The following is a 284131-nucleotide window of genomic DNA, read 5'->3' as shown; positions in this document are numbered from 1 at the left end:
TTTCTGGAAGTGCACTGGCAGGAGGAAGCAAACACGAGTACCAAAGCAAATCGATTTGGGCAGAAGCCAGGCTGGAGAGTGATGAGAAGAGGGTGGGAGTGGTGTGCATGTATAAGGATTTGGGTTCTGGCCTGGTTTTCTTCCCTCAGCAGCCTAGTAGGAAACTTGCGGTCAGTTCTTTGTAGCGTGAGTGGCTGGGGAAGTCTGTAGTCCTGGGAGGAGAGGGAGGTATAAAAATAAGCTGGAGGAACGTGGCTAGAGACCTGGTATGGCCTGAAGAGTATGGCTGGCCTTCAGGCTGTTACACAAAAAGTGAAATTATTGATATGGTTCTCTGACAGCATTTCCTTGAGAGCTCCCCTTCTTGGAGTGCACGGAGCTGAAGCCTGCCTGCATGCCTTTGAAGAGGGCGTTTTTGGCATTTGTTGGAAAGCCAAAGGACCAGAAACCCCAAATCGACTGTCCTATCTGGAGCGGAATCTGCAGGAAAGGATACACAGGACTACTGGAGAGGTGAGCATCTGCCATTGCCATTGCTGCTCCTAGGAGCTGGACGGGAATGGTGCTGGGGCACTGCAATGATGCTGCTTTTTACAGCTCCCTTTGTCCAGTGATGTAGCAGCTTGAGGTGGAATAAAAGTCTAAAGCTTGTGTTGCAAATCATGTGGTTTGTAGCCTGTCTGTCTGTGAAGGGAGCTTTACAGCATCTGCTGGATTTTGGTTGAGAGCATGGATTTTGCAGAAATGGTTGGCCTCTTTGTGTGGTGATAATTCCTTTTTGCCTAGTTAAGCAGTTTTGAGGCTTTTTTCTTAGTCTGGCTTCGTGAAGTAACATGCAGGTGATTGCAGGAGGTGAGTGTCTTCTAACGTTGTAAGAGCAGTCTGGAGCAAAGCTTAATAAAATGTGCAGCAGCAAAAAATGTGCCCAGGTGGACAAGACTGTTAAAGTACATATGCGATTATAATTTGTTCAGCTATATGAAAACCAAACAGGCTGGTCATAACGGCCTTTATTCTGTGGCAAATGTCCCCTTCAAATTTCCACTAACAACACTGGTAAGAGGTTAATGTTTCTGGTGCTGCCTAGTAGGACAGTATAAATAAAGGTTCTGCTGCAGTTACCAGCTATTAATGAAATCAGTGTCTCCTTATTGCAACTTCTTGGTAAATCCAGTTTTAAATACAAGTACAGGCCTGACCATTTCTTTTTCTGGAGGATCCACAGCTGAAACTCATCAGTCTAGCAACAACCTTGACACCTTGTTTGAATATATAACCTTTCCTCTCCCCAAGTAACTTATCTCTCACTAAGAAAAGACTTTCAGAGAGAAATAAACAACTGTCTGCCTGTATGAACTAGTAAAGGGAAAATAAAATGAAAAATGATCCTGTATTATTTAAACAGTGTGACATGACAAACTGCAAGTGCTGCTCACACCTAGCCCTCTGAGAGCAGCTTGCTTTGTTGATAAGCTTTGATTGAACCTGAACCTTTAGTTACTGAACCTAACTTTGTCAATATGTTACATTTTGCAAGGCATGATATTATAATCCTTCAGATTTTCTTCTGACTGTTTGTTGAGATGAAATCACGCAAATGTCTGAGCACAAAGACGAGGTCAAGTTGGGCATCAATGTTGTGAGCGATCTGACTCTCGGTCCTCTGGGAGTGTCAAAGTTTGGTGCAGAGGCTGAGCAGGTTGAATCATTCTACTACCTAGAAAGATTGTGCGTATGGGGACCAGGGGGCTGTAGCATGAGATCTGGGGTAACAACCGCAGACCATCTGTGCAGGTTGTGTGGCCTAGGGCTGGCACAATGAGGGTAAGGAAGCCCAGCGTTGCCAAAATGTGTGCGCTATACTCTAACCCTTTCGGCAGTGCATATAGGGTGCACAGCTATTTTATTTTTGTGCATTCTAAAAATCCATTTAGATGTGCATTATGGGCCTGGCACATCTTATTCAGATCCAGATCACCAGGTCATTTTCAGCTTGAGATGCCGTTGGTAAATAACAGATGGCACAGATATCCAAGGTAGTCATAGTTATGAAATTCATATGTGTGGCAATGTTCTGTTTAGTCTGGTTTGTTGGAAGAATAAGAGTTGGCAGCATCCTTCTTGATGGTTCAAAAGGAACAGCTTCTTCCAGAAGAGACAGAAGTCTGCAAAATAAACATACAGCGTTATGAGATGAACATAAGCCTAGTGTAACACTGGAATTCCTGATCTATTTAGCTGTTCTTGTTGACATGATTGTACTTATCCTGAAGGGTCTCGACCTCACATTCAGTTCAGTAACATAAGCCTGGAAGTAATAGCAAGGCGGTACTTCAGACATGGCAGGAGTTCTGTACGTTTTGTATATTTCAGTACATTATCTTCTCTGTGGTTGAAATATGAGGATAGGAAGAGAGGTAGAGGAAGAGTAAGTGCACCGTGCAACCTGCGTGTAAGTTTTGAATGCAGCTGATGTAGCTTTTCCCTGTCTCACATTTTCCACAACTGCATCGCACCCTACCTTGGTAAAGCAAGTGCTAGTAAGTCACTAGCACTTGCTAGTAAATAAGAGAACAGTCAGTGCCAAAAGAATGTTCTCCCCTAGCTGTGAGGGAAGAATACTGGCGTGTTAACCAAAATAGGACAGGGAAGGTAGCAGTGTTTTGTGGGAAAATAGGAGAGAGAATGGGGAAAAACAATAGGCAAAGGAAGCGGAAAAGAGAAAATCAATTAACTTGCTTTTCACAAAAGTATCTTTTCTATATAAAGGCAACAAAAGGAAAAAGGAGGAGGAATAACAAAAAAAAAAAAAAAAACCAAACCCAAACTAATATAATAGGAGACTTAATGCAGGAAACAGAGAAAAGGAACAAAGAAACAGGGGAGAGGAAGAAAATGAGATGCTAATCTCTTTCCAAGGGTCAAGTTTATCCCTCTAACAGTTAGCATGGCTAGGGTTCTGCTGCTGCTTTTTGCCTCTGAGTGCTCCTTTAAAGCAAATAGCTAACCAGGCACCAGGCTGTTTACATTAGTTGATTGTCATTTGAGCTTCCTAGGTATTATGCTGTTTCCCTGGCAAAAATTCTTCAGCTGCAGACATTTTCAGGCCATAGTTGTGATGTTAAGGGCATGGAGAAGAGAGACAATCTGAGATAATTTCTTAGTACAATGTTACTTCTAATATATTTTACAAGATACATTGTGGTAAGCATTGAAAGTAATATTGAGGCAAACTAGAACAAAAGGCAAGTTCAAAAAGCTATGATTGAAGGACTTGATGAGGGAGAGAATGAAGAAGGACTGGAATTTGTACAACTCTGTTAACAGTGTGGCTGCATTCCTTTGTCAGTATTTTTATTGACTTTCACTTCCAAAGAAACAATGATATGTCAAGCTGTTCTCCGAAGGCTGGTGGATATACCTCGCTGAACTAGTGCGACAGAATGCGTCACAGCTGTTAGCAAGGGTTGCATGTGTGTACACACGTTTGTACCAGAAGAACAAAAGAGTTGTGCTCATACTTTTCTCACTCTGAAGTGCAATTATTTCCATGCCTTTTGATTTTTGAGTAACAGTGCTTCACATATTAGAAGGGCCATAATGAAATTTGTTATCCCTAGCATTAAAATAATTTATTGTTGTTCTGATGTTTTCCTCTTTTACTATTTCATCTTTTCTCAGTTGAAGAATAGAGAACTAGGAGTCAGACTTTCTACTTTTGATATTTGCAATTTTGCAAGCAAAGATTGACCCAATGTCTATAGCAGTTAAAGTTAGACCGGTAGTGACTATCTGTCGCAATGATATATAGCTGAAGAAGATGCAGGACTCATATTCATTTTGTCATGAATCAGAATCTAGGGGGCAAGGATTTTATGTGTCCATCATTGTCATAATAGCGATGGGCGGAAATTCACTGTCTTACTATAAGGTAGCTGCAAAAAGTATGATGAGCATTACTACAGGCTCTAGTTAAATAGCGTAAAATATGAATTGAGTAATGACTGTCAGTTTTTCACCAAATAGTTTTTCACTGAATCTAATGGACGTCTGATCAGATAGATTGATTCAGATAGCTTTATTTGCTTTTAGTTACTCGATGAAAAGATGCATGAGTGATAAATAAGTTGTAACTAATATTGCTTTAATGTATTTGCTTCCCATATTTTATATTTGAGGTTCTAAAAATGCACTGGAACCTTAAAATTTGCAGAATATAATAAAAATGCTAAAAAAGATTGGCATTGAGAATAAGGAGATGTGAGAAAGTCAAGATAGTTATGTTACTGGAAACTGGCCACCCAAGAAGATCTGGCAGAGAAAGTAGAGTATTAATAGCATTATTAATCTACTGAGTTTTACTGCCAGTAAAATAAGTAGAGAAAGCAAGATCAGGGAGAAGTTACGAGGCAGCAACACAAATAATGTAACAAATCTGCAGTTGTCAGAGGCATGATGTTTGTGGCTCCTGTTGCCAAACCGTGTATTCACAGGGAGAGCAGCTATGCCAAGTGTCCAGAGATTGCAGTTCGCAGTGGGATAAAGGGCGTAACACTGTTTAAACTCGGGATGCTCCTCGTACGGAGTAAATCCCCCATGATTGTTTATCACAACAATCAGAAGCCATTTTTTCATGGGTTTAGGGGGCAGGGGTTTGAATGCTGAGTTAGTTGAACGTGTTTCTTCTACTCTTACTCTGCAGAGTTCTGCTACCATGGCACTGTACAATTGTTACTTCTCGTGTTTTTTCCTAGAAATTAAAAGTTGTTTTCCTGATAGATTTTTTTTTTCAGAATGTCTGAACCCTCTGAGACTGTCATTCATGAAAAGTTTGGATGACAGTTCAAATTGTTTCTAAAAAAACACTTCTTCCCCATCCAGCACCGCTCAAGGCAATGCCACATCAGGCACTGGAAATCTCCATTCTACTTTCTGCATGTATTCACATCAATGCTTTGGCAGAAACTTGTTGAGCTTTAATTAAGGAGTATATTTTCTTTCTAATGCATAAAGAAAATTCTGCTCTAAGTCTGTGGTTTTCTATTAACGTTCAGATTTAGTTGCCAGTTTTCAGCGAACACTTTTCTTTCGTTCACTCGTTTATTTCGTTGCTCTTGCCTTCCTGACACTCACCATGACTTCGCAGCTAGGTAAGGATCAGTTCAAGTTAAGGAACGGACTGTAAGAGCATTGAGCTACACCGGCCTCCCTGAAAATGACATGAAGCTATTTTATTTTTTATTTTATTGTCATGTTTGGTTTGTAGCATGAACTTAAAGGACTAACACAGAAGAAGGATGCGATTACTAGATACACTGCATGGGCGTAAGAAGCAGTTCCTACTTCCTCCATTCTAATTGTTCCTGGTTGAAATAGTAGGTTTGCATTGTTGGAAAACTGAAGCCAGTAATAGGTCAGATGATTTAGAAAAGATTTACTAAAAAAAAGGAAAATACTGTGAAACACCATTTTCTGACATCAGATAGAATAAACAACTAACAGTAACTTTTTTTTTATACAGAATATGGGCAGTCTCTAGCAGTCCCTCTTTATTACACAAAGCATGATGAAGTGAAGTGCAATTAAATCTAGAAACTGATCTATCCACTAGAAAATACAGTCTTTCCAGGGTATGGCCCAGGCTATCCCATGTTACAGGGTCTAGGAGAGGAGGAAGGAAAAAGCCCAACTCATTAGTGATATCAGATCCTACTATAGATCCATTAGGGCTCCTATAGAATAATAAATGTGTTAAGAAAGGATGCAGATTCCAGGAAAAAGGCCCAAAATATCTGGGACAATAACTTGAACACAGAAGATTGTAACAAAAATCATATCTGTGGGGAAAAAAACCCATATATTTTTAAATAAACAGATTAGACCTATCAACAAAGTTACATGTAGCTAGAATTTCCTAGAAATATGAAAAGCAGAATAGGAAAAGTTTGTTTGGAAAAGAGAATAAAATCAGATCAGCAGTAAAATTGAAACTTCTTACATTGGCTGTCAGAGAACCATCATTCACTTTCTGATTCCTCAGAAGCAGAGGAGGACACAGTGCTTTCCTCTGTTGCTTCAACTTCTTTCCTTTTAGTAAAAATCTGTTGTTTAGTTTGAAAATTCACATCTGTTTTATACAAACTGCATGAGTATTTTAAGCTTCAGCTATAAATGCTGTTAAGAGATCATTTACTGCTCCCAGTATGGTTTATAACTGGGATCACGTACGCCCTTCTTGAATCAGGAACTGAAGCCAGCATTCTCTGTCCCGATAATTATCTCAGAAAGCAGGGACAAACTGAGTCTCATCATCTGTTAGCTGGGCTCTGTCAAGGGTGACAGACTGGTCACTACCAGTTACTGTGTTCGCTCGGAAGGAAGAGGAATGTGCTGGGGATCCAAAGGTACCAGCCTCTAGAGAGGGGAGGGGGCTTTGGCATAACAGGATTTTTTTTTTTTTTTAACTTGTTTGTTTGTAAGTACCTTGTTTGTTTTCAAAATCTTCCTTATTTCCCTTTCCCCAAACTAAGTTAAACAGCTTTAACAAAAGCATCCTGTTTAAAAGTAAATAAATAAACAAAAAATCTAGCTATGTAATCAGATCTCAAGTATGTTGCTTATGCAAGTGATCTGCACTAAATCAGCATGAACAATCCAGAGTTCTGGTATTTTATCCTCTTGAGATCTAGGTTTTGATTTTTAAAATCTTTTTTTTCCTTTGTTTTAGGCACCTCTGAAAAACATTAGCTTTACAGATAGAGTATATTTTGAGGTTTATTTTCTAATCTTCCTTCAATACTCCAGTCTCGTTCTGTCTTTGGGATGTGTATCTGGCCATTTGCATTTTTCCCTTTCTTTCTGTTTCTCAGGATTATTCATAATTTCTTGGATCTATAAAACATGTTCGGGTTGCTTTACCATTCAGAAACTGAAGATAGAATCATAGAATCATAGAATGGTTAGGGTTGGAAGGGACCTTCAAAGGTCATCTAGTCCAACCCCCCTGCAAGGAGCAGGGACATCCCTGACTAGATCAGGTTGCTCAGAGCCTCATCCAGCCTGGCCTTGAACGTTTCCAGGGATGGGGCCTCCACCACCTTTCTGGGCAACCTGTTCCAGTGTTCTATAACTCGCATCATAAAAAATTTTTTCCTAATTTCTAATCTAAATCTACCCCCCTCTATTTTAAAACCATTACCTCTCGTCCTATCGCAACAGGCCCTACTAAACAGCCTTTCCCCATCTTTCTTGTAGGCCCCCTTGAGGTACTGGAAGACCGCTATCAGGTCTCCCCGGAGCCTCCTCTTCTCCAGGCTGAACAGCCCCAACTCTCTCAGCCTGTCCTCATAAGAGAGGTGCTCCAGCCCTCTGATCATCTTCGTGGCCCTCCTCTGGACCTTCTCCAAGATACAGCAATATAGGAAGCTGCACCAAACGTTTTAGGTTTAATTCTGACAGAAATGTTCCATTACGATTTAGGAAGTCACCATCTCTTTCTGGCAGTATCTTACAAGCTGGGCAAGCGGTGTTCTTCTGACCCATTTTCGTGAGAAGCCATTTGAGGCAAATTCTCCTCATCTTTTGTGTGAAGTCTGCCTTGGTATTTGCATTTTGAGTCCTAAGTACAACTGAAATATAAAATATAGAAAGTGGTAAGTCCCTCTAGTAGGCTCCAGCTTTGATTTATAACCACCACTGAAGATACGCTGATTATTCCCTGTCTTAAAGAACAATATCTCAAGGAAGGCAGAAAGTTGAAAAAGCTGCATCTTGTATAAGCTTTAGTATTCTGCTTCAGTGATATTTTGAAAGCTCACTGTTTTCTTTGAGGTAGATGTTTGGAGTTAAAATTCAGTGGTCTTACAGAACAAAGGCTCTGTATTTGGGGCATTTGAAATGTGTGGTTGATTTTATTTACCTCTTAATTTTTGTATGCTGGCTGTATTTACATTTTATGCCCAGATGGTTTTCTTTAACGTCTTAGTATAACTTACATGTAACATCTTGCACCAGTGTTGTTTTCTTGATTTATGCTTCTGTGTTTGAATAGTTTGAAAACTTTCTTAGGGCACCTATTGGGGAAACTGCTTTTTTAACACTGTGGATGGCTGTTCTCTGTCAACAGAAAACTGGAAACTTACGGTTTGTGCATGAATTGTCAGACAGTATTATAGTTTTTTTATTTTATTTTATCTTTTAAAGAAGCCTAAAACCTTTACCGCCAATTGAAAGAGCATTCTTTCTTGGCACATTAATAGCTCTGGAATTAAGGATTAAGTAAGTAATTTATATTGTTCGTAGGGGATCATATTCTTCCCATGAAATAAAATGCCATAGAAGATGCTAAGGCCTGTGTGACTAAGATACAGATGAAACTTAGGGGCTGAAAATCCAGTGTTAGGTAGAAATGGTCATTGAGTAGATAAAAAGCTTGCAAATGCTACTGGCTATAACTGTTCTGTACCTGCAGTAACTGAAAGAAAAGGTTGTACAGTAAAGAAATACTTATAGAAAATTTTAGAATTACTCTGCAACCTGATGTGCAAGTCAGATGTCCTGCATTGTAGCAGATAATTTTGTCCTGTGAGTAAAAGTACCTGTTTTGCAAGGACAGCCTAGAAAAATAACATATACAGAAATCCGTAACGTGTTAAATTGAACTAGTAATTGAAGGTATTCTCAAAACAAAATAACACAGGCTTCCTTCTTTCTGCAGGGAGAGCCTGAGGGCTTTTAAGATTACTTAAAAGCTGAAGTATAATTCTGAACGAAATTATGCAGCTGGAATTGATTTCTCATCAATTTTGACTAGCCCAGTTATGAAATGTTTTGGCTGCAGTGACTAACAAGTATTTCTGTTGTACTGTTGAACAAAATGGGCTAGTAATATTGACAAACAATGGCATTTACATTTTTCTCTTGAAATGTGCTGTTGCCCGAGCTCCATTTCATCCTTGTTTAGGGGAAAGAAGAGTAGAAAAGCATCTCATTTTTGTATGATGTGCATATAATAGAAATTAGGTAGAGCACATCAAATTGTTTACTGTAAATGTGCCGCCTAAACTGGTGAAGCCTAAGTGACCGTGGTAAAGTGAAGATATTAGCTAGTTACACCTTGCCAACACATTGAGATCTTTTCAGGGAGGCAGAACTTCTGTGCAATCTCAAAGAGATGAGATCTATTAAAGTAATTATTGATAAAATATAATGAGAAAATTGAAAACAGCAGTTTTCACTCAGTCGTGATTTGCAAGCAGTATTTGATTTTGTAAGCCTGCACTCTCCATCCAAACTCACTTTCATCTAAACCATACCAGAACATATCAACTCTACAAACAACCTCAAGGATGATCAGATCTGTAGCTTTGAGTGGAAGAAAAAGTCTTATTTTCATTGACTGCAACATTTATATTTGCTGGGGTCATACAATCCTGCAGAGCATCACTGGTAAAGTATAAATTTTTCTGAATTAATCTTATGATCTATTGATTTAATTGAAGAATTTAAATCCTTTTAATCTGATAAAGGACTCTTAGGATTTAATTGTTTTCAGGACTTCTTCATAGTTCTACTTTTATTCAGAATAGCTAGTGTTCTCCCACAAAAAAAAAAAAAAAAAAAAAAAAAGACTTGTAGGCTTAGGAGCTCTTGGAGCAATTTAGTGCTTTCTGTGGGGTTTTTTTTTGGAGTTGAGCGTGTTTAATGCAGCCTTGTGGTCTGTTTTAAGTTGTGCTATTCTATGAAGCTTTTGTCTCCCAAATTATTTTAATTTTCTTGGCATCGCATAATTATGATTTCTGACTTGGTGGAGGAAGGGAAAGTACCTGTGAATACATTTCAGTTCTGTAAGGCTCCTCTTGGGTGCTGCATGCAAATGGCTACTGATATGTGCCACTCCGTTCTCCGGGAGACAGAGGAAGGCCTTATTGTGTTGGTCTGATGTCATTGTCGTGCTCTGAGTCTCCTCCTGACACTGCTGTGTACTGCCACTGAGAGAGGTTTTACAAACCTACGCTTTCCCATGTGTCTGGGCACTGCTCTTTCTAATTCATGTTCATGGCTTCCCTTTATTTGCTGCTAATCTCGCTCCCATGCCCATTTTTCAGGCTGCTATCTCTGTTGGGTTCAGCACCTGCTCATCAGCTAATCCCCTGAGCCTCAGCCATCTTTCAGAGCCAGGGAAAGCACCAGAGGTCTCTGCTGCTCTCAGCCCTAAAATTGTAGCTCTTCAGCATTAACTCCCTGAACTATAACCATGACTGAGTAAGTTTTTCAATCTGAACTTTGCTCTGCAGCCACATCCATTCTCCCTTCAGCATCTCATTGCTGTTGCATTCTTCTGCTGCGTTTCCTGTCCCAAATTCCCGTAGTCCAGAGTGATGCTTCCTCTCTTTGGTTGCTTGAATAATGGAGTTGTCTTCTGGCAGATAACTAGTGCTATCCTTCCTGTAGTATTTTTTCCACAGTGACCCACAGCCTAGCCATTTCCCTTCGCACCCATTTGAATCTGGAAATAAAGAACCAACAAATGAATTAAAACTCACCCCGATTGGGTGCCCGTGCTGCTTTTTCTTCAGTTCTCTCAAGTATGTTAACTTGGCAAGTGAAGATGGACTCGGTCAATTAGAGACTTTGTGAGTAGACTGGAAACTTACTCAGGCCTGAAATGTTAGGTTGAAACAGTCTTCAAGGGTATGTTGGAAGTAGTCTGATGACAGAGCTATTCATTAAATGCTTTGAAATTCCTTTTTTTTTTTTATCACTTGTGGAAGTTCCAGGGCTTCTCAGCAGCTCCTTGTAAGCATGACTAGATTCTGAATCAGTTTACTTCAAGCCAACTTGATATGTCTGATCTGTATTTTCAGTATTAACCCAAGTTAAGAGAGTTTGGACAGAGCCAGCTTAGTTCTTCCTGAACCCAAAAGCATGTAGGCATGTCCACTCAGCAGGTAAATGGAGAAAAACAGCATGTAAATGGAGCCAAGAGAACAATGGGATGAAGTTGAAAGGCCTGTCGTAGTGAGAAATCAACATGTTCCTGAAAAGCTCTCCCAGAAGACACAGTACTTGCTGTGAACAGACTAGTTCTGAAGACTTGCTAAGTTTTATGTCTGATTTTAGTAATAAATGTTTTGTCTGTTTCCAGTGAAACTATTTTATTAAAATGTCACGTTGCAGATTTTGTAGTAGAATGCATATAGTGAGACAAAAAAGGAGCAAGCTATAAACAAAAGTCGTAGACGCTAGTTAAATAACTATTGCATGGCACTGCCTTTTTTGGCTTTCTTTTTAGAAGATGTTTGAAACAAGGCATGGAGCTTGCTACTGTTGTCGTTTATATAGATTGTGGGAAATAACGGAAAGATCCATTTATGGGTAATTTAAACATTCTTTTTTTTCAGCAAAATTATCTGACACACTTGAGAGGGAATGCAAGATCCAAGTTAACGCTCTTGGAACACTAGCCCTGAGTCTTCCCAGAAGAATGTAGAATGAATTTAGCTTTTCAGGGAGCAAAGATATTTAAAGCAATACAAGCTATGTAAAGAGCTTAGGGATAGTCAACTAAATAGTTTTGTGTTGACTCAAGCGCTCTTTTTCTAATTGTCATGCTGCATGGGATCAAGACTGGTGGAAGTATGCCTGTGAGGAAATGTAAAGAAATGGCTGTCTCTCTTTGTATATCTTGGTGGCTTTTTTAGACTTGGCCTTCTGCAACACAGTTACTGTTGCTACGGTCCAATCTGGAAACTTTCCATCAGAAAGGCTATTTTGAGTACTCACTTCTAAATGTTTCATGCATCGTTGTTCTGAAATTTGTCACATCTAGAGCTTGGGAGGCAAATTAAATCCCGTTTAATTTTAGATGGATTCTTTGCTATGCTGAAGACCAGATTTGGTTTTGTTAGTTTTTTTTTGGCTTAAGATTTCCATTGATTTCTGAAGCCAGAAACATTATAGAGTTGCAGAGATGGGTAGCGCAGTCATCTGAATGGTTCAAGTAACTTGGCATAGGATGTGTGTTTTGCATGTAGGCTAAGACATGTATTTTTCAAAATGTTTGTTATTAGTCTAACTTTCTTTCAGCTGAGCTGAATTAAAAGTCCAATAAACGTAGTGCTTCTGGAATTCCTATTCATGCAAAACAGATGCTCATATATAGATAGCATCAAGCTAACTTGCTACCCATTTTCTTTGTTCCACTTAAGCAATAGCAGATCTACATCTTTCAGGTTTGTTTTCAAAAGATGAGTAAAGCACGTCTCTTGCTCGGCTTGTGAACCTCAGCCATACCCTGGGCACACAAAGAGGGTCATGATTGGGAACAGTCAGCATGGATTCATTGCCTTCTCCAGTGAAATGACTACATCTACGAATGAGGGGATCACAGCAGATATTGTCTGCCTTAACTTTAGCAAGACTTTTGATGTGGTCTCCCATGGCATCCTTGTATCCAGCTTGAGATGTTAGTGTAGACAGGTGAAATACTAGGTGAATGCAAAAAAATGGCTGGACTCTTGGGCTCAGAGGGTACTGGTTGATACTGTACCTGGTGTCCAGTTGCCAGTGGAGTTCCTGTGAGTCTGTTCTTGGATCTATATGTGTAATATCCTATTTAATACCTCTATTGATGACCTGAAGAAGGAAATGGAATGCACCTTGATTAAATTTGCATGACACCAATTTGGAGGGAGCAGTCAATACACATGAAGGTAGCATTGCTGTTTAGAGTGGCCTAGATAGCCTGGAGGAATGAACCAACCAGAACCTCATAAACAGCAGGGACAAATGCAAAGTCCTGCACCTGGGATGGACTGACCCCTTTGAGCGGATGACTGGCTGGATAGCAGCTCTTCTGAATAGGATCAGGAGTTCTGGTGGGCTAAACATGAGCCAGCAGTATCCTGGGCTGTGTCAACAGGAACGTAATTGAGGGAAGTGATTGTCCTCCTTTGCTCAGCACTCATTAGACCCCATCCTGATTACTGTGTCCAGTTTTAGGCTCCCCAGCACAAGAGAGATAGTAAACTTGAGCAAGTTTAGTGCAGGGCCACCAAGATGATCTGGAGGCTGGAGCACGTGGTCAGTGAGGTGAGGCTGTGAGGTCAGTGAGGTGAGACAACGTTCACCCTGAAGAAGAGAAGATGTCTTTGGGTTTGAATACCAGCATGCCAGTAGCTCTGAGGCAGTTACCAACTAAATGGAACCAGACGCTTTATTGAGTTGCATGTTGGGAGAATGAGACACAGTAGTCATAGGTTGAAACAGGAGATTCCAGCTGCATATAAAAGGGGGGAAATATTCTGAGGATAATTATGCATTGCATCAAGTTTCTCAGAGAGATTCTTGAATCCCCATTCACAGAGATTTTCAAAATCTGACAAGAGAAATCCCTTGGGTGCCTTCCAACCCAAATGACTTTATGAAATAATATCTAATAAAAGTAATCCAGTCCACTTGTCTCCTCATGGAGGATTTTTTTCTACCTACAGAATCTACCACCAGAATGTGGATCTTGAATATTCGTCTACTAAGAAATGTAGTGAGGGAGTCACGTTTTGTTTTATGAGTTTTATCACACTGGTGTAGATTTAACAGTCCCTCTGTCTAAAAGCTGTTATCTCTACACAGAGATTTTAATTGTAAGACTGGAGGAAGGAGTCTTAAGGGGAAGACCTGGAAGTTGGAAGAGGAAGAATGAAGTCAAGAACATAGTTGCACATCTGAACTGTGACTGACTGATTTCAGAGATTTGGCAGATACTTTTAGTCATGAACAACAGGTTTAAGTGATTGCTGCCAGGGTACTTTTAACAATGAGGCTAAATTTCCAATTGTTAACCCTGAACACGATAGTAATATGAATTTTTACAAACATTTTTCTGCCCTCTGTATTTCTATCTAGATTCCCACTTGAAGAATTTTGATGCATTTTGGGCATAAGTTCACGTGCTCAGAATCTCTTTGCCTAGTGGTTACTAAATTAAAATATTGGCAAGCGTTGTTGCTTCCAAAAGCAAAATACCAGCAAATATATGTATTTTCAGATCTGTCTTCAAAACTCTCTCTTGATCATATTATTCCAAGAGCCAAGGATAAGTGGTAAGATTGCTCTCCTTCTGGCCCCATTTTTTCTTCAGTGTCATTGTAATTAAACCAAGAATGGTGTGTTTTTTGGTTTTTTTTTTTTTTTTTTTGAGTAGCTCTTCTCACACAGTGTGTTCTTGATGAATACAAAATGAAACATCTGGTAGACTTAGCATATAAAGGCAATGCCATTATATTTTAGTAACTGATCAAGCTTGGATAAATTTTCGTAACGCATTAATCACTACTATGTGAATTAAGATGGAGAGAAATAATGGATGTAGGCATAGAAGCAATGAATGTAGACATTGTGTCTGATTCTATGAATGAGAGGGATATCTAAGAGAAGAACTGCTTGATTGCATTCTCTAGCGACCTCCTGTGTGTAATTATTTCGTACAGTGAGTGGCTGTGTTCTACCTACACATTAAATATCCCAGAGGAGGTATTTGGTAGACATAACTTCAGTGGAACATTCTTTGGCTGTATTTTCCTTCTTTTCAGTTTAAATCTTATTACATGACATTGTTTTACTAAAATATTTTACTGATTCCTTTCCTTCCTAAAGGGAATTCTTCCCCAGAGCATATCTAAGCAAATTCTTCATATCATCTGTTTTAGTCAGGCTTTTTCTCCTAATTATATTGGTACATCATCACTGAATTTAATTGGACCACATTGGTGTAATTGAGAGCAGAAGATTGATTCCTTTAATCTTTCTGTGTAAGTAATCTATTTCCCCAATCAGGTTTTTTTTTTTCCCTGCTTGGAATTTCTTCAAATTTGTCAACATCTTCAGGGTAAGGAGGTTCTCTCAGTTCTAATAGCACCTGAATTCTTTTTGAAGCACAGAACATGTTTCTGCAGGCATGGTATTAATTATGGATATTTCCCTAACTCCACTTCTCTGACTATTGTCCAACAGTTCACATCTGCCTATCCACATCTGGTACAAATAGTAAAGAAAAAAAAAAAATTGTGTTTTTCATATCAAACATGTAATAATGACCATTTTGCTTTTGTTCTTATTTTAAAATCAAAGTTTGTAAATCCTTTTTATAATCTCTTAAGCTTTATAATATTGCACAGGATGAGACAGCTTTTTTGTCCTTTACTTAGCTGTATTTTCTTTCTTGCTTCTGGACAACTACTGTTTTGAGGTCTGAGACCTTTATATCATTTCCCTTTTGAACATTTACTCCATTTAAGCCTAGCATAACCCATAACTAGAATCAACAAAGTTATGCAAAACTTCTTCATAAGAGGGATGAGTTGGAATAAAATCCACTTGTGGGCTGCAGAGGCTGTCGTGATGTGTTTTATGCCCATAGTGCCTTCCCTTTGAGGAGCTCAATGCAAATTATTCTCTGTAAACAATGGGAACATTAAGAGGCATTGTAGAGTTAATGGTCAAATTACATTTTAAGAGGTGCAAATTTCCCTGTTCCTCCTTCCAGCCAACACACGGAAACGTGTATGTGCACATAGCTATCTAAATTGCTCGTTGTGCCAATCTCGTAATTGCATTTGTACATGCAGGTTTTGAGATTTGAGCTGTTACAGCCCTGGCTTAGCTTCCCAGTGAAGTATTCCTCTTCTCAGACTGTGCTTTCCTAACGTTGGTAGGAACAATCCTGGCTCCCTTTCCCCTATTTAGTTGCTAACGTAGATTGCTGCCAAAACATGCTATGGAAATAAATTTTGTTCTTTTCTTTTTGCATTAACCGTTTTGATGGAGAGAGAGAAGTTTCTGTAATGGCTCTTTTTTACAGAGGAGAGAGGACAAGAGCAGCTCACGTGAATGACCCTGTCATACTCCCAACTGTGTATTGAGACAAATGTTTTATTTGGGAATGTACAATGAAATGAGACAGATGTTTTCAAGAAAAATCTGAATATGATGTGGATAATAAAGAATGATAAATCATAGAAAGATTTTTAGATATAAACACTGACTGTAGCTCTATCAGTATAAAAAGAGTGGGGAGTGCTGTTGATGTGACCTTAATTTTGCCTCTGTAATGTGTAAGAGGCTTTACTTTGCAGAGGTTGAGTGTAATTCAGAAAGACACATTGAAGCCTGACTCCATAACGGCTTAGCTGTCTACGTTTGTCTAGAATGATTGACCTCATCAGCAGCACTACTGAACCTACGTAGCATTCAAAGACATCTGGAAAACAAGACAGCAGTAGGTTATGAAACACGGCTCCCACGGCTTCCATCCAGTTGCTCCTTTTGTTAATGGCGTAAGAATCTTTGAAAAGAGTCAGAGTCTGATTTATCTGAACTGGCTCACTCTGAAACACTTCAAGTCATTGCTGGAGTAAGTACACACTTAGAGTTGCTTGTTTTGTCAGTGAAACAAAAACATGCTACAAATGCATATACACAAAACCTGTGATGCTTAAAAAACTGGATTATGGATTAATTAATCGTCTGTCTTAGAATTGCCTTGTTTTGTTTTGTTTTTTAAACCCTAACAATCATTAGGGAATGATAATGAGACTTACTTCATGTCTTTTATAAAGCCAAAATAGCCTGTGCACCCATGGCACAAGAATCTTTTCTGACTGCTTTGTAAAGCACCCACAAATATGTTCAGCTGAGTCCATCCCTTGCTTAACTGGCTCTTGTAGTTCTTCTAAACTCAAGCATTGCGTAAATACAGAACATATTTAGGCATTTGTCATGAGTAGTCAGCAGGCTCATTGACTTTTACTGTGAGAAAGAAAACCACTTATTTATATTTAAGTACTGCTTAAACTTAAGAGAATGGCTTATAACCAAACTCTGGTAACATTACAGTTGCCTGGAAGACACAGCTTTTAAGTTATGTGCTTCTACATGACATTTATCTGGTTCCATTGAAATCTATTAAAATCTCACAGTATTTTAAAGTCTAAAAAAATAATACTGACCTTTTCATCCACATTACTTTTGTGAAATGCTGATGGTAAATGAAAAACACAGGCCAGGCGTCTTAATCTGCAGCCATAATTCCACACAGATCCTTAAGGTAAAATTAATGGTTGAGCAAAGCTACTTAACTATATGAAAATGATCATAATCTGAACACTCATCAATGGGAACAAGTTTGATTGTGTAAATAAAACATAGGCAGCATACAAAACCAGATAGACATTGCAAGTAATGCAAAACAAATGTATTTAGATACAACTCTGTGCATGTATTAATAGTGCATATACAGCCATGTAAGTACTAAATATTTTAGGCATTGTGTTTTGGGGAAGCTACTGACAGATGACAATTTATTAATAAAAAATAGGGCTGGAAAGAAAGTCTGTTCCAGCCCTAAAGAATGACATACATATCAGAAAAAACGCTTGCCTAAACGTTACTGAAGTTCCCAAATGATGCTTTTCTTAATATCTAGTTTATATGCTGCAAATTTAAGCCCATAATTTCATATCCTCACAGAATGGATGTGGAAGACAGATGATTGCCCAGAGAGGTGGTGGAAGCCCCATCCTTGGAAACGTTCAAGGCCAGGTTGGCCGGGGCTCTGAGCAACCTGATCTGGTTGGAGATGTCCCTGCTCCTTGCAGGGAGGTTGGACTGGGTGGCTTTTAAAGGTCCCTTCCAGCTCTAACCATTCTATGATTGTGATAGTCTTCCCACATTCTTCTACTGCACTTTTTTGTCCATATTTCCTTAATTTTCTCTTCTTATAGCTACCAGCTCTTGTTATCTTTTCTCATAAATTATGTATACAAGGCATATCGTTAGATTTGTTGGTTGTATATCTCTGGGCTTACTCTGCTTGGTTTGCACCCCTCTCATCCATCCTGGTGTATGAGTTGGGGTTTGCCAGGCAGATCAGTGAAGTATCAATAATTAGTAAGATCTAATATAGAAGATGGAAATGATAAGAAATAGTTTGTTCACAGCTAAAGAGGGAAAATGTGAAACATCCACTTATTTACAGTCTATCTGAGTAGCTGTAGGTGTTGAATATAGATCTTATCAGTGATCAGCATTCCTTATTAATTTGCTTCCTTCGATAGAAGGGTGAAAAAATTGATGAGATGCATTCATGTGCGAAGGAATTTCAAATTTGCTTATAGCAACAGCTGCTGACACTGAAAGATAGAGAAACAGATTTTTTTCTCTGTGCCTGGTGCCCTCATGTGGCTTTGATGTTCAGTTTCTTGGAAACTAATTAGATACATCACTGCATGGCTGACACTTTTGTTGTGTGAAAGGTAGAGAATAATTTGCCTGCGTAGTCTTGTCTGTTCTGCTGTGAATACAGCATCTTCTGGAAAGCCAAAACACGCTGCTTTCCATGTGGCCAGTTGGACTTGGATAAGCAAACTCCTTGAGTTCCCTAACTTGAACCAAGAACATTTCTCATTAGTGTACTTTGAATTCACACTATTTAAATTCTTTGCACCTGGGATTCACCCAAATACCTCTCCAGTTTGTCTTGGAGCACAAATACCGAACTGAGCAAGAAGGAGTTCCCAACCATTTTTTCTTTGATCTTTCTTGTCCTTGTAATACCAACCCTGTGAAACTTGTCATATTAATGATGATATCAACATATTTCTTGCTAATAATCTCACTTAGAAGTTTCCTGAGTAACATCATAGTTCTTCTGCTAAGGTTTGAGGTAGCCTAAGGAATTCAGCATTATTGCTACTAAAAATCATTAAATGTTAATATGTTTGAACTATAATACTAGTTCATGTGCTAAAACTATTATAAATTAAGCTATTTTATGTATGAAATGTTGGAATTTATGTTTAGGCTCTCTAGTAAGTCTTTCCTAGTCTGTTGACAGCTTCTCCCAACAATTAGGAAGAGAAGCACACAGCTCATTAGGTCTGTCTGTGTTTGTATTTAAGAAAAGACGTGCTTGGAGAATGCCTAGGGACTGCGCAGCACTCGGTATGTACTCTGAGATTACTGACATTCTTGGACTTGCATCTCTGCAGTTGATTCTAGAAATAACCCTTAATAACTAGCACTCTCTTAATGTTATTTTGATCTTCATGTCATATTTTTATTAAGATAAAATAATTTATTAGTACAAAAAGAAAAATCTAACAATATAAAAACAATCTGCAGCTATGTCATTCTTTTGAGCTGTATCATTCTAAGCAAAATGCTATTTTTTTTGTCCTGTATCTCAGTCAACAAAATATGCAATTTGCAGTGTCACCACTCATGCCATTCATTCTTCAACTCTATGCCCATGCTTGCTGAGCCCAAAATACCGAGCTTCCCAAGTTAAGGAGGCTGTTACTTCACCTTATCCTCTCATCATGTGGTATTTGGGGATAAAACTGAGGTTTGCAGCAGTTTACCATAAAGTGTAGCAAAAGACCAGACTGGTTCACTGTATATCTGTGCGGCAAATTCTGAACACAACCCAGCAGATCAGTGTTAATACTATTGTCATAAAAACCCAGCACTTAGTAAATGAGCAGTAAAGCAGGAGAGTAAAAAGGCATAATTCCTTAAACTAATATTCCTAGGTATTTTCCTTGCAGTTTTTACACCAATTATTGCTGTAATTAATGTAGTATTGCAAAATTTTTAGAAAGGGAATAAGAACTTTCATGGCTTATCATCTACTCTGAAAGAGGAGATGTTTTTCCCTAACTTTTTTTTTTACACATTAGAATTAATAATTTGACCATAATTTTTGTTTTCTGTACCAATAATAAATTTATGAGCATAGTTTGAGGCTAAAGGTGAAGTTCTGTATGGATGACCTCAGATCTTGTCATGTTTATAAGACATCTGAAAACACAGGAATTGCACGAGGCTTAGCACTTGTTTTATCTCTGTTAGCTGTTTTGCTATCTTTTTGCACATACACATTTATTTTTCTCATGTAGTATACTAGATGTATGTATGGCTCATGCTATGAGAACGGTAGAAGTTTAAGTACAGAATTTGACATTCGTGTGGAAGTAGAATGTTTCTAATGTTTATCAGCTTAATCAAGCAAATGAATACACTTGGTCAAATTAAAATATCTTAATTATTTATTCACATAGAAACCAATAAATTTTAGGGTTTGTAGGACAAAACTTTTTGTTAAAAAAAGAAAACAAGCTATGCCATATAGCTTCTTTACTCAATAAAATAGCATCCTTGCAATTCAACTTAAGATTACAATAAAAATGAGGAGCACAATGTGATAAATACAATGAGAAAATCCTTGTCAAAAATTTCACCACAAGGAAATATCAATAGCTAACACCCATATTCTCCAACTAGAAATCAAGAATATTTGAGTAGATCTTGGCAGAAAAGGCACAAAACACAAAGCAAAGCATGCTTGTGTCATTTGTCACAAAGAAGCATTGACATTTGTGCAACATGGAAAAAGATGAGCATTTTTCCAGACTTGTCCAATATCACGGATACTTAGGGAACAAATCTGCCCCGTAATGCCAGTGTATCACTCCCAGGACAGATGGAAGTGACTGCCAGAAAAGACGAGAATATAGAAGAGAATACATCCAAACCTTCCCAGGAAATCTTAGCTCACGTACTGAGAAAGCTGCTGCTATGGTCTTGTTAGTAGTAAATAAACACACTGCAGCCGTTTAATAAAACAACCACTGGCAGCTAGCACTTGCGGGAATTACAAAAGACTGGTAAGAATGTTAACAATGCTGGAAACCCCCCATAAACACAAGTTTGCCACTTGCATTTAAATCTGTGATGCCAGCTCCCTCTTTGCTTCAAATAAGCTTTTTTTAAAAAGTTTGAGTCTTTGAAATAAAGGACCCTCTTCAGAAGAGAATGCTCCCTATTGCACAGAGAAATGGCTTTTCTGCTTTTAAGGTGCTTCAGAGATGCAGATCAAACATCCATGGTATTTCCTTCTGTAACAGGCCGTCATACAAGCATCCTGTTAGCAGCCCATTTGCTATATTTCTATAACAAGCCTATCTTCATCATCACTGCTAGTGTCATCGTACTCAACTCTGGTTTGCTTCCTCATCATTTCTAAACCTCTCTTTTTGTATGTCTTGGAAGGTGTTTCGGAGTCAGTCTTGAATTCGGGGGACCTACGAGTAATTGGGGGCTTTTCAAAGGTAGTAGTAGCTGTTCCGTGCGGCCTGCCGTAGCTGTTTGACTGCAGATGCGTTCCGTTCTTGTCTGCACTCCCATGAAGGTCAAGGATTTTTTGAGAAAAATTTGCCTGCTCTGTGTATTCTGTACTGGGTAATTTAGCCCTTGTGACTGACTCAGGAAGAGACTCTGCTTTTGACCCTAATAAATGTGAACATCCAGGCTGGGAACTGGGAGTTGGGTTGTCTTGTGGAGATGAATATGAGTTTTTTTCAGCTGGAGGTTTCTCCCTTCTTGGGGCCTGGATTACCGGGTCTAATGTACCAAATCTTTGACTCTCTGACTCTACATTTAGTATGTTTTCCTGGCTTGCTTCTAGGTGTAAGGAAAGAGGACCAGTAGTCTCTGAGTTTGTGCTGTCAAGTTGATCACCTGTGCCTGTATTTGTAAAATCAAAAGGGCAAGACCAATAAGCAGAGGCCGTTGAGTCACTCTGAATGTTTGGCTGTGACTCCTCTGGGGCAGATCGCTGGAGCACAAGTGGTTGTGTCACTAAGCAGCAGATTTCCACATCACTGCTGACTTGCTGCATGGCTGTATTCACTGGGGATGAAAAGGAATGAGCTGTCATAGATATTTCCAGAGGAACTGTAATGTTCTGAAAAGAGTTTGTTCTTGTGTGTTCCATGATTTGTGCAGAAATGTCCTGTAGACATTAAGAGGAAAAAAGAAATTTACATTTAAAATTTTCAATCCAGAATGATTATAAAAGTGCAATGATAACTAAGTTGACTGTATCAGTAGAAAACATTTACCTCTGCTATAACTCATATCGACTGAATAATTCAGCATAATGTCAACCTTTATTTGTACAACTGTGATTATTTTGCCACTCTTTTTATTTTTTTTCATTACTGTAGACCAAGTTACTCATCTGTCTTTTGATGAGAGTTTTTTTTTCTCGCTGTGTGTGTGGGAAGTGTAGCAAAGGATGTATTTTTTTCCTCAGGTGTTTTTTTCTTTATTAGATGACAAATCACACTAATAATTTATGCTTGAAATTGAAACCACAGCAGCACTAGCTTCCACAAACGGCTGAAGAAATTCAGTTGTGACCCTGGATACACATTCTTGCCATCGCTACATGCCATCACTACCCTCCCCTCTTTTCTAGTTTCAAGCTTACTGTCTCTGTCTCAGGATTCTCTGTGCCACATCTATGGGCACCTCTGACATCAGTGCTAATCAGTCCTCTGACGGCAAACACGAGAAATACCCCTTTTGATTGGTGCAAGTTTAATTGTTCTTCTAAAAAAGCTAATTCCAACATTAGTAAATTTTCATTATATTTTAAGCCCAAACATACCTTTAGCACATTTTCAAACAAAATCTGTGAAACAAAGTAGTCTTGACTTGAACTTTAAAACAGCTGAGTATCATTCAGATTTTAATTACCAGTCTCTTTTTTCTTTTAATAAAAAGTAATACTCGAATTAAGGTATAATACCTACTTTTTTATCCATTTTGTCTTTTTGTTTAATGTGGTTTAGATTTTCAGTATGGGAAGATATTCCCGGGTTACTCTTTCCTTCTTTTTTCCTTCTGTAAAGTGGCTTCTCTGAGGTGGAACAAGATGTGTCTTTTTGCTGGTGTAGGTGATTTTCTATTGAAAAGAGGTTGAATACATTTTTACTTTTATTTTTATTTCCCCATATGCTAGAAATTTCCCCCACATTACTAAATTTCTCATTGTATCACTGAACTAGTTTCTATGTTTTTACTATTTTCTGCAAATTTTTATTCTAAGCCTGATACATTTTCTCATTTTCCCTCTGTATGTTTGGTTTGGGGATTTTTTTTATTGGCCACTACTGTCCTGCGAAGTAAAAGCTATTCATATCTGCTGTGAATGAACACAAGGTATTGTCCCTGCTTCCAAGATGGTTGCATCATAAACATCGTTTGCATTAACACCACTACTTAAATGGGGGCGGTGGTCAGAGAAACACAGAAAGCAAACTCACCAAACTCATTTCACACTGCAAACATACAGGTTTTTTTTTCAGAAACTGATGAAGAAAAACTCAAAACTGTTTAGGCTTCTAGTGGAAGGTTGTTTTGAGTTATTTCTTTTTAAAATACCCCCCTAATTGTCAGATTCACATATGCAAGTGTGTGCATGGAAATCACAGTGTGTGTTCAGTTCTGAAAGTGTGAGATGTTTGTATTTTTACTCGCAGAACATACTGAAGGACAAAAGTAGTTTTGCAATTCCATGTGGAACAGGTGCATGTCAGAGATACTGCTAAGGTTCATTCTCTTAAAAAATAAACATTCAATACATTAAAAAATATTCAAAATACTTACCTTGTACCTTTGATTGAGGCGAATGGCACTTTTTATACTTATTAAATTTACAGGGTTGTGATGAATAGCCCTTTTTCGACGCATCCAGTGTTACATTTGAAAAACAGTGCCGCTTGCTTAGTCGGTTAATTTTCAACTGTGCATATCCATGTACGCGCCTCCCTCTGTACCTGCATTGCCAATGGCATTGAAAGAGTAAAAAAAAATGTGCTATTTAAAAGGAGCCAGAGTAGCATAATACCACATCATCAGGTAAATTTAATAGCAATTTACTACTGTGGAGGAGATGTTTGTTTATGTCAACTCAAAAAAAAAAAAAAATCAAGATTTTTCAGGCAAGACACCCACAATTATTTTATTATTTTTTTTCCTCAGTAGGATTCAGTAAATCCTTGGTTTGCTAAGAGAACAGGATTCAGGAATAACAGATCCTTTTTCCTGTGTCTGGAATTTTAAGTCAACCTACTTCATAGAAACTTGAATCACACAGGAATCACCTGAGACTGCATAGTCATTGGCTTTTTTACTTTTCATTTAACATCTTATTTATCTTAACACTACCTATTTATCATCACTAATGATCAACATAAGTATTTCAGTTATTTAGAAAACTCACAATGAATAATCCAACTCTGCTTTTTTTTCTACTCTAGCTCAGTCTTTCAGTAACTCAGTGACTGAGACTAAAGTACATTGGAAGGTCCCATTCCTGTATCAATAGAATCAGTTACTGTACACCGAGTAGTATGTAAATCTAAAAGGGTGTGCTTATTCAGATGTTTGATGTGTTAGAAAAATAGATTACACTTCATAATTAACAGTTTGGCCAGTTAGCTACCAATCTGTGTGACCTGCACTTTCCGGACCCTGTACTTAATTGAGTCCCTGTACTTACTTGATATAGCTAAATAAATAAATTCTGAGACCAGCAGGAAAAACAAAGAAAACAAAAACACTCAAAAAAAAAAACCAAACAAACCAGAAGAAAGTCCTAGAAGAATGTCACTAGACTAGAAAACATAGACATGAGTCTTCTATTTTTGTTCTTATGATCCGTGAAGATTGCAGTGCTGTTTGCCAGGCTGGACCCAATGATCAAGTTACTGACACTGATGTGTCCACAAGCGAGTCACTCTGTCTGATTTCGGTCATGAAATAAAATAAGAGGGATGTATGCACACAATACGTGCTTCTTATTGAAGCAATTCATCAGACATTCTGCTACCCCAACTCTTGAAAGATTAGAGGCTAAATCTTCCCCTGATACGAACTCCCACTAAATACAGAGGAACTGTGCTGAATGAAACAATGTGCCTTTGATAATTTCTTACTCAAATTCTTCCTACTTTTTGTTTAAACTGAAGGATCCTTTAAACCACAGGTGGTTTTGTTAGTTTCTGTTAGAACCTGATATTTAGTCTTGCGCACTCTCTTGTGAATACCACCAGTTCAGGATACAGATATGGGGAGGACAAAAGGCTTCTAGCTGTAACAGGGTCAAACCTGAAGGATTTCGGTTCCCTTCAAACAAAAGTAAATGCTGACAATTTTGACAGATAAGAATAATTTCTAAAGCATAGTGAGAGTCAGCTTGACCAGTCATCATCTTTCTTTGGTGTATGCCTGTTCTGCTTAGAAAAGCCCGTTCCTGATAGCAAACAACCCATTGATACTGGTTATAGTTCACCATTGTGGAACTGCTGCAATGTGGGAATAACTCTTTCTGAGAGATTTATTTTTTTCCCCAATTTTGACAAGGTTGAATTTTGGGGATGACTTTTTATTTTCTGTGGACCTTTTACACCCATTTTAGCAAAATTATGTCTGTATCTAGGGAAGCTGAAAACCAGTTTCCTTACCATTTGGGGGTGACTTTAATCTTTTTCTGTTTGTGGCTTCTCTTGAGTTTATTTGTGGAGAGTTTTTCCTTTTTGTAAATTGTTTTCTTCTTTTGCTCTGAAATATTTTTGAAAACACCACCAGGAGCTGCTGATCTTAATTGTTGAGACTATTGAAAAAAAAATAAGCACATGAAAATTGTGAATTACATTAACTGAGAGACTGGAAATTTGTGCTCTTTTTAAGTAGCACTGAATAGCATAGTAGTGAAATAGCACAACCCTGAATTTTTCCAAGAATTTGTGTGTTAGTTTTTTCTGATCACTTCGTCCATTTATTTTTAGAAAATAAAATAAAAACAACTCACTGCTTTTGTGGATCTATATAGAATTAGTGTATGCTTCTTCCTATATAAAAAGTAAGCTTAGTCTTACAGAGCTGTTCTAGGATCTGTACAGATAGACTAGTCTATCTCCACTTACCTAAAAAAAAAGAAAAGTTTTTGAGCCTTAAACACTTTACAGAGTATTAATGCAATTTGGTTTCGTTGACATTTCAGTGTATCTAAGTGATGAGAGATCGAGTAGACAGTCTGTCTTTGACTTCAAGTATCTCCAGGTATGATAAAGTCTTTACATTAATGGTCTACTTAAGTCCCAATCTAATTCAAATATTCATTTAAAATGAAAACAGTGAAATACATGTGCTGATACAGAAGAATATAACATATAAAGAGAAAAATCAAGAAATAGAAATACACTCTTCTCACTAGACAGCATTCCTACTGAAATTCCAAAGTGAAAGAAAATTAAATATTCACACAAAAGTATGTATTTTTCATGCATTAAATTAATATGTAACTTATCTTTTAAAAACATAAATTGTAAATTCTGTGTCAACAAATGCCTGTAAATGTCCCTAAATATACTTTTGATAATTCTTTTATATTTCTAATAAAAGGGAGGGGTCAGCCAATTACACCCTCTTGAGAAAAGAAACAGGATTATTAATATTACCTCCTGCGTCTGTTGTCCTTTAGAAAAGGATGAAACCAACGTTTTTAAACTCCTGTTTGTTAAGCCATATGCCACAGTCTTGCTAATATTTTTCATTTTCAAAACAGAAATATCGTATGTTGACAGTGTGCATTCATCGCTAGGGTCCTTCTCACAGGTGTGGATGGAGGAATAAGCAGAGTCTGCATTCCCCTTCTGCTCAGCAGGCAGAGGAAGGCTTCTTGTTAAACAGCACCAAGTTAATTGAGGTTCAGCACTTAGTGATGGGAAGGTGCTCCTCGTGCTTAATACTGTTAAACTTCCAGAGTAGCAAGTCAGATTATTGTGGGCCAGTGCTGGGAGTTCTTTACACTGAGTGGTGAGAGTGTGGCAATAAAAAGTGCCAAAAGAACGGCAAAAGTAAGCGGGGTTGTCTGTTGAGCTCTGAGAATGCTGCGTGTCCTGCTGTGTTGCTGCATGGTCCTTAAGAAGGCATGCACTTCCACCTCTGTCCCACCCCGTGACTGCGGGCTCTGCACCCTTGCTAGAAGCTGAGGTCATTATGAAAGAGTCACTTCCTGAGCAAAGATGATGTAAAACCTTCTTCTCTTCTTTGATGTCAGTTGATATGAAAAAACCACTTGTATATATAGAAGTAAAGCATATTTTCTTCTTTGGGGTCTGGATAGAGGAAGTAGTTATGCTCATCCACTTCTCTTCCGTTTGCCTTTGATAATTTAATTTATTTTTGTTCTGTTTGTTTTTCCAAGCATCTCTTACAATATCCTGCTGCCTGAAGTTTTGGTTATGAAAGGTGTTATCTGCTGTGGTTAAGATATTTGTTGTTTCTGAATTGACTGGTGAACAAAATACTGGAGTTTTCCAGTTTGTGTGTACGTTCCATCGTAGCTCTCCTTTGCTGGCCTGTTGTTTCACTTCAAATTTTAAAGGGGACCAAACCACATAATCAGAGTGAGAACCGAGTGATCCGCTGTTGGAAGAGCAGGGGGGGTTGGTTAAGGTGTCTGTCACAGATGTGCAAGGTGTCATCTTCTGTTCTGATCTAAGCAAAAGTGACAGATCTGAGGCTCTCTTGTCTTGCGGCAATTTAAGGATGTATTTTGGAGAAAAGTCATGTTGTTGTGGGGCTGGAGTTAAATGACCAGATTGCAGATGATGAGTTTTAGAAGACACGTCAACAGCGTTGTCACTGAGCAGTGGTAATTTTGCTCCTGTTTTCACAAGACATGTTTTGACATCTTTATCTGTTGCATTGTGCAAGGCAAAAGAATTGCAATCACTTCCCCTTAATTCAGGCCCTAAAAATCCCACAAATGAAGCTTTTGCGATACCTGCTGAATGTGAAAGAAGATTAACATCGCTATAATTAAGAGCTTTTGTGGGGAGTTTGATTGTTTTCGTGCACTCAACAATCTCCGTGCCTCCAGTGGATTCATTAATCCCTGTGCTTAATTTTTGTTCCTCTGCTTTACTGGAGAATTTCACTGGTGCTGCGGAAAGACACTGAGTGCTAGTGCAACAGACTCTCTCTGCTTCATTTACTGCATTACTTTCACTACTAGGACTAGGACAGGACTTTGAAATAATGTTTTGTGTCTTCTCCGCTTCAAATTTCAACTTTTTTCTTTCTGATGGCAAATTCTGGGATTTCCCTGCGGCTTCTCTGTTGTTGTTGCAATGGACCCACGGGGCCGTCAGGACATGCCGGCCAGTTTCCCTATTCCTGCTATGGTTTCCATAGTTGTTTGAAGTGCTTTCACAATCTGATTCAAATGTACTGGATTCTTTCCCAGGTCTTGGTTTCTCCCTCTCTACTGGCAAGCAGTCATCGTTCCTTCTGTCAGCGTTCCGCGGACACTGAGTATTTTGAAGCCTGAGCTCACAGCTGCTGGGAGCCAGCAATGTGGTGTTGCCACCTGTATATTTATCTGTGTCGCTGCCACTAAGGCCTGGGGAAGTTTTGCTCATAACAGCGTGTGCACTAGCGTTTACTGAATGCGATGTCTCCATTATGCAGTTTAAACTGTCTGCAGTTTCCTCAGAGGACACGTTCTGTAAATTATTATTACCACTGGTACAGGTTTCTGGTTTACCAGTGGTTAAACCTGTTGTCACAAGTGGGGAAAGACTGTCACATACAGAGCTCCTCCCATGTCTTTCCTCAGTAATTTCAGTAGTGCTGACTGGTTCCTTAGAATCAGGAGTGAAGCCTGTAGTATCTGTAATCTTATTGCCCCTTTGTTTAATTTTCTTGGCATTTTGACTGCTTTTCATTTTTTGGTAGATTTTCTTAAATGTTTCATCTCCATACATTTGCCATTTTTCTTGAGAGAACATCTTTAACTTCCTTTGATTGTTTTTCTTATTTTTAGCACCGATTCCTTCTCCAGCCCCAAGCTTTTTACTCCTTTGCAGCTCCTCCGACAGAGGAGGACGATCAGCCACGTTACTTAGTGGCAAATCATCCACTGCTGTTTGTCTGACTAGAGCTCGGGGATGGCTGTTAGGAAAATCCACTGAATTCACGGTGAAATTGTTGCTAGGCAGCAAACCAGCAGCACCTGTATTTGCAGACTGCTTAGTAAGAGAAAGTGGGTTTGAGCAACCTGCTTTGTCATGCACCATCCGTGTGCCCTCCACGAACGGCAGAGAGTTGCTTCGTGTGACAGGCACAGCGTCTATCGTTGTGGAGAACTGGGTGGGGACGGAATGAAAAAACATTGGCTTGCATTTTTCTAGAGGTGCAAAGGTAGATTTTGCTGAACAAAGGGAAATATTCTTTTTCCTATTTACATCACAAGTTCTGATGTCAAAATGGAAAGAGTCTTTGTATGTGTAAGGCATTGGCAGATCGATGCTGCCCTGTTTGGAAAGGACAGTTTTTCTGGGCCTGACGTTGTCTAACTGGGTATCATCCACCACACTTTTGTTATGAGAAATAAGTTTCGAAATGTGTTCTTCCAGCCTCTTTTTCTCTAGCATTAAGGCTGTAGCTTTCTCAGCTGCATCTAGCTTTGCACTGCTTCCGGAGGTGCACCTTAAGCTGCTGAGGGCAGTTTCATTTTCCAGTTCTGTGCTGTGCTCATAGAGACTGTGCAACGGGCTGGATGATGCCATCTGTTGTTCCGTGCTATCCGAGCGTGACAGGTACCCTGAGTCGGTGCTCTCGCACTTCTTTAGCTTGCAGTCAAATGGCTTGTAATCCCACTGTTTTTCCGAGGAGGTTGCTTGCTGCCTTTGCAACGGAATATGCTTAGTGGCAGTCAGAGTTCTTTGCTCCTGTATCTTCTTTCTCTGGCACTGACCATTTGGCAAAGCTCCTGGAGATGATGAGCTTTGAGGGTCTCTCTCAGGGACGCTCCGATTAGCCTTTGAACTAAAGGACTGATTCGTTGTTTCTTGATTTTCTGGAGCAGATGATGAATTGCTTGTTACCGGCAGTGAAAGGTCATGAAGAAGTTTCTCAGTGTCTGTTACAGCACTGGTCTCTGAACTCACTTGTTTCATCTCTATCCCCTTGTCTTCACAGGTGCTACTGAGCAGTTTGCTGCCTTGATGTGACGTGATGCTCTCTGTTGATTTCTCATTTTGCTCTAACATGCCACTGTTGTCAGAGTCTGAGGGCAGTCTGGTATTGTTGACGTGTGTTTGAGTTCTTCTGTGTTTATACAAGTTGCTTTGAGTTTTAAATGCAATACCACAAGTGGTGCATGGAAAGGGCCTCTCTCCCGTGTGAGAGCGAATGTGTTTCTCAAGGACACTTGGCTTCAAACAATCCCGCCCACAGTGTTTGCAGATATATTTCCCAGCTTTTTTTGATTTTCCTGGGCTCCCAATAGGTGCATTCATGCAAGAATTTGGTGATGATAAAACTGGTAAAGTGCTCACTATATTCAATGTTAGAGTTTGCCCAAGTTGTTTGTGAAAAACCGGCTGAGGCTGATCTGCGCCTTCTGAAGGAACAAGTGGATTCAGGATGAGAGGCGTGTTACTGCTGTCCAGATGCACGCAGCTCCTGGCAGTCACTAACTGACCGTTTGGCTGAAAGCATCCTGCCTGGACGGGCTGATACAGTGGGATGGTGAGGGCTTTTAGATACACAGGCTGAGACAGTGCTTGTTCCTGGTGAGGAATTGCGCTGCCTTGGCTGAGATCTGAAGCACCCTGCGCAGGCTGAAGAGAAGAAGTTGGAACTGGTCGATCTGCTAGTGCAGCTGTGAAAGCAGGCTGCTTCTGTGCCTCCATTTCAAGGGTTATCTGCCATATGCTCATGTGTCTGTTGAGGGGAAACAAAACAAGTAGGGATCTTCAGATAGCAAAATAAAATAAACACTTTCAACTGCTAGACTGGAAAGTTAGCAATAATGAATATCACAAATCTTACACACAGGCATTATGCAGACAATAATTAACTTAATTTTCCAATTAAATTGAGTAATCTTTCATTTCTTAGCTAGGAATTAAAGATCCGTACATTGTAAGGAACATTGAACATTGCACTTAAAACCTCCAGTAAGTAGCCAAAGTATTAGAAATAAATCTGAGTATCAGATTTGCAAATGCAAGCTCTCAGCACCCAAAAATAACACAATTTTAATTTTCTAGAACCATATTCACATTATATATTTGTACCATGTTTTTTTAATTTAAAAATTTACATGAATAAATAACATACAAAGACAGAACAGTTAAGGTTAGCAGGGACCTCAGGAGGTCTCTAGTCCAAACACCTGCTCAAAGCAGAGTCAGCACTCAGAGTCACATGAGGTCGCTCAGGGTGTTTCCCAATCTGGTTTTGAAACCCTCTGAGGCTAAAAACTGCACAGCTGCTTTGGGCAACCTGTTCCAAACACAGGACATTAAACGTGGCTGCATATTATCTATACTTTCCCAATTTAAGTGAGCTAAGGCTAAGCATATTGCAAAAAGCAATGCAAAATGAAAATGAACAAAATGAAACTGATGTCCTGTTTTACAAGTGAGATTTACATAAATATGTAAAAACTAGAAAAGATGGTATCATAGCAAAGTAGTGGGATAAATTAAAGCTGTCTTTTGTGCAGCCCATATTAATTTTATACCATTAAAGGCAGTATTACGGTATACTGCGTATTTTTAGATGCTTTCAATCTCAGATGAAAACATTTTGTAGACACAGTTTTTGAAAAAGTGAACCTGTTCTTATGAAATCTGTCCAAAATATATTCAGGGTTGATGCTGGTCCAGACTGCTTCTTATTTTATCAAAAACTTGTCTTGTCTGTCTTTCTTAGAAACAAACTAGGAAACTATCAAAATAAGCTAGTTGAAAATTATTTTTTGAAGATCTGATAGAGGCATCAGCATAACCTCTTGTAATTACAGTTTGGATGAAAATTAGAAGGTGATTGTGAATGTTTATTCAAATTTTTATTTAGCTATACTCACAGCTCAGTATCCATTGGCGGTTATGAATAATAGGCTGCTCTTGTGCAAACAGTCATAAAAACCCCATTTGAAATCACATAATGAGTGGCTAAATGTGAAATCTGCAGTTTGTTACCTTACTGCATAATCTGTAGTGGTGTTTCTGTATCTTCCCTGGATCATTTTAATAGGTAATCATTACTGGGAAACAGTAAAAATAAATTATTCAAAAATGTTGTTTAAAATTTTGACTGGTTCCATATGACACACATGGTATGTTACGCTTATTCAAAATAAAATCTCTGTTGCATATAGTTGCTGAGAACTGTGCAAATCATTCACAGAAAGGAGAAATGGCAAATTCAATGTAATTATTTTTGAGTATTCCTCAGTTACTGTTAGAGCAGTTAATAAAGCTGATAAGTTGATATAAAATTGGATGAAGATCCAAGAGAAGGTCTGAATGATCAAATGGAACAGGTTAAGGTCAATGAGTTATGTGGTCCGTAATAAATATAATTAGCATCTCAATAATTAGACTAGGAATTCAGGTAGTGTTCATATTAAATGTGTGCACCATTGAAACTGAAAGGTAGGGCAACCCTGTTGGTTATCAGTCTTCTGCAAAGGAAAAGTTTTTGCATATTAGGATATTGCCTTTAATCTCACTGATTATTTCAGCCCAATGGGTAGCTCACAATGCAACTGTAAATAAACTGTGTCACAAATTATGTTCTCTGTTTGAATATCCTCATACATTGCCGGTAGGCCCTTCAAGGCCAGGCTGTAAGTTAGTAGGACTTGTGGTGGACAGATGTTTTAATTTGAATCCTGTAGTTCCAAAGTACCAGACTCTCTGTTAAGGTTCTGGGGCCCAAAATACAGTGTAATTCTGGGAATTATTTCAGTGCTTTGTAATGTTCTATGAAGAAAATACTTAAATGATTACAGAAAATATAAAGGAAAATGTTAACTAATGCTAAACAATTAAACTAAATGGTGATACAGAATCTCATTAATGATCAGAGAGTGGAGCACCTCTCCTGTGAGGACAGGCTGAGAGAGTTGGGGCTGTTCAGCTGGAGAAGAGGAGGCTCCGGGGAGACCTTGCAGTGACCTTCCAGTGCCTAAAGGGGCCTACAGGAAAGACGGGGAGAAACTCTTAAGCAGGGCCTGTTGTGATAGGACAAGGGTAATGGTTTTAAAATAGAGGGAGGTAGATTCAGACTAGATGTAAGGAAGAAATTTTTTACAATGGGGATGGTGGAACCCTGGTACAGGTTGCCCAGAGAGGTGGTGGATGCCCCATCCCTGGAAATTCCAGCCCAGGTTGGACGGGGCTCTGAGCAACCTGATCTGGTTGGAGATGTCCCTGCTCCTGGCAGGGGGTTGGACTGGATGGCCTTTAAAGGTCCCTTGCAACCCAAATTATTCTAATCTATGATTCTATGATGACTTTTAAGAGTTTAACAATACATTTCTACCAGCTGTCATAGTTTGCTGCTTTTCACAGCAAATACAAGTTACTTTATTCCGAAGTGAAATTTCTGTGGCTTGTATTCTACTGTGGCGAATACAATCATACTTTTCACATCTGTCATTTATATACAAAAAAAAAAAAAAAAAGCCACTGTGTTTCTTTGTACATTGACAAAAATAGCTTATCTCAAACTAATTCTACCCCAAGGCTAATTCTGGGTCATCCTTGCCTAAAGTAGAAAAACTTCCTTTGTTGATTATCCCCCAGGCCCTGTTACTGAGCATATGCTTGCTGTTCTGAGCTCAATTTGTAACTTGTAGCATCAAACTACTAGTATAAAAACTTGATCCTAATAAGATAAGGAAACATTTCCAATTAACAAAACTAAAAGCAGGATTTGGCCAGGACAAAATTTTCTAAATTAGTTTCTTAAGCTATCAAAACTGGTCAATAAAATTCAATTTAAATACAATTACTTTGTTCCTAGTTTGAATTATACCTTCAGGTAAATGCCATAGGTAGGTCTGTGGAACACTGAAAAGTCAAAAAGTGGAGTAGTTTCAGATGCCAAATCAGCACAGTAGAAAAAACTCATTTAAAATACAGTGTGTTCCTATTATCTACATAATTTTTTCCTGAATTCCAAATATATTTTGTAAAACTTGCTTGATTTTATCAGCACTGTTATAATAATCTTGGATTATACAACTAAAATATTTTTGTGTTCCGCATGGCACATGTAAATGCACTGTCAACTGCCCATTATTATTAATAAAATCATTAAATAAACATATAGCTACTTATTTCCTGCACTTACACATGATTTTTTGAGACACCATTGAGAGGAGCATCATAGTCTTTAAGCAGATGCAGTGCTCAATCCCCTGGCTTGGTCTACAGGTAAAATCTGTAGAGATGATGGAGTTAGTTTATTTTTATAACCACATACAAGCAGCTTTTCAACATTCTGAACATACATAATATACTATATTCTACTAGAAGTTTTTGCCTTTCTTTAAAAGCATTTGGTGATTCCTACCTTAAATAAAATACCAGAGAGCATACAGAAGCAGAATCCTCTTTAGTCTGTAAATAATTTTAGCTTACGTACCTTTTATTGAGCCAGGCATTTCAGCAAAAGAAGTCTCATTTCTGTCAATACTTGATGCAAGCAGAGAGAAACGAGGACAAAGACTTGAAACAGATTAGAAGTAGGAAGTTGTTTTTTTTCTTTTTTTTTTACATTGGTGTCACAGTAACAACCTTCAGAAAACAGGAAGAGATGAAACAGAAGAAAATGAAGTAGCGTTTCGATCTCTTTGTATCCTTTATCATTATTCATGTAGGAACCTATAAACAGAATCAGCTGGTTTTGAAATGTAGGCATTTTGTACACTGCATTGAGTGGCATCATTCAGCGAAACACGCTGACACAATGGTAGAATTTGTTTCTTCATACCCTTACAGGTAATTTGTCTGTAACTGCACAGTGAAGATCTCTCTTAAAATGTGTTGGAAAAGAAAACAGTGGTGGAGAGAAGACACTTGTGACATATGAAATGCTAAACTCATCCAGCATGGGTATTATCCACCCGCGGAAGGGTGGAAAGCAGTGACCAGGAGGGAAAATACTTCAAGAATGTTAAAAGTATTTAGGACATGCTCAGCAACAAACCTAAAATTTGTGAAAAGCTGGAGGGGAAATGGATAGGGGACAGTCAAGAGAAGTGAAAAGATCATTTTAAGAGATTAGATTTCGTTTGTGGGTTGACGTTGTGAAGAGCCCTCAGATAAAGCAGTCAGCAGAGCCAGGTGTCCTGTCAGCGGGCAGCTGTTCGTTCTGCAAACGCCTGTTTAAAATACGGACCGGAATGGCTGCTTCCTCCACTGCTGTTAGACTAAGTAAATCCCAACCTGGAATACACATTCCTTAAAATCAGCGTATCTGGCCTGTAAAAATTCCTTAGGAACACTGCATTTTGGAAGACGTAGCTTTTAATCTGTTTATAACTGTGATGAGCATCTGGCCAATTCAGATAGCTGCAGCCTGTATCTTGTAAACTGGACAGTGGTGAAACTGTATTATGATTGTTTGTCCAATATCCACTTTAGTGGAAGCTCTTTCTTTTAGTAATTCAGACGACAAACTAATGCCTGAGGTGTCAACAGATTTTCATTCTGCACAGCTTTATTGATCTTGGAGAGTTTTGCCTGTTGTTTGGATTGCTTTCAGTTTGTTTCTGGGCCCTGTGTGAGTAGGCCTCTAATTTTGGAGGTGGAGAAATATTTCTGTCTTATTCTTCCTGTCTTTCTTGCCTTCGTTTAGTTATTCAGGGGGCAGGAAAGCACTTAACAGGGACTAGTATTGTTGCTTAAAATCCTTCTAGTTTCTGTTACACCCTGAGATGCTCCCAGTAATTGGTAATGGCACTGCACACGCTTTAAATCAGTGAATCCAGAAAGCTACTTGACATTGTGAACTGCTTTACAGTGACTCATGCTTCTGATGCACAGACTCGTTCTGTCCCTGTGGATACAACGACATGAAACAGCTCTACTGGGAGGTACAGATGATTATGGGCATCGTACATAACCAGTCAAAATTAGTTTAGCACATATCTGAAGTCCATTGTATTTTATTGCACTTTGAGACTTACTATTATTGTTTTAAATTAAGATGAATTTACTCAAAAGGGACACTTATTTTAAACAGTGCTAATAATTCCAGCAGTATGCTGGAACTAGTAACAACTCTAAAACATATATAAGCTTTTAAAATTCATTATTAGAACACTCAATATCATATCAAGTTCTAAAAACTGCAAACTTCTTATCCTGAGAGGCTTAGAGAAGCAGTAACTAAATAAAACAAGTTACAACTAAAGCAAGTGACTGCATGGATCTTTGCCACTATCACACAGGTTTCAGGGCTTAGCAGAATCTTTTGAAGCTTGACCTAAAAACTCTAAATGTTGAATAAAGGACTTGAATCAGACTGGCTCTAGAGCATCCTGTGATTCTGCCCATTTATATGGATGAACAGATTGCTGTAAAGGCTAGAAGTGATTTGAACTGTACGCTTAATACAGAGGACCAGTATTACACTGCATGAGTTCTATGTGAAATTAATTGATTTTTGTTTTCTCTTTTTAACCAATCTATTTTTGTGTGACACTTCCTAAGCTGGAATCTCTGTGCAAGATTACTTACATTTATTTAAATTCAAACATTATCCTGTACAGAGAAACCCAATTAACTTCAGTTGGCTCAATATATCAAGAAATCTATTTTAACTGTGTATAAAGATAAGCCTCCTGCCAGGTGCTACACAGTAGGGAGTATGTGGTGCTATCTACATTGCACTTCACTCTCAACTTATCTCAATCATGATTTGAGGAGATAAACCCACATATCATTGGTATGTGTTTCTAGGTTCCAAGAATCTGTGGAAAGGGCTTCTTTCCAGGTGTCTGAAACCTGTATCCTTCAAAGATACCTACAGGGTTTTAGTCAAAGATGTGATCAAGTGAAAGCAGCAATTAGCATGCTTCCTATACTAGTAAGGAAATAGATTTCAAAGATCCTATCAGCTACATGTTTTAAAGTACTTTACAATCTTAAATGAAAAGCAAGTATCTCACAGGATTGTTAGCTATGATTTTTTCTTATAAGGCCAATTTTTCTTCTGAGAACAGCACACAACGTCTTACTGTCTAGCAGAATATACAGATACTGGTTCTACTTAAATATTAGTATAATAAAGTAATAGTGAACCATAGGGTTTGAAATAAATTTTGTGCAAGTACTTTAGACACTACTTGTTTGATAGAGAAGTTTATGGGTGTACCCTAATTCTGGCACTTTCTAGACCTCAATTCAAACTAGCAAAATGGAACTGATACATTTCCTGATTAGCCCCAAAATTACTGTTAATCTTGGTTTACTTAAAAACTCTTTCTGCGTTTGCTCTTTTCTCAGTTTGACTTCATACCTTGAAACATCGCATAACAGAAGTACTGACTTCACCTTTCTGCTTGTTCTTAAGGGACGTATCTGATCTTACAGGTCTGCAGGTTCCGCCAGCAGTGTGCAGACTGCTTGTAACCTTATTAACAAAGCTGAGAGCCTCAGTCCCCTGCAGAATTAGGATGAAAATGTGTAATTCCCTGATCTTGTGAAACGCTCATAATCTTTCAGTGCTAACATTTCTTGCTCAAATTCTGGCTTTGGGAAATCTTGCTATTAAGAAGTCATGGTTCCTGAAGTCTTACCCTGCTTCATATGTTATAAAAGTACAAAGCAACTAAAAAACATGCTGATCTAACTTTGAAATTCTTGTACCATATCCTGAGGACAAATATTTTTGATACTGTACTTCCACGATTGTGCAATATCAGCAAAATTGGTTTCTTTTTTTTTTATTTTTGTAAGCACTGTACCAGAATACAGTATTAAAACCTTTTAAGAAGAATGTGATCTGGAATACCTTTCCTTCACTCTAGAATAGCACCAACTATTTTGATCATTATTATACAGTTTTCTATTCTTTGTTTCTCCTTTTCTTGAATATCCATAAGTGAAAACATTCAAAAGGCTTAAATCAATAAGAACATTGTTAGCTGAAATATATTTTAGTGTGTAAGTAAACATTGTATTGGCCCCTTTGATCTCGTCATGTAATTTGTATCAGAGAATATTTCCTATCCTACTTCTTATACTGCTACTTTTCTCAGCTCCAGTCATAAAAAATGCTTTCTCATTTATTATATGTCTTTATTTTAAATTTATACCACTTCTTTCTAAAAAGAAACATATCTAACACCATCTGTTGGTTTTGTAACACTGTTGGTGGCTTCACAATTTTTGAAAAAATAGGATTGTTAGTGCTTAAAAAATCTAAAAACCTCAAAGGATTTCCATTCTTTTGTCCTTTCATCAAATTGACTCCTGTGCATTTCCCTTGTTAGGAAAGAGTTAACAACCTCCAGCCAGCAGTCTGTCATCAACAGGTTGCTCTAACAGAAAAAATAATAACCCGAGTTCATCTTTTAAAGTTTAGGAGGCTGGACTAAATTATGAAAAAATACTTATTAAAGCCCTTTTAAAAACAGAAGTGGGGCCAGTATTAAAATGGTTTGTGTTTTAGGAAAAAATCTTTCTCATTGCTAAGTGAAAGAATCATCACATTAAAACAAAAATGTAACTTCAAGATTTCTGTCTTACCATCTAGAATTTAATTACATCTCTGTCTATATAAAATGATAACAAAACACTTGCTAACCTTTAGGTGGCCAATTCACAGGCAGGTGGAGAGGTTCAGGTCTCTGGAATAGCGTTGAAACAAAAGAAGCATCCTGTTTTCTTTTTTCAGTGTCTTTCTCTCCTCTTTTTTTGAAGCATTTGAAAATGGAAGAGTGGGTGGTGGGGTGTGTGCAAAGAGAGGCGGGGGTGAAGTCAGCCCACGCGTGGTGTAGGAAGAGTTTTAATGGCCGATGCTGGTAATGTGGTTTGCCTGCTACAGTGTCTGCACTACCGCAGCTCTGTGTGTGGGCGTAAAGAAATGACACGACTGGGTTTCAAACCATTACACTGAAGATTTGCAAACAGTTTAAAAAAAAAAAAAAAACACAACCCCATCAGGCACAAATGAAAAATTACTACTTTTTTTCTTCTGTCTTTTTCTAAGATTTGTTTGGTTTGGTTTTTTTTTAACTTAACAGGTGTAATCCAGTCAAGTTTCTTCCTCAGCCTCTAAATTTAAAAAGGTAAATTAAGTACTTAGGAAGATTTTTGATTTTACGTAATGTAAACATTTTGTTATGCTTTTTGCTGGTATTTGTTAATTAACGTATGAGCACCCGTATTCCAGAAGGCATCCAGGTTTCCATAGTAAACTCTTCAGGGGACACCTGTATTTCTGCCTCTGAACGTGCTAACTAGGTGCCCAAATCTTGGTAGCACCGAGTAGCATGGTGCAATAGATACAGCAGCCACTTCACAACCGGCCAGGTAGGAAATCTTAGACCGTGATTATTCCCTGGAATATTCCACAAAACACAGCCAAGAAAAAGAGGGATGTCCTGGCACCCCAGTTTTGTTTCATAGTCTAGCAGTGCATCAGGCTGATCCAAATCGGACAGAAAACTTGAATGTTTGCTTTAAGTACTGGATATAAAGGAGACCAACAGGAGTGAAACAAAGGGGTTGTTCTCTAGAATATAATGGGAAATGAGAGGAAAATGCTATTTAAGCTAAAATATAACTGCTCTCTGAAGTGAAGGTGAATAAAGATGGTTATGAGTACACTGTTGTTGGGAGGGACAGGTGGAAGGTTTTTGTCAGACAAATGAGAACACTCATCAAATATATTTTTGACCACAGATAGTGAAACAGAGATAAAATAGTTTTAGAATGGAGCTTGAAAACTTCAATGACCCTTTATAACTTGGCTGCTCCATGATAGTAAGGGACTAGCGCTTGTTAAATGCATAACTTCATGTACGTATGAGGGAAGACATCCAGCTTAAAAATTCTGTGCTTGGACACAAGGCATGTGCATTCTGGAGTGGAATGGTTTAGGTGTGTATTTTTTCAAATATTCAAATGAGCCCCAAGTCAAACAGGATTTCTATTGCATTTGGTATTCTGCTGACAATAAAAAGTAAGGCAATCAGATACCTGGGCAGAGAGGCTGGGAAAGAGAGGAGACACTTCATGATGCCCATATTGCTATTTAGTGCCTAGTTCACTGGCCATTCTTCATCTCATCTCCTGGCCGCAGTGTGAAGCAAGCAACTGAGAGCTCCCAGAGTGGAAGATCCAGAGCTGAATGCCAAATCAGCAGAACTCAGTGTGTGAGTAAAACCAGCCAGACTGGACTTGCGGACTTCAGACTGCCTATTCCAAACTTTAACAAAGAATCTGATAAAGGTAGTTAAACAATTAATCACATTACATCGAATGAAAAATTATCTTCAATTCTATCTCTCTGGTAAAACTATCAAATCGATATTACTGCTAATCCACAGTACAGGCTGACTTGGTATTAAGTGGAGTCTGGCTACTAGCCACAGTAGAAGCTTAAATTCTTCTTTCATGTATAAACTAACAGCTGAGGTCAGCTCCAGGAAGATTTTGCCAGAGAAATGTCTGTGGCCTCAGTTGGTAGAGAAAAGTGCACGTTTAGAGAGAAAAGAAATATGACTCCCAGCAGGGTTACGTTCATGCAGACTGAGTGCAATTGTACAACATTATGTAGATTGCAAACTAAAATTGCTTAAATCAATTCAGTAAAACAGGTAATTTTCCTAGCATTGTAATTTTTGTGTGTGTATAGAAGTAAAAAAGACAGATTTTTACCTTTTATATTACTTTGTCTTTCTCTAAATTCTAAATTAATCTTCGTCTACTGTTTGCTCAATGGAGACACTTTTTGCCCAGTTAAACACTTTGCATTATTAATGACTAGTATCATTTGAATCTTCTACTATAATTTGTATTTAAAAAAAAAAATACAATTTTCTTAACCCAGTTTGAAAAGTGTAGTAACAAAATACATAGCCTTAAGCAGCAACTCTGAAAGGTATACATTGCTTATTTTTGTCTCAGTATGTCATGGACAACTATGTATAGTGACTGTGTAGTAGTTTTATTTCCAAGTCACTGCAGCATGCATCATTTTTGCCATGGTATTGGCCGCTTTGCTAAGATAAAGTAACAGCAAGAACCACCACCCTAAAAAGGAGTGTAACCCTCACACGTTGGTCAGGCCATACCAAAAAAAAAAAAAAAAGCCCAAGTAAAAAGAACTTAAAGACAAAAATGTGCTTGAACAGCAAAAGGGAGAGACATGGCTTCACTAGAAGTAAGCACGGGTCTACTTGCCAAACAAAAGCCAGTACAAGGGAAAAAAGTAAAACACAAGGGAAAAGTAATGGATCCCATAGGGAAAAGACTCAAGGACTGCTGAGAAAATGCTAAGGCAATCACAAAAATGAAAAGGTTCAGCTGGTTCTGCATACAACCTAAGTGTTTTACTAACAATTGAATTTCTTCTTTAAAGTGCTTGGGTTATTTTCACACCCCAAAAGCAGGGCTGTACATGTAGACACTTACCTAAAGGCCGGGGGGGGGAGGTGGTTTCAGTAAGGCTCTAAATGCTGAATCATCATACAAGGTTGATTTGGGGTTTTATTTAGTCTGTTTTTTTAGTTTTAATTCAGCATATGCAGGTCTGGCGAAGGACTGGTTTATGGATTAATTCGCAAGGATAGTCTACAACCCAAGAAAGAAGCTTAGACATCTGAGAGAAAGAGCAGATGGGTGAGTCTAGCTTTGCTTCTGAAGTACCAGGTTGATAGGGTGTAAAGAAGAGAGCTCCAATTACTACTCCTCCTTGCTCAAGTCATTCTTCTGCTGACAGTTAAAAGGTTAAAAAGTGGAGAACGTTATGGTGCCTCTTCAACAAAACAGATGTTTTGCAGGAGGAATATTAAGGGTCTTTCCAGGTCTTTTAGATTGCTGGAGTAATGAGCTATAGTATTTTCAGGCATATCGCATCATAAACATGAGTAATTACAAATATGATGCACTTAAAAGCAATGTAGCTTGCAGAGGAACAGTTGCTTCCACTCAAAAAGTCAGCAAGGTTCGCTGTTTTTTACACATGCACAAACCACAAACGAGAGTATAGTCATCCTAATTTTTCCATCTGTTTCTTATTTGTCATAGAAAAATAGATAACTTCAGAACTTCTGATAGTATTCAGAAATGTTCTAAAAACCACCAGCTACACTAACTTAAATGTGCTTTACAGAAAATGAGACTAGACTTTGACAGGGTCATTGATCATTTGAACCAACTTTCAGATCAATGTGAAGAACAGTACAAGCAAGCATCAATAACTAGAACTGTAGAAACCCAGCATTCCCATCACTGTGACCCCAGACCAGCACACAGGTAAAGCCATGTTCCACACTGTTCAGCCAACTCAACTATATTTTTTTAAAATTTTCTCCATAAGTTTTTATGTAGTTGTGTTTTTTCTCAACATGTTGTCAAGGAAACCCTACCTTCTTGTGGCTTAGTATCCAACTCTTTATTGCTATAGACACAAAACAATTTAGGATTTTGAACTGATTGATATACTTTCCTTCCCACTATGAAGGGATGCTCTTAATACCATAAGCTGGATAGAGTTGAAAGAAGATGGTTTTTTGAAGATTCAGTTCTTCCAAAATGCCTATGGGAAATTTGCCAGTTAACTCTTCTATTTATTAAGTTTATTAACTTATTTTACATATCAATATTCTATTATGCTGTATGCTATCCACTGAAAAATAGCCCTGTAATCTTTCTAGTGTCCTCTTATTTACCTCTGTCACAATTCCTCTCTTATTTTATTGTCTTTGAACAATGTTGAGTTCCTCTGACAAAGGTATTTTTGGATTGTGTGAGAGCTGCCAGCTAAAATTCCAGTGATAATAATTAAGTTGAAGTTGCACATTCCTTATATCCCTTTCTGTGTCATAATTTGACCTAATATTTATACAGTTTTTCACTGGGAAAAGAGGTACTCTGTATATATACATTCATGGAATTTAAGATGCACTCCAAGGAACAACTGCTCTTCCACACCTAGGTGTGAAATCGGAGTGTCCACTGCCCACAGTTAGCTTTCCATAGAGCGCACTACTCGCATCCCACTGCAAAGCACTAGGTCACTCTCGGCGCTGGCACCTATTGTTTCTGTCTCATGCCTGTTGTCTGAAAAGTTCATTTCAGCATGCTATAGACAACACTCATCTGCTCCATGCATGCCACAAAAGCGTTCCAGTTCTCGTCACAGGCTTTAACATGCCATTTTAAGTCTTACCCTTATGAAGATCATCAGTGAAATGTACAGAATGCCTCACGCTACTGGATAACTTCCAGATAGAGATGGGAAGTGGTCGTGTGAAAAGAGTACTTGTAGTTTCCTGGCAGAGTGAAGTATGTTATTGCACTGGACTTGTATTTCAGTTGTATGTCATGGTAAAAAGTATTTCTGTCATTCTCTCCTTTGGGTTTCATGGAGCTATGCTTTCATCTGTTGTCAAGGAAACACCAGTTTTTTCCCCCTTGCTCATTAATGTCTGCATTTTTGTTTCCATAGCTACAAAGGAACCTTAGTGTTTTAAAATAGCAGTAATTGGATTACCATGACTTTTTGTAATTTATTGACACCAATAATGGCTCCAGTTTTCACAAGCAGACACCAAAACTGTATATGCAGTTTTTCAGCTATTAACATTTGTTATCTCCTTGTCCTGAAATACTGGGTACGTGCTAAGAAAAGTCTTCAGCATCCAAACACTCACTGCACCCGGACTCAGACTCCACACATGGTACTCTAACTTAAGCCATCGAGTTCCTGAAAGGAACGAGCAATCTGTTGTTATATCTAAACGTAGTTTTCTGTCCATGCTAATAAGTTGTATGCAAAACTGTGGAGATTTAGCCTGTTTGTTCTTCTGTTACAAGTTACTAAAGATTCCTTGAATAACCACAGTGAAATGTGGCAGTTAACTTTTAATTGGAAGTTTCCCTGACCATGTTGTGCTTCTAAAGTACCAGGTGATAGGGTGGCAATGAAGAGAGCTCCAGTTACTGAACGAGCATCTATTTGGCACAAGCTGAATTTCCAAGCACCTGTCCCAAAATGCCTTCGTCTTGCCACAAAATAGGAGCTCAAATTACTGAAAATAGCCTGCTTTTTAGTTGTATTAGTTTGATGGGCACCTGCAAAGAAGTGCAGAGGTTCTGTTGTGAATCTGCTAGGTGCTAATCCCAACATCTAACAAATTATTGATCCTTTGTAAATTTGGCCCCAGAAGAATAATCTGGGAGAATTTTTACAGCCAAATAGTCAACTCAGGATACAGGAACATGGAAAAAGCACAAAGGATTGAGAGCACCACTGTTCCCAAGAACTGCTATTGCTTAGCAGGGGCATAACTCATGTTTTGAGCCTGGACAGGCTGATCTGCGTGTCTGTCTGTGTCTGTATGCATACTCCTACCATGCTGAAGTTGTTACTATGCCATGTTCTAACACTTCTGACTTATTTGTTACAATTTACTCGCCTATTTGAAGTGTCTACAAACCACTGTAAGTGCATATTCTGTACCCTTACCCTTCCTTTCCGGTATCTCCAGTTCCTCCTGTCCTCAGCCTCAGCATGGCTTGTCCCATATCCCCTCAGTAGGAGGCATCCCCCGTTGTGGCTGCCTGGCCAAGCAGAGGGCCAAACAGAAAGCAACTGAATTTAACATCTGGACTTCCCACCAGTGCTGTTACCACTCTGGGTTTCTGCACCGTGTCTGCTGAGTTCTAACCAGTGTAACTTGGTTAAACTTAACCAACAGTTTGAAAAGTGATGGGAGGAGGACAGATAGAATGACTAGATACCACCTGTGTCTGGAGAAAAACAACCTAAAGAGAGTCACTAACCTGAAAAATTTACAGTGTAGGTGTAAGAAAAATGTGACAACAAGTGGCTAGAGACAGGTAAGTATAAACAAGGAAGTCCCTTGAATCTAAAATAATCGTTCCTACTTTTCATAATGGATTTCTGTGCATCCTTGAGGCTAAAACCTTCTATTACCATAGAAACAGTACCCTGTGTCATTGTGGACCCTACTGTAGATGTGTGCTGTTATGGAAACAGTCATCTTAACAGCTGTCCTCATGTTCTATATTTCAATTATTGTGTTTGTAAAGATCCATTACTAAACTATCATTTCAGCATCCATTTTAATAAAAACTACGTCTCTGAAGTATTTAGCAATTTAATAAACACCCCAAGGCTGCTCCAAATTAAAAATACAGTGTTAGAACAAAATGTATATTCAAATTACAGTGCCCTTTCAATAATTACCTTTCCAAATCTCTAGCATCTGCAAAGGTTTGGGGAAAAAGACGGTCTGTCCACCTCAACAATCCTTAGTAAAACTACTTTAAGATAGCAAATTTTTAAGCCATGTGTTCTGTGCATGAACTCCTTTGGACACACGTCCTATGTGCGTGCATGCATGGAAAAGAAAGAAAAAACATGAGAAGGTGCAGTGAGAAAATGTGGCTTAGTTGACTCGACTGGGAACTATGAATTCTTAAATTTGAATCCAAGATGAACCATTCTTTTGTCTTGGAAAAGCCACCTAAGGCAGATCTTGAAAAAGATAGATGCGAGTTGGAAGCTCAACTCCCACTAATTTTTTCCTGGGAATTGAGTCCTTAGCTGATCCTAAAGCTTTGAGAAAATCTCCTCAACATTTCCATATTTGTAACATCTGAGATACTACTCTTGATTTATTTCACTAGAGTTCTGTGGGCATAAGTATTTCTTTATTTTCTTGAATAAAGCCATTGAAGAACCTGTGACAAAATTATACGTTTGTATTTGAGTTAATGGTCATTCATCACTTAGCTTGTCAGAAGTAGAATCATAGAATCACAGAATGGTTAGGGTTGGAAGGGACCTTCAAAGGTCATCTAGTCCAACCCCCCTGCAAGGAGCAGGGACATCCCCGACTAGTCAGGTTCTGACTAGATTCTCTAAGAAGCAACAACAAAATATAGTCATTAAAAACCAGAAGCCCTACCATACTCCCAGTATAGGCCTTAAAAAAGCCTGCAAGTAGATGACGTGGGAATTACTTTTTGAAGAAAGTCTTTTCTAAGTGAGCACAGAAGAGACTCAACATTTGAGGTTAGCGTAAGTCCTAGTTCTGCAGGCATTTTTTTCATGTTTTTGATCCTCAGAATTAAAAAACCAGATTCATAGTTATTGAACTAAAAAGAATATTCACCATCGCTTTTCTAAAGAAGGGTCTTTTTTACAGGTAGTTTTAGTTAAATTTGTTTAAATCCATGCAGATCCCTTATATGAGTGTTCAGATGGTTTTTAAAGTACTCTTCTAATTTTAAGTCTATCAGGAAGGATTAAGATATATATGACACACTGAAATACACATTTATAAAAGGAACAAACACTGGTTTTGGTGCAACCAAATGAAATAAGTTTTAATTGCTTCTGATACTGGGTTGTCTCCAAGTTCTGTGTTTAATGAAGCTTTATGGAGGTTTTTTATTAACATCACAGTTTGACTTCGAACTCGCCTTGCCTACTGCTTTCATTGCTAATGTATCTGGCAGGAGCGGTGCCTGTTCAGTCCATATGCTCAGGGGAGTGCTCAGCTGTTCAGACGGTATTTGTTTTTTCTGTTCCTATGATACTCGTACCACTGTACATTCGGGAGCCCCTTACTTAGAAGATACATAGTGTACATATCTCGATTAAAAAGAATCCTGTAGCTCCTGTGCTCTTCGTCTTACCTTTTTATAGACCTTGATTTCTAATAATTACTGGTTTATAGTATTTTATGTATTTCAGAAAGCTGCTGTATGCTCGGAATTTGTCACCAGTAGAAAACATGTATGAAAACTATTCCTATTTCTGAGCACAAAAACCATACATTGAGGCTAACCAAGAAGGTCAAACTCCAGTTTTGCCATCTGATTAGTCATGAACCTGCTGGAAAAAACAATGCATATCCTATTGATTTAGTGCAGTAGAACTGATATAAATATTATTTACTTACTTACTAGAAGCATGGCCAGCAGGTCAAGAGAGGTGATTCTGCCCCTTTATTCTGCTCTCATGAGACCCCACCTGGAGCACTGCGTCCAGCTCTGGAGCTCCCAACATAAGAAGGACGTGGACCTGTTGGAGTGTGTCCAGAGGAGGCCATGAAGATGCTCAGAGGGCTGGAGCAGCTCTCCTGTGAGGACAGGCTGAGACCTGGGGCTGTTCTGCCCGGAGAAGAGGAGGCTCTGGGGAGACCTTATAGCGGCCTTCCAGTGCCTAAAGGGAGCCTACAGGAGAGCTGGGGAGGGACTTTTGACAAGGGCATGTAGTGACAGGACAAGGGATAATGGCTTTAAACTGGAAGAGGGCAGGTTTGGATTAGACGTAAGGAAGAAATTCTTTACTGTGAGGGTGGTGAGGCACTGGGACAGGGTTCCCAGAGAAGCTGGGGATGCCCCATTCCTGGCAGTGTTCAAGGCCAGGTTGGATGGGGCTTTGAGCAACCTGGTCTTGTGGAAGGTGTCCATGGCAGGGGGGTTGGAATGAGATGATCTTTAAGGTCCCTTCCAACCCAAACCATTCTGTGATTCTGTGATGATGCTTGTGCAGCGATTTGAAGTAGTTCTTAAATGACTCAAGTTTAGAGAAAAAAATAAATTGAGGCAGCTAGTAAGAAAGTGCTTTAATGTACGCTATGCAAGAACTAGGTATGAAAAATTGCATTTAAAATGGTTGTTCTGTGAGAAGATAGTCATTGTTAAATCTACTTTTTGCAAATATTTATTCCTTTAAAAAATATTTTTAACTTCAGTTTGTGGCTGTTACATTTTGGACACCACATGCATATAACTGCGAAAGTATATATATATCCTGAAGAAGTGAATGGCATTAATCCAGGTTGGCTTAATCATATTGTGTTATGTTTGATGCTTTCTCAGTGCTTTTAATTTAACCTTTTTTTTTTTCATTTATACATGCTGTTTATGCCTTTAATTCTCAGTTTTGCTGAAACACTGAGTTGCAGACACCTTAGTACACAGCTTAGTTTCAGCATCACGTTAGGTGTGGGTAGTACAATGATGAAAAAGCTTTTGTCTCCCAAAGTGCTCTCTAACTAATCATTACTAATGAAGCTGCACAAATTAATAACAATAACGGGGGTGGGGGAAGGCTGAGAAGAGTTTGAGTTTCCATGCCTTAATTCAATATCTAAGAACTGTCATGTGCAGGGAACATTTTCCATCCGTGGTGCAGAGTAAGGTGTAATGGTACGGGGTAAAACGAGTGTAGGATTCTGCAGGTGCACCACACGCACGGCTAGGAGTTAAGGCTGCGGTGACATTAATTTGGTGTCCTTCACAAAGTGCAACACTTCAGGTACTGTCCTGTACATGTATTTTTAACAGCTCATATGTACTTGTAATATTTACTAAATTCTTAGATCCTCTTTAAGTTGTTGTATAAGTTTTACTCAAATTTTCTTATTCTGTGTGTACTAGACTTGTACAAGCCTGTTAAATGTGTTTGCCTTTGGATCAGAACAGTTCTAGAGAACGCAGTGGAGTTCTTTTGCAGGACTTCCAAGATTGTAAGTTTTCCTACATATTCCTTTCGTTTTCCTTAAGTGCCATCTCACAGTTAAGTATATAAAACCATCCATAGCCTGTAGTAAGTGTCAGGTAGTGGTTACAGTACAGTGCAGATTCAGGCATTTTATCTAGCTGCACTCTGCCACTTAATTTTGATCACACCACCTTTAATTTTGATTTTTCCTAAATGGAAATCTATTGTTTTTACATTAATGAAGATTTTTATGGGCTCTATTTATTAGTTTAAAATATTTATTAGACAGTACCGTGAAAGAAAGTACTTTCATCCCAACTGTACATGAAAAGTACTCTTATTGCTTTATTTGTATAGAAGATATTTGCATTATATTTCCATCTTAAACTCTCTTGTTTTATTAATATTTTTTAAATTTGTTTTTCTTTTATAATTTATCCCTTAAGTTGGATGAAATAAACTAATGAAAAACACTCAGAAGACTTCTTGGAAAAGATACGTATTTTTGATGAAGCTACAAACAGGAAACTCCTGCTGTCCTGATAAGCTATCGGAACTTCTAAACTGTCAGAGCGCCTCATCCCCAGAAGGAGAAGGGCCATTTTCTGCTGCAGATTTTGACTTTCAGGCTAGCTGTTTCTCTGTGGATTGTCAATTCTGTCCAAACACCAGCACGTCTTCTCAGCTTGGAGTTGGGAATTCCTCTTGTTAAGCCCAGCTGAGAGGGTTGGGACTGAGCCTTAAGTTGCTGCTGCTATTAAAGATCCAAGGACAGTATTCCCAGAGATGAGGTCTTGCGCTCTTGATTGCTGAGACTGAGACTGGGTCCTCCCTCTTCCAAAGAGGTGGCAGATACAATCCCAGCACTAAGGACAGCAAAAATAAACTTAAATACAGGATCTACCTGTTCTCTGGCCCACAAAACTTTGACCATAAATGATTTAATGGCTTGCCTTCCTCATGGTTCTGTGGTCAGCCACTGAAAGATGTAAGTTAGAGGTGTCCCAAGACTGTTTGGTTTTTTAATTGATCTGATAATTATCTCTGTGATAGTTATGATGTCAGCAGTGATGACTAAGTAGCCACTTTCAGTAGTTTGTGCAAGAAGAATTCTCAACTTTTATTTCCAGATTGCGGTTTCTTTAAACCGTATCAAAAGATAGCTGATCGAGTACAAGATTTCTGAAACAAAGTGCTTTATATAAATTTTGGATACAGGAGCGAGGTTTGAAGACCATGAGTGAATATATAACTCTGTTTGTGATTTAACATGTAATATGTTATCACCACTACCTGTCATCGCTTGTTCTCCAAGGTTTTACATTACAAAGTTGCATTCCATAAATGTTTAATAGTGTGGTGTGGTTTTATAAGAAATGTTGTTGTCTTTAGAATTAAACAAGGATCAGATGTAGGGGAGAAGCATGATTATTCCCAAACAACACAAAATTATCAGCAATTTCAAAGTGCTTTAATTGTGCTTTTGTGGTTTTGTCTTTAATTGTGCTGTTACTGTGCTTGCTCATGAGTTGTGGGTGATAACACGTGATTATCATCTGCCTACTTGATCACATGCACATTTGTGATGCTTGCAAGAAAAAAACATTATCTGGCTGGTAACTGTCATATTATGCAGAGTTTAAGAGATTGTTTCCCAGACAACAGAATAGTCATATTGCATCCATGAACTGTACACTGTCATGTATCCGCACTTAAGTCAAACACCCAGTGGCAGCTGCTGCTTCCACTAATGACACAGACAAGATGGAGCTGTTTGTATAGCCATAATCAAACTCCCTGAATTATGGAAGTGAAGGAAATTGCATAATTTAAAAAAAAAAAAGTAAAAATTCATTGTTCTAATAAGTCCTACAGCACATACCTTGTTACAAATTTTGAGTCAGTTTTTAAATTGAAAGCAAGTCATTCCCTAGCCAAAAGCCATTTAAGGACCATGTGCTACCTGTTTAAGAACTCTGCTACAAAACGTAAATACAAGTGTATAATCTGTACAATATGGCATATCATTTCACTATGACAATTTGAGTGTGTTAAAACAAAACACCACAGATAGCAGGTGGCAGACCTTACCTTCGTGGTAGCCAGTGATGAAGCAGTGAGGTGGCCAGCTGGGTGTGAGTGCGCATACATTTGTTTTTTACTTTTTCTTATGTTGTCAGGTGGGGGAGACGGCTGATAAGAAAAATAATTATTTGCATTCAAATTATATAAACAATATGAGAGCCTAGTTAGTGTAGACAGTGTCAGACAGCGTGTTTCACAGCGGCAGTAGATGTATCACATGCTTGATAAGGAAGATATTTGGCCAGTTTTGCGTATGAGGCAACTACTCTGAAGTTGTGCAGTTTTAAGCCTCTTAGGACTTTTTATGAGAGAAGAATAAAAGGGATCTGAATATCAAATGTTTGTTCCAGGGCTAGTGCTAGATCATTCCATGAAATGCACATTTTAAATATACTCTAACTTATCAATGTTCTGAAGCAAAGATAACGTCTGGGTTTGAATTTTCTTTGGGTTTTTTTTAGGCAGGGGAAGAATGTCGGTGGGATTTGAGTTTTTTCAAGGTGTGGGTGTTATTTGGGGAAAGGAGAGACATTAAATGCTAGGTAACAAAAACTCAATCTCTGCTTTATGGTCTTAGCTTCAATTAGCTAAAAATGAGTGTGCTTTAGCAGCAGTGTAGCAGTGTCCTCAATTAGCAGTTCATATACCATGCTAGTATTTTACAGTCAGTTGGCCACAGGTTTCTGAAGATTTTATCACAAATTCTTCATTTTTTACTTGTTAAGAATGACTTCAAGTGTGAGTGGAATAGTAAATGAATTTGCGTACTGAACTGTGACATTCGGTCAGAATATCCTGTAAATTTAAAATACAGTTCTCTGGGGTGTGTTGTTCCCTCTGTGGGTAGTATGGGAGATTCGGGATAGAATCTGATGGAAGATTTATCATCTTCTATACATCTCTTTCATATATAGTTTCTGACTGCAACTCTGCCTTTCAGAGCTTCTCCAAGCAAAGTCAATTCCATGGTCAAGAAGAAGAGGCTATTCTCTCTTCAACCAAAGACTGCTTTAAATCTGTTTGAAATAGGCATCACCTTCTGTTAAGAGTTTACTAAATTACATCCTGTGAATGCTGTCCTACTCCACTGTTTCCATAGTTGAAGTACCAGTCGCTCTTATCTGACATTTAATGCGCATGTCTACAACAGTAAACTATAGTAGAAGCTTCCGCTCTGGATTTTTCTCAGTTTTTTTCGTCTTGAAGTCTCAGTCTGCCTGTTCCTGAGACATTGTATGTGCTTTATTTAAATCAGGTCACTGAGAGTTATCTAGTAGAATTGCATATGTGGTGACAAGTATCTGCAAAGGAAAGAAAAGCTATTTCATCATAGATACGGGCTTCTGGAAATGGAAGTCTAAAAGACTGTTCATGAGTATGTGCAGCATCATGCATAGACAACACATGTAATCCAACACCTTCCTTTGATGGTGAGAGGTGTTTATTTTAGCTTAAGACAGTCCTTTGATGTGGGAATCAGATGCTTATGAATAGGAAAAAAAAAAAAAGCTACAATGTTTCTTTAAAAACAATTATCAAACAATGCATTCAAGCTGACTGCTTCAGGAATATTGTTCAAAAAGTGTCCCCTTGGTAGCACCAGCTCTTTTTTGACTGGATAGAGAACATTCAGATATCTGTTCAAATGAAAAGGCAAAATGGTTTTGCCTGCTTTTTAGCAATGGATGAGGTCAGCCTCATGCTAAACAAAGCTGAATATTATTTTAGCTTTATGATTGCAAAGAACAAAAAGATCGTACAACAGAGAGAAAATAGCTGCATTTTTCAGCTGTGGTTGCAAACCTAATCAACAAGATGCTCTGAATGCTTTGAAGCATGGATAATGTGCGACCATTGACACCACTCATTCACTGCAATAATATCAACTTCCTGCCTCATCAGATTTTCAGAAGACTTTTGAAGTACCGCTATGTTACCAGTTATTCAGAAGTTCCCTCTTCCTAGTAGCTACATACTTACCATACACACTTGTAAAGTTACATTTTTTTAAATTACTTCTTAAAATCTTTCCACCTGTTGATTTTTAGGAATTTATTATATATTTGTCATAGCAGGTTCTTGACACCTAAATTTGCATGAATAAATATTTGTGAGTTCATGAAATGTAATTTTTACCCCTTCTGGGTTTCTTGATGCAAACTTACTGCAAACTTAGACAGCAAAGTCCTGTGATTTGTGTGTGCAGCTCTTTGTGTAGACTGTGAGCAGAGCAAATGTGTTAGTGTTTAAAAACCGGGCAAAGAAAGCACGTGTGACTTACTGCTAAACCCAGCCTTTTCGGTAGGGCAGGTACCGATCCAAAATGCAGCCAATCATTGTAGATGATAAAAAGTTGGCAGAGATCTGCAGGCTTGTGAGAGAAGGATGTGCTGTGGTTCCGTTCATTTGCTGTCACCCCTACAGAGGGATTCAATGACCTCAGCAAAACCACATTCCCTATAATTGTCCAGTGTTGAAGTAATTTATGCAACCTGGTAGTTAATGTTGATGAGTTAGTAATTTGACTGCTTTATTAAGTGGAAGCACCAGTGTAGAGACCTCCTTCCCACCAAAAAAAAATTCAAGATGGCTTTCAAAAGATTATGTGTTATTTTAGAGCTCAGAAATGATTTTGGGAGCCAGACTGTTTTAAATGTGTCTGAGAAGGAAACAAGCATAATTTTGAAACAGGAAATAGGTTTGCAATAGTATTGTTAAGAAATTACATCCCTTTTTTTTAGCTCCCTGTATCACCATGTTAGAGAACAGCAGCACTTTTTGACTATAGCCTTTGTCCAACAGTTGTGCATGCGAACATATATATGAAAGATTTAAGTGGTAGAAAAATGGTATATATTAAGAAACTCCAGGAAGAACTCTTTTAGTGGAACCAATATTGAAAAACAAGTTCTGAATCTGCATATAAATCTGTGGAAAAGAGTACCTTATCGATTTTAGTCATAAGAAGAAAGTGTATCTCCACTTTTTTATGATACAGGAAATAGAATGTGGCAGGTGAGAATGAATAATTCTCATTATACACTCTGCCTTTTGTGTCATCTTTTTTTCCCCGAAAGACACGCAAAGCTGTCTGAGACAAACTTCTGTGTTGTGGTTTGCACTCACTGCGTTTCATTTCTGCAATAAAACATGTACATGAGCAATATTACATAAATTGTACGAGTCTGGGTTTGAAATTGCCCCATGAGCAATTGACTTCTCTGTTCTATATTTCCATTCTGTAGGTTTACATGTGATTTAAATTCCTGGCATAAAAAAAGTTATTTGGAAACTTTCTGGCCAGGCAACCAGATGTTCTGAATCGTCAGAGTCTCACAGGATCCCTGCTGCCTATATTTCACTTGTCCTTGTGATGAAGGCAGATGTTGAAGGGGAGCATACAAAGATGCTAGAAGATTTTTATTTATGTACATGTTAACTGAAAAATTCTGAGGTTTTTCTGTCCTTTTGGGAAGGCACTGGCAGAAGCAATGGATTTTTGGATGCATCTGGTTATTAGTCATTCTAGGTTACCTATGTCAGAGATCAGATTGCAGTTACAGTCTCTTCTATTCTTTCACTAGCAGAACAGGAGTGCAGATCACTTGCATGCTGGAGGGGTGGCACTTTCCTGTGGTGTAAAATACTACGGTGCAGGGCCATTTGGGCGATACTTTCAGAACTGATTCACACTGGTCTAAGATCCTGCTGTTGTCAAAAGGACTGTTTGTCAAAAGGACTTGTCTTCTCCATTTTTCCACTGCTGAAGTCATGCAGCTGAGCAGCCAGTAGTATGAGTAAACTGGTCCAGCAGTAAGTCAGGTCTTTTTTGTAGGTTTAAGTTTCTGTCAAATTAACTAGGCTTAACTAGAGGACATAAAAGGGACCTTTATTATTTTTTTTTATTGAGGGATGTGTCATTGCTTTTATTGAGTTTTCATTAATATTTTTGAAGTACTGAAAAAAAGGGGCCTGAATGTATCGTTCCAATTTGTTTCCAGCAAAGAATTGTTGTCTAGATCAAATTTTAACATGGATGCAGGAGAACAATTTACTTCTGCAGAAAAATACGTTCTAGATTTAGGAGTGGGCAGCCCTTTAAGAGTGTTTGCTGCTGGGACGCAGGATCAGAGTAAGGAGCTTGTCCTCTTTAACATGGCAATGCTTGGAGATGTGGATACCTGGAGGTGAGTTTGCTTGTGAGACTGTAATTACCACTCCTTCCCCTTTGATGGAATAACAAGCAACAGGTCTTCACGTGGAGAACCTCATGGAAATCTAGCCCCCTCTTGTGGTTTTTCCACACAGGAGGCATGAATCGATTCAACCTTATTTCTGAATAAAGATATATACACCTGACACTTTTCTCTGAAAGTGGATATGGTTACTGCTATTTCCTTTCTTCTTAGGCAGCTGTTAGGACTCAACATCAGCAGTGGAACTGCTAATGCCGTGCAGAGGAGAAAGAATTGTAAGGAATGCTGGTTATTTCAATACAACCACATTTTCAATATTGAAACGGAAATATTTTTATACCATCCACGTTTCTCTGAAGAGACAAAGAGATGCACTGAAACATGTGAATGCTAATCCATGACAGAGTTGGAGCTCTGTCCTGACCTACTAAATGTATCATCACGTAAACTCATTTGCAATTAACACTATGTTTTCAGGATGTGATACATTTTGTCATGGTGGCATTACCCCGTTGGTGTCTCCTTTTGATACTAATCAGAAATCTGGAAGGATCAAAATTACTTGAACAAAACGCCTATTAAAGTATGAGCAAAAACTAGAGGAGCTGGTACTATCCTACTCTGAGATACTGCTGTCCTTTCTTTCTAAAAAGAAGGGTATTTGCCTACTGAAAGTGCAATTTGAGGTGACCTTTCCATACAGAGATGTTAAACAGCTGATTCTGGAAGCACTGAAAAAAAGAGATTTGCTATCCAACAAAACCTTTTAAAGAAGTACATACAGGGAAGTACAGCCAAGCGCTAACAGCCTCATATTCTGAATTGGCTGCTGATAGTGCAAGAGTGTCTATAAATGGGGTAGTCATTAGGAATTGTATAATGAAAGTCATTGAAGAGGTATGTCTGGAATAGAGAACACTGATAATGTCCATTTTCTGCCAGTACAACTGCCAGACTGACAAAGAAAGTGGGAACTTGTTTTTCCAACTCAAGAAAAGAGCAAGACCTTCAAATGGTTTTCATTAGTATTGCATGCAAATACCAATATTTCAAACACATCAAAACTTTTAATTTCAGATCAAGGAACTGGTGGAGTATTATTGTACTGTTAGCTATATTTCAGAATGTGACAGAGGAAAAAACCACTAGCTAATTCATTTTTCTTAAGTGCATGAAATAGTAAACTTGCCTCAGTTGTAATTTGAAAACTGTGAAGTGTTGTGATACACGAGGCAAGGTAAGCAACCAGAGCTCGTATCCTGCCTATAGAAGGAAGAGCAGCAGTGAAATATGGAACTTTTCCCGCTTACTCTTCACTCTATCAGTCATCTGCAATCCTACCACAATAAAATCTGGTTGTGGTGATCCATTATGAATGCTGCTTCTGACCTGAATTTCATTCAGAAGTGTAGCTTGAATCACTGCCATCATCACCAAACCCTTTTCAGTTTAGAATTTAGGGACGTTTTTACTGCAGGGTGGTCCAGCTGATCTCTGGGATTAGGGCTTTGAAGTAGAATAGTGTTTGCTTTTCTAAGTGTGACACAATACCTGCAATTTTCTTACAGAAAGCTAAAACCACACTTGTCAAAGCCTGAGTGGGTTTGACAGTCTGGGTTTTTGGTAACTGTTAGGGAATGCATGAACGATCTGTGCCTAATGCTGGAAAAGAAGTGACTTCTGTTTTCTGAGCGACTTATAATGCCTTGTTCGGCAAATAAATTCATTGGGACCCTAGAGTGCTTTCATACATAATTCGGAGAGCAATTTCAAGTCTGTCTTAGTCATGCTAAGGAGACTGCTCTGCCAAAATCTATAGGAAGCATACAACCATGGGGCCCATTTCGTGCATTAGTTGCATTTAGCAGAGTCATAAGCAAACAGCCCCTAAAAAATACATATAAACTAAGTAATCTCACCATGGGTTTCCACAAATTTTTATATTACTTTGTAGATGTCCATCATGGTCCTTAATTATCATCTCGGTAGTACCTGGGACTGGACAGAGTTAACTGAAATAATGTCTTCTTTGATTTCAATTATTAGACAGACACAGTCAACAAATAGGGGGAAAGATACTGAATTTTATAGTATTAAATTCTTGGTCATAAAAATTGTCTCGAGATGCAACATCACTGACATAAAGAATCCTAATATTTAGGATGTGCAACTTTTTCCTCTGCAGTTACAAATAAGCATTTTATTTTCCTGAAGTCCAGCTTTATTATTTATAATTTTATTATTTTTTTTAAAAGCCAAGTTTATAAGTAGTTCAGCCCTTGATATCACACAAATACAGAAACTTACTTGAACAAAACTCCCGTTAAAACAAACTGAAGTTTATATGAGCAAGAACTGTTGAGGTCTAGCTCCTAATCTGCACCATATGTTGGCATGCTTTGTTCTCAGAGATGTCATTTTGCTTTGCTTCTAGTAGTTAACATTTATTTTTACAGAAAAAGAAAATGATGAGAGGCTACAGATAGCCTAATGGATGGGAGATGGCTATCTGCTGAATTGCCAGTGTCTATTTAAGGGTCACCATCTTCCACAACTATGTAGTGCGTTCCGAGACCTCCCAAAATGCTTAGCATTTTTAACATCCTTTGCAAAATTCTCCAGTTGCAAAAATCACTCAGTGGGTATTAGGACTACAATGGATTTAGAACTGATTTGCAGTCTTCCAGAAGTAACTTTGTACACTATGATAGATTACTAGCATGTTAACAACGCTTAGGAATAGTCCCATGAGGTGGAAGAATCAGGAATAATATGATCAAGAGAAGTCTCTCCAGCAAATATTTATTTTCTTAATAACTCTCACTTAACTATTTGCTCCTGACTGAATCTGGTAGTTTATCATTAAATAGTAGCTTCTCTGTCTAACAGCTTCTGTATTTGATGTTCAGTGCGAACAACAAGAACGCACGGCAATATTCACTGACCCTGAGTCTTTCCACAGCGTGGCTAGCGTTTCTAGCACTGCAGAAAGATGCTAGAAATTCCACTGTGCGAAGTGACCTATTTCTGGGAAATTTCCCTCTGAACCTCTCCCAGTGAGGCCATTACTGTGCAGTGATGAGTACATAACAGCCACTCACTCACTGAGAGTTATGTCCATTAAATGCTGTCCTAACGTCTCCCTATTTGAAACAAAACACAATTGCTACATAACTCAAGGCACTTTCAACATTGTCATCTTCAGAATTTCAGAAGAAAATACTTGACGAAGTGCCACAAAATGCATGTGGTTTTGTTTGTTGCTGTAACTGACTTCTTGCTGCTTTATTAATCTTGTAAATCACTTGTGTTTTATTCCAAGGATGAGTAAGAGAAACAGTTCCAGACAGTTAGTTGAAACCCTTCCATTCTGGCGCAGTCTGCCTGTTACAGAAGGTGCTTCTTAACACGGAAAGCGGCGAAGAGGCTGTTTTGTAACTGCTGGTTATAAAATAACTTCCAGGCAGCATCCTTACAAAACAAGTTGGCCGGGGACACCAGTGAGCGGCCCGGGTGGGGCACTGGTGTGACTGTTCGCGGGGAGGTTAAGTAACAGTCGTGCGCGCGCTCTCCTTCGCCCCGGCGCGCGCCCGCGGCACCAGGCACGCGGGGAGCCCAGCGCCCCCTCCTGACCGACCGCGGGCACGGGCTCACCCCGGCAGCGGCCCGCGGCGGAGCGGCGCCACGGCGCGTACCCGCGGGCTGCGGCGCGGGCCCCGTGCGGGCCTGAGCCTGGGCACAGCGCGCATTAATTACAGCTGTAACCCATTAAGCCTTACGCCAGCTAAGCGGTTATGTTTATGGAATGAGCTTCTTGTAACATACTCGCGTAACTAGAACGTCACTAACACTCAGTCCTTAGCGGGCGCAGCGCTGCTCGGCTGCGCGAGCCACCCGCCCCTCCCACTCCACAGACGCGAGGGCTCCGCTCCCAACGCCGCCCGGCCCCGGCGCGGCGGGCGGGGCGCGAACCCCGCCCTCCGCAGAACGCGCCAAGCGCAGGCGCACTAAGCACGGCCGAGCTCAGCCGGCAGGCAGGCGCGTGACACCCCACACCGCCGGGCCACAGCGGCCCAGAGCCCTCTGCGTGACTTTCATGCCGTACGTGGCCCGTGACGTCAACGCGGCGCCGCGCGGCGATTGGAAGCCGGCGTTCACCGCGGCGGCTCGCTCGTCGCTGCGCAGGCGCAGCGGTTGCCGGCGGCAGTGCCTGGCCCCGCGGGTGCCGGAGCGGCGGGGTAGGAGGAGAGCGCGGCGGCGGCGGCCCCAGCCCCGCGCCCCCAGCCCCGCCGCGCCCCGCGCCCGCCGCCATGAAGATCTGGACCTCGGAGCACGTTTTCGAGTAAGTGCAGCGCGAGGGGGGCGTGAGGGGAGAGGGAGGGCTGGCGTCGGGGCGGGCGGCCGCTCCTCCGGCGGGCCGAGGGCTGAGGGCGCTGGGCCGCCTGTCCCCGGGCCGGCTGGGCGCCGCAGTCCTGCTCCGGCCGCCGCGGCCCGCTCGCCTCCGATGACCTTTCCCCGGGGTGTCCTTGCCGCCGCGGGGTCACGGAGCCGCTCGCCGGGTGGCGGAGCGCGGCGGGCGCGGCACCGGCCGGCTCTGAGGCCGCTCGGCTGGCGGGGGTGCAGCCCGGGCGGGCAGGGTGCGGGTGACTGCCGGCAGCCGGGGCGGCTTCTGGGCAGCCTGCGGAAGCGGCTGCCAAACCAAGCCAGGAGCGGTACCCGCCTGTGCGGCGCGGATCCGGCTGCGGCGCCCGCCGTGTTGAGGGTGGGTCACCTTTGTGCTGCCCTCGCCCTCCAGCTGTAGGACTGAGCAAAGCGTGGTGAGGCGCTTCATGTTGTTGGGGCTCAGGTGTTCCAAAACACCTATGTTGAAAAATAATCCGAAGGAAATATTTGTTAGGGAAGTAACTGCTTAATAAATTACTCAAGTATTATTGAAACCTGATGAAATTGCAGTCTTTCTGCATGATGTCACAAGGAAAGCGTTCTTATCAAATTATAAGTCAGAAGTAATTGAACTCAGGAGTCCTGAGTAATCAGGTGTGTTGTATGCTTAACTTACATGTACCACTGCCCAATCTGTGAAACAGATGTTTTCCTCTAGGGGAGGACAGGGTTGAGAACTGAAAACTGAAATGCTTTAAAAATATAAATCATCTGTGTGTTGTGCTCAGTTTTAATAGAAATCCTCTTAAAAAACTAAGGTGTACAACTGCTGTATCTTTATTCTGTTTTGGCAGTCACCCCTGGGAAACGGTAACAACGGCTGCCATGCAGAAATATCCAAATCCCATGAACCCCAACGTGGTTGGAGTCGATGTCCTGGACAGACACGTAGACCCTAGTGGGAAGCTGCACAGCCACAGACTCCTCAGCACAGAATGGGGAATACCCTCCATTGTGAAATCCGTACGTATTGCATCGCAGAGCTTGAAAAGGATGCTGGAGGGAAGGGAAGCTTGTGAATCCGGTGTTGTAATAGGCGTGTATCACTTCATAATTTTAATTATTTAAAAAGATAAGCATTTATGTATGAGGGAAGCTCAACAGCAGTACACATAGTGACTTCTTGATAGTACAAAATTGCCTAGATCTTAGATTGCTTCCCTCTTGAAAATGAGATCTACCTCAACTGAATAGTTTTATTTTAAGCTAAACTCTCATTCTGTTGTCTCTGTGTCTGTTCAATACACTAACCAGTACTTATGCATTTAAAGGCACTAACAAATTGCAGTTGGTTAGCATAATTAATTCCCTATGTATTTGCCTGTCTTCTAGCTCATTGGCACGAGCAGAACAAAAACATATGTTCAGGAGCACTCTGTTGTTGACCCAGTGAAAAAAACAATGGAGCTTAAGTCCAGTAATGTAAGTAGCTGTGTTTGTGCAAGTGAAATAGATTACACCTTACAATAATACCCTGTAAATTTGAAAAGGAAAATAATCTGAAAATTACTCAAAAATTGCATTAGAGCAATACAAGTTAAAGGTTTAAGTAATGTATTTATGGATGACTGGTTCTTTTTTTCAGAAAGGAACTACTGTTTTTTTGGAACTTGTCAGGACCAAAGCATCTGAACATACTGATGAGCAGGACAGGAGTAGTTTTAGGAGCCAGGGGCATGTTAAGAAAAGATATTTGAAAGCCATCTGGTGTACACTGTGACCATTTCCTAATCGTGTAACATTTTGCTCTTTGTACTACTCCATCTGTCAGATCACACTGTTGAACTGTTCGTATAAATGTGGTAGTGTATATTGGTAAATGATCCAAAAACTTAAGGAAAGAGAACTAGATCAGCAAATGCTGAACTTGTAGAACAAGATAGAGAAGACTCCAACCCTAATACTAGCAGGAAAAGTATAATGTTTAAATCAGATATAAGCATTAGTTTGAATCTGCAGTTCTATTTACTATATTCCTTTAATATTTTTATCAAGGGGTAATCTTTTCTTGTATTCTACAGATTTCATTTACAAACCTAGTGTCAGTAGATGAGAGGCTTGTCTATAAACCACACCCTCACGAACCAGACAAGTAAGTACCTCCGTGTTCTGAGATTGCCCTGAAGTAATACAAACTTTGGCTTTGAAAATTCCCATGGTTTCCCTTGAACAGAAGATGAGGTTTACATCACCTCTGTTACAGTAACTTGTCTAAAAAAAGAATTAAATGGACTGTCATTTCCAGTAGTGACATTGCTTCTGCAGAGCACTACTGGCAAACTTCGTATCGTGCTATGATGGAGTACAATTCAGATCAGCTTTTTAGGGAATTGTCCTGTGTTCTACCTGTAACTGAGCTTGTAAACATCTTCACTTGTCAGCTCCTTATTTCTGATCTCTTAATCAGCCTGAGCACAAAACCTGCACTAGAAGGCACACTTATCTGCCTTTAGTCTGTTATTTTGGAGGTTTGGAGTTTGGTGTTTGGGGTTTTTTTTTTTTTAAGGCAAGTTTAGAGCTTACTGAGTCTAGACTGCTGGAACTAATGATAATTCTCAAGGATCTTTCTAGGGATTCTAACGAAAGAGACAGTCAGAAATGTTAAATCCCTGTTGTTGTCTTAACACTGTTTTCCTAGTATACCTTCACTCCAGATCTGCAGTTTCCAGTCTTAACTTCCTGCTGCTAAAGACAGAAATAGTTGAGTGCCACAAAGGGACACTTGGACTTAGTGGGGACTCTTGGGTTTTATTTTATGAGTAGAAGCACCAGGCAGTTAAGCACTGTGGAAGTGGGTTGTGCTTATGGGGCAAGAAGTTCTGTGTTACACACTGAAGCTGATGAGGGAATGTACTTTTTGGGGAGGAACGAGTTTCTTTCAGCAATGCATTCTTTTTTTAAACTACTCAGAACAATTAAGTTTCCTGCTCTTTGTTTCAGAACCGTTTTGACACAAGAAGCAATAATATCTGTGAAAGGCGTCAGTCTCAGCAGTTACCTAGAAGGGCTAATGGCAAACACAATTTCTTCCAATGCTAATAAAGTAAGTATGACCCGTGTGTAAAATGTGTGACCACTGGCTAAATGACAAAGCAAATAAAAATCTCTATTTTACTTTTTGGCTTTGTCAGCAATCGTAGGAAGGGTCTGCATAGTTCTACTGCCTTTACTGTAGAGACTGAATGCTCAGCTAGCTGAACTTCTTCCTTTTTTTCCTTTTGTGAATTGAGATAATAAATTATTATTGGCAAAGCTCTCTGAGTCTTCGCTGGACAAAACATTTCCACTCCCTTAACAGTCTGGCACTTTCACTCTTTTGCTGCCTTCTTGATGCCATGTTTTTGGTTTTGGTATTGAAAAAGGATACATCCAGACAGATCTGAAGTAGTTATGTGGGAGTAATTAAGTGGTGCTTTAGTTGAGAATCTGTCCTCTGGGAATCCAAAGATGTCTTGAGGTCAGCCTCAAGAATGATAAAACAATCTGGATAAAAAGTCTTTTGTGTCTCACAGTGTGAGCACTGCTGACATACGGATTTTTTTTACTAAATGTAAGGCAGTATATGTTCCTGCAGTACTCTGATTATTGAAGGAAAAAATGCCAGAGGCATGTATTTCTGTGCTTTTTCTTCCTTTTTCAACTATTGCGTCTTCAGTAATCTTCAGCCAGTCAGGATTTAACCTATTTACTTACTAAGATTTATACACTGATAAACTTTTCTTTAACTGTAGGGCCGTGAAGCATTGGAATGGGTAATTAATAGACTGAATGCGGAAATTGAAGAGTTCACAGCTTCAGCAAGAGGAACTATGAGGAATTCAATGGCAGCAGCAGCATTTGTAGAGAAATGATAGTAAATATAACTTTATTACTAATGAATTTTAACAATCTGAAGCTTCACTCCAAAAACTAAATACATGTATCCTTTGTTATTTAAAGGCATACCTGTCTATTGGGCATGTTTCAAATTTAATTTGGAGAAAAGCTGAATTCTTACTAATGAGGCTGATGCAAAGCCTAGTTAATATATTGGTTCAGCTGGACCGAATTTCGGTTACAGATGAAAAAATAATTTTCAATTATAGTTCTTGTATTTACATGAACACTAACTTATAACGTTTTCAGATATGAAATAGCCTCACTTAGCGATGAGGCTGCACATGGTGGAGGAGACTGGCATGTTAGGTTAGCGTCTGTGGAATTTTTATTTTTGTGTGACGTATGGACTACCTCTTTTGGGACCAAGCCCAAAATTAAGCAGAATGGTTTGTTCCAGCATTGTTCTGTTTGTTAATTTTTGATAGTTGTGTGATACAACTTGGTTTAATAGAAAGTTTATTACTTGACGCTTGAAACACAAAAGAATGTACAAAATATATTTTGATAAGCTTTTAAACTTGTTTGACTGTTTGAGCTAACATGGTACTCAAATTGTTTTTCAGTCAATATAGGTAAAACATACAAAGTGTCTCTTATCCACTGAAATCTAAATTCTATTCCTAAATGCAACATTAATGAACTGGGCATGCAGTAAATTAATATTTTATCTTAAACTTCTATCGTAAGTATCTCTATTTCCAAAAGCTCGGAAAACAAAGGGGTACAGTAAGCGTCGAGCCTTAAAATCTTGCAAGTTGCTAGGGCATCTAAGAATAGTAGGTGTTCACTTCAGAATTACAAAGAACCACTTAAAAGACTAAAAAAAACCTTTGTGAAGTTGGTTAATGAGATACCTAAACATAAAAGGAAGTAATATTAAACAATGTTAACGATATACTCATTAACTTGATGATGCTCCAGAACTAACTTGTTACATCACTGAATATCGTGTTGTCTTTTAATTCAAAGTGTTCCAAGTTCCAGAAGTTCCTTTACCTTTCGAACTAATTTACTCACGATACAAGGCTCTATAAATGAAAACCTTGAGAATAAAAAGTTTTCTACAGTTTGTGTTTGTTTCTTGGTACTGGCGGTGGATTCTTGGTACTGTCATTAGCTGTGGGAACTTAAAGGTCAGACCTTGACATCCTCCCTTACAACGTGTACCAACGTTGGTACAACAGCTGGTAGTGCTGTTGACTTCAGCAGGTGCTGGTTGTCCCATGAGGCTCCTTCAGTGGGAAGGAAAAATGGAAAGACACAGCCCTGAACTATTTGTGCCAGAGGCTTCTCCATGAATTTTGATTCTAAGCTTACAAGTCATTTCAAGACTCTTTTAGCCTTTAAGAACTGTAATGTCACCTGTCCAAGCTTATTTTATGTTGCATGCCATTTCTGTTATTTCAAAATTGCCTATTGAATGGTGTCTGCCATATAGAGAACCAGAGCTTATTTTAAATGGTAAACATGGGAGCACATTCTTCTGTAAGATTTGTGTGGGGGAAAAAAACTAGATGTGTATATACAACTTTTATAACTATTCTAAATATTTTTCTAAAAACAAATTATTAGAGACTATCTTACAAAATTGAAGTCATTGAGATTTGCCATGGGTTTACAGATTATTACAACTGAAATAGCGTTTCTGTTTTAAAAGTGTATGTGAAACTTCTGCAGAACTGTAACAATTTCTGATAAAAATGCCATGCTTGAAACTAATTCTAAATGTTTAGCCATTAGCATCCCTTGGTATTTTAAAGTCAATTTTTTCTTTTCCTAATTTTTCTGCACTAAGGACTGCATAGTATGAACTCACAGTTTGCCCTTGCACTGAACAAAATTTAGTGTTTAATTTTTGCAAGCATTCAACAACTTCCTGAAAGATCATTATTTTCTTTCTTCTATTTTATTTATATGCCTGGATTCTCGTTCTGTCAGAGAGTATGGCTTTCTGTATGTGGCGATTTTTAAATAAAATTTTATCTGAGTTCTGGCTACTTCCTGAAGCTTTCTGATCCGTTTGGATTTTGTAACTACTAGGTGAATAATCTGAAATGAGCGAAGAAATACTCAGGAGTTAGTAGCTTCTTTTATTGAAATGCATATCCTAAAATGCACATTAACAGCTGCTGTGATCTTTTTTGTTTCTTAATAACTCTGCAAATCTGACATGTCAACTAGCAATCAGATTTCAGTTTGCTAGATCCGGTGGAAAGATTTTCAATCTACTTGGACTGAGACTTGTAATGCTACAATTTACCTGCTAAGGAATGTGTCTCTGCACGTGGAATCTAATGCTCGCTGTTGGTAAGAGCTCGATGGCCTGGAGAATATTTAAAATGGCACTGTTAAATCTTTTATTCTCACTGCTTGCCTTCTGAAGTTTCCAGTGATAAATCATTGTTTCCTTGCTGTTCATTGTCTTAATTATTTTTTATGACTCTCTCATGTTCCTGTGACCCTTAAGTACTCCAGCACAGCTACTAAGGACTTCTGCCCTTCTGAGGAGGGACATGGTACAAGTCTCTAAAGCATCCTTCTAAAGCAAATTGGATCTAGAAATGCTATTACAGGTAATTTAAAACCAGAAGTTTAAATTGCAGTAACTGGAAGTTTTAAGGTCTCGGGATGCTTAATGCCCTCTTCTGTTGAGACTGAACACTTGCATCATCTGCTGGTTCTACTGGGAACACAGTGCTCTTGAATTCTCAAATATTTGTATGGACATAGCCTATGGAAAGAGTCTTTTGAATGAAACTGTATCTAAATTTCTGAATGAAACGTATCTAAAAGTTGAAACAAGGAATGCAAAAATTACTTTTCCTCAAGTGTTAACTTAGTGAAGATTTTTTTACTGTAAATTACACTCACCTTGCCCTTTACTTCTTAGTTTAAACAGGCTCGGGATGGTTAAAGCAGCAGTATAACGGATTAACTTGTTTTACATTATCTGTAAGGCATTCCAAGCACAGATCTATAGGGTTTTAAATTTTTTCAGTGGTGTGTCGTTGTCTAGCTCTCATGTACCCATCTGCACTATAAACCTGTTAAAGACTTGTGTTTATGTGCCTTGCTACTTGCCTACTCCTCTTGTGTTCTGCAAGGTACTGCTTTTGACAATCTGAAATGATGGAAGCTGCTACCACAAAAGAAAGCAAAAATCCTAAATTTACTGTGACACTGGAAGAACTTGTGTCTAAATGGACACCGAAATAATACCACTTTTTTCAGTCAGCAATAGAAATGAAGTACTTTTGAAAAGGCTTAATTTACCTGAGAAGTATTTCTTCTTGCTGACAAATGAGTGTCAGCACCTGTTTGGTGATAAGCAGTTAACTATAAATGTCAACCAGTTGTTTATTTTGGAAAAAAATTGAAAAAAAAAAAAACAAACTGCAACCACCATTTCCCACAACATTGCTGATCTGTCTCTTGTGGTCTATACTTGCAGTTAAACTGTAGTCTGGTGTATTGTCAATGTGTTCTATACGGTAAACCTAAGCACCCATTGGCTAGTAACTGCAACCTTTCAAAGCCCCCTGGCATCGACAGAGTCGGTTCGAAGGTAAGATCGGCACCCTGTTGAGGTTCGCATTTACAAAAGAACTGAAGAGTGCCGATAACGAGAGCTCGTGTGAAAACACTGAGTCACTTTAGAATCCTTCCATTTCTCAAGGTGAAGGTTGTTCTTTCTCCTGCACAGGACCTGTTCATTTCTTTCTCACATAATTTGATAGCTTTGTTTTATATGTTGCCATAAAATTAAATTATTCTAAAGGTGAGGTTACATGTTACAACTAAGCTGAACTAACTGCTTACCTTCAATGAAAGGAAACAGTCCTGTGTCTGTCTACCTGCCTTCTTGTTCCTGGCTGTGCTTTCCTACTTCCCTCGCACTGAAGATCGTGGTCTTCGCACCCTTTGAGCCAGAAAACCATGAATATGAGAAGCGATATAATCTTTATGCAGCCAGCAGCAAGGTGAGGCACACTGAAAAAGGAGCCAGGGAGGGTCTCCTTATCTACAGGAGCTATTTGGTGGGCTGAAATTATATTGTCTCTGCGATGTGCATTACAATAATTTCATATTGCATCTACTAGAAAGAGTATTTGATGCTGTAAACAATATTATTATAACAGTAAAAATAGTTTTGTAAAACAGTAACATTGTTAAGTTAAAGTCTCTTCTCAGAAATATATCACAAGTTCAGCACAAGATGGATTTTTTACATTTTCTTTTACATTCAAACCAGAAAGGTTTGACAGTGCTTTAATCAAAAAGTTTAAAAACACTGAACTAAAAAAAACCAGTATTAGCCAGATAATATATATTATCCAGCTGAACATATCAGCTAGAATATAATAAAATGAACAACATATGTAGTAAATATTTTCCTAATCATGTACACTATACTTTTTACACCAAGTTAAACAAAACAAGTTGCCCCTGCTGTGAACTTCGATATTCCTAGAGCCTGTTCAGCTTTGTGGGCACCCTGGTAAGAAATCAGTTTTATAACACAGCAAGTAGCATCATTTGGGTGAGTTCTTCTTAATGGGTTTTTTGGGGACTATGTAGATATTATTTACCTGTGGGATAACTGCTTTGGTTTATCTAGATTTCAACTCATTTACATATAGCTGCTGCAGCAAAATGCATTGTGAAATTGGGAGTAAGGAAGTGTGTATCAGAACCCATACTTGGAATTTATTTATATTTCATAGACATCATATTCCAAATTATCTAGCTGAAGTACTAGAAGCATGTAACCTTCTTAGTCTGATGCTCTATGAAGTTTTATTTTCCCTATTTATAATTGGCAGTTTTGAGGGACATTCAGCAAGCCATGCATTTTCCTGTAAAAGACTAGATAGAACAAACAGAAGCAGGGTGCTACTGCACAGATGTTATTTTCCTGTCTGGAAAGAGAGATACAATGACGGCCCTTATTTACCTAGGATCCTACGTCTCCCTTTTCTTTCAAAGCATAAGCACCTAAGAGACTTAAAAATGTCTGCAAACAGGCTCCAGCCATTGATGTCACCTACGTGTTTTTAAAGTTTTCATTCAGTATTATCATCCACTGTGGACATAATGTTTTACGTTATCATGCTATTTTGTCGTAACAACGTTTAAAACGTAACATAGCTAACAAAAGTTATTAAACACATTAAAATAGGAAGTAATGCATAAGATTCTTAAAACCTGAGTGTACCTGAATTCTGCTCTGCAGATCCTCCAGACTATTTATGCCAGATTTGGTAGAATGGACAGCTGAGAACTTGGATGACATAGCAAAATTATTTTACTTTGAATCCAGGTTTCCGAAAGTTAAAAATGAATGTCTTCATCAGCTTCATCAACTAACCTTCAAAATGTTGTCCTACAATAGGAAACAGCACAGAACTGCAACTTTATCTTCAGATTAGAGCTGATTTCAGAGTATGTTTTCTGCTGGCGCTCTGTGCGGAGTGCTGTACTTAGAGAAGAGGAGATTTAATAGGACATGACCCGTATTGTCATCAGCATAGCATGATTTCCCAGTGCTGTGGAACAGATTAGGGTCATCAGCAGAGAGGACAGCAGAGCTTTACCAGCACAGCCCAGTATGGCTTACACAGGCAGAGAAAGGAGATAAATCCACAGCTATCAAAGGTAGGAAGCATTATTACTGATCTGTACATTTTATACAAGTGGCCGTAATTCCATGTTTCTTAAGTCTTATTTCATAGGAAAATGTGCAATAACTTTGCCATCTTAAATTAAGGCAGAAGGAACACAGTGCAGAGATGACGGAATTCAGTCTGTTGGAAATCGTTTTGATACTGGCTTTCTATTGCATTGTAATTTGTGTTTTGGTATAAATATTTGATCTCCTCTGTAAAATGCACTTGAGAAACTTTTAAGATTAAAGTCAGTCACAAAATGATAGTGTTGTTAGATAGCAAGGGTTTGGTTTTTTTTAAGAGGTTAGTTATTGTTTTTATTAAGAATATAGGGCAGCAAGCAAACTTGTAATTTCATCACAAATTATGCATGTTAAGTCACTTGTTTTGCATTTTGATCTATAAACATTGTACTCTTGATATAGAATTACAACCATGTTGCATGAGCTCTAAAATTACAGAGGCATTATGAATACATATTAAAGTGCATTCAAGACCTATTTTGGGTCTCATCATTGGCACCTAAGCAGCTTTTTTTTTTTTTGCCTGGTAATTTTTGTGTTGTGCTAAATCCCCACAATTTTAATATTTGCATAGTAAGACATCATTAACTTCAGTTGATGTTCAGCAGACACCTACTTCAGTTAAGAGGTGACCTCAGTGGGAGTTCCGCCTGTGGTGATTATGTTAAATCCGTTACACACGCATCTGGACATCGGTTGTGTAATAACACGGGCAAAGCTTGGGTATATTCACTTGAGAAGCTCCAGCCTCCTGCATGTGTGTATCTTTCACTTTCTTGGTCCACAAAACACTTTTGTGATGTCTCTGAAAAACTTTATGTGCATTCCTGTGCCTACGGCTGGAAAGACAACAGCAGGTTTCAATTCCTCGCTGCTTTGCAGCACAGTCTTGAGATGAGAGAAGGCAGCTGTAGGTCAGCCTCTTGATCTACTCATACTGTAATGAGACGTGCCTTTATGAACTGAAATATAAGCTGTTCTGTTCCCTTTTTAATTTAATGTCTGCCTTCTATCAGAACTTCTCTTTAGGATACTTTTATTAAACCATTTAAACTAATCAAAAATAAAAAATTACTGTTAGTATAGTACAGGTTTTACGTTCAAAGGTACAAAATAGAAGTAACAAAATAAAACCTCTTTTTATCGGAAAAACAAGTAGAACTGGTGCTGCTGAAATGTGTATTTCTTAGTCACAAAATCAGTTTAGCATACTGCTGTCCTCCAAAAACAAGTCCTGCACACGCTGCAGAGCAAAACACATTTTCTTTGCCATTTTTACTTAGCATCATCGGGAAGATCCAGAGTTTTTAGTTACATGTTATAAATCAAAATGAAATAACCTCTCATACCTTTATAGTCTGAGGCCTAGTTTGGCTTGTGGCCATTTACAACCACGTAATTAAAAAAAAAATATCTCTTGGTATCTGCAGGAAAAAAAAAAAGTGTACATACATACATACATGCATACATACTCTCTACAGTATCTGCAAAAGAAGAACAAAAACACTTGAATTTCCATACTATTATTTTATTCCAGGACAGGGAGATGGCATTTGAGAGGTGGGTATTCTTTGTCAGGCTGTCATAGATGCTAAAATCTGGTTGAACAAGGAGAGACAGGCCAGGACAGAAGAATGTCTGCTACCGTACGTGTTAGTTTGTACTTGTACTTCTGTACTGCTCCTCTGTGAAGGAGCAATATTCTGTGAGCTCTTATTACTCGAGTTTTTCTGCACCAAAAGAGAAACTGCTAAGAGACATAAAGACTAAAACTGTATGCTTAGTTATTTTCAAAAGTAATACTATTTGGGTTCATTATGTCTTTTTGTTTTGGTGTGTTATTAGAGATCTTTAGTTTAAAATACTTCTGATTTAACACCAGTTATGTTGTGAATTTACTTGGCTTTTCAGTGTCACCTCTGCAATCTACCTGGACCTACTTGGTCTCACTTTTTTGGCCTCCCTGGACCCCTCCAGTGTCAAGACTTCAGCCTCCTTGGAACTCTTTAAAATCCCCTTTTCAGATTCTTTGGATTTGTCCAGTCTGAGCTCTTCATCCTCTGTGGACTTCTCCAGTCTCACTTCTTCATCTTCTCTGGACCTTTCAAGTCTTACATCTTCAGCCTCTTCGGACTTCTCCAGTACCTCCTCTTCAATCTCCTTAGAGCTCTCCAGTCTCACCTCTTCAGATTCCTGGGAGCACTCCAGTTTCACCTCTTCAGTTTCACTGGACCTATCAAGTCTCACTTCATCAGGCTCTCAGGATTTCTCTGGCGACAGTTCTTCAATCTCCTTAGATCTCTCAAGTCTCACCTCTATATCTGCCTCAGATTTCTCCAGTCCTACTTCTTCACCCTCTCTAGACCTCTCGAGTCTAACGTCTTCATCCTCCTCAGATGTGTCCAGTCACACCTCCTCAGCTTCCTTGGACTTTTCCTGTAAAATCCCTCCATCCTCACTAGGTGTCTCAGAGCACACCTCCTCAACCTCTTCAGAATCACTAGATCTCACCGATTTTAACTATTTCATGTTTCACGGCTCCTCTGAATTGTCCTCATCGACCGCTGAGGATGTTCCTAATCTCATCTCTACACCCTTTCTGGATGTCTCCAATCTCACCTTTCAGGATGCTTCTTCCCTCACTTCCTCAGTTTCTCTGGACATTTCTAACCTCACATCTTTAGTCCCCCCAGACCTATCCACTCTCACATTTCTGGATGTTGCTAATCGCACTGCTTCAGCTTCTCTTGATCTGTGCATCTAACCCTGTTAACATATCCCTTTTTTTTTTTTTTTCTCTGCAACCTCTCTGTACCTTTACAAACTTTCCACCTTTATATACCCTTTCCTAAGTTCTGTCTCAGAAAGTTCTTATCTGAGGAAAGTTTAGGGTTTTACAAATACATCCTAGCATCTAAAGAGACCTGGGCATGCAAATAGGTTGTACAAATCTGTAATGGTGCCTTGTTTACAGCTGCATAAACATCAATACATATTCTGGAATTTCTGTAGAGCACAATTTCTGTCACTAATCTAATTTCCATTCTGTCTCAGCGTGGTACCTCTCCCAAAGGTTTAATTTCTAAAATTAATGATGAATATTCATCTACCAAGATCAACAAACAGTAAATACAGCTAAATGTGCAAATCATTGGCTTTGAGTTGGGTATCTCCATTACAGATTTAAACTTGAGTGCACTGCACAGAATTGCAGGCAGAGGCATTTCACATGGAGGTACAGTGAGAGAAGATACGGTGGGAAAAGAAAACTGGGGACAAAAGAGCAGGTGAGAGACAGGGGGAGAGGAACCAGAGGTTTGGGGCAGGAATAGATGGACATGTAGCTGGAAGAAAGATGTCCAACTCTGCTAGCATAATTTTTTTCTGCCAAGCCGTATTTGCGGCCCAGGCGGCTTAAAAAAATCTTATTGATAATCATTTTACCTATCAAATCATCAGCTGTTACCATTAAAATAGCATTTGTATATAACAGCCCCTTTATCAATACTTGTCAGTAGGGCAGTTACTTGTGTTGCATCAAATATGTTGCATAGGTAGCAGAGAGGGGCTTCCTTAAATCTTTGGTGCTTTCTTCGGTCTTTTAAAAAATCATTGTTATAGTTGGGTTCTAGAAAACAAGTATGTTTTGTTTCAATATCATCTCACTGGCACCCTGTGTTAAAAGCGCTGTCATAAAAAATATTTTTAATTGCTTTAATTTTTACAACTTGGAAAGCTTTGCCCCAATATGCCATGTCTGTCTCAACATTAGGATTAAGATGGCTCACACAGACACACAAAAAAAAGAAATAAATGCATGAACTAAGAATTATCTTCTGCCTCATTTATACCAGTTCTTTAAAATTAGGTAGGAAGGACTGTAAAACATGGATTTTAGAAATGAACACCAAATTCAATAGGAGCAAAGCAGTTTAGCAGTTCTAAAAAAAAAGAAATCACAAATCATTGGTTCAGATGGAAGGAACTAGTGGAATGTAGCGTCCTAAAGTGTCCGCTTTCAAAAATCTCATCACAACTGGCAGAGTACTCTTCTGTAATCTCAGTAGAGAGAGTAAGTAGGCAAATTAAGGACAGGAAATACTTTTCACATTCCCACTTTCTTCCTGGTAGTGTTCCTACTAATGACAGGCAATCTTTTCCTACTGCCATACGCTATCCTGGCGACAGACGCTGACGCGTCTGGTGAACAATTGCTCTCTCTGTTCCAGTGGATCTGTACTGACATCACAACGTATGGATTGTTAATTGCAATGGCTCTGGACTAAGTGAGACCTCTAATAAAGCTGAAAATTACGCTGTGCTTTTAAAATGTACTGTAAGTGAAAACATCACCACGTAGTGATGTGAAATCACTGTGTGATTTCCAAGGATTTGTACTTCAGCGGGGACCAAAATTGGCAGGAAGATACAGAGCCTCCATGCAGAAAGGATCAAAGTCACCGACGTTTCCTTAAGACCGGTACAGCTTCTGGAAGTTTCTTATCTATTTTGCGATGGTTTGGCTCTGGACAGAAGGAACAGAGAGAAGAGGTACACACACTGAAGTGCAAGGACTTAATAAAAACTCAATTCATAATCTCCTTAGTCCTAATTATTTAAATGAACATTAGGTTAGGACAAATTGATTCCTTATAAAACATTATTTAAATCTTTTCATAACTTTTGCTTATTGCATATAGAAAATTGTCTATTTTTTTCCGACAAGTGTTGACAGATGATGATGATAGCTTCTCATTTGCTATATTGTCTTTTGTAGATTTGTTTAGAGCAAATGATTGAATATAATTTCAGGTGTATGCATAAGCAGTCTTGCATCCAAAAGAATCCCATGCTGAGGCACCATTATCTAACCGGATAAAACTCCAAGTACAGCACAGCTTGGCCACACACGGATTAAAACTCCAAATTGAAAGAGTTTGCATTTATAAAATATGATCACTAGCTCCACATGCTGATAAAACACTTTTTCTTTACAGTCTTATCTAGAAAAAGCAAAGTACTGATGGCATAGAAGGGTAATCACAAGTAATTTACCTGAAAAAAAAAGACGTGCTTTTAACCACTTGCTTGGATTCTTAGATTACAAGAGGACTATTGAGAAAGGAGTTAACATGCACGTAAGGTAAGTGGTATATAACTAGCCATCAGCCTCACAGAAGACTCAGGCTTCAAATTCTGATCTTTAGGTAACTGATGTGTAGCGTTTGTGTTTCTGGCAAATTACCGGCTCTGCATCACGGCAGACAACACAACCCCCTCCTGCTTTTTCGGGCCCCCGGGGCCGGGCCCGGCTGCCCACACCCCGGGGCAGCGCTGCGGGCTCCGCAGGGCGGGAAAGCCCCGACCCTTCCCCAGGCACAGCGAGAAACGCCCCGCCCCCTCCCCAGCAGGAAATGGCGGGCGCCGCGTGCCTTAGCCAAGCCCTCCGATTGGCCGCTGCCAGAGGAGAGCGCTTGTGACTGGAGGGGCGATTGGGTAGTTGCCATTGGTCAGCCTCCCTGAGGTAACTCGGATTTCTATTGGCGAAGGGATCATTCCTGCTTGTTGATTGGCTAGGGAGCAGCGCGGCGCTCTTTCCCGTTCCGGTGGGCGCTGACCTTGCCGGGGAGCGGAGCCGCCCGCCGCCGTGTGTCGGCAGCCGCAGCCATGGTGTCCTACTGGCGGCAGGCCGGCCTCAGGTACCCGCGGGGCTCCCCCGCGACTGCCTTGCGGTAGCGGCAGCGGCCGCGGCCGGAGGAGGGGAGGGGCCCGCAGGGCCGCAGCGGTGCGGCTGGAGGCGGGGGAGAAGCTTTTGGGACGCGGGTTGGTTCTCACCTGCGTTTTCTCGCCCCTCTGCAGCTACATCCGCTACTCCCAGATCTGCGCCCAGGTGGTGAGAGCGGCGATGAAGCCTCAGTACAAAGCAGAGGCAGAGAGGGCAGCGAAGGCCACTGTGAAAACTGTGAAGCTCAAGAAGGAGTGACATGTAAGTAAACAGCCCGGGCCGGGGTGCCTTACCGGAGCTTTTTGTACGAGGAGCGCTGGGCTCCCAGCGTGAGTCGGGTTGGTGGCAGCCTGCAGCTGCTCGGCTCGTTTCGTGCCCTGTGTGGAAAACCAGCTCCGCTCCAAGTGCGTGAAACTGGAAGGGATTGCTGACTGGCTTAGTGCAGCTGGGTGCGGGTGTCTCTGTGTCCTGATGTGTGGGATGGGAAACTGCGTAATCTCATGAGGTCACTAAAATAAGGTGTTCTCTCCATCAGCTCCTGCTTTGAACGATTCGGGGTTTGGTCAAAGTTATTGTGGACTTATGCAAAACAGATGATTTTCTGTAGGGATGTTCATAGGTTTCCTGTCTCTTACCTGTCTGAGCCGCTATTTCTCCTAATCAGCCGGGTTATTTGTGTCAGGGTTAGCTACGGTCTGTGAAAGACAGATGCTACTTGTACCTTTGTTTGGGACGTTGCATACATCACGAGCAGCTGAATTTTTTTTTGTTCTAAGTAGAGCAGCTTCTATTCCTGATCTGAGATTAAACATTTTTTGTTTGATGTGCACCTTGTACATGTTCTTGAATCGAATAACTTATATTTTAAATCTCTCATAGGAACTGATCTGTGGTGAATACTCTTTAAGAGCAAACTGCAAAGCTGTAGGCAAGCTCCAGACTCTGCACCATAGTGTCATCACATTAACTGTAAAACTTGCCTCCGTATGTAAATCAGCGTGCTAATAAATGTAATTTCTGTTAAACAAATGAATGTGTGGAAAGTGGTGTTCCTCTTGAAACAAAGTGCTCCGTTTTGCAGGGACATTTATCTTTCACTTGTGGTAAAACAGAAGACTTCTTATCACAGTCTACCATTCAGTAGCAGCATGTGGTTATTTTTAAGGCAAATCTCTGTTGGATTTCAGGCTGATATTTCAGGTACCTCAATGAGTAAGAGATGTAATTGTTTAAACCTTCTGCCTACTTCATTTCAATGATGAGTGATTACTTTGGAGAAAAGTTTTCTTCACTAAAACCTACGTCAACAGACAACATAGGCATATCTTTTCAATAATTACAAATACCTGAGTCGGTTCTCTCCGCTGGAAGCGGTATGCTGTTAGCTTTAACTTTCTGTCATCGTAGTGTTCATCTTTGGTTTGGGCTTAGAACAAAACTAGCTCGGTGAAAATGAGTTTGCTGAGGCTTAGGGTTAAGACTGAACTGGACGCAGGGTGGATGTGCTGAACGGGATCTAATCTCCAAAGCTGGCTGGAACACTGAGCGGGGAACTGGGGAGTTGGAGACCTGGCGTCCTGTACAAGGTGGCGAAGGAGGCACAGAAATCCCTGGACTGATCGCTCAGCTGTTGGTTTTCCTTGTTATCGCTTTGTCGCTTTACTAGGAGGGAGAGGGACCTGCATTCACTGGGAAGCAGTGGGAATGGAGGGTGACACTCATGTGCTTGTGGCTGGGACGGGAGAGCTGTATTGGGTTGGGGGAAGAGTTTGCACGTCCCTGCTGCTGTGTGTCTCGAGACTGTTGTCCCACTGCACAGGAAGGAATACAGCCTGCTTACAGAATTACAGGTTTATGTTCACCTAGACACTTCTGTTCTTGACTCAAAACATAAGGCATTGCTTTCTTCAGAGTATAATAAACTTTCTCTTCTAAGAGCATAACAAAAAAAGGCTCAATTTCTTCATGTAAGTTAAAGTTGGTCCTTACAAGAGTAAACTATTATTTTTGTCTATCAAATGTTTCAAGTATTAAAGTATTTTATAGAATGGTATATAATTTTTATTTTCAAGAATATTATAAATACAATGTTAAGTAAATTACAGGAACTTTTTTTTCCTGAAGTCAAGATACGTTTTTGATTCAGTGACCACCATTGAACTTGTATCTAACTAGCTGTAAACCATTCCATCTGTTTTGCAGTACTGAATTACAGGAGGAAAATTTACAAGAGTTAGTACACAGAGGGGGAAAAAAACATCACACCAAAACTTTTACACAGTGTTCACAACTTCATAAGCTAATATCACTCAGTCTGTAGTTGGAAATAGAAACAAACACCACAATGATAATCATACAAGCTCTGCAATAGTATAGGCCAGCAATGGCACAGAACTATTGAAGTACTTCTAATAAAAGTAAGAATGTGCATTTTCAGTCTTCTGCCTCCCTCCGCAGCTTAAGGAACTGAACTTGTTTGCAGATGTAGGTCAGTCTGTGGAGCATGTAATAAAATCCATAACTGCTTTTATAGGCCTTACAGATGTGCATGTCCTGCTGAAACAGTAACAAGTTCACAAGCAAAACCTGAACTGTATTTAGCTGAGAATAAATACATTTGATGAGCTGATAGCGTATTTTGCTGTTGCTTTTGATCCTGATATGTACACACACACACACACGTTGTATATTACATTCGGTGTCTGGTGATAATACTCTGAAAGTGAATACATTTACAGGACAGGCTGTTATGAGACAACTTGTCTTCATAGTGGCATTGTACTGTAATATTGGATATATTTTGGCCAGATGCAGAGAAAAAATTCTTAAGAAAGCTGTTATTTTCAGTCTGCGGATGATGGCTACTACTTCTTCTCCAGTGAGAGTCAATAGGCTTATTTGGAGATTGTTTCGATACTACCATTGGTTTTTACGCTGCTTCCTTTTCTGGGCTAGCTTCCACTTCTACCTCTTCATATTCCTCAACATCTGCAGTGGCATCCTGGTACTGCTGGTACTCAGAAACAAGGTCATTGGTGTTACCTTCTGCTTCAGAAAACTCCATCTCGTCCATACCTTCACCGGTGTACCAATGGAGAAATGCTTTTCTTCTGAACATAGCTGAGAACTGTTCAGAAACCCTGATGAAGAGCTCCTGAATGGCTGTGTTATTGCCAATAAAGGTAGCTGCCATCTTCAGTCCTCGCGGTGGTATGTCACACACAGCCACTTTGACGTTATTAGGGATCCATTCCACAAAGTAGGAACTATTTTTGGTCTGGATAGCCAGCAACTGCTCATCCACTTCTCTGGTAGACATTCGGCCTCTGAAGATGCATGCCACAGTCAAGTAACGTCCACGACGAGGGTCGCAGGCTGCCATCATGTTGCGTGCATCAAACATCTGTTGAGTAAGCTCTGGCACCGAGAGGGCTCTGTACTGTTGACTACCTCGAGCTGTCAGTGGAGCAAAGCCTGGCATAAAGAAATGCAGGCGAGGAAAGGGCACCATGTTAACAGCCAGCTTCCTCAGATCTGCATTCAGCTGACCAGGAAAACGGAGCGAGGTTGTGACACCGCTCATCGTTAGGGACACCAAGTGGTTGAGGTCACCATAGGTGGGATTGGTGAGCTTTAACGTTCTGAAACATATATCGTATAGAGCCTCATTGTCAATGCAAAAGGTTTCATCTGTGTTCTCGATGAGCTGATGGATGGAGAGGATGGCATTATATGGCTCTACCACCGTGTCGGATACTTTGGGTGAAGGCACAACGCTGAAAGTGTTCATAATCCTGTCGGGGTATTCTTCTCTGATTTTGTTGATGAGGAGCGTGCCCATACCTGAGCCTGTACCACCACCAAGCGAGTGGATGAGCTGGAATCCCTGAAGGCAGTCGCAGCTCTCACACTCATTCCTCACCACATCCATGACGTTTTCAATCAGTTCAGCGCCTTCTGTGTAATGGCCCTTAGCCCAGTTGTTTCCAGCACCTGAATTACCTGTAAAGAGAATTACAGAAAGAAGAGCCACAGAGTTAACAAGAGAATTTTTAAAGGCCTCAGAGAGGGAGTTAAAAGGCCGCTTTGGGACAGTTGACTACAGTTAGTTTGCTGACAGCATGCTCTACATACCATGAATAAAATTGTCAGGTCGAAAGAGTGGGCCTATTTTGCTTGACCGTACACTGTCCATTGTACCGGGTTCCAGGTCCACCAAGATAGAACGAGGCACGTATTTATGGGCTAGGACAAAAGAAAATGAACGTGAATACTTAATGTTGAAGTCAAAGAGACAGGCTTATACCCTACGCTGAAAAATCCAACCCACCAACAGTGATTTGGAGATTTTTTTTTTCTAATTACTTATTTTAACCCTCATGTTGGCTCTGCAAATTGCTGTGCCAACACCCGAACAGTGCTGAGCACTTACAGTAAGCCTCGTTGAAGTACACATTAATTCGCTCGAGCTGCAGTGATGCATCCCCATGGTAGTTTCCAGCGATGTCAATTCCGTGTTCATCACTTATCACCTCCCAGAACTGAAAAGGGAAAGAAGTTCGATACACTCACAAAGCTTTATTCTTTTTCAGCACGGTGTGGTTGGCACTGGCTCTGCTGTGCTCGTGCCTGCCGTGGGGGGTGTTTTGCTGTGTACATATCAGATCAGAGCAGGAATCCTCTCCCCCCTCCCTAAATAAGTTCAAGGGAAAAGTTTAGTAGCCCGTTCACGCTGCTTAGCTCGCACTCATGCACTAATAGGTGGAGGCCCTCAGTTTGGTCCCTTTATAGTAAAGGAAAATGGATAAGTTAAATAACACAGCTACTAGTCGGTGTGAGCACAACAAAAAAGCCAGGCAGGGTGGGTTGAAGAGGGTTGCGTTGAGGCCTGTCATGCTAGCCAACTGCGGCACGGCAAAGCTGGCTCAGACACATTTGTGTGCAAGCACCGCTTTCCACAAACAGCTGCGGGTCCTAACCGCCCTATCTTGACATCCATATGGCTGTCGCGTACTGCGGCTCTTATCGAGGCAGCAGCCACAGAGTGTCAGTGCAGACACACCCACCCACTGTAATGACCAGGCTCTTTTTAATTTTAATGATCTTCTGGTTTAGCATCCAGCCCCATGCTGAGTGTACAAATACACCGTTGCCAACACGTGCATGGGGGGGGGGGGGGGGTTGTGGGCACGCGTGCACTTCTGCAGGATTTATTTAGACATAAGCGGTTCCCAGGTTAAAGCCAACAGAAGAAATATAAACCTTTCAACTGACTCACTGACTGCATTCAAACTATCTGGGCCGAACAGGGCATTCCCTGGCCATCACAGCTTCATATTCCAATGAAATTAATCAAGGTGAGATTTGTGGGAGCAAGAAATGGAGGAAAACAAAAACAGAACAATCCTTCAGCTATCATGTGTCTTCAAAGATCTCCTAGCCCCAGATTAACCCAGATGCTTTTTTTGGACAACTTCCTACTAATCAATATTAAAAAAAAAAAAAAAACCAACACCAAAATAAAAGAAAAAAGGACACCACACAGCAAAAAGCAATGTTTGTTTGTTTGTTTTTCCTCCTAGGACACAAAGTCAACAATGAGTGACTTCTAAGCATGAGCGTGTTTGAACTACACAAAAATACCCCAAATGATGACTGCCACTCTTAGAAAAATCTAGTTGGTCACTGATAGCACAGACCATTCTGTTGACTAATGAAATGCAGTAATAATGATTATAATGTGGCAGAGTTACTGCTTTATGGCTGAACTAAAGCACCAGCATCACAGCTTTGCAGGCCTGGAATTACTGACTCCTTCATCCGTCCCAGTATTTTGCAGACAAGATGAGTTCCCCTGGGAATGTGAGTGAGTCCCAACAGGAATGCTCTGGAGCACTTAAATCACCGTGCCATAGCTCTTGCAGATGTTTCACTCTTTGACAGTCTTAATATTAACATTTGCATGAGGAATAAGCCTTACGATTTTCATATTCACTGCTAACATGCTGTGCACCCTACCATGGAGTTAACGACGTAATTGTTCCCCCAAGTCCCCATCCATTAACGAGGTTTGACCTGCTACCACTGATAGCACTTACTGTAATAACTGATTGGTAGTGAAAAGAGACCTTACCTTAGCTCCAATTTGGTTCCCACACTGGCCAATCTGAAGATGCACAATTTCACGCATTTTTGTGTAGCTTAGAGCTGTTGGAGGCTACAGCCGAACACAAGCCCTCTTGCTATAGCAGCCACACCCAGCACAGCCTGCCCCAAGGGGCCTTTTTATACTGGTGGGACTGTCACTCTGCCAGCAAGGGGAGTAGCCAGCTCCTCAAAGCGTTTCGCAAGGAAGCAAAGAGCCCATCCACTGCCTGGCTACAGGAGCACAGCTGCATTACTGAGTGGCTTGGAAGAGAAAATTGTCCCGTGCACCCCCTTACAATTAATTCCAGTTGTCTGTGCAGCAAACAAAACTTTCATAAATATCTGTGCACATTGTGTTTCATTATTTTATACATAACATAGAAATACATATATAGGGATTATAGCCAAAAATGAGTGATCTTAATTTATTAGGTACATGTGCTTCTGCAACGTAACTTAAATTTTAACATCCTATGAGCCATACAGGACAACGTCCATCATAAAAACAATAACAACTTTTGAGCAGTAGCCTCCTATAGCCACAACATTCAGCGCATTGCCAGGCCAACCTGCAGGTCACTCACACGCATCATTCTCAGTGTCCAGCTGCATGAAGGAGGGGGCCAGGCTCAGTAAGAAAAAAATACTTTGTAAAATATAAATATAACACTGCACACTCAGTGATATATGTTCCTTAAACATTTAATAAGAAACCATCAATTTCAGCCAATCTAAAATCTGAATCCACCTGTGACTAACTTGCAAAGCTGCTCACTCTCCCTTTCTCTCTCTTCCTTTCCTGCCAGTAACAGTATTTCTTATATTCTTTATTTTCTTATATCTCAGATATACAGTATTTCAGAACTTGCCAGGAAAATGCTAGAGGAGAAAACCCAGTTCCGCTGAAGTCAACTATAACATTCACTGCGTGAAATGTTTCGCTGCATTCAAGGAAATCATGCAAGGCTGAGCAAAACATGACGCAGTCGTGTTGCCTGCTGATAAACAGGACTGCTATCGCTGAGCAGCAGAAACCCCGAATGGACTGGCTTCTGGAAGCTCAGAGTAGTTTCATGACATGTCAGACGACTGTAAGTGCTTTGTAAGTGTTCCTTGTAAGGATGGGAAAAGGAACTATAACTGGGAAAGCACCGTAAATTATTTTGTACTAAAAGATGTCAGTGGAAGGACTTGACTCATTGAAAGTAACTACTTTACCACTTTATGGGTTGCGTGAGATAAGGAATCTCTGAGCTGTCATATTGTTCCGAAAGAAAAATCGGTTTATTCCAGACTTCCCCACCACAGATGACCTCCACTTCTTCCACCAGCCAGTGGAGGAACAGACAACTGCTCCTAAGACAAGGTTTAGCACCAGAAGTGCATTGCAAAAAAGTAGCTAGCAAACTTTCTGTCACGCTCTGCCAAGCTATGAGCCATCAGCAGAGAGCAATAAAAGCACGACTTTAATTTCAGGTAGATTCATTTTGTTTTCTTAAAACACAATAGTTTTATCATTTTTCAAAAAAATAAGTGTTCTCTAAACAGTTTTGTTTACTCAACAAGACAACATAACCGCCGTGTCCCTTTGCTACTTTGTAGGCACTGTCTACAGTGGCAGTGGATCTCTTCTACAACTTCCTAAGACAAAATTCTGGAGAGGTTATTTGGACATTTACTTTGAAAGTAAATTTCATTTTACTTATGTACATTTCATATTTGTTTTCTCCAGCTACGCTCAGCTAGAAGTACTGGTGCAATTCTGAGTTGTGTATTCAGTTGCTGCATTCTGAATGGGAGCTGCAGCGACACAAGGTGTCAGAGAGCTACTGACACTAAATAAATTCTCCTTACAATACACAATGCATTGCTTCGCAACAGCCACGGCTTACAAAGAGGTTGAAGATGCTAATTCACTGTCCAAAAAATTTGGCAAAATAATTTCAGCAATAAATACACTCACTGAGAGCATCTCACAAGCAAAGCCAAAAGAAAAAAGGGAAGTGAAAGAAATATGCAATCACTTAACATTGTTTTTTTCTCTTGCTAAAAATAGCTCCCTGGAATCATGTGCCTCCTCTGAGGCACTTCCTTATAGAGTCAAACAATGATGGCACGTGACACAAAGTACCTGAGGTGCTTTGTGAAGTGGAGGTGGGCTTGTGCCTCTTCTTCCACTTGCATTTCTGTGAGCCCCCAAGGCTGTGTCTGTACCAAACTCGGTACATGAAAAGCCTGCTTCTCTGCGTATTTAGTTTGCAGGTCTGTCGTTCCTCAGCTCTGAGAAACCTCAAGCCCGTTAACTGCCCACGTGCGCTTCCCAGGCGCAGGCACTGAGCATCTGCGAGTGCAGATTAGCGGTGAGAGTGTCACCACAGAAAGAGGAGACGGTGGCGGAAGGGCTGGCTTCGAGGGACTTTTGGCACTGCGGAGATTAGGAGCAGCCCGACACCAGGCACAGCTGTCACCAGCCTGTCCTGCAGTGCCTGTTATCCGGCTGTCCACCGCTTCCATCGCCTTCAGAGCGGGCCCTACGTACCAAAGCCCTGGTGATGGTCTAAGACCACAAACAAGCCAAGTTTTTTTGGTTACTGTTTTATTTTGTTTGTTTATGGTGTTTCATTTGTTGTTTTTTTTCTTTTTTAATGTCACCACAGTACCCACTAGCAACAAATACACACATGCAGGGAGGCATTCTGGGATTTTATTTTTTTTTTTTTTAAATATGGTTTTCTTGGGAGGAACTAGCTTTTCACAGTAATAGAAAAGACTGTTGAGAAGAAAGCCTACTCAATTTGAGATAAGCCTGGCTACAGGCCACCAGATAATTTTAGAGAGATCTGTGAATGGTTACCAGATGAGTCAACACTAGTCTCAACTACTCCGGGCTACATCAGGAATGCTACCAAAAAAAAAAAAAAAAAAATTCAACAAGCAACAAAGACTACCTACTTTTTTTTTTTTTTGTTTCACTTTGTAAGAAAAACTATTTAAAGACTGCCTCCCTCTGGCAGGTGGTTCAAAAGAAATAAGGCAGGACTGCCCACTTAAGTTATCATCAGTGCAATGAGCTTGAGCTCGTATGTTTGAACAAGTCGATTTTGATACAATCAGAGTGGACAACCGAGCAGTTCATCACCTTCCCCACACTGCAGAGCTGAGACGAAAAACTGGGGCTTGCAGCGTGTGAATTCATCTGCTGGGTACTGCGCTTACTTGGGCCCTACTGCCACAACCACAGTTGCTGTTGAGTTTGGATGACTTGATGAATTGCCGACAAGGTCAACTGCCCAGCAGCCAGGCTCAGTTTTTGCTCTGCTGTTGGTTCTGTTGCATTGGTTTCAGTGCCTCAGTTCCTCTATTCGTAATGTGGAGCTAACAAACCTCACGGCTTTTATAAAAAGTGCTGAGAGTTAAGGAAGAAAAGCTGTGATGGAAGAGCTGGCTGTGGTTTAAGAACCCTGCTTACCAAACAGGAAAGCAAACATTCCAACATATGGAAGAGAGCCTGGTAGTCCACCCACACAGATACTTAAATCTTCTGCAGGAGAGTTAGAAAACTATTTTTACTATTGACTAAATCTTATAGCAGATAATAGAGAACCTTCAAATGTCCCGAACCCTAAAGAACAGCCTAAAAAATGGACACAGGCCTGTACTCCTTTGTCAATTGTAGCATAAAAGGGCTTGAGAAATTAAAAACTTGGGACTAGCGAAAAACCCAACCAAACAAAAAGAAACCGGCCTGCCTGCTCCGTGCAACCACAGAGCCACTGGATGCAGCCTTACGCAACGCCGGTGCGCTAGGCCAAAGGCAGAGCAGCCCAGCCACGCGGGGTCCGCACCCGTCCCAGGTACACGTCCTCACGTCACAAACCCTGCGCTGCAGCAGCTCCGTGTGTTGATCATCGCAATGTTTTAATAGCTTTTCCTTTTTTTGGAGGAGGGGGGGATGTGATCAAAATTGCCTCATTTTGGAGCGTGTGAGATGGAGACATCACCTGGGAGCACCAGTGGACGCCTCCCGCCCCGAGCAGGGGGTGCGAACCCAGCAGTTCAGGTCTCTCTCTATGCTTGCTCCTTATCTCCTAATAAATTAATTCGACACTATTAGGCAGGACTTTGCGACGTACGGGCTGTACTTGCCATTACCGAGTCCGGACGCTGACCAACACGAAACGAGGAACCCACGCGAGGCTCCGCATCCCCCACCCGCCGCAGGTGCGCACACACGGCCCCGCCGGGCCCCCCCGCGCCCCGGCCGCTCCGCCCGCCGGCACCGCCCACGGCCCGCGCCCGCCCCTCCGCCCTTAAATGCCGGCGCCGGGGCCGCGCTTCGGCCGAGGCCCTGCCACCGCCAGCATGGCCGGGCCGTCCCAGCGCTTCGCGGCCCTGCTGCTGCTCCTCTGGTGCTGCCTCTGCCCGCCCGCCCGCGCCGGCCTCTACTTCCGGGAAGGGCAGCGCTGCTACCGGCCGGCCCCGCGCAAGGCTCCCGGGCTGAGGTGAGGTTCGGCCCCGCCGCCCCGGTCCCCTCCGAGCGGCGTCACGGAGAGGAGCCGCTGGGAACGGGCTGGGCCGGGCACCGCCCGCCCGCTCGGGGGGCTTCGCGCAGCCGGTATCGCCCGGTCTCGGGGGGCTCCGGGGGGAAGGCGGGGGGGGGCGGTCACGAGACCGCGCGGGAGGGGACCGGTCACGCTGCCTGCTGTCACGCGACCCGCCGCTCGCCAGCCACTCGAAGCCCGGTTATGAAACTCCGCGAAATTGGGGTTTTCCGAAAAAAAAAAAATCCCTTCATTTGCCTGAAAACGCAGGCCCGGGCAGCGAGGGAGCTAGTTCTTCTTTCTGCCTCGCCGCAGGACCTACCCCCGCCCGCACGAGTACCTGGACGTCGCTGCGCTCCCCCAGAGCTGGGACTGGAGGAACGTGAAGGGCGTCAACTACGCCAGCACCACGCGCAACCAGCACATCCCGCGCTACTGCGGGTCCTGCTGGGCCCACGGCAGCACCAGCGCGCTGGCAGGTACGCTGCCTCCCCGCCTGCCGAGCCCCCTCCCCCCATGATTTACAGTTTTCGGTAAGCGCAGGAAGTTTGTCTTCAGCTTGCAAAATCGCTGCTGTAAAGAAGAGGTGCCAAATTCCTTCCTGCAGTGATTAATGCAGCAAAAACCCAGGCTGGGACGTCCCCCAGGAAGTGGGAATTCCCAAGCTGAAGGCGAGGAAGTTTGGTTTCAATAGAGAAAGCGATCAGAGTGAGGCCATCCCCACCCTCTCAAAATTTTGTGAGGGGGGAAACACTGGCATGGTTACAAGGCTGTTTGCAGCAGGAATGCGTTCATAGCTCTGCCAAACTGCTCTTCAGGGCCTGGAGCAAGAACTGGGTTTTCTGCCCCTCTTCTCGGAGGTGCAGTGATGGTAGCAGCTGATGCAAAAGCAGTTATTGTGTCTCCTTCCCTTTTTTGGTACCTCAGCCTGCTGCACTACATCTACAGCAGCAAGAGGCTGCTCTGTGATGCTTGATTTGAGGAAATGAAAGAAGCTGCCTCATGTGGGAAGGGCTCACAGGGTATGAGCTGCAAGAGCCTCGTCATTCAAATCAACTGACTACCACAGCACACAGACAAATCTAGTTTCAGCAGATATTTTCCTATCAGCCTTTTTCTTGGGAAAAGGGAAGTAGGGGTTTGCTTCACTCGGAGAAATATTTTCTTAGAGAGAATACATGATGATCTGCGTGCAACAGTAATGCGCTGCAGAAGTACTGAAGAGGATTAACTGCGAAGGAGAAATAGAGGAAATTGTGCAGAAATGGGAAGACAGCACAGATGGGTGAACAAACAGCAGGAATTGCAAAGCCACGTTCTTAAGCAGTACAAGAATACAGACACACATGAAACCTGCCATGATGTAGTGAAGTACTAAGATAGATAAAATATAGCAACTTCTTAATTATATAACTTTAGAATCATAGAACAGTTTGGGTTGGAAGGGACCTTTCAAGGCCATCCATTCCAACCCCCCTGCAAGGAGCCGGGACATCTCCAACCACATCAGGTTGCTCACAGCCCTGTCCAACCTGGCCTGGAATGTTTCCAGGGATGGGGCATCCGCCACCTCTCCAGGCAACCTGTGCCAGTTTAGTTAGAACTTAATTGTTCTAACAATGCCAGGATATGCATCTTTGTAAGTATAAAAGGTTGATTTAAAAAAATCAAGATATTTTTTCTTAACTGCTGTGAATAGTTGAAGCATTTGTTCCTTCTCTTGTTGCCTGAAGACCAGGCTGGGATAATGTGTCACAGTTCTGCCCTGTACAGCTGAGTGTTGTTAGCACTGACAGGATTAGAGTTCTACAGTGGCATCAGCTAGGATTGTTAACGCACTGTGAGAGGCAGTTTATAAATATCCATCAGGAAGCTTTTCTGCCAAGTAAGCTAGTTGTTTTTGACAAAATAAGGCAGCAGGGTGGTGATGCCTGTCTGAGATGGCAGGGTAACAGTGAGATGTTGGCATAACAGGACGGATGTACTTCTGAAAGCTTTTCCTTGCTTTAAGTTTGTGAAGACTGTCTCTCAGCGGCAGAGAGCTGGGCTGCACAGGCTTATGACTCTCTGCACGGGTTGATGTGTAAATCTTTACTCTTGTAAAAGAGGATAGCGAGAGCTGGTTGTTTTATGAGTGTATTTGAAAACTCTTTGCTGTCAAAGTCAGAAAACTGATCTGGAAGTTTTCAGCAGCTGTGACTTGAATTAAAAGAGGTCTAGGGCTCTTCAAGGCTTTAAACAGATCTTACTCATCTCCTTATTTTTGCTGAGTTTTTAATGGCAAAAACTTCTAATGGAAACCCACCATAACTCAGCCTGCCGGTTTGAGCTGGGCCACGCTGTGTGCCTCTCTGCTGACAGCAGAGGCTTTTCCAACCACAAATACTGTTGCCTGCAGACAGTTATGTTCAATGAAGGAGAGACAGTTTTAACACTAGTTGCAATGTGCAACCACCCACGTATTCCACTAACAAAACCCAATTTCTCATCCTTACAGATCGAATCAACATAAAGAGGAAAGGTGCATGGCCTTCTGCCTACCTCTCTGTTCAGAACGTGATTGATTGTGCTGACGCAGGATCCTGTGAAGGTGGAGACCACTCAGGTGTTTGGAGGTATGCCCATGACCACGGCATTCCAGATGAGACCTGCAACAACTACCAAGCTAAGGATCAAAGTACGACGCCTGTTTGCTTTGCTTAAGGCTTCATCCCAGGTTTAGCAGATCTTAATATAAAAAAAGAGAGAGAGGGTTCTTTGGGTTTTCAGTGTATTGGCTCCTGCCTTTCAGTGTAGTAACTGCTGTTTGACTGACAGAACAGGTTTTCTTTACAGGCCTCTGTGTGTCTCTTTTTACTCTACCCAGACAGCATAGCATTAAATCATGCCCAGACAAGTTTGCATAGCTAAATGGTTTAAACTTAATCTCTTAAGTTGGTGATATACAATCTCTAATGTACTGAAGTATTTACAAGTGTCACCTCAAGCTAAACAGAGAAATGTAACCTTTGTCTGGTCATGTGTGACCAGACAAGTTTCTGTATCTAGGGGGGAGCACACCTGAAACATGGCCTCATCAACGCAGTTACGCCTATGAAATAAAGAACAGTAACCAGTGATTGCAGAGACTTTAAATGTGGCTTCCAGAAAGGAATTTAGTTCACCAGAGAGAGTATGTATTAGTAATTAAGTTATTCATATCTGCCTCACAAGTTAAAAGGAAAAAAGCTTAGTGTCATGTAATTAATTCACTTGAAGAAAAGCTGTCTCTTGCAGTGATAATATCACTTCTGTTTTGTAGAGTGCAAGAAGTTTAACCAGTGTGGAACTTGTGTCACTTTTGGAGAATGCCATGTGATAAAGAACTACACTCTCTGGAAAGTTGCTGACTATGGGTCTGTCAGTGGAAGAGAAAAAATGATGGCAGAAATCTACACTAATGGACCAATTAGGTAAAAAAAAAAAAATCCTGAACAGTAAAAAAAAGTGCTTATCTATTAGTAATATTGGGATTTAAATATCTGAAACTTAGTCTAATGACTAAAGTGTACTTCTCTGCTCTAGCATAGGTTAGCAGCTCTGTACTAATATGCAGACTTTAGCTTGTTTGTGAATAAATTGAGCTCTGAAGCCAAAACACAAGAAAACAAATTGTTGGGTTTTTTTTTAGCCTGACCCTTGCCATAATCCCCTTGTATAAAAATACTTTTTCTGTTTTATTACAGCTGTGGCATAATGGCTACTGAAAAGTTGGATGCATACACTGGAGGACTTTACACAGAGTACAACTCCTCGCCTGTGGTGAATCACATTGTGTCTGTGGCTGGCTGGGGCGTAGAAAATGGAACAGAATACTGGATTGTTCGTAACTCATGGGGTGAACCCTGGGTAAGGAAACGTGAGAACAAACACGTTTGCAGAATGACTTTGAAGGAAAGGTGGAGGTTTTTCACTTGCAAAGAGGAAGGTGCAAAGCTAATCTGTGGAGAGGAGAAAGAAAACCTTTTTTGAACTAAATTAGCGATTAAGAAATGAAACCTAACTAATCTGAAGACAAGGATGTTCTGCCCAAGTTACTTGAGTAGTGTCGACTCAATCACAGATGCTACCCTTCCATGGACATGCAGCTCCTGTTTTGGGCAACTGTAAGTTACTGTTAGTGGTAGGCAAAAATCAAGTCACGTAGCTGGAATAGATGAGGGGGATGTAAACTGACCAAAGCAGATTGCCCCTTTAAACAAGGGGAATGTTATACTTCATCTTGAGTGAATTCCTGGATTCACTTATAAATGATTCATATTTGGAAGACAGAACAGACTCAACAGCATACATTTTCTGTAGTTATGTTTTCTAATTCTCAATGCAAATTAATTCTTTACAGGGTGAAAGAGGGTGGCTGAGAATTGTGACAAGCACATACAAAGGTGGAAGAGGAGCAGACTACAACCTTGCTATTGAAGAGGACTGTGCATATGGAGATGTTATACTTCCTTGACTCTATATTCCACATCTTTCTGTTTAGAAACTACTTTGTTTGTGATGGGAAGCTTCCGATGTTTTTCTGTTTAAAGAATAATAGTCTAAAACTCTTTCACAGTTCAACACTATCAGGCAGTTCCTCAAACTTATCCTAGATAATGTCTTCAAAGTAAAATAAATATAGAGCCACCTTTAGATAATTATTTACGATTTTAAAATAATTCACCGCTGAAAAAGTTTTCTGCCTTGATGCACGATATTTAAATCGTACTGACTTAATCACATAAATTGCGTATGTAAATCTCTGCATGTTTTTAAAATACAAATTATGTAGACATACCGGGAAGGAAAAAGTATACTCAGTATTTGGGTCTAGAGCTTATGCTAAATCCTCTGACAGTATTAAGCAAATATCATCTCACAATGATGCAGATGAAAAAATAAAGCTAAGTCTGGACATGATATATGAAAAAAAAAAAAAAACAAAAAACCAAAACCAATACATTCTCTGCTGGTTCCTTGGCCTCCTGGTGAAACAGTGTCATTGGAAGTCTCATATAATGCAGTTGCTTTTATTCAACCAGAATGATACAACAGGAATTACTTTTTTTAATCAAAGTCAAAACACTTCTTTGTTATTTAGTGAGTTGTCTTTGCTCAAATTCCTTGCTTTAATGTTATCAGCTGTACCGTTTTTCTCCTAAAGAGAAGTTGTCACAAGCCACTACTTTGAAGAAAGGCAGCAAATTATCTTCCTTAAAACTGAGCCAGTTACTAAGTGGCAAATTAGTGCCACATCAAATATTACTAACTGGCATTGTTAACTGCATTTAATAAATGGACATTTTTCTCTTACATGACTGGATGTGTAGTATAAAACCTTATTAATACATGTTTTCAGTTGTCTCCTACCATTGTACCTAACAAGCAGCGTCATGTGCAGACTAGCTCCCCAGTGCTTACCCAGGACGGTACTGCTTTTACTGGAGTTTTTCTTATGAAAGGGTCGGTCGACACCACCATCTATACAGCAACTATGATGGTTCAAACAACAATTCAAGTTAAATTACACTACCTCTACTCCCCCTGGAGATTAGGATACAAGCCACAAGGTGAGCATCCAGCTTCATCAAGCAAAGGAGAGAAAAGACATTAATATCTCACTCCAACCTGTAATTTAAAGCTTTTTAGCAGAGCAGAGGAAAAAAAAAAAAAAAAAAGTCTTCCCAGAAACCGACTCCATCATCTGCTACCTCCCAGTTTTGCTTTTTTCAGGCTGTGCTTTAAGTTGATCAGAGCACTGTAAGGAAGTGTGACTGCGGTAAGCTCAGTCACTGCAGAGTATGTACGTGAGGGACTGGCACTCCTTTTTCTAAGGAGTTAAGAACCTAAGAAATTGTCTGCTGTCTCAAGAATTTTCATGGTAACTTAGAATTCCCATTCCTGAATCACTCACAACAGAAGAACAAAGTTATTGCCTTTTTAAATTTACATCCAGTTGAACTTAAAAATGTCACTGTTCTTTAGAAAGCAGGTTCTTCAGAAAAGAGATGTGTTTGGAAAAGCACAATGGGCTTGTCCGTACCACTCACTTTTGAACAAAATATTTGCCTGTAGAAAGATAAACCCCGCCTGATGAACACAAAGAAAGAGCAGCCTTAATGAAACTTCAAAAGAAATCTCTGGAAAATAAAAACCCCTTTATTTAAAGGTAAATTATAATCTTGGGTGTATCCCTCACTGTTTGGCATCAACCAGGACAGGGCAGAGATAAGTATAAAAACCAAGCTACAACAAGCAGGAATGAATGAAAGTTCTGCACATATTCATATTTTTGGACAGCAGGAGAATTCTGACATGGTAATTAAACTTACCAGTAACATTTGATGCATCTATTTAACAAAAAATAGATTCTGAAAGATAACACACTCACACAGGATTCCTCTATTAATACAAAACTAACCTGGATTGTTACAACTGTGCTCGTGTTACACAATTTTTTTCTTTCACAGCAGTAAATATGTAGGATATTTAGAATTCTACTATAACGCAAAGGTGAGAAAGAGGCATTGTGGATTCTCTGCAGCACAAAGCTAATCACGCAAAATCCTTTTATACAGCTTGCAACACCAAAAACTAGAGCATTCGAGATACAGTCTTCAGAGAAGTATCTACAAAGTGTTTTTAGTAGGAACTACCTTCCCCATTCTTCAGGTTTTCTGTATTACACAAAGAATCAGCGACAAATTCTAAAGTAACCACAATAACATTATTTGAAATAAATCTGTTTCTCTCCTGCTATCCCCTTCAGAATATTCAGATGTATAGTTATTTGTGTAACAACAGAAAATTCTACATTTTCCAAAGTACCTTTACAGTCCTGTGGTATGAAGGTCAAGGTCACCATGCAAGTCAATGAAATGCCTTCAACTCTTTCTTCCTTGTTTTGGGTTTGCTGGTTGTTTTTGTTTTTTTTTCCCAGGGTGTTTTTTTGCTGCTGTGTTGCCCAGTTACAGAACCTTACTGATGGAGAGCATGGCAAAGTAGTGCTCGTGTGCTCTGCATTCTTGATATTTTCCACTGCTTAGTTCATCATAATAAAGTTAGATTTGCAATGAGCTTAAAAGAAAAAAAAAGAAACTGTTCAGTACATTACTCTGATTTATCTGTTTGCATGTGGATTTCTGCGTTATATAAATAATTTGGATTTAGGGTCTGGACAGATGTTTTTATTTTAGGATAGGAGTGTATTATGACAGACTACTTCCCTTCCTATCCTTCCCTTACTACAGCGCTAGTTCCTAAAAAGCAGTATGTGTCTCCCAGTTCCTTACTACTACCCAGAAATAGTATGAAGAATCTTCTTCATTAAAGGAAAATTGCTAAACACAGGCCCCCTAGAAGGGAAGTTATCTTTTAGCAATTCTCCTCATAAACATTGTTTGCAAATTGTAACAAATACAAGATGAAGCAAGTACACAATGAATAAACGTAACTTACCTATAAACTCAGTGACAGGATCATGTTCGCCTTCTGTTTTAATAGTACCTGCAATACTTTCATTCTCCAAGATTGGAAGAAAAAGCTGTACAAAGTCTGAGGTATACGGAGGAGCAATCACATCCAGCACCTGAAACAGCAGACAAAAATGGATTATTCTTCCAGTTAGAGGGGTAGTAGGGACAATATTTAATCCACAATACCAGTCTTGAAAGCATACAAGCAGTTGCACTTAAGACCTCTTGTTCCCCGTACAAGTAATTGATTATGTATTCTTGCAGTACTTTACCCAGTACCTTCATACTTCCAGAAGTCAGGAGTCAGCAGGACTAAGTCACATCCCAGTGTACACTGATATGACAAGCACTCCTCAAAATGCGATCTCATAAAATATTTTTGAATCTGACACAAGCTGATTTAATATCCAAACACACACAACTGATATTCAAGTTCTATATGTTAGTAAACACAATTTTTGCTGCTGACCTCTGTAACAAAATATCTGATGAGAGAGATATCCGTATCTAGCTTCTCCAGGCATTTGCGGATATAGCTGACAACAGGCAGGACGTATCCTCGACTGAGTAAGTGCACCATTCTATCCAAGAGAGTCTTCTTCAATTCCAACTGAAGGCGGGGCCGGAGCGGGAGGAGAAGAAACCAGCAGATTAACTTCCTCTCAAAAGTGTGCAATTTTTATTGCTCACTCTTATTGATTCAGTATCTGCTATGTTAATTTTTCACTATTACTAAATTCCTAAATCCAACTCTTAGAACACCTGTGACAGCAAAAACTGTTCTCTTGAATAAGTGTAAACGGGAAAGAACACAAATAATGAATCCTTTGAGAATCACCTGCTCCATTACATCAAGCTGTGAATGTTCTGTTTCAAAGAGCTTGACAAGAAGTTGCAGAACTTGGGGATGAAGCAGCTGATGGCATGTACTGATCTGCAAACAAGACAAGAAAGTTAGATCCTCAGAACTCCAATTTAAAAACCAAGGCACCAGTCTTTATTAGTCAGGTTTACATTGATGTTCAGTACCACGTGTAAATTCTTTTAGAAAAGCATTCCATTGTTTGTTTCTTTGATGCCTAAGTTCTCCTGATGTAAATAATACCGAGATAACAAAACCAAATAGAAACAGATTAATCTCTGAATAGAAACAGATTAATCTCCATGTATTTACCAACTTACTGCAAATTCTAGGCATCCAGTGAACTGGATGTACTTCCAGTTACAGGCATAAAAAGTGTTTTTACTCTCCAGCAAGATTTTATATATGCTTTTACCTCATCCAGTAATGCCAGATGAACCGGAGTGTGATCAGTCTGCAGCTGGAAATACCGTGGTTCTGACACTGTCCAGTCCACCCATTTTAATACACCCATTGCCACCACTGGGAACCTACAGAAGAAGGGATCACTTTAGCACAGGAGCATCAAAAAAACCCCCCAAAACAAAAACAACCCACCCCACACACAGAAAACCCCCAAACAACAAACCAACCCCCCAAGACAAAACAAAAAACTCACAGTACATTTCAAAAAGAAAAAATAACCTGTCAGTGTATACCAATGGTTGCTAGTTTCAGTTTAACTTAGAACAGAATTAATAAAGCTCAGTTTTGTATGAGGAGTTGCCAGCATATCGGGGAGGGGAGAAAAGGGGGAAGGGAAAAAATAAAAAAGAAAAAGATAGGCCACAGGAAAATTCTTTCTACAAAGACACTCCCTTCTCAGCATAAAACGCAAAACATATGCAACAAAATTAATGTATACTCCAAATTTGTTCCACTTTACACAACGTCTGCCATTTCACACTTTTAAGAGAAGAAAAGACATATCTATTGCTAGGAAGCCTTATTAGGAAGACAAAAGTAACCTGTCACCTTTTTGTGCTGGCAGAGAAAAGCATATCCTGTGACACAAGAAGGACAAATTGTCAGTGAAAGCCAGAATCTATGCCCTCATGAGAAACATTCCAAAAAAAGTCAGAAGTACAATTCTGAAAGCTGCCTTCAGATCACATCTTCACGTATTCTACAACGAGGACGTTCTCACAGAGTAGCCCACAAAGGCACTTTCCTTTAGCAGTACTGCCTCTCCTAAATAATACTTTCCTTCCAACATCTGAAGCTGGGGACCAGTCCCTCTGCTCACCTGATGCACTGATAAAGAGTGCTCAGTTCCGCAACCAACTCTGATGCGCCTTTGTTCTCATTGCAACACAGGTTGTGAACAGTTTCAATGGCTTTTGAAGTTGACTTGAGTTCATCCTTGTTTATGCTGACTCTCTTGTTCTGAAAAATTGCAAAAGTTTGAACGAAAGAGTAATGAATATACAGGATATCTTTGGTTATTTGCGGAAAGGAACTGTAACCCAAGATAAGCCTAAGATTACATCATGTTTCTCAAAATTTAGACTCAAATGCAAGTTTCAGAAGAACTAAGTATCAATGAGCTGAAGTACAAGAATGTTTGCTTTATTTAATTCCCTAAGAATTACTTTATCCACCTCATAGAACTGAATTCCTCTTCCTCTGAAAAAGCACATATAGTTCCAGCAGCAGAGAACTGCTACTGATAACCTTTAGGGGGAGGAGGGGGAAGAGAGCAAAAACACTCCGTGCACTCAAACTGATGGCATAGCACTATTTGATCACCAGGGATCTCCAGGATCTACATTTTTTAGTCATTTCAGCTGAAGCCAGAAACATTTCATATAAAAATAAGTAAATCAAGTTGAATACGTTATTTTAAACTGAGTAACTTCATGCCTATACATTTTCTTCAGCACAGTCAGGCCACTGTAGGTAAAAATAACGTTATCCATGGAACTGAACGTTACCTTTTTCCACATCTCTACTACACTAGCTGCATATGCCAATATGTGAATATATTTATGTTTGTGGTCCTGGTTGATCTTAGCACCTGGCTTAAACAACGACTGCATGAAGAGGTCCAGAAAGGCAGGTACTCGAATCTGTGAAGAATTTGTTAGAAGAGTACATTAAATAGTTTTCTGAAGAGAACCAAACTTTTGACACACACAAAAATAAACAAACAAGAAAAACAACAAAAAAACCCCAGCAGAGTTACAGACTACATTGCTAAAGTATCTAAATGTCACCATTTGTTACCAGAATCCATGTTGGAATGAGGCCATGAGAAATCTGAAACGTGCCGTTTAGAGCTGCTTATAACAAATTGCAAAACTAGATGGGTTTTAAAATTATTTTTTATTAAAAGTAGTTAATTAATTCCTTGCTGTCTTTATCTCCTATTGAGAAGTTCTTGAATTAATTTAATTATATGTAGAGAGACAACTTGGGGCAACCAAAACAAAAAAAAAAACCCACCATTCACAAGCTAATGCAGAACAAAATACAAGTAGTAGTTTTAAATTTAGACATTACTTAAAATTATAGAGGGATAAGTCTGAGTGCTAATTTCTATTTTGTGTCAATACAACACTTAGGACAACAAGACCTCATATTTCTGAGTGCTACTGTAATAGAAGTATGTTTCAGAGGTTATAAAAAGATAACGACTAACCAGTTCTACTGGAGGTGGGTCCATGCTTGTAAACATTTTGAACAGAACAGTGATATCTGCTGGATTCAGAGCTCCTTTGGACAACATCGCACCAAGAGCCTGACATGCTCGAGGGTAGGAGGCTGCAGTACCCAGTGCTAGAGTGATCTGACTGGCATCATGGCCTCTACATGAAAAGCAAACATACATAGCAGCTTATTTTCTTAATTTAGACATTTTTGTTTTAGCCTTGCTGTGGCCACAGGGCACATCCTGTGGAATGTAATGCCTTAAGGCAGAACTCCTAATCCTGGGTAATTACAGAAACAGGGTTTCTGTTCGTTCTGAAAAATTATTTTTTTTTTAACATACAGAAACTTCAGTTCTTTGCTCATCTTATTTCAGGTCCCCCAGTACAGGACATTGAACTTTCCTGTTGTTCTACAAATCAAAGCCTGACACAAGAACTGCTCTCTTGCAGCTCAGAATCCTCCTTTTACCAGCAAAAGGTAATCAAGAATGAGCAAAAAGACAGCAATTTACAAATTCCAGTCACTTACATTTTACTAGTAATATAACTCCCACTTACTTCTCATGAGCATATCGCTGAACCTCCTGAGCAATCCGTCTGACCGCTGACCCTCCTTGCTCTTCTTGAGCCAGTATGGACATCATAGATTGAGCAAAAAGATAAGTGTGTTCTCCATGGCATACCATCTTCTGTGAAAGCACACAGCAAAAATCTTAATAGACAACAAGAAACATGCAAGTATGCTTCTGTGATTACATTGCCATGATAGCAAAGATTTCACTGAAATCTACTAATCAAACAAATAAAAAAAACCCAAACAAACAAAATCAAAACAAACAAGAAAATCAAAAACCCAACAGCCAAGAAGAAAGTACAGCAAAGCATAGTATCACTGTGCATTGATACCATGCAAGAAGAAATGGCTAAATTGAGAACTTTTTTTCTTAAATGCCAAAATTCTATAAATATAGATAGAGGAAATTCTATCCTACTTGCACTCAGTACTTTCTCCACAATAGCTTAAGAGTAAGAGAGGTACAAAGCCATCTGAAAGTCGTTATGCTATTTCACAGTACAGAACATATGCTGGGTTGATTCCGATGGCAACTGTCACACTGATGTGGATGATAAAAGAATTATTTTTATTTGCCAGGGGTCTGACTACACTGATCTTTAGATCTTGCATTAAATGTGAAAGATAACAACCTGCACTTTTTTTACAATCCATTTAATAAATATAAGAAGCGTACATAAGCCACCCAAGGAATTCTTGGTCATAGAATGATCAAAAAGCATACATTTCTACTTTTGAACTCCCACATACTTTCTCTTCATAAGACCCTATAAGGCTTGGTAAGATGTCAAGATTGTCTACAATCCCGCAATGACTTGCGTGTCCTAACCAGACAGGAAAACACGACTTCCTTTCCACATAAAAAGAAAAAAACCAAAACAAAACCAAACCCAAAACCCCAGAAAACTTACAGCAAATTCAGGGAGGTTTTTTTCCAGGTTTTCCTCTCCTCCATCTAAAATTGTTGCCAGAGATGTACGCAGGACTCTGGAAAATACTTCTAGTTGCTGACACGCTGTTGAAACACTGGTTATTTCCCCTTGATATCCAGCATCAGATATAAGCTATAAAAACCAGAACATCACAGAAGTCTCCTATTATTACATTTATATTTCAGATACCCTAGCAAGTCTAGAAGAACACAAACTGGAATTCACGTTCATCTTTTAGACTACAGAAAAGGAAACCAATAAAGATGTAGCAAAAAGAAAGTAAACTATATTGATATAAGAATACTTCAGAGCACACCAAGATATATAACATTCTTTCCCTGTCACAGAAACATACAAAACCAACTGAAAATGTTCCACTGCACCAGAAATCCAGAATTTTCAAATACATATCAAAGAAAAAAAAAACAAAACAAAACCACAACAAAACAAAACAACTCCAACAAAAAAACTCTCAAAAAGCAGTACTTCAAACCAGGAAACTACACTAACTGCTTGCAACCTGTAACACAGTTTCTCCCACCAATATGTACTTGTACTGCTTCGACATTTGAAGAAGCAGTATTATGCAAGAATACATAAGAGATACAAGCAAGACCACAGCCAATATTTGATGCCAGACCAATTGGCCTTTTATGGATATTCTCATTTATTCGACTCGAGTATACTACCTTCACAGTAAAATTAAGCATTAAACAGTCGGGATGGGCTTCTGCCAACTTGTAAAAGAGATCTCTCCATGTAGTATGTGCTATCATTTGCTCAAGCCACGCTGGTGTCTGAAAAGATCAGAGCAACAGAGAGAAATGTAAGGATATCTAGTCGTCCAAATCATTAAAAGTAAGACTTTTACCTCCTGGGAGTCCCACAAGTTATTATACAGGACAAAGGAGGACACAATCAAAGTTTCTAAGTTCTCCAGGCCTCTTAGGACTCCAGTAAAATACAGTTAGTTTTCTGAAACCAGTTGTTTCTTAACAGAAGAGCTTTGAAGATAAAATTTCCCTTCCCCCACCATCTACAACTCCATCAGACGGAGACATCTATGTAGGATCCACTCAGGTAAAGATAGCAACACTGATTCCATGCACACCTCTCCTTCCTCTGTAAAGATGGAATCCGCCTTCCGAGGGTCAAAATGCTTGATAAGTAAGCTCTTTAAATGGTTTTCTACAGTCTCCTGAACTTGCACTGGCTCAACACCTGTATAGAAGGAACAAAAAATGTGGCAGATGCAATCCAATTAAACAGCAGCAACATTTTTTTTTTTCCAACAATAACAGAAAATACTCAGAAATTTATCAACACGCAGAACATGAGGACAGCCACCAGTTCTACTATCAAGCCAAAGATAGTATAGAGATAGATAGATTTAGAGATTCTCAATCTTTTTTCCTAAACACAGACTGTTTAGGATCACGGGCAGGTTACACTTGTCCTTTTCGTCTTGCTTTCTTCATCAGTTATGCAAATAGCAGTGCCAGCCATCTCAAAACTGTTCCTGGGCACGATACCAAAATTCATGCATCTTAAACATAAAAGGGATCACCAGGATTGGTGCACAAACCCACCCTACCACAGACTAAAGTCCATCCTTTCAAAACATTGGCAATCAGTAGCTCTGATAGAATGCCACAAAACAATACTCAAAGTAGCAATAAGTAGTTCTACACTTCTGAGATCAGAGTATGTTTCTGGTAACGTTTATACTAGCTAAGGGACAAAGATACCCAAGGTAGTGCTGAACATGTCTTGCAAGAGGCTGCCAAAGAATTAATAAGAAATTGGTAATCAGAATTCTTGTCTCAGAGAACACAGACATCCCTGTGAGAAACTTTCATCTAACCACTGTTCCACTAAACAGGAACAGTAACTAGCAATAAGGTAATTGGTTTTTTTTCAGTATTAATTATATAATGCCGTTACAAAATATCAAGCGTTGCCAATACCAACTATGTAACAGTATCCATGCCCTTGCGCATGAAAACAAAAAGAAGCTATGGTTTACACAGTTTCTTCAGCTATATTACCATTTATAATACAGTTTGTGGGCTTCTCAAAATGTTCATCACCAGATCATTTATTCCCTGAGCAGAATAAATGTATTATTACAAAGAATTTAGTCACACACATATACGGGATGACAGCTTTTAAAATGATCCACTTCCTGAGTATGATCAGATTTACCACCAATTCAGATATTTCTGACAAAATAATGTCTACAGACCCAAATTATACTGCATCACTTATCATACCTGTTTGAATGAGCCACTCTGCCAGCAAATTCACAGTCTGTGCCACTGCAGTGTAGTTTTCAGAGAGGAGCTGGATAACATTCTCTGGAGAACCTCCTGCTTGGAAATATCTGATAAAAGGATTAGAGAAGAACTATTAGAAAGTTACATTAAAAAACAAAACAAACAAACAAACAAAAAAAAAAACCACTGAACTCTAAATAAGGGGAAAACAACAGCATCATTTATCCATTTTCACACACGCTTCTACACAAAGCGCTAACGCTGCATCGCATGCACAGTGACAGGCACAAGGTTACGCTCACCTCTTTAACGTGTTAAATATAGACGGCTCCATTATATAGTCTGGGGTTGAAAATTTCTTCAGACACTCTTGCTGGACTTCAGCATCATCTTCTCCCTCTCCATCTTCATCATCTTGCTGTTGCAAGCACAGCCAAGTCAGCCGGCTCTCGCCCCGCTTCCCCCCGTACTCCCACACTCAGGCTGGTTTTGCCCACAGAAACTCACACGCCGCAGTTTACCGCGGCAAGCGACCTGCTCCCCTGACAAACACGACATTTTAACACAAAAGGCGCGAAACAAGCGCCGCCTTGCAGTTCTTTTCCTCCTTTTTAAGCCCCTCACGCCGCAGGCCCCGCCGCAGGGCAGACTTCCCCGCTCGCCTTCACGCCCCAGCCGCCGGGCGAAGGGACCCGGGAGCTCCTCCGGGCCCGCCCGCCGTCCGTCGGGAGAAGCCCCGCGCGTTTCCCCGCTCACAGGCCGCTCCGGGCCCGACGCCCAGCCGCCGGCTTCCCGCCGCACGACCGGGGCAGCCCCGCGCCGCCGCCCGCAAAGCGCTCACCGCCCCTCCGTCTGCCTCGTTCCCCCACTCCGCCGAGCCGCCTTCGAAGTAATCGGCGTCCTCCATGCCTCCTCCCGTCCCGCCCCGGGCCGAAAAAAACCCGCTGCGACTGCCGGAACCAGGCCGCGACCGCCCCCGCTGGGCGGAGCGGCGCGGAATGGCGGGCGCCGGGAGGGTGGAGCCACCGACCCCGCCGGGCAGGGCCGGGCCGAGGGGCGGAGGCGGCCGGGGCGGGGAGCGGGCGCTGCGGGACAGCCGTCACCTGCTGCCGCGCCGGGACGGGGAGGGGTTTCCCGCCCCAGAGCTGACAGGAGCGGGCGGAGCGCGGTGCCGGGGCTGCCGTTACCTCACGCCTCGGCGCTGCTGCCTGGGGGAGCCGCGGCCCGCGGCGGGGAAGCTGCTGCTTATTGAACGATGGCTGAAACCGTCCGCGAACGCCAGCCGGTGACAATGAAACTCGGAAGTGTATCAGCGGGCCCGCGGCCGTGGCTCCCAAGGCAGTGGAGGTTTGCTGGGCACCAGTTCAAGCAGTTCATCCCCGGTCTGTCACTGCCAGAGAGCCGAGGCAGAAGGATACAGTCAGAGGGGGAAAAAAAAAATAAAGTCAGAGGGGAAAAAAGAAGCCAAATTTAAAAGCAAACTTCCCTACCATGCAAAACCTCCCAGTGCAGCGGCAATAAGACGGGGATTGCAGGGGAAGAGGAAAAATGGGATGCGTTGCTCCCCTGGCTGCCATTGAGTAACGGCAGTCTCCTCGCGCTTTCTGAAGCATGAAGAAGATACGGAAAAACGGCAAGAAGTTGATAGTAATGATCAAATGTTACAGTAGATTTTAAAAAACTAACAAGTAGGGAAAAATGTTAAAGAATAGGGAAGATAACTTTGGTAGAATGATAGCATCCAACTGTCCTACCAGAAAGATCTGGTACAACTAGATTTCAGTGGTTAAGCTTTAGAACCAGCATTGGTGTAACTCTTGTGTCCCCAAAACTTGCCACAGAATAACATCAAATAACATTTCTGCCTTTTCTGATCACAAACAAATTTTTGGGCGTTACTTTTAGCCTACAACAAAATCTTGAAGTCTTTGATCTAAAAAAATTGTAATAAACCAACCGTAGTCCCTATAGATATCACTACTGGCATTACAGTGGCTAGCTTCATTTCTGGGCAGCAGCGTGGTTTGTGGTGCGAGAGCCAAGTTCCCCGTCCTGGGGCTCTCAGGCCATCCATAACCGCACAGGGCAGCCTGTTACACAGGATTTGTTCCCCTGTACGTGAAGCTGGATCCCCAGAGCGGTGGTTGTGCTCGGGACCTGAGCACAGCCCTTCTTGGGGTGCAGAGAGAGAGGGTCTCGAAGGAGACGGGCTGAGCTAGGGTGCTGACCAAAGGCAACACGCCAAGAGGGCCCGCGGCGAAGGGAGGGACTCACAGATGAATTAAGAGGGCGTAAATCTAAAATGAAAACTGATCATGCAGTCTGACCCTAGGCAAGGAGATGGGCATTACTGAAATGGAGACCATGTGAGAGAAACAGAGTGCCTTTGTCTCTCGTCAGATTGACTCCTGTTCTTGAGTTGTACAAGAGTTTAACTGTGAGAAATGGGAGGGCAAGGGTGTGTTCTGGGATTTGGAGGGCAGCCAAGGGCATTGCTGATTAATTATTTAAAAGGTCCTTTATTCTCATTCAGTTTCTAACTGACAAATAGTAAAAAGAAATGACATAGTCTCCCATGCCGTCCATGAAATCGCTTGGTAGGAAAGGCCAAAAAGCCTGTTCAGAAATAAGTCGTCATAGGGTCTTCAAGAGATGCAGTCCCTGTTCAAGCGTGTTCACTGTACTAGTGAAAGGGCTTACTGCACTTAAAATTTCAGTATAGAAAAAATACACCACCACCTGAACTGCAGCACAGCGCAAGCTGTGCTGTCCTATGCTGCCCTACAGTGGTGAAACAACCCTTTCTGAAACATTCCTTCAACAGTTTTGTAAGCCCAGGATAATGTTCTTTTTGCGCTGTCAACAGAAAGGAAAAGAGACTTTTTCAGAGTAAACGGCATGGATTGAAGCAGAGGCACAACAGACACACTCTCTACCTGTGCTAGACAATTGCTCGACTGCCTGCAGTCAGGAGGGCAGTGAGGTGACATTTCAGTGCTTATGGAAGCACCGGCCATTTTTCATGAGGGAAGAACTGGGAGCGAAGTGACAGGCTAAGGCTGGAGGCCAATGGAAATATCCTTGAGAAAAAGTTTTTGGCTTACCTCCACTTAGTTAGCAGGCAATTTCCATCTTGTAGACGTGAGAAAATAATAGCGTGCTCTGAACAGACAGTGTCATTAACCAGTCAGAACTCCCAGAAATACCGGACCTGAACCTAATCTACTCCAAAACAAGAAAGGATAAGTGTTCTCTCAGAGTCAAATAAGAAACATCTATACATCTCCTGTGCTTCATCCACTTTTTTTTTTTTTTTGGCTTGTAATGATGTATAGTGTTATAAGATGTAGAACAAGTTCTCTGAAGGTGATTTCAGAACAACTATTGTCTTAGCCGAATAGAAGGTTCAGAAAATTTAAAATTGTAGAAAAAGTGAGCACAGAACATAACTAACACTCCAATGAAACTGGATGGGAAAACCACAAAGCTGAGACTTTGTGAGGCTTAGGAGGAGATCTTAGTTCTTTACAGAAGGCTCAAATAAATACACTTTGTATGACAGATGTCTTTATAGGTAGGAGAATCTTCCTTCCCATGGCTGAAATTTGCAGTGCATCTCCTATGTAGTATATTTGGGTTTGGAGCCTGGACAATTTCATTGTGCCTGGAGATTACAGCCTTAAATAATACATCTTAGCTTCAGTAAAGCATTTTCAGAGCAGGTAAAAGCTTTGTCTAGTGACAACAGCTGGACTTGTAGGAGTGCAATAGTAATTATGCTACGAAACTTACTGCTTAGTTGAGTAGAAAGAGGGAACAGCCCACAGCACCAACTGCCAGCGAGAGACATAATGGTATTAGACATTAATGATACTAGTAATTTCAGTGTCTGAATCTTAAAACTAGAATTTCTTTTGTCTTTATATATTTATATATCTTTATTTTGATTGCAGTTAACAGAATTTTTTTTTAATATATAAAGAATGAACAATACTCAAAGCATTTACTTTCAAAGTTCCTTGAGGAGAAAATCAGGGACCTGTAACAGAGCCAGACGTTTGCTGAATAGCCCTTTGCAGAAGAATTGCAATGTCCAAACTTTCCCCACTTCAGGTCAATAAACAAGAGGCAAAGTCAGATCAAACCCAACAGTTTCAAGGTGTCACTTAAACTGTGATGGAACACTAAATGTACACGAATTTTCTTGCAAACTAAACTTTTACAACTTGGAATGGAAACAATGTTGGTTGACTTCCTGGGTTTAACTATGTTCTCCCAAATGGATTCGTATTTTATAAAGTTTCAGTGAAATGTTCATAAATAAAAGCACTTAGATTTACCCGAATGTCCCTGGAAGATTTTATTATCCAGCAAATGAATACAAAAAATTTTTCCCTAAATACATATTTGGCTACATTTTGTATGTAAAATATTCTTGAGTCACAATTCCCATTTTGATGAGATTTTGATGAGGCAGTGAGCGTATTAATGATAAAATTTTGGAGCCCAATAAATATGCTATGATGGTCAGCCTTGGAGTCTTTGCTGTATGCTTTGAAGAAGCAGTAAAGACATCCTGGAAAGTAGGTATGTGTGAAGAAGAGCCAGATCTAGAGAAGAAATGTGGAAAACTACCTAACTACCTTTTTTTTTTTAAAAAAAAAACAAACATTTTCTTTTTTTTTATTATTTTTAAATTTTTTTTTAAACAGAAGTGAAGGTTGGTTTCATAAAGGCTAGGAATGGAAGGGAGTAAAGAATAAACCAAGTATCAAATGCTCAAGTTTCAGTTCCACTCAACTATCAAAATATGTTCCTTGATTTTTTAGCAAATTACTAAACAACTATGTTTCAAGATTTCATACCTAAAGAAGGGCTGAATACAATACAGCTGATGAAATCATCCAACTTCATTTGGTTCTTTCCTAGAATAAAAGAAAAATCCCAACCAGAAGACCCAACTTCCAGACTTCCAACTCCACTGCTTGCCTTTTATTCTTATGTTTTCTAAAAATACCCACTCTGGCATTCTCTGTATGCTAATTACCTCTGCTCCTTGCCCTCTACAAATCTTCTAGCATAAATTTGTATTTTGTAATTGTTAGCCCTTTACAAATCAGCCAATACATTCAACTAGAGATAAGGTAATAACTTTCAAATTGAGTAGGAAAATACAGCAGCACCAAATTAGACTCATGAGTTTTGGCTAAAGAGTTCCTCCTTCTCAACCAGAAGCTCAAGATCAGGCATTTTTGTTTGTACCTTGAGATTCACACTTACTGGCAACAGTGTTATTCCAGATGTTGAACACCATGACACTTTGCTAGGTAATTGAGCATTATTCCGAAACAAAACAAGGTGGTTTTTTGGTTGCCAACATAATGCCACGCTACTCTCCTTCAAACATCAACTTAAAAAGTTGGAACTATATTTATACAGTGTGGATTGCTTAAAAGCATAGCCTTACAATGCCGCAAGTATTTTTCAAGAGGTACCTAGAGTGGAAACATTTTTTTGCTTCAAAGCAAGTTCCAGTTGATCTGCACACTGATCATTAAACTTAAACCTCACTGAAGTATCTCCCACTTCTATAACGTATGTACTAAGGGCATTTTGGGGTGGTTCCTTAGCTGGAGATATCCTGGCCTTTCAGATAAATACATTCTCTGACCTTGCAAATTTGTATAAGGATCCCGAACTGGGTCACTTACCTGGGGAATGAAGAATTTACCCCATAAATATATTTATTTCTGTGTCCAAGGTGGGTGAAGAATTTAGGAGTCTTGTATATCTAGCTGTCCCTTGTTCCTTTGACCGCTCAGTGAGGTTGTCTCATAACTTTCTCTCATAGCTGCTCTATTCTCTCATATCAACCATGTGTGCTGTAAGAGTAGGGAGGTTGGGGGGGTGAGGATGGGAGAAGGTAGCTGAATCCAAAGGTAGCAGTCTTTGGGCCATGATGTTGAACAAAACAATTGGTTGCAAGCTCCCCAGTTTTAAATCACAAAGAGTTAACAAGAGCCGTTGCTCTGGGCTTCCAGACTCTCTTACATAGATGAACATTTGTAGCCCTGCTGAGTTTTGCCCTGTGGGAAACAGAACTCAAGGTTAGCACCAAAACTTCGATGAAATCTGTTACTTCATTTTGCATGTCATGCCTTCAAGCAAAAAGAAAATTGAGATTAAAAATACTGATCACACACGTACTTCAGGAAAGACATGCTGTCTTCTACGGCTCCAGCTTAACACAAATTTAAAATACCTTTCTTTAGAACTCTGAGGTCTTACACAGACATGTGTTTGGTTCTATCTCCCAACTCCTTCATTTGTCTTTTTATGCAAGCTCTTCTGATCCTGCCAACAGAAAACTGATAATGAAATGAAAAAGCCCCAGAACGGCCCCCTTCCAAGCATCGCTGCAGTCTCAAGCCTGATGCGGTGATTCGTAACCGCTACACAGCAGCCGCTTTCCTGCCTGATCCCTGCTGGCACGGCAGCGTTCTGGTTGCAAGAATGATACAATTCTGCGGTCATAGCAGATACTGGAAAGCTACAAGTAGGAACACTATACTTCACTGTTAATACTTCACGTAAAATTGTCAGCCTAAACACAATAGTTTGCCTAACAAAACTGAAAGAATTCTCAACGTTAGTAACTCTGTCCCGGGCTTGTTCTTTCTCCAAACTTTACTAGTATTAAAAAAAAAAAAAAAAGAAAGACAACGTATTACCCAACTCATTTAATAAAACAACTGGGTAAATTAAAGTGAAGAAATAAATTCACATTTTAATGTTAAATTTGCTTACATTTGACTACTGGTACCCTAGCCATTTTTTCTTTGTAAGAAGAAAATTATCTACTATGTATTTGCTCAGTTCCCCCTTGTTGCAAAGGTACCAGTGACCACTTGCTGTCATCGTTAACCTAGAGAAGAACATTCTTTTTTTTACCCCCACACAACCAGGCTAAGTTTATAGGACCAGAAGCTCGAAAAAACCCCTCACATTATTTTTATGTTTAATGCAGTGAGAGATTAGTTTGCCTTTTCCCCAAGCTGCTTTTTCAAGTAGCCTTTTGCTGTAAAGTGCACCCAGTTTGTTCAGCTCAGTACATTAAAAGTAGACAGGGTAAAAACCAGTTTTAACTTTTAATGAGAATCAGGGCTGCAAACAGTTAATTATGAAGCCAGCACTCATGGCTGAAACTTCAGCTCTCTGCAATACAGCAAAACACTCTACAGCAGTTTACCTACCCAGCCACTGAAACACATCCACTCACAGCACTTACGCTAACCGGTCATGACCAGGATTAAAATAGCTTCACTCTTGGAATTTCTATCTTGTCAGTCACCAGAGAGATTTTTCAGTGTAATGGCTTTCATCAGCAGAGGTTCAGGAATCGCCTTTGTAGCTTATTTTATTTATAAAGACGCTTCAAAGTTTGTCATAGAACAGAAAGATGTTTCCCCCAATGGATTAATTTTCAGAAATATTAAGCTGAGGAAGAAGGGTATAGTTTTGGTTTTGGACTGCACACAGATGTTTACTTGTAAATATTTTTACTGTTATACAAACACAACATGTATTTTAGGACCTATTCCTGTGTGAGCTTTCCACTGACAGTCATCTATAGCCCTGCTCCCGCTCCTTACAGTGAGGAATTTTATCTGCTTCCAGGGAAGAGGTCTTAAGAGTGCCAGCATTGTTAGAAATACACAATATATTAGATACAACTGGGGAAAGAAGAGAACTTGCTCTCTTCCAGAGTAAATTACAGAATTTTGTAACAACTTCACCAATCTCGACGTTTGTATAGCACCCATCACCAACAGTACGACCACTAAGGCACTGGACCGGTACGCGGCTGCCATGGTATGTCTCCATATCTGTGGTCAGCTTCCTGATCATGTTTCTAGCTTTTGTTTTTCCTGGTACATAATTTTCGACATTGGAAAACAGGATATAATACAAAACATCCTTCATCATTTACAGGAATATTGTGCCATGGCTAATTAGAAAGTGCTCAGATTCTGAAGCAATGAACATTAATATTTCTGTGCATAGATTTACTGGTAAAAGAACATTATCCTGCAGGTATCAATTACCTGTAAGACACTGGAACAGTCTTAGCTTCAGTTCCTCTGGAGTTAATGACATACTCCAAGTTAAATCTTCTGCTCTTAACAACTTACACAGCTCCAGGTTCAGCCTCTGAGAGAGCAGTTTTTGATGTTTCAGCAGCAGTTGAATCTGTTTTTAGTATGCAGTGGATTTCTCTCTCCATGTTATTTAAAAAAAAAAAACCCAGAAAACAACCAACCTTTCAGGAGTTAGCACTAATCTGCTGCTTCACACTGGCTGCTGAATACGTGTACTGATGTTCAAATTACTGAAAGTTCTTGGGTTGAAATAAGTTACTGCAAATGCACAGTAGCTGATTTTGAAACCACAACATTTCTACAATTTATTATTATTTTTACAAAATACCCAAAGTGATCAGACCATATTGTAGGTTACTGGCTTGCCAAAGGTTATGTTTTAAAATCAAAACCATTTCTGAGTTACAGAAGTGCCAAAAACAATCTTGAACCAGGTTTGTTTGTTGGGTTTTGTTTTTTTTTTTTTTTTTTTTTTTTTTTTTAAACCAACCCCCATCCAACAAAACAGTTGTATAACTTAAAACAGGAACAAGAGTTTGTGTTGGAAACTGTTTAAAAACCAACCCACCAAATCATGCTTGAGCAGAAGCCTAGTATGGCGAAGATTTAGCTTAGGGCAATTTAGTGCCAAGATAGAGATCCTCTATGGGTTTATAATGGAAATACTGACACAACCTCAGCTATAGTGATGCAAATGTGCCCTAAAACACTGTATTTGCTTTTATTAATAAAAGTGGTAGTGTTTACATTTGCAGGTATCTTACACTTCAGCATCACGATGAATACTGAGTAGAATGAGTTGAGTTTTGGCTGTAAGGTCAGAAGTTTCCAAACAGATGAATGAGACAGAAGTGAAAGTCCTCAATCATGAAAACAGGAGGTTCAAATAAATAAATAAAACAAAACTAGGAAATATGGGTAAGCATTAGATTGGAATGGTTCAATTAACTGCAAATTACGGCCACTAAATTAGAGACAGAAGAAAACACAGTTACTTATTAAATAGCAAGCATTAAAGCTTTATGTTTTCGTATTTAAAAAAAAAAAAGAAAGCTGTTAAAAATAAGACTTGCATTTACCAGGCCACCAAACTGCATGGACTAATAGAGAGACTAACAAAGGCAATACTGAGACATTAAGACACACACACACTCCATACTTGTGCAACTCAACCATATTCAAAACAATTGCCTTTTTCCTCACTTAAGGGAAGGGAAAAAAAAAAAAAAAGCACATCCCCTAAACATTTCTGTTCATATAAAGCTTTAGGTTTCTTAAACTGTTGCTGTCTTATATAGCTCATTCTTATTATGTATCCTTCTCACTATCAGAGGAAGAAGCTTAATTTTTTTTTTTTATTTTTTTTTTTAATGGAGGTGCTTTGTTTCTCTCAGATGAGAGATTACATTCCTTACACCACTACAGGTTTTCTCCATTTATAAATTTGGTGTTTACACCAACTCCTCCTAGGCTTAAAACGATAAGGGTTGGCACTAAATTAAAGATTTTGGCTCCTGTAACTAAAATTAAGGCTCACAATGAATTTCCTTTCCACTATGTGTGTCCCCGTTTTACCTAGCGGAAACACCAGCCCTTAACCCACAGGCACAGGATACATTCTTAAATCACAGGGGGCTCTTTTCGGTCATGTTCTCCTGCAGTTCTAACAAAGTTCAGGTGGCACCTTTCTAAACCTGTAAACAGGAAAGATCATTTTTCAAAGATGCGTAGTGACCACAGCTAAAATTTTTACGCCATTTAGTGTCTTCTGAAAGAACACTGGTAATTTTGAATAAGAGAGATGGGACAGTAGCTCCATCAAGTCCCTGTTCTTTACATGAAAATGGACTAAGGAATTAATTTTCATTTGAAAGTTTAGCCACAAAAGCAATGAAAATTCACCATTCTGAACAGTTGCAGTTCTTAGTATTAAAAAGCCATCTGATACCTGAAGCAAACCTAGCTGCACAGACATCACTGACCACACCCCGATTTTAATTTAAACTGGACCTCTTCCCAAAAAAGAAAGTTAACACAGTCTCTTGGGTGGAGGGAAGCTAGTGTGAAAGGCAAAGAGGCGGGTATTTTGGTGTTTGTTTTTTTTCTTTTGTTTTCCTTTTAAAGACACTGCAGTAAGATCCAGATCCGTTCAGGGGCGTAAATGGAGAGGGAAGAGGGGTGTCTGAGTAATATAGGCTAACACTGTTCTAGATGTGTTATTACAGCTGTAATTTCTGACTCTGTACAAATTGTACACGTAGGTTTAGACACATGAAAAAGTAACACACTCACAGAGACATAAAACACCTAGGTATAAAATATAAAGCAGTGTAGTAGTTACTAAAATTACATGCTCTCTTATTGCTACAGTGATTTTTGCTCTTTTTCGTTTTACTGTACCACATGTTGTTCTAAGCATATAATTTGCATAAATTATTCAAGTTTAAGAAAAATCCACACATCTTCACTTTAAGCTACTTATATAGTTAATATAAAACAAAAAGGTTCTAAAGTATCTCTTTATTAAAAGAGAAATAAAAATGTCATTTGAAACTGGAATTCAGTGGCCAAATCCAAGGGCAGTGCACACCTTGTCATTCCGGTAGTAGTATGCCCACGCAGCGCAAGCGGAGGTTGGTGGGGTATTTAGCCCAGCCTAGAGATGGTCACCAGACCGGCACGATGCCCTGTGTGTCTGTTATTGTTCTGGTTTCGTCTTTAGCAAAAAGGACTATGAATGACCAAAGACTAACATTTATAATTTGTAGCAAAATTTGGTTTATGTAGAAACAAGCCATGTTTTGCATTTGGATAGAGATTTAAATGAATTAAAGCTAAAAATTAAAAAGCACGATGCTGCAACATCTGGTCACTTGTTGAAGACCTCACTTTTAAAGTGGTTAAGTTTGCACAATTTGTACTTTTTTCCTTTTTTTTTTTCTTTTTCTTTTTTTTTTTTTTTACTAAACAGTATTTTTCCTTCTTTTATAAACCAGAAAAACTAAACTACAGATAAATTTTCCCTACCTTGAGCTAATGCTGCAGATAGGGTTGACAAAGCTGTACAGCGCAATCAAACATACTTACATCTTAGCTCATTGTACAGGTACAGCCATAATCAAGGCACAAAGATCTTCTACAAGTTATTTTTTTTCAATAAAGTTGTACAAAATAATACATTTTACAGTCTGTACAAGAATAATAATCCAGCAGTAAAATAAAAAATGAGGGGAGGGAAGAAGAAAAAGAAGGGAAAGACTGTGAGGACTACAGTCCAGATAATGATTTTTATAGCAGATGGGATCATCAGTGGACAAACTGAAAACAGTGTGTGGTTAACTCTTTCTGCAATCACAGGCCATACGCAGTTCAATTCGTAAATGTCCGTGGTTGTCTTTAGACCACCAAGACTGGTTTTAAAAATACCCTTCTGAAAGGTAGCAGTTGGTTTTTGCACTGTCTAGGTCTGTTGTAGAATTGTCAGTATTTCCGTTCAAAGCCACATTACAGTCAGAGAACCAAACCCAAGTGTCTGTCTTCAACCTTGGTCTGTGACTTGGCACCTTCTTTAGTCTGATGCAGTGAATGATAAAAAGTGGAGATCACCGGTTATATGATTATGCCCACAACAGTGCTAAATTACCTAAAGTTTTCTCTCCCCAATTTTTGTTTCATGTTTTAATTTTTTATCCCAAATTCTTTCAGGTGCTCCACATTCAGGGCTTTTAATTAATTAGTTTTTATTTCTTTTTTTTTTCTTTTTTTTTTTGTTAATAACAGTGTTAGGGAATCCTCATGGAAATGGCCTTTTAAGTGTTAGGGGCCATCTCAAACTGTCCGAGGGGTACAGAAGCAAGCTTAGAAGTGCTGCTATTGTCCAGCAAGGAGAAAAAGTTGGGGTGCAAATCAATGGGAGATTCAAACAGTTCTCTTCCACCCTATGTGGGCAAGGGTGTTTTTTTCTTTTTTTTTTTTTTTAATAAGGAATAAGGAGTCCAAAACACAGAAAAAAAGTGCTCTCCATCACAACAACTCGTATTGGCGAAGGTGCATGCGCTGAATAATGTCCCGACAGTCATTGAAAACCCTCCGGATGTTCTCTGTATCCACTGCACATGTGAAGTGAGGATAGCAATAGTGCCTTCCATCTCCACTTGCTGTGCTGATTCTCTGTAAAAGTAAGAGAGAGATACTGGGTTAAAATAAAACTGACTGGGGAAAAAAACATGTTATCAAAACTCAGATGAATGCAAGTTAAGATACATAAGTGACTTGTGTTTTCAAAGGGTCTAACTAAGTGGCAAAATACCCCAAATTTTTCTCTCTCTCACCTAAAACATGACATTTAAAATGATGAGAATTTTATGGTGCGAAGGCCACTGCATACTGAGGAATTTCAGAGCTGAACGAGAACTCAAAAAAAGTGCTACTATTTATATGCAGCTTTGGTGAACTTAGCAACAAATGTAGTCAATTTGTCCATTACAGAAGTGGGATTCTGCCTCCTTGTACAAGCTTTACACTTACAGAAAGCCCCCCTCAAAATTGTATTTTGCTCCATTTTAAAGTGAGTCCCCAATTTGATTGCCATGCTCACCATTACAAGCAATTGTAACAATGTTTTAAAAACCCTATGTCTGTTATAGCTTCAGCTGACCGGCAATGGGAAAGATAATATGAAAAGAATATTACCATTTTACAGATGGTGCATCTTTTGATTAGTCTGATCTTTAGAAATGATGCATGAATTAAAAACCTGGACAGCAGGACATGCATCATTCTATTTGAGGTTTCTTAATTCTCACAAATTCTTTTGCTATTTAATTATGTGCTGTGTCAAACAACAAATATCCAAAGAACAGCTAACAAACAGCAGTAAAGCTCTTAAACGTATCAGTGTTTTATGCAGCATGGATGTTAAACATAAACAACACCAGAAGTGACAGCATTTTGCAATAGTAGAAGGTGTATAAGAGCTTATATTTGAGAAAAATCACGTAAGAAATACTGAAAGAAAGGAAATACTTACAAGAAATTCGTCTCTAATAAAATACTTGGCCCTTGTAACTCTGGGGTCTTCACCAGGCTCTGGTGTTGCTGATTAATAATAGAATAAGCATCTCATTAAAACAGATCATTTTTGGTGACAGTGCCTAAAAATCGTAACGTTTTCTGTTTTCTTCTTACATTTGATAGAAACACACTTTGCAAAACTGACTATGAGATAAGACAAACCACAACATATTATTTAAACCAGCAAAATTTGAGGAGAACAAAGAAATATTACAGTGGCCTTAGTACCAGGCATTTGGTTAAAGAAATGACCACAGATACGACCGGGGGAGTCCAGAGGACGTATTTGTGACTACTGAGTCTCACGCTGCAATTGCTTGTGAATAGTATCAGTGAGGTTCCAGATAAACTATTACGATGAATGGAGATATTTATTCTATTTACTACTGGTCCATTCATTCATACATGTATGTATTTGCACAGTTCTGTGAGGAAGACATTTCATTACAGAATTTCTATTTTAGAAAAGGACTGACTTTTGGAAGCTACCTGTGACAAGGATCAACACAGGCAGCTACCTGTGACATAAACTGAAAGAATCAACGTTGATTCTCATGTCTGAAAGCCTACTGTGGCATCTCTGCAGTATTAGTGGTACTAAGCTGTGCTGTGGTCTACACAACCAAAGTAACAGGATTTTGGCATGATGAAATTATTAATATATTAAATGCATAAAGACAGAATTATCTCATTATTAATACCTAAACTTAACATTACAGTTTGGCTGAAATACAATGAAGATTATATCTACTTAAGAGTTTTCAAGTCTTAACTGAAATTACCAAAAACATTACAAATGTGATTTAGAGAGAAATGATAAATACCTAATAAAACTTAAAAATCTTACCATCATCTGGTGTAGTGTAGCGAGCAAATTCTGGAAAGTAGTCTTCAATTTTAGATTTCCCTGCCAAAACTTTCTCTGCTAGCAAGTCTTGTTTATTCAGGAAAAGAATTACTGAAATGGTCCGTAGCCACCTGTAGAAGATGGAAACCAAACACTATGAAGAAAATTAACTCTATTGTAGCCAGGTCCAGTACACAAGTCTTAACTATAATACAAGATAGGATTACTAATTTATGTGATACGAACAATGAAACTTCAATTCACAGACCTGTTGTTCCAGATACTCTTGAAGAGGTTTAGTGCTTCTTGAAGCCGATTGGTCTGATTGTCCTCTCGTATCACCATGTTGTAGCTACTGCTCGCCACCACAAATATGATAGCAGTCACATCTACATCAGGAAATACCCATCAGTTAATACTGAACTTCAAACGAAATATCCAGGAATCACAAAGTTCAAGAAAAAGTTGCCAGTGTTTCAGCTTCACGAAGAGAACAGGCTGGAATGTTATTGCTGAAAGCTTTACAGACCCCAGAATTAAAAAAAGAAAGTGAAGAAACAATTAAATATAGGAGAGGCAGGCCACAGAACAGAAGCTGACAGAATGACAGAAAAAGTAGAAAAGAAAGAACAGAACCAAGAGAGAGAAACTGAAGAAAGCTAAGAAGATAATTTAAAGAAGATTTAAAAGGTCTAAAGAAATTTAGAAAGCAACTCTGAGCTATCAAGAAAGGACAGAGAGGTCGTCAGGGGAAGGCCTCAGGACAAACTGCACTTTTGATCTGTGTGAACGGTAATAATAAAAATAGCAGATTGCTGTGAATTCATGGTTAATTGCTCTAGTCCTCCTACAGTGTACTATACTGCTGAGAGGGCCCCCTCTCTTTCCCAGGAGATATTCACAAGATCACAGGATCCAGATGTCTGTTTCCATGTGGCTGTGCTGCTCCACACCCCTTACGCTGCCTTCCAAGCTCACCTACCTCAGATATCGGCAGCAGAAGAGATGAGGCAGATCATGAGGTACCAAGAAGGTTACATACCGTATGCAACGCCACGTCTAACAAGTCAGATGTTCCCTACAATCTCACACTGCATCCATGTCGGTGCTGATTTGGAAAGAAGCACCCATGACATAGCAATGCGGATACAATTTTGCACAAAATTATAATATTCGGATTTTATGCATATATTAATTATCCTGTAATTGTACATTTCGTATAGGCACAAGCATATGTAAACCTTCACTTGGAAGACAGAATATAGCTTGGAATTTAACAGTCACATAGCTGGCAAATAATGCGCAAACATATCTCCAAAAAAACCTAATTAGATGAAAAGCCAAAGAAAATGGACAAACTATGTTATCAAACTTGAATTCCTTTCCACCTATTCTCCCTAAAGATATTCTATGCAGTTACAGAAGTGTACATGTCAAGAAAAATTCCACCCTGTATGACTGTTCAGATAATTCCTTATGAAGCTACATGGAAAAGAAGATGGCTTTCACACAGTGAGAAAATTAAGATTGGGCATGAAAATTTTGCAGAGAACTATTTTATATAACAAGCAAATTCTAATCATACCATTAAAACACTGAATCCATTTTCGGCGTTCATCTCGTTGCCCTCCGACATCAAACATACTAAGAAAAAAACATAAATTGAGTCAGAATACATTTTGTTTGGGGTTCTTTTTCCCCAAATGCAAACAGAAAATACAAGAAATTTTAGGACTTCTGTGTCATAGAAGCCAACAGCAATCAAGGATTATGAGAATCTGAACAGTTCACTGACACAGGCAAGCAGAGCTTTCCTCACAAAATACAATTATGTTTACTTTCACTAACATCTACACCTCAAGAGTAAGAGATTCTGGCATACGTACACTGCAGATTCATTTTCACCCTTACAAGCTAAGACATTGAAAAAGGTCCTGCAACAAGGCGCTTGGTGAAACAAGTATCACAGATGTAAAGTCAATAAGATCAGACTAAAATTCAGCGGCTTTTGTTTGGGTCAAGCCATGTTTCTAACCTGGGATAGTCTATCCTGTTTGCCCTCATATTTGTCTGCACTGTATTTAACGAAAAAAGAAAAAGAAAAACCATGAAGATACTTACTGAAAATTTACTTTGTCCACCTGAAACTTGGTTTCAAAAATTCCTGATGTCAAAACTCTGCATCTGAGAAGATCCTAGAACATAAAGGAAAAGTCACTGATTCAACACAGATACTTCGTAATTCTTCACAAATCCAGCAACGGAAATCAAAATCTTTCACTCACTGCTGACAGCGTATGCTGTTCTACAAAACCAGAAGATAAAGCATCATGAATCTTAATTTAAGGTTTTGATCTTGAAAACATGTGCACAGATATGGGTGTGTCCAACTTTTAAAGCACATATATTTGCACAACCAGGTTGTACGTGTCAAGTTTGGAAGAGAAGGAAACAGGCCACTTAAAGCAAATCTGAGTGTTCAGAACATCGCAGAACCATCTCTGGAGATTAGATGATGCATTCACAGATTTTAGTGGAACTACGGCACACAACAGGATCTTTAAACTACTACCAAACAACTCCCAACCCCAGAAGATAGATCTCTCTCCCCAAACTGTTCAGTGCTTGGCTGTTAAAAGAAGTGTCTAGGTCTCAGAATTTTCTATTTTTTCCTTCAAAGAACTGGGAGCTCAACCACCTAAATCCTGTAAGAACTGGGTTTTTCAAAGATAAACTTTGAAATTTCCTGTAAAGACAAAAATGATAATCAGGAGTTGTCAGCTACAAACAAATGAAATTGTTATAAGCACTACAAAATCCTGTTAAAACCAAATTGTATTGGCTTTTATTTGCCGTGTATTGCAAAGCAGTGACAGCTGTGTACAGTGCCTAGCGAGCAGCTGAATTTGCATAGGCTTCAGACTGAGCACACAGTCCAAATACAACTAACTGCAAAATACCACCTTCAATTCAACTAAAGGCTTTATAATTTAGGACTTAAAGTTTTTTGTGTTCTTCACAATGGGTCTAAACACTAGATGACCTTTAAAGGTCCCTTCCAACCCTAACTATTCTATGATAAATAGTAAAAATTGCAGCAGACAGGATCATGTAAGAGGAACAGACTAAAAAAATTTATACGCACAATAAAAGCTCTGGTTTTACTATAGATACCAAAGTGGTTAGTCAAAGTCAAAACCACACAAAATCCAAAGGTTATACAACACTGCTAAATCATTAAACAAAATGGCTGCATTTTAACATCAGTTTTCTGATTAGTAAATTATTGTTATCTAGCTATTTTAATCCTCATATTGAAATATGCATATATTTAAACAGTTTGGAATATATGCATATTGAAATATGCATATATTTGAAATAGTTTGAAAATTTGAATGCCCTAATAAATAGAAGCAAATTTGGAAAACTGGACTCTGCAGCTCTGCATCTCTAGAACTCAATACAAGTATGATGTTAAAAGGAAAAAAAAAAAAGCAAAAACATTTACCTCAAGTTTAAAAAAAAAAAAAAAAAAGAAAGGAAGTGATTTGATTACCACACTTTCTTAGGAGAAACATGGAACATCCCAGAGGATATCCAAATGGGCCTGTTTTACTGTCTATTTTTGTGGGCTTTCAATGCAGTCAATGGTCCCAAACAAGCACCTTGAGTATTTGTGCTTGCTTACAGAAGTATGTAATTATTTTACTTAAGTAACTACTTAAATACTCACCTTACTTAAAATTTACTTACAGTAGTTACTTAAGTACTTTACTTAGTACTAAATACTAAGTATAAGTAAATATAAGTTAAACTCCTGACACCCTTAGCCTCCAATATAAAACTGACATTTGTTTTGAAGTTTCAAATCTGAAGATTACTTGCTCCTAATTTAAAATATAATAACCTGTATTTTAAATATTTTGTTTCTTGAAAATAGAATTACTTCAGCGATAAGAAAGTCTCATTTATAACAAAATGTCAGATTTTTAAAAGGATGAATGAATGCTTTGTTTATTCTTGTATGGTTTTAAAGGATACAAACTGCTCTCTCCTCATCAATATTGTCTGCAAAAGTTTTGGGACATTAGTATATTTTTGGTTATTTATCCTACAAAGCACACTAGGGATTTGGTCCTAAAGAGATCCTCAGATTACCTGTAACAAAATGAAAACTAGAATTCCTGTTCCGATTAAAAACTAACACCTTCTAACAAGGTTATTTTTACAAAAACTGGTTTACAGTGGGAGCCAGTGGGGCTGAGAAGATACCAACCAACTTTGCATCAAACAAAGCACATGATGATTATTCAGCAAAGAGGGCAAAACATTACAAATCACTCATTCAAATGGATATTTGCGTTTTAGTGTCACAGAAGTACGATGCAGATCCTCAATCTACGCAGATTTTCATTTCACAATACATTGACATGTATAAACATAATCTCAATCCAAGTGACAAATTCATTTTTATTGGCCTACTAAATATGTACAGCACATTGTAATACCTATGTTAGCGTCACAAATGGCAACTGGGAAATTAATGAGAGTTATTCTCAAAGACAGAGGGGGCAGATAAGCTGTGTAAATTCTTAATGCAACTTTCCTTACCTGGTCAGACGGTGTATAATCATTTTGCTTGACTATGTCAATCTTGTCTAGAAAACTGGGGAGAGGAAAGAAAAAGATTTAACTTTTCGGTCTTAAATTAGACAACCTACCTAAGGCGTGATGAACGGACAGGTTCCCAGATGTTGGTGTATTTAAAGCGCGCCTTTCCCAGCAGCTCCCAGCAGAGGGCCAATGCCACAGCGTCACTGACCAGCCCTGCTCATCCCCTGCACCCCTGCTCCCCCCGCTCACAAACACACAAGTGATTTAATTTAGGTAATTTATTCATAGAAACTGTACACTGCTAACAGTAAAACAATGACTCAAATAAATTGCCTACGTGCAATTTTCCTGAAAGCAAGATGAGTATTTTTTTAAATTTATAATCACTGTAGTTCTTTTAATAAATGAAATCCCCTAAACCAATTTTATTAAAAGTTCGGTTAAGTGAAAGGGAATACTGATTTTTCTGTCAATTGTTGGTACCATTTTTTCAGTTTACTCTCTGGAGGAGTAGCAGTAGTAGGCCAAACATGTATTTAAAAAAAAAAATAAATAAATTATTTCATTCTAATTCATTAGGCACAACCTAAAGAGGATATCCTGGATCTTCACAATGTTTTTACCAATTAACTGTAACCTTCTAATTATCTTTCACTCAACTCAAAGAGCAAAAATCTCAAGGAACAGACGCGTTAATTCTGTTTCTTGCGGTGTTACTCGAAGCTGTAGCAAAGCAGCAGCGGGGGATGCAGACTCCGTGCTGTTCGCACCCCAGTCACACCCCAGTCACACCGTCCAGCACCAGTGGCGCGCAGCAGGGCTCCCCGTGCTGCCTTCCCCCGCAGCGTTAGAGGAGATCTAGCAATGCCTGGACAGGTAACCTTACCTGTAACATTAATGATCAATCACAGTCTTAAAACCAATATTCTGTAAGTTTCCTTTTAAATTCCTTTGCGTGAATTCTTTTCTTTAGGAAGCAGAAATCACAAAGAAAGGGCGAGTTTTCCCTTCTGATCCCTACACGTAGGTACGTATGTTGAAAATGCATCAGCTATGGATGCAGGCCACAATTTAAAGGGGGGGAAGTCAAACGTCCCAGATTCACAAACCAGAAACCAAACCCACACTAAAATCAGCAAGGGTCTTTGCCCCCAGCTGCACCCCTGCCTCCCAACCGACTTTAAAAGACACCTAATGAAGAGCAGAAGGAGGAAAAATAACTTCATGTTTTAACAGCGGCTTCAGTGTGACGTACTTTTCACCAGGAACTAGATGACCATCTTTTTTCAAAGACAAATGGAAAGTAATTTTTGTTTAGTCTGAATTACAGAATTTTAAACACATTAAAATGTATCTTAGTGAACATGCTACTGAAAACGTCAGACAAGGCATAAAGATCAGTTTCCATCGTGAAAGGTGATGTGGAGGCAGATATACAAGGATAAAATTGATGACAAAATGTGTACTGCAATTTGCAAGCTGGATTTTTCCTCATTTCTTCCAGGCTAAGTAATTAAAAAAAAAAAAAAATCCAAAGGAAAAGAAGCTAAGCTCTTTGTTCAGTACACAGAGGATGTTAAATACGTACAATAATCCCAAATTCCAATGAGCACAAGTGCTTCCACGTTATATTCTCTCCTAAGACGACGGTTTCAGAATCATGTGGCAATTTTACAAGTGGCACGATGCTTGAAAAATGTTCAGAACATAACATGTTCATAAAGATATAGAAGTGATTGTCACAATGACCCAGCCTTTCTGTACTGAATTTATCTAAGCATAACATTTTATGCAAAGTTCCACAAGACGTGGATTTCTGGTTTTGGTGTTCTGTTTTGTTTTCTTTTTAAACACTCTGCTAATCAGCTTAATGGATTTTGGAAACTGACAATTAGAAAATAACAACAAGATATTGCTAAAACCTGGAACTAGAAGTACAAACCTCTTACTGTTGTTTATGCAGACTATTTTTAGGCCTACGATTTCCTTGAAAAACATCAGCCACATAGGAGCAGCAGTACTGTACTCGAGAAGAATTCCAATAGCGACGTTCATGCCAGGTACAACAAGTTGGAATGGAATAAACATTTCTTCTTCCCCCCAAAACAAGTTCTAACATCCAGTGACATCTGATACTCGTAACAATTCTCCTTCAAGAAGGGAGTCTTTCGCCGTGTGACAGTTACCAGAAAACCTACCCTGCTTCCAGTGGCATTTTAGGGAAAACAGAGCAATGGAGTACGTTAAATGAAGATTTCCTCCTGTGCACATGCTTTTTCATAAAAGCCTGCTCTAGCAACTTTAGAAAGGGCTGAAGACATTAAAAACCAGTTTGATTTTTTTTTGCTAAAACATAAAGAAAGGGGATAATTCTTTCAGTTGATCAACTGAGAAATAAATGTGTCTGTAAGGAGAAAAGAGTACCAGAAATTTGATCTAGTCCGATACATCTAAAACAAGGAGCAACAGCAGGAGCAAGAGTTCAGAAAAGATCAATGCACTCTGAACAGAGACTTCTAAGCCAATGTTAGTCAAGACCAAATAATTTAACCAGTAGATTAAACTAATAATCAAGTCAGACGAGAACAAAGCCTAATTCAAAATAAAAACAAATTCACCATCATTAATTTCTATTTTTAATTCCTGTTATGTTCTACCCAAAACACAAGTGAGGCCACTTCAGTACTACTTTGTGCCGAATTCACCGCTGTTATAGACTGTTCTAAGTCTACTGGAGATATGCCCATCCACTGTGTCAGCAACGAATTTCACAGGGAGAAAGAAAAGTGACCTTGGTGAAATAATTCAAATAGAACTGTCAAACCACAAAATTAAATTTTATACTGCAAGCAAGTCTTGCACCAAGTTACAAAGTCAGGTTTTTTTCTTCTGTAAAATTTTCCCAGAGATTATATGGGAAAGCTATTTTCCAGAAAGCAAATAGTTCATTCAGCATCGTTGCCAACTCTCACTTAGGGCCAGATTCTGGACATGACTAAATAACAGGATCAGTTATTGCTCTGTGAAATACTGTCACCTAGTATAAGGTACTTTGCCTGTGTTATAAAACATGGATACTGCTATGACATATGTAAAAAAAACAAAAAAAAACAAAAAAAAAAACCCCACAACAAACAAAAACCAGCAAACAAACAGCTCCTCCTAAACAAAAGCACTTTAGGTCATTTGCAGTTAGCAACACTGGAGAAGCAGCATCTCTAGGACAGCAGCAGATGTGTCCCTGGGATATTAAAATGAAAGGTATTAAAAAAAAAAAACAAACCCTAAAACAATCTGAAATAAAACTGTGCTTTATTTTCAGGTCCCTTTCTTCAGTTTGCAGAAGGAAAAACACACATTAAATGTTTTAAATAGCTATTTGTGAAAAATAAAGTGTCTTTAATTTTAATGGGTGCACTTAGGAGGCAGAATTCACACAAAGAAATACACAGGAGCTTTCCTCAGCTCCTGCAGGACAAAGTAATTAAGTCACAGGCATATCCCCAATTCTTTCCAAATTTTTAATATGCGATTATGTCAAAACAATGTCCGAATTTTCACATCAAGTTAGATGCCAGTTACTGATTTATTCTGGAGATCTTGCATACACAGTAGCTTTATCCCTATGTGGGGGGAATTTCCTGAATGAACAATGCTGCTGCCAGACTGAGAACGGCAGCCTGCACTCATGTTTCCCCGCTGAAAAGGTGTATAACATATTAAATTCTCTACCTCAAGAAACAACACAACTCCACCATTCTGAGAAAAATGGGGAGGTAGAAATCAGACTGCCTCTCCTTCAGCATTTCCTAACAGTCTTTTCAATAAATAGTAACTTGAAATTTTATTCTTTGTGATCTGACAAAATGGTTGACAAGCAAGACATTTTTTTTTTCATCTACGAAGAAAAGCTTGTTTTCAGTCTGGACTAACACTGGAAAGGTCTCTTCAAACTGACAACATACCTATATTTGAAGAGCTTCATTTCCATCAGATTTTTTTGGTCAAGTCATAAACTGAATGCGTATCCAAACTGTCTCTCTTAAAAGACATATTAAGATCTCGTGTTTAGTGCCAGACACTGCAAATCAAGGATTCAAAATTTCAATCCCAACTAAATACAACAATTGTTTATAACTTCTAACCCTCAGCAGTAGTACTGGAACTCCGTATTTGTGAAGTTTCTTGCCTTTAAAAGCCTCAAGGTATTCTACAGACAGTAAATCACACTCACAACTGCCGCCTGCCTTCACTCATGTTGCATTTCCTGCCTCTACCATGGCATTCTGAAATGCACACCTTATGTTAATCCTGTTTTAAAGGTAGGCAAAAATGAAGGCACACAGGGAGTGAGTTAATTGCCCCGAGTCCCTTGAGTCAGTGGAAATGGAATTTTCATTTCCTCTGAGTCATGTGTTTTTATCAAGATATTACTAAAAATTAACCAGAATATTACTAAGAATTATCAAGATTTTACTAAGGATTAAAGTTGTATTTACCCTGATCACCTCTAAAACAGTCTTTACAACTTGGGTTTCTATGTCCAGAAAGAAATTATTATTTGTTTACTGATCCTCCTTAAGGACCAAACTGTGCAAATGCCCAGCAGAATTTTATTTATTTATCTGTACCCTATCAAGACTATGAAACCAACTCAAAGATCCCTAAAGTAGTTTTAAGCTGAAATTTAACTCAACATTAATAATGTTTATAAACAAGAGTATATTTTGTATTTCTCAGAACAGATCATGCTTTACTTCTACTTTACTCCCTTTTCAGTCCTTGCCATAATCCTTTATGTTACTCAGCAACTGCTTTCTAAAAGCTAAATATTTAACTATTTGATAAGTTCTTTCTTTAGCTGTGTTGTCTATGCTGAAGCCAAAGTCACGGGATTAGTACAAAGATATTTTCTCTCTCTCTCTCTCTTTAAAAGGGTATTCAAGCTGAGAAATACATGATGTATGGATTGCAACTTAACACAGTTTAAAAACATGTTAACATGTACGAGTTTTCCAAATCCTGAAAAGCCAGGTCTGTAACAGTGTCAACCCAGGGCCTCCCATTCAGACCAGTACACGGACAGTAACTCCAGGGCACGGGGTTATTCTCAGTGGCACGTGTGCGTGCGCACACCGGCTGTCCCTCACGTCTGGCCGTTTCTGCTGTTCTTGGGAGCAAGCAGAGTATTGAAGGAGGGAGAAATCCTATTCCTTAAACTGGTGATAAAGATTTCTTTACATTTCAGCTAGTTTATTTTGCAAGAGAAGCAGAAAAGCAGGCAAAGATACGGGAACGATGCAAATAAAGTAAGCAAACATTCAATCTGCTAGTATTTACGGTATCCGCAGTCATGGGCAGTGTATGAAATCAAACTTGTTATGTTCTTCCCCAAAATGAAGTTAAAAATTAAAACTGCAACATTAATAGACTTGTGTTTTGTATTGTAATATATATTGATATTTTCTACGATTCGCGAAGGCAGAGTTTCTACTGCTAAGGTGGTCACAGAAGACATACACAAACACATTATCGAACGATCTTAAAATGTTCAGAAAAGCTCAGTTCTTTTTTCCCCCTAAACAAAACTAGATAAGAGGAGAGAAAAAAAATCCATCAAAACCTTTGCAATTACTTTAACTACTTCACAAAGAAAACTGAGGAGAAAAAAAAGCCTTTGGAGACAGGCAGATAGAGATAGTACTGTAACAAATATTACTGGTATAATTACGAGAGCACTACATTGCATGTAAACCCATCTCCCAGACAATGTTCCTCTAACAAAATTTTGCATGTCAGTTCTCAGACATAAGGACCCCATTCAAAACCAGACTTATATTGGAAATTAACTTCAAAATGCAGTATAAGACTTGGACAGAAGTAAACCAAGAGACAACTCCTTAGAAAACTTCCCCAAAGCAGCTGCAAACATTTTATTTCCAATTTCAAGTCAACTAGTTATTATGATTCCCTTATCGAAGTAGTAAGTCACACAGAAAGATTTAAAACCACTCTAAAGCTCAGAATTTAATTAGGGATAGTATCCATGCGCACACATCCCAGCAAAGCGATTGTGAGAGCGGCCCCGGCTGCAATCGCAGCAGAACCTCGCAGCATTCCAGCCACTTGGAGGCGGAGGGGCACCATGGGTCTCATTTTGAAGCAAATAATGAGAAAGCTGAAAAGTATGACTCCATATATTTGGAATCATCTTGTGGTAATCAAGGTTACAGTTCCTTATATGGTGTGGAGAACATGAAGCACACACAAAAAATAGAATATTAAGACTATGGGGTATAAAGAACGGCAACTATCACAAAAACCCCTGAACGTATTGCACCAGCCAGCCAGCAAAACCCCCTTATTTTTGTGTCGCCATGAAATACAAACCTTGCCTTAAACACAAGGCTGGCTACACACCCTGCTTCCTAAATTGCATAATTAAAAAAACGTAATCTGCCTGGAGGCCATGAGGCATGAATGAATTTTTAGACAAATCCAGCAGAAGGCAAACCTTCAAAAACTGCTAGCGATCCCGAAGACAAATGGGGAAAAGGTAGGAGAAAAAAGAAAAAAAATCTATTTAAAGAGGTTGTAGTTGTCTGTCTTTTTTTTTTTTTTTCCCTCTGCCTGTCTAAAGTTAGTCTGGCTTAGAGGATGCACTAACTTTCCCAATCAGTTTTACATTACAGCACAAGTCCAGAAATAGCTCCCAGCCGCCTTGGCCTCTAGCACGGTTGCCATGACAATGGAACCACAGTGCTATAAATAGCTCATCAGCACCAAATCTTGTGAGACACATCTGGAATGGGGCCAGCCCAGCCCCGGCCTGACAAATAAAAATAGGCACAGGCAGTTTCAAAGGCTGGAAAGGTACAATGTGGCTCGGCTTGTGCGGAGCGGCGGGCAGAGAAAGGGTTTTGATTGCTTGTTAGCACGAGATTTATTTGATAGGAGATTGGGAGAAGAATAAAAGTTACTTTATTGCATACTAAACAGTCTGTCTTTCTCTAAGGTCTATTTTTCTTTCTTTTTCCCCTAGTCTGCAGCAAAACCATACTGCTTTTGAAACTGTAACAATGCAGTCTTTTGCCCAGGAGACCACTAAAATAAGGAAAAACAGAAGAAAAGAAAAGAGATCTTCAAAACTTCCCCCTCTAACTATTTCTGCACATTTTTGGCTCCAGCGTACTGAAGCGCTCCTGCGAGTCTGACAGGCGTCCTGGACGGGATCCTGCACGGGCTGGAGCGCTTTGCTCCAGCTAAAATCATTCACGGGCTGCTCCGTGCCTCCATGAGCCTGGTACGAGCCGAGGTTCCCGAGCCCCTCTGCCAGGCTGCAGCGATGGCCGCTCTCCTCCTCACCCCCAACATCGTCGCCCTGGACCCTCACCAGGGACAAAACGACGGCCGGGGACCGTGCTGAGGTTACAAACCAGCTGCGTCTGCAATGCAGGCCAGACCCCAGCCGTGCCTTCTGAGGTGGAAGGCAGAATCAGCAGTCGCGGCATAACCCAGCCCACTTTCCAACGGCTCTGCTTGACAAAACTGCCTTTTGAACAAGCATTTTCTTTGACTTAGTGGGTGAGAAAATGTCGTATTTTTAGCACAGACTCTTGATCAACCCATTCAATTACATTCAAATTATCTGTGTGGGAACAGAATGTTATGTCAAAAATGTTATTCAGTGTATTTGTCAATATTACCCAACAGAAGACATTTGTATAATCCGGAGATTCAATATTTTCTGCAGCATATGAAAGCAACAGCTCAGGAATCAGACTGAAGTTGTAAGACTTTGCTATTTCACAGACACTGGAAAGAGCAGTCAGCGTGATACGACACAGCAAACACCACTCCCAAAATATAAAATTGTAGCTCCTCTACCAAAAACTAATAGAGACTACAGATGGAAATAAAAAAACCCCCTGTAACTATAATAAGCATTTAAGCCACAGTAAAATATCTTCCGTATGCCATACAGGCACTGTGCACGCGCTCCACACAAACTGCACCATCAGCCCACAGGATTCCTTTAGGTCCCTACATGGATATTTTCCTTTCTAAAAATTGTAGACTAACAGGCTTAAAACTGTATGTAAACTTCCCTCCCCTTCCCCCTTCCTTTTACCACATGCAGTTTGCTCATTTGCTGTCCATGTTTCAGAAAACAGCAGTTTTTACAGAAGTATTTTGGACAACGTGCTTTATAACATGCAATGCAGCGCAACTCAGGATTTATTGTTTTTTTTTTTTACAGACATATCCGAAGTTAGTTTAAGAGCCTATAATCAACCACAAGTTTTGATTTAAATTATATGAAAAAGAACCATGTATATATTTTCTCTTCCTTAAGAAAGCAATTCATAAGTTATGATGAGATAGTCCTTTCTGGCTCATATAATGAACAGACTTTCCGGTTTTGTCTGGGAGAAAGACGAGAGGGAGAAGGCTGCAGAGCAGAAAAGACTACAAGGTAACCCAAACCAGGCCCACACCCCAGTCCCGCTGGAAGGGCCTCCACAGCACCCCCAGGCCGCTCTGCCATTAGCTCTTCACCTTGAGCTGATGCTGCTTACGGATCCCTCCTCCTCCGGGCACGGCTTTGGAGGGACGCCTCCCCAGAGCAGATCGTTTGTGCTCGTGTACACTTCCCGCTGACCGGGGGCACATTTCATCCCAAACATCTCGGCCATCTGCCTCTGACCGTACTTGATTACCCATTTTCAAATGAAACCCGTCCCACGCAGCTTCCCCCCACCAATAACCGACACAAACCCCAACCACTTGAGGCTGCTCCAGCTGCCTTCGCTCCTACTTTGTGAACTTGTACGAAGGTATTTTCACACTCTCCCAACTACCAAAACAGACCGATTAAAACCAGCTCACTACCGCGTGCCTCTGAGGCTCGCTCCACAATACAAGCCTGTATATGCCAAATAACTTCAGAACAGCCCCTCACCCCACCCCAGAAAATTACTTCGCCATGCCAGGAACAAACATAAGCTGATCCAAGGCCAAGGCTGGGTACAGAAATGAAAGGTAACGGTATGGATGAGATCACTACGTCGTGATCCGACTCCAGGGCAAGCCCGGGGCGGGAACATCGTGTGAGTGAGTGGGGAGGAACATGGTGCAATCTCTATTAACTTTTCCTTTCATTTTTTTTTTAAGTAGGCTGAGAAGACAAAAAAACATGGGAAAGGAGAAGCAATTAAACGTTCATGTAACAAAATTTCTCACTTCACTTTCTCCAACTTCTCTTCTGAATTTTGGTGGGCCAAACACATCACAGACTCAGATCTAACAATCCTGTCTCTTGCAAAAACCACTATCAAATCTACTGCTTTAGATATTAGATGTTATCTCTTCTCTATGCTTTAAAACAATCTTGTTTGCCTGCCTTCATTTTTACTCATCCCTATTAATGAACCAGTGTTTAAAATAAAACAAGAAGTGAATTAATCAGAAATCAAACCATCAGCCACCTCTGAACAATTCAGCCGTTACTGGGAGCAGAACGGAAGGCAAGCGGTACGTGGGGCCTGGAGAGTTCCCAGGAAAATCAAACCCCAGACACAAGGGTGGGAGCTGGGGCCGGTGAACGGGAGAGCTGTGCTCCCGGGCTGCTCTGTGACTCACCTGCCGCAATTTCTGTCTTTCCTGACGTTTGAAACTGTTTTAACCTCCTGTGACTCTCCAAGACTGTTGTCTTGAGGAATCAAACTCCTAGGTACTCCAGTAAGTTTGGGATCTTTTTCAGTTATTTCAGCAAGAGCTCTGCACACTAAAGACTACAATTTTTAATTTTACAGAAGGAATGAAAAGCTGAAGTCTAATACCTAGTTTTAAGAAAATAACCAATTGTTCCCATGGTCTCTCCTATCTATAAAGCCATCAAGCCGGACTAGTGAGAATTGAAGTAAGGCTGATGAGAAGTGAACTTCTCTCCCATCCACACCTTCCCTTAAATATCCATATCCTTAACTTACGTTTTGTTGTACCTGTTTTCTGGAAGATAGAAAAAGGTCTGTATCTACAAACAAGGTCAGGGGTTTTTCTGCTGTAAGGGATTTTTAATTGTAAGCTGAAGTCACAGACCTTAAATACAGCAGAAGAAACCAACATAACTGCATCACTTCTGTGCTCTCTGGGGGCTGAACGTGGAGGGAAATTTTAAATTTAATAATTTTTCAAAATGTATCTAAATTAATCAGGTGCAATAGGGATCTTCTTAGACTGGTTTAAGAATATTTTCTGCTAACTTAGACTAAGGAAACTGTTTAAGCAAAGTCATTTAGGCAAACATCAATATGAATAATTTTTAATGGAATTTAAGAGTGCTGCTACAAAATAGAAATTTGTTTTAAAAACCCCCAATATCTTTGAGATCTAATCAGCAAAAGAATGCTTGCTTCAATTTCAGATAGAATTTTTAATATGGCAACAACCTATGCATTTTATATGTCCCCTACCGTAGGCTGCTCTGAGCAATTAAAACAGGTGAATCTAATGGGACATCCTTCCATTGTGTTTCAACAAAGCATTTGTATGAACCTTGTCCTCATGGTCTTTAGCTCCCTCCAGTGCCATCAGATCTCTAGAATTGCTTTCCAGTTGATAAAGACCACCACGTATATATAATTTTAAAATTGTATTATTCTGACAAAACTAGTGATATCACTAATAAATAAAATAAAAAGTATGTTAATAATTTAAAATGGTAACAGAAGTGTATTCTCTCAACGACTGGGACCAAAAGACATAGCCAGAAAGTAAAGAGAGATAACCAAAGAGGTAGATCTCAAATAGGAATAAAACTATACCGACAGCCACAAAATGCTTTATAAGCCTTATTTATTGGTATTTGCACCATGCTCTTCAGATGAAAACAGAATGAATAAACTAATATTTCATACTAGTTCCCATAATTTGAAGAAACAATTATCTGCAAAAGCAGACAAAGCAAAGGTTCGGACAGTTCCCACATTTTTCAGCTCCTGTGTGGCTGGTGCAGCCTAAGCCCCAAACACTGAGAATGCAGAACCGGGCACTTCCCCAACTGCTATCTGAAAATCACACAATGTTATTTTTAACAGAAAATTTAGAGATGGAGGTGGGTGGAGCTGACGGTCTCACGTGACACAAGAGGAATTTTGATCCCAGGACGGAGCTTCCGCAGGAAGTAGGGAAGCAGTGACAGCTCAGGGAAGGAACAAGACCCAGATGAGCCCAAAACAATGGGAGGACAAATGGCTGCTGGGTTTTGAGCAAGGTGGTAGGGAGGACTTCACTGCCTGATTTAAATATGCTTGTACAAAGGTCTTTAGAGAAATAGTTCACACGTATTTAACATGCAATAATATAAATCCAATACTGGAATTTTGCCTCTTTAGGCACCATCTCAACTGAGAGATTTTTGTTCAGTACTTTAGGAAGTTAGGTTCCTTTGTAAAAACGCAGTGATTTTGACTGTTGTGCTGCTCATAGGATGCCTCAGACCTTTCCTTTTACGCCAGCATCACACAGGATGCCTGCTGCAGGCACCGGGGCTGGAACAGCAGTGTCTTCACAGCACTACCTGCCAACACCTGCTCAGGAGACAACAGTTTAAGCAACTCACAGCAGCTCACAGTTCAGTTTTTGCTGTTCTCTGAGGCAGGCTCCCCCTCCCTCCCCGCCCCCCCCCCCAACGTTCTTTTCCAACTTGGGAAAAGCAACTCCAGGCCTCTGTAAAAGGAGGCACGCAACCTGGCACCTAGTCTTACAGACATCTGTAAGGAACACACCTCTCGCTCTAAAGTGAGTCATAACATAAAGTTATTCTTTTTTCCTTTAAAACATTTGCTTGATCATGAAATTTAGTACCAGAAATACCTTAAAAAAAATCATTTTATGAACAAGCAAGATATGGAGTTACATCAGCCATTTTAAATTGCTAATTTTGAGGAGTACAGTAACATTAATCTTTGGCTACTGTGAAAAGCACTGTCTGCAAATACCTGTATCTGTGTTCTTTTGCCATACAATAAAACAAAGAAGTCAAATTTAAGTGCTGGTCTCTCCCTGGTACACATTAATTTCAGGCAGATAAAAGGAGCAAGAAATCAAGCTTGAAGCCAAATTCAAAGGCAAACAATAAAGGTGAACATACAGCTTCTGTGGGAAAGCCATTCACAGGGAGCGACTGCGCTTTTGAAAAAGTGCAGCCCTCTCACTCCCATAGAAATGTAACACATCAAACAAAAAGAACCGTCAGTCATTGTTTGATGATTCTGCTCTTTGCTTAGATTTTCACTATTCCTAAAAGGAAAACCTAATACAGACCCTCCACCTTTGCTTACTCACACGTTGTTTGTGCAACATCAATACATGTGCACTGACTACAGAACACTCCCCCAAACTGTATTTGCATATTTAGTGCTTTTAAGCTCTCAATTAAAATGGACACCTCACGGAATACTGTGGCTTTCCAAAGGCTCACAAACAGCACTAATTTAGCATGTGACATGATATGCCATTTTAGAATATTTTAAATAAAATATTTTGGCCCTTCCGCCTCTCTTCCCCACTGACCTGCTAACTTGACTCAACTTATCCTGAAGCAGAATTTTAATCATTACAAAAATATGAACCCCTTTAATTCTCATCTCTCAAAACAGAAGATTGTCTATAAAAGACCTTAAAATAGTATTAAAAGCTCTAATCATTCAAATGTTTGTAAAACAGATGGTAGGATATACTTTATACTTGCAAAACATATTTTACCATCTGCAAAACGTGTTTTTAAAACGGACTTCTCTAAGCTGCATGCTTTTAAGACTAAAGTAACAGAGAATTTAGAACAAATGTGTGCACAGGAAAAGTAAAATCCCTGACAAGGCACAACCTTAGCCTGTTTCCTCTCTCAGCCAAGAGTCGCGTCTGCTGGTTTCGGCACAGACAAGTTTTCCATCGCAGTTCCCTGACTCCCAGTCAAGCAGCCAGGTGCTGCAAAACATGGAACTGAGACAGGACCGGGTAAGCGCGCAGAGATGTGTGCAGGTGATGGATGTGCGTGTGCGAGAAAGAACTGCCGGGTGAGTGCACAGGAATAAAAAGAGGCAAGGGGAAATTATGGACGGACTTTTAAAACCCCTTATTCTCTAACTAACTCAATGTTATAATGAAGAAGTGATACTGCAGCTGCTTAGGGCAGAATTGGTTCTCTTAAACTAGCTTTATTGACTATTCATTATAGTTACAGAAAAGTGTTGTAATTACCAAAAAAATTACTAAGCATATTATTCATAGAACATAATTATTTCAATATTACAACTTTAAAAACCATCAATAGCAGAACAGAACCTTACACTGAAGAGAGTATTAAGATTCAGGAGGTACTAAAGGTAACATATACGCACCGCCCCTGCACTCTCAGCATCCTCACTGACCTCCTTGTCGGCAGACTTTGCAGAGGCCGAGGACTGAGGAAGCCTGGGCAGGGAGCATTCTCCCACAGCTCGGTCCTTCTCTTCTGACATGGGTCTCCATGCTCCAGAGCCCTGAACACAAACCACCATCCTACTAAGGCCGAAGGGAACCTCTGTGCTGAGGTATACTGTACAAAAGTCTGCTAAATTTAAATTACTGTCTTGTTCTCTGGAAACCTTAATTCTAGCCACCCTTTTCTCAGGGGACGAGGGGAAGGAGAAAGAAGGAAATACTCTAGCCATTACGGTTGGAAGCAAGTACAAAACAGTGCGGTGAGCTCTACCTATGTAGGTAGCGTGAAACAAACACACTGAGAGGTGGAAAATAATTTCCTTTCAGCTGGCATTAACTCTGAAACTCCAGTGATGCTGGCTTATGCTTTTTTATTTTATTACACTGAAAAGAAAGTATCACAAAGCTACGAATAACAACCCATTTTTGCACCAGAAGTGGGTGGACCCTGCCCCCACACACTCAATCACAACGGGCAGCAGGGAATCTGAGGGAAAGAAAAGCCACACTGAAGAGCCCAAGGTGTGCATTCAAGTTCTGGAAAACTTCAGAATTCCACTGGATGACTAAAAGTCACAATATTCCAGTAGAGGACACACACATCTTAACCGTCTCTTTGTCTGCAGAGGGCAGTGTCTCATGTTTGCATTTTAAATGGCTGAAACCCTAAACCTAAATTATTTATTAACAGATTAAAAATTTCCTTTTCTACACAAAAGGAACATTTAAACAGTCGAAGAAGAATTGAACTAAAACAGACACTAAAAATCATGGGTAGAATTGCTGCAGAGGGGAAGGTGAGTAGGGGTCTAAGAAGGTATTTCTCTTCCTCAGATGTGCTGCATATTCCTACACCAACATACACTGAGGGGTCACGAACCCAGCTGGGGCTTTGGCCGCCCTTACAAAGCTGTGTTCAATACCCAACTCTTATTTTGCACAAAGACATAAACCCAGCAATCCTCTTTACAGTGTCTTACTGCAAAGATGCACTAACGGATGTACAGTACCCTTCAGAGTTGCAGTCTTGGTTCAAATATGCACCTAAAACTTCGTGGGCATCTGACACTCACAGCCCACAGGTCTGGTGATAAATGTGCAGTTCAAAGCTGTGCTAGAAGCAGAAGCATGCAGCAGCTCCAGTGGAACGATCGTGACCCGGCTGTAGCCTGGACTGGCTCACCTATTGCTCTGATACCTGTAACTAGAAACTGCGATTTAGGAGTGCTGAAGACAATTCCAGGATTTCCATTCGTTCTGCATTACTATAATTACAGCTTCTGGATCAGGGTTTACACTAAGAGCAGCAGCAAGGACTGCAAGGTGGAAAAGACTCAGATCGGATGGGTCAGACAGGGAGAAAGCCTGGAGAGAAAGCTCAACGGTTCTGGCGCAAAGGAGGTGCGTTCTTGCATTACTTACACCGTATCGGGTACTTACACATACGCTGTCTATAAACATTCTGGCCGTATGTGAAACACAGCTTTTATCACACTACAGCATTTTAACTCCACTTCCTCTACTCAGCAGCAAATGATTAAATTCACCACAAAAAAGGGTGCCTAAGCGTAGGAACTGATACATTACACAGAAGTTAATAACACATGATGACTAAATATAGCCATTCTCTGTTTTCTTCTGCATTTTCCAGCCTAAGACATTTTTGCAGCATCTTGAACACACTGGCTGCCCTGTATTGATTGTGATGCTCAAAACCAGTGACAGGTGCAGAGCTCTCAATACGGCACTTTTCCCTCACCTCATCCCACCCACGTTCAGATCCTACAGCTTCAGCTTGTAAAACTACAGCTCTCTTCTTTGTTGAAACGCACATGCACAGGAAGTCCAGGGAACAGGCTGCCAACAAGCAGATGAGAAAATTAAAAAAAGATCTGAGACGCTAATAAACCATGCCAGAACTACACACTGCATCTAAATACAAATTTTAAGGGAACATCATTGGACTACTTCTGCAGATAAGCATGTCCTTAATTTTAATTAAAAAAGAAAAATTCCCTCCTTTGAATGAACCCACTTCTATCTGAGACATCTTATGATTTTCTGTTTCTTTGCTTAAAGACAATAGAATGGGGAAGAAAGAAAAAAAAAAAAAAAGGTTGATATAATTTACGTTCGGGTCACTGACTTTCTTGATTGTGGCTCCAAATACCAAGCCTTTAAAAAGGTAAAAAAAAAAAATCAACCACCCATACTGCTCTGCAGTAGAACTTCCTCCTGTTACCTACATTCATTTTTATCAGTGTAAGCTGCATATATTTAGTGGAGTTACAGTCAAAAGGTATCCCAAAGAAGAAGAAGAAAAAAAAAATCTTCAACTAACATCACAATTGAAAAACACAACTTTTCTAATGTAGCATTGATTTCTAAGAAGTATGCAGGGAAACTGCCATACATCTACACAGACACATACCTGTCTAACCTCTGCAGAGTAAAAGTCTGTTTCAGTTTTCTGCATGTCCAGCGTTAATCCATTACGACGCTTTGTGGTACAGATGTTAGGAATAAATGTGAAACAGTTCAGAATTTAAAAGATAAACTATTTAAACATGGATACTACAACCCAATTTGCCCTGTAATCCATACATGTCTAAAAGCAGCATAGGCTTGTACAGATTCTGGTAATTACAGAGTTTTGTTTCAAAACCCTACAATGTTTCATACAATATAAACATGGTAATTGTCACTTTATCTCACATCTACACTGTGATTTCAATTATGCACTACAAAGGGAATGCTCATGAGAACTGAACTGAGAGGGTAAATCACACTTCTCATAATAACAGTAACAAACCTGCGTTCATTAGTGTTTGTTTTTAAATGGTATTTGCTGAATTATTACAAACATCTCTTCCAGACTAGTGAAAAAAAGAAAAAAATGTACTGGGCGCGGCACTAATCTTTCATTTGTAAGCCTCGTCTTGAGGGAAATCGGTTTCATATTCTTTACAGCCACGTGACTTTATCAGAAAACCACAGCGCACAATTTTGGCATAATTAGCAGGACCTTCTTAAATACAGCCCAGAAGAAAGCTCTGAGGGAAACAAACACATTTCACATCATTAGGGAAAGTCAGAGCCGAAATGGAGGTACCAGCCTCTGCACAGAACAACAGAAATCCCACCTATTTTTAGTTCACAATCCCAATAAGAAAACAGCTGGGAGTCTAATGAAAATATCTTAGTGACAAATTTAATGGACTGAACACTAAAGTTACTATTTTTAAATAAAGTTCCTAATTATCTTTCAAAACAAGAAGCAATTAAGCAGCAGTGGAGCCACTGCTTCCCAAGCGTCTGGTAAGGCTTGGCTCCGATCAGATTGAAACTGGGTAATGGCTCAACACCTTTCTGATCCTAAAAATTGGTCGAGGGCCAGGTTTGGGGTTTGGTTGGGTTTTTTCTAGTTTAATGAAAGTAGTTCTGCTTTGACCTGTCCAGTCCTGCCTTGCCCTGTTTTTCCCTGCTGGCTCCCCAGTCACCCTCCTTGCGAGCAGAGAATGCTGCTGTGCAGCTGCACAATTTGCAACCTGCCCACGCGAGGAAAAGGTGGAAAGGCAAACAGAAACGGAGCTCATAACGTCTGAAGAGAGCTGGTGAAAGTGATAAATGGTAACAAACTGCCTGGATCCTAGAGTAATTGAGCTCTGTGCAGGAGAGGTGGACAGTGAAGTACTCCAGAGGCCATGGTGAAGGGTCAAGGATCTCACCAAGCAAAGAGCTCTGAAAGAGCAGAGGAATTCACAACATGGAGCATACTGATATTTGCAAATTTACTGAATGAGCCACATAAATCACAATAAAGGGAGTTTTAACCTGACGTTCTTTTCCAAATAGCTCTCTAAAACTAGGCATTTAAATTACTGGTTCCCTTGATAACTCACTGTGACAATAAGGAATATTTTCTGCTTGTAGTTTCACAGAAGACTATTCCACGCTTCATACATGCTATACACCTCATTTTTGAAACAAACTTTTATCAAGGGTAGAGAATTACAGTCAGCATTGGAAATACACAGGTAACACGAATATCTACATTTTAATGTGACATAGCAGGATCCTAGAGTCTGGAATGCCCATTTGGGGAACACATCATCTGTGCTGGTAAGACAGGAGGAAAACTCTAAATCCATCCTCTTACTCCTTCTACAAAATCACTTTGGGTCGAGATTCTTGATGACACTGCAATACTTCTTGGCATTAGTACCATGAAAGACTGAACAGTAACACCCTTCGCTCATCTGATTTCATTTAAAGCCTCACACCATCCAAAATCATCCAAGGGTTTTTGCAGATGTGAGCTTTTATAATACTCTTCTTGAGGAAGAGACACACCACACCACCAATCTACAAACAGGGAAACTAAGTTTCACACAAGTCTGGCCTTTGATAACAGCATGTGTGGGTCCTGAAGCAGTTCAGCTCTGCGGAACACAGGTGAACAGTGGGTCCTCCAGCAGAAATGGTGAAGAGAAGCTATTCAGGCTGAACCAAGATAAGAACAGAGACTGTACACCTTAACTGCAATACCTGTTCTTCATGGCACAGACTGATAGGCAGAGCTGATCTCCACAGATCAATAAAATACCAAATATAATACCAAATAAATAAAATACCAAAAATACCAAAGACCAAAATAAAATAACCACCAGCAGACTCGAGAAAGACTGGTTCACTCCTGAAGCTCAATTTGATGAAAGAACATCCAGAGAACAGCCACACTCTTTACGTAGCTATGTAAGCAGCTTGTCTTGCCAGATACGAAGCTTCAAGATGCTCAACTTTGCCAAACTGTCCCTGATTTTCTAACATCACAAATGAATAATTAAAATCCAACTGAGATGCCTTAATAGCAGAACTGGTGGACGCTGTGTTTCAGACGTGGTCTTCAACAACTCTGCCAGCATCACCATTGCCATCATTGGCAATATATAAACAAAAATGGCAAGTCAACACAATTTGCAGGGATCTTCATTCATTTATAAAAAATACCTAGGCTTCAGAGGGTCTTGAGTTGGGTTTTTTTTGGTTGGCTTTTTTTTTTTTTTTTTTTTTGTAAAAACACAAATCTCTCAGCAAAGATGGCACAGCACTACCCGGCCACCTGAGCTGGGCTGGATGCGGCCCCCAGCCGCACCTCGCTCCTTCCAGACCCTCCTCCAGGACCCAAGGCTCTTTCCCTCCCCCAGCTCCAACAGCCTGACTAAAAATAGCCCTTGCTAGCTTTTCCTCTGGCTGCAGTTTACATAAGCCCTTTGGGGGAAGGGGGAACCTTGCAGAGTACCCAAGGTACTTCACAGCCTTCACAGAAAATTTACTGGGCAGCCAAGGCGTCGCAAGTGTAAATCACCATCCAGACACTGAAACCCTCACTTGCATAATGAACACACTACAATTTAGCCTCACTGGTAGATGCGCTTTGTGGAGATTTAATTAGTGTACCACAATACAAATACAGTTAGCACAGAATTCCATTTAACAACTGATTTTTTTTGTTTGTTTCAGCTACAGAATCAATGTATAATGTACTACAGAGCAATCAGTTAAAAATAGTATTTCAAATCACAAAAGCTATCAACGACATCCTGCCTACAAAATTATTCTTAATCACACATAAAATTTCTTTCAGTTTATTTAGCATTTAGTCTATAAAAAATACTTAAAGAATACTTAAGTTCAGCTTCGGTTGATAAACTTGTTCACCTCATATAAGCTTAATCTATTTTTTAATTTTCAGCCTGCCCCTCCTGAAGTAAGGATTTTACTGCCATGTTCTCCACATGCAAGCACATGGTCTCAATAAACTTTTGAGCCTGTTAGCAAATTTATACCAAATGTACTGCAGACATCTTTGTCAGGGGTCTCTCAAAATAACAAATTCAGCAACACCTGTGAATGCAGGCAAGCATTCAGACAAATGAAATTTAAATCTAAGTCCCCAGTGAAGGAAACTATCAAACAGTGGAGTTCACAGAAGAGGAAAAGGAGAGAGAGAACGTGCAAGTCAACAGCACGGAGTGCTCCCTCTCCCTGGGAGCAGCAGTGATGTATTTGCAGTGTTTCAGCCCAGCAATCATTTGGAATCGAACCTGGTGCTTTCACACTGTACCAACAAATGTACTGCTCTCATTTCATCCACATAACAGAAATTTTCTGTTGCCTCCTATCTTTTAGAGCATTGTTGCTTTTAATTCCTTTTTTAAAGCAAGTCTTTAATGAGGTTTTACAATATCTTTTTAGGTCTTAGTTTGATAAGAGTATTCTCCTAATTGTTGTCTTCTAATTTTGAAATGTTCCTTTTCTGCAGCACTACAGTACGAGTGATAAGAGCTCTCATAAAAAAACCCAAAACCCGCGTTCCAAAAGCTGTCGTGCCTGCTGATGGCAAACATCACAAAGAGCAGATCCCAAGGTCAGGCAAAAACTTCCAGCAGGCACTCAAGCAAACCGCAAAACCCTAAAAATACCGGTCACACCTGGCTCCACGTTGGCTGCTATCGGGGCGCCCGGAGAAGCACACCATTTCAGCAAAGCCATTTCCTGCTGGAGCAGCGTTTACTGCGGCTTCCACCGCAGCAGCCAGAGCCCAGGGGTCCCCCTCTCGCAACCACCCCGCAGCCAGTCCGGCCGCACCCCGCATCAGCTGTCCCGGCGCTCCTGCCACCGCATCCACCCAGGGAACGCCAGGCTGGCTGTTACACAGGTAATGCAAAAATGATGCAATCGGCGCTGCGCTTTCTCGTTTCCTCCAGCAATTATTTATAGCTTGCCCTGTATTCCGCGCCTGCAGATCCTCCTCCCGCGGGAGGGATTCCTCGAGAAGGCTGCTCCAGCCCGTATGGAAGTCTTTTCTTCCCCTTGTTTCTGTATCATATTGAACTGTTTGTTCGAATCACAGCTCAAAACAAAACTCATTCAGGGCTTTTTCTGTTTGCACAAAGGGAGGTTGCAAAAGCATAAGAGGAAAGGGTGAGTGAAAATTAATTCTCAGGAACTAAGATGAACTTTAACAGTTGCTTTGATTGATTCTCAACACTTGACCGCTATGGTTTTTTACACCACTACAGTAATCCAAGACCGCTACACCATTAAGTCAGATACTAACAATTCAAAATGTCATTTGCCCTGTTTTTAAATAAAGTTATGGGAATTTTAGAGTAAAAAAAAAAAATCAGTAAGTACAAATGCCTAGTACACCCTAAGTGCATGACAACCTTACAGAGTTTACACAAACACCACTCCTCCTCTTATTTTAACTCGTCATCCTAAGTAATACATTTAACACACAGGCTGACCACCAGCTGTCTTCACAAAAAACCAGAGGATTTAAGGATGACCGTGTACACAATAATCTATTTTACTTGTTCAAATTTAATCAAAGTAAGTGTATGTTTTTGAGACCTGAGATTACAGGAGAAGTTGCTCTTGCAGCAAACACTGTTATTTTTAGAGTAAGTTTGTTGCACTTTCCCTACCACTAAAAAAGTATATTCTGTGCCTAGTGAAAATCTAAAAAATACCCAAACAAACAAACAAACACAGAAAAAAGGGCAACACCATCTGCAAGGTCCACATACAGCAAAGGCAAGCCAAAGAATCTGGAGCTTTCAGCAGTCACGTAGCTCTGCCAATTGTCTGACTTTCTTTCTCCCTTCAAACGCTGGACCTGTCTTGCAGTAAATGCAGCAACTGTGTGCTTATCAGCTTTGCACCAGCAGCCCGACATGGTGTTTAGTGAAATAGTGAGATCCCCTCACTCCAGGAACGCGTGGCATTGCTTAGAAGACGAAAGGCGGCTCAGCAGAACACGGAGGAATCCATGCTGTCAGCGATATTGGTGAATTGTGATGAATTAACTCACAGTAGGAGTAACTTCATCTACTTTAAGAGAGTTCCTATAAGGATGAATCCAGGCTATTGAATTTTTCTTAATCTTTACAATCATGAAAGAAAAACAAAATTGTGTAGGTAATGGAATGTTAGTAGCTGCATTTAATGATCCTGTGTTACAATGCAACATACTGATTTCTTGAAAAAATTGTTTTCTCACAAGTTTAAATCAACACAGAGTAATTGCTCAAAATGGACTGGGCATGGAGTCAGGGCTTTGAACGCATACACAAAATCTTGTTTACTAGTATATTAGTTGTCTGAAAAATAGTGGTCATTTTAATTACATAGAAAATGACTTAGAAAGTCTCAAAACTTAACAAATAATCAACAAAAATCAATACTACACATCTCCTTGAAGCAACTGATCTGACCCCATCCTCAAAACACGTCTCTGAATTAATGACCATATGGAAAGGATTTCAAAGTCCCTCTTGATTAAAAGCTGGAAACACTACTTTTCAAGGTGCCAACTCTGTTTTGTATAACTAACCACACATACATTTAGCTTTAGGTACACACAGGTACACAAATCACACGCTCCTCTGCAGAACAAGCTCCCTGCCAGGGTAGTTCACTGACTCTCATTCAGTTACAGACTCAAACCTATCAACAGAGCAAGAGATCGATATGACATTCACAGCATCTCCTCCATAGCCTCAGCGGAGAAAAGATGTTTTTTCATATACTTCTGCTATCTTCTCTCATACTATTAATTACTGCCACAACAAAAACTTTGAGGATGGGAAAAGGAAAGAGTGGGAAGGAATGGAGAACCTGTTGCCATTAAAATGCAGAAATTAGTAAAGTTTTAATTAACAGAAGGTTTTCCTTTATATTCCATCTCCTGCTTTATTGCATTTCAACTCTTCCCCTTCACCCACAAAAGAATTCCCCTGCATTTGAATTTATACATTTGCAGAGAAGAATGGCACTAAAAACAAAGCAGAAGCATGGACAGGTATCAGAAATATGTGGACTACGAAGTCCAGATACTACGGAACCAAACAGCCTTGAAAGCAATTACAGAAATACGCATCTGATGTTTGCTTTTAAAAAGCTCAAGATTATCTTATTTTCTCTTTTTGAAATTGAAATCTCAGGGCCTATGTACATTTTGTCATTTATCTGCATTATTAAATGTTTATAACCATTTGGTGATGCAGCATAGTATTCTTTATCAAACAGTAGTCTGCCATTTTTACCACTAGTAACAAGGAATCTGTTATTCTCTTTAGTAAATTATTTTTAATTCTGTGTTAATTAACTCTACAGTTGTAGGCAAACCATCAAGAAACTGGGCTAAAGAACAACTCTGCCTGCAGAACTGTACCCAAGTTCTAAACTGGCTTATGAGGCCGCATCACTCTTTGGTTTATACAGCAATACTCCCACATTCACATTCTTTGATAACATCAACTTTGGTTTTAAAGCAGACTACTAAAGCAAAATACTAGCTAAGAGAGACATCCTAAGCAAACCTCCAACTGCTCTCAACACAGTATTCTTCACCAGCTAACTAAAATGGCAATGTGCTTGCATTCATGGCACTGCCTCGATGTGCTTCTGCCATTCAAAGTGAAACTTGGCTGCCAGAGGAAAACAGCAACCTACTAAAGAAATCACGTGGACGCCTACTTATGATCACAGAGGAAAAGTACTGTTTTCTAGACAAATTTTATTAAAATAAAATGTTAACATTCATGCCAAAGTTTCAAAAATATTCTTGAGCAAGCATGTACCTAACCCAAGCAGATTTTGTGCATGTGAATTTGTGACTGAAGGAAAGAAGTACATGTTGTGTGAGCAAATGCTCTATTTGCATGTGAAAGCAGATGTAGCACATTGAGAAATGAACGTCCATTTCCACTAAATCAGGCATCCATGAACACGTGCGCTAGGGTTTATCCTTAACTCTTGCAGGCATTAGCAAGTGATACACTTAAATTAAAAGGCAAAGTGCGATTATTTGGATGCACGACTGGATCAAGAAACAGGGGAAGAAATTCCAACCCAGCTTTTTCATGCTCTTCAGAACAGGTCCTCCAGTTGAAGGCCAACCCCTAATATTTACAACTAGACACGGAAAGGAAGTTGCATCTGCAGCCAAAGGACAGAAAGGAACCGACACGTTAACAAGAAGTGTGGAACAAAGGAGAAACAGAAGCAGCAAATGAACGAAGTTGACGGGTGCGGGGAGGTTACAAGTGGCAGAGCGAGTGAAAGTGGAGGTAGAGATTGGATTCCTGGAGCAAACAGTTAAACCCTTTCACAATCATTCAGAACTATGCAGTGGACATCGCATAGACCTCAAAAGCCTGTGGTATGACCTCTTAAATGATAAATATTTTGGACTTGTAAAGGTCTTTCTGCCCTTACGGCTCATCGCCTTTAGTATTTCCACTTACCAGTGCTCCTAATTTGTAAGACTCAAGCAGGCTATTCCAGGATATCTTCTGTTTTATCTTGCATCATACTGGGATGTAATTTATTTTGAAGAAAGAGAAGTTTATCTGGGGTTGACTGCAGCTTGAAATTATGAATTTATGATTAGCTGTGACAACAGTGGGAACATGTGTTGGATTCATAATCCATTTACTGGCTAAATTTAGGTAATCTGGTTTTCATAGCACTTGCCAGCAGGCACATCCCTGCTATTGACAGTCAGCAAGAACGGGCAGACACATGGAGTAGCTGGGTATAATTCAGCTACTTATATATTTGGACTCATTTTGTTGGTAGTGACTTCACTGAAGTCATGCAAAGACAGGAGTTACTGTGCTTCCCAACCTACAGCAACCTATTTCTGCATCTAATACTCCACTGGACTGCAGAGAAAATATATCCTGGGCTGTTTGGTTTTGTGTTGGTTTTTTTTTTTTTTGGGGGGGTTTTTGTTTGTTTGTTTAATTGAAATTTAACTTTTTCTAAAACATGATCCTCTACTCCCTCAGGCTGAGGAAGAGTAGGGAGAAGACCCTAATTCAGTTATCTCTAAGTGCTCTGGAACAAAGTAAGGTGAGTTTTATCATCAAGACTAAGGATTAGGAGATCTGGGTCTGTTCCTTGGCTCGCCAAAGAATTCACACAGCAGTAGGCAAGGTCATCAGGTTTAGATCAGTGAAAGAGGACATGAATATTATTCTTCCTCACAGGAATGTTTAACAATGTAATTGTTAATGTCCGTAAGAAGCTCACGTATGCTAGGAATACAGGCCAGGGAAATTCCTGTCCTGTTGGATGTGACTACGCAGACATAGCTTGCAGAGCTGGAGGAGACCAGAGCAACTACTCTGCCAAAATCACATCGAGTGGAAAGAAAGTAAAAAGGAAAAAAAAGTAATGAATAATATAAGAAACTAGACTAACAGTAGTACCACTGATAGATCAGCCACTATTTAAAAAGGTGAGACTTCCAGCAAACGCACTTTACTATATGCTCCATGAAGGGAACTTTGTCACAAAGTGAAATCAACATGGAAGAAAATCATTAAGTGCTCAGATCGGGGCTTTTAATTGCTCTCTACAAGTCAGCAAAGCCAGAAACAAAACACACCATAAATCTTAATAAAAATATAAAGCATTTACAACCCACAACAAATCAGAAATTAAAAAACCAGCGCGTCCCCATCTGCTGATCCTTTAGCAACTTTGCACAGCAGTCAGCTAATAGCTGCACTCCCCTCCTTTCTTTGATAAGTATTTTAAAAACAAACATCTTAAAAAATACTTCTCATAAAACTCTTCTGGAGCAGCCTGGCACAGTTTCAAGCTATCGGAGCGGCTCTGCTGAAGTTCAAGAAACGCGACTCTGCACCTAGCTCAGCCACCTCCCCGTGCTTTCTCCTTCCCTGAAATGGCAGGCAGCAGGAGAAAAGCCGTCGCGGCCGGCAGCAGGAAATAGCGTGAGAATGGGCTCCCTTGTGCTACTTCCAGCCCTTCCTGATATCGGAGGGTGTGAAGTGGCTTGCAAAGACTGTCTCTCACATTATTTCCTTTTCCACCTCAGCCAAAACCAGGAAGCGCCAGCTAGGAGATACGCAGAGAAAACGTAGTGTACAACAAAGCACAAAATCAAAGGCCAAGGAGTCTAACTAAGCCAAGGCTTAACAAGCAAAAATTCAAGTATCTGTGGCCACAGCCTAATATTAGCAAGTCTAGAAAAAGCACTAGCGGCTAGTGTGCCCAGGCTTTGCTTTTGATCTGCTACATAGCTAATCCAAAGGCTACTGACATCAAAGCAATTTTCTTCAGGACATCCAGAGACTGGGTCAGACCTCGCAGGACCATGCTGGCATCCTTCATGCCCTTGTACCACAAACAGCATGTTTATATGGGAGAGATCCTACCTACTCTGACTACTCTGCTGTGTACTTCTGAGGCTTGAAGAATACAGCTCTGCAGATGAAAACCAAGGTAGAAGTATTAGCAACAACAGCACTTCAAAGAGATCACGTTTGAGGCATATATTTTACAAACCAGGCTTGGCACATGACAGTGGAAATGGCTCCTATATTCTTAATATTATGTAATATTATTCTGAATAAAATGCAATTCTGTGCCTTCAGGGAAGAAATATGAAGGATGCTGAATAATTTATTTAGCACCATTTGAGGTTTCTGTATTCTAGACACTCCCGTGTTCTTCTGTTTATTATTAGCCAAGAGCAGTATCACATGGCAGCTTCAGTAAAAACATTCATTCTCTTCTGTATACAGCCCCACCAGACACAAGAGCAATGAAATCTGGTCTCCTCGTCAATACTGCTCCGTCCTCACAGCTAAAATACATTCCTCGCAGAGAGAAACTGATGACAACCTTGGAGATCATGTTGTTCTAAAAGCAGAATTGAAATTAATTAAGAAAGTCCAGTTAAGAAAAGGGAAACAGCCTCCTTTCCTTTCTCTGCCTCTCAAGACTGTAAAATATGCCCAGGCAGGAAGTACAGTAAAGCTCGCGACGAGCAGAGGCAGCTACTCTTTCAAAACGAACAGGGTTCCTCTGAAGTGACATTTGCACTTAGCCAGTGAGCCTGAGGATAAAGGGCAGGATACCAGAAGGGCTCTGCAGCAGATGAGGTTACCGACCGAGGCTCCCAGCTTCACACCTCCAGAGATCACAACTCCAGGCAAATGGAAAGCTAGGACAGTACCTGTGGCTTTTGGTGAAAGCCATCTCTTCCGAGCCGATGCGACCAGGAACTTGGTGAAGCAACGATAACAGTGCGTATTAACGTTAACTTCATCTGGGGAGACACTGAAAAACTGCAGCGAGCCAGCAGGAAGTATTGTAGTATTTAAAGTTACTGCTCAGGAGCAGATGAGAAATACCATTTCCAGACTCCAAAAACCTACATTCCAGTTAGGTGGATACCGCACATTAGACCGGGAATTACATTTGTTCCCACTTTCCTGGGAAAGGACAAGCAGCAAAACGTGGCTTCCACCCACCAGAGCTAGTTCTCTCCTTTCCTCAGCACAAACTCTGCAAGAGTTTAAGTCTCCATCTCCCAACATCTTTCTTTTCAAGATGCTCCAGCATCCTGCAGCTATGCCATACTTTAAAAAGCTCTTCTCTCTGAAAGGACTGTCTGTTGGACTACAGCTGAGACGCCTACACAGAGAAGCAGTTTTCACCCATGAAAAGCAGAATTGTAAAAGCAGCAATGTCAAACAGAGAGGAAGTAGGTAAGTCCTCATGGCCCTCCCAGTACCTCCCTGCCACCATCACACCATTAACAAAAGATGGAAACAAGAGGAGGGCAAGGACGTGTGCCAGTTCCCAAAGCCAGCAGGCAGGACGCTGCCTGAAGAGCTGCCACACAAGCAGACCAAAAGCCCCGCAGTGGGCCCGCTCCCTGAGGACAGGAGCACAGAGCAGCCCCTAAACTCCTCAAGATCCCTACAGAAGCTGTGCATGCATTCCATGCAGGTTTGGCAGAAACAGAAGTGAATTTCATTTCGGTAATAACATTTCTGAAAGCCAAACAAACCCCTGTGAGATATACACTCCTTACTGTTCTCTGCTAAAAGACAGTAACACTTCCAAGAGTGAAAAAGCTGCTTTTAAAAAAAAATGTAGAATGCTAAATGAGACCATATGAAGTCAAACTTTACACTAAACAATTCACACTTGAAAAAAAGGACAATTTTTAAAGAAATTAGAACCTAAAAATTTTACAAACAACTATAAAAAGTTAATTTTTGTGAACAAGAAATATTATTTGGAATTTAAAAGCAATTCACCGAAGAAAGAATCTATTAATATTTTCAACTTTCAAGAGCAAGAAGGATTTTTGGAAGTTTGATTGATCTTGAAAGAGAAAAGCCACGTTTCCACCTCCCATTTTAAGTACGCCTTTCTTGTTTCAAACAGGGACTTCAAAAGGGGAAAACGTTTAGAGCCCAGGCCCCTCCTCTGAAAGAGCTGACAACCCCAACACAGTTCGCTCAACTTTCTCTTTTAACTTCTGTTTGCCCTAACGACAGTAGCTTGCACATTCAAATTAAAATAGTCTTTACTTGATATCTTATATTTTGCTACCTTTTTTTTTTTTTTTTAGGGTGCTCACCAGGTTCATTCCAAGGTATCAATCAGATTTCATAGGAAGTAATTTTTGCCAGGTCCCTTGGAAATTTAGTATGATAAAAACAAGTCAAGAATTTCAAACTTTCCTAGCAAACATTTTGCCATTAAAAAAATCTTACTTTGCATATTCTGATATTAGAAACAACACCACCGCACGAACAAAAATGCCAGAAAGGACAAGAACTATAAAAACTAACAATTAGAAAGCTCCTCCTGCAAGAAAATAATGCCATATACTTTACTATCAAATTGAGTAAATATTATAATTATGAAATATTTTTAGAAGGAGACAGCAATGGTATAGGAAAAAAAAAATCTGTAATTTGTCAGCAATGTACAAGGTTTATTTTTGGCTCAACAGCTCATGATGTAGAATTAAGTGTTCCACTAGATGGAGCAGGATGGTAAAACCATCACGAAGGCCATCTGCCTTGCTGACCCACGGAAATTCAATGTCCAGCAATCAGGGATGGTAAGAATTTTAGCTTTCTTCTGCACATTCAAGGTAGAAGAAAATTTATTCCTCTTCCAAAAAAGGGCAACATGAAACCCCCTTAATAATATTTACTTCTTCCCATCACAGAAGTTGACTACTAACAAACACTAACCAGAAACAAACAGACAACCAAACACTTTCAGAAACGAAACTAGTTTTTCCCCATTTCTATCAAGTTTACACTACCAAGACAGAATGTACTGGATAGTTGACAGAAAATGAAAATCTTGTAGTACTTTTTATTTTGTAGCTACTGAACTTGCGAAAAGATCCATGCCAAATGATCAAACATTAGTCACCTAATGCAAAAGACATCGCTACACATCAAACAAATTCACACTAGAAACAATGGCAAAACTTCAAAGAGGCTTCTAAAGACCTGGAGCTGTGCAAGTCATAGTAAAATTATCTCCCTGGTCTCTTTTCAAACAAAGCTAATTGTTGATTTACCTTTAAGTCTACCTAAACAAAGAAAGAAAAAAAAAAAAAAAGGCACCTTACAAATTTTATTTCCTTAAATGTTCTTTAAGAGATGCAGTAGTAGACAAATGGCAGTTTTCCATCATCATGTGGAATGAGAAACCTGCATTTCCTTGACCATTAAACCTTATTTCAGCATCTCCAGAAGAAAGAGAGAGTATAAACTAACAAAGAACCATTTTAACCATTAATCGTCCAGATTTAAGTCCTGTAGTTCTTGAGTATGCACAACAAAAATCCCAGGAATGGTCACAATTATCACAAACATCTTCCCTTAAAGAAAGTCTGAACCATACTATACTGCTGTACGTCACAAATAACCGCAAACATGCAGCAGTCTCTCATGACAATGCTAATTATCTCAGTGGTACAAACAGCAGAAGAGAATTAATCATTCTCTGATACGTGCATGAAGGTGCACAAGCTGAAGTCTCCGTGACTGATCACAGGCTGCTGCCCGTATCTTTGTTTTCAGAGAAATAAACTGCACTAAAAACAAAAGCTACAAACATGGGCATGTTTCACATCAACGTACTTTCCAACTTACTAAAACTTGCTGCAGTATCTCACACTGTCACTTGGAAATGACCTGGTCTAAGTGGAAGAAGCAGGAAATTTGGTCTTTCAGACAATACAATCACCCACTGCATTGAGGTGTCAGTCTGTATTAAGAGCATTTGAAAGCACCTATGAGGTTTTCAACACAGGTGTTATTGTCTAACCGAACTCCAGCTTTTCCTACCTCTCCAAACAGCTGATTAACAGGAATCCACTACGTAGCATAGACTCCTTTTCCAAGGTAAGGGAAAGTAAGCATCAGGACCATTCAAATCACTGTCGTTAATATTCAATTACAAAATTTGTATATTGCAGTCAATATAGAGCAGAATAGAAACACTACTTACTATTGTGCACAATCAATCAGCTGATATTCATTAGATCTCTCATAGCAGGCTTTCACACCTTCGTCTTGCCAAAGTGTTTTTGTATGTTCATAAAACTCCTGAAAAAGTAAAAATAGCATTAGCAAAATGGATTATATCTGAAGAGAATCAGCAACTGGTAACACACTGTTACCACTGTAATGAACTCTAAATGGTAGCATGCTTAACAAAAAACTTTAAACATTTTTTAGAATCTGACTACAAGTTCAGTTGGCTCTTAATTGTCTTGACTTTAATGTTCTGTAACACTTAAAAAACTGCTTCTCGACTATTTTGATTGAGTTCAACCATATATTGAAACCTTGAAAGAGGGGTTAACTTTTCATTACTGACAATTCTGCTGGCATTTTTAATAATTAATACTATTTGTTAACATTTGTTCCTTAATGCACGATTCCACTGCATGTTATATTGATTTGCCTGTCAAGATTTTTTTTCCTTCACTGAAAAAAAGTACTTCTTCTCAGTAATTCTTACATGAAGGTATCAAATGATGATTAGGTTTTACTTGACTTTCCAAGTTAGTGAGGATCTTTGGGGACTACACAGACACTCGTATCTTTCTTAACTCTGTATCCTTTAACTCAAAGTACTTGCAGAATGTGCTCTTTTACAGTGTAAAAGGATATTGAACCACACAAGAAACACAGTGATACAAAGCTAAATCGTGTTTTGATTGTGTCAACCTTAAAAACTGTAAACCAAGATACGAAAGCAGACAGCCAGAAATGCAATGCTTTGGTTTTACTGAACCCTTACCACAAGCATACAACACAACCAGAAGCCCATTCTCTCTTGCACAGAGAGCCACGCTTTGGCTCCAGGAGGGGTGTTGCAATGGGTAATTGTCTTTCTGGCAATCAGTCCAAGAACTCTGAACAGACTTAGAAAGAACAGCAGCAGCCTAGTGACTTAAACACACACACCACTGTGGGCATCACTTTCATCAATGACAATGGATTTTCTTGGCTATCTCTCAGAACTTTTAAAGTGGTTTGGACTAAACGCTACTATTCTGATTTTAAGTGGCTCAGGTAAGTCATTCCAAATCAGCTGTTTGCACCCAGGACAGCACATGACCTTTAAAATAGTTGCTCTACAGATTCTATTTCTGCCCTCAGCCCTTTTTTTTTTTTTAGAATAGAAACAAAAGAATATATTATTTTAAATAGCCAATTTACTGCTTTAAGGTTCCTCCATTAACTGAGCTTTGGAACCGCTCCCTCTCTTGGGATATCAGTCTCTCACATTCTTTTACTATCAGTGCAGTCAAAGAAAGAGGTCACATCTAAATATGACTCCCAAGGTTTCACTTTTTTTTTTAAAAAAAAAAAATCACTTTCCTACTAGAATGTTAACTAATACCTGAACTATACCAGAGCAGTAGATGCTTTAAATGGCACCTTGAAGTTGCATAATGGCATTTGAAAGTAAATTTAGCGATACAGATTTTCAAATCGTTCTCTTTTTGGCAGGTCTAAGATGCATATGTGACTGTATGATCATACAACTGTGAATACCAATGATGGAAACAGCCTAGCAAATGTAAATCTGATCTTGCTTTTATTGCTACTGAATATTCACTAGCTGCACATGCACACAAACAACACTAAGTGTACACATCTAAAACACTCTCTAGGGTAAAATTTTGTTCTAATCCCTTTTAAAGAGATTACAAAGTTTATATATAGTATTAGGTGTATCTTTTCAGTTTGCTCCCTGGTTTTATGAACAAAAAAAAAGATCAATTAAATTTCTTTTGTAAGCAGAAAAGAATATTTTAATTGATTTTTTTCTATTTCTAGATTGTATGACCATTTGCTGTTAAAAGAAGTGAAAGTTTTCCTTCTCCCACTGCTGGAATTATGCTCATGGGATGCTTTCACTAAACGTTTCCAATTTTTTGGTGGCTGGGGGACTGTCACTTCCTTCAATCTTCAAATGTATCTCAGCATAGCGAGGAAGTGTGTTTCCAAAGTAAAAAGGAATAGGAAAGGAAAGGAAAGGACAGAGGGGGGAGTTATCTGGAATCTCACTGTATTTGAATCAAACCCGTTTTGGGGTGGCTTTATATGTTTATTTTTAAAAGTAACAGTAGTCTAATACAAAACATCTTATGACTCACTCAACTTATTACTACAGAGTTGGGAAATTGAAAATTTGAATTGTCAATTGTACAAGATGTTTTTTTTTCTGAAACAGCAGCTGATTCAAATGGACACACATAATTTAAATTTGCTATCTAATCAAGATAACTTACACCAGACTTCAGACAGTTAATTGAACTATTTGGCAGAGATATGGTTCTAAAATAGACATCTACTTCAAACTGGGGTCAGCATCTGCCAAGCCAATTGTCTCCAAATATACCCCAAAATACTCGCTTCATCCTGCATTACAGTAAGTAAATAACCATGCAAAAATAAGTGTACAGAAAATGCAATGAAACAGAAAGATTATTAATCACCTACAAATGTACATTTAAAGTGAGAAAAGGCAGTGTCTTAATGGAAAAAAAAGGTTAGAGCATAGTAAAGCTCTGCCACAAAAATGAGACACAGAAGTCCTTCCTCACTACTGTTTCTCACTACCACCACAACATTCTAGTAGAGAACGGATACAAAGCAATTATTTCAAACACTTATGAACCCCATCAAACCTTGTGGAAACACATTTGGAGTAGTTTCTGCAATCAGACTCTTAAACGGGATGAAAAGTAAATCCAGTTCTTGGCCCCAGCACAAACACATTGATAACAAAAAGCCCAGGATTTAGTTAACTGAACTGTTATATATTGTTCAGAAGAGTCCTCCCTGTATTTTAAGGGCAGCTCTTAACTTCCAAGAAAATATGTAGACCATAATAATATGCCTTCTTAGGCCAAATTAGCAATAAAGTTGCTAATTACAGAAATTCAAATTGCTAATTACACATACTTAATACTGCCTTGATGTCTGTCCTGCTGATCTGAACTATAAGCAGCAATACTCATGCAATTTTTTTCAATATGGTTACTAACTGTCCATGTGAGATGGGAAAAGAATTTAAGTACACATCCTTTTTTTTGGCATTTCAAAATCAGGATCTACAACAAGTAATGAGTAACAGATTACAACACGAAGACACAGTGGGTTTTTTGGAGTGGGGTATTTTTGTGTTCCTTTAGTCTTTTTTTTTTGTTGTTGTGTTTGTTTTGTTTTTAAACTGAACTACATGACTTGTGATAGCCAAATATGAAGGTATTTTATTAATGAACAACTTAGTGTCTTTAGGCCACCTCAAACATATCTTTACACATTTTGGGACCCAGTTTACACAACTGTAAACTAGGAAGGTGTTCACCAAAGAAAAGTTGGAACCAGCTTACAGACTTCCACTCTTGCTTTATTAGAAGTCTATTCATACTAGTGACTGATTTTGGAATTAAGACATAGTAGCTAGTTGCAAAAAACCCAGATTCTCCCTTCTCTCCAATACACCTACACTAACCGCAATTCTGAAATAATATTTAAGAAAAAGAATAACATAAGAAATCCTCAGCATCCCATTTGAGTCATGGAATGTAGCCTCGGGCTACTCTCAGGGAAGGCAAGTAAAACCACAAGATTTGTTATGTATTTAGGTAAAACAGGGGCTTCAGAGGCCACTAAAAAAAAAAAAAAAAAAAAAATCAAGTGAGCAACAGGGTTTCCTCCCCTGCTGCCCCGTCCCCCACAGTTAAATAGGTCTAATTTGTATGAGATCTCTAAAAATAATGAGTTAGGAAACAAATTAACCAAAAGTAGCAGGCAAATTTCCTGAAAAGAAATAGCCAGAAAACTAGTCCTTACATGTCTGGTTCTTGTTTCCGTAACACTGATTCATTTGCTGGCACATTCTAATATAACAAAGTCTACAGCAGCATCAACACAGGTTTCTCTTGCACTATAAAATGGAACTCCTCATAAAATAGCTAAAATAAACAAATACTACTAAATAACAATTTGGTTTGAGATGACATTCCACAATTAACAGGATTAAAATGTTCAAAACAATCCATAGTATTTGCAAAGTACAGTCACATTATCCATCCTTGCCCTATACACACTTAAAACTGAAAAAAAAATATTCAGTTATGTCATTTTCCATTTTAAAAAATGCTGCACTAACACAATACACACCCAAGATCCCGTTTAAACTATAGCTGAAGCTGTGTAAAGCAACAAAAATCAACATAAGTGATGACAGCATGGCATCACCAAGGAAAGTGAGAAGTGAATTCTTCCTAACAATTACGACAAGATGGCAATATGTTCTTACCACCAGGCCAGACTTTACACTTTTCAAACCGCTAACATAACCATAAAGAGGGAGAAGTCCTTGTGTAGAATGCTGAGGGAAGAAGACGCCAACGTAACACAAATCTGCACGGAACAAACAGGGCTTGACTTTGAATGCGTTCAGGCTGAGCAGGGGCATAGTTTGAATTCTGGGCACAGTCCCTCAGGCTACGCTTCTGGGAAACTGTAAAAAACTGAGAAAATCCACTGCCTGAGTACATCTCCTCTGGTCTTACTTAGATGACTGAAGTATCAAGGACCATGACTTGCTGATGGTGAAGAAGCCTCAGCTCTCATCATGCCATAACGCCACGATACTTAAAAAGTCATATTTATGTGAAGAGAAATGCATTTCAGTATTAATGTTCGATTTGTTATAAGACACCTTCTCCACCTGCTGAAAGTTTCCCAGTACAATAAGTAAACAGGCAACATTTTGTATTCACTTACAGGAACCTATGCAGATCTCTAGGGAAAAAACCCACCAGTGGAAATCATCACGTAAAAGGGATGCTTGGAAAACAGTACTTTGTTCCAGAAAGATACTACTGATACAATTCTGGATTAGAAAAGGGGTGACACAGAGTCTAATCAAGTTTAAAATCTACTTGTATTAGAAATTTTCAACAAATGGAATAAATGGCAGCAGGTAAATAGTGGTTTTATTAAAAGTCAAACCAGAGAAAGTGTTAAAAGAACTTGGAGGTTGAGCATTTCGGTTGTTAAAAAAAAAAAATAATTCTCAAGAGACAAACTCCAAGCCTGGGAAAAAATAAGGAACCAAGATCAGCTTTTGAGAGGCATTCTAAAAGGATAAAATATTAGTAGAAAATGAAAAACTGGACATGTTGTCTACAAGGTTTTGTTCCCTCCAGATATATAAATACTCAAGAGACTTTTAAAAAAATGTTTATGAAGCAATGTTTTATAGACATTAGGATGTTGGCAAGGGAAAACATTGGCACAGTTCTTGCCACTATGACACCACATTCATAGGAACCTTAGCATGGACACGCAACATTACCTTTTCTTTGTAAAATAGAATATAGGGTGGATCTGTCATTAGAACAGCTTATTTACTAAATCCAGCAAAAGTCAATGCTACTGAATAACACCTTGCCTACTAAAAGGTGTGTACAACCATTACACAATGTTGTGGTTAAAACTGGGATTCGATTCCTGGGCAAAGTTCACTGTCCCATGGAGCTGCACATTTCATAATAAGAGTTTTAAATCGGTCATCCACTTACAAAGGCAGTGATTAAAGGTCAAACCAAACCAGCTTCTAAGTGTAAAACTGTATCCTGGAGGACATTTGCTTCCCGAGGTGTTCAGCTTTTAAAAATAACATTGACCACTGGTTTCAAACCTCTTTACAAACCTACTCTGCAACGTGGGAGCACATGAACTTTACTGCCATGACAGTCAGGCAGTTCTGCTGCATTCCACCACCAAACCATATTAGAACAAGACAAGATCACAGGGCGGCAAGGCAGCATGCTGCATTCCAAGATAAATGACACAAGTTGATTTCTCCTTCCAGGATAGGTAAATACACAACAAATCAATTTACTTTTCATTGCTCATATCTGAAATGAAGTGATTACTATTGACTGTAAGGCCACTTGGTGAAGGAAACCGATGGCATCTTGTCATTCTCCCTGTGTTTGGACAGGGATACTAGAATGTGTTAAATTTGTCAAATCAGACAGTTTAATAAGCCACTTACTTGAATAGGGAAACATCTGCATTCCTAATGGTGTGAACAAGTGTTAATTATTGCTTGCTATTTAAGGGAAAATATGCCGATGATATCACAAAGGAAACGCATACCTACAAATAGTTGAAGATATTCTCCAGTTACTGGCATGTGTCCAGAGCTGAATACAAAACTCTTTGGGAGAGGCCAGAGTACTCAGCACTTCCCATAACTGAGTCAGAAATATTTTCAGCAAGGATTCAGTCTCATTATCAATAGTTTTTCATGCTTAGAAAAGAAGAATGATGCTGAAATATTTTGGGTTTCTGCTTATGGTATCTTCACATTTCTAGCAGGACAAACTAAACTGGATGTGGCTGCAATGAATGGACAATGGGAAGGGAATTTTATTTAAGAAACCCCTGTGAAGTTTGAACTTTCATTTTCCCCTTTTGCTAAAGAATTTCAAAACATCACAGTATTTGAGAAATGTGCCAACACACAACTCCATACCCATAATCTACAAAGTGTCTTTGGCTAAAAGGCCTCCCTAGCATATCATGCTATTTCTCTTTTATTTCACAAGAAGTTTAATCACCATAGAAGTGTAATCTCTAGATACTAGAACACTGCTCTGACTTAATCCTTTCACACAACTCCTATTTAAAGCACATCGTACTCATTAGTGACGAAGAACTCGCTTTTGGTGAGGGCACTAAGATGGAAGTTGGCAGATGTGGACCCTACTTCCTCATTTCATCAAGGTTCCTCTGCAATTTTAAATCAAGTAGTCAATGTTCTCTGCTTCTTCAGAGTATGCTCATACACCGAAAGAAGGCAATTCGTTAATGGCTTATACTTACTGACCGCATAAAAGACTCACAAAAAAGTCTTCTATACCATTCCAGCTCTCTCCTGGGGCAGTAGAGAGTGGTAACAGAGGCATTCCACAACCAGCAGCTATTTTTGTAGACCTCTGCCTAAGAAGGAAGGTTTATTAAAACTCTGAGAAATTTCCTTTGAGGCTCAAATTAGGGTTTGGAAAATGTCTTTGATACTACGTCACTTAGTTGCTTTTTGTGTAATGAATATATAATAACCTAAAACAAATTGTGAAATTAAATAATTTTATCACCTTACACAGTGCTAAGAACATGTACTATTTCAAATAAGGGGCTGAACCCAGGACCACACCGCAACTTTGCTGCCCTCTTTCAGGCTGGAAAGAGAAACCCTATTTTTACCAGAAACTTTTACCAACAGAAAAGGGTAAAAGATTAAATAGTTCCTCCTAGTTCTAAATTCAGACAGATCACTAATAATCTTACAATCTTTTGAAGAAGCAGAATGTGCTTTCACAAAAGCATTCACAGACTCATAATACAGTCTACATGAAGAAATCATGCTCATATACACTTAAAATAGATTAACTAAAACTTCTGTTTATTTGGTGGGATTTTTTTTTTAACAGTAAAAAGCTACCAGTTTCCTAGCAGCTTAAGAAATCTTAAATTTTACTGGAACACTGAAGAAACATCATGCATTCTCCAAAGGCAAGTTGAAAACCCTCACAACCTGTGCGTTCTCTGAAGAGCAGGACTCCACCAAAAGAGACGCCTGCATGTTTACCATCACATTTCCAAGTCTTCGTACATTATAGAATTTTTATGCCCAAAGGCGCTTTTGGATGCACACCGAGAAAGTGTGTCCACAGGGCAATCTGCACGTTTACATGTTGCTTGGTCTTAATACAGATGCTCACAGAAATTCTTCTCAAGCCATTGCAATACCATGTAGGCTCGCAGGTAAAATTTTATTTAATCTACGCATACACAATTTTGTGATAGTCTCTTACTGTGATTAAAACCAGAAAATGGTTAAGAATGACTATATTAAATTTATGCCTATTTCCTGTTTAATTCAGCTGACAGCTCTTCTATTTCAAAAGAAATCAAATTAATCTGTTCTTGTTCTTTAAGACTGCTCTAAGGAAAACAAAGATGTATCAAGAGAAATTAAGTCACAATTTCTTCAAATGAATTTCTAAACGTGAACTTATGAACCTATAAATATGCTATGGTGGGAATTTACTGGATAAAAATACAAGTGCAGAATAAAGCATTAGGATTTACTTCAAATGCTAACCAGATAAATTAATAATAAAGGAAAATATAGGAATTTTTTTGTACTATCAAAACGACTGCACTACAGAAGATGTGCAGATGATGTCATTGTCTCAAGTCTTGGATTGTAGCTTCTCCAATTTAAGGAAATTCTTCATGCGATTTCAACAGAACTATGCGAACACCTCAGTGAAAGCACTGCGGAACTCAAACAGCACTTTCCTTTAATTTCCTAGCCAAAAATATTTTCACTTCATGTGCAGAATATGTCTCACTTTATTGCATGTAACAAATTGAAGTGTAAGAAGTAATAGCATCATCATTCTCACTGCAGTTAGAAATTGCTGTTACTGGCAATAAAACCTGCAATACCAGGAGGTGGGAGAAGAGTTGTTCCTACGGATGCTGCCACATTTAGGAATTGAATCGGATGTAGTAAGACATCTGCAGCAAACAAATTAAGGGACTAATCACTATATGCTACTTAATTAGTAAAGCTGCTTAGCTCTTACATTTAATCTCATTTCTGTTCACAGAAGTCAGAAGGAAGACTGACTTTTTTTTTTAAGAAAAAAATACAACGAACATATTATTTAGGCTGTATTTAAGGTCAAGGTACTGTAATATTACTGTTCTTCTGAAAGACTGGTCTAAATATGTATGTAATTTTACTGAACACAGGCTTAGGAATTTATGAAATTCCTCCCACAGAGATGCCGCTACCTGATAGCTTTCTACTTTTTTTCAGAAAGACAGATTCTCAAGCTTTTTCCTAGAAATTAAAACTTGGGAAGAAAAGAAAGTAAAACAAGGTGAAAACTAGGGGACTTGATCTGAAGAAAAGAGGGACAAATAGACAAATAGACAAAAATATGCAGCCTTCATTACTAGACAGCAAGATGAACCAAATTTTATACAAAAGTAAAAATCTGAACTGCTGACTTAAATTATCAAAATCAAACCTACTATGCATTATTTTCAAATTCGTATTTCCCAAAGCTCCACGCTCATGAGCTGGCATCCATTAAATATGTGGATTTCCTGATGCATACAGCCTGTGTGTGTTACTTCTGCTAAACAGATCAATATGCTATAAATGGAGGGATGTCAGCAATTTTATAACTTAATTCATTTTAAAAGTATTTTTACTTTATTTCATCATCAGTTAGGCACTGTCACTTTCTTACTTTCTACATTTTATTTTTGTCCTTGAGCTTTGTTTTACATGGAGACCAAAGCTCCATCTAAATGAAGAAAACCAGCATAACTTTCTTTAATAAGCAATTCTAGCTGAATGCATTAAGTACAGCAAAATTAAAGGCTTACTAAAATAATTTTTTTAAAAAATGAAGCTTTATAAATGCAGCTGGTGAATTAAGTAATTGTTTCCAGTCACCACAGCATTCTGCTCTGTAGAAGCAATGAGTTTGTACTTTTCAAGGATGTTTTTCTTTTTTCTACTTTTAATATGAAACTAACTTATTTTTAATGTCTATTGTCAATTACTGAATGGTATAGCAAACTAAACTGGCTACAGTAATTAATTTTTCCACAAGATGCTACAAATAGCTTCTTAACTCCAAAAAAGCCCAGGTTCCTACCTAGTCAGTGCTTTGACTTCTGGAAAACTTTAGCAGTCAAAATGTATACCGGACAAATATTTTTTGCTTACTTTAAATAGCTTTACACTTAGGTGTAAAAAGAAAGTACTGCCTATATTAAAGTTTATTTACTATATAGGCAGACACTATTTCTAATTATACATTTTACTAAAGAATTACTTTTAAAAAAATTAAAAATCAAGTTTTCCTCTGTAAATAAAAGCTTTGCATGAATTACGTGTGCTCCTACAGAAAACCCAAAGACTTTATTGTTTCGTGGACCAGAGAAAGCAGGATCAGTAAAATGCAGGGCACCGAAAGTGGTTTGCACCGAATTCACCGACCAGCTGGGAACAGATGCAGACACCTCTGCCTCACAGCGCACATCCCGGCGTGCAAGAGCCCCTCCATCACGCTCCCAGCCCCGCTACAGTAGCCACAGGGGAATTTCTGCACATCCAAAAACTTGCTGTTCCAAGTAACAACTACTGTGACAACTGCTGTCAAAAAAATGGTCATCAACAATTTCTTTGGGAACCTAAAAACTAAGTGTTGTAATAGTATTTGCTTTTGCTTATTGAAATAATATCTAGTCACCAAGTCAGATACTACTTTATGCTTCTACTTTTCATTTAAATTATTAATGAAAAAAGCTTTGTGTCAACATATTATTTCTTAATATGATGCAATGGGCTAGTTCACAGCCTAAAACTTAATGTAGTGCAGATGGAAGCTGAAATTTTAAAAAATAAAAATAAACAAATAACTTCCAACAAATAAGTTAGAAATGTCAGAATTTGTAGATACTGTTATTCATTTGTAAGAATAAAACATTCATATCAGACATCATCCACACCCATGTGGACAAAAACCAGAGACTTCAGGAGAGTTGTCTGCAAATAATTAGTAGTTATATACGTTTTAATCATGAGACATAGAAATGAAGTCAAGTGCCTCTCTATTTTAGAGTCCCTCTACGAAAAGATGGCTTCAAAAGATCTCTTTAATTGATCTGTATTCAAGAATTTATTTCTGCTATTAAAGGACAGGAAAATCAGCTTTAAGTCCCGTTGAACTCTGATCAGGTAAACTCAATTGGATTATCTAGAAGTCCATTTAGAAGGAGCCGCTCTGTGTAGATAAGATAATGGAGGTTTTAAAAAGCGTAAGTAAAGATTATCTGAGGATCTAGTATCACATCACTCTGCTGACACTATCTGTAAAGCTCTCCATTCCTTTTTGTTAACAACATTAACATTCTTGAGTTAAAAATGCTTCTCATACCCACATTTTTCTATCAGTTTTGCACCACAAAATGCTTAAATACATCTCCAAGATACATATCTTACCACTATTTTAGCGATTCATGGTAAATAGAACATTAAAAAAAAAAATAAAGTGACAGTGATAACAGTGAGATGATTTGCTCAAAATAATAAAGTAAGTCTGGGCAAGAAAGAGCAAGACCTCTGAATTTTCTTGCTGTTATAGCTGCCCAACTCACATACAATATTATCCAGATATCCAAGAAACAAGGCTCCATGTCCCAGCTTTTCCGGTTTCCCAAGGTAATACTTGCCAGAGAAAATGTTTTGCCTTCTTCCCCACTCCAAAACCTGTGACATAAAGACAGCCTCATGGGACATGTCCCGTCCCCCCCGTCCCCGTCCCCCCCCCCCCCCCCGAGCAAGTATGTTTGTCACTGCATTAGAAAGGTAGTGATGCTGTCAAACTAGAACAGCTCTCTTCCATGATGGATTTAGACAGGAATAAGAATATATGTATCATTATACACATCAGGGTGTGCTACAGGGGCAGAGAATTTTGTTCTGTTGCCTACATAATTAAGGAACGCTTTTGGCAGCAAAGAGATCCCAGTTCACATCTTTTCTTACTGAGCCTAAATTCTCGTTATTCTCTTGAAGATTTTGATGTCAAAATCATTTTAAGGATTCCTACCCCCACTCCTGACTCTGCTGCGCGTTAACGTATTACACAATTTGTACCACACTGCCTACGGGCCATGTTGTAAACCTGCCCTCAAAACCAATCCCCGTTAAAAATAACCTCCCCAAAATAGAAGAGAGAAGGAGTAAGGGTTACCTGTGTTATTTTTAACCTGGACCAGTTCAATGGTCTGATTTACGCTGGGGACCCAATGGAGGTTTTTTTGGCACACGCGAGGGTGGCACATCGTGGTGTGGAGGAGAGGGAAGGGATGGCTGTGGGCAGAGGGGATGCTAGACTGGCTTTGAGGCTGAAGCCAGTAGGTGGTAAAGTTCAGCCTCAAAGACACCAGTCAGAAACCATAATAAAACTATTCAGCAGCACTGGCAGTGGGAGATTCAAAATAACTACAATTGAGCAGTGTAATAAAAAACAAACCTGGACCAAAAAACCTGCAGACAATTTCACCAACACCCTGAAAACAATCCCATCTCTTCTAAGCATGTATTTTCCCAGATCTAGAGAGCCATAGGCTGGAGTGACTTCCCAGCTATTTTGCATTTCAATAGCGACTATTCTGATTCTACTACTTTTTGAACACAATCTTTCTGAAGTTACTATGGTATTTTCAAGAGACATCTTCCTCGGGTGAGTCCAGCTCAATTAAAAATAGGCAGTTGTAAATACTGTTCTGCTACTTTGAATATTTCATTAAAATCACAGAATTACAAAAGGACTGTGACTCAAAATAAACAGGTTTTATTTGGCAGCTTGGTTCAAATTGGATGATCATTGAAAGAGAAACGCTCACAGAACGAGAGCATTTCCTTATTTCCTTTCCTCTTTGAAAAGTAAGAGCAAAAAGAAAGGGATGGAAAAAAGTCACTATTCTAGTTGGTACTAGGGATGGAGAAAATATCCTAACCACTGTCTGGTATGCAGAACAGGAATAAAAATATCACCTTTATAACCCAGCTAACCCAACACCACTCTACAGCTGAAACATATACAGCTAGACAGAACTACTGAAAATACTTCTGAGGTTGATTTTTGACAGTGAGAAGATACACATAAAAATGTGTTGAGCTAAACGTATCAATGGACAATAGTGGCAGAAATGCCATTTGGGAGCCTCAACTACGACCATCATTTGGTTTTATTTTCCATTTTAACTGATGGGATAGTTGTAAAAACAGTCTGAAATACTGATTTGTGAGGTCTTTGTTCTTACGCACCACATCAACCCTATAAAGCATGCATTAATCTGGTGACATGTAAAATTAAAGAGTAAAACACTCTTATAAAGTTTGGCTAGTGTGAGAACTAAAAACAAACTTCTAGCACAAACTTGAGCAAGCTCTTGAATTTAATGCTTAAGCAAACCAACTTTTCTACTTATTTCATTAGAGAGCCTCAATGATGAGCACAGTTCACTTTATAATTTCTAAATAAACTTACAAATTTATTATTTTCTAAAAATATTATTTATCATGATATAATCTTATAAAAACAAGCCCAGCAGCAGTAATTACAAATGTACCTTCAGATCCGTACCAATACATCGGCACAGAAAGATTACCACCCTATTTCTAAGGCTTTACCTAATTAATACACATTCACAATCAGCTTGATTATTAAAATGAAATGCTTCAGCTATCTCAACTGAGTTCAAGTCGATTAACTTGGAGATTTTCTTACTTCAACTTCCTTTTCCTTTGCTTAAAGTCATCATGTTGGCCAGTGACAGTTTAACTGCATGACAAAAACCCAACCTGAGTAAAGGTAATGACAGGTAATGATAATCTTTCACGCTGTAGTGTTTTAGAAAAAACAGAGTTCTGCTTTCAGTACTTCTCTGCGGAAAGCATGATCTCTCTGTTACTCCAAGTGTTCGTTCAAACTAGCAGGGCTAGAGTTTTTTTTTGCAAGACTTAGTCATTTAATGCCCTGTCATTTTAGCAAGAATATGTTTCCCAGTGACGCAACCAGAATCCTAGACACAATATTTATCAGTGCTATTCGTATTAAGAACAGATCACATGGATCTGATTAGACTTCTGTGATTTCCATTCCGCTCTTTTCTAAGAAAAGGCTGTGCAACAAGCCTAATAATAATAAGGATACATTTTACCTCCAAAAGAAGTGAAGTATTTCGCAAAGCTTAGATCAGAACAGCTCCATTACCCATGGAGATATTATGTCCTCAAGCTATTTCAGAAGTCCACAATGAGGCAAGGCCGAAAATACTTCATATAAAAACATAAACTTAGTACGCAGTTGCTTTGCCTAGAATATCGCTAATTAGCATCCTCCAGAGGTTTTCAACACAGTTATGTTCCTGGCCTTCATCAACCCACTTCAGTCACTTAGTTTGGGGTTTCTTTTTATAATCTGCGTTTTAGAAACTGTCTGTTGAAAACGTATGGAAGACAAGACAAATAGGACTATCAGCTGTAAGAGCGGAACCCTTCCAGGTTCTTGCCAGTGGTACATACAGTATGGTGAAACAACACGGAACGACTACAAAATAAACTACAGATCTGATCTACTAAATATTGCAATACATTAAATCATCAGCATGGTTATGTAGACAGAATTGCATGCAGTAAGTATTACCCTTTTCCTTTCCCCATTATTTGTATTCAAGTAATCCAATTGCTTAATACCAAGTGTGCTGAATTAAGAAATTTCCAACAAACTAATTTTTCAGTTTTAAAGCAAACGTTTAACCTAGCATTGCACCGTACCAACATTATTTTTAACTCCAGTTGTTCTTTTCTTCTTTTTTTAAAATTCAATACAATATGCTCTGTGCAAATGACACATATTTCCTATAAATCAAAAACTGCAAAGAAAACAGATGGAGACACAGACTAAGAAAATAATTAGGGTATCAGAATACAGAAGCTGCTCTTTGAATCCTAGATATGTAGAGTCAAACCCCTGTGCTACCATCACACTGTAAAGCTCGTACATTCTTCCTTTCCTTTATTCTGCCTTTCCTATTACACTGAGCCTTGCTGTTAGGAAACTTGAATTCTAGCTCCACCTGTACAATAGGCAATTATAAACACAGGCTTTGGTGTGTACTCTAAGCTTCCTTTGAAATACTCCTTCATGTATGAAAGAAGGATGAGGCTTACTAATGTTCTAAAGATCTCCTGTAGTTGGAGAAGAAATTACACAATTCTAGTGCTAAACTCTGTATGTCTGCGCACTGTGTCCTGAAGAGCTTCCTAAATTAATGTTTAGGAAAAGATGAATGGGCACTTAGAGGAAAGCAAAACGGTCTTGTATTTCAGAAGAATACGGCACTAAGTACTCACAGCCCTCAAGGAATATCTACTTGGTACATGAGTGTTCTTCCTCCCTACCTTCATGCTCTTCCTATGGCAGAGAAGAGCAGTAAATACTAAACTGAGCAAAGTATGTCTTCACGGCAGTTGAAATGTGATTCCTCATGAAGAAAACGGAAGAGACAGAAAGCAAGTTCTTCAACTCAAAATAGATAGCATTACATACTGCGAACATTGCTAAAAATTCCCCTCACTTCTTCTGCATTAATACGCTACATAAGAGAAGGTTTAGTGACCGTTTATGACATTCTCCCATCAGAGTACTGGAGAAGAAAGCAGACAATCAAGATATCCTTAGACACAAAGCATAACTAGCATAAGGCTATCCTTTCCACTTACAGAAAATTATTTTTTCGTCAAAGTACTTTTAATTAACCTAAAACGAAGTAAAAATTATTTTTTCAGAGGTACCCAAGGATCATTTACTTTTTACATTACACGCTGAGAGCTGGTATCTAGGGACACCCTAGAGCTTAATTTCATTTAAAATATGTAATTAAAATGCAGGTTCAGTTTTTCAGGTACCAAAGGACTATGATGATCTACATTCAGACAAACTCAGAAATTAGACAGATGTTAGCTTATATAATCACCGAGGGCAGAGGGAGCCAACAACACACCTTCAAAATCAGTGGCTAATGTACATCCAGTTTCAAGCCTCAGCTCTACAAACATTTACATATGGAAGGGTGAATCACGGCAACAAAGCTAGCCACTAGTCAAAGCTACACACACGCCTAAACCTCTGTAGACTCAGGGCTTAAAAATTTAACACAATACCTTTGCTCAGAGAAGAAAAACTAGTTTCATTGGAGCACTGTTATTTCTGAATTTGTGTGCCATTCAACACATCAAAGATTCTTCACTGCATTTGAAATTGTTTATGGATCTGGTAAGTGTATTTCTATTACTTTAGACATCAAGGGCTTCCTACCATGTAACCTACCAGAGATAATACATACTGATTATTATTTTTTATCTTAAAAAAAACAGTTAATGTAACACATACACACTTGACTTATTCATTTACCACTACACAATTACCCTTGCTTTCAGGGGAAAGAGAGGAAAAAAAAAAAAAATCCCTGCATTCAATCAAATGGAAGAAAAAAACAAAACCTCCGAGATAGAAGAGAGAAGGAAAATCAAGTATTTCAGTATGAGGTAGGTCACAGGAACTTTACAGCATTGTTACAGATCACAACCTGAACTATTAAAAAACAATGGGCAGTAGGAGAGCTGTGGGCACGCAGCCAGTTCAAAAGCACACAGGGTGGGATAAGGAGCCACTGTCTTTTCTGTCAAATATTCTCCTAAAACTATCTTCAAAGCATGAATTTTTCTGTTCATCTAGCAGGAGAGATCATCCATGATGGGACCAAATATTCCTACGCATAACACTAACAAGTGTCAAAATTAAAGAGGTATCAAGTAAAAATTATCTCAAAATCTCTAATTTATTTAAGATTCTTTAAGCTAAAATGACTAACATTACATTTTATGTGCTACAGAAGAATCATACAGCCTCCGCTCCATCAACCTATCTGTGCCTGCTGAACTCTGAAAACTACTGGACTTGAAGATTACAATGCCAGTGTCGTAGTTCAGTTCAATTTCCAGTTAACTGGTAATAGCACATGACTTCTGCCTTGTACACAAAGTATGTGGTTTTGGTTGTTTGGTTTTTTCTTTTAAGAAAGGCTGACCAAAGCAGAGAATTTCCAAGAAGTGGCAACAGTTGCAAAAGGTAACTGCCACTGGTTTCACAGACTAGACTGTTCAATAATGTTTATAAATCAGAGTTACGAAAACCTTGCTGTGGTGCAAACTATCCCACATCTTACTACTGTTTGCACTCGTACTTGCCTTTCAAGCACCTGGGACTGACTACTGCTGGAAATAAAATTCTAGTGTAAATGGATCATGATTTTGATATATCATTGTAATTCCTACTCGCAGCCCTCTGGAACAGTGCACAGAGGGAGAATACAAGCTTTGAAACCCTCCTGCATTACCGCAAGTCTAAGGTACTTCACGGTAATTAGTATCTGCTCAGTGTTTAAGAGTTCAGTGTTTCTAAATTGTATTTTCATGGTCTTCTGCTACTACCCTGATTGAGATACGGTAGAAATTAATCACAGTGAGTGGCACAAAGTTATACCATCAAACAAGTAATCAGTTTCCACATTTACTCTAGGGCTGCTAGCATTTTGAATTATTAACTAGGACTGGGAGGTTTGGGGCAAGGACGTAGTATGTGGAGTCTTAGCAGAAAGTCTGGCTGACCCAGCTGTCAGAGAACATGTCTGAATCAGTATGAAAACTCTACTGTTCTTCCAGAATAGTACTGTGCTGTGTGTATCTTCACTCATTTTGGGCAGGGCAGTTCCCAACAATATCCAAACATTCCTGCCAGCACTGCCCATCTTAACTGTAGCTGATTACTTCGGCAGAGTACAAGAAAGGAGAAAAGTGTTCATAAAGGATCAGCCTGAATATTCCATTGTTATACACTTTATTTGATTAGCACTGACCAAAGACACCTACTGTAGTAATTCCCAAAAGAGCAGCTCAGTTTTTTGTAAATATTTACTACAGTGCAGTGGAATATAATCATTTGCAAAAAAGCATGACTGCAGCCAACTCGAATTATTTACTTACCGGTGGGAAATCAAAGTCTATCTGGTTGGCTAAATTTAAGATGTAGTCGATTCGAAACTGGTTCTCTGGATTGGCTAGTTCAACTGGAGGTGCCAAATTGCCCATTGCTGTCACTATTGTCTGCAAAGAAAAAAAAACAAAACACAACCCAGAAAATATTGCAGAGAGTGTCTAAATAGCTAGCTTTGAATAGTTAAAAACAATAGCTTATAAGGTTACCTCTATAGCTTCCTTAATATTGTTTTTAATATCCTGAATTTTCATTTTCTTCTCCCTGAAATAAAAAAATACATTATTAAATTTATAAGCCATAAAAGCAGAATATCTCTTTGAAATAGAACATGAACTTGAAAAGTATTCTATCAAAACTGTATTGTCATGATTAAGTGCTCCCAGTCGCTGAATACTTTTCTAGACAGACTTTATTAACTATCTTATAACTTCTCTACTTAAACAGTAAACATCTATTTGTATCCAAAAGTCAGTATCTAATTATGCTTAAATAAAAACTTAACTGTAGTCTTAGACTGAGACCAAGACATTGTGCAAAATCAAATAATTTTGATTCATTTGAATGCAAAATACTAGACATGTGGAGGTTATTTAGAAAAGCATAAACTGGAAACAATAGAGAAAAAACAGATAAGTTATTAAAAGTAGAAACAGGTGAAAGGAGACTAAAGAACACCAAAGTACAAAAAAAATTAACAGCACAAAAGTGATGTCATAGCAGAAAAAGCTAGAACAGAGAACTCAGTCTGACAGAGACATTCAAGCTAAGAGTCCAGACACAAAATCTAAACTAAATCATAAAGGGCTAATGCAAGTATGTTAAATACCTCCTAACTACAAGCAGAACAGAAGGCTAAAAAAACACCTGGAATGCTTTATATGAGTACTATCATTTGAGATTAATTGCAGACAAATTAGAAAACATCAGGCTCAAGCAAGCTAGAGTGTAAACCATTGCCTCTACTATACTTGTATTTTATGTTAAACCTGACAATAGTTATTTTCAATGCTAAATAGCACAATCAAATAAACTGCATGATCAAACATTTGGTATAATCAGGAATTAGCATCCTAAAGGTATTACTAGTATTGAGTCTGTAAACTGTAATTAATTGTAATGCACCATGACAATTCTTTTCTGTTATTAATTTCTTGCAACACACAGCATAAAATTACTACTTTGAGGTAAACCAAAAAATGTAATTACTAAAAAAATCCACCTGGACTGTCTAAGTGGCCTTTTAATCTTCATTAAACTGTTTTTATAGAACATACTCATTATCTGAGTATTTATACCAACTATTTTAATTGTTTTCATTTTGAAAATTAACATTTTCCAGTACAGTATCCCAGAGACTTGAAACTACCAACAGTATGTGTTCTTTTTTCACCCTGTAAAAGGTAGTGCTCACACTTTCAGGTTTACAGATCACAGCCTGAAAACCTCATTTTACTGTGTTAATTAAGTACTCATATTGGAAATGCTTTTTATCACTGCTTCCTTTCTATAATTATTCACAACCAGCAACCAAAACGAAACTGAAAGCATATTCACCAATCAAGAATGCAGAAGAACAGCAGGGAAAAAAAAAAAAAAGTACTGCTTAAATAACAAGGCAGACACAGAGATCCAAGAGGGGTGGGAATTTTGGTTATCAAATGAAAGACTAATGCAACTTTTGTAGAAGACAGGGTCAGGGAAAACACCACCGTGCCAGCCACATGGTACACCGCCTTTTACATGCAAACATGGGGGATCTTGCTGTACAGCCTACAGCTGTGAAAGTGTGACTGCAAAGCAAGTTGCTGCTCTTACAAATGGAAAACAAAAGCATCATCAAATCATCTTGTGGAGGATGACTTAGCTGTGTAGGGAACGTGTCCGAATCAGCAGAACTCTACCAAACAGAAATACAATTATCTTAAATATCACCTCCTCCTCACTGACCACAGCATGTATTACCAAAACCATGGGGCAGAGCAAGGAAGGTCAGTAAAGCTTGATGCAAGAAGAAAATAAATAATCAATAATCAGATGTAAATTCCTGGTTTCCCTAGACTTCTTGATCTACCTACAGACCACCTTATTCCTGAAGGCTAGCAGTTTTTCGCGTTAGGGATTTGGCACTGCTGATGGGAACAAGGCAGTGAGCCAGGGAAGGCCAAAAGCACTGAACTAAGGAAAATAAATAGGACAGGAAAAGAGAGGAAAAACTGAGGCCTTTTTACTCTCTTCCTTCCCATCTTCAATCCCTTCGATTGCCCCAGGCATTAAGAAACTCTCTGTTCCGCACACCAAGCTCTACAGCAGGTGTACAAATACCGTATTTTTCAGTTAGTGCACTTATGGTTGCAAAAACATTGGCCACTGTTTCTTAAAAAACATGCTCCTTTATTAAAACAATGTAAATAATGGTATGAAAGCAGGAAATGCTTATCAACAACAGTGTGAGCAATTTGTCTGGCTTGATTTTGCCTCCAATTTTCAGCTGGGTCTTGAACCTAATGAACATGTATCCAGATTCCACCCCATTGAGATCTGAAGGGTAAATGATATGCTGAAAGTTAAGCAAGATACCAGCATCAGCTAAGCGCACATTTACCTGACTCTTCCAAAATACACAACAAAACATTTTTTTTTGTTATAGGTTTTGGTCAAGCTTCCACATTTACACCTCTTCACTGATCCTCACACTACAAGCAGTACAGCAAAGTGATAATGAATACGGAGTGATGTCAAACTCCAGCAATTAACAAACTGCTTGATAACCAACATCATCGTTACGACAAGAATACTCATAGCTCCTATTTCTGGTTTTGTTGCCATGGCCCTATAGCATGCCCTGTAAACAAGGAATCTTATTACACAGCAATGAATGTATCATGTCATTTTGTGTTTTGCAATGTTTACTAAGCATAAATTTTCCATGACAATGAGATACTTTATTCGTCTGGAGCTCAACACGTCCATCAATCACCCATCCAACAGCTTACATACAACTGTAACTTCTCCTCAACCATAGAAAGGTGAAACTCATTTTATACAGGGACTAATGAGGCGCAGTAAACAAAAGCTAAGCCCCACCTCTGCTGTCCCTTTGCTCTGCCAGAATTGTTTTTTAGAAACCCCAACCAGGCTGCACCTCAAAATTCCAAAAGTAACTGAACTTGATTTCCTCCAATCCCAAAGACTGAATATCCAACTTAGAAACAGATCCTTGCTTTTTTTTTTTCTTCTTTCTTTCTTATTCCCAAGTGCTGGCACAATGGCCAAAACTACAGAATAAATAAACTGAGCTCCCAAAATGTTTTCCTCTGGAAAAGACTGCACAGAATGGGAATGGCACCACGCTACCCGGGCTCACAAGTGACCGACGTCTCTGCAGCCTGGTCTGTATCCTTAGATGCCATGGGTTAATAAGGTCATACTTTTAATCTTGTTTAAAACTTTTGCTTAGGCTGTGTACGGTAGGCCAAACAAAGCATTAAACTCCATTAGTTGAGGATTATAAGAAAAATCTCAAATCCTGCTGTTTTCAATATTGAAATGGGCCAAAGCAAAGCTGCACATAGCTTTCAGGAAAACTAATAAAGTCTATTTTAGGTACTATAAAAAAGATGACATTTTAATTCAAATAATGTAAAATAAGAATGACATAAAAGATCAGGAAAATCAAATATTCATTGAAAACAAACCTAATCAATATTTAGTAAAGATCTTCACCTGTGGCTGAGCTTTACTATTAAAATGGCAGCATTTTTACTCAGACTCTTTCAAATCTTATGCAATGAACACATTAGCAAACAGATTATCAGAAACCAAACTAATTTAACTTTAATGTTCATTTCTGGTTTACCTTCCAGATAACATGAATAACTACTACTTGGAACTTGGAAAAAATATTTAAAGTTTAAAAAGAACATTCCAGAGGGCCAAGGATTCAGCTCACTTGGTATAAACATCTCACAGGTAGAAATGTTAAGAAAATTTGGTGCTGAAATGAATGGTCAAAACAAAACACGTTGAAGAATAAAAAAAAAAAAAATAAGAAAAGAAAAAAGAAGTAATAAATCCTGTGATGCCTTTATGCCATTAATCTAAACTCCTGAAAGCAAAGTAGTTTGAGTTTCCTGGTCATCACTGAGAGGTTAAGAAGCCACACGCCTGGCTGCAACATTCTGATCAGCAGGCAGAGTTTGGACAAGATTGAAGAGACAAATGCAAACTACCCAGTTTTAAATCAGAATGTGGTATATGACATCTTTTTTTTTTTCCCAGAAAAAAACAGATTTTATGAATAGAAATGAACTGATACATTTCTTCAAACCCTACAAACCCACGACAAGATAGCTAGAAAAAAAATTTGAAACATGCAGACTGCAAAGCAACAACAATTTTTTTTTCCCTTTAGAAGGAAAGATAGCCATGACAAGATAGCAGTATCACTTCAACATGTGTCAATTATCTAATTAAGCGGGGAAACCCTCCCCACATCTCCCCCAAATCCCCTGATTACACAGGAACCTCCACACTTTAAATGTAGGAATATTTTAGGAATCACATACTAGACGTGTCACAAAGAACACTGTAGAGGTTAATTTAATGCTGTGGGATGTATCATTTGAGTGAAAGTAAAAAGACTTTGATCAGGTAATATGCAACAGAAAAGGGCTTTTAATGAGGGTAAATTATGACTGCCAATTAATCCCACAATGAACACGGCCTAAAAAAGGAACATACCCTGGAACATGAATATTTAAAACGTGAACACAAATATTGGAACATTCTTTGCATATTGTAGATATAAATGCTAGCTTCCATTTTTGAAAAAATGTCATTTTCTTTCTCAGTTTGTCTTTTAACACATGATTTCCTATGTGCAGCCTTAGCATAATAAATAATGCCACAAAATTGTTTGCAATTTAATTGTGTGCATACATTATTTCACCACAAGTGAGCCTGTTTAGAGCCCTGAAGGGTATGTGACAGCACGGGCAGGGTACACCATGCGACACAAGGACACCTACTTAAAATGACTGGCTTTGTATTACATAATAATCCCCCCAAACTATGTTTAAATGTTCTTTATTAATTATGTTCTCAACTTTTTGTACTTCTCAGGATACTGTTATAAATAATTAAAATAGCACAAAGTTTCCCTTTAAACTTGTATTGCAAAATGTACATGCTTGGGGAGTATATACAGACTATTTAAACAGGGCACATGGAAATGTAATCACATAATGTTAATACAGAACACTAGCCCTTGTCCTCTTTACAAGGTTGTAAACAGCTTGGCTTCTGTCACCCTCGGCGATCAGTATAACACACAAACTACCTTTATTTCTGAAGCATGTCAAACTTCGCTCACTCTTGAACTTGCTGACACAAACAACTCTAGTGAAAAGCTTCCCTTGCCTGTGCAAAGCACTGCCAGTTAAGTAAGCAATTTGCAAGTATAAGAGCCAGAATAAAAATCTTACAAAACAATTAATTTGCCTCTGGCTTTTTACTGGAAGAAACGACATTGTTGTGTTTCAACACAGGTCCATCTCTGTTTGCTCTGAGGCATTACCAACAAATGTGAACGCGCAGGGAGGCAGCCACGGCTGTCCCCTTTCTGCTCCCCTTGACATGCCCATCGCAATCACACACTGAAAGCAAATGAAAAGTTAATGTATCAGTTTCACTTAAAAACACAATTCAAGTCTTTGACAGGCAGTCATGCACAGGCCCACAGGCATGTGGGCTTTAAACATATCTATTCATCTAAATACGGTGTCTTTGATGCAGTGAAACATGCTCATGGATTTCATAAACGTTCCATAAAATCTGCATTAAAATTTGTCTGCTGCACCTTATGGAAGTTAATAAAAATGCAAACAGCACTACCTGCCAATCCACCTCGTAAAAACAAAGCGGTGCAGTCAAGACCTTCAGACGCAAGACCACAAGCAAGGAAATTCAATTAAGATTTTGCTACCAGTTCAGATTACAAAAATTCTGCGGTACTTTACAATTCGAAAATAAGATAAATTTGATTTAGCAGCCTGGGTTATTTCTAACAGAACAACATAGCAATTATCTCAAAATATAACAGCTAGAACAGCAAACAGGGCAGGGGCTAAGCTAGAGGCACTTGAAAACGAGGGGAAATAGGTGCCTAGAGCATTCAGAGGGAAGCTGAAATCTTAGACCTATGACAAAGTACCAGTTTTACAGTCAAAACTGATAAAATGCAGCAGCAAAGATCATTGAATATCTTTTGCAAATAGAACTCCGCATTTATATCACACCAGAGACACCTTGGTAATTCTGCCAACTTGAAAAAGATTTTCTATTTCATGCTATACTGTTCAAGAACAAAACGGATGAGCACACGCGGTACCACAGCGCAGGAGCTACCATGCATCAGCTGCACAGCAGCAACTCGGTTCAGCTTTCGACAGGAAATGTGATTTAGTTGGGTCCTCACTTGCAGCAGAATTGAAAGATATTTTCTAACCACATTAATACTTTGTTCTTGATAACTCTGCCACCTTGTAAGATGAAATAAAGTTACTCAAAGGCAGCTAGCCGACAAAACGTAATCTCCAGCACAGTCAATGCCATGCTGGTAACACCGACCACGTACGTATCAAGCATCAGACCCTCTCTGCTGCTGGGTGTAGAATGTTTTGAGAGAACTTAGTTTGGTTATCCCCTGAAGCATAAGCACTGTCACACACACACACGCGTGATGCAATACATAGAATATATGGTGCGTACAGGGCTTCCACAAGATCCTTTTTAAATACTGGAAAAAGCACTATAAACTGCTTTACCACTGCTTGTTTTAATACATTACAGTATTTACCTCCATGAGTTATATACATATCTTACTATGTGGCCATCACTGGATGAACGTATGGTAAGAAATATAAGCGCAGAGAGATACCTTCTCTTTACAGAATGACAGAATCATTCTTTAAGTTAAAAGGCAAGAAGTACAAACTACTGAAGCACTGATAAAAAAATATGCATCGCAGCTCTGTGAAAGTAGAGATTATATTCTTTTTTACTGTTATTTGCACCGGAGTGTTAGGGCCTAGGGGTGTGACTTGCTTCTTATACTGGGAAACAGTACCATAATGAAATTACTATAGAACTCTAAAAAAGGCACCCCTAAATATAAACCTAATCATTTATTTTATCTGTGCTCATTGTGATACCCCAGGTGCAAAGGTTAAAGGGGAACTTTACTCTGTCCCCTGGCTATCTGATGCAAAGACTGGTTGTGGGCAGGTTTGGCTCCTGCCGAAGCTCAAGGAGCCTGGAGGGTGGCTGGACGCACACCGGACAGCCCGCAGGCAGGGACGGCCCAGGCACATGGCACCGGGTCACACCGGCTGCCCAGGTGGATGTGGCACAGAGATGCTGTTCTGGCTCTAAGCCACCTCGGGGCTCCCCTTCGGCTTTGCAAATTCCCATGCAAAACCAGTTTAACTGGTTTACAGACCCGTAAGTGGCACAAAGAGACCATCACAGACCCTATATTAAGCAGCATAATTCTGCTTATGCTGCTCCATTTACTTCAGCTAATTAACTAGCAATAGTTTAGGTAAGGAATGAAAATAGAAGTGTTCACAAAGAGCTCTGTGATGTGTGAGCTTGACAAAGGCCTTTTAATTCATGCCATGCAATTAAGCACCTTTGTAAATGGCAAACTTGGTCTCTAGCTCTCCAGGCACGTAGACTGACGATAACAGACTAGTTTCATTTTCTTGCTCTAAGTACAGGTAATTAGGCGTACAACAATAAAAAGTGTCCTCAGAAGTTTAGTGTTCTCTCTAGACACTTGATAGAATAATTAACAAGGCTAGAGTCTTCAGAGCACACTTTGTGACTCTTTTCTGGTAATGGGAAGGACACCTCTCAGAACCAGCAGGATTCCAGTCAAGTTTGCTGAATCATCTTGCCTTGTACAATTCACTGTTTTGAGATAACCATTTCAAGCTGCTGTCAGGAAGCACAGACATTTTTATTTATTTATATATTTTAGCACTGTGAATTAACACAGGAAAAACACCGGAAACATGCACATTGGCTGTCACCTTTTTGAAATATTTATGTCCAGCTGTGCGATAGCACTGAAATACAGCATACGACACCTCTCAGGACATGCTCTCTGCCGTTCCAAGTTGTCTGCTTGTACAGCCATCCGTCACGGCAGATCCAATCTCCTAGGGTCTCCTCAGTGACCCGACTGGGTCTATCAATCTCTCCATGTCCAGAAAAAACACTGCCATCTGAGTACGTACTGACCAGACACTGCAGTACGTGTCTGATCTACAGCACTTTCTGTTAAAACCAGGCTATTTGCTGTGTTGCTCATCACTTCACCCTTGGTACTGCAGAGACTTTGCTTTAAAATACAGGCGGGTAATGGCAGCATTATTGGGGGTCTTGTTCTCACCTTAATTTTCAGGCGCTTTCAAAGCACTTTTGTCTAAACTTTGAAACATCGATTCGATGAGTGCCCTATGAGTTTTGTTTGCTCTGACACTGTTTGTAAATGTCTGTATTCTAGTAATTTCTTCAATCAAGACTGGATACGAAGCTTTCCAAAGAGGGCAATCACGGCCCAGAGCTCTTCAGGCGTTCAGGTACAAGAATGAGAGGAATAGCTCCTATGATGGCTAATGACCTCACTGCTGCTTAAAACTAAAAAAGCACACAGCTGGCTAAGTGCCAATATTAAATGGAAAGAAGCCCTAAAATAAAAATGGCTGGAACACTGGATGTCAAATAAGTACACACACAGAGCAGCCCAAGCAGGATGCAATGCGGTAGGGAGGGCAGCAATGAGACAAGTGGAAGATGGATCAGACCTGAAAATCTTGTTAATTTTTTTAGTGATTATGATCTCCATTATAATCTCAAACACTTCTGGCATGTGATATCGTAGACAAGCGATCTGGAAGGTGCTTGCCTTTAATAGTGACAAAACTCAAGGTTTTTAATCCAAATCCCTACACAACACAGCTGTCAGAAGGACAACAGCATGTCAGAAACCGAAAAAGGCAAAGCCTCAAAGTCATACAACGTGCTGTCCCCCCAGAAACATGGTAAATCCTACACGTGTTTCTACAAGCATTCACTGTAACTTTCATCTGAATTACCCTACATTTGTGAGTTAGGACAGAAAAATCAAAATACACATTCTACTCTGAAATATTCACTCAACTACTAATTGCAATTTAAAACTCAGTTCCAAATATTATTCACGAATGAAACAAAGAAGGCTTCTCCTTCACTGTGCATTTTCCTGAAAATTTTGCTTTTGCTTCATTCAAATAAAAAATAATTACCTAACATATTTCATCATTTTCCCCCTTACTTTTGTAAAATTTAATGAAACTCCCAAGGACCCAAACCTTTAAGTTTTCTAAATGCTGCAGGGTTTATTATTGATAGCCCATAAGTTCAGAATGACGGTCTGAAGAGGACGACAGTTAAGGCACTAAATGTAGACTTTCAGCATCCAAAAAACAGGGGAGACACTTTGGAAAGGAACACAGGAACTCTTATTAAACTATGCAGCTGTCACTGGAAGCTGACCTTAGATTTCAGTGAGATATTGATGTTAAATGTTTTGCCACCACACGTTTCTTACAGCAGTGTTACGCTGCTTTCACTGAATCAACTATTTTCTTTACAGCTGTAAATCTGGAATTTTTACCATTGATAAAGTCCGAATCAAGGAATATTTCCACAGTTATCTCCAAGGATAAAGAGATGTCAGGTACATGCAACTTCAGCCATAAGCCTTAAAGAATTGCCTAAATGCTTAGAAACTAGGAACAGCCCCTACTGATCTTAGCTTTTGGGATGTTCAAGTTCACAGTCACTCTTAAAGTGGGTGCTGTCATATCTAAATAGTGACCTTCATTATACACTTCATTAAAATCCAGATTTCAACAGAAATCTAGCTCTGTGAAAAACAGTACAGATGTCATGTTTCCATGTAAACAATCAGCATCACATTTCCACTGAAACCCCCAGAAAAAAATCTTGTGAAATTTGTCAAGTACTGTTAGGTTTCAAGAGTTGTAGTTGTGTATTCATACTTCCAGACAATGTATGAATTTACTATGACTGTGCATGTAAACTGCATTTTAGAACACAGAGTAACTAAATACTGGAAAAAGCAAGTCTGAAAATCCATCCCTTAAAGATCTGGACTAGTGCACAGAGAGGCAGGTGTAACAGCACATAACAAAGCAAGGTGCTGACAACTTTGGCTCTAATCCATCAAAGCACTTAAGCACATGTTTAATTTTAAGCACATGAGTAATTCTATCAACTTTAATAGGGCTACTCATGGTTTAAGTACTGTGATGGATGGGGGCCAGAATGTGCAGAACCTTTAAGAATGCTGCATGGCCTACGTTATATGAAGAAAAAACAGCGTTCTTCCACTGAACAATGAAGTTATAAAAGCTTTGGAAGCAAAGTTTACCATAATTTGAACACAGCTCTGCTTATGTAAACACAGATGCAAGTTATTCTGCAGTCTTTGAAGATAAAACACGATGCAAATTCTCATGTGCAAGATGTCCACATATCTTTAGTTCGCCCTTCTTTTCCTCTGACAGCTCTGTGTTGTGGCCATACTAGTTACACTTCTTAAATAAGATGCTACTAGATGCAGCTTGAAAACATTAGTACCACAGCCTTTCAAACACAAGCTTACCTGTACAGACACCAGTGTGATAGTTTCACCTGTAATGGGCTTAATAGTTCAGGAACTCCTCTGTAATATCAATTATTTTGGATATTCAAATCTGTACACATGCCTCTCTTTCACATGTATAATGTGTAGCAAATTCAGATTTTTTTTTAAGTAAAAGTATGATTTAAAATATTTTATAAAGTCAATGCTAAAGACGTTTAAAAAACCAACCAACCACCTGCTCTGCATATTTCTAGCTAGGACAGCCTGTGTAAATCAGACGTGACTTACTTGATCTCTAAACCACTCACTAGAAAATTCTGGATCTTTTTTTATCTGAATATGGTTCCAAAAACTGTTACCAAGTTTTAGAAAACAGTTTTCTAAAAAAAGGAAGAGAATGGAACAATCTGAAAAATCCTTTACAGCCATTTTCCAGGAGATCAAATTAGTCTCACTAAATAGTAACACACAAGAGTCATCCAGTTTTATCACTGCACTCGTAAGTCGCAAAAGCTCCAGAAAAAACTTTGGTTATATAGCCATACTGTCCCACATGTACAGTGACTTTTAACAGCGCCTAGTAGAATATCAAGTAATATCTGCTCTGAAACAAATAACGGAGAAGTCAAAGCCAACTAGATGCCCAACTCTCCCCCTCATACCAAAGGTGATGTTACAGTTTCTGTCTGCTTACTACCAAATCCCCAGCCAGCAACAAATGTGGAAGGAAACTTACGGCTAACTGGGAAGCAAATATCTTCTGCCAAACATTTCAAGAATTCCAAACTTTTTCCTCACTTTAGAATGGAATAAAATGGAAGCTGATTATTATTTGTCTTTCCTTCCCCACTGCATCACACAAGTACATTATCAGGTATGAAAACAAAGCGGCTCAGTAACCTGTTCTACTTTCTTGCAGCGTAAGTTAGAGGGACTCAAAACTTTTCTTCAAGCACAGGGGAAACAAAGGCCATGCAAGATCACCACTTGTAGGTTTGTCTTGATTCTAATGCTGTTTTGGACCTTTAAACTAAGATTTATTCCATCCCTGATTGCCACCACTCAGAATTTGGTACAGTGGAGTTTTTGCTCTGACTGTTCCTAAGAACCTAAAATTAACAGAGCTATTTCACTCCTCGACTTGTCAACAAGTACGAACGAGAACAAATGTGTGTTTAGGTTTGGGTTTTGCTAATATTTTTTTCCTTTATTCTTGTTCTTTTTTTTTTTCTTAATTTTTTTTTTATTTGCTGGTGAACACACAGCAAAGAGAACACAAGAATAAATAGCTTTTGTGTGGATTATGTTTTCTGAGATACCTTCAGCAAGGGAATTACGTACTAGTACTTATTAGATGGAATTTATAGAAAATGAAGTACGCTACTACGGGACTTCAAAATTCCCTTAAATACAATTCAAAAAGAGAATGCTTTGAATCTGTGGCACTGCAGAGTCTCTAATTTTTGCCAGAATTCTCAGCTTATTAAAACAGTGCGTCTAGTGTGGGACGTCAACACATTTTGTAGTGCTACTACTGTTAACAGTTTTAATAATAATTCTGACAATGTCTAACTTCAAAAGCTTTTTAAGTTATCACAATAGAGTTTTTAATTATTATTATTGTATAACAAATGAGTTTATCTTTGTCTTCCAGTGCTTTTACTTCACTTGTGTACATCTCCCACAGCAGTACTGCGGGAGAGCAGTATTATTATCCTTGCAGATACGGGAATGGAGGCAAAGTGACCATGTCTCCGAAAGGCAGTTCAGAATAGCTATGACAGAAATAAGCTTTTATTCAAAAAACATTCAGGAGGTCAAAGCATCATATTAGGCTGCTATATACCAGAAGCCAAAAAGTGAAGCAAGCCAAAACAAAACAAAAAATCAACCACACACCAACCACGCCTCCAAAAAAACCAACATGGCATTACTCTGAGCTAATTCCTCAGCATCACACGCAACTCTCAACTAAGGTCGTCTTTATTTCAGGTTAATACGTCCACATACCACGTTTTCCCATCTTTAACACAGGAAATGTACTTCATCTTGTGAACTTCACTGTGTCCTCACAGCTCCCAGCAACATATTGGTTAATTAGGGCTCTGCTATTCTAGACTCAAACACAGACACAGTTTGATTATGTTCCAGACTGGAATCCAAAGCAGTTTCTTCTTTATTCAGGATGATTTTAGAATATTTTTTTCCAAAGTCCCAATCATTGTTAAGTGATTTTCCCTTACATCGAGCACAAGCGTCAGTGTGTTCTGTGAAAAACAGTACAACAATCCTCAACAGAGCAAGTCTACCAACTGTCACTAGAAACAAAACATCTAGCTCTGTTACCCCCAAACACTGAGGTTTATTCTTACAGCTCACATGAAGCTTCACAGATTAACACCCATCCTCATGCTTATAAAGGACAGGTTTGTTAACGCCACAGTCACACAACTTCTTGTTCATTTCTATGTAGTAAGAAGCAACTATATCACGACATGAGACAACGAGAATTAAAACAAGCAAAATTCAGTGTAAGTTATTTGCATTAAAAGAGCACTTGTATCACAAAATCAAAACTCCTGCATACAGAGTTCCAAGTAACCTGACTTCATTGCTATTTATATTGCATCTCCCATATCACTAATGTTACTATTACATTTTTACAGAGATGAGACTGTGCCAAAACTCGAGGTTGCACGAGACGTGGACTGCATTGCTTACCATAGCTGGGAAGTGCTCAGACCAGCTACGACACTGCAACACTGCTGTGGGGACTGGGGCCAAAACAAGACCTGCAATGGGGAATCCAGCAGGGAAAATCTTGCACAAGTCTTAGCATGGTTCTAAAAAAAAAAATTCACTAGCAAAAAGCTTCTTGGTCTAAACTAACACCTGCTTTTTCTTACGAAAGGTCCTCCTACTTCACTGGGTGACATTCAGCCTTCTGCAGACAGTAACTGCAACACTCAAGCGGTTCTAACACCTTCCACAACCCCACTGGAGTGATGCTTTCCCTCTAGGGGAACAGGAAAGTTTCCCCTCCAGATTAGCATGTTCTGCTCCTAAAGCTCTGAGGTACAACAATGTTGGTTCAGTTATACCACAGGTTCATGCATATCAAGTTAATGCTGCCATCAACAAAAGAAAAAGGTATCATTTTTATCTGTTAAGTGAGCAACAGAAGTATGCACATCCACACAGCTCACGGGAAACTTTTGTGATTATTAGTCTTAAACAAAAAAGTCAAGGAAACAGAGACTCTCTTGATACAAAGGATATACATTTAAAAATACAATTTCTGATATTTTAAAACCTCATATTGTTAGGAGAGAACACCTATGTCTCCTGAAACTGTAAAATTACAGGAGGAAAAGTTTTCATTTCACTTCACTTGTGCAATTGCCAGCATTTCCAGGCAGTTTCACATACTGAAAGTCTTCTCTATTTTTGTCCCTCACATAGTAACAGAAGTGAAAAACAACTTAAAGAAATTACGATCTTAAGAAAGGCAATTTCTAAGTACAGCCAAATTAAACTTTAAACTCCTAAAAATTTAATTAAAATTGTAGCTGTTAGCACACTTTCCTCATATGCTCAATAAAGTTCCAGTGTATTTACACACCGATACCTTGACACACTTATACAAGCAAGTTACGCTCTTAACAGCCCAAGAACTAACACAGAAATTGTTTAATTATAATCAAGCTTCCACGCAAAAGAGATCAACCACGCTGAATTTCAAAGCCAGCACTGGAGAGAGTAAGCATAAGGCAAAAGCACAAAGAAACAAATTTGTGCAGAAAGAAATTCTCCAAAAGTAACTTGACACCAAAATCAAACTGGTCTCACAGGCGACACCACACTGGTAACAAGCCCGCACTCTGATCTTTCAGTACTATTGACCTCTGATGGCCTGGATTTTTTATTTCTGCAGAGTTTATTTAAGTGCCTTTATAAATTATTTCCCATGTCCATGCTTTAAGAAAAAAAATAAATATTTTTGCAACACTTGTGTATTTAACTGCAATCAAAACAGAAGATGACAGCAAACCCAAGCAGGATCACCACTTCGCCCATGTCAATTCGGCAGAAGAGGTCTAGAAAAACTACGGCAGAGCATTCTGCTTCCTACTGCACACTGTAACCACCTCTGTTTGTCTGTGTGCAACCGCCCATATGAACAGCGTACTTAAAGAGGTTCAAGCAACACTTCACCTGGTTTTAACTGTTACTCCGCACTCCTCCCCTCCCACCTGGGAGGAGATGGAAGAGGAGCCCCCAGCTGCTGCCAGCACCGGGAGACCCTCACATGGCAGCTGAGAGTCTCTGGATGAGACCTGTTTTGGGGATAGGAAGACAATTCACCCCACGACACAGCTTCCCAATATAAAATCAATTTAATGAGCCCAACAAAAACTGGTCTTCTACCTGGAGTTTGTAAGATTATATTCTGTTTTCTACCTGGACTGAACAAGGCAATGTTGAAAATGGAATAAAAATCAAATATGTAGATAGTTCCTAACAGTAACAAAAAGGTTTTTCTGAAAGTAGATTAGCAAGAGGTATGGCCTGGACTTCAGCATGTGTCAGGCAACAGCTGCCTTTAAAGCATCATGTTGACTTCTATAATGATATTTATTATGATAGAAAATATTTTCATTCCTTTTCCAATTATTAAAGTTTTACACTACCAGAAGTGAAGATGATATAAGAAAAATATTTGGAAATAAACAGCAAATATTACCAGGCAACAACAACAACAAAAATACCCTCACTTCCTCCCAAGCACAGATATAGTCATCACCACATTAAACCCATTAGCTAAACTCTTCAGTCAGCATCAGGGAGCATTGTTGCAGGGAACAGGTTCCACCTACCTGCTCCTGCCAGCCTGACCTTAGAAGACACTGTCAACTAAAAGACATGAAAAACATGCATTTTATTTCTAGCCATCTAGGGCTCTACTTACAGAAAAGTTGAAGTCAACTTATTGAAAGAAGTGAAGTTTCTGTACTGCTACTTCTGAAATAATGTTGCTCTGGATTAAGTCAAGCTACGTAAAACTGTAGTACAAATTAACTGATGAAATGTTTTAGTAACCAAATCCTATACATTTAACAAATTAGGGAAAAAAAAAAAAAAATCTTCCTTTGGTAGAGAGGAGCAGCAGAAGTGAATCTAAAAACACAATACACATTTCCCTTACCTAAATATTATATTTCACACTATGCCCATTCACTTAAACTGCGTAGTAAGAGAACAATGCTTTCACAATTCAATTTTACAGTTCCTTCACTGTGTCACAGGAAGCTATTTTTAGTTACAAAGCTTAAGTGAATAGAGCACGCAACTATGTTTTTAGGCCTACAGTCAGGACAGACTCCTGAACTCCTCCTAAGTTAGTCCTAAACAGATGGGTAGATACAAAAAAAACCCTCTCTTCTCAGCTTCTTGTCTCACGTGCCTTACAAAATCTGCTTCTGTGCCAGGCAGTTGAATCTTATAAGATAGTACTTTCTAAGCAATTTCTTTAAGTTGGCAGAGCAGCTTTTCCACGAGTTTCCTCTTATGCAGATTACTTCCCAACAAACACCAAGAGACTGAGTCTTCGCTCCTTGTGGAGTTACATTCAAACTGAGCACCAACTAGATACAGAGCATACCCGATCCGTTGCCTGGTTAGTTCCCGTTTGTGCAAACCGAAGCCTGAGACTATGAGGCATAATAGAGAAGACTTAAACAACTGCTGAAGTTAACAAATAGGTTGTGGAAAACAAACACCACCAAAATGAAAGGTTTTCCCATTTAAAATACCAATATTAAAACCACAAACATTTCAGGTATAACACATTTTTTAAAAACCTGCATAGGAAATGCTGTTTCTAGAAGTAAGGAATGTTCCCCACAGGCCACAATCTACCATGATCCTGAATTTCCAGGGAACCCTACCTTTAGTACCAGGAGGGTTCATTTAACCAGGAATGTTCATTGATATTTTGGATAAACATTCTGGATCCAAATTAGCACCTTCTCCAATGCAATACAAATTAACTGGAAAAATTCCAAACAGCTATCGTTGAGAAGTCTGGAAGTCACAATGGATGCGGTGAAGAAACTTTCACTCTACTGTACTCAACGTCTACATATACTTGGACCCAACCAGTAAGAAGAATAAACTTTACTGAGCTTAAAATTGGAAATTAATTATACCTGAATAAGCACACTTATTATCATTTCCCTTGATAAAAGGGAAGTTATACTGCTGTAATTTAAGTCAAACTATGACAATGGCACAATTATCATGTCCTGGCCCTGACCTGACATTTCTAAATAGTAACAGAAAAGTAAAAAGATACAGTTCATACTGACAGTATATAATAAATTTTAACATTGGACCAAAAGAGTTACATGAGAAATAATTTGCTGATACCTAGCACATCAGTTAGATCATACAGCACTTCACTATAATTGTCCAATTACTTTCACAACATATGGTCCTTTAAATATTAATAATATTGTTTAAACGAGATGCTTATACGTAGCTGAAGAAAATAATCTCAAGAGAGCGTGTGTACTGCTAGAAGTCATAACACTGCGAATTACTTAAACAGCATTGCTTGCGCACAATTATTGACCCAACCGGCTGCTAACCTCGCTGCAACACAAACATACCAAAAGCACTGAGAAGCTGGAGATAGCTATGCGAATCGGATTGACTCGGTGGCATCCCAGCTAATGCAGGGGTGCTAACCAGGCAGCACAACTGATTTCCAAGATTTGCATTCTATTCATGGACCATAAAATGAAAAAAGGAAAACAAGAAACTTCAAAGGAAAAAGACTACTTTTTAGATTTTTCAAGTTTTAGTCTTTTTAAAGAAAGAGAAAAACATACTGAAAGTAACTTAACTTCAAAACTTGTTATGAATCTCACTTCTTGGAGTTCCTCAAGTGCCAGTGGCAGAACCTGGCAAGAGACCTGAAGAGGAATCACTGCAAACCTTTCTCTTACACTTTTTCCCTAATCCTCTCTAAGTGCCATCTCTGACACATGATACCAGGCTACATAAACCACTGGCCTAACCTAGCGTGGCATGAATTCTTAGAAATTCTCTTCCTAGAAATTTCAGCAGACCAAGATGGTTTTGCCATTATGTTACAGAAAATGTGTCTTAGTACCACAAATTTGATTTAATTCTTTTTTAATTGGTGAATCATCAGTATCTGTAAAATTCTAAAATATATTATTTATCAGATATATAAAACAGGCTAGGTAAACCATGTCTTTATTTAAATAGGAGAAGCGGGTTCTCAGACAAGGAGTAAAACACAAGGTGGCACAGGTAGGAGAGGAACAGACAGAAAGAACAAGAGACGAAATAAAGCATGATTCCTCTCTCCCCTCCCCTTAAAAAAAAAAGAAAAGAACAAATCTGCCTCAGTAAAGAGCCAAACTTTTTGTACTTTTACATATGTAACCTTTCAGAGTAGGCCAACAGCAATTTACTGAATGTTTCCAAGCTTATCGGTGGTACTGCTGTAACTCAGCTGCTGCAGCAGCACAGCACAGCTCACTAGTACAGCTCCAGCACTCAGCACAGCTCACTAGTACAGCTCACTAGTACAGCTCCAGCACTCAGCACAGCTCACTAGTACAGCTCACTAGTTCAGCTCCAGCACTCAGCACGGCTCACTAGTACAGCTCACTAGTACAGCTCCAGCACTCAGCGCAGCTCACTAGTACAGCTCACTAGTACAGCTCCAGCACTCAGCGCAGCTCACTAGTACAGCTCACTAGTACAGCTCCAGCACTCAGCACAGCTCACTAGTGCAGCTCACTAGTACAGCTCCAGCACTCAGCACAGCTCACTAGTACAGCTCACTAGTACAGCTCCTGCACTCAGCACAGCTCACTAGTACAGCTCACTAGTACAGCTCCAGCACTCAGCGCAGCTCACTAGTACAGCTCCAGCACTCAGCACAGCTCACTAGTACAGCTCCAGCACTCAGCACAGCTCACTAGTACAGCTCCAGCACTCAGCACAGCTCACTAGTACAGCTCACTAGTACAGCTCCAGCACTCAGCGCAGCTCACTAGTACAGCTCCAGCACTCAGCGCAGCTCACTAGTACAGCTCACTAGTACAGCTCCAGCACTCAGCGCAGCTCACTAGTGCAGCTCACTAGTACAGCTCCTGCACTCAGCGCAGCTCACTAGTACAGCTCACTAGTACAGCTCCAGCACTCAGCACAGCTCACTAGTGCAGCTCACTAGTACAGCTCCAGCACTCAGCGCAGCTCACTAGTACAGCTCACTAGTACAGCTCCAGCACCCAGCGCAGCTCACTAGTACAGCTCCAGCACTCAGCACAGCTCACTACTGCAGCTCACTAGTGCAGCTCCTGCACTCAGTCACCTGCAGCTGCAGTTCTCAGCCCTGTTTGTTAACTTTCTGGAACAGCAGTTCTCAAACTTTTTTGTTCCTCCCTATTTCTGCTGTAAGAATGAGCTGGACTGTACACTGGTAGAAAGCTGCTGAAATGCAGCAGGGAGACACAACTTAAGAGAGCTGGGCTGCTCTGGGAAAGCTGTGTGTTGGAGGGAAGGCTGGATGAACATGAGCCGTCCCGCCAGCAACCACTCAGCTTGTCGTGGGTCCCGCAGAGAGCACGAGGATGGGTGCTGTGGCTCCTGCTGCACTCCTGGCCCTGGCAGACCATGCTCCTTCCACACATGTTCCCAGCTACTGGATGGAGAACAGGAAGAATGTACCCCACTTTAGTAATCACTAACGTACAGCAAGACAGACAAGACTTTCCTCCGAAATGTTTAACATACAGAATTACAAAATCTTTCTCCACAAAAAGCTTAACAGAAAGAGAAATCAAGCTTCTTCCCACAAGCTACAAGAGATGCAAACAATATGCAGAAATGCCCTATGAATCTACTACCTGGAAATCAGATAACACAGATCTACCTACAGCGTGATGATATTCCCTGGCATCTCCTCCTGTATTTTCATGCAGGAATTAAGCAAGACTTTTCAGGAGTTGAGACCTCCTATAGAACACAACATATGCAACTGCATACGCTGCGTGTTCCAAGTACATTTATGAAATGTTTAAGGCGTGTTATTTTAGTAGGTTATTAATAGTTAGCGTTGGCAGAGAACTGCTACATTTCTCTAAAAACTTAAATCATGTAAATCTAGTCATAAACAATTTTATGAGTAGGTTTTTTATAAAGCATTGTACTGACATTAGCTAGTCAATTCTCAACCTTTCCTAAGGACTAAATTAAGTATTAAAGTACATCCAAGGTGTGGCATGGTTTACCCTTAGTAGCAGTTACACAATTAGAGCAAAATCTCTACCAGCTTCACCATTTGAAACCAGAAGCCCATGACAATGCTGAATTTTACCAAGTGACTGAGGGAAAAATCCCAGCGGACAACTTACAGTCTGAGTAGTGTAACTACAAATTAAGTCACTACAGGGGAAAAAAAAATTAAAATAACCATTTCACACTACATGATAAGTATGTAATCTACAAGGTACGAAGGTAGTGAAAACATTGTGTCTCAAGTGCTGAGCCTCACCGAGTATTTCGGATATTTCTGACCTAACTACGCATTTCTCATTTCTCCATTAGGAACTGACAAAAAAAGGAGAGGGGGGAGAATAAGTAACTGGGTAATAATTTCACCTTGGGCAATCAACATTCATATCCAGCATTAATATTCAGGAAATGCCCCAAGTCTCAATCATTAATGATTAAGAATCACCACACCCTGGAATATTTTACTACATATCTGTATTGACATCATGAGATCCAAACTTCAAACGTAATTGCCTGTCATTTTAAAGACCTTCTCGGAATTAAGGGACGCTGGCAGCAACAGCATATACAAACTCCACCTCTATGCCAAGGCAACAGACAACTGAATTAAAAACTATGTAGTCTCAACATCAAACTACTCAACAGTTTGAAGACTTCGTAGGGCATTTTAAAATATAAACAAACATCTTCTGGAAAACTGAACTTAGAAAATTTAAACCTCAAACTAAGAGGAACTCCTTGTATTTAATGAGAAGCAATCCTTTATCATTTCACTTCCTTTAGCATTATACATATGCTACAGAACTTTCCAAAATATTTACAGCCGCGCTCCTGAGATTACACAACTCAGCTTTTAGCCAACATTAAGCACAGGCAAATTGCTCTAGGAATCAAACACACCCCTTGACACCCAGCACTGCGCAGGAGTCCCATGCTACAATTTCATGACAACTGCTTCAGCAAGCACCCACACACATAATGAATCCTTTACACCACGAGCTCAGGGAGGTCCGAAGGACAGGCTGCTGCTGGGGGGTACCTGCAGGTCCTTCATGGCTGCTCCTGCACCAGCTCAGACGCTGCCCCTGTAGAGGACAGGTGGGCCTGGACCCACACCTCTGACCATACTCACACCCAGGTAGCTTCCACAACACATAAATGGCAGCCAAGTCTTTGAACGGGCTGCGGCAGGTCCCCAGACAGGCAACTGCTGAATGGGGATTTAACCCATTCTTCCAGCAGCAACGGAAGTACGTGATGGCAGATGATGCATATGAAGGTGCTTGGCAGATGCAGTGCAACAACTGCAAGGGGTCCTGCAAGTCGCCTTCTACCAAATCTTAACTCTTTAGATTTCCTCAACAGAACTAACACAGAATTTAGAAGTCCAGTGACATTCAGATACAATTCCATTGTAATTACTTTTACAATGCTTTGAAATGAAGCCTCTTAAAAAAAAAAAATCTAATCCCAGAAGTAGAAATTTCAATGCTTGACTGTTTATCACCTTTTGCAGTATTACTGTTTTTAAAGACTCTGAAGAAATGTGAAGTCACATATTTACTTTCATCTTGCAAAAGTGACATTCATTTTTGCGACAAAGACATTCTCCACAAAGTAACTGCATGTCCTTTTTTGCTTAAATGAAAGCTAGACAAAAAGAGAAAAGCAACAAGCAAACTGTGAATACTATAAAATTAGATGACATCTGCCTGAAAACCTAAAGTTTAAGGCACTGCGGTCATACCGAGTGCTATTCCATATGGAACTACTATACAAAGGGTTAATGTACAATACGTAGCAGTTGTCCTATGTAACAATAGTTAGAGTTCAGTAAATCGCTGGAAGGACTACAGTGCAGTTTTATTACTACCTCCAACACTTTTACTGATGTGCTTATTACTTTTTTTATAGCACAGTGCTCATGAGCAACCAGTTTATAGTATTTGCCGTTTTAAAATTAGGTATACAGAGAATACATATATACAAAAAAAGGGGCAACTAAGTTTACATGGCAATACTGGTGCAGCAGCTAACACATCACATGTGTATAGTAATTACACACATCTTGCACGGACAAACCTACTTGTAAGCCTAGAGGCAAAGGACAGCTGCCAAAATCCATGAATTTTATGCATTATAAAAAAAAGCATGAACCAGGACTGGTCTTTTTATCTTAGAAGATGAGGATAAAAATATCACCACTACAAACAGGTTTTGTATACGCATCACACACACAGACTACTTTCCTATCTCTAAATTACCTCTATTAGCCGCAGTATGTCAAAAGAAATTTTAGTCCAACACAAATAAACCTTAGAGTTGAACATGGTAAAAATACTACATAACACTGGGATGTTTTTTCTTATGTTTTAACCATTTCCAAGTGTACTTCTTTTGTATGCCTTCATTAACACAATTTATCCCTAAACCTAGAATTATCTAGTATTGTTTTTAGTCCTCGCATTAAAAGCAATAAGTAACCTACCACCAGCTGACTCAAATTCACTGCAACTGCAGTTGGAGAATAATGTACCACATACAACAAAAAACAACTCTTCTCAGGCATGCACTCCTTTCGATCCGTACAGACTGTAATTCAAAATGTTTATGTTCTCTTAATAACAGCTTGAAGTATCACACTACCTTTAAAACATCTTACACTCCTGCGGAAGCAGGACAGCAGGAAGTCGCCTTGCAACGATAAGCTGTGAATCTGCACACTGAGCGTTCATGTTCTGTGTTTATCTGCACCACACAAAATGCCTCCTATACTGTACTGTTTCTTCTTGATCATTTTATCCTGAGAAATGGCAAAATGGAAGTCTTGTGACAAAAATGCCTATGTGGACATCCAGTGTGTAAACACAGACTTAGTGCAAAAGAGCCTGCATATAAAAGCCTTGCTATGTCTGAAGCATGTCCGACACACATCTGTGTCTTCCAAGCACACTGCACGTGTAATTCAGAACACATCCTAGTTTGTGTACAAACAGAACCAGGGACTTAACATATGCCCATTTCTGAACATATTTGCAGTATATTTTTTTTTTTTTTTACTCCTCTCACCCGGAAGTGGAATAAGCATGTTTCTAAGACCACTGCCTTCAGGAAAAAAAAAAAGAGAGGGAAAGAAAGCATTAAATTGTGACTGGGATCAACAGCACTCCAAACCAAAACTGGTGGGATAGCTTAATTCACTGACAGCTTAATGGTACACAGCTCTGTAATTCCAGACAGACTGTAACTGACAAAAAATGAGTCTTCACAATGTCAGAACCTGCTTTTAAAAAATGCACTACAATTACTTAACTGCATTCTAGGAGTTAGCCACAGAATTTAAAATTACCTTTTCAAATAGGCAGTCGTTGGAGATGGTGTCTTAAATTAAAATAAATTCAAATTAAGGTATTATTAATTCAGATACTTTCTAACTTACTTGTGTCCTCAGTAATGTTGCTTTAGTCAGTGTACATGTAATATATAAGGGTTTTTTTGAAGTGAAATGAATCTACCATAGAAACTTAACCATCTAAATCTAGACTAATTTTCCCAAATCAGACTTCATTTTCATTACAATATCCTTTGCTATGGTAGTTTTTTTGCTGCTCACATTGCATTTCACACAGGAAACAGAATATAAAAATAAGCTCTATTTATGGCATTAGAGCATTATCAAGTAATAAAGGGCCTACACACAATCTATCATACTTCTAGTTTGGAAGGCCTTCCAGGTGATAAATATTTTAATGCAACTCAACACTGCACGTGCATCAGCATGCCATGGATAGTGATGGCGATGTATCAGCAAATACAAAAACAAAAATATTCCAAAACTTTCCAGTTAATTTGCAGTCCAACTAGAAACACAGGAAGTCAATACAGGTCAGAGAAATAAATACATACACTAAACTAACTCCTGCCCTCTTGGGACTAAATGCTGCTGTCTACTCAATGAAGCATAAACATAATTGTGCTTCACTCACTGAAAGGAAAAAAATAGTCTTTATTTAATAATCTTACAATTGCTTGATTAGTATTTGGAAAATAAAAAGCACTGCTTAAGTGCCAAATATTATTAGCTTTTTCAGAACATCAGCTCCAAACTCGGCACTCCCCATTTCCTTCTCTCGTAACTCTTTTCATTCATGTCATCAGAAGGCATCTTATTTTCAGCAACAACCACTCACTTTTTTTTTTTTTTAATGCTGCTGGATGTGCAGAACTACTGTTGAGGTTGCTTGGCAACTAGTGAGAGGTATTGGAAAGAGATAAGGTCCAGAATGAATGGAACTGAAGAGAACTATATTTGCTTTCATTAAGAGATACTAATGCACTCAAACCATACCCATCTGAATTCTCCACACCAAGGTGAAATTTTGCTATTTCTTTCAAAATACAGACATCCAGAATCAGAGTCCCACTAAATCCATTAAGCCATCTCCTCAGGCACATACGTGTCTGCCTGTACAGAAGAGACTTCAGAATCACGGCTTCCACTTGGGTTAGCAGTTTGGTACAGCAAGGAACAATCAGGTAACACAAACACTTAGTATTTTGAACAATTTTAGGCCGGAGAGGATAGCAAAATACTTCAGTCTGCCTTTCAGTGTACCACAAACCACTGTGATTCTCCATATACTTTAGTATCAAGTTGAGATTTCAAATGAAATTATTTTTCTTAAGGTCACAATTTGAAATGAGATGAGATTGAGCACCCGAGACTCTTGCAATGGCAGACAACCGATTACAAAAGGTCCACCCTAGTAATTCAAGAAGGTCAAAACAGTCTTATGCAGCAGAAGACAGAAACACGCCTAACAGTTCTTAGTGAAAGAGTTTCTTTCTTATCTCAGGCTCTTCGACTAACTTTATCTGGATCATGTGAGTAAGAATCAACCAGTTTGGCACAAAAGAGGATCTTCTAACATCACCTCAGACCCTGCCCGATCTTTGATGCTTCAGAAGGAAGTGAAAACAGACAAAACACAACCAGCAAACTATCTGATGCAAAAAAAAAAAACCAAAACCAAAAGTCAACCTCCACTCTCTCCTACCTCTCTGATGCCTGCAGGCAACACAGGCCTCTAAGGTTTCAATGCTTCAAATGCCAACACAGAATTGCACATATCATAACGATGTTCAGGGTAATAAAAGCAAAAATAAAAGCCCATAGTTGCAAAGGCAGTGGGTAATTTGCAGCACATGAAGCTGGCTTCGTGTTCCCCAAGGCCAGGGTAGCCACCACGAGCATGCACGCTTGCATCAGGAAAGCTGGACTGAAATACAGTTTAAAAATAAGCCTGTCCTTCCCTAAGGGAGCTCAAATGAGGCTTCCTCATCCCCAACAAACTATTTAAATTAAAAGTATCTCTTAACACTATGGAAGTGGTTCTCATGCCTGCCTTCATTTTTAGGTATCTTTCTTGCACAGCAGTACTGCTACATGGCAATGAAATGACGTTTGGACACCCTTATGAACCTGGTACAACTCCTGTGGCGTTGTAATTCCACATCCTTCATGAAGTGAAGACACCAGCATGGATGTACTAATTTAATAACACTTATCAGTGCTGGAAGCCCACCTTATTACTTATGTTTCACTTTCCCTTTTTTTAGGCATCCAAGACTGCATTTGTCTTTTTGCCACAAAAAAAAGCGTACTAAGGTAATTAACTAATTGATTTTCAAGTCCTTTTCCAATTTCACAGATACAATCTACACTCTGACTCCTGTGAGGCTGTCTTGCATTCAGCTGTATTAAAACAAGTTTATGAAGTACAACTTTTGAACACATTATGCAGATCACCCTAAGAGAATAACCTGACTTTCCCAGTATTGCCTACATTGCCAGTTTGCAGGGGTTTGAGATTGAATCGAGCCAGCAATCTAAGGAATGATTTTATATATTTAACACTTGTTCCCTGAAGGCTTTCCAAGGAGTGGTCCCGCTCATTGTCTCTGTTAACGATGGCACAGAGAGATCTATCAGTAACTCCACACAATGCATTTTAAAAAGCAAAATACAGTGTGGTATTACATCAAATAGCGGAAGAGATATCGAGACCAAACCAGTTGATTTTATCAATCAGATCTATAATCTTTCCAAAAAGGCACAGCTTCATTCAAAAAAACTCTCACTATAAGTGAAGCTAAGCTGACCATTAATGATGTTCTTCCTATTCATCCCTGTTACAAGAAACTACAGCAAGTAATAATAATAAACTAAAACGCCCATATTTGATGCCAAGCATCTAGGCAAGCAAGCAATGGAATTGTTCCCCCTTTTCTAAGAATTATAAAGAAATTAAAATTAGCATATCCCATAGTTTCTCACATAGTTCCTTTGGGATTCTTGACAATTATTTATTCTTGTTTTGAAAATATCCGTATTCTAACAGGTAATCCTGGTATTTGGCCTGCTCACAGATGCTAAACTTCCTTTTTGCAGCATTTTTTTTTAAAGGAATAAAATTTCTACAGAATATTTTTGCTTTCTCTTCTTAACTACGTATCATTTTACCTTCTGCATTCAGCAGTAAATCTATGCCCAAATATTACTATTAAAAATAAAATTAAGTGAAAAAATTAGTTTTCATATTGTCCTATGGTGTTTAAATTTTCCAAAATTATCAGAATGGAATCTAATAATTTTAATTAACGAAAATAGAGGTCTCAGCTGATTCCAGTTAATCTCAGAGATACGTAAGTTTTTAAAAACTGACAAGTAAAGTTTTATTCTGGGATTGAATTGGGTTAACTTTCGGTCCCTGTCAAAGGGACATATATCTAGTACATTTTTTTTAAAAAAAAAAAAAAAAAGCCTGCATATTAAATATTACTTATGGATATAATCTAAGACTATAACTTCTGCTTACTTTTCCTTCTCCCATCCTCCCTCCCTCCCCCTTTCAAGACAACCTGTTTTACGATTCCAAAGTACAAATAAAATTGTGAGGAACAAAGCCAGGCCGTGTGTTGTCTACATTATTTCAAAGTGTTTTTTTCTGACTCCCTGGGACTGTGCAAAATAAGCAGAAATGCTTTACTAAACTCAGTCTCTCTCACTTTTTTCTAGCCCTCAATTTTCTAGTGGCGTCAAAAAGATGTTGAGGTAACAGAAGCAGTTCATCAGTGATAAACGTAAGGAAAGTAAACATATGATTGCATAAGTTGCAATTACATAAAAAGACGACTGTCCTATTAAGTGAAAGCAAAACACAGAGGCAGAACAGAGCATCCTGAACTCCCAATGGTTTGGTGAAATTAGAGCCCAGTAGACTCGGTTCCCTCCCGTTTTCAATTAAAAAAAACTAAAAGGCAAAATAGTTACATTTGCAACTTTTAAGTGTCTTATGTGTAAGTTATGGAATGCATTTTTATCTGCAATGTTCAGCATAAGCAGAATGTGTTCCTATGAGTAACTATTTTGAAACAGCATTAATCATTTTTACATACCAAAAGTAAAAGGTTGCATTGAATTTACAGCCATCTATTTTAGTATGCTTCAAAACCTAGTACTGAAAACTCAGTAACTTCCTACTCTATAGAAACTTAGCAATAAAAAACCCAAACAACCCCATAAAGCAAGTCTTCCAGAAAGTTGTATAATGTGCTTGCTGAAAATACGTTGAGGCAAAGTATCAGAAAACCTTAACTTAAAATTCTTCCAGACACTGACCTCTGCAACTGTTTTGTAAACTATCTGGAAGTGTAGAAAGTGTAGGGCAGGACAGGAGAACTACAGCTGCTCTATCTGACCTGCATGTGGACTTGGGGCTTGTGCAGTGGATTCAGTCAGAGTATTATTAGCTACCCCAAGAACCTGAAGTACTTAACTGAGCCTTTCTCCTCTCAGTTTTCTCACTCCTTTAAGGAAAAAAAAAAAATAAAAAAAAAAATATCCTCAGCTTTGCATTTTGCTTATAGTTATTTTCTCATTTCAGAAACCCCCCAAAATGAAATAAAATGTACTTAATAAAATCTCTTCAGTAAATGGCTATGTCCTTGTGATTATTATGTTTTACTTATCTAAAAATAATAGTTATTACAACTGTAAATTTCCATCTTTATCTTAAATGGTCTTAAACTGTTAAAAGCAACACAAAATATGCCAATCACTGTTATGCAATTAAATTACAATTCATGAAATCAATTAGTTTAATTTTTCCACAGTAATGCCACATTAAATCAAATTTAACTAGCTTATTTATTTCAAAGTTATTTAAATTATCAGGGTTAAAACAGATATTACACATCATTTTCTGAACTTACTGTGCTAAGTGTCCCATTACACTTTTTTATCTATTAAAAAAAAAAAAATCGAGCAAGATATGAGCAAGGCATCCTTTCTCTTTACAAACTTAAGAAAAAAAAACCTACTTCACTGACACCCATTTCCTTGCAACATTTTCTAATTAATATGAACATTTATACTATATAGATAATTGTACTGGCAAAATAGAATATAAATGTCTTAACTTGAAGGAAACAAAAGTGTATCAATGCACGTAGACCTACAGACAAGAAAAGAGCATTTAAATCATGATGATTAAGGCAGCAATAGTAAATCCCCCGGCTAGCTGTGAGGTTGCCACTCAAGGCTAAATGTACCGTCTACTGGGACCACACTAAACCTCAGAAGGAAATACCGCACACCTCTGCCTACTCCATTAGCTCACCCACCACTCTTGGGAGACTACTAGGGTGCAGCTGGGAGAGATTATTATTTTCTGGTGCTTTAACTAAAAAGACAAGCAAACACAATGACTTATTAAATAGCCCTTTGGAGAATACAGTCAGCAACAGGTAGCTAATAGAGAAGGTCACAAGCCTTCTCGTGCTCTTGCAGTAGCAAACACCTTAAAACAGAACATGTCATCAAGACATTCCTCTACTACACTCCTCAAAAAGTGGATAATTTTGCCCCTTAACCTCAATGTATTGCTGTTTCTAAGCAAGCAAGCTCAGCTGTAAACAAGTAATTCTAATTAACTGCATGTTTACATTCGAGTACAGTTGTAGAAGTAACTATTAAAGCTGGTGCAGCTACACTTGCACTGTATCCTAAATACTCTTTTATTTACTAGGAACTCAAGATTGAATTGCCAAAGTAAAATAGAGGGCATATTATTTTCAACATCAGGATTCAAGTTACATTAAAAAAACAAAACAAAAAAAAAGAAAACCCGCTCATCAGTGCAAATTCCTTCATTTCAACCTGAGAGCTTTGAATGACCAAGATTAAGCCGAACAATTTGTGTATCGCAGCTCGTCATCAGAGACGGGACTTGGGCAACGCTAGTACACAAATGCATGATTTATCTAAAAATGAAGATAAGAGACAAATCTGCCTGCTGGATTATACTTCAAAGCATTAGCTATGCCTGCCTTGATCTAGGAGACACTTGGAAAGGATGCTTACAAAACTAGAACAAGAGTAGTGTTTCTCATTTAAAAAAAAAATCCCTCAGAATGCCACAAACCTGCTCCCCCAGCACAAGAGAAGAGAAATGACAGAACACATCTTCACTCTTACTGAACCTATCCCACAGAGACCATAACAACACAGGAAGCCCAGCAACCTAAGAAACAGGAACAAGAAATAACACTCACATCTAGATCGCTAGAAGGAGCTGAGAAAGGCACAGCATTTATTAATAATAAAATATATCTTATGGCACAAACACACTAGGCTTTAACATAATGAAATTGAAAAAAAATTCCCCAGCTGGAAAGACTGGCAACAGATAAAATGTAGCTATGTAATGAAGTAAGAGGAATTTTCAGGAACCGCAATAATGTGAAGGTACAGTTTTAATATCAGAAAGGTAACCTTCCATGAGCTTATGATGATAAGAAGTACTCCGTTCATACATAAAGAAATTCAAGCATCCATCTGGATAAATCAGTAAACTCATTTTCTACTGGGAAAGTCAGAGTACTACCCAGGCTGCCCATCCAAAATACACTGGACAAGAAGAAATCTAGTGAAATACTCCCGAAGAAAATTATTTACATAGTATAGATTCTGTGACACTAGCTAGAGAAAGGTAATCACTCCGCAGGTCTAATTCTTGAGAACAGTTTGGGAAAACCTGATACACTGATTTTTTTCCAGAAAGGACAGTGAAGTGTGGAATATAGATATATATTTAATATTCTTCATACAGATTTATATTTTTGAAGTTATCTAAATTTTTTGAGGGTATTTAATACAGTTTGTGATTTATTAAATAACAAGTCGAATAGAATATGATACATTGGCTTATACTAGTAGATGTTTGCTTAAGGTAAGAAAACGGAGAAAAACACACCACTTCCACTTTAACTCATGTATGTGCAGAGAGAAAATACTGTAAAAAAATATTCTGAGTGAACTGAGGAAGAGTAGGACTTTTTCTAGCAGTTTTCTCTCAGTCTCACTCTCTCTGATACTGTTTTTCAACTTCAACCAAACTTGAAGGAGGGTGGCTGTTGCAGAGATTAATTTCCAGAAATGATAATCAGAGGCTGAGTACAAGAGAGACCAAAATTAGTGCTCCAGTGAGGAAAAGCAGGAAGAGATGTAGATCTACACCAGCCGCAGCACATGCTGACTTTTGTCCAGGTAGCAAGAAAAGCAGGAAAAAAAATGAAGATAAAGGACAGGATGATCCAAGAGTATTTAGGGGTCGGTGTTGCAGGGGACATCAGGGCCCTGGACTAGAACGAGGACTGTACCGGTTGGAGGAAACAGGAGGTACCTGGAAAGCTACGAATACCGCGGAAAGGAACTGCAGATGCTGTAGGGGAGTAGGAGGGACTACTGCAGAAAAGATTTGGGAGACACAGACCAAGTTACAGAAATTATATTTCATCAGCTCAGCTACCCACAGAACAGTTTATTTTCTGTTTTGAGAAGCTAAAAGAAAATTTGCAAATTCTGTAAAACAGGGTTTATTTCAATGTCATTGTTGTTATCAAAACTAATGGGTAAAATCCCACATCTACCACCAAAAGTCAAAATCCTCCCAGACCCATTCACAATGTTTTCCACATAGTTAAATCTTAAACTCTCTTCTGTCTCTCTTTCCCTTCTCAGATTACATCACTCATGCTTATTCTACTATTCATAGCCATTGCCCTCCAAGCTCTCTACAACTCTAACTATAAAGCTTTCTACTAGGCTGATAGCCGCCTATGCATACTTAAAAAGCTTTTGTGAAATTTAAACCTCAAAACAAATAAAACCACTGCCATATTTTTGGCCAGTCCTTTTATATGCCAAACCATGTCTGCAACATATGCAGACATAGCTTAAGGGACGCGTTTACTGCTGGTTTTTGCTGTTGGTGATTTTTTTTTTCTTTTTCTTTTTTTTTTTTTTTTTCCCCCTAATCAGAAAACTGAACTATTTAACTGAAAGCACAAATGTCAAGTTGCAAGGCCAGGAACAGTAAGGAGGACAGAGAGCTCTCAGCGTGCAACAACACAGAACTGGCAGTTTAAATACTGCTTTGCTAGGGGAATTCAATATTTCCCACCAACAAGTAAATACGGATAAGATGCATGTTCTGCTATGAGCAACATCTTGTTTCCCACGCCATTATAAAAATTAAGACATTTTTATATACAATTCTCACTTTCCTTCTTTTCCCTAAGTAAGAGAGTTTCTTGAAAAAGCAAACACACAAAATAGGCAGTTGAAAATAAAGCACAATGTAAAAATGAACGTCTATGCTTTCTTTCAATATCGTATCGTGTTGTCATCTCTCCACTTATGCTTAGCCTGAGCCTACCACGAGCATCTAAAAACAGATAGAACTAACCAGCTTTTCAAACTATTAGAGTCCTTCATACATTACTTTTCTGTAATACTTTCAGGAATCTAAATAACATCATTTTGCACCCTGAAAAGAAAAAGTTCACTTCACTTGCAGACGGAAATATTTCAATGGCTTGATTTCAGAATGCCTCTGAGCAATGCATAGGAGTTATTCCACTGACTATAAGAATATTCAGCACCACAGTACGTTAATACTCTTTGCCAAGTAAGGCCCAGCTTAGGTATTAGAAACTATCAGAATTTTCTGAATGCTCATCTTACAGTATTTAAAAAACACACCTGAGTCATAGATTTAAATGAAAAACATTTGCACGTGTTCCTATTAGAGAATGTCTCATATTTTAGGGCAAGATATCACAATGAACTGGAAAGACTCAAAAATTGGTAACTTTTTTTCCTTATTTCTTTATAACATAACAAAGTATTAATGCTGTTTCACAGAGGTTTACTTTTTCACAGAATGGAATTTTCCCCTTTGTAGAAATAAAAGTATTTCCGAAGAAAAGATAATGTCAAGCACGTAAACACAACATTAAGTATCCTAACAATTAAGGAATTTCTTGTTTGCTTAGGTTGTTTAACATCACCACATATTACCTCCCATTTCTTCCAAGCTGATGGAAGACAGTTATATTTAACTTGCATAAACTTTTACAAGCTATATGCAGTATTCAGTTCTTCATCATAGTATTTATTCACTGTTGGTATATTCTTGTCTCTTGACAAAACCCAATCATACAACTGTGTTGGTTCTCAGGACAAGACCTAAAATAGACAAATATATATCCTCCTCCCCTCTCCACCCACACCTTCACTGTACGTCCTGTGGCACAAATTTCTATCAAAACCCATAACTAGTTCTTCAGATGCAATGGAACTTTTCATAGTCTTTAACAGACATGTACACACAACTTTTCCAATACAGTAACACCCCGTCTGTGCGCTGGAACAGGGGGGGGGGAAAAAAAAAAAAAAAAAAAAAAAGCTCTCTGCCTCAAATCTGCAGAAGCCTCTCAACACACATCGTGATGCAAAGAAAGAAAAAAAAAAAAAACCCAGCCCTGCCTGCTCTTCAATTTTCAATGTAACTCAAACACCAGGAAAAAAATATTTTTGTTGAGTAAAATACAATAAATTCAGTTTGCTTCCTGGCAAGGAACTGATGTGACCGTTCTAAAAACATGGTATTGGTACACAGATCTAAAGGAACTGTAAAAACAGAGCAATAACATTTGTGTAGAAAAGCTAACATAAGCCATTAAGAGGGAATTCATTATTTTAAAAGATTTTGTTACAAATACTATCCTTTTTTTCTCACTCTCACTTTTTTTCCCCTCACTTTAACTTCCCTTCTATAAAATCACACACATAAGATGACCAAAGTTACAAACAAAACACAGTATCAGATAGCAGAAGGGTAAAGTTACTGAGACAGAAGTCATTTCAGTCACAAAAGCGACTGACACTGACCAGTGTGACTAGGTAACTTCATTAACTGGTTTATGTGAAATAATGGTGGTACTGCAGTTCAACTTTTGGTGGATGAGATGTATAAGGAAAAGATTAGAAAGTATCAATGATTACTTTTTCTTTCTCACAAACTACTAAATCTAGATGAGAAAAGAGAAAAAGTTCCAGACATTTAAGAGGCTGACTCAGTTTTCTCAACCTCCCCACTAAGAGAAAATAATTTTTAACACTACATGAGAAATGCAAATACAATTTGTCATCTAAGTCTTGAAAATAAAGCTATTCAGTTTCTGCTTCTGTCATCCTCATTAACATGTTTCATGAACACACAAACTCCTATGCAACACTTCAACATATTAGTTTAAGAAACGATGTCATCATTATACAACATAATTTGGGAAACTGAGGCTGAGCAGTGTTACCTGAAATTCCCTATACTTCAAGACTTTCTGAATCATAAATACCGTCCAAACTTACTAATCACAAAGGCACATTCCTGTAGTGGATTTCCTAAGTTACATTTCAATAATTTATTTCTATCTAAATATTTCTGCTTGTCCCAGCTTTTCCCATGACACTTCAAAATTATCTATCACCCTTGCCAACTTCCCACTTTCCAAAATCGTACATGACAATGACCCTCTCCTTAGAGTCCATTAGTCAAATCCATAGTGATCACAAAGGGGAAAGATTACTTTAAAAAAAGAAGTCAGTGAAAGGCCACCGTCTTAGAAGTAAAGAATCCCAGTCCCAAGGTTACACAGAAGAGTTGTGGGGTTTTTTTACCCCTCTTCAACCTGAAGTATACATTTACATTAATTCACCCAGCTACATTCCTTACTTCTCATCTCCTCCCTTTCCTACATTTAATCCTTTCTGGCACATATAGATTGGCATCGGAACTTCCACACAGTCAAAAAGAGAAAGTTTCAGCCTCACTTTATCAGTGGGCGCACACAAAATGCAGTATGGAACAGCAGAGAACTACTCCTCTGGAACAGCCTCACGAAAAGACAGTTTAAGTGTTGAGGAGGGAGGGAAGGAAAGGAAGGGAAGGCACAGGCTTCCTGCTATTACAAGCCAAATTTAAACTCTTTCTACATCACAAGGGGCTCTGTTGTTGGCAGTAATGCAGCAAGTAGAAAATCTGCTTGATATGGAGTCTTCATTATGCTTAAAAGGCAGCTCTTCCATGTTAAAGATGAGGCACACTGGAAGAATACTGTCGGGAAGCCACACTCCCATTATTTATGAAATTGCTGTAGGAAGACGTCAGTCGATAGCACGGTCAACTGAAGCCATCCTGAATGAGCTGGAAGCAGACTAAGCCCTTCCAAAAACTCCACCCAGAAAAACCTGTGCTGTAGACCATGCCTTGCTCCTCCAAATATTCTACTCCACTTACCAATTCCACAGCGCTGTTACTTCCCACACACCACCTTCACAACAGGAAAAACAACAACAACAAAATTTCTGTCTCTAACTCAACTATAGATTACAAAAGGAACACTGAAAAAATTTTAAACCATCTTTACTGTAGTTAACTTGGCTAGAACTTTAACCACCTTCAAATCCACCTTAGCATTGTTAACTATTAAGCACATTAATTACCTGGAACACTTGATTCCATACAACTCCTCAAATAATTAATTAGCTAAAGTGATCAAGGATTGGAGTCCCAAAGGAAATTATTCTAGTTTTGTAGGACTACACAGATTTCACCTCATTAAATACTACAACTCTATGTGAGGCCAATTCACCTAAATGCACATGACAACTGTCCCTTCCTTTATTCAGGGGCAGAATCCTAAAACCGAAATAAATAAAAAATTCCCACACTCACTGAAGGAAGACAGTGCACTTAGCACTGGATATCCTGTTTAGTCACCAGGAACGAAGAAGAGCATTTTGTGTAACACTAAAGAAAAAATTTTGATTCGTAGCACATTAGACATCTTTCATAACAGGTAACCTCTCTACTTCAAACATCAATTATCACAGGGCAACCAAATCAAAGGCAGACAAGTTTTAGACAGGACTTTAAACTGGATTTCTTTCAAGTCGCATGAATGAACCACACTAACAGAAATAATTTGAAACTACAGTTATGTACATGGACACTAACATTAAAAAAATGTCTCCTCATCTCCAGCATACTACAGTTTTCACAACCTCTCTGCTGTTACTCATCACATCAACACTGGTGGTGTCCGCAAACAAGTTTACATTCTAGAACGACTGATAAGAACATTAAGAGAAGCACTGCTTTACTTTTCCTACCCTTCCAAAAAACCTCCATGCTGTCCTTCATTAGCTGAATCCCAAATCATTTTTCCACAAAGTAGTGCAGAAAGCGAATGAATCAGGCAAAAAGGATAGCATAGAAAGCAGGACAACGTAGGGAGCAGTTACTTTGAAGATAATACAAGCTATTTAAGGACCTCAAAGAACCTCAAAACACTAAAAACAGCTCTCTCCCACATGTAAAGTGTACGTTATGATCTACTAATTATTTTTGGCAACAAAAACCTACAACTAGGTACATTATAACTTACTTCTTGTACAGTTTATATATACCCACTTTTAAATTGGATTTTTATGTACCTGAGCGTACCAATATACATTACCCACAAAAGGACAAGCACGCAGGACTGACTGCAAAACAATATGCCATGGGGCGAGCAACCCACGGCTCTTGAGCTGCATGCAGCTCCCCAGCAATTCAAGCAGGGCTGCCACACTGGGGTATGCTTTATGATTGGCAGCAAGGCTGCGCTGGCGTAGGGCTGCTAGGTAATCCAAATCCCTTGCTACGAGAAGGCAGAAGCCAGCAGAGGCTCCCAAGGCCAAATTTGCCATGTTGCCCTGGAATCCAGCCGCACGCTCAGCTCAGTCCCCACCTACAACACAGAAGCTGAGGAACGCACCACCGTTGCAAATCCCAGAGCGTGTCCCAGTCCCTCCCCAAGCTCTGCAGGCTTTGTGTAATGGGTCTCTGGGCTCCTAGTTTTGCACAAATTTGGGTATGCAGCTTGCAGGGTTGAGAAGGTTATTAACCCATATAGCACACCATTTATCACACATCAGCATCATCCCTTTAAGAGCATCTGTGTGCCTAGAAAACTCAGAACTGTGTTGGTTAAATGGATTGGTACTTTTGAAGGGCCAGGGATCCTTGACTTCCACTTTCATTGACGAACATTCTACTAAGCATCTAATGTTGAGAGCTGCTACAGCAAAGTCAACTCATGCAAATCTCTTAAGTCACAGAAGTCTTTTAAGAGGTCTCTAGTAACAAGAGCAGCCAAAGTAATGGAGACAACTCAGCAGTAACAGAATGCAGGACTGAGTACTTATGAAAAAGAATTATCTTGGATAAAACAAATATTCCCTACAAAGAGGAGCTAAAAACATGTAGCAGAGAAGTAATTTATTATGAATCAGTCTGAACCTTCTTCAGTACCTTATCCTGAACTAGCATTTGGGGATTAGTAAAAAAGCAATGTCCGGGCTCCCTGGCTAAACATTTAGCTCAGACATTCTCACTAAAGAATTAACTACTGAAAGACTAGTGAAAGCTTAATCTTCCCAAAAAGGCAAGACTCACAAAATAGATGATGCTGACTAGAAGCTAATACAAAAAAGAGGATGCTAACACAAAAAGATTATGTTTGAAAACAAAAAAGATAAAACCAGTAATATAATCTAAAAAAAAAAAATTAAACAGAGAGAATAAGGTCTGAATTTCCAACACCTTAATTAGAATTAATTTAGCAGGTTCTGGTATACACACACACACAAAGATGCCTGTACGTGTAAACTAACATGCAGAAGAGTCTCTTCCTCCTCCTTAGATGAAAAGTGACCAAACATAAATCTTTCTTAGACAAAATAATATATTTCTGTTTCCCCTAAGGTAATGCCATTCCCCTCCTAACAGCTATCAAATAATTGAACAGATTTTAAGTGTAAACAATAAAAGCTTTTAGAAATATAATTTAACACAAACATCTGGACAAGAAAACACAACAGAAGAGAAGAAAGTCTGACCTATTAGCCCCCAAATTCATAGTACAGTCTAATTTTGCGAGGAGACTGAAACAAAATCTTTACATGCTCTAAATAAAGAAAACTGCATTCATTTTGTACACTAACAGAAGGCATGTTTACAGCAGTATGAATCAATGTGCTATAGCAGAGGTAAATCAGTGTCAGCCATGTTGTGAAAGAAACTGCAGTCTGAAAAAAAAAAAACCCCCACAAAACTTCAGCCTTAATCAAATCAGCTACACTGAACCTTGATATCAATCATTTTATACCATCAGCTCTTACTTACTATTGGTGCATGACTTCTTCAAGTTAATTTCTATTAATCTCATCTAAAAATACACATTCAAATTCTAGAGATCATAAAACAGCAGCAAGAAAAAAATATACCAACATATAAAACAACAGCAATAACTACTGTGCAGCGCACAGACATAAGGTAGGTTGTAAAGTGAGAAAAAAAACAAATGCACTTACTCAGCATTAAATCCATTCACATGCAAGATCCTCATCTGTTTGACTATTGTGCTTTTACCGGATTCACCAGCACCTAGAAAATGAAAGTAAATCAATTTCAGAAGAAAGCATGAGTGATGAAGGGACGCACCAGGATTTTTTCTTCAGGGTAAAATAAAGAAAGTTGGTTTTCTCAGTGCAAGAGTGAGAAGTGAAAGAAAAAGAAATAATTGCCACTGGAAACTTCAGTTGTAGCTAAAAATAAATGCCCAGCTCAAGTCATGTGTCAGAGTTGAATCTTGGATCATTTCACTGTCCATTTTTCCAGTGTCAACGTTAAAAGCAGATTACACGGTTTGGAAGGAAAAAGAACAACTGCAACACATTACAGAGAACAAGATAGGGAACGTCAAAATCTGCTTGCCTTGTCACTTCTATACGTCGGAAAGAAAGACTGACTGAAGTTCATAGGGAACTGAAGCATCTTTGTCAGATCCTTAAAATATTTTAAGTTCGGCTGCAGTTACCATCACCCAGTTAAAAGATTGTAACATAAATCACATGAAATAAAATACATGGATACTCACATCGGAAAAAGAAAGGCATCCCCTTTCAGCCTCCACCCACAAAGCTACAGAAACCTCCTCTAATTTGTGTCGTGTAAGCAACCTCCCACCCTCTCTACATGTTCCAAATCAATCACGTTTGCAATGAGACGCAAAGACCACTTTTTGAGACTGCATGCTCCAAACAGCCCCCCGCAGACCTGCTCTGATTCCCTTATACACCTGCACTACAAAAACACCACTCCACTCCAGTTTCCATAAGTAGATGTATGCTATTTCTGCTGTGCTGCACGGATGCCAGTGCACACGACAACCCATCTGCCCATAGTACCTGTTTTTCCACACACGCTGAAGAGACTTGAACAGCAGCATTTAATTGAGCTGCTCCACACTGCCAGATCAGTAGCTTTCTACATCAAGTAAACACATTTTAGCAGAAGCAGTAACATAACCTGGCAAAATTTAGAAAGACTCCCCTTTGTACCTTCTGGCTACTTGTTTATTCCTCTCATTAACCTATGTCTCAACAACAGAAAACGTATGTCTGTGGCAGAACGGGCACAGAAGTACAGTTTGCGTTTATCGGATGCCAGGTCCCTGCTAGCACACACTCACAGCACAAGCCTCCATTTTGAGCCTCATGTTCAAAACTGTATTTTAGCAGTTATATGTCTAAGTTCATTTTCCGACAGACATGTTCTCCTCTGCTTTCTCCCTCCCTTTCCTTCTCCCTCGTAAATTCCTAATAGTCCTGCTCTTCTCTCCATAAAACCTGATTGCATCTTTTTGTCACCTTTATACCAGAGCCTTACTCCTTTTTCTTCTCCTTGCTCACTGATGTTTTATAAGCATTTAGAAAGTAGTTTTTATCTACAGCTCTTTATGCAAGCACCATTTCTCCCCTAAACTACTATTTTATAACATACATACTCTGTCTCTTCAGGCATACTGCATCATGCAATGAAGACAGGTGGCAAAACTAATCAAGAATGAGAATCTAAGGGTAAGATTGAGACTGAGTCCTCTTCACAACTAAGAATTATTCAAGAAAAGCAGTATATGCTTTAGTTATATTTCCATTCAGAATAACTAACAACAAAATATCAGCTGTAACTCTAAATCACATCTTATAATTACAAGCATTGGGAGACAAAACCTTTACTTCAGTTAGCCCAAGAACGGGAGGAGACAGTTGTTGCTTTTGCTGTAAACACATACAGTTTGGTACTGACATATCTGGGTTCTCCAGATCAGATACAACACCAGTGAACCAAAATGAATTTCTGAATACGTTTATTTCTATATCTGGCTACTCATTAAGGCTCTATTCTTACCAACAATTATGCATACATTTAACTTCACCACCAAGGAGAGTTCCACTAATTTCAGTGAGTCTGCTCGTGGCAGAGGGGCCAAGCACGTGTAGCGGTGGGGCCTACAAACAGCAGCATAAGCCCATTAGACTATTCAGCAGCTCTTCTCTCTTGTTATTTTACTACAATGTGAAAATATTAAGAACGCTTTCAAAGTACTTGGGTTTTTTTATTTCACATGTCTTACAATGTAAATGTAACATCGTAAGACGGACGTGAGCTTTTTTAGTTTTCACCAGCGAGTTTGTGTTACACTGTCCACAATTCATGACAGCTACGGTTAGAAACTGCAACAGCTGAACTATCACTTTAAAACACACACACAAATGACTCTACAGACATCACTAAACGCCCACAAATTTTCATTTACAAGTATCTAAACTATTTTTCAGACACCAAAACTAAAGAAAACAGAAAGAAAATCCAGGCAAGCCCGTCACGTTTCTTTTCTCTGAAATTCTGCCTCTGATGAAAATAACCCATCTGATGATAAATGGCTTCTACACAATGTTCAGCTTCAAATCTGTAAGTCCAAGAGATTCCACAAGAGCTGAAGTCCAAATTATCCTGTTAAAAGATTTCTGCGGGAGCCCTGGCAGGCTCCTCAGCGCTGCAGGTGCTGCTGGAGTCCCAGTCACTCTCCATTTATGTTAAGCCTCTTTCTTTAAATCACTGTTTGAAAGATTTTACTGGTAAGAGTGCACTTCCAAATTTACAATCTTCAATTTTTTTTTCCCCCACAATTACAGTTGTTTCACACCAGAACCCAGTCGGCTCACCGAGGCCTAGCCGCTGCTCCACGCTAAAACCCCTGCATAACGTGCACAAGTGGTCCCTCGGTGTGCCCAAAACAACCGAGATCTCATCACTGCATCTTATGTTAAAACAACCCCTTTAAAATACTTCGAAATAACGAGTCTTGACAAACATTTTTTTGTTCTCTCCGATTCCGACTTTTGGACCTTCCCCTTCCTTGAAGCCATAACCTGCATTTCTAAACGTATCTCCTGGCAAACATGACACAGGCGGGTCACCGAAATTAACGGCTGAAATAACACCCGAAACCAACCTACCAACGCTCCCCTCCCGCCAAACGCGCGACACCGCCGTTACCGGTGCGACGGCCGTTAAGCTCCACGAGCCCGCCGCGGGCCGGAGGACGCGCCCAGAACCCGCCGGCCACCCGCTCCCAGCCCGGCCCTGGCGCTACCCGCCCGTCACGGGCACGGCGCTCCCTCAGCCCCACCGCCGGCGCTTCCATCCGGGACCGACATCCTCCCTCCGTTTCCCCCAAACGATTCCCCGACTTCCTCCCTTCCTCCTCCTCCTCTCCCCGGCCCGGCCGCACGTTCCTCGGCACCTCTTTGCCTCAGCCCCCGGCGAGGGGAGCGCCCCGCGCCGGCCCAGCCCCGGCCGCCTCCTCCGGCTCCTGCCGGGCCGCGCTGACCGGCCCTCCCCGCCGCCGCCGCTCCCCGCTCGCAGGCCCACGGCCCCTGTCAGCGCCCTGCCCTGTTTATCTCCCAGGTTCCCCCTCGGGCTCGACGCTCCCGTGTCCCTCGCCGGCGGCCGGCTCGGCATCCCCGGCCACCTCCTCACGCTCGGCCCCGAGGCCCGCTCCCCGCCCTGGCCTGCCTCCCCCCGGCGGGCGGAGAGCGGCCCCGAGCCGCAGCCCCGTACCTGCCGGTCCTGCCCCCGACCCCCCTGCCTCGGCGCCCCGGGTGGTGCCCGAGTCCTCCCCGCCGCCGCCAGGCCGAGGAGCCCGGCAGGCTCCTCCGGACCGCACCGCTCTCCTCGGCGGTCCCGGGCCCACCTCCCCCGGCGCTAGCGGATCGCCGCGGCCCCGGAGCGAGCAGGCTCGCCAGCCGCTCCCCCGGTCCCGCGGAACGGGTGGGCCCTGCGGCTCCGCTCCGCTCCCCCCACCAACCGCCCCCCCCCCCCGAGCCCCACCTCTCCCTCGGGCCTCCCCATGCCCGGGCAGAGGGCCGGTGCGCGGCCCCGCCGCCCTCCCCCGGCCCGCTGCCCGCGGCTCCCTTACCCAGCAGGAGGAGCCGGTGCGTGGCCCTATAGACCTGCTTGTCCTTCTGCAGCTGTTTTTCGATCTTCTTGTTGGCCTCCCGCTGCGCCTTCTCCTCGTTGCGCTGATCCTCCGTCTTGCTGTTCCCTAAACAGCCCATCTTGGGGAGGGGGGGGAGGCCGGGGACGCGGGGCGAGGGGACGGGAGGCGGCCGGGGCTGCCGGGGGGAGGGAGGCACTCTCCCGGGCTCCCTTCTTCCTCCTCCTCCTCCTCCCCCCCTACTCGCTGCTGTGGCGGCCGCTGCCCAGAGCCAGAGACATGGAGAGAGCCGAGCCCGGAGCCAGCCAAGGGGGGGCCGATGGCGATGACTTTGCTGCCGCTCCGCCGGGCCTCCTCCCCGGCAGCTGCAGCTGCTTCTCCTCCCCCGCCCCCCCGCTCAGCCTCGCGCCGATCCCCTCAGCGCACCTTTCCCCGAGGGGGGGGGTGGCGGCAGGGCCCGATGCGGAGCGATCCGCGGGGAATCCTCGCGCCCGCGGCCGGGCCGCCGGCTCCTCTAGAGGGAACAGAAATGCCCCCCCTCGCGCCGCACGCACAGGAACAAATCCAGCTTCAGTGCCACCCCCCAAAAAAAAAAAAAAAAAAAAAGAAAGAAAAAAAAAATCCTCTTTAGATCCAAAGGCACGGGCTCCAGGCGCGGAAACCTCCCCAAATCCTCGGCGGGGAGGATCGGGAAACGTCTCTTCCTCGCGTCTCCCCCGCGCCGCAGGCAGAAGCGCCGAGGGGGTCACGCCAGCCCCGGCTCTCGGCGGAGGCCGGGTCGCCGTCCCTCGCCGGCCGCTGCGGGTCCTTCCTCTCTCACTAGGGCTGGGGGGGTCCAATCCAAGCCCCCCTCTCTTTTTTTTTTTTTTTCTCCTTTTTTTTTTTTCCCCCTCTCCTCGCTGCTGCTTTTTCACATTAGGTTTCCAGGCGGCTGAATCCTCGCGGCTTCTCCGGGAAGCGGGATGAGAGAAAAAAAAAAAAACCAAAAACGCCCGTTTGGTCTCTGCCCCCGAGCAAAACCTGTCCCTCACGGGAGGCTCTTTCCCCGTCTTATTTTTCCTGCTCTCTCCCGCATTTCTGGTTGGGTTTTTTTTTTCCTTCCCCCTATTGAGCTGCACAGAGGCGGCAGAGCGGCGGGGTGGGGCCAGCGGGCCCCCGCTGCACGCTGGGAGCGGGCCCGCTCACATGACGGCCCGCGTCAGCCCGCCCCGCCGCCGGCGCCCTCTTCGAACCGGCCCCGCCGCTCCCGCCCCGCGGTGGCGCAGGCAGCCCGGCCCCGCGCCCGCGGATGGCGGGGCTCGAGGGGTCTCCTCCCGCACGGAGCTGGAACTAACCGACCCCCTCACCTCAGTCCCGCGGTCGCTCGGATGGCGAGTGGTTTCCTCTTTCTCGAGGAGAGCGGCCGAGGAAGCCTTTGCGGGAGTCGGGGGATAAATTCATCGAATTCTGAATAAATTTTAACGGGGTCGCGCCCCGGGGCACTTTATACTACACTTGAAAAATAACTATAGCAGAAGTTACTGTACTAAACACCCATGTATGTATATATTTATACATTTTCTCAATTGAATGAACTTCGAATATGTGCCTAGTGACCTACAGAACGATCCTGCAGACGTGGATGTGCATGAATTCATTTTTATAAATGTGGGGTTTTCTGGCCAAATGCGTTTCCCGAGCGCTGGGCAGCTCCTGGGCGTGCAATGCAGCCCGCGGAGTTTGGGGGAGCCCGTGGGGTGGAAGAGGGAAACAGGCCACCAAGTTATGCTGGGGGCACTGGGAGAGCACAACTTGATACATGCAGTTGCTTCTAATGTATGGTTTTGCCAGCTATCTAGCTCCATTTTGTTTTCTAAAATATTTTTTTGAAACCTCATTATATAAATTACACAGGAGTTTTCACACACAAGCTTATCAGCTACGTCTGGAAAACAAAGATCGGTGCTTTACTCTTGTAAAACCTGCTTCCCTAAAAATACACACGCAGTTTTTCTCTACCCACCCCCAAGATTAGTGAAATACCCTTTACCATCCATAAATTATTTATCCTCATCTGCAAAATTCAATTATCGACAACTCTATTCCCATGAACACACCTTACATCATCCAGTTACTATATTTAGAACCACCTACAGTAAAATAATTAGGTGAATAGAGCAAACAACCAGAAGGTCACAGTTAGTGTCATCAGATACATCTGTTTAGCTGCCCTTGCTGAAAGAAGGGTGGACCTCAGGAGAAACAGGGACCACCACCACCAAATCTTGGTCTTTGAGGAGTTATTGGCACTTTCAGATAATTTTTAAATGCCACAGCTTTGGGGTACACAGACGCTAAGAGATGTGGAGTCAGTGGAGATACTCTTACTGACTTCTCCGGGTGTTGTTTTAGGCCAAGGCAGTTTTAAAAGGTCTTAGATAAACTGGGCTCAGTAATGCCCAGATCCATCTGAAGCAAAGATTTTAATAATTCCTTGTATCTTTTATAGGTATCTTTTCTTTATCTGTATTGTTTCCACGTAATATACATTATTCAAATATATTTTAACCGCAGGGTTTACAAGGCATAAAGGACTCAATAAAGCAGAATTCGGACTGAAAATTATAAAACCTCATAGCTTTTTTATGGTCGCTGGTATGAAGAGAATGCAGAAATGCCAGTATCTGCCACCTCACACAGCAGCGAAAATCTGCCCCAGCCTCTAGGCTTTGCTTCCCTCCAGGTCCCAGCTCCGGGGAAGGGAGCCTATCTCAGGCTCCAAACACGAAGGAATACACAAACACGGTAAAAATTATTGCTGGAGATATGCAAAAGGTGCGCGGTGACTGGTATCCTGGTGAATGCTGAGTAGCGTTAGCGCAGGGAAAGGGGAGCGGTAACTATGCCAAAGCATCTCCCCCGACAAGGCAGCCATTGCTGTGTAAATGCCGTTGTCCACCAGCGCACACCCGTCTCTGTCCCAAACGCAAACCGGGACGGGCTCAGCGAGGTTAAACTAACAGCCATCCACCACCACGCTGGGGCACAGGAACTGCTGCCCCTGGTACATACACCCCCTGCCTCTGTCTGCTGCGGCTGAACAAAGCATGAGGTGGTTGAAAAGGGAAAACACACTCAGCTGATTCACAAAACTCCCAGTTACTTACAACAGAAATAAGAATTAGCTCCTGTATTAGAAGTGTTATGTGAAAGTGTCAAAAGCTACAGAAAACAAAAAGAAAACTCCCAACTAGTTAAACCTATCAGTAATTACAGACTTTTTTGTTTTTCTGAAATATGATAGGACACAGGACATAAGGCATCAACTGTACTTCACAAACCCCCAGAATTGCCACAATTTATTTTCTAGTGCTGTCCTGACTAGGAGAACATCGTTTGAAGAGCGAGCATACCAACACGAGCTGTTCCCATTCTTTTTTAATTTGTTTAAATAACATAAAGCTGCTGATGTGTCTTTAGAGTAAACCTTGTTTCTTATTGGAACTACTTGCGTTAGCTTCCATCTTGTAAAAATCCATGAACTTCAGTTTCATGAGATTCCTGCCATCAGAAGGGTAAGCGCAGGCAAAATCTGACCCCTAATTCACTGTAAAATTGAAGCTCACATCTGAAGAACCTGCAGTCTTAGGAACAAATAAATGCGAAGATTAAATAACTGCATGTATGGGCATAGTGCCTTTGTGATAGAAATCTGTTTGAGGGTTGAAAATATTCAAGAGAGGGTGTTAAAGGACACTGCTGCATGTTAAATAACTTCCAAAAATGCAAGGTAACATGAATGTGAAAATGGCTGTAAGAGACATTACAAGACTTACATCTATTGACTCAATCCTGTCCTGCACTACTTAAATTAATGGGAGATAGGAGTTTACGCAAGAAGGTTGTGAGCATTGCACACCTACAGATCAAATTCAGATTCAATTATATTGGGGGTTGGCAGTGTGAATATTCTGCTGTTTCTCTTCTCAAACCAGAAAAGATCTCACAAGGAGAGGCAGCAGGATAACTCAAAGCGAGTAACATTCCAGTGGAGTATTTGTGTGGGACGTGCATTGGAGAGTTTCATATATCTGTAATCCATTTCAGTCCACTTGATAACTTTAGTTAACGGCTTTTTAGTCCCATTGGCCTAATTTCTATTACATTCTAATGAAAATCATCAGATCTCTTAATTTTCTTAATTTCTTTTACAAAGAGGAATTTCACTGGAATTCTTCTCTCCAGTTTCTCTGACACAGCTTCTGCCCCCAAAACTACTTGTCTGACACTGAGGGAAGATTTGTAACAACAGCCTGATCCTGTAAATAAACATGTGCTCTACTCAGCTGAGTAGTCCTACTGAAGTGCATAATTTATGTGGACTTTACTCTTCCCAGCCAGGACAACCGTATTAGTTTGATTTACAAACGGTTAGAAAGATTTAGATATAAAGCAGAAGTAGCCTATCAATAACAGTACAAGTGACAGAGAACTTGTTGAAAAGTACATGTCCCTTAAGCTTCCCCCACCCTATACACATAAATTTATGTCCTTTTGAGATTATAATACCTATTAATACCTTTTAAGATTATAATACCTTTTAAGATTATAATACCTTATAATACCTATAGGTATAATCACTCAAAAGGATCTCAAGAAAAATACTATATTTTTCCTATTTTTCAATATATTTACTTTACATTTGAAAGACCATTGCATACATTTTAAGGCATTTTCCTTGTGGTAGTCTCCCTTATTGTGCATGAGGCTATTCACACTCGTATAAGGCAAGAGACAAGGAAGTGCAGATGAAAAATTCACAAACATTTGCTGGAAAATGTAGGTGCAAGGGTTGTTCTTGGAGTTACTGTTTTCTTAACAGAGTAGGTTTTGACCCTGTTTAAAAAATGCTTCTGGGACACATACTTCATGTCGTTCTATGCTCTTCTCTTTCTAACTGAATGGATAAAACTTTTGGCCAACAATTCTGATGTTGCCTCGGTTTTACTCTCAATCAATCAGAGTTAGGCTCTGAATTGGCTCGAGTTACTCTGTGTTTTTACTGGTGACTGGGATCCAGATCAGGATGTCCATCTCATACCACAGATGCCTTCCAAACCCTTCAAGTGACAAACACCCTTATTTCCTATTGCAAACCATTCACATTTGTTAGGAAGTTGAAGGTACTGAGCATTTTGGATGCCCCAGCCTCCAGAAAAAAGAAACAGTTAATTAGTTTTCAGATGGGACAGCTGTACAGTTCCTTCCTTACAGGGTCATGCCGTCCACAGTGAACATGACCTCACAAACTTTTGGCTGTGAACTGTGGGGGTGGAGTTGTGACCAAACCAATGTGCTCATTTGGAAAGGAAGATACAGACGACATCTCGCTTGAGCATCCCTTAGCAACCGGACTGAAATGGCACTGCAGCTTTTCAGGAGGTTGTCAGCCTTCCTCGCCGCTACAATAGCCTGTGTTTCAGCTCCTACCACGGCTGAGGAGACACAGCAGAGAAGACAGAATTTGTAGTTCAAAAAGTAAAAGCGATAGCGGTGATCTAACTGTACAATTTCCTTTGTTTCTGTTTATAGGAAATAGCCTATTTTCAGCAAGTCTTTTCCATGGAAGGATACAAAGCTCAACTAATCTGGGGAACACATGAAACAAATCCTTCTTATAGCAACACCTTTATCTCTGATTTACTTTAGACTCTAAAACCTGGACTGTAAACTTCATAACATACCTCTCTCTGATATCAGGGTGAACCAAAAGAGAGCTAGGCTTCTGTGTGTGGGAAAAAAAAAACAAAACAAAACAAAACAAAAAGACACAACCAAAAATACTTCCTGATTTAAAGCTCTCAAGGAGTGGATCCGTGAACAACAAACTATGGGTCACTTCACTACAAACCTGAAAATGCCGTTAGAGCCATGCATCTCAGTTATCTCCTCTCCCTGCTCCTCACACCCATGAGACTGTTCCACTCCCAGGAGTCTGGGTCAGAGCTGCTGATTGTGTCAAGGTGAACTCTCAAGGGGAAGATAGTTTCATCTGTTTTCACTGAGAATCTGCAACTCTGTAGTTCCCCCACAGCTGAACATATGCTATTATAGGATAATGTCTATACCCTGCTTTCTTTTTTTAAAAAAAACATATCTATGCATTCTTTCCCACACTGTGATTCATTTAAAATTTATTAATTTTGTATATCTTCATAAGAAATGAAGATTTTAGAGGTGGGATTTTTTTTTCTGCTAAGGTTTTCAAGGGATTTAAAGTACTGTCAAAAAACGAACAGTGAGTGAATTCATATTAGAAAGATGCAGAAGCTCCCCCTGCGCACAGCACCTTTGAGGATTAAAATTTTCTGCAGAAATAAGAAGTAGCCGTGACTTTTTGTTAAGGAGCCTACATTACCCAACGCTTCGTTTTGCTGTCCTACGAATCCACAGTGCCGTGGCTGAGCAGTTCAAACAGACTTCCCTCTCTTAAAAGCAGGGATCACTCTGGGACAGATCGACTCTTTCAGTTAAACGACATTTTTTTAATGGCACACACCGTGTATTTTTGTGTATTGATACCTCTTTGGTTTGAAGTTTGTTAAAATTTTTAGCTTTAGAAATACTGAACTGTGGGCCTTCGTCCTGGGCCACAGAAGTGACTGGTAGTTGAGCATCAAACCTTCCAATCTCAATGTATTTAATCTCCAGCAAACTTAGTCTTTTAGTTCGTTAGATACAAGGATTAATTAAGGTTCTGATTTAGACTTAGATCAGTGGGTTTTTTTAATCTGCTTTGAACACCAAAAAGGCTCCTGTGGCCTCTTGCAATGACTCAGGTCTGCTGCTGACGCTTTCCTTAGATGGAGGCATCCTCCACGAGCTATAGTCCTGCAAAATCCTTTGGACTCTTGGAAGAACGAAACTTGGTGATAAAAAGGGAGACGGTTTCAAAGTCTCCAAGTTACACTTTGACCTGCTGAACAAGGAACCCTTGAGTAATCTCAAGCCCGTTTAAAGGAGAAACAAACAAATTAAAGCCAAACAATAATTTTAAAAGGAAAAACAAAGCAAACTGATTGGAATTGGAGCAAGAATCCAATGTGGGGTTTTTTTCAGCTGTTTCTTTTGCCGCAGCCAGAACAAAAAAACACTTTTAAAAGCATCAAAAGGCAAACAAGGTAGGAAATTAAGCCATTATCCATCAAACCCAGGGAGGGTAAAGCAGGGTCGTCAAGTTTGTCTGTCATATGGGAAAGAGTGAGCCCACCCGAATGCAATGAAACGAGCATTGTCAGGAAGAAATTAATGCACCACTAATGTATTCAATAAAGAACAAACACAAAACACTTAAGTACAGATACTCCAAAACAAACAGAATGAAAAGGAGATACTTCCCTCTCTGGCAAAGAAGAAGAATTTTTCCATACAGAAATTCTAAACTTGAGAGGGATTTTTGTTTTGTTTTTAAATAAAAACAAGCCCAAAGTCTACTAATAGAATTAACCAAGACCTTCCTTTAAACCAAAGAAAAAAAAAAATCTTGCCTCTCTCCTTTCACTTTGAGGCTTTTCCTCGGAAACATTAAAAGAGACTTTAAGGAACTCATGGGATTATGGAAATAACACACTGAGTAAGAGCTTTTCACCTAATAGTTTTTCTTATTTTGCAGTTTTTTCCCTATTATTCCTTCTCCCTACTCATGCATTCTGCACTTCACTTTATTAAAAAAAAAAAACCCCTCTTATGTAACAGAAGTAACAGCACATCCTAGCTCTCCACGTATGGAATGCCGACTACAGAAAAAAAAAAAAAAAAAAAATAGGAACAAGTTTTTTCTCAGATTTAGTTTCAGTATTTGTCAACATGCACTCCAGACCTACCCCCGACTGCAAACTTTATTTTTATACATAATTACTCTGCTTTAATCCTTGTTACGTTTGGGTCACAAAACCACGGAGGCAGCAGTGGCAGAGGCTGTGTTTCCTAAATACCAGGTTATAGTTAGCTCCTGCAACAAAGCACGAAAATCCCAAGCCTTTCTGCTGCCGGGGGGTCAGCACAGGAGGAGAGGCCCTGTCCTCACCTCCCCAGCACCCAAGGCAGCGGGATGGGAGCCGGCGCTGAGCCTGGCTGAGGCTCAGCCTGACCCAGCCTGCTCTCCGGCGCACAGTGAGCACCCCTCCGCGCTAATATTATTTATTACTGACACCGCGTTCTCATTTTATGGCACATAACAGGAAGGGAAATAAGAGGATTGTTAAAATAGTTCTTGCTAAGTTGTCACACAGGTTTTAATGTGCTGTAAACATTCCTCTCCTTCTTGTACATTTTTTAAAGTAGAATGACGTTCAGGCTTTCGCGCTCAAAATAATTTTACATTTTAATGCTAGCAAGCCACAATGCGCTCGATACCAGGAGCCATTATTAGAGATGATCTGCAAGGAAAACAGAACTGTGATTTTGCTCCTGTCTCTGTGCTGCTGAAGGCCTCAAAGAGCTCCCTTTCAGAAAGAGTATTTTCTCCCATCTTTTTCTTTAGATGGAAAAACGTTAAGCCTAGATTAGATCCTAAAATTACATACAGACACAATTACAGAATAGGGGTCTTTTGTACCCTATTTTTCCCGGAAGAATCTGGCTGTCTGGCAAACTAACAGCATCATTACTTCTTAAGTGCCTTGATGTTAAATTAGAGTGCCCCACACACCCTAGGGCAGTTGCAAAATTTAGACCCTTTCCCAGTGTCCAAAGTAAGTCTTTCTAGTGTTTTTTTTTTTGTGTGTGTGTGTGTGTCTTACATTTCAGAAGTGTATATAAAACAATCAATTATCTCTTAGTCTTTAGGTGTGCAATGAAGGGTTTCCCTTGTTGCTCTATCTCGGACAAAGCCAGGAAGGACATCCACTGCCAGGGCTGCGGGAACCAGGCGGCAGCCGGGGTCTGACCCAGCTCCAGCCCCAGGCTGGGTTAGAACCCATGGTCCAACGCTGGGATTTTGCCTCTGCCACAATAAAACCAGCAGAGGTGAAGGATTATCCCCTGCTACAGAGCCAGGCTGGGGGGACGCTCGGGCCTGTTCGAATGCTCACAAAATGGCAATGGAAAAGAGGTGAGCACGGGGATCAAACGAGAACAGGATCCAGGAGACCTGATCATGGGGAGATGGTTCGATCCAGCACAGCCAGCGATCCGTGCGTGACACTGAACGGCCAGTTCCCCTTTCTGTGCCTCTCTTCCCACCTATCTTCTATCTGCCTCTCTCATATAGGTTATAAGCTGTTTACTTCCGACATGTCTGCACAGTATCGAGAGCCAAGGGGCCCTGATCGCACTGGTGACCTTTAAGCCCTTCTGCTACACGTTTCATCATAAAATAATTATTCAAAAAGGAAGCAATTTTTTTTAATAGTCTGTCTTCCTTTTCTTAACACCTCTTTAACTCAGACATTCTCAGCACCACTAGATGAAAAAACAGGCTCTGTTCAAAATCTTAACATTGTTTTTCTTAAATGAAAACGCTGAGAAAGCTGCTAGTATTCTTTTGAGTCCTTCTCCCACAGGCCTTCCAGCGAAACCCAGGGAAAGCTAGAATCGGCATGCTTGCTACATTCAAAGTACCAGACAAAGATACTTTTTATTTTGAAAACAGGGGGAAAAAATGCCTGCACACTTCTCAATCTTTCTTTGTATGCCATAAAGCACCAAACAGGGCAGAAACCTGGTGTTGTGTTCTTTTGCAGGTCGCCTCCAGGTTTGCCTTGTGCTCTTTGGTGTTACAATAACGAATTTGTTTTTCCATTGCTCCGTGCGTGCTCTCTTGTCTGACTAAGAGTGACCTATTCGCTTCTGAAGCAATCGGCTTTTTACAGCTTAGTCTACTCTATGTAAACAGAGAGCAAGCGGCGCGGCTGAGCCCCTGGTCCGCAGAGGCGAGGAGCCCACTCCACCCCTGGGACCTGCACCAGCCTTGGGGGCTGCTGCCCACCCTCCGGGTGTCAGCCCCGGGTGATGCAGCACCCCGCAAACCCGGTGTGAACGCAGACCACAATGCTGCTTGTGGAGAGTCCCGCTCCCCTCTGCTCAGCAGGACCACAGCTGTGTCACCGGAAGGGCTTTGGCCACCCTGCCCTCAGAACTGCCAAGGATCCAGGGATGCTGCAAGGGGCAGCGGATCCAACGGCTTCTACCCCGCTGCCACCACCACTGCCTCCTTCAAGCTGCAGCTCCTCTGCCAGCCCAGAAACAAGGCGAGTGACCGGCAACCAGCCCTGCCCTCAGCCAGCAGCCCTGGGGTGATGGCACGGGGACACCCATTCCCCTCACCTCCCTGCGCTGTGGGGCATTGGGAAGATGCTGTGTCGCTCCGGGCACCGGCGATCCCAGGTTGATGGCAGCACCCTCCGGCACAGCTGTGTTTCACACCCTATATATAAAATACACAGCTGTACATTTATTCTGAAAAATTCTTTCTATGAATTGGTGTCACTGAGCAATATAGACTAACTCCATATATGTGAGAGTTAAGGGATTTGTCCAAGGACCTACTTCCAGAGGAAGTGCTGGGCAGCCACATTATTTGCTTTGTTTAAAATTATTTCAGGCTTGATAATGTATCTTTTCAAAACTACACGTGCTGAGCATGCACAGTGCTGTGTGATGTGAGGCATTCAGGAAGGGGTGGATTGAATTTATTTCTTTATTATGGATATCGTGGTGGCGTAAGGAGAATCCCGTCTGACAATGTGAAATAAAGCCAAACTTTCAGAGGATATTTTGGGGCCTGAAGTTCCTGTGCTGTGTTTCCAAATTCAGTCTTAAATTCTGTATTCCTAATCCTCTGTTCTGTCTGGACCATCTCATGAACAGACATGTGTATTATTACAGAGCTGAGCAAGTACCTCAATGTTTGCCATTAATATTAATTTGAAAAAAAAATTAGAGTTTAAGCTTCCTGATTTTGCTTTCCTTGAGTGAGGAAACTAGTGAGGGAGTTTATAAATTCACAGTTCTGGCAGGCAAAAGGGACCAAGGCAATTGTGACATACCAAAAATAGTTCTCTGTCAAAATGATAACCCCATTTCATTTTGTGAATGTCATCTTGGCTATAAGGTTTCTTTAAATTTATTTGGTATCATACCCTCCACGGTGGTTCAAAGCATTCATGTTGCTGGAAAGACTCCGCACCAACTGAACAACAATGGCCACAAAGCAGAAACAGAGCCACCATGATCTACCAGCACAGACTGTCTTCCAACTGTCAGCCTAGAAATAAGAATAATTAATTCTTCTCCACCCTAAAAGCTGTCTTGGAGGGAAGAAAGAGGGCTAGAAAGAATGGACTTCAGAGTCTCTATGAAAGGGACTGCACCAGCCCATACTGGCCAAGCTAGTCAGAGGGAAGGCATGAAGAGCTGAGGCACGAAGAGGGCACAGGGATAGTGGCCCAATCTAACACACACGAGCTACGAGATCAAACTATGCAGCAAAGACTTGTAAGAATGCTATTTTTCAGTGATCTGTATATGCTCAGTACTGTGTAAGAGTAAAGTTTAAATGCCAAGAAATTTCTTGCCTAAGGATGAGCAAAGGAATTCCCATTACCAGAGTTGAAAGTGAGATCATATTGTGAAATTAAGAATGTGGAGTGCGGAAGCAGTGCTTTCACTGGCTGAGAAAATGGACCGCAGGATCTCACCGCCCCAAAGAGCGTCCTACAGGAGGTCTCTTTATAGAAGCATCAATGTGAAACCTGTAAGCAGGAGCTTACAGGTGAGAGGTGGCAGAAGCACATCGATTCACTGGCTGGATCCAAACACTCCAAACTGGTCTGCATGCAGAGAAGATGGGGCAAGACGTGACAGTAATAATCTACCATGACTTGAGACCTCCTGCCCTAGTAACAATTATGTAATTGTTACAGTCTCTTAATACCTGAGTAAGAAACCTTTTTATTGCATCAAGTTATCATGTCTAGACAGATGCACATCATGAGTGAATCACTACTGACTAGCTTTGAAGACCCGACCCAAAGAGCACTCCACGGTGTAAGCCACTATCTGGACACATCAACACTTACGGAACAATTTTCTGGAGACAGTTCTTTCAGTACATTACCATAGGGCATATTGGCTGTGAGAAACTCTGGTTTTGCAGAGTTCCTTAACAGACTATGAAGGAAAGCAACATAGGCTTAGCAAAGGAACCTCCTAATCATAGAGACCTAAGTCTTAAAAAAAACCTCCACTCTCCACAAAAAAAACCCAAAACAATTTAAAAAGCTAACAAAAACCCATAAACAAGGAACAAATATGTGGGAAAAAAAACAAGCACGCTTGATGGCCTGATTATGCCATCTCTAGCAGCAATGATTCTGCCTCTGCTCTCTCAGGAAAGTTTTCTTTTTAAGAGAGTTGTCTCTTCGCTAAATAATTTGAACGCCTCTTCCTTTGCTTTGGTTTCAAAGGTTCTTAATTTTGTTCCTTTCCCAAACTGCTAATCGGCTTCTCTGCAAAATGGTCACTGTCTTATGAAATTCTGTTCCTCAGTTATTCTGAATTACTCCCGGCTTTCTCATTTGTCCTCTTGGAGGTGCTCCTCTCCTTGGCAAGGACACAGAGCATCTCCAACACCGGCTTGTATTTTAATTCAGCACAGACGTTACAGCACAGGGCGAAGGATTCAGTGAAGGTTAAGGTGTTCTCAAAAACTCTGTTCTCAAAACCACAGTTTGACTCACACATGCCCCCAAACAATCACACATTAGCAATTATAATGATCTTTAATTAAAAAAAGAAATGTGTTGCTGTTCCTACAGATAATGATCTATAGAAATACTTGTATAGCTGCCATGAAAGTCTATTTTTCAAACTACATTTCAGTGAGGGAATATTTAACCACCTTACCTACATTAGTTGAATCCTACTCTAAAATGAACCTCTTTGAAGTTTTCTTATTAAAAAAGCTTTTAAAATTAAGCAGTTTGAATTATTTTTCTATGAACCATATAATCTTCTTAGGTAGTAACAAGTTAACTTCAGCTCAAGCCATTCCACTTGGAAAAAGGCGAGGAAAAAAGCAGTAGATTCATGCATCTCGCCCTACATTTTCTCTAAGTGTAACATCTAACCCCTGATAGTTAACATTTTTCATGGTAAAGCTTTCTGAGTGTTTGTAGCCAACAGACTTTGGCTTTATATTAGAAAGTCTGTTACCTAAATGTCACTCTCATGTATATCCTCAGTTATAACAAAGTCATTAATGCAGCTGATTCCTGAGAAACCTTGTATTTTAGCAGCTTGTCCCAGCTCAGGTACTGCATAAAGCAAAGACATCTAACACAGAGCCTAAGAAAATTCTGCCTTGAGGAAGCTATATTTTTTAAACCAGGGGTAGAAGCTAAATTCGCACACTATTCTTAACATGAACAGCAGTTGTCAGAGTGTTATATTTCCAGAGAGGCACGATCACCTAACTACACTTGGTAGCTACACACAAATTATTTTGTAGAGCATATTTATCAAACGTTTGGTACAGATGGACTGAAAAAATGACACTGGCTTGGATCCTAAGGTTCCACAAGACAAGAATTTGGGTTTGGATGCCACAGCAGTGAAATAGCTCTTTAGAGATTCCACCGCTGTCAAAACCAGAACCCCAAAAAACTCCCCTCCTGGTTTTTAATCCTGCTCAAACCCAAATATTGGACGCACGTTAAGATCTATGAACTAACAGATCTGGCCTCTTGCCATGGGCCGTATTAAGATGCCATATTTAGCTCCTTGTTCCCTAATACTCAGGCATTTAACCTGTTCCCTCCAGCCCTTTCATCCACTTCCAGTATACTACTAACCAACACAGCTTTCACCCTTCTATGTCTGTCTTCCATTTCTGTTAGCTGCCTTACATACAACTGGTGCTGCTGTCCCATGGCACTGGGAAAGTGACCGTTACCTTGTGCTCCCTCTACCGTCTGATGGACTTTGCAGCAGCAGCAATAAATTGCGAGGAAACTGCAATTTCTTCTTGGCAGAAAGGTCTATTACTTACTACAGTGTGAAAAGTTACTCAGTGACACTTATGAAAATGTGTACTTAGAATATTAAGGCCCTAAATATATAGATCTTCAACTAGCACATCACTCATCCAGAACGCCATAAATTATGGACATTTTTGTCTTGCTCTCCTGGGCCCAGGGTGAAATGAGGGAGCCCCATGAAGCAACTATGGCAGCTGGGACAGAGTACTACAGAACAGCCAAGCAGCCACAGCTCCCATCAAAATCAATGTAAGCCACAAACACTCAGGTTCCTCCCTTCCTTAAAAGGCCAGGCCCTTTCAGTTTTGATTATTAGACCAGACAAGTCCTCGATAAGAGAGCAGGAGGCCAAGCTCCAAGTTCTGACCCAGGGACGTGTGCTATGCTCAGTTAGACCCACACCTTTTACTTGACATGGCCCCTCACTCCTTATTTGTCATGGAAAAAGCATCTTTGTGTTTTACACTGGCAGTAAGCATCCATAAAGCGGGAAGAGGAGGAGGATCAGGAAAAGGCCTGGTGACCCTTCTGTGATTCCTTTTCATGAGCATGGATGCTTCACCCTGCTTTTTGCAAGACAGATGAAAGTGCTGAAGACAACTTTAAATTACAATTAGAAGCTACTCTCAAGGACTATGAAGCGCGGAACAGAGAATGAGCCTTGCAGTCAGCACCATCTGCAGATCCAGCAGTGAAGCACCACAGCTACTTACTGCTGGAGTACCTCATCTGTGTTTTGATGTGGCTCACATTGATGGAGACCAGTAAGTAGAATCCTTTCAGTACAGTAAGGAGCATCAACTGAAGAAACAATACCATACATTTGTGATTTTTTCACATACGATCTGACCAAAGGGCAACTGTGGACGTAGAGAACAAACTATGTCTGCTTGCCCAGCCTCCTAGATGAGAAGGCTATCAACGCCAAATGGATGCATTATGTTGAACACATCCTGAAGGTATCCGATTCATCATGCATATGGCACATGAAGACTGCCTTCCTATTTAGATGTGATGCCATAACAAGGTAGCGTCTGTGAAGAAAACAGAACAAAACCCAAAAACACCAAGCAGTGAAACCTCTTCTCAATATTCTTGAAGGACCTCTTGTGTGGCTTGCATGCAAAGCAAAGAGGTAAGAGACTCATGCCAGAATCCCTGAAGAGGTGTGAGGAAGACCATGGGTAGAGAGTAAAGAATGCAAATGGATAGGACAGCTGAACACAGTCCAGTTCTGGCCATTCCTCACAGAAAGTGAGCCAGCCAGTTTCTAAAGATGAGTTACAATTTGCCTGTTACATGGTCCTTCACATGGCTACTGAACCTGCTGTCTCTGGGAAGAAGACTGTCCCAGAACTTGTGCAAGAAGGCTGGTTTCCAGCTGATGACAGAGGTTTAAGGATTTTATGTCTCTTCCCTTCTGTTGAGGAGGATATTTCCAGAGCTAAGAGTATGGAGAAGGGTTGCGGACAGCCAATTGCTTGAATTGAATTCTCTTGAATCCTTAAGGTCATGGAGTACTTTGTCCCTCTACTTGCTGGAGCGCTCAGTGCCCGCAGTCCGGGTGCTGTATCTATCCTTCCCATGGGTGATTCAGCAGCAAAGAATATTCACTGTTATTTAACAATGCAGTGGTCTACAGACTGGACTTATGACTCAACAGAGAATATATTGGGTGCAGACCTTTTAAAGGAACAAGCAACAGATTATGCCTTGCATTTTAAAAAAAAAGGAAATGGAAATATTTTATTTCTTTTAAGAGAAGAGCATGCGAGAGTAAAATGGATGAAGTGGAAGATAACTTCATGCTGTCTTTACAACTGACACTTTTGGTTTATTACTTTCAGAAATACTTAATTAATATTTAGGATATTATGGATGAAGTGAAAGGTTCACACTGGATTCTGTCTCGAATGTCTGAAAAATAAGCCTTTAAGTCTTTGTTTGTGTTGGCAAGTAAGCCGGCTGAGTATAAAAGCCAAAGGTATGATTGACTGCTTCACATACTTTACAACTGTTACACTAAATAGGTATTTCAGAATTTACATCCTTACAGAAGAATCCTTAAATAGACTTTCTTACAGGGCTTAAAACAAAAATACTTTAGGATAGATTTCCTGTTTTGTTACTGTATTTAGCTATACTTTAAGAATTAAATCTACTTTTCCTTAAACAAAGATCCAAAAATTTAAGAGTATGGAGATCACAGAAATCTATCTTGTTGGTTTTTGTTGTTTTTAATGCACTGAAATTGTTGAATGAATACACATCTTTATAAAAATCAAAGCAGTGAGCACTTAACATATTAGTAGTAAGAGTATATTTAGACCTTAGACCCAAAAGGCATGCCTGCATATTGCCCAGAATGGAAAACTTCTGCAAGTAAAATTCAAATAATAATTAAATCCCAGTTCATTGATTAGTTGTGCCTGTTACTTTCTTCTGCCTGCTTTTAGATACTGAAAAATGTGATACTAACATTCATTTTCCTCTTCCTCCTCTAGCATTGTGTGGGGCAAATTCACAGTGCAAATTCATGCAAAAGCATGCAAACTGATTTTTTTTTAAAGTATTTAATATTCATCATCAACTTTCAGCGTTGATCAGCAGCTTTCACACCACCTGCAGATAAAATCGCCTATCAAATCTGGCACTGCAAAGACCCTGAAGTTAAAACGAGTGAGACAGCTTTTAAAGAAACTGTTCTGGGTTCCCAAACTCAGGTTTCCTGAGTTTCTAGGTGAGCAAACCCACCGTCCCACCGCTGCTTGCGACTCCCTTGTATTTTCAGCGTCCTTGCCAGCTGAGTGCACACACCAGCGACACACCTTCTTAATCCTTCACAGGGGCTTTGCAACAGCTTTATAACTTTCTTATTGTTTCCTAGTAAGAACACTGATGTTCCTCCTCCCCTCCTCTAACTGCTCAGCTGCCCTTTTCATTTACAGATGGAAAATACAGCCTGTTTCTACGGTGAAGGAAAAAGAGGGTACAGACTTACAAGCCCTTTGCAGTGAAAGGTATCTCCCTGTCTCCCCCAGCACTTATTTTAAGAGGTGAGGCTCTGTCATTAAAAACTCCTTAGAGCTACAGAAGTCAGTGGCATCCTGCAGGAGCCCATTTCTGCCACAAACTGAAGAATTGTATTTTAATCAGAAATCAGTCACAGCTTCTACTTTAATTTGACACATTTCAAGGTATTTACAGTTCTGGGATCTAAACTCAGCTTGTTAAACGAACTCTTTTTCTGCACTTTTTTTTTTTTTCTGCAATGTCTGATAGGACTTCTTCATGCACAAATATTGGAAAGAAACAAATTTAAGTTGATATTCAGGATGGTGAAATGAGCTGGGGAATAGTTTTCCAAAGCACCTGGAGACCAGATTTCAAAAGGTACCTTTATATCTAAAGAAGCAAGTAGACCTCTGACAGGGCTTCCAGCTGGATCGATTTGCTGTACCTACCACTGTATTTGCAAAAGAATGCCATTAGGAACTTCGCTGTATTTTTAGACAACTAAATAATCTAAATACTCCACATTATTATGACTTAGAATCTACATTTTATTTTTAAAAGATGGTGCAAGTAACTCAGGAACACCAGGCTACAGGTGCACCAGTTGCAGAAATACACGTTCCCGCTCCCTGTGCCGCAGGGGCCACCAGCTGCACAGGGCTGCCGACCTCCCCGCGTGCTTTTTGGAGTTCTGCTTCAGGCTTTCGAGCTCTTTGCCTGGATTCAAAGAGGGGACGCTGAGTGTTTGTGACTGCTCCTCCTTCTGTTTGCATATTTCAAGCAAGCACCCACAAACAGATACTTGGGAAGATATTTAATTGGCAAGCTTACATCCTATGCATGTACAATATTAATGCACAGCGAATGCTAATGCTGTATATTTAATGTATCTAAACAGAAAAGCACCTGCCAGCAGGCACAGAAATATCCTTGTTGTTTCAACATACTCTTTCTGAACATTCACTGATTGCAGTTGCTATTCTGTTGTTTATTCAGCTTTTCACTTTCTTTTTTTTGTTGTACCTAGAACTAACATGTTAACTCAAATCCCTCTGAGCAGTAACTGTGCCTTCCTTTCTTCATCCGATCGCTACAAATCTTCTAACTAATGTAGTGCAAAATACAGCTTGTGATGCAGGGATATTTTTGCATTTGTCAGGGCGTGATTCTAATAAAAAAATGCATATATATGAATATATCTGAGCTTGAAGTAAGGATTGACCCACAACTGCAAGCGCACAGAGTCCATCCGGAGGGGATTCGGTGTTCCCTCAACCATCCATGGACCCTGCACCACTATTCACACCCAGGCCAGACGTGTGTACGTAATTCTACAGAAATTTGCTTTATTCATAATTATTCTCCTGGGGTAGTTATTACCTCCTTCAGAAAGTTGCAAAAATGTTCGTTCTGTGGCCCTTGTATTCAGAATAAAGAATCCAAAATTAATTGCACGACCTGTAAGTATTCACTGTAAATCAACAAACGGTATATATAAATTCAGCCAATATAATATCAGCCAAAATCCCACAAACTGCTCCCAACTTTTTTTTTCTTTCTTTTTGCCAGCTATCTTTTGCAAAGCTGCCATCATCTGCTTTCTTGCAAATTCATGGTTTTCAGGGGGTTCTTGTTTCGGCTGCCTTCTCAGATTACAATTTCTTTTGTGTTAATTAAGCTGAAAAATTGAAAGAATGTCGCTGACTCTACAAAGAACACAAAACAGGCTTGCTTGAGAAGCTAAAAATAGATTGTTCTGTTCAGAAGACAGACGACTCAGTCTTCAAACTATTTGTACAATGCGAATTAATTGCAGATGGCCAATTCATTTATTTAGACCGCTGTGACAGAAATGAAAGTGCTACTGCGACTGATTCTGTGCATGAAGCTGCTTTCAGGTAGTTGAATCCAGTTAAAAAACAGGAGGTAGCATATTGTTATTTTCTGGAAGTCAATTTGCCAAAAAGTTTTTTGATCTGATTCTCTCCCTCTCCCAGCAGCTCCATTTAAGACGTGAGACTGATATGCACAAACTAAAAGTTCCAACGGCCTGCTCACGTTTATTTCTAGAATTCAAAGTATATGTTGTAAATCAATCGCATTCCTGCGATTAAAATTACATTTTATTATGATGTAAAAGTTGTAACAAAACCCACTCAGATTATTTAATTTGAAATTAATGCTGTATATCTTTTGAAATGCCTCGGTATTTGTTTTAAATAGTATTTTAATTTTTCCTTTTTAGTCTTTCTCCTTAAAAGCAAAATAAAGTTTAATTTAAAAAAATAATGTTATTGATTTAATGGGAGAGAATTCAGGAAAATCTAAATGGAAGCTGATATTCCATCCTGGCTTTTATTGTTAGATAAACGAGAGGTTTCCAAAAATACCATCTATTAGACTAGGGTCTATAAACTGTAACGGTGAAATAAAAATATCATTGAGCTGGATAAATTGTTTGGGATACAGAATGATCTGTACTAGAACTTTACAGCAGATCCTGAACAGCATTGAGGCCTCCTTTGTGCTAGAGAACTAGAAACGTTGTCATTTGGGAGTCTAAATAATGCCAAGAAAAAGAAACTAAGTATCAGAGTCCCTTTTCTCCAACTCCAGTGTCTCTCCTTCGCAATTTTACTACTTTACAATCTCTAAATCCTTGTTTGCAGTCTTGCTGACTTGAAAAATGTGCAAAAGTTGATCCACACAGAGTCTGAGCTAGCAGGGCTGTAAGAAAACCTCCCAAGAAGTTTCAGGTGGTACGGTATCTGGCATGCTGATAGTATCACAGATATCACATTTTTCTGTTACTTTTTAAAAACAGCATAATGCTGCTGTCTGCATTTCAAAGTATTTATATTACATCTTAAAGTCTCGATTTAAAGACTGGTGTTTTTTAAAGGCACTAAGTCTTACAAGCCAAAAATACAGCTTGATGCAGAGATGAATTAAATTTTCTGCTTAGACAAATGATCATAATCTATTAAAATTGAAATACCAGTCCTCTCTGCTGTTCAGGCTCCTTCCGAAATACTTCTTATGAAGTTACTTAAGGTTACTGGTTATCACAGATTTAAAAGGGGACAGACATCATCCTCTACCCTATATTCTGAACTATATTCCTTTGCTGCAACTCTCACCAAGGTCAAGCGAAACAATTTATTTTCAAGCAATACAAAACAGGCTATGTAGTTAGGCTACAGCATCTTCCTTCTGCTTTTATAGACAACAAAAAAAAAAAGTTTAAGTAGAGCTACAAGCTCCCTAGCAAGAAACATATCCTTTCCCAAGGAAAGAAACTTTGTGGGATGCCTCTTAAAGATGACCTCTGCCCTACATGCTTCAAAATGTTTTCTTATTTTTCCTGGAAATGCAGGTAATACTGAGGTGGAGCAGAGGACAATAAAGCTGCTAAATAACAAAGGTCACCTTTCTTCAACTACACCTGTAAAAAAAAAAAAAAAAAAGAAGTCGAAATAGCCCGCTGGTTCAATCCGGGCAGAGATTTACCGAGCCTAAGGTGATGGGGAGGGGACACTGCAACATTGCTGTACACAACCCACTCCCGCTCATATAATGATGTTATACATGCCCCCATTTAGTTTTGGTGGAAAACTGAAATTCTTTGGCCACTAATGTAGAGGAGGAATCTGCTATAATTCTTCAAACATATAGTAAGGAAAATGCTATTGGGAAAACACCGACAGGCAGCAGGCAGCATACACCAAGCAACTGTGTCCTAAAGACGAGACGCTTGAAAAGGAAGAGCAACAAAGCTGATTTTTTTTTTATTTTCCACTGTGGATTTTTTTTTTTAATTTATACCCTGTGCTGGGGCAGACTCCATAGGGATCAAGTCCTTACACAGGCACATCTACCTCCTCTCGAAAGAGAAACATCTTTGTTTACTTAAACTATTTTTGTTAGACCTAGTTTTTGCTGGTTCTCAAGAGTTTTGCCTTGCTTGTAAAGTAAATACCAACATCTTCGACAGAAGCACCACCTTTGACTGCCCACAGAGCGTCTTGGTAGACCCCATAATGGTGACATATATATATATATGTTCACTGCCTGCTGAGGTGAATCATGTCAGGCAAGGTCTTTCTAATAAATAAAATGCTTTCAAAGCATTATCTATTAAAAACAGAGGACAGCAGGAGTGGAAATCTTTTGCAACAGAACCAGTCTGGGGCTGCAATATAAACCAAATGCTGGGGCAGCAAAAGAGGAGGGCTGGACCCAAATAATGCAGTCATGGGCTGGGTCTCCTCTCAGTGCTTTCTAGCCCCGGCAGGATTTGCAAAAACCTCCAGCGTAACAGACACAGCACCCCACACAGAGCTGGCACAGCATTTTTTAGACACTGGTATAACACAAATAATCAAGGCACCGTCCCGTAGGGTGATATCACTTCAGGTGTGCATGTTCTGATAAAGACCAGGCTAAGAAGGTTGAAAGTTCAAGACAATGCACAAAATGCAGGAACATGCATGTGGAATACCCCTCACCTACACACAAACTGTCTGCCTTGAAACTAAATACCCAAGAGATGAACCACTCTGGCCCTGCGGTGGTAAGAATAGAGGAAAAAAAAAGCAATATTCCTATTGTTGGAATAATAGTCTATAGGCTAAGTTCTTATGTGAACACATTGCTCTGATTGCAAAGGCCGTTACACATTTGTAACAAGAAGAGTGGTTACGTGTCCGTAATTGATTAATTTCTAGCCAGGACATCACAAGAAGGTATGGCTGGTCTGTAAACCAACAGCTCAAAAGAAGGCACCCCAACTCACTTTTCAGCAGCGACATCTTTGTTACAAAGCCAGAAAGTGATTTTTTGTTGAAGTAGCCTTTAATGGGTAAAGATGAAAATTCGGTGTCTGTGTTGTCATTCCGATGCTCCATGAGGGTGGGAAGGAAAGAAGAGAGTGCAAGACAAAGTACCTTGAATAATGCTTTAGCATTTTTTTCCAAATTTGTGAGATTTTAGGCTAGCGGGCATTTTAGTACACCTTCTCTCTAGCACTTTGACTGTATGTTCTCAAAAAATTTTTAAACCTGGAGGAGTGCTAGAACTTAGCATCTTCCCAGTTGACAGCACAAGTAGGATAAGCATCAGCCCAGCACTCCTCCTCTGATCAGATTTGTCCCTTCTCCGGTACCCCGCATTGGCTTATTGAAGCATCTCTGCCACTCCTGAAGGAGACTGAAGTCAGAGAGTTTACACTAGTTCTTGCATTTCTACAGCCCCTGTCTCAGCAGAAATTTGTCTCTCTGGATGTAATCAGAGCCCAAGGAATAGCCTGTCTTTTAAATCAAGACGACAGAAATCAGGTTCCGCTATTAAAAAAAAAACAAAAATAAGAAAAAAATTATTTGTACAGACTGCAAGATTTCTCAAGTATTGAAAATAAAGATATCTCATTGTTACTCAGGATGACTGAGGAGCTGCAGCATTCATATTTTCAAAGTTCGCTGTCTTGTTTTTATTTCCCCATCAGGTTGCATGAAAGGAGCACTTTCTTTCATTTTGTTGAAAATCCAAACCATCAAACAAATATCAACATGGTTAAGCTAAAATAAATCCATCATCCTGTAAATTTTTAAATAAATCAAGATACTGTTATGTTTTGAAATGGTATAAGAAAATTTCTCCCCCCTTATAATTCAAAACCAGCCTTAACCAATTACTTCAAACTTTTCCCCAGACGAGACACATCTCCTTTGGCTCAAGGTTTCACATGAGAATTTTGAAGCCAAAAAGAGTTTCTTCCACAGACAAAATTGGAAATGAGAGATTAAAATCACCCTAATGATAGGTACTGGGTTATGCCTTTCAACTATGGATCCATGCCCGTATCTCTACAATTGTGACAATATTTTTCCAAGCAGAGTATCGTGTTGTATGTAACACTGAAACTTCCTGGTCTCTACTCCTTCTCTGCTGCATGGTTACCATCTTATTTTTATAAGCATTCCATTCTGGGGCTGGCCCTTCAGCTTTGGCAGAGCCAGGCAGCTTCTGCTTTAAAGCGGCTATTTTGCAACTAGCTGCTGCTTGCTGCATCTTTCTTTTCCAGCCAGCAAGTACCTGTAATGTTTTCCTCTCCAGCTACTGAGAAAATGGCACATTCTCACAGGTGCTGCCCCTAAAACAGGGCACGTGGTGGGAAGAACCAGCAGTGACCCGGACCACGCAAGGAACTGCCAGGGTGGGTTTCATTTCTGGTTTCTTTTTGGAAGTGCTGCAAAACGGCTGGTTTTAAACAAGTCCATAAAAAAGAAATTCTAGATTCCCATCCTGCTCATGCTGGCACTTCTGTTGCTGGACCAGTCAGGCTTGCACCAAAGGAAAATTTTCATTGCCACCCCAAATCAATGGATAAACACCAGGGGAGCCGCAAACAGCACCACCAGGCACTTCTGAACACTTGCTGGCTCACAAGTAGTGGTCAGCAGAGCAATGGCAGCAAACTTTGCTTAATATTTTAAGCAAAGTAACTACTCTGTGATTTAACTTCACTTGGGCTCTTCTGTAGTGAGAATCTAGTCCTTTCCAAATAATAATTAATATTCTATTTTTTTTTCCTTAAAAGCAAGCAAACAAAAACCCCAAATGAGTGGATTTAGAGCACCCAAAATGCTGAGCGGTGCCTGGAGGGGAGGTCTGCCTGTCCCGGGCTGCCAGGGCAGGAGCCTTGTTCGTGCAACTGTGTGCACACAGGGCAAAGCAGCTTGTCCTAGGGGCAGACATCGTTGTTTCCTTCCCATTTTCCTCAGCCTTTTAATTGCTGTATTCAAGAGTCACACAAGCCCACAGATGAACATCAACCAAGAGAAAAATTCAACCATGGTCACAGTCCCAGAGGCACCTCAGCCTCCTGATACACGCAGGAGCCCTCGGGACATTTTTGGCCGATCCTCACCCCAGATCAGACATCTGCATCAAGGCAGTAAGCACATCATGGATTTTCAGCAGAAGTTACTTGCTGCTCTGGCAGGCAGTAATTAGATTACAAGAATTACAGAAATGACAGGCTGGTGTATGGGCAGCCTGCAACAGCTTGCAGAAGAGTAAAGCATTCAGATTAGTACAGGGATGAGCTCAGTGTAAATCCAAATAATACCAAAATAATACATATTAATAAATAATGCCTCTGAACCAGCACATTTACTGCTGTAGAGCTCATCCTTATCCTCTGCTGGCTACCTCACCGAACTACCAGTGCAAAATGTCCCGTGTATGGGACTCTCTGGTCATTTGCTTTTCTAGAGCATCGCAGTATCGCACCTTCCCCCGTGCCATATCTCTGGTTCACGCTTCTATTAGAAAATCCTAAATAGGTAGGAAAATGCTGGGAACCTGCCTGAATAAAGGCTGCAAGCACACCTTGCAGCGGCAGCTGCGATGACAGCATTCCAGATACTGGCAAGCAAACGAACATAACAAGCATTCAGTTCTGCTTATAAAATTCCCATATTCAGCACTGCCACAACACATAGCTTTAAAAATTAGAGCAGGGATTTCCCATATATGGGAAAGCTGACCTGCCACTGTTGCACCAGCCTGGGCCCGCTCCCCGGGCAGTGTGCAGATGAGGAGCCGGAGCCTTACAGACCCTGCCTGCCACTTCGTCTGTGCTCAGCCGAAAGCTTAGGTGCTCCCTTGAATGGTCCAGGCTGACGCTGCTTTGCAAGAAGTCTGTAGCGACATGATTTCTGTACCAGGTTCACTTGCCAGCTTGACTGAACCCGTAACAATAAAGCTAGTACGTTTTTCTAATCCTGCTATCACAGTTGCAGTTGTACATGCATTACTTCTGTGCCTACAGCAGGGCTGGCACTGAGGTCTGAGCATCTGCATCCTCCTCCGGGCTTGGGCTTCACTCCCTTCGGAGGCTCCCTGGGGCCCGTTGGGCTCAGGAGTCGGGTCGAGGGACCCCGTTGGGCCAAGTTTTAATGCCCACGCGTGATGCACGAATAACTGAGAGTGGCCGTTTGTAAGGCTAACAAACATCTCCCTCGTGCTGCATGAAAGCGTTTGAGCAAGCACGCTGCTGCAGACCTCGTGGCTGCAGAGGCCCCAACGAAGGGCGAGGGACCATGCGCAGGGGCTCCCTCCGAACCGCTGGTGGCAGCTGCCAGTGTTTTTTGGGACTATTCCATTGTTTTGAATGTATAGAAAGCACAGAGAAACCAGTGCCAATGACCGTGGCGGAGCAGCTAGGGCCGCTGCCGGCAGCTGGGGAGTTTTCACTGGGAACAGTTTCTTCTGTGAGCTGGTAACGCACATTGCATTTAGTATTTCTGACTCAATCAAACAGCCTGTCTGCTCACAAAATCGTAACTCCGGGTAACTGTACGAGCAGCAGTGCATGTTTACTCCTTACAGAACAGCAGGATGAGCAGGGCTGGGACCATCCAGCTGCAGCTCTGGTTATGGCAGACAGCTGCTCTTGTCAGAACTGCTGGGAGAAACCTCGTTTCCTTGCAGGGGATGCCCTTTGATACTCGGCAGGAGTCTGTTTTGGCAGCTATATGCTGCCTAAGGGAGAGATCTTTGAGAGGTGATTCTTTTAAGATACCAGTGGTATGCGCTGGATACCTGGCTACGTACTTCTGGCTGCGAGGGATTTACAGAAGGGGGCAAAGAAAAAATTCTGCATAAGCACTATTACTATATATATAATCATGACTACATTTTTTTTTTCTTTCCACAGTTATTAAAATCAAGCAAGTCAATCACAAGTGACTTTCAAGCTTCCTCACACACACATTTTATATTCTGCAGGTTTCAGACCTGTGCTGGGGAGCCAGGGCTGGGGGCTGCCCCATGGCATGGGACACACCAGCAGCTCCACACCAACCACATCACCTGCGTGGGGTCAGAGCTGCAGAGCGAGTGAGCAAGAGCAAAGATTTCAAGAATTAAAACTAGTATCTCAGCATAGTAACAGAACTGGCACAATCTGACAGAAGAAATTAAAATTGTAGGATGGTAATCTCTCTTAGTTTTGTTATTAACATGGAAAAAAAAAACTATTTAGGTAACTGAAAGCCTTGCATCATTTTAGGAAATGTTAATTACATCAGTGGTTTCACTGTAATAAGTTTCTTTTTCCTTTCCAGTTTTCTAAAGCCTTAGGAATATTTCAAAGGGAATCCTTCCCAAATATGCAAACAGCAAGTCAATACTCTGAGGTTTTTTGCCAAGCTTCCTTTTCCCTACATCTCTCACTCGAGAAAATTATTAAAAATACATTCAAGTGAATAGAAAGGGACTAGAGAACTACAGTTTAGCAGGTCTACTATTGCCAAATCGTTATAGATAATCAAAATAATTGCTCAACTAGTCATACATTTAACTCATTGCATGTGGCCTCCTGATGTTAATGTGCTCCCTTGTAATAAGAAGTAATTTAAGTGTCTGCTCCTGCTGTTGCACACAGGAAAGAAGCGCAGAAGTTGTGGTGGTGCGAGCAGATCTCCAGTGAGCTCCTGGCAGAGGCTGTTCCAGCAAGCTGCAAGTCTTCTGGTCCGAGACGCTGTTTGGTGGGTGTTACTGTTTGAATTGTGTCAAGAGTAAACTGGGTTCCTGTTCTCTCACCAAAGACCCTCAGCATTTTCCTTGTTTTAATTAACTAACTTAGCCTGGGGGAAAAAAGTACTAAGGATCAATCACAAATGTCATAATTAATATCTCACTAATTGCATTCCTTCTTTTATTTAGAAATGCCATGCTACAGCTTCTCAGAATATTAGTTTTTCTTGTGCTCATGTTTTAGTATCTAGAAACAAATGCTAAAAAACTATTTTCACCAAGATTTTTTAAATTTTATTTTTAGAATTAAAACTCAAATTATTCGGTATTACTTTCTCCCATCGTTTAAGATTTCTAAATTTCTAATCATGACTGCTGCTATCAAATTACCTACTTTTCCTTTAAATACAGATGTTGCAATTGCATGTTTAACGCTACAGTTACAGTTCACATTTAGGACAAAGCTGACTGTTAGCACTGAGCCAGTAGAAATGTACAGAATTATCTTCAGTTACATGTAAAGCACTTCCAGGCATCTCCATGCCTTTTAGCACTCAGTTTATAGTAACGCTGACAAAATTAAGTGTACTAATCTGATAATCATGTAATACTATTTACATGAAAGATTGGACCAACTCTAAATTAAATTAATTTTAAAAGCTACATCAAAATTATGAAAAAAAATTACTTATATCAATCTACGAATAACTTTGTAACTACAATATGAGGAAGAAACATATTATCCAATAATTTAAATTAATAAATTTTATTTATGCCATCTTAAACTCAATGCATTACATATAAAGAGACGGGAGCAGGTTCCAAGTAAAGATGCAAGTATCAAAAAGATTAATTCAAAACTCCCCCCACGTTTATGTCCTTACTGTGATAACATGCAATAAGAAAAGTTTACCAGGAAAAATGGTAATTATCTTCTTTTTAGAGATCTTTTTGTTTTGCAATTACTGCCTTAATTTTTTTCTAACAAAATGTAATTCTTCTGTTAAATATCTACAGAACAGTATTGGATTCCCTACCACGCATCCAAAAATTCTACTTCTGTAAAAATCATTCTGAGCAAACAAGGAATCCAAGACCTCAGCTGCGACTTTCCAGAGATATCATACTTTACACTGTCAAAAAATTACTAATATTTTACATGTTCTCATAAGCCTCTAATATATTCTCTACATAAAACAAATACAGTTTATCTGGCATTTTAATAATATACATTATTTCTTTATTTAAATAAAATGCTAAATTATTACTACACTCTAGATTCTGATACTTATATATTTTTTATTATTTTAGAGGGCAATAAAAATAGCCATGAATGTTTAAGTACTTACTATTTATGTTTGCATTCTATGAACAATATCCTCACCATCATATCACTGGCAGGAGGGGAGTTAAATTTTATTACTTACAAGTAACAATCACAGGATTGATTTCTTTTAAACTCAGGCAAATGAAAAAATAAAATTGTGGAATTTTGTTATTGAAAACAACATAATCCTAGGACTTAATCTTAGCTATCTGTTACCAGTTACCAACATGAAGAGACATGCCACCTGTGTTCTCAAACTTGGGAAAACATAACAAAATGCAGTTATGAACGAGCAAAATAACCGGAAAGGCAATGCTAACAACTTAACAATTAACAAGTTACACAGCCATAAGTAGAAATACAGGAATTTCACATGCTATAGGTAGCCGTTTATACTACGGTAGTGAGATGTTTTGCACTTTTTTTACTTTCATTCCTGCACCACCAATGCAATTTGGAATTAGACATATACAATTCAACAATCCATTAACAGAATCAAAACCAACAAATGACTAACCAATGCATCACTATTTCTAAGAATCAAAATCTTTTTTACCTATGCTAGACAGTAAAATAATACACTTTTAAAATAACTCAAACTCCTTCACAAGATTTATCATCTCAACTTAATTTCTTTGCAGACTCCCAAGGGATTAATTTCAGCTACATTTGAGCTGTTTTCTTCTAGTTCTGACTTAGTAAATTATGGGATGGCAACAAATACTAAGTATGTAAAAAGGTAACAATTTTAAAATGACAATTCCTGGAAAAACCACTCTTTAAGTGTTAAATTCCCTAAGGAATAGAAACGGGCAAGATGTGTTTCAGACATCTGACTATTAGTCAACTGTTGTTAAAGTGATCCAATTATTAAATAACCACGAATTATTTATTTTACTTATATAAACTATCCTTCTTTGCTGGGTCTGGAATTAATTAACACATCCACATGTTTCTTTGCTTACTATGCCAACAAGAATGAGTAATATTTTTCTATAATAATATTTTGATAAGAAAATGAATGTTCAGTGTAGATTCATAACAGGAGTTTCTGCATCATTTTTATGTGCTGAATCAAATATGAAATGATCAATTTAGAAGGATTTTAACAACCTAATTTAAAAACAAAACAGCTTTGCTCAAATACAAGAAGTATTTTTTTTAGCTACTCTATCAAATGAAAGCATATTTGTGCTTTCAAAAATATACTGGTTGAAGAATTTAGACAGGCTTCATATGAAGTATATTTAAACATCAAAACTAATTTAAAATGATCTATAGAAATAAGCTGTGGAATGTCCAATCCTTAAAAAAAAAAAAAAAGTAATTAAATGCTCAGGGCTTAGCTTGGTAAATACAATTAAGAGCGTTCGCCTGCTTTCTCACTGTGCCAGATGAAATGCCCTCCGGCTCCACCGCCAGCCATGGCAGACACTCGCAGCCCCCTCACAGGCCGGCTCTGAACCTGAAAATAGGGAAGGCATCAACCTGCCTTTTAAAACCAATGATTTCCAGATGCATCAGTACCATCGCAATACAGAAACTCACGTAATCTCATGTATCGTGTTTGGTTTTTGTGTTTATTAGTTGAGGAGCGTACAAACAGAGGGGTTCCACAGGCAGGCCGGGCGCAGGCCGCAGGGCCCAGCCTGCCAGCACACTTCCTCCGTCCACAGCCAGTAAAGACAACTAACCGGAGAGGAGACGTTACAAAATGCACCCTAGAAACACCCCGTGCCTTTAAACTGGGTGATAAAGGGCCAGGTGGAAAGTTTCAACTGCTTAGTTAAAAAAAAAAAAAAAAATCTGATTAAAATTGTAATTGCCTCTGAACTACAGGAGCTTCTGTTTGTCCCTGTCCCGCGGTGGGGCAGCTCCAGGAACCAGGTCTGCCTGTCTGTCACAACAACTGTTTCTGCCTCAGTTATCTAGTCCAGCCAAAACAACTCAAGTTTATAGCCAGAGCTTCAAAAAGATCTCCAAGGAGATTTCTGCAAACCCTCTGAAGCATCAACCCAGCACCCCAGCCCACCCACCCCAGCAGCCTCTCCTCCTCCCTGATCCCCTCCCAGCCCCACCATCACGCCCAGAGCCCTCAACATCCTCAGCCCCACTAAGAGAAGGGTCCAGCCAACCCTTTGCTCCGCAGAACAAGCTACTCAAGGTCTCTCTGCCCTTTCCCATCACCCAGGTCGCTGCTCCCTCCCTTTGCCGTCCCACCGTCCCCTGGAGAAGAGCCTGCACCTTCTTCATCTGCGGGGAGCCCCCGCTGCTCCCCGACACCCCCAGGCTGGCAGCTGCCCCCGAGTCGCAGCTCTGCACGTTTTGTCATCCGGTGGGTTTGCTGCTGCCAGGGCTGAGGGGCCGGAGCAGGACGACAGCACTGAAGTCTGCACTCCTAGAAGCCATAAGAGGGTCTTAAAAACCGAAGCAAGACCACCGTCAAAAAAAAAAAAAAAAAAAAAAAAAAAGTCGCCAAAAAAAAACCACACCAAAAAGGTGAAGAGGAAGGAAAAAAAGAAGTCAGAAACAACCCCAAGGACCTCCTAACTGTTCTGTCCCAGGACTATGCGAAAGGTTCAGCGAAAGAGGAATTTGTCCCCTCTCTCTGGCACAAAGTTTCAGCAAACAAACAAACAAAAAAAAAAATCCATAAAACCGTCAAAAAGTAACCAAAGCTCATCCTCTGCAGTGTGCAGGGTGCTGCTTTAATGTTTTCAATCTGCAGAGGGGTTTGCTTTGGGATTTCTTGCTGGAGAAGGAACAGGGAGCAGGGCAGAAGCGGATCAGGAGGGAAAAGTTCCCAAGAGGGTTTCAGAAGTTACTGCACATTTATTTCACCAGATGCTATTTTTAACTTCACTGTTACTATTTTTACCCATGTCAGTGTTTTCCATTTGCTGAACTCTGTCCCCATGCAGGCAGGGCTCCGCTCCTCCCCATCACCCACCGCTCCCCCCATCCCACCCCGGCTTCCTCCGCTCCCCCACCATGGCCCCCGCTCCCCGCACGCACAGCGCGTTCGCTCCCCTCGCTTCTCCTGCCAGCCCTTGCATTTCATTTCAGTCTGCACTTCTGGGTCTCTTTAAACAGCATCAGAAAAGCCCATACTCCCCTCCTCCTGCCCCTCCTTTCTATGGAGATAGATATACACATATACATATATAAACATCTAAAGTTGCACACAGTGCAAAGTCCAAAGGCAATCACCCAGCAAATCTCTTGCTTTAACTTCATTCTTCTCCAAGCACATTCCTGCCAATGGGGAGGGGAAGGAAAAAAAAAAAAGAAAAAAGAAAAAGCAAACAAACGCCACTGTTGCTAAGTTTTGCACTTTATACCCTTTTATATTTACAATCCTCTCTTGGCTAAAAATAGCAACACATGATCCATTTATAACTGGCCGGACATGCCCCGCAGCCGCTGGCGGGGCCCTGGCTGATGAAAAGAGCTCTTTGCGTTCCTTCTACCTGAGCTCATCTCCCGCTTAAAGGGCTCAGACAGCTCTGCTTCCACAAAGCACACATTGAAATGACTGCTGCTTCCAGGGGAGATCGGGATAAGGGGTGGAAAAAGAAAAAAAAAAGAAAGAGAAAAAGAAAAAAATACAGTAACTCATGCAGGCTGCCCCAGGAGCTTCTTGGCATGCTTGAAAAATGTACAATTAGGGAGGCAGCACGAAAAGCAGAGGTGGTCGGGGACTGGCAGGCAGCCCCAGCACAGGGCAGGACCTTGCCTGGCATGGAGCAAAGTGGGGGCTCCACAGGCAGCTCCAGCTTGGCTCCAAACCCAACCAACACGTTAATTCACTCCAGAGGAGCGGTGGGAGCGACCGCAGACCCAGACCCAGGGGTAGGGGTCTGACGGTTGCTCTGACAGCGACCTTAGGGCTGCGCACAGAGGTGGACGCTCGAAACAACTCTAGACATTGCTTCAGAGGGGGCTCTAGAAATGATGCTGGAAATGATACCTGCATTGACTCCAGATAAGTCTAGACGTGGTTCATGGGTTTGCAGGTGGAGAGCGGCTGGAGCCGGCTCGAGGGCAATGCTGGAGTCAGCTCTAGAAGTTGGTCAAGAAGTGGCACCACAACCGGCAAAGATGTAAATGTAGAGTGTTATCGGCAATAATTATTCACACAGGAGATTTTAACAATGTGGGATTTATTCCTTCACCGTTACTAATGCCTTCTGAATCTGATGTTAAAAATTTCCATTAGCACCTGTGCAGGACTCACAAACCACGTGTGCGGCAGAAAGAGCTGTGGGACTACAACGAAGTCCCAAGGGCACGGCGCAGCACCCGGTTCAGGGGAAGCCACACCTTCCCACTTAAGGAAACCAGGAGCTGCAGTAATGCCCCCTCCTATCTAATACCGACACGCTTCGGTGTTTTAAAATTTCCTCTCTTGGAAGCACATGTTTCCTTGTTTTCTTCTGTTGTTACCGAAACAAAGAATCCCGGTTCATAGCGAGGATGACAACTTATGCATCACCGAGCAGCAACAACAAAAAACACCAGCAGCAGCAAACAACAGTATTTTAGTGCATTTATCACAAATGTGCAAATCCTAGCCGCTTAAAAATAAGGGGTCAAACCCTCCCGAAGTTAGGAGACTTTAAAGGAAAATATACCTTCCAGTTATGAGCCTTTTGGGTACACTTGAAACGTTTTTCAGTACTCCAAAGAGCTAGAAAATGTGGTTTGTTTGGACTGACAGCTGAAGTTCAGTGCCAGTGCTCCACAGATTGTAGCTGAGGAAAAAAGTAATAACGATGGTGGGACCAAGAGAAAAAAAATGATTTTAACAGCTGGGAACATCATTACCTACATTTATCCTTCCTAATAGCCCTATTTCAGTTGCTTTTCTGATATTCTTCTTGATTTTTGGCTTCTTGGTGGGAAATCACATCACCTCGTGTCTTGCCTGCGCAAGAGTTTTCAGGCTGTATTTTCTCTCCATAGCTCTACCACGTATACACTCACATCGCTTTGTTTATACAGGAACAAAAAGTGTCTATGTGTACCAGTGCCTTTCCAAAATTTCACATATCACCAAAACAGACGTGCAGCAAGCTGGTCAAGCTTTTCTGGGAGCTGTGCTCATCGTGTGCATTATAAAATTTTTAGCATAATATACAGATTTCTACCGATTTCCACTAGCTTTTAGCTGCCTGCTACAGGCAAGGGCTCACACTAACCACCTCTCATGCTCTGACATTAGCAATCAAGTGCCATTTTCAAGCTGCTTTCAGAAAGGCTAGAAGCAAAATCACCAAAACCCATGATCCTGAGAGTCATTAATATGAGGAGAATGCAGCAGTGGATCTGCACACACCTTTCTGGGAGGAGATGCTGTAAGCAGGGAAGTGGAACCTTCGCTGCCACATTGCTATCAGTGTTGTAACTGTCTCTGTGTTTGCAAGAAATCCAGATTGTCCTTTCTTTCTGTCTTCCCTGAGCTGCAGAATGACAGTCAAGCATGCATTCAGAAGACACAGGAGGATGCAAGCTTCCCTGGACAAAGCTGCCACGAGGAACCTGTCCTGCAGTGGTTGCTGTGCGAAATATTTGCCTGAGGAAGAGAGAGTTCAGCCCAAGGGCTGGCAGTACTTTCTAATGAGGCAAAGAGTGGAAATCCCTACAAAAACCCTGAATTTGCCATAGAAGCGCTATCCCTCCAGGTTTTAAAAGCAGAAGCAAGACAGAGACAAAAAAAAAGTACAACTTCAACCAAGCTACGAATAAATGCTTGTGCAATAACGTTACAGAAACTGATATTATTATTAAGGCAAAGTATAGCTCGAGGAACTTCTTTTTTTTCCCTCCAACTGAGTTGCAAATAATAACTCATTGCAGATGTAAAAACTAGAGTGAAAACTGTAGCCAGAAGTCAGTGGCAACCATATCCCTGAGCTGGACAGGCTGACTGGCCTACCTGGTCTCACACGCTGTTTGGGAGATGCTTGCCCTATGTACCCAGAGACCCAGATTTTTAACCAGAAGGACCCAGCTGGGTTGGGCAGCTACGAAATGCAACATGCTTTTCCAGTGCTCAGTGAGGCATCTGACATCCTTCTTCTGAATGTGTCTCTAAAGGGTTATTTTGCTGAGGAGCACCCTGAGCCAGTATGTCCCTGTCTCACCTGGTGTAGACTCCTGGGTCACAGCATCCCTGGTACTTCTGCTGCAAAGCCCGCTCCAGCCTTGTCCTCTCCAGCCAGGAGCTCCTCCCCCTCTCAGCCCACTCCTTGGACTGAGCCCCGAGTAAGTCTCCCACTGTCTTTCCATCTGTCTCCATTTTCAGCTGCTTCGCAGCCACACAAGCTTGCAAGCTCCCTTACTCCTTTTCTCTGCTCCTTCCCTTCCCTCGCTCGTTCCCATGCTTGCTCTCTTCCTTTCTTAACCCGAAACCCTGAAACCCACCCTCAGTCCTTGCAGCTTTGGCCCCCTCTTCTGTTTGCAAAACCAAACTCCCTGGTCATGTTCCTCTTGGAGGTCTGCCATGTATTCATTAAGTGGAAATGCCACTTCTTTTTTTTTATTCCTTGCCTGCCCCTTCTTTTTTTTTTTTTTTTGCCCTCCTTTTAGGAGAGTGATGGTAGACCAGGTACAAAGAGAACAAAGAGACCATGAAAGTTGTCCCTGCAAGCCTGTAATACAGGGCATGATGTTTGTTGGTGTCCCCTGCAGCAGAACTGCATGGACTCTAACACAGGTCTTACGGCAATTTCTCATGTCAACAGTGCCTGGCCTGGGGTTCGCTGCATTAAAAAGTAGTGTTGTGGAGATCTCATCACTCAATATCTTGCAAATATCCAACTCCAGCCTGGCAGAAGCAAAGAGGAGGAGAAAAGGGAGAGTGTCTCTTGTGGAAACACACTCCAGTTCTTAATAACAGATCCACCTTGGAAGATATTTTTGGAGACCGTTTCTGCCCTGAAGCACTTCAACATTTCAGCTGAAGCTCCTGACCAGGGAGCACCTCTTTAGATTTGCTACTGCTTCCAGATGTCCAGAAAAAGACTACAAAGCTAGCATCTCTAGCTGTGGTCAGGTAGGATCACAGGGCAGGATTAGGGATTCAAGGTGTACGAGACCGTGACCACCATGGTGTGTTTAACTGCATGCCAGAATTCAAGTGGCAGGGGGACATCCAGGGAGAACAGTCCCAGAGCCAAGCAGGGTGTGGACACAAACAGGCAGGCCAGTCCCCGTGAACCAAACCGTGTACGATAGCAGCAAAAACTCAGCTTTGTATGAGGCCATATTTATTCTGGGATAATTCCTTCCGGAATGGAGTCATCTTGCTCCTTAAATGGATTAGAATGTAATAAAACAGAAATAAAGTTGTGTATGTAGATAAGCCCTCTACACTGAAAAAATAAATTATGCTGGGAAAAAAAAAGAAACAATTAAAAGAGAACAGCTTTCCCATGAATACAAAGCTCACAATCTTTTATGCCTGCCTACAGACATGTAATATGCAGTATTTCACACATTAAACTGGGTTTTGGGCCAGAAAACTGCTGAGCTTCTCACCTGGGGAGGGAAGAAATCTACCTGTAATAATTAGGAGCCTCCTCCTCCAGCCTGCACCAGGGAGGACCAAGGCAGAGACCGACTCAAGTAACCAGCCCTTCACAGCACTGCTCCAGGGTGGTAAAACTTACAGGTGGGGAAAAAAAAAAACCAAAAAAAAACCAACACCAAACCAGCCCGAGGTCACCTAACAAAGGAGCTGTGTGGAAGTCCACATGTAGTGGGGAGCAGCACTTGGGCTAAAGGCTTTAAAACTTCCTGGTTTAACTGGTCAAAAAAAGCCCAAGCGATCCTGGGCTACTGGATCTCCAGATGGCCATTGACCTTTATATTTGTTGATTTTAAAGATGTGTCACTATTTTATTTTTCTCATAAGTCAAACAATCAAATGATTTCTAAATTCTCTTCCCTCTGACCTCTTATTTTCTTCCTGTTTTATTCTACAAATACTCATTCAGGACTCAAATATTAACAGTGGGTATGGCCCAAATGTTGTAATTCTTCATTCCACAGATTGCTATCACTATTGCAATTGCTATTCCCTCCGGATCCAGAGAAACCCACACAAAAGGACACTATAAAATACACATTTGAATAGTATACGCAAGGAACATAAAACAGAGACTTTGAAGTATCTTTTAAAAAATCCTTAAGAATTAGGAGGAAAGGGCGTTACTTTTACACGAGGAGTGTTGTTAAGTGATGCCTTCTGCTCTCAGCAATGCCTCAAATGTTAATTTTGTGGATACAGGTAATTATTAGGTGCTATGATTGGATTACCCCCATGGAATGATTCTCTTGGGGTAAATTTGCTGCTCCAGGCACACCAGCATCACTTGGCAATTCTGCTTTTGAATAAAGGTGACTTGACCTGCTTTGATCATACGTGCTGGGAGACAAGATGTGGAGGGCTTAACAAAAGGGAATTCTAGCAACGGAGGAAATCACAGAGCCAGCTTTGTCAGACAGCTAAACTAGATGCTGCAATTCTGGAAGTGATTGTGGCTTTATTGCTCAGAAGTTGAAAAGCAAGCTTGCAACCAGGGCTCCCTCCAGCAGCTGCCTCAAAGCGAGCTGGAATTCTGCTGGCAAAATTGCAGTCCAGCGAGTCCAGGGGCTGTGGGCTCCTTGCACAACCGTAATGATGTTTAGGATGGTGTAACACCTCTGGCAGCCCACAGCTGTTTTATACTGCCATAGTTATGTCCATACAGTTTATACCATTGCAAATAGTGTACTGGTTAGAAGTCCACAGCCTACCAGACGTGGCTATCTCAGTAGCAAATAAGAGGGACTATCACGTCTAAATCCAGACAGTTCTTTGTTAAGGTCATGACTCACACCAGAGAAGATTCTGCTCTGTTATCTCCACAGTCTAAACTCAGAAAGGGCCATGGGAGCTGAAGAACAGTTTATGAACGATGCACTGGGTTTTGCTGGCACTGAGCATCCCAAACTACAGATTGGCATCCTGCAGGACCGGCCCCATTGCCGACCTGTCTGAAGAAAGCTCCTCCGCTCAGGTCTCCTTCTACCATTACTTCCAACCAAACTGGTCCAGAGAACACCTTCCTTATCACAGAGCAATTAAAGATGAAACTCCCAAACCAGTACACACTTCCCTTCAGGCTGTTATTAATTTAAATAGTCTCACAGATCCGTGTGAGCATTCAAAACTACACCAAAATAATTTAGCTCTTGCTGGGCTAAACCCGCCGAAGAATCCAGCGCCAAGAGACAAACCCCCCGTGCCCTGTGGGAGAGGCACCCTCAGACCTTTCAAGTGTCACAGCACTTGAGGGCGCTGCTGCAATAAATTTAACTCACCCTAAAAACCTCTACTTGGTTTTATTATGAATTCAAGTCTTCTGTTAAAATACCAGTGCCCCGTGTTGACACTAACTTACCCTACTGCTGTTACACCATGGCCCTGTTTTGGTAAACAAGGAGCAGAAGTTAGTCCTAACATGAAACACTCAAGGTTAGCACCCAGTTATCCTTCCAAATGCTCGCACAAAGTGATAAAGTGGAAGGAGGACAAGAGAAGAGTTTAATTCAGAGTTATTTTTTTTTCAGTATAATTTATTTGCTCTGGGTAAAATTAGAAAGTGTGAGAAAGCATATCTGTTCATGGAACTAAAAAAAAAAAAAAAAAAGAAAAAAAAAAAACCTGAGGGTGAAGATGCAAACACCAATACCCCTTAAGAAAGACACATGAGCTGCCGTAGCCCTTTACAGACAGCCCGATTACACTGTTTTGCTCTGTTTTCCCTGGCCTTTAATAGCATCCTCCCTGCAACGGCTCCTTGGCCCTCACAAATAAAGCCACATCCCTCTTGCACCTTCCTCCTGCTGCATCCTCCACTGCATCCTTCCCACCTTCCTCCTGGCAGGAGCCAGTCCTGCAGTGTGGGATGGCCAGTGCCAGACCCAAGATCCACCCATATCAGTGATCATTTTCTTCAGATTCTACCCCAAGTGCACATCTGCCTCCAGTGCTGGGTCACAGGCACCTGTGTTCTCCATAGGTTATGATAACGTTTCTGCTTTTTCTAAATTAATGTAACTAGTCCCCCATTTTTTTCCTGCTCCGATGTGAAACAGGCTGGAGGAAAAACAGTCTTTTGACTGAAGTTACAACTTGCCAGCCTGAGAAAACTCTCTGTTCAGAAGTTCTGCAAATGCACAGTTGCATTTGATAACATCCTTTCTTTATCACAGGACTTCCATATTACGTTCTCTTTCTCAATTTTGAGCACCTTGCTCAATATTTTTCATCACATGGTTATCTCAAAAAAACCCAACATACTGATGGGGAGAAAACTGATAATTTTAGATTTGAACTTCCAATTAATACTGACTGCTTAACAGAGGAAGAACAAAGGGAAACAGTGAAGACTGAAAAGAACTTTCACTTTTTAAAATATTCCTGCAGCACTGTATTGCCCCATCACTTTATTCAATAGTTGTCGTGTCCTTAATAATTTAATATATTAAAATGTCCTTGTCAGTGTTTCAGAAAATGCCTGACCTTAATTTTGAGAAAGTATGAAGTATAAAGACTGTACAGCAGGTGTGCTTGACCACACATCCCAAAGTATACGGACTGCTTTGCCAAAGGCTAGAGACAACGACAGCATCCGTCCTGTGAAAACACATTAACATAAGGACTACTGCTTACATGCCAAAAATCATCTGCAAGTGTAAAAAAGAGGAGACAAAGTTAATAAAGGGAAAGCAACCAAAGAAAGATGCCTTAAAACCCACATTTGCCAAGAAAAGATAAGAAAGTAAAGAATAGAGCACAAAGTAACCCAGACGATCTGCAAATGAATGAATCCTTTCTTCTTTAGTGTTCTGTGATTAGTTCAGAGTAGGAGTTAAGCTTTAAAAATAAATAATAACAAACAGTGCATTTTAACAATTCTTCTCATTGTGACATGATATTGATCTCTGTGTTTATAGCTGGAAACCAGAGCAGCACATTTCAGCCTTGAGTTTCGGTCTGCTGAAGCCCTTGAGAAGGCTCAACAATACTTGAGATGGCGAGCAGATCGACAGCCAAACTGCTCCCTGGGATCAGTTATCTACCAAGAGATCTCCCATTTGGTGAGACTGGAAATCTTTCAATCTCTTATCTTTTCCTGACAAACCAGCATAGCTGGAATCTTCTGATAACAGCCAGCATAATAATTTGCTGAGCTTCAGACTGAGCATTTTACCAAGACATACGAAAACCTCATCCATCTGCGAAGTTCAAACCTTCCAGGAACAACTCCAATAAGATGCTGTGTGTTCTCTGCTGCATGCAAAAAAAAAAAACAAACCAAAAAAAAAAACCTCATCTATAATTGACCTAGACAGATATCGAGAACATTTGGCATCTATTAAAACCCCTTTAAGACGAGACCCTCTGAGCTATAAAAAGAAATGTAAATGTGAACTTCATACCACATTTAGTTCACTGGAAACACTACCATAGTAGGTTTAGTCAGTTATTTTCCATTGAAAAGTGATCTTAAAATATGTCCAAAACTAACTTTTTAAACATTTATTGAGCAAGTAGGAGCCTTCTGTTTCATCCTACGCATCTGCTTTTTGGAGACAAACTATGAAAATAAGTATCTGACAAAGAGTTCTGCATAGTAGTATTGTTGTCCATCTCTCTGGTCCACAGATATCCACAGGGGACAGTTGGATAAATATAAAAATCCACTTAATTAACATTTTTACTGACAATTCTTCCTACTTATGACTTACAAGATCATTAGAACCTCTATCAAACCACATCTAGGAAGCAGGGACAAAGCCAGGAACTATCAACAGTGAGAAGCTCTGTCTTGGTTGACACAAGGGCTGCTGTCATCAAAGCCACAACCCACTGAAGTGTCAACAAACAAATCCTTAATCAAAGAACAGGAGGAGAAAACATACTGGAAGTTTCAGAGGATCCAAGAACACCACTCCCACTTGAGAAAGGGAAAGGTCCAGCTTGGAAATAGGGACAACCAGCATTTGGCTCTTCTTTACTCATGAAAATCTCAGTGTTGGGCTGTTACGTGAGTTAACTCAAGGAAAAGCCCTCTTCCCCCAAGGCTATCCTCACCGCCAGGATCGGCTCCAGCATGTGAGGGTCGCTCCCAAAACTCACTGTGCTGAAACATTTTGTTTTCCCTAAGCATCTGGGTCAGATGTCAAGTAATCTCTTTCTGGAGGGAATTTTGGGAAGCGCTGGAAAACTGATGCTTCTCAAGTGACAGAAGTAGGATTTTCTTTATGCACAGTGGGATGCAGGTGGAGGATAAAGCTAAAATGTTGATTTTTGAGGCTTCTTGATTTTTTTTTTCCTATAGGGCTTTAAATTTTTAAGAAGGTGCCTGTGATCCTAAAGCTTATAGTATATCCTGGTGGATTTTTTTCCCTGATTTACTGCATCTTCCACATTTGTCTGTGACAAAGAAAAACTGAAACAAATGGTCCTGAGTGTCCACTCACATCTTGCTCACCACTACAAAGGAGTTCGCTTGCTAGTCCGCAGCATGGCTGGTTTGTGTCAGAGTCCTCTTCACCTCCTTCCAAGGAAGTTTCAATTAAATAAATAAATGACTGTTGGACTTGGAAGCAAGTTGTCCAAATTAAAACTGCATTCTGAAATGATTATTTTAAAATTACAAAATGTAACCAGTCTGAGGTGAAGCCTCATGAGTGTGGTATCTCCAGCAGCAGGGAGCTGGGCTTTCCACTCATGATGTAATTAAATATTTCAATTGTTTCAAGACATATTTGCCATAGTTTAAGCCTTATATTAATACATAAGCCTGCATGAAAATTCTATTCTGTGATAAAAATACAGCGGAGAATGTTAATATTTTCAATCGGTTTCTAAAGATGCAGCTTCAAAATGCAAATCCAGTATGCGAGCAACCTTGTTTTGACTGTGCAAATAAAATTTTTAAAAACAGTTTCTGGAAGCCCAGCAAAAGTTGGGCTTGAAATCTCTCAGTGGAATTACATTTTCATTCAAGCAATACTGCATAGTTTGGAAGCCACAGAAAATATCTGTTAAGGCAGTTGCTAATTTAGAGAAAATATGACCCCATCTGGAACAGCGTCTGCAGTGCTGCTCATTGCACCACAAGAAAAATATTATTGTACTGCAGCGTGTGAAGCTTTGTAACAAAGCTGACGCCAGGTCAAAAGAATCTAACTTACAAAGAAAGGTTGAGGTTAAGGTCTGGCTTTTACTGTAAAAGATTAAGTCCAAGAGGAACTTTAACGTGAGGGAAGATGAACTGAACTGACTGCTAACGAACTTTTTTCCCCTGTGAACAAAAAAGACTTCCAACTCCAGGAGGATGTCCTCCAATAACGCAAACTGAGGTAAGTAAATTAAGAGTCCTTAGGAAATATTACTCTGAACATAAAGAAAAACAAGCATAGCAAGAGCATTATCAGGGCAGATTGCTCAAGGGTTCAGTAAATACAGAGACTCCAAAGAGCATCTTGGGGAAACTACATCCCTGAGTTCGAAACTTCAGGGCCCGAAACAACAGAGAGGGTGAGTCAGGTATTTACAAACAACTGCTCAAAGTCAGGGCGAGTAAGGGCGTACCAAAAGCGCCTGATGGGAAACGCGTAACAGGGGGGTTTGCATTAGGCCTTTGCCTGTGCAGCAATGTCGAGTCTTGGTCAGCCCTGGGCATGTGTGCTACAAGACACAGTTAACACGAAAACTTCATGGAAGCAAGAGATGTACTGATGGATCTGGCAATCTCTGTGATTAGGAAAGAACCGAGTGAGATGCAGAGGACCTGAAGTGTAGTTTAAGGCATCAGAAAGGAAATTAAGCACTTATCCCCTTCAGCTGAGTTATTTCTGAGATACGACATAACAGAAAGGACAACAGAAAACCCAGCAGTGACAAGGAGATCACTAGGTGCCAGTTTTGTACTGATGACAGCAGGAGGGAAGGGAGGAGGCTCTCAACAAAGCAGCTGTAAAGAGACCTGAGAGTCAAGAGAGAAGCAGCTGTAGAAAAAACTGGTTCTGACAGGGCATTTGTTAAAATAAAAGTGAGATGAGGTTTTAGAAAGCATCCTGACAGTAGTAAAGGTTCAGAAATGGTGAAGTATTTTTCTGAAAGCAGATCTGACACACTGCAGCTGTGGAAAGCGTGCCAGGGAACAGAGCAGCAGGCAAACCAACAGGGACAAGGCGATGGAGTAGACAACACCCACTGAGATCAGCAGCGGTTGAGGGGACATCACCCTCCACACAGGATGACAAGCTGTAGACCACAGATAACTCAAGCCCTGTGTTTCTGATGGCATGCTGAGCACACGTGGAGGAGCAAGCTGGTGACCATGCCAGCTGACGCCCCAGGGAGGAGAACCTGGGGGAAGCAGAAGCTGTGAAGGGTGGTGAGAGCAGACACAGCTTTCGTCCTCTCTTCTCTCCAGCACAATACTCTGCTTACTTCATTCATCCAGCCTGTGAACGGGGACAGAGTTCAGCATCCATGGCTTATAGGTGGATGCTCAAGCTGACGATGCTTCAATGTTTTAATAAGGACTAACTAAATAGCCTTTAACAAAGAGTTGGTAAAAACTGACAGGGACTCTTCCTGTTGGAATGGTGTTGAATTTTCTAACATTGCAAACAAAAATCTCAATTATAGTTTGCTATTAAAGTAGGCATAAGGATAAAGTGCTCCAATTGTGTATGGCTTGCTGAAATCCGCATTCCTCCACAGCCAAAGCAACACGAGCCAATACGCTGTCACATATGCACAGGTATCAGCCAGGCATCAGCTGAGACACAAACACACAGCACTAACAATACAGCCCTCCCTTCAAATCCCAGGCCATCCACACCTAAACCCACGAGCAAATCCTCCCCAACTGCAGCATTGTTAGCCATAGAAATCTATCAATAAGTCACCCTCTAAAGAAACTACAAACAAATGCTGCCCATCTTCAAGCAATACAGCAGGGTTGTGCCATGATGCGATGGAGACCTACTGGGTTGCCGGAAGAGATGACCACAGCCCCCCACTCTGGCTCTTGGCTAACGCTGTCTGCCGTCACCACACTGATTGTGATTTCCTGAATTCTCAATTCCAATTTCAGATGGAATTACTCCAGCAGTATGCCTAAGAAAGAGGTGATCCGTACTGGGTGAGATTGGTGAGAAACGAAGACACGAAGCATTCCAATACCACGCCAGGCCAGTTGAGTAATCCAGATTTCACCAAATTAAATGGCATGCAGTTACACAGGACTACAAACATCTGCTTTCAAGAGCTGTCCAGATCATTAGCAGCTAATTCTACATCTCTGTTACATTCCCTGACATATGCTGGGGGATAATCTCAGCAAACAACAGGGATTTTCATCTCAAATCCCAACAAATCTGCTCTGCAAGGCTTCATGTTTTTTCTTATGTCACTTATTAGATAATATCTCTCAGCTGCTCCTCTCTGCTCTTTCCATGCCTTGCATCTATTCTTTCACAGCTCCCAAAGGCTCCTAAAACCTCCCTAGGAATAACTGACTGCTTCTTCACACCATCCTAAAAAAAAAAATTCCCTCCCTTGCCAAGGGTAAATGCCAAATTTACCTCCTAGGTATAGTCACACGCAGGCTGTCCCTGCCGAGCTAGCAAGAGGTCTAAGGCAGGACAGTCACACGCACTGGGCAGGGCTCTCAAAGTGTTTGTCCATCATTGGTGGGAGAAGCCTTCTGCTCTCATTCGAGTTCCCGGTTAGGGCTATGCGTCTGTGCAAGAAGCAAACAGCATATAAACAACAAAGGGACAAGATTTGGGTTTATAAGCAACTTCACTAACTGAAAGTCAAGATTTTTTTTGGCACTTTGCTTGGTAAAGTCAAGGTGCCTACACTGAAAGCTGTGATGGCACTTTTGTGGCCATAACAAACGTGTACACACACCAACAGAGTTTGATCTTTGGCAGTAAGCAACAGTAACACCAAACCTGGAGGTGACTGCAGTACTGACAAAAGACAAGAGACAACAGCTCTGGAGCCTGAACTGACTCCCTTCTCCAGGACATAAGCAGAGGCATCGTGAATCTGTGACATTCCCCAACCTGGTGGCATCCCTTCTCTGCGCAAGGGCGTACAAGATCTCACTCAAGATTTGGCTTCTTTGTTCCCCAGCAAGGTGTTATTTTTCTGACAGACCTACCAGTTGATTCAGCCCCAGGGGCATCTCCTGAATGCCGGCAGGGAAGAGGAGCAGCTGTCACCAAGAGCTGCTGGTGTTTCCACCCCACACATCTCGTCCTCCAGATGAACGACAGCAGCGGACTTGAAATTATCTTGAATGAACTGTGGCAGAGCAAACTCAGGGTGGGAAAAGCAGTGCAGATTTAGTGGTTCCGTCTCCTGCCAGCCCTCCAAGAAGTAAGCAGCATGATGAGAAGTTGCTGCAATCCCATAGCTTCCACCAAAGCCGTGAGTGGTGCCGCTGCTGGCAAGGAGGGATGTGCGGATGGGATATTTTTATCTCCCCTTCATTCCCATCCCTGTCAATCCAAAATAAACTTCAGCTAGTTAGGAGTGGGAAAGATGGTTGACGATGAGAAAAGGATTCCCTGGCTCGATTTGCGTGTCACCGCTGGATACATGGATACGTGCCACTGTGGTGGCACAGCTGCATCAGTCCTGGCTTCCCAGCTTCCAGTAACCTTTCCAGACTAAAATAGCAGACCTACTGCTTGATTTTTAGCAGCTAAAAAGCAGCAGTAAACCGCATAAGTATTATGTAAAATGATCTTTTTCTAAGTATATGTTTATTGTGCACAGAAGAAGTGGATTTAATTACAAACAACTGGAAGTTTTTAACAGTCTGGACTGCCCCCTACTCCCTTTCTAAAAACTAAGGTTTGGCAGCAGCTTTTGGGTTTCATTGCAAGTCTTCTAAGTATTTCCTTGGAAAGACTTTACACTTGGTCCCAGGCAAGAAGTCAAAATCAACATTTAAAAAGCATGCCCTGCATAATTTCCAGGATTCAGCAGCATTAAGGTATACTTACGGAGGCCAGGAGCAGAACTGCTTTTTGTGCTTTTTGACTTTGTGCATAAAGCTGGTCTTCAGACAAGGAAGTTTATATTCCAAATAATATTTTTAACTACGTGTGGTCAAGTACATAACTTATCAGGCCTTTCCTCATCCCCCTCCCAAAATAAGCCTGAATGGTAAATCTCTTTGCAGTATTTAGTTTTTGCTTAGACTTCTACCAGGAGCAACAGATTCTCAAACCTACTACAGAATTATTTGATGGCAGAAAAAGTTTATATGACATTTTCTTAAACTCCTTTGTACAATAAAACTCCAATTTGGGCCTGATAGTGATACTTGGGCTAAATTGCCCGGCTCTGCGCTGAAGTGGATTAAGCACAATTTCATGGTGTGCCACCGTGACGTTGTCCGGGGGATGGAGTGCTGTCCCTTGCGACAGGACGGCAGCACACAGGTGACTCACTGTTCCCCTGGGCTCTGAGAGGGGATGGCTGACACGGCCCTCGCTCCTGTGAATAATCCCCTTGAAACCGCCGGGACTGTGCTGGAGTCTGCAAGACAAACTGCTGGGTTGATCCAAAGGCCAAGAATGAAATTTCCCTCATTTCATCTACTTGTTAATCAAACAGACTTCTGCAAATTGCTTTTGACTTTCCTATAGCAGTGCACAAAGCACTTTTGGATACAAGGATGTATGAACATTTAAGGACTACCCACTATAATTTAATCTCCATTTTTGTTTTGGGGAAAAACAGACAAGGAGTAGCATTTTCCTTGTGAATATTTGAAGTGTTTTTAAAAACAAATACATATCCTTCTGAATGTCTTGAATCACTTACCACCTAAAACCACAAAATGCTACAGATAAGAGATTCAACTTTATGGAAGCTGAGAGAAATGAGAGCACAGGCAGTGTTAAGGAATCAGGCTTGGCAGAGAATATCTTTCAGTTTTTAGAGTCTAAAAGGTATTTGTTATATGTTTTTAATGACCAGAGAAAAATGAGGTCTATCTTCCTGTGTGGAGATAAGGCAGGGAAAGCATCAAGAGAGTGTTTTATGCAGTATTTTTCTTCCAAGAAGACAGTTTTAACTGGTATTTATAAAAAAACAAAATCTGAATGTCGATTTTCAGCTCACAATAGCATGCCTTTCTCCTCAGTGTCTCTATTTCCTCCCCTTGTAAAGTCCCAGTCCCACAAATCCCCCAGTGCTCCAGAAAACCTCCCAGCTAACCGGCGATCTTGAGATTTCAGCATAAAAAACAACCAGGAAAAATGTAAAATCAAACAAATACAGCCCACAAACTAAAAATTTTGTTCAGTAGGTGGTGAGGAGGGGAAGAGGAAGAGGTTGTGGTGTAACGCATGACGAGGGTGTCACTGAGAAAGAAGGACAAACTCTACAAAGCACTTTTCTTTTTTCCCCCCTCACTTCTGCAGCAGCATTTCCCCATCGGAGCTGCTGATCAGGCAGAGCCCAAGCTTCGTGCCCTGCACACCCCAGGGACCAGAGCCGCTCTCAGGGCACTGCCGGGGCAGTCACCCTCTGTAACAGCTTGGGGACAGACAAGCAAGAGAGCTACTGGTTTCTACTATGGACTCTGCATGCTCCAGGCTATGTGGACTCAATCCTGTTTGTCATCTCCCCCAAGAAGCCAGCAGAGCTTGTGAACTCTGAGAAAGTAAGTGACAGGATTGCAGTTGCTGGTATCCTAGTCAAACTGCCATAAAGCAAAATGAGAGCATCAGAAAAGACTGAAGTGGTCACCTTGCTTTTATGCCTGAAACTTGTCTCCTACAGTGCAAGGCAACATGAGAAACTCAGAGTAACACTAAGCGTGTCTTCCTCGGAGAAAGCAAATCTGCTCTCTGAATGGCACCCAAGTGAGTAGATGTAGCACAGGCATCAGTTAGGGCACTCATCCGTACACTGAAATTAAACCTGTAGCTACTCCTCACTTACTGAACCAACAGGTATGAGTACAGTTGTTGCACTGCATCACATGCTTTCATCATACAAAGGAAGATGAAGCCTCTTCAGTGTCCACAGGGATGAAGACGACAGCCTGATCCCTGGGGTACTCTGCTATTTCTGCCTTGACAAAAAGAGAAAGGACATGGAGTAACAGTAAAACCACAGTTCTGAAGTTATTTCAAATTGCAATGATGAGAAAACAGAGCTGCGCTCTCAACAAACTTGTGCCAACTAATCCGTGAGGAAAAGCCTTACAGCTTTCTTATAAACCATAGAGCTGGAGCCTGGGGAATCCCTTCCACCAGCCTTTGGTTCCTGCACGCGCTGGCACACAAGACACATTCACCAGGAGCAAGACCACGACCAGAACTGTTTCAGCCTATCAGGGAAATCTAAAATCTCTGCAACATGACGGGAACAATTTATAGTTCAGGCTCACGTTTCTGGCTGCCCCGACTACGCCATAACCACTGTTGCACGGTCCCAGGGAGCAGCACACGTGCACCACACCTCACAAGCTCCTCTGCAGTGGAACCTGCTCTTCAGCGGTCAATAAGAGCACTTGGTCGAGATACCACCAAATTTCAAAATCCAATGAATGTTCCCAAATTGCAAGCCTTAGATTTTTAAAGGCAACTTATTCTGGGTTAGTGTTCCTGTAACTGAACATGGAGGAAGCCTGTGGCAGGCACAGATGTGAGAACTGCTGGGGATGCAGGGGTGGGACAGCCCAGGGCAGGAGGATCCAGCGAGAGCTCAGAAAGCTCTCTGGTCACATCAGCAATTGTGCTTTAAAATGAAAGCTCTTCCATGAAAATCAGAATAACACTTTTCCAGTCACACTGGCAAGATTTCACCTTACACACAAATCACCTTTGGTTGACGGGGCAAGCCGCAGGGGACATTTCCCCCAGCAGCTCCCACAGCTCTTTTCCACCGGCGCTGTGCGAAATGCCATCCCGGCACAGGGCGCACAGGGTATGGCTGAGGGGTTGGGCCTGCTGTTCATTTGTTTTTCCACTGAACCCGATACACTCCCGTGAGGTCAAAGTCATGAAGTCGCGGCAGCATTGCTATGCGCAAACAAACCTGTGTGAAGCTGCGCTGGGGCAGAAGTGTGTGGATTTGGTTTCTGAAAATAGCGCTGAATACATTGACAGCTTAGCGCCAAGCTCAGCCTCCTGGGATGGAGATGTACCAGGGGATGGAAGCCACCAGGTCCATTTGGCTGGTGTGTTGTCTATGATTTTAATATACAAACTCCCCCTTGCAAGACAATTTAATTGTGCTTAGGATGATGAAAAGGCAAAGCAATAGTCCTTCAGTTGGAGGAAGCCTCTCCAACTCTTCCTCCAATTTGAATCAGAATTTAACTGGATTTTCCCAGGAATTTCAGCACTCCCTCCCTCTTCCAACACACTGCAGTGGAGACTAAAGTGGCTAAACATAGCACGACTGTAGATTGTAAAACTGCATCTCATTCCTTGTTAGGAACTGAGCCATCTTCCTCAGCATCCACTTCCTTCAGTGGGCAAAATGAATAGTAGCAACGTTCTGACATCTGCCTCCCCACCCATCCCACGTTCCTCAATGCAGAGAATATTTGTCTTTTTTTTCCTTTTAGTGACATACTAATCTTACAAAACGTTGCCCAGAGACAGATACTGTGGATTTTCTTTGCAGAGGGAACATATTAGAGGAAGTAAAGACGACTTCAGCTGAGCTATTTATAAAGCATACAGTGGCTTGTTCCTCAAATGCTTCATTGGCCAGGGTGACAATGAGGATAAGTCATGCAGTTCAAATTCCTTTCAGACACATCCTTCAGGTCCAAATATTTGAAGTATTATGGATTTATATGGCTGGTAAATGGGCTTTCCTATGGAAAGCAGTGGAGTTGTCCTCACTCCAGGGAATTGCCAAGCTTTTTTCCATGCCTTTTCTGAATTATAGCAATTAGAAGGACATTCAAGGAAATCATGCATACTTGTGAGTAAGCACTCTCCCAAATTTAAGGAAGCCATGGAAGAACTGCATGTAATTAGAACTAACTGCGCTCTTCAAGGTTTTTCCTCAAAAAAACGTGAGTACACGTTATGGAGATGCATGGGTATCCATAGCACTCAACATGGTCATAAAGAAAGTTTCCACATTGCTGTTGGGATGACTCTTAATCCCTTTTTTCCCCTGACACTACAGGATTTGATCAAGCTAGGATTGCTGGCTAACACACTTCTCAGCTCTTGCTAGACGCTTGTGCACAAGAGGAGCTCCAGACGCCAAGCATTGTCTGCATGAGGCTGGTCAAGGGCAGACAGCACTGGGAAGGCACTAAAATTTTGTGCAAAGGTGGCCCACATTTCCATGTAAGAAGCTCACCTAGGCACAGAGCAACGGGGATTAGCTCATGCAAATACCATGAAGCCCACTCTTTGGATTGAAATGCTATAGCGAGGATGGATGTGCCAGTATCTCTTTTCTACTATGAGGTCCAACTCTGTGTGTTGAAGTGATTAGTTATTTATGAGGAACTCTCAAAGGGCCTAAGTCCTTCCCTTGCAAAGGGCAAAAATATTCAGTGATCTCTGGAAAAAGCCTCTTGAGGTTACACACGATGCCAAAGAAGAACATGAACAAACCACCAGCTAGTACAGATGCTTTTGGAAATAACACTTGAAGGTGTTAGAAATTAGAACATCAGTCATGTAGTTTCAGCAGTGTTATTGTCAGACTAATAGGCTAAAACACACACAAGCCCTTCTAGCTTTGCATGGAAATTTTTACAGGGATAATGACAGGTATGACCATGAAGGCGGATAGTGTATATTTGGAGTCAAGGTGGGATGGCTTTCTACAGGTCTTTTGAGTGTCTCTCATCTGTCCTTCCCAAGGAAGGTATATGAAGAACACTGCTTAATAGGGAGTTCTTAGATGACTCTTCTAATAGAAAAAAAAAAAATGGGTAGACATCAGTTATGAAAACCAGAGTAGTCATAGCTGGAGGCAACTTCCCTAACCCTGACTGCAGGGTTTTCACCCAGCCCACAGAAGGAAAACAACATTTTTCTATAGTCCAGATATTCTGCCTTCAGGCAGCGGCCAGTCCTGCCTGCGCTGCCCCAGACCCCTCTTTAAGGCAGCACACGGTAACAGGAACACAGCGCCAACACGTGCATTGGAGATAAATGCTGAGAAACATGAGAATTTGAATCACATTTTTGTAGGCAGCTCCAAAAGCTTCACAAGTGCCTCAGGAATCAGACAGAATGAGTTTGATTGTACTTTATTACAGCAGTGAAGTTTGAACTATAAATAACATTAAGGTGCTTGGTCTCCTCTCTCTTCTTTTCCTGCTCTTTTTAAAAAAAAATTATTTATTTCCAAAGTATTTTTTAATTTATTTATTTTAAGAAGCACTAGTTCAAGTTCAGTCCTTCTCTCTCTCCTTTTTCCATCAGCTATTCCCAACCAGGAACAGGAGACAGTTCCACTAAAGACATCCCAGCGCAGAAAGGAGCCGACAGTTACACAAAAGCAACCAAGCCATTTTGTCTGCTCTGGGAACAGATGGTGCTGACCGAGCAACAGGATGACAAGCTTCTGCCAGCCCTGTTGCACCTAAACCAGCAGCATTTAGAGCCAGCCACTGGTTACAAACATAACAGCACGGGCGAGACCTCAGTGCCTCCATTCCACTGGTGGTGTGCTCAGCAGGTAACCTCTTTGTAGTCAGAGACAATAAATAGGTTTCCACAAGTTTACATTTTCCTTTCATACCGGAAAGCCCTCTTCCCCAAACTCTTCCCATTCCCAAAGAAAAACTTCACAGGACTCAGCTGCCCTAATAACAAACTACTGATTCCAGTAAACTTGCATGCTAGGGGAGTCTTAACTTCTTTCAGGCAAGAAATGTGGTGGTTTCACTCACTACTTGGGATGCCAGTAGGCACCACAGCCATCCTTTCCACAGGCAGAAAGGAAAAGCTGCCACCTTCCTTCAGGATAAGAGAGATGGAACAAACAGCTAAAAAGCAGTAGTCAAAAAGAAAGCACCGCTGGGGTGGTGTTTTAGCTATAAAAAAAAGTTTCTGATAACTCTGAAATTAGGTCCATGGCTACACATGAATGTGGCCTCTCTAGAGTGCTGGATGATGATCTTTATCCCACCAGGCATTTAATGAGTAAAAATAGAGATTACCACTAACACCCAGATTGCACCTACGCGGGGGAAGGGAAGAGATGATGTACATCTGTGCTGTTGTGTGACTGCACAGCTGTGGTTGGTCCTAGGGATCAAGGGATCACCAAAGAAAAAAGCAAGGAATGAGCATCTCACCTATCTCCTTTCTATGAAATTTTAAAATGAGAGCAGGAGAGAAGTCACTTAATAAAGTTATCTAAACCATAGAGGCACCAGTGCTGAAGACCCTACATCGCTCTGCGGTTCAGCGAACATCCACCAAATCACATCACAGGTCCTGCAGCCAGCATTGCTTGCATATTAAGTAAAGCCTTGATAAAGTTTGCAAAGCTTTCCAGGTACTTTTGTTCAGGGTGAACACGCTCCAGCCCTGAAAGATCTCTGGTTACCAACTGAACAGGCAGCACTCTAAGCCATAGAGCACATTTTGTATACAGCAGTGGGAACAGAGTAGGGCTCATCTTGCAGAAGCTCTTCATCATAAAGGAAGACCCATAATTAGCGTACCACCTCCTGGTGTCCATAGCAGGATGATCACGGCTGCACTGGGAAGTATTGGGCAGATGGAAACCACAGAGATTCTCAGGTGCAAGTATTCTTGCAGTATCTGGTAATTACTGGGAATCCTATTGGAAAATAGTTATTCCTTCACCACTAATGACAGTCCATTTGGAGAACCACCACGTACCACCGCCCTGCGAGCCACTATCGCAGCGTGCAGGGGGGACAGGTTGTTCAGCAGAGCAACCCGTTACAAAATACTTGCATCACAAGCATCCCCTAGGATTGAACCCAGGATTTTTTTTGTTTTCCTATTCCTGCTTTTCCTAAAGGGGAAATTAAACATCAAGTTGGTATCAGATATCTTGTGTCAAAAATCTTGTTCTTGAGAATTAGAAAGTGCCAGGATAAAGGCCTCCCCTACATTTTCAGTCTGTTTTGTTCTGTACATGTTTTACACAATCTTCAAACAAAGACCACACACTTTTTTGCACGGTGTATGCCTCCTCTTCTAGCTCAGAATACACAGGGCACAAAAAACAAATCAGTTGTAAGTGAATGAAACTACAGTGAACAAGGACAAGCTCCTATGAGAGGGAATTTTGTCAGGTGCTAGAACACATGCCTGTCTTTATAACTGGGTGACTTCCCCTCCCCATCTGCCCAGTCCTTGAGAAGCAGCATCAGGATGACCACCTCGCTGTAAGCAAGTGAGACAGGAATTCACAAGAAGAGAAAGGATATCTTGTGGGATTAACTGCTGCCCTGGAAAACCAGACCAGCTTCATTCTGTTGCAGAGCTGCCGCGGCCGACCAAGCAGCACGCAGCTCCCATAGCGGGTGCCCGTCTGTGCTCCCCGCTCCCTGCGTTGTGCTTCAGAGCACCTGAAGCTCACCTGCGAAAGTGCTGAGTGTTCACAGCCATGAAGTCCATGCTCTAAGCACATGAAGTGTCACTAAAAAAAAAAGTTGAGTACTATGGAGAAAAATTACCACCAGGCAAAGACCAGGCATTTAAAATCAGTGGTAGCTTCAGAGAATTTTAGTCTTAGTCTTCTACGGTGGCATTTCCCTCTCCAGCAGCCACGAAAGAAGGATACCACCCCGTTTTGCAGCAGTGCCATGCACTGACATTTATGAAGCATTCAGTCCCTGCAGTGGTCAGTACTACAGAGAAGCCCATGAGGAGCTCAACAGTTCTTCATTCAGTACAGGGTATGGCGGGTGTGTTGTAAATAGGGCACAGGGTGACACATTGTATGAGGAGGACAAGAATATTGAAAGCTGCTCATTCACTACACAACATCCATCTTGTGCCCTGAATGAAGTACAAGCCCTGTGGAAAAAAAATACAATGTAAACCATACAAGACAGTCTTTAATTACACGGTATGGAGGGGCTCACCATGCAGCATACACAGAGAGGGTGACTGTGGTTACTCTTCATGCCGATATTTCCTAGCTTTTTAAAGTATGTTTTTCTTCCTGTAGAATATATTCCCCCTATAAAAACTTCAGATTTGCATGCCCTATATTCATATTTGTACCAATATAAATATTTCTGTTAGAAACATTTTTACTTAAGCACTGATGTAGGTAAGATTCAGAATGGTCATTATTGAATATATTGTAGTTTAATATAAACAAACAACGAAGATGACAAGTGCACATACACATATCGGTATACTGATATCCACATTTCCTTCTCAACACAGGAATAACCTACAAGTACTTTTTACACAGGTAAGGAGTTCAGTTAGAGAGTGAAAAACCTAAGTACACAAAGACTGGCAAAGCACCAAGAGGAGACCAGTCCACGTTCACTTTCCTACAGCAAACCAGATCACAGAGGAGGAGGAGGAGGAGGAAGGCCATGGTAAAGCAACATACACACTAGGAGAGCTGAATAATTGTTTCAGACAGAGTGAGTTTTTGTTGGAAAATACTAACTGATCAAAAAGCGTTGAAACCCCTCATACAGGGCTACAATTCTTTGTTTTCATATAATATTTGGTGTAAGATAAAAACACAAATTAAGTTGAATTATACTTTAAAGTCTTAAAAAAAAAAAAAAAGATAGAGGAGGACCAACATTACTGTCATCAATGAGAAAGCACATGCAGAATGGAATTGGTCTATGGCAAAGTTTAAAATACTTTCCCCCCCGTAAGCACTTTCAATTTTAGAGCCAGAGTTGTCCTCAAAGAAAAAACAACCCCCACACACTGCAAATCACCCTCCCATACCCAGGAGTAACCCTGAACTCACAGTACATTGCCAACATAACAATGACTGTAATCTTGAAGTTATGACTTGTACAGTACACTAAACAAAATCCAGCGAGATTACATCTGATTGGGCATTTTCCTTTCACAAAAACAAAGCAAAAAACTACTCTCCTGCAAGTACAAAGTCAGATTGTTGCTTCAAAAACAGAGCAGATGTAAGATCTTTGCTCTACTCAAATTAAGTTTCAGTAATTGAGAATTTACCTTTTGCATCTGTGGTGATGAAAAAGGATTGAAAAAAATGATGAAAAAGATGTAAAATCAAGTAATAGGTCATACAGATATCCACCAACTACACCCGCGCACTGCACATCCCTGAGCACTCCGATAAATTCAGGAACTTTCCTTGCAAAAAAGGAACTGCAACACGGGAACATCAGTATCAGCCGTGCTGAAGAGCACGAACCCGAGTAACACTGAGTAACGGGCTAGAGCTTACAGCTGTAGGCTGTGTTACAGACACCACACCACACCGCACGCCGGCACAGACACCTGTGACTCTGTGCACTCCCTGGATGCCGAGCGTGCCACGGGAGGGAACACGCTAGATCTGCAGCGCAACTTCGCAGCCCTTGAAAACTATGTGAGCTAATGCAGCCATACGTTAAAAATAATTTAGTCTTGGGGACACACCAGACCTGAAGCATCAATGCAGTTTTCATTTAAACTCCTCTCAAAGAAAGAGCAGCCACCTGCGGTGTCCGTTGCTTTCCACGCCAGTGACGCGCTCCTACAGGAGCACACCAGCCTAAAACGTTGGAAGCACAAGCAAGAAACCATGAATACCTATTGCAGCTTTTGCCACTGAGCCCTTCAACCCCAAGCAAGGAGACATCTCCAGCTCCACACCTCTTCAGTCTTTTTTTCCCCCCTCCATCCTAACTCCCTTCCTTGGAAGGAGACTCAGTTGCAGCTTTAAATCCCAGCTAGATGCTCCTGCCCCCCTCGTTCAATATTACTGCCCTGCACTATTTGCATGTGCAATCCATAAGCATCTAGGCAAAGTCTCAGCACAGAGACACTCAGCTGTGGCAGCAAGACCTGCAGATGTACATGAAGTATAACCAAATACACCCCAAACTTCTTATTCTGGTTTACAAACAGAGAATTCACCACGTAACAGTGAGAGCGGGATGCAGGGGAGAAGCAGCAAGGGAAGGAAGCTAACTGGAAAACTGACAGTCCTTGTGCAAGGAGCAGGGAAATGGGTCTCTTAGGCATCTCAAGATTTACGAGAGGGCCAAAAAGTGACTTCCTGCTATTCAAGTCCAGGCTGAAATATAATAAACTACTGCCAGCACAACACTGACTCATATCCATCAAATTTATAAATCAGTACTTTGACAAAGAATGCTCTCTCTGTTGGCTTCACCATAGATAATACCAAACTGCTAAGACATGTTGTTCAACCCACTCAATGTTTAATGCCATCTCTGCAAAAACCAGTTCTGTGGCACAACATGTTAGAAGCAACAGTAGAAAGCAGGCAACTGAAATATTGCCTACTGCAAATACAGAAGACTAGCAGACAGCCTTTATGACTTAAAGGCTTGCAAATCAACATCAAAAATAGTCCTACTGTTTTTTTTTTCTAATTATTTAATCTACAAAGAAAAACCAATTCTCGCAGCTCTTTCTTCAAGCACTTGTTCACTACAGAACAAACTCAAAATATAGAATCATAGAATCACAGAATGGTTAGGTTGGAAGGGACCTTCAAAGGTCATCTAGTCCAACCCCCCTGCAAGGAGCAGGGACATCCCTGACTAGGTCAGGTTGCTCAGAGCCTCATCCAGCCTGGCCTTGAACGTTTCCAGAGATGGGGCCTCCACCACCTTTCTGGGCAACCTGTTCCTGTTTGTAAATAAATAAATCCAACAAAACCCAAAACCATAAAAGACCGACAGCATAGCCTCTGCTTGAAAGGAAAGCCACGCTGGTTAGAGGTGCAGCTCCTCACCAGGACAATTACAGCATACAAGCTTCAGTCTTTACACGTGTTGCTCGCCCTCCTCATAAGAGGAAAGTACACCTTTATGAACAGACTTACATCAGAATAGCTACAACCACATCAAAGGAAGCTGTACTCCAAGGATAAAAACTTTTACCACTAAGACTCAGAACGCTATGTCCAATATTGTTTTCTAAAGCTCCTTAAAATTCAGCTCCTCTATTACGGGCCACAAACACACATGGAAAAGATCAGGGCCAAATCTTGCCATTTATCACACATGGTACCACACACGCCTCAGGGGGTAGGAGGCTTTTAAGTTATTTGCAGACATTTGAAAATATTCTCTATTATTCCAAGATGCTCAGAGTTTGGCAATCCACTCGGGATAATCCATGCTCCACCTGCAGCGGGCTGCGGGAAGGGGGAGCAGAAACATTGCCAAACCTCTCTGACTTACCTGCATCGCCAGGCAGCGATGAATTAAACCAGCCCCAGCCTCACAGGGCGGGACTCCCCGAGCGTGTGTTTTGGGAGGCGGAGAAGGCGACAGCAAAAAAAAAAAAAAAAAAAAAAAAAAAAAAATAGGGCACATATAAACCCCGCGCTTTCTGCATGCAGGAAAATCGCACCAGCTTCACCTTCCCCTGTGACCGCAGTGAGCGGCTCTGTGGCAGCAACCGGCTGGGGGCAGCGGACACAGCACCTGCGTGGGGACCGAGTGAGTCCCCCTGCGCGGGTGAGGGGGGCTCTGCCGCCCCCGGGCCGGCTGCGCGCTCCGGCCGCCCACCGCCGGGCACGGCGCCCCTGCCCGCCCCCAGCCCCGCCGCGGCACCGGGGGTCCCGCAAAGACACCCCCCCCCCGGGGGGGCGGCAGAACGGGGACACCCTGAGAGGCGGCAGCCCACCTGAGCGCGGGGCCCCCGCCCGGCCCCACTCGCGGCCGCCGCCCACTCTGCGAGCGGGGAGCCGCCGGGCGCGTTTGGCACCGGGGCTGACGGCGGCTTCCGGGCCGCCCCGCACCTGCCGGGCCGCCCCGCTCCGCTCCCGCCCGCGCTCACCCAGCAGCAGCAGCCGGTGCGTCTGCTTGTACTCCCGCTTCTCCGCCTTCAGCGTCTTGTCGATGCTCTTGCTCCGCTTCTTGTCCGCCCGCTCCTTGGCCACCAGGTCCTGCCGCAGCCGGTGCCGCACCTGCGGGTCCCCGTGCTCCCCCGCCGCCGCGGAGGGGGGGATGTCCGCCTCGCCGCGCCCGCCGTAGGGCGCGGAGGGGTGCGCGGCGGCCAGGCGGGAGCGCAGGCTGTAGCACAGCCCCATGGTGCCGGAGCCGCCCGCCCTACCGCGCCGCGGGCATGCTCTCCGCCGGGCCGGGCAGGGCGAGGCGGCGGCGCCCGGCGGCCTCTTAAAGTGGCCCCGCTCCGCCGGGGCTGCGGAGCGCAGTGTCCCGTCCCGTCCCGCCCCTCCCCTCGGCCGGTCCCCCGCGCCGCGGCCGGCGGCCACACGTGATGCGGACATGTTTACCGTATTCTCTGGAAAGCGGCCCCCGCCGCAGCCTCGCGGCGGTGGCGGGAAAAGGGGGTGGGGGGGGTACGGCCGGGCACCCCCCTCGGCTGCGCCCCAGCGGGCTCCGCTCCTGGCTCCTGCCCCGCGGGGAAGCCACCGGCCGGCCCCTCCCTGCGGACACGGCACGGGCCGGGGGAGCCGGGAGAGCCCTGGGTCAGCTCTGTCCGGTTCCAGCACCCCAAGGCACCGCGCGTTTGGTATTTTTCACCCCGGCTCTCCCCGCCGCGACACATCCAGGTCGGGAGCTGAGGCGACATTCCAGCCTCTGGAATGTCGGGGGGATGCCTATGAGAAAGATGGGTACAAACTTTTTAGCAGGGCCTGTAGCAATTCGACAAGGGGTAATGGTTTTAAACTAAAAGAGAGTAGATTTAGACGGGACATAAGGAAAATATTTTTTATAATGAGGGTGGCGGAACACTGGCCCAGGTTGCCCAGAGAGGTGGTGGATGCCCCATCCCTGGAAACATTCAGGGCCAGGTTGGACGGGGCTCTGAGGAGCAACCTGATCTGGTTGGAGATGTCCCTGCTCCTGGCAGGGGGTTGGACTGGATGGCCTTGAAAGGTCCCTTCCAACCCAAACCATTCCGTGATGCTGCGGCGGGCAGGAAGAGCCTGGGTCCACAGGAGAGCTCGTGTCCCGTTTGAGCACTGCAGCTGAGCACTCCACCACCTCATCGCAGCCCACGGGGAATAAGGATGTGACACCGCCATGTGCATGCCCCAGTTTATCTTCACTTCCTGCCTCACACAGTCGTGTTTGTCAGTGGCTTCTTGTTATTTTCTATCGACACCATCATCCAGTGGAGACGTTAATGATGGAGCTTGCTCTCTCACCCTCCCCCTCTCTTCTGGAGGCACCACATCTGCTTCCTTATCGCAAACACCAAATTCACCAAGCTGCTGGTTGTGGTAACACCCCCCTGGTTGCTGGTTGTGGTAACACCAGCATGCTCCGTGCACGGTCCTGCCAACTTTGTCATACTGTGTTTTATACTCATCTCCGGCCGGCCCTGAGCGCTCTCTGACGGGATGACTAATGCTCTCTGGGGCCTGGCCACACATCCTGCACTCTGGAGTTTGATCTTTCCAACCAGCCCTCTGTGCCGTAGCCTATCTTCTGCAAATAGCCTGCGTGCTTCTCGCTGAATTCTCCATTTCTCCTTTCCGTGCTTTCTTGCAAGTCAGGTGTCTTATTGATACAAAATCTGCCAGTCTGTGTCAGCAGGATAGAGCTGTTAAGAGGGCTGCAGGGACCCTCTCTTCCCTCTTTGGTAACACCGTCCAAAAGGCTGAGAAGGTCAAATCCTGTATGAAACCTTGGAGTGTTTTTGTTGCTGACTCAGCAGGACAGCATTGACGGGGTGGGAGCTGCCTGGCAGGAGTGACACAGCTGCCCACGAAGGTCACTGTTAACCAGGTGAGCTGACCAGCTCTCTTTTTTTGTAGCTTTAGTACCTCCTAGTCTTGGGACCCTGCCTTAAATCAACCCGTTTGACGTTGTGCTGAAGCAGAGGAGGAGCAGTGCTGGCAGGCAGTGACGGCATTTTGGTGAGGCTCACCCTGAGCCGGGCTTCTCTGCAAACTGGCTCCCTGGCATCCTGTTCCCAGAGCGGTTCCAGGAACAATCAGCGATGGCAAGTGGGGATGCCAGAACAAAGTTCAGGAAACGAGTTTAAATGGTCTGTGAGTTTGGGCTCCGGCAGAGACATGAGCAAATGCTTCGCAATGAGAATATGCCTGGAAAAACTTGCACCTATTCTGTAAGGAGACACCGTGTGTCTGTGTCCCTCGTAGGAAGGATGTTTGTTATTTCAACACGTTCATTTCTATTTGACTCACTTTCTGGTAACTGATGGCCTGATTCCTACCTCTTCACTCCTGCAAGTTATGCTCTGGAAAGTCAGTGAGTCTCTTCCTGGAGAAAGACATCACCTGAGCAAAGGGAGAGAACATTCCCTTCTTCTCATTTATCGTGTTGTCCATGCACTGCTCAAGGCACCTAATCAACACCTTGCTGGCTGTTACAGTGATTAGTAAGTGTACAAATTAAATCATTATACAGCAGACAAGTTCACTTTACACATCACTATGTGCAAGCTTCAGCAATGGTTGCTGCGCGTTGCAGGAATTACTCCATCTGATGTCAGGCTCGAGGTGCCCACGACTCACTCTCTGTCTCCACTGCTGCTCTGCCTTTTCCTCTGGGACTGAGAGTTCGTCCTGAAGAACACACCCCTGAGAATGCAACATGCCAAGAAAATGTAAAGGTCAGCCTAGAGGATTATTACTAGCAGTTTTCTTTTTCTTCCTGTGATTTTGGAGAGGCACTGGACCAAGAGGAAGGCTGTGCTTGCAGACAGGACAGTTCTGTGAAGCACACTATGTTGTGGGGATCTATCAACGTACCACCTGCAATAGGAAAGCAAACTCTTAAAGGCTGTGAACTAAAAAAAAAAATCCAAACAAACCCAAAAGGTAAAACATGAAACTAGAAAGCAGCATTCAGCCTATGAATCTGTTCCCCTGGCTCTGTGTGGACAAGCAGAGTCTTCCTGCTTGAGCAGTTCATAGCAAGACAAATTTAAGATCAGTCCGCCTTGGTTTTGTTACTTGGAAAACCTTTCCAGTGCAGGTGACAAGTTCTGCAAAGCCCACCAAGCCTATCTTCGCTGTAATGGCCATCCTCTGCCGGGTATGATCTGACCTAGAAATCTGAAAATGAGGTAGGATGTCAAACAAGCTTTCCCTCACCCAATTATTCTAAACCCATAGAATAACTCATAAAACCTATTCCTTGCTTGTTTCAGGGAATCAGAAATTTCACACCCCGGTGTAGTGCTGGCTACAGCCCTCCCTGTAGTTACAGTGTAGATGTAGTTGCTCAAATTCCAGCTGTTAACTGTGTCAGAAACACAGTTCATCAGCTTCCCAGCTTACATCAGTTTTAGTTGGTGGCAAAAAGTGACAGCAAGGATAAGGTCACATATTTCATCTGAGCAAAGACTGCGTGACACAGATTGACAGCTTGTTGTAATCACACACAGTTTCAATGATAGCAGAGGAAATTACCCCGAAGAGCAAACCATCTTCTGCCATATATGAATATTGTTCATCCGCATTGCACTTGGAGCATTTATACTGTGGGACAAGTTCGGGCTTAAAAAGCACAGATTAAGTGCGTTTCACAAAATGCATTTAAAGAATGTGTTTCCAAAGGGCACTGGTCGTGCCCACAGACACAGACAGCACATCTACCCCCCTCCGCCTGCGCACAACAAACGGCATCGCTCCTGGCAGTGCGCTCAGCTTCACTCCGGCTCTTCAGGCAATGAGTACCACGAGAAGCAAACGTGCATGTGTATTGAAACGAGAGCCGGTAAAGCTCACCTGCCCACTGGGACAAGGCACGGCTGTACCAGCCCAGGAGGAGTTCAGGGACATAAGTCCGCAGCCGTGCGATGGCTGTGTGGAGTTTGCTATTCCTCCATCCATCTCCTCTACCACTCCTGCTCTGCTGGCAGCCAAGTCGCAGAGAAGGACGGGAACAGGGAGTTGTCCTTCCCACAGTTGTCCTTCCCCGAGCGATGGGCTGCAGAGCGCTCTACATTTTTATTCTATTGTTTCTACCATCTGCAACAGGGAGGAAAAATGTGGAGAGGTTAAAAGGCAGAGTGGGCCATCTGGGAATGCAAAAAATACCACAGAAGAGAGGGAGAGAGGAATAGCTGTGAGACTGCAGTGTTAGAAGCAGGGATATGGACACATAAGCAAAAAAATTTGGATCAACACCAGGAAATATGTCAGCAAGAGAAATGTAAATGAGTAAAATTTCCATTTATTTGTGCCTTGGGAGGGAAAATAATTGATTGAACTCAAACTCCCTCCTCTGTTACTGCAGGTGATCTTTACATGCAATGTTCACTTCTTGTTGCAAAACACTCGTGTGTCAGAGCCGCTCCTGAGCTCCTGGCGCTGCCGTCGCGCAGGCTGTCCTCTCTCCAGTGCGCTGGTGTGCACTCAGCTTCTCCCAGGTGGGTGGCTGCAGCCTGGCACCTCTGTCAGAGGCACCTCAAGTAAAGGAGTTGGCTTTTCAAATGGGCCCCGTGATTGCTGTTCACACTGTGGCTGGAGCAACAAAGGGTGCTGAGAACTCCTGAAGAATAAATTGTGCCACCCAGTTGCAAAACAAGGCTTTTGGGGCATAAGGAGAGGAACCTACATTTGTGAAGTTTGCTCAGTGTCTATATGGTTGAACAACCACAACAGACTGAGCATGTTTTCCATTAATTTTAGCTGAAGCAGGTTCTATCTAGTCTCTGCTTTTGGTCCTTTGCTTCAGGTCAACACTTATTTTGCTGCCATTCCTGTTTCCTACAGTGAAGTCTAGATTTAAAAGGGTGACTAAGCACCTAATTTTAATCTTAGATTCCTCAATCATTGTTTAAGTATCCATCTAAACTGTTAACTTTTTGTCTTTTTTCAGAAAGTTTGAGAGCCACGAGTTCCTGATACCTATAACCACGAAGCCATGTCATATCTCTTAACTTAAAAGCCAGTTCATCTGTAAAATAAACATCATGATACACAGATAAGGCACGATGGGTAGAATTAGCTACATTTGAATTGTTTTTCAGATATAAAATGACAAACGATATTAGTGCTTCTAGTCATGGGAAAGTGTTCTGAAGGCATGGTCAACAAAGGCGGTGTTACTGCTACTGCACAGCAGGCTTTCAGCTTCCTGAGGACCTAGGCTGAGCAAACCCACCTCCATTGAGGAAGATATTCAAGTCCGTTCCATGTATAAAGAGGGCAAGGTCTTTATGTGGGGAGACTGGAGCCTATAGATATGGCTGTGGGAGGGGACGACATCCTGCTCTAGATGTCAGTTCTAACTGATGCCCTTCCAGTCCATCTTTGGTTCCCGTAAGCTGCAGGGTGAGGTCCTGCACTCCAGAAGCAAAGCTGTGCACTTTGCTGTGTGCAGTTGAATAGAGAAGCATCCAACTTATTAATATCCTGATTGATTTTATGCAATGTTAGTTATCCTGAAGGAATTCCCATGAGATTCTTCATCACATCATGCAGCATTTGTCTTCTCTCTGGTCCTGACAATGCAGTGAGGGATAAAAGACTGGCTGTGGCAAGAAGAAGGGCATTCAGGGGCAGCAGGGACTTGGATACCCGTATCTGAGAGTACTGCGTTGTGGGTTCAAATTGGCATTGTGGGTATAAATCAAAGTGTGACTGTTTGCTCCTGGGTCCATTCCTCCTGCCAAATTCTGAAGGCACTCAAGTCGGTGTCTTTTAGTAGTAACAGCAGCCTGTGCTCTAGGGTGACTAACAGCTCCCTGCCAGGTAGGCTTTACCGGGCACAGAACCAGCCGGTGTCACCATCCAAACTCCGAAGTACAAACTTTCCACTCTGTCGAATACGATAAAACTTGCTGCCTTTCCCCTTGACTATCTTCATGGCTGCTTTCCCCTTGACTATCTTAGTTCATTTTCAGCATCATGCCCCAGTTTTCCTTCAGGAATATAAAAATATTCCCCTCCCTTTTTTTTTTTTTTTTTTTACCCACTGAAGTTCCCTACAGTGGCTTTCTGGGTCCTACAGCTGTCACCTGAAAAAATATTTATGCCTTCAGGTGGAAAAAAAGAGTAAAGCACACTGTCAGATCCCTTCCATTCAGAAATCACTTAACCAGATGACCTCCCTGATTCCACTGGTTTTAGTGGGTTTATATACATTAACCTGCCGCGCAAGAAGTGCCCCGAGTTGGGCTAGAAAGCCGCTGGGGTTGCACTTGTGAAAACAGCAAAGCAGGATTTTGATAAAGGTGCTTATTTCCATTTCTGAACTGCTTTTCTACAGCCTGCAGACACTTCCTGCTCCCCCCCGTCCCTCTCCCGCAGATAAAGGCTCACGTTTGTTGTTGAGATCATTGTGGCACCTTTGGCAGCCGGGGTTGTCATGGGACTCCCTGCGTAAACAGAGCAGGTTTTCAAGGATAATACCCATAAATGAGCAGTCTCGTTCTGTCAACAGAAGTCTGTGTGTCTATAAGGATCCTCAAACATGTTTTTAAAAATACTCGGGTGGGTATTTTTAACCGGGAGAGCCTCTCCTCCTGCCCCAACACGCCGATACCGTTCCTGGCGCCATTCTCCCCCTCTCCCAGGCACGCTGTGGTCCTCTGATGGGGAAACTCCCACCCAGGGATGTTTCTGCAGAAGCAGAGCCCGGAGCAGTGATGTGGCCTCCTGTTATTCAGGCTGCACTGACATCTGTTGGCTCTTATCAACCAAGGTAGGAAAAACCAAACCCGGTTGGTTTTGTACACTGAGATAGCGCTCGCGGACAGAAACAACGGGGCGAGCAATCCTGCGACAACACCAGCTCCCACCCGGCAGTGATAAGTGATTCATAGACAGAACTGTCCGGTGGGCAGCGTCAAGTCAGTTTAAAAGCTCAGGGCCTCCTATACAGCTGCCGATATACCGTGTTCCCTGTGAAACACAGGATTCCCAGTGATCGTCCTTCCAATTCCATGGCTCTCCTTGTTTCCTGGAACGGCATGGGTTGCCTTGCTGAAGGAGAAGGCTCGAGCCAGCTTGAAGAAGCTGTGTGCTTCACTGCAAGCTCGTTGTTCGGTCCATGTGAGTAATTAAACCAGTAGGATGTGAACAGTCATTTCTGAATCAGTGTCTGAAAAGATCACACAACCTTTAGGAAAAAACAAGTAAGAACTGAGCAAAGCGTTTCACTTGAACGGGCAGAGTCTTACTCAGATGTACAATTTTGATAACACAACTGTGTGTTCAGTGTAATAAGCAAAGAACAACTGGATGTTCTGGAGCTTAGCCAGCATCCTGCTTCGGTTTCATCCTGCAAATACTGTGCTCATATGTCAGTGCTCTTATTCACAGAATTAGCACAGGACTTAACTGAAGTGGATAACATTCCTCTGTCAGGCTTAGTGATGAAGCAATTTTTTTTTTTTTTAAGTGACTAATGCCCAAAGTGTGGCAAGTTCCAAGTCTGACTGTGCAGCCCAAGGGGTTTTCTGAGAAACACTCTGCAAACACGGTGCCCAGCTGATTTGAGCAGTGATGTGACCGCAGCGCTCAGTGAGTGAGAGAGAGCGCAAACAAGCAGCACAGAGAGATTGTGAGCACGGGACAAAGTTCCACGGAAGAGGACTCTGAGGACAGTATGGACTGGAGGGGCAGACTTGAGAGAGATAGACTACCATCTATTTCTTTTTTGAGAGGAAACAATTCCAGGAATCCTTCTCCCTGCTATTCCTCACAAATATTTGTTAAATACTTGGGTCAACAACATTTAATTTTGGCCTTACAAAGTATAATCTTATTTTTTAAAGTCAAATCTGCCCTTTGATTTTAAAGACAGTTTGTCCTGTTCAGGTTTTGACACAATTTAAAAAATAACTAGCTTATTTTACAGCTTTATAAATCTCTCCTGGTTGGCTCCAGTGTAAGTAGGTTGTTAAATTCTACCAGGAAAGATTTCATAATTTCTCTGAGTGCTGCAGTTTAATATTTCCCAGGGAAGCACCAGGCCAGGCTGACTCTGCCTGCTACAACTGGCTGCTCTCATGCAGCTTTAAAGGAGAAAGTGGCAGAGAAACAAGAGATCTACTTTCTTGGTGGAAAAAAGCGCTGAACATGAAAGCGCTGCTGGCCGCAGAGGACCAGGGCGGTGGAGAAGGCTGGTATCTCCACCGCCGGCAAGCCCCAGAGCAGCCTGGCAGCTCTGCTCAGCAGTTCTGTGCCAAGGCACGGGAGAGCCAAGGTAAAGAGCTGGAGCTGCCAGGATCGAGGCGGCTGAGCAAACGCGGGCTCTCGGGAAGGCACTGCAGTGGCAAGCCTCAAAGGAACGAGAGGAGTTTAAGCTCCTGCTTACACCTTCTCCTCTCACATTGCCTAAACACCTGCCTCTCGCCTCTCCTTAGGGCTGAAGAAAATCAAGGCATCAATTCACTGTAGCTGCGGTTGTAGTCATCATTCTGATTGTGCACTGCTTCCAGGGCAACATTCCCTCAGTGATGGGTTGGGGAACGGTGGAAATGCTCCCCGGAGCACGACAGCTGCCTCTGCTCTGCATCACACGCCGTCCCGTGACCCCGTCTTTGGGAACAGTGTCAGGGAGTTTCCCCAGACACAAACCTTCTGATAAGTCAATCAATCACAGCAGTGAAGTAATGGATTTTGCTCCTCTTCCTCGCTTACAGGAGTACAGCTTACACTATTAGTGGATGAAATCTGAAACTACAGCACAGGCTGCAGAATGAGGAAAGCACGGTGTTTTCTCAGCAGGCAGTTCCATGTGCATGCAGAGTGTTTTTTTTTTTAATGTTTCCTCTGCTGCATCACTGAGAGATGAGTGTGACTGGCAGCAGAAGATGGCCCGTGGCTGGGAAGCCCGTCCTTCCACCAGTGCAAAGCTGTGGCCGACGCCGAGCTGGGATCCTCTAGATGTCACCACCGCCACGGATCGCGGTTGTCCAGCCCTGCGCAGCTCATCATCCCTGGATGTGTGCACCAAGAGCACAGGCAGAGATGGCCAGCTTTAAAGCCCTTTTTTATTTAGCGGCTAATGAGGCCCCAGTGTATTAACACTAGCCTCATTAAAAACTTAAAAAAAAAAAAAAGAACAAAACCACTTCATTTCTTTTTCACTGTTTAGGCTGTTACTTCACTACTTGCTCTCTCACATCTGGTGTCCAATCAATCCAGGTGTCTGCGTCCTCTCCTCACCTGGCTGATGCTGCAGTGCTCAGGTTGCTGGCACAAAACAGGAGTGATCAGTCATTTACAACCTTTCCTCTTCTGGTGCAACAGAAAAAAAAAAAAAACAAAAACAAACCCACAAACCAATCTTGGAAAAATACAATGTTCCTTCTCATCCTCCTCACAAGATATATTTTGCTGCTATCCCGCTAACTGCTGTATTTTTCCACTTCCCAATGGTTTCCATAGTAAGAATTGGTTAACTCTTTGCCTGGATAGAGCTGAACCACATCTGGTGGGAACACCCAAGCAAAAGATGTGTTTGTTGGGACAGACAGCGACCTTTTGTCAGGACAGACCGCTGCCCTTCGCTCAGGAGGGTGCTTCTGTGCCAAGCTGAAGATCTGCAGTATCCACTGAACCAAATGGGAAGGCCCCAGGTGAAAGAGAGAACAATGATGTCAAGGAAAAAACCTTCAAGCTCCTCATTTATAAAGCCCTCTGGGAAGTGCAAAGCATTCAAGATTCCCCTTGCTGTTATTACAAGAGAATGGAACAATGAAGACAATGAAGTCTTTTCATGTTAAGAAACTGTTTCATCTGGCAAAAAAAAGGCTCCAAAGGCTGTACTGCATTACACTATCAGCAATGGATACAGAGGCTACAAGAGGAAAAAGACAAAAATCTATCATCTTCTGGATGTGAAAACAAGTACTGCCAAAAGATTCTTGCTTTCAGAGCTGCAAGCCAGAATTTTAGTATGCTATATGAAGGAGGTTTTTTTTTTTTCCAAACCTATATCTGCATTATGAATTCAGCCATCTTCTGTACAGCTAGTTAGGAAATATGAAAATAAGATTCAAAAACCATTTCATTTTCTGCAAAGTTAGCTTTTGCCAGAAAAAAAAAATCCCAAGGACTTTTTTAAAAGTAGATTTTAATCTATTTCTTAAGACGTTTGTTAGAAATGTTACTGCCACATCTCAGTGATGCTAGAAGATACTCAGGATGCACAAAGATGACACCTTGGTGAGAACCTAGGCAACCTCCCAAGTTCACAGGGCTTGTGCCTTCCTTGTAGTCCCCTGTTTCCCACTTCTCCATAGCTGTCAAAAATCAACCAGTAAAGCACTGTGGCGTTTTCTTTTAAACCACTTGAGAACCTTTAATCTGTTACCGCAGATTAAACAAAGTAATTTCTGCTATTGCACTGGGAGAGCCCAGCAGGTCTGGCTGCAGGCGAGGCGTGGGCAGCTTTCCCTCGCGTTACACCAAGGTGGAAGTGCCAGAGCCCTGACCCTGTCCTATGCTCCCCGTGCAAAAGCGTGCTGTGCTTTCATGAAGCCAGAGGTTTTACACTTGGCAAAAAAGAGATGATGGATAAAGATCTATGTGTTGTGAAATCAAGAGCTGCTCGCTAGCCTGCCACGCAGAAAGCCACACGCAGGGGTTTTCTGAGCACAGAAATGCCCTCTGTGCAGCCAGGGGGTGATGGGCTGGCCGTATCAAATTGTGCTCAGGTCCCACCGATGTATCTCAGATTTTCATACTAATGCTGAGTTGTTTTTAAAATACCTTGACATTCCATAGTGTAAATATCCCTGCCGGAGGTGAGGACAAGTCAGGGAGGCAGAGCAGAGAAAAGCGAGGCAGAACGGTGCATTAGTTTCTACTAGTTTCTGGAAACTGCTCTGTAGGAAAGGACAAACATTTCTGTCTTGGATTATAACTTCTTATTGCTTTAACGATTTCTTTGTTTATATGATACAAGACACTTTGTTTTCTGTTCCATTTAGAAATGTGCTTGTCCTTGCAATGATGTCAGTTGTATCTTAGCGGTATTTGTCGCTGGACAGCAAGGGAAGTTTTGATGAGCTTTATTAATTTTTGCTGATGACATTTACTTGTGCTCCCATTATGAAATAATTCTTCCTACAGCCAACACCAGACTAGATAGCTGTGGTCTTTCCAACAAGACTTTAGGTGAAGAATGCAATGTTAACTATTATTCAGCCTTCAGATGTCACAGAGAGGTTTGTAGGACTGAATTAAATTCCACCGAGAGCAGAAATAACTTGGAGATGAAGTACGTACGCAGATGAGCGCACGCAGCCTGCAGTTGTCGTTCCTTAAGTGACTCACGCTGAGGACTTCAGAGAGACTTGTTCCTCTGCAGGGCTGATGCTCCGCAGAGACAAACTCCCTTTGGAGAGAGTGTGTAATTAAGGCACCGGTCCCTTAATCTAATTCCCATTCCAGTGCGGGAGTAGCACGCAGCTGCCCAGGGCTGGAGGAAGCCCTGGGAATCGATGTGACTCAGGGTACGGTCCGACCACCTGCATTATTTCAACCAAACATATGCATCCCTTTGCTGAGTAGCACAAACACGTTACAGCATTCTGGCTGCTCTCTGGGATGGGAGCTCTGGTTCACCCTGTGATTAATTTCCTTTAAAGCTAACAATAACATAAAAGGAGACTCCACACAAGTACCAGCATCAAAACAGCTTGTAATTGCTTTTTTTTTTTGCCAAATTATCGTAAGGAGCTCTGTGTTTTCAGAGCTGCAAAGTTCACTCACAGATAAATTTGGCAACAAAAACCCCAGACCCGCCATATACTCTCTACTGGAGTATCTGCTGCAAAATCATTAGCCAAAGATTAAAAGGAAAATTTAGAGATACATTTCAGCTTTCACAGTTTAAGTGGTGAATGGCTTCAGTAAATAATTAATATGACAGAAAGAGGATTTGCTGCATGAGGCAACAGTACCACTTTATCAACTTATTTGTGTTCTGCATAGCTATTTAATCCTGCTCCGAGTATTACTAAGGATAAAACTTGGGCGGAGTACTGTGCCGATGTACCTCTGCTGTTCCCCGAACCCACGCTGGCGTGCCTAGAGCTGGATTGGTGTCTTCATGCAGCACTGCTCTGCGAGAGCTCAGGAGTTTGCACTTGGAACCACAGCTGATACCACCCCTTCTGCTCCGCAGCAGTGGGCACAGCCATAGGGGGTGAACAGGTGGAAATTTGGAACATTTAATACTCTAGCTAATAATCAAAAGCATTTGGGTTAATTTTGGGACATAATCATGTCCATAGATAGCTGTTTTCTGTCTCACTCCAAACACTTCTGCCCAAGCATCAACGGCTTTCTTGGGAATAAACTTTCTGGTGGATATGCAGGCAGCTGTACGTGGCCTCTGTGATGCTTGCATTGCTGCTTAGAATTTTCTGTAAAGTCTCTTCACCTGGCCTGTTAAGCATTTAAGGATGTGTGGTACATGGACTGTCCGCATTTGTCTTAAACTCAAGAACCAGACTTCTGAATATTAATGAAAAAAATAAGAAAAAAACCCCAGAACTTTATTTGCTTGAAGAACAGTTCTGTTCTGACGAGTAATTTGTATCTAGAAAGAAACCAAGCAAAGAAACGCTAATTTAGAAAGAGTGATCCAACAGCCCCTTTGCAGAGTACTTGTTCAGCAATAAAGGGTCTGGAATAAAGTGAAGCATAAGGGATCAATAGTTCCCATTTCAGAGAAAATGAGGATTATTGGACAGAAAACAAATACCAGCGTTTGGTTTGATGACTAGAAATGTATACATTAAAAGTACTCACAAAGCAATCGATTAACACCGTTTGTCCTTTCCATTTGAGAGAACAAAAGAAAGGGGAATAAAATAGAAACAGCTCGCTCTAAGGTTGCTGCCCCTTTTTTAAGCCAGTGTAACCAACTGCTAGCACAGATTTTGTGGAAGCCTTAGTTTGCTACACCAACCACAGAAGTGATGTGACAATCACGGAGAATAATTTAGCTTCTGGGTTGATTTTCAGAATAGTTTTGCCATTGGCCTTGATAGCAAGTAAGACAATTTATTCATGGGTAGAATAATGCAGCAAGGTGATGGGACGAGCAGGCAAAAATTAGTCCTAAAGTAATCAGACAAAATCCAACAAAGATGAAGCAGAATTGAAATTGAACTATGTATTTAAAATGTAACCAAACGTTACTAGAGATGGGAAGCAAAACAAGAAAAAAAACCTTGAAATTTAGAAATACGATTTTTAAGAGCTATGTTCACTTAAGAAAATTCCCAGCAGCATTGCTTTGTGTGGAAAGATCAGGCAGGGTCTGAACAACAGAACTGGGCAGAGCTGGAAGGAGAGAACTAGATGCAGAGCAGCCTCAGAAACTCTCCAGTGCTCAGTAACTTTCTGACATATTTATTTGTCAGAACCTTGGAAGATGTTATTTTTTTCAGAAGAATATTCTTGTAGATAACAACTTCAGAGAAAAAGAGAGAGAGAGGGAGGGAGAGAATGATGATGCTTGGAAAGGAGGAGTTGCTATAAAAATGTGCTGTCAGCACAGGGACACTTGTTGCATCTCACCTTCCCCAGCAGCTGGCTTTCTTTTTTAATAAAGGACTTCTTGTCCTTAAAACAACCTTACTCATAAACTGTACACAGTTAAAATTTTATTACACCATATATAACTTCATTTATTGTGATGAAACTTTAGCATTCATAGAGTTCTTGTGCGTGAGTGCAACTTAGCATGGAAAGCGCTCCTGGAAAAGAAGGATAACTTTTTCCATTGTTCTATTATAATACATTTCACAAACTTACTTTAAATTCTAACAGCTTAGAATTAATTATCTGATACGAACTTGTTTTCCTGTGCTTATTATTTTTGGAAACTTGGTTTGAAGAATAGTCTGTACAATATAACCTTGGTTATTCTTTACACTTAAAAAAAAATGCTGGGTTAGTAAACTTTGCAAATAATAGTACAACTTTGCACATCAAACAATTGGACAAGATGAATATATGACCTAATTTATGAGTGTTGCTTTTTTTGGCACACCTTACCAAGCGCTGAAAGCAGCACCCCGTAACTGCGTTTTTAGTTTGGCAATACCTACTACACTGAAGAGGCAGCTGAAATATGTGCTTCTCTGTTTCATTAAGAATCCAAACTCTTTACAGACTCACACCTTGAAAGAAAAATCAGCAATAAAAATTTGTTGTGTTACAAAATATGCCAGTTCTTGTTTTATTTTAAACTGGATTTTGTCAGTTTTGCATCTGAAGAAACAAAATTAGTATTTCACGATTTTTCATGTGCTATTGATTAATTTAAAATACAGGTTTTGTTCGTTAAAGGTTATTAGCTCAATTCTATTTTAATTGGTTAGGCAAGAACCACTCTGATTTTAATAAAAGATGTTTTACATTGGAGGCAGAAGAAAACCCAGAAAAAAAGTTCTCTTTACTTGAAAAAACAAACCAAACCCTCTCTCATTGCCTTAAAGTCAAAGTTTACCTAAAACTTCTTGTTAATAGAATTGCGTAAGAAAAAAAAAAATCATAGCAGCCTCCAGCTACCTCCAAACCTTTAGCCTCACGTTATCAGAGCATTTCCCCTTCAAAACGCACCAGCAATCCACATTTCCAGTGTGAACGTGATCCAAAGATCAGGGAGGCTAAATCATAAAACGCATTTCGGTCCTTCTAAAACTTCAGAGTCACTATGTTGATTGCTTAGCTTTTATTGCTGCTGACACACTGGGCGATTAGAAGCTGCTGTCACTCTTGTCACACTTGTAACTGGGAAGCTAATGTGAAGAGCTGGAGTGACCTACTCTAGACCACACCGAGCCTGCGGCACGGCAAGGTACATCTCAGGCTGGAGCCATCGCCACTGGGCTGCTCTGCTCTTTCCTTATCCTTGGTATTGTCTTCAAACTGCAAGCACTCAAGTGAAAGGGTCTAGGACATTCTGATTATGATAATTAAGAGGAAAAAATGAAATACAGAATAATTTTCGTATGTTCATCGTGCAGTCTGAGTGATCTCTCAGAAAAGGTTCTCCCACCTCTGCTGTGGATGCTCAATACAGCACTTAGAGACCTGACCTTTCTGGAGACACTTGTGTGTTGTTCTGCCCATCACCACATCCAGACTGGATCATGTTTGCCCTGATGAGAAAGTGTATCAAAGACATTTTGAGCCTTGTTTAGCAATACCTTGGTTTTCACATTACTCTTCACACTGATGTTTTATGGGACTGCTAACAGGAAAAATTTGTAGAGGTGTTGGTGAAACTGTGCTGTTACTCTCAGCAGGTAACATTGGTCTTGGATGGTGTGGAGCCGTGTTACAGGAAGATGATATCCTGGTGTGATATTCCGTGCACCAGTGTAGGCAACAAGCCCTGATGTGCCCAGCTGAGAGCAGAAGCATGGAGCACGGCAATGTGCTACAGCTGGCCGAGAATGACGAGAGGAAGGTGGACTAGCATTATCTCTTATCAACACAAATGCCGTCAGAGAAATTGACAGCTATTGTTTTCCTTTCCTGCTTTTCCCCTCCGCCCATTTAAGTTTCTTAACAAATAAATCCAAGATTCAGAAAACTAACACCTTGACAGCGATGCCAACACGCGGGAACAGTGAGTCATGAGAGAGCAGTTCCAGCTTCCTGCACCAGTGCACAAGAAACCTCAGTGGGAAGATGAGGTTGCACCTACAATATCCTTGTGTTTCATTTTTAGGCAGCTCCTTTTACAAGTGGAAGCTGGCAGGACGCTCCCTGTTCACCGCATGTACACAGCATTTCCTGCACGGTCCCTGCCAACATCGGCAAAGCACACAGCCCTTCTTTATCAAGTACAATACTCCAAGAGTGATAATTACATGACTAAATGTGACGCAGACCAAAGCGTGGTTGCCACCTAATCCATCTTAAAAATGGAGGCGGTTTTGTTGTAAATTCACAGCCTTGGGGAACACAGAATGATGAAGGCAGCTTGCCTGCCATTCGTGGACCAGTACTGGTCAGCCATATAGATGCTGTAAGAGGACTTACTTCCCTTAGTATTACCAACACAAGCAAACACAACTTATTCTTTCTTAAGGTTTGGATTTTTTTTGAGGGGGAGAGGGCCAAGGGGGAAGGGAAACACATCTGGTTTCATGCGAGGTGCTACATCCGTTGACTTTTTGATGTACTACTGAAAGAGGGTGTTCCACTGCCAGCTAAGCTCAAAAAATAAAATTCCACTTGGCTGTCATTTGCAAGAACTTTATGATGATGAAGAGCATACAAATAAAACATGCTTAGCTGGTCAGTTAAGGCTATCTAACCTGACTTTGCAACACCCTAAGTCGGTATAGTTTGTACAACGTTTGCAGGTAGTGTTAATGTACCTTCCAGTGTCACATCTGCTTCCTACTGAAACGGGACAATACTGGCGTTTGGAACAGAAAATGAAAGGCACAGGGATTTCATACACAAACCCTGTAAGTGTGCTGGACATTATGACCAGAAGGGCCAAGAAACACGTTTAAAAGAGCGCTGGCCCCTGGTTCCCCAAAGAACTATCTGTCCTACCTCATTCCTTACAGACACGCCAAATCGGGCTTTTGGATGCCCATTTGTTTGGTGCAGAGACACAACTTTTTACTTCGGAGTGGATTAATCCTGAATTTTGCTTTGCACAAGGGAATCAAAAGGGATAACATAGCGCATAGCTTTTCTGATCTGTCTTATTTTGAGGCCCATTGAAATGTAAACGGCAGCATTTCCTCCATTGCGTGTTTCTGTTGCCTCGCGAGTTTGGAGCATGGCACATTACAGCTGTTTGACTTTTGTTCTGCTGATTTGGTCCTGCATCATTTGAATGGCTCGTGACCAGAGGCATTATGCCTTGCGTAGTTCCCCATTCCTTCCTGCTCACGGGAACATCCTGCTTGTCCTAAGCTTCTTTGCAGAGCTAAATATCTCCCCAGAGGAATTCTCCCCTACAATCTCACAATCAGTTCTCATCAGCTTTGGCTTAAAATGCTACTGACTGCCAAGCGTGCCTCTTGGCACGAAGGTACGAATTCCACATTTTCTCACTCCCTAGTTAGGTGAGCCAGCCTTTGAGAGAACAGTAAAATTGTGGTTTTATTCTTGTGCTCTGTGGTGCTCTCCCTGCCCCTGCAACACCCAGCGCCACATTAGGAACAATACGAGGGACAAACCAAAATGACTTGGCGAAGACATTCATTAAATACATGCCAAACTGTGCGTATGTGTCTTCAACCGTTGAGGGCAGGCCACCTGCAAAGTCCAGTTCTCGTTGTTAAAGCCCGGGAGCTTCTTCCAGGTGTACCAGTTTGTCGTAGCACAAGAATTTGGCTTTGTAAGAGAGCCCGGAGCGGTGAATGGCCAGTCCTGGAGTCTGCAGGGGAGAACGCTGTGGTGATGGAAACTCTTGTCACTTGATTTGTCAAAGAAACTTCTGCACGGAATGTGGACTCCAGAGGGGATTGTGCTCTATAGCCAAGTTAAATTTTCTTCTTCCTATGCTAACTTAATTAACTGTCAGAGAAAACAGTCATTTGTTGTTACTGAAGAAAAGTTCAGCATTAGACTTCACCTCCAGTTTTCTGATAATGCTCAGACCTCACAATGTTCTGTGCAATATCGACACAAAGCCACTCTTGCCTCCAAAGTCTTTGCAACCTGAACTCCCTAATTTACACGTATATAGGATATAGCCACTGGGACAGACCTTCCCTGTAAAGTATGCTACTTTTTAAACTTGTTTAGATAGTTTGTAAGGATCTAGATCTCTATCAATTACCAGAAAAGGAAAGGTGTTGCTTGTGTACCTCTGTGAGTTCTGTGGAAAAAAATAAGCTGCAAATGTGGTTTAATGCGTTCGCAGTCTGGCTGTTGCTAAGGCAACATGCGCTTGGGAGACATATGAAGGATAAACAAGAATCTCTCCAAGAAGTGATATTGAGTGAGAAGGGGAAAGAAACACCACAAGTTGTGTAGAGAACCACTGGTGTGGTTCTCTGACCTTCTCTTCAGCAATACCGTTAAGCATTTAGTCTTGCTAAGCTAAAGCTGGAACCTGGTACCAAAACACTCTAAGGATAGTTTTACTAACCATCAGTTGTGCAAAAAAAAAAAAGCACTTGATTTGCATAGGCAGCTACCTGGCTTGTCCATGCAGTTGCACATGTGCTTTTGCGAACAGCTCAGCCGTGCGTTTGCCTCGGTGCTGGGATGAGAACAGCCTTGGATATCCCGAGCTTCACGCGGGGCAGAGGTAGGTGATGCGTTCATGCTCACAAATAGAGTCCTTCCAGCCACTCTGCGAGCAACACCCAGTATCATAAGGACCACGCATGGCTCCTGAAGCAGAAGTTTGCTGCCAAGAACATACCTTCATTTCTTTGTTCAGCTTGCTCTGGTCGCTGTTTCAAGTAAGTGGATTTTGGACAGACAAGTGGAGGCCGGCCAGGTTTGGGAGAAGAGAGCAAGTTACGTGTGTTCAGGGGCAGCAACCGCTTTACGGGACTGCCAGTCTCTCTGCATTTTTGGCCTCTGTTGCTAGGTGACAATGTTTAAGGCAAGACAAGTCACCTGCTAAGAGAGGCGTTTCCAGCCATAGGCAGGGATAATTGTAAAAAGGTGTCAAGACGGTATGGTGGTAGCATCATGCCCAACAGATTTGTTTTCTTCTTATTACAGAAGGGGACAAACCACATAATCTTATTTTGGAAATCCTTGGCTGTCTGCTTAAGGGAATACTAATTAAATGCTGGAGCTATTTCTGTGCTGCCATGTTTTTAATTCTCAGTTTCAATGGCAGCATAGTGGCGTACGAAATACTCTGCGCTGTGCTCTTTTGGTTCTGTGCGGCTCAGTATCAGGTAAGCAGAAAAATCAAGCTAATTGTGTTCTTTAGCACAGATTTCTAGACGGACT

The 284131-nt window shown here is 40.7% G+C and overlaps 7 protein-coding genes across 9 annotated transcripts; 3 read left to right on the top strand and 4 right to left on the bottom strand.

Annotated features, from left to right (window-relative positions):
• Nucleotides 1-20087: 20087 nt before the first annotated feature.
• On the bottom strand, nucleotides 20088-38691 carry ZNF831 (zinc finger protein 831). The gene is made up of 7 exons (XM_010129350.2): nucleotides 38533-38691; nucleotides 34363-34514; nucleotides 26367-30642; nucleotides 25371-25519; nucleotides 23512-23681; nucleotides 22656-22807; nucleotides 20088-21850 (listed from the first exon to the last, which is right to left on the bottom strand). The coding sequence occupies exons 3-7, from the start codon at nucleotides 30636-30638 to the stop codon at nucleotides 20999-21001; spliced, it is 5595 nt and encodes a 1864-aa protein (XP_010127652.2). The 5' UTR covers nucleotides 30639-30642; nucleotides 34363-34514; nucleotides 38533-38691; the 3' UTR covers nucleotides 20088-20998.
• A 20250-nt stretch (nucleotides 38692-58941) lies between these two features.
• Nucleotides 58942-65041, top strand: PRELID3B (PRELI domain containing 3B). Its single transcript, XM_086760731.1, has 6 exons — nucleotides 58942-59064; nucleotides 59960-60128; nucleotides 60498-60587; nucleotides 61187-61257; nucleotides 62106-62208; nucleotides 62897-65041. The coding sequence occupies exons 1-6, from the start codon at nucleotides 59033-59035 to the stop codon at nucleotides 63014-63016; spliced, it is 585 nt and encodes a 194-aa protein (XP_086616857.1). The 5' UTR covers nucleotides 58942-59032; the 3' UTR covers nucleotides 63017-65041.
• A 9242-nt stretch (nucleotides 65042-74283) lies between these two features.
• On the top strand, nucleotides 74284-75487 carry ATP5F1E (ATP synthase F1 subunit epsilon). The gene is made up of 3 exons (XM_086760345.1): nucleotides 74284-74432; nucleotides 74593-74719; nucleotides 75338-75487. Exons 1-2 carry the CDS (start codon nucleotides 74401-74403, stop codon nucleotides 74714-74716), a joined length of 156 nt encoding a protein of 51 aa, XP_086616471.1. The 5' UTR covers nucleotides 74284-74400; the 3' UTR covers nucleotides 74717-74719; nucleotides 75338-75487.
• Nucleotides 75488-76494: 1007 nt separating this feature from the next.
• Nucleotides 76495-80739, bottom strand: TUBB1 (tubulin beta 1 class VI). The gene is made up of 4 exons (XM_010121578.2): nucleotides 80592-80739; nucleotides 78891-78999; nucleotides 78593-78703; nucleotides 76495-78460 (listed from the first exon to the last, which is right to left on the bottom strand). The coding sequence occupies exons 1-4, from the start codon at nucleotides 80646-80648 to the stop codon at nucleotides 77388-77390; spliced, it is 1350 nt and encodes a 449-aa protein (XP_010119880.1). The 5' UTR covers nucleotides 80649-80739; the 3' UTR covers nucleotides 76495-77387.
• A 4177-nt stretch (nucleotides 80740-84916) lies between these two features.
• CTSZ (cathepsin Z) lies at nucleotides 84917-90480 on the top strand. Its single transcript, XM_086760365.1, has 6 exons — nucleotides 84917-85107; nucleotides 85462-85625; nucleotides 87644-87823; nucleotides 88448-88598; nucleotides 88872-89034; nucleotides 89528-90480. The coding sequence occupies exons 1-6, from the start codon at nucleotides 84920-84922 to the stop codon at nucleotides 89639-89641; spliced, it is 960 nt and encodes a 319-aa protein (XP_086616491.1). The 5' UTR covers nucleotides 84917-84919; the 3' UTR covers nucleotides 89642-90480.
• Nucleotides 90481-91304: 824 nt separating this feature from the next.
• Nucleotides 91305-100918, bottom strand: NELFCD (negative elongation factor complex member C/D). Its single transcript, XM_086760363.1, has 15 exons — nucleotides 100818-100918; nucleotides 100279-100394; nucleotides 99974-100083; nucleotides 98812-98921; nucleotides 98390-98497; nucleotides 97680-97832; nucleotides 96753-96883; nucleotides 96185-96350; nucleotides 95478-95612; nucleotides 94790-94929; nucleotides 93920-94034; nucleotides 93481-93576; nucleotides 93112-93252; nucleotides 92626-92755; nucleotides 91305-92244 (listed from the first exon to the last, which is right to left on the bottom strand). Exons 1-15 carry the CDS (start codon nucleotides 100881-100883, stop codon nucleotides 92210-92212), a joined length of 1752 nt encoding a protein of 583 aa, XP_086616489.1. The 5' UTR covers nucleotides 100884-100918; the 3' UTR covers nucleotides 91305-92209.
• A 7493-nt stretch (nucleotides 100919-108411) lies between these two features.
• On the bottom strand, nucleotides 108412-265362 carry GNAS (GNAS complex locus). Of its 3 annotated transcripts, none has more exons than XM_086761083.1 (12): nucleotides 265099-265362; nucleotides 204164-204236; nucleotides 166496-166550; nucleotides 166277-166396; nucleotides 148532-148629; nucleotides 118667-118721; nucleotides 116177-116250; nucleotides 115641-115699; nucleotides 114324-114444; nucleotides 114056-114186; nucleotides 113165-113232; nucleotides 108412-112305 (listed from the first exon to the last, which is right to left on the bottom strand). In XM_086761083.1, exons 1-12 carry the CDS (start codon nucleotides 265349-265351, stop codon nucleotides 112159-112161), a joined length of 1254 nt encoding a protein of 417 aa, XP_086617209.1. In that variant the 5' UTR covers nucleotides 265352-265362; the 3' UTR covers nucleotides 108412-112158. The 3 variants fall into 3 exon arrangements, with proteins under 3 accessions (XP_086617209.1, XP_086617210.1, XP_086617211.1); XM_086761084.1 differs by lacking the exon at nucleotides 265099-265362 and adding an exon at nucleotides 208117-209250; XM_086761085.1 differs by lacking the exon at nucleotides 265099-265362 and adding an exon at nucleotides 204567-204587.
• Between the last annotated feature and the right edge of the window lie 18769 nt (nucleotides 265363-284131).

The sequence above is a fragment of the Chlamydotis macqueenii genome, chromosome 16 (genome assembly GCF_036417535.1).
Source record: "Chlamydotis macqueenii isolate bChlMac1 chromosome 16, bChlMac1.mat, whole genome shotgun sequence".
NCBI lineage: Eukaryota > Metazoa > Chordata > Aves > Otidiformes > Otididae > Chlamydotis > Chlamydotis macqueenii.
The sequence above is the reverse complement of the archived record's forward strand: the minus strand, read 5'-3'. Positions and strand labels throughout refer to the sequence as shown.

Bases quoted from the DNA above. Each gene is read 5' to 3' on its own strand.
- ZNF831 (XM_010129350.2), bottom strand. From the start codon at position 30,638: ATGAGCATATGGCAGATAACCCTTGAAATGGAGGCACAGAAGCAGCCT. The intron at 22,808-23,511 runs GTAAGTATTTTG...TCTTTTCAATAG, and splicing joins GCCTCAATCAAAGGTACAAG to AAAATCACCTACACCAGCAA. The intron at 21,851-22,655 runs GTAGGTATTATA...TAATGTCTACAG, and splicing joins AAGACAAAATGGATAAAAAA to GACATTTCTGCACAAATCAT.
- PRELID3B (XM_086760731.1), top strand. From the start codon at position 59,033: ATGAAGATCTGGACCTCGGAGCACGTTTTCGA. The intron at 60,129-60,497 runs GTACGTATTGCA...CCTGTCTTCTAG, and splicing joins TACCCTCCATTGTGAAATCC to CTCATTGGCACGAGCAGAAC. The intron at 60,588-61,186 runs GTAAGTAGCTGT...TGTATTCTACAG, and splicing joins TGGAGCTTAAGTCCAGTAAT to ATTTCATTTACAAACCTAGT.
- ATP5F1E (XM_086760345.1), top strand. From the start codon at position 74,401: ATGGTGTCCTACTGGCGGCAGGCCGGCCTCAG. The intron at 74,433-74,592 runs GTACCCGCGGGG...GCCCCTCTGCAG, and splicing joins TGGCGGCAGGCCGGCCTCAG to CTACATCCGCTACTCCCAGA.
- TUBB1 (XM_010121578.2), bottom strand. From the start codon at position 80,648: ATGCGTGAAATTGTGCATCTTCAGATTGGCCAGTGTGGGAACCAAATT. The intron at 78,704-78,890 runs GTAAGTGCTCAG...CTTTTGTCCTAG, and splicing joins GTACTTCAACGAGGCTTACT to CCCATAAATACGTGCCTCGT. The intron at 78,461-78,592 runs GTATGTAGAGCA...TTCTCTTTACAG, and splicing joins ACCTGACAATTTTATTCATG to GTAATTCAGGTGCTGGAAAC.
- CTSZ (XM_086760365.1), top strand. From the start codon at position 84,920: ATGCCGGCGCCGGGGCCGCGCTTCGGCCGAGGCCCTGCCACCGCCAGC. The intron at 85,108-85,461 runs GTGAGGTTCGGC...GCCTCGCCGCAG, and splicing joins CGCAAGGCTCCCGGGCTGAG to GACCTACCCCCGCCCGCACG. The intron at 87,824-88,447 runs GTACGACGCCTG...TCTGTTTTGTAG, and splicing joins CTACCAAGCTAAGGATCAAA to AGTGCAAGAAGTTTAACCAG.
- NELFCD (XM_086760363.1), bottom strand. From the start codon at position 100,883: ATGGAGGACGCCGATTACTTCGAAGGCGGCTCGGCGGAGTGGGGGAAC. The intron at 92,756-93,111 runs GTCAGCAGCAAA...CTGCTGTTTCAG, and splicing joins TCAGATATTTTGTTACAGAG to GTGCTGGATGTGATTGCTCC. The intron at 92,245-92,625 runs GTAAGTTACGTT...TTTTCTTTTAAG, and splicing joins TCCTGTCACTGAGTTTATAG to CTCATTGCAAATCTAACTTT.
- GNAS (XM_086761083.1), bottom strand. From the start codon at position 265,351: ATGGGGCTGTGCTACAGCCTGCGCTCCCGCCTGGCCGCCGCGCACCCC. The intron at 166,551-204,163 runs GTAAGTGCATTT...TTTTTATTTCAG, and splicing joins GTGAATGGATTTAATGCTGA to GGAGAAGAAAATGAAAATTC. The intron at 116,251-118,666 runs GTAAGGAAAGTT...TTTATGTTCTAG, and splicing joins ATTATACACCGTCTGACCAG to GATCTTCTCAGATGCAGAGT.